The sequence below is a fragment of the Phacochoerus africanus genome, chromosome 7 (assembly GCF_016906955.1).
Source record: "Phacochoerus africanus isolate WHEZ1 chromosome 7, ROS_Pafr_v1, whole genome shotgun sequence".
Classification (NCBI taxonomy): domain Eukaryota; kingdom Metazoa; phylum Chordata; class Mammalia; order Artiodactyla; family Suidae; genus Phacochoerus; species Phacochoerus africanus.
Window position 1 is genome coordinate 16,451,234 of NC_062550.1, and position 288,358 is coordinate 16,739,591.

General features: G+C 45.7%; 1 long non-coding RNA gene across 1 annotated transcript; it reads right to left on the reverse strand.

Annotated features, from left to right (window-relative positions):
• Nucleotides 1–15,130: 15,130 nt before the first annotated feature.
• On the reverse strand, nt 15,131–128,947 carry LOC125131653 (uncharacterized). The gene is made up of 3 exons (XR_007136005.1): nt 128,824–128,947; nt 128,124–128,233; nt 15,131–15,311 (listed from the first exon to the last, which is right to left on the reverse strand). It is a non-coding gene; the product is annotated as an uncharacterized LOC125131653 (long non-coding RNA).
• Nucleotides 128,948–288,358: the final 159,411 nt, after the last annotated feature.

A 288,358-nucleotide genomic window follows, 5' to 3' on the forward strand; every position in this document is an offset into this window, starting at 1 on the left:
GTGCTTCAGCCCTGCCTTACAGGCAACTTCTTGGCCAGTCTCACCCAAGCCCTGCAAACCACCCTGCCTCCTGAGCCCTGGCCCAGGGCTGGTGCTCAGGTCCCCACATGATCAGGAGAATCACTGTGCTTAACGGCACAGTCCCGACTCCGAGCGAGGCTACTAATGGAATTCAGAGCAAATTGTTTCATAAGCATTACTCCCCATTACCCCACAGCAATGCTATCAAATGAGCAGCGCTCCTTTTTCTCATTTTCAGATAAAGAAAAAAGGGTAAAGTGACCTGCCTAAGGCTATGTGGCACTGAAGTGGCTGAGCCAGGGTTCAAGTTCATGTCTGTGTCAGAAGCTGGCAGGACCCAATGGGAATGCTTTGGGAATTAGCTGCTCTAAGGGAAGGCAAACTCCTTCCCCCTCATAAAGACTGGTGTTTCTCTTTCTGCTGATTTTTGCAGCACGAAGGTAAGGGAGAAGGAGGGTCTGCCTTGCTTCTGGCCGGCAGAACGTTTGTAATAGATCCTGGGTATGCGCTCTCTATCCTCCGCTTCCTAGACCAAAGGAAATGAAGGAATCTCCCCCAGCCGGTGCCTCCGGGTCCGAGACGATCCATTCTGGCGCAGGAACAAAGGTAGAGGCCAAAGTTAGAACAACATGTCCTCAGATGACACCCGCTCTCTCCCATTACACACACACACACACACACACACCCCTCTTGACGTACTTGCTGATCACAGCTGCACCTGGGACGTGAATATTTGTCACCCGAGGAACATGGGAACATCCACTGGACTTCCTTCCTAGGCGGCCTGTTGGGGAGGCGGGGGCGCATCGGGCCTCCCTGCCTCTGCCGTCCACTCAGCCACAGGCCAGCCTGGGCAGAAGTGAGCGAGGACTATTCTCACACCAGATGGCACTCACATATGAACTGGCTTCCTGCTTCCTGGTGCCACTGGCAACCATCCCACAAGCCCTTCCCATGACCCACCCACCTCTCCACAGGATACTGCAGGGAAACGAAGCCAGCTGCTCCTGGCGAATCTCTGTGGGTCCCTTGGATCTTCCCAGTCATTTCTGAAAATTCCGGGGCAGCCCCAAAGTAGAAGCGGTCCTAACCATGAAAACAGGCCTGCAGCGTATGTCTTTCAGCTCAGAAGATGTACCGGGGGGGGGGGGGGTATTTTTATAGCCTTCAGTTTTGCTTCGGGGACCAAGTCTTGAAATTAGCTTATGGACATGGACGAAATGAATTTGCAAGTCTCAGCTGAAATCGTGAAGCAGGTGATCTGACATCTGGAGCACCTAACCGCTACGACAAACTGCTTTCTCATCCTCTTGAAAACCATGTGGTCATTCTGAAAGAGGAAGCGGAAACCAATGGAGTTTTGATGATGCTTACAAATCAATTTCCTGCCTTCCTTCTCAAACAGTTCTGCTGACCTCTTAGGCTGCTATTTTCAGAAGCGGCACTATAACCATGAACAGTAATAGTAGCACTGCCTTGTATTTACATGAGAGCCCCTCCTCGACAGCGATCGCCATGTGCTTTCTGAAGTGCCTGGTTTGTCCTCTTCATACTTGTGTCTGTCCAGAGGTCTGCCACATTGAGGGTTTGCTTTGCAGTGGCTTGAATTCCTTCACCACATCTCGCAGGAGGCCACCTGCTCTGCTCTTTAGCTCCTCCTTTCCTCGCTCTCTCTCACTCCTCCACTCCCCCTCCCTCCCTCCTGCTTCCGCCTTCCCAAGTCCAAAGTCATGGACAGACAGGTGTAGCACAGGAGTTGTGGAGGCAGTTTCGGGAGGAGGACAAGGTGATCTGGGCAGTGGAGGAGAGAGGGTGCCGTTCTCCCCCCACCTAAGTCCTGATAAAAGTAGTCTTCACAATAATCAGATCCCAGTTCTCTGTCTTTAAAACAAGGGACTTGAACTTGAGGGTCTCTGAGGGTCCCACCAGCTCTGATGAGCTCATTCCATCAACATCCTATGACTCGCCTTTGGACCATCAAGATGGAAACCTATTGGTTGTCCTTTGTCCCAAACGCTTCCCCCACCAGACCTGCTGGAAAAGAAATGCTTCTCTTCCCCAAATACCATGATTTTTTTCCTATCATGAAAAGTGGACCAAAAAATTCTACCCAGCTTTAGTCTGGAAGTCCCTGGAGATGCTTCTGTTTTCACAAGGATTGGGGGAGCCTACTGGCATTAAGGAGGTGAGAGGTCAGGGACCCCAAATCCTGCAAGGTTCAGGTAGTGCCTATGCCTGGCATACTCACAGGTGCTCAACATGTCTGCTTACTGAATGAGGAGTATGCCAGTAATTTCCCTTTCGAGGCCTCCTTTCCGAGGGTGTAACTTGTTCATCCAAGGAGCTTCAAGCGAGTCATGTACACACATATATAGGGTAATTTCCTCACAAAGGAATGACAATCTAGGCACAATGGCTCAGTCTCTAAACTGTAACCTCCTCAGGGGCAGGGACCATGGTCCGTACAGGGTCATTAGGGCTGATCGCAAATATTTCCAGAACTCTTTTTTCTGGACATAGGACAGGATTACTCCTTCTCACCCCTCTGATGTTAGCCACGATCAAATGTCTTGCTTCGGCCAATGGGATGGATTAGAGGTGATGTGTCACTTCCAGGGGATGCTTAAGAGCCGGTGCGCAAACCACCACATTTGTTTCCTCGCCCTAAGGTGACCATGGATCCTTGCAATGAGATGGGGCCTTGGGTGTGTAGGCTCCCTGCTGAGCTGTCCTGGGCTGGAGACTCCAAGTGCCCCTGAGGCGGCCTGATAACAAGATGTGTGCAGGAAACAATCGATGGTTTTGTTAAGCCACTGTGCTTTGGAGTTTATCTGTTACCACAGTACCAACCGGCTCATCCTGACTGCTACTGCCTCATCTGGATTTTTTGAGGACGATGAATAAAAAGTATTCCTACGTCTTTCCCCAACATCTGAACAAATTGAGAAATAAGATGAAAAGAAAGGCAGATGGAAACCAAACTGGTAGCTTTGTTTTGTTTTGTTTTCTGGGGGCGGGGGGGGGGGGGGTGCACTCGCAGCATATGGAAATTCCCAGGCTAGGGGTCGAACTGGAGCTGCAGCTCCCAGCCTATGCCGCAGCCACAGCAACACCAGATCCTTAACCCACTGAGCAAGGTCAGGGATCGAACCTGCATCCTCAGGGATACTAGTTGGGTTTGTTGCCACCGAGCCACAATGGGAACTTCAGCTTTGTTACTAATTTACTCTGGAGAGCACGGGAAGGAAGCTGCTTCCCCATGATGGGTGTGATGGTGGAGGCAGGGATGCTTCCTCAGCCAGGGAGCACAGCTTTCTCGGGACGTGTGTTCTGGCCCAGCGAGGGTAGGCGCACCAGTTTGCTAGGCCTTTCATAACAAACATCACAGTCTGTGTAGCTTATTTAAAAAAAAAAAAGAAACATTCTCTTCTCACAAATCTGAAGGCTGGAAGTCCAACATCAAAGGTGTCAGGAGAGTTAGTTTCCTCCAAAGCGTCTCTCGTCGGCTTGCAGATGGCTATCCTCTCCTACCTGTATGTAAGCTGGTCTTTCCTCTACGTGCGTCTGTGTCCTGATCTCCTCATATAACACCAGTCATGTGGAATTAAGGCTCACCCCCAGTGACCTCATTTAACCTTAATTACCTCTCTGAAAGCCCCAGCTCCAAAAACAATCACATTCTGAGATACCAGGAGTTAAGTGTTTCAACATATGGATTTGGCGGGGGATGCGATCGCCGGTTACAGCCGGCTTCTCAGTTGGCAGCGCAACTCCAAAGAGCCAGGGAGGTGGAGCTGAGCCAACATGCCCCATGCTGGTCTCTGCAAGTGTACTAGCACATGGCACTCTTCCCCAAATGACCCATCGTCCACCCCTGCAACCTTTCCAAGGGTTGAATGGACTGAGTTCATGGAGACAGTCAGTGAGACAAATGGTCTCTCTTGTGACGCTTCTTACATTGTTTTGGTCTTATTTTTAAATTTATTTGGTTTGGTTTTCATTGTTGTGTCACTCTTTAGTCCACATGTCTATTTTCCGCCTGGTCCACCCCAACTGCCAGCTCAGCTAGGAGAGAGGCTTTTGCAGCATCCTGATTACATCTTGCATTGTAATCACAGCAGCTGCCTGATGGGGCGATGGCAAATTGGGCTCTGAGTTTATTTTTAACTTCGGAGATTCTCGCATTGCAAGGGGGCCTGAGAAATAAGAACATGGTAGAGCAGAACATGGAGAGGCAAATCATAGGAGAACCCTTTGGGCACAGGGCCGATTTATCTCCCCAGGTAAAACCGAGCCACTGTGCAAACAGCCATTGGTCCCTGTGGTCCTGATGGGTACCGGGTGGGTCTGCCAAGTCCTGCTGCCTTTGGGAAGGAAAACTAACGTGAGGGACCCAGGCCAAATTGCTCAGATCTGCCACAAGAAGCCAAAGTGGCCTTTTGAAAGATTAATGGGGCATTTGGCTCTCAGGGGAGATGGGAAAAAGCTTTCTAAAAAATAGCAGCAGCTTCTGGCAGGGATTCCAGAGGAGGGGGGTGAAGGCTGCGGGCTGGCTCCTCTATCCTTTTTTCCTTTTAATCCTGGCTTTCTTTTTTCCCACAGTCTCTCACCATCCTGCTTCTCTTGCCTCCTCTTCTCGTTTCTTCTTTGGTGCTTTGGCCTCCCAAGCGACTTCTGTCTTTCCTTTCATTTGCCCTGTCATCTGACCTTCTTCCTTTTCTCATTCATCAGGAGCAGGAGGCACTTTGTACGGGGGGAAAGATACAGGTTTTGGAATGCAGCCTGGGCTTTCAGCCCAACTCCGCACTTTCTAAAACGTGTGAGAAGGACATGGATTGTGTCTGGCTCCTTCCTTTGGGGATGACACCCATAAATGTCCCTCTCTGCTGAAAGTGATTCTGGTGGGGATGTCAGTCAAGGGGCACCCACCTGCCCCTCCGCGGTGCAGGCACGTGATGAGAGCCCGCAATCCGACTGACTCAGTGGTTGGTCCAAGACAACCAAGAAGGGTCAATCAGAACGCTTCTAGGGGTCAACATGCGCTGTAAGCCAGAAGGACCATGGAAACCTATGACTTCTGGAAATCATCTTCTTCCCTTAGAGGAGAAACTTTCTAATGATGAAGTAACACAGAACAAAGCAGAGTCAAAGACAGGGCACAGATGGGGCACCTGAATCCAAGAAGAAAAGTCAGATCAAGCCCTGCACCATTCCTCTAGTTTTTCCATCACCTGGGCCACTACAGTTTATTTGTTTTTCTTCCATGAACTCTTTGAACTTGGTTTCTGTTGCTTATAACCAATGGAGCCCTAACGATCACACTGTAACTTTAGGTAACTTATTTACCTTCTCCGAATCTCAGTTTTTTCTCACCTACAAATGGACTCCCTGACCCTTGTGCCCCGAGTGTAAGTGGGGTGCATCCAAAACAAAGTATTCAAAACATCTCGTATAAAAACTCAGCATACCTTTCTGTAATCATTTCTATAGTAGACTTTTCTCCCACCAAACTGAGAGCTCAGGGGTTGTGTCTTATGCATCCCAGTATTTTCAGCACTTACCCTGGGACATCAAAAGAACTCAGTACATGTTGATTTATTCCCAATTCCCTCTTTAATTTTTTTTAATTTACTTTTTTAAATGACCACACCCATGGCATATGGAAGTTCCCAGGCCAGGGACTGAATCCAAGGTGCAACTGCAGCAATGCCAGATCCTTTAATCCACTGTACCAGGCCAGGGATCAAACCTGCTCCTCTATAGCAACCGGAGCCCCTGCAGTTGGATTCTAAACCCACTGTGATACTGCAAGAACTCTTTTCTTCTATATAGCCTCCTACTTGTAGCTCTTACTTCTTTTCTTGTATTTTCTTTCTTTCCTGGACCAAGTTTCTAGCTAATTTCCCCTAGTCCTCCTACAGGTAAGTTTTCATATACCTGGATACTTGGTGTACAGTCAATAGTGACGGTGTGCCCAAGTGGTGCTATAAAGAAGGTCTGTTTCATCTGTCTTTGCCAGGGAAGGGGCAGCTGGCCAACTGTGCCCACAAGTGGCTAGCTGCTACAAGTATCACAAAGCTTTAATAGCTAGAAGGAATTGCTAGTGCAAGAATTAGGTCCAGTCGAAAGTAATTTTAGCTTGGTGTTAAAGTGAAGACTCATGAAATTAGTCACACGCAGACGCCCTTCCTTCCCCGACCCGTCCAAGTCTGGCCCTCTTCTTAACAGCACTGCATTCCTGGAACATTCATTCCCACACAAACACACCGTTCTCCCAAGGTGAGCATGGCATCAAACTCCGCTCTCTTCCTTTGCTTTCTGGCTTGGGTAAATGGCACCAATGTTTTCCTAGGCACCAGGATCCCTGCCTGGTGATGATGTTACACGTCTCTTACTCTGTTCCCAAGTCATGAATGTCCCATCTCAAATTCATCTCCTCCTTGCCTGCCATCACCCTAACTCAGGACCACTTACCTCTCACCTGTGCTATTTTGGGAGCCCTCTATTTGCTCACTTCCTCTCTAGCACACCCCTCAATCAGTCCAGCCCTTTACCCCCTCACTCTAACGCATTTAGGAGCTGCCCACTGCCAAGTCAGTCAAGCAAAACAATTTCATGGCAGGATTCGGGATGCTCTGCAAATGACATCAAGCCAAGTCTCTGATCCCATTTCCACTTTGTTCCAGCCAAACCATTTTACATCCTATTCCCTGCCTGATCTGTTCCTGCTTTTGTTCCGCTGCTACTTCATACCTATCTTCTTGTTAGAAGCCCAACTCTCCCCGGGACTAATTCAGATGCTGTAGAGACTGTCTTCCTTCCAGCCACCTCGACACCATGGAACCAATGAGAACAGTCTCGTTGGGCTAAGTTGCTTTGAGTTTGGTGAGTTTGATCCTTACCAGCTTTGACTCCAGATGGCATCTTGTTGTCTCCAAACATTAAAGTCTTCCTCCAAAGATAAGAATTTCTATCCCTGAGAGTCTTTGGGAATAACAGCTAGCATTTAGTGAGCACTTCCTCTGTGCCAGGCTAAGAGCTTTCCATGTGCTACCTAATTAACTCCTCGCCATCCCATTATAGGATAGCCAGTTGTTACCTTCGCCTGACAGCTGAGAAATGAGGCTTAGAGAGGTTAGCATACCTCCTCTGGGGACCGTCGCTAACAAAAGGTAGTTCCTCAGGTTCTCAACCCCACACTTCCTACACAAAACATGCTACAATTATCACACAGAGGAAAAAAAAAAAAAGTTGTTTGTATTGTTATTTAAATGTGAGACTTGGAGTTCCCATTGTGGCTCAGTGGAAATGAATCTGACTAGTATCCATGAGAATGTAGATTCAATCCCTGGTCTCGCCCAGCGGGTTAAGGATCTGGCGTTGCCATGAGCTGTGGTGTATGTAGGTCTCAGACATGGCTCAGATCCCAAGTTGTTGTGCCTGTGGTGTAGGCCAGTAGCCATAGCTCCAATTAGACCTGGGAACCTCTGTAAGTAAGTAAGTAAGTAAGTAAGTAAGTAAGTAAATAAATAAATAAATAAATAAATAAATAAATAAATAAATAAATAAGAGACTTCCGATCATGCTTAAGCATTCTCAGTTTTCCTATACCATCACTGGAAAAGAAAGTACGCCAAAACATTTTCCCTTTTACAATTTCCCTGGAAACAAGTATTCAGGGTAGTTAAGAGAGACCATTATCTGTTTATCATTTCAGTGTTTAACCACTTTTTCCTAAATTATTTTAGAAAGACCTAGAAATTATTGAAGCCTCTGACTCACAGATGCTCTCAAGTCCTTCAGCCTTCCGGTCATGCTTCTAATGTAAAATAAAACAGCTTGAGGCCTCAACCTCTGAAAATAGTAGAAGCTGGCCAGCTGTCAGAAGCTTCCAGGAAAACAAAAATCAGCTTGAGGAGAAATTTTGAAAGCCTTTATATATGTTAATTATAGACACTAAGGGTCAAAAACGGGGAAGGGGAACCAAGCCAGAATGAGAGGAACGCTGTACATTAGTCAGAGCGATGCTAGGTTACACTGTAGTAACAAACCCCCAAATCCCAGTGACTTTCACATGAGAAGTTTGCTCACAAAGAGTCCGCTGCAAGATCCCTGGTCCTCCAGGGAAACTCCCTTCCAAGATGCAGGGAGCCAATATGCTTTTATCTTGTGATTCCAATATTTCAGCACATGCCTTCTGGGGTCATTGAGTTGGAGAAAGAACCAAAGCGTCAGGAAGGAGCTTGTTGATGCTGCAGCCTGGAAATGATACATGTGACTTTTGTTTGCAGTCCATTTGCCAGAAATAGTCATGCAGCTTAGCCCAACTTGCGAGGCAGCTTCTAGGTGTGCAAGGACTCGTGTACATTAAGTAAGCAATCAGTGCTCTGCCATGAAGGCAGGGCTCAGGCCATTTAACTCCTCATTCATTTACTAAGCAATCTCCTAAAACGTAAGACGTGTTCATCATTAGACTCCCGTACTTTCTAGAATAGAATCTGAAGCAGGAGAGAGAGAAATGGCAAAAGGAGAATAGCAACCTACTCTCTGATTTGGATTTAATCTCCTTAGCGGGCAATTTGAAATTTACATGTCTATCTCATTTCAGAGACTTTAATGCTTTTAAAAGAGCACCACAAAACAGTCTGGCAACCAATATTCACTAACCAGTCTGTGACCTTGGACATCAGACTTGACTTCTCTGATTCTCAGAGTGCTCATCAGTACATGGGGAAGGATGATTCATACACTTCACTCAGTTACTACAAAGTCCAGATCAGATGTCTGAAACATTTAGCAAAGTGCTCAGCTCATAGCAGGTGCTGGAGCGCTTGTTGATTGAGTATCTGTGAGCAAATTACTGCTTATCGTTTATTCTAGAGGAAACTGCTATCATGAAATGAAACATAAATGGTGCAAAGTGCATGCGATCATTTTAGTCACTCAGAATGTCATGGTTGGTAAATTATGCCAGTGGGGGCAATGTTTTCAAATAAAGGTAATTCATTCCACTTCACTGAGCTATTTACGAAACTCGGGTATCTGTGAAAAGGCTGTGCAAACTGTCAAGTGCCATGTAAATGTACAACACTGGTATGAATAACATTGTGACCTATGCTGTAGTCATACACATCCCCACACTTAAGGGTCTCACACTTGTTTTCACAACCTGTAGTCAACACCTTAAAATTCTTGATAATTTTTGAAATTTTCACTTTTCCCTGGGCCCCACAAACTATGTAGTTGATCCTGGTTGTGACTCAAAATGTTGCTTCTTTTTTGTCAAAGGAAGGGAGTTTGAGATGCTTTTCCTGGTCTCATGCAGCCCTAAAATTATATGATTCTGAAAAATATTCCAAATGTTGTGCCATTTTCATATTTTTGGTTTCTTTAAAACACTACAGATTGGTAACAAGGACCTACTGTATAGCACAGAGTAATCTACTCAATGCTGTGTAATAACTTGTATGGGAAAAGAATCTGAAAAGGAATGAAATATATATATATACGTCTTATTGATTCACTTTGTTGTACACCTGAAACTAAATCAACTATACACCAATAAAATTTATTTAAAAAAAAAATCTTCTAAATAAAAACCAAAACCAAAAACCTTACACTAGCCTTCTATTTCTAAGCAAATGCTTTTTTAAAGCATGTGTTATTTCTTACCAGTTCTCATTCTTTTGGTCTGCACTCCTGTGAAGTCCCGGCAAAATAATTCATTTCCCCACTAGATTCAGTCTACTTAGTGAAAATCCTCAGGGACAATTCCAACTTTGTGTTTTCATGAGGCCTCTTTCAAAGTATGCCCTGTACATGCCTCGTGGCCTGGATTCTACACTGGAGATGTGTATTGGTATTGAGTAACGCATTTTACACTTTTGCAAAAGAACATATTTTTTAAACATCCACACTGGAAAGAGAACTTTGGAGCTATGGCATTTTGCTTCTGAACCAGGGAAGCTATAACGGAGTAGAAATTGCAGAAGACTTGGCATTCACAGATTTCTGTTCTTGTTTGTCCATCACTGTGTATATGAGTCTAACCAAGTTACCTGAGTCTCAGTGCGCCTTAGTTTCCTTATTTGTAAAGTGGGCTGGCGGAGGCTGGGGGCGGGTCATATCTATTTCATAAAATTTTGAGGCTAAGATATGACAACAACGTTCTTGACACTCCTTTTAAATTATGACTAACATGTTACAGAGTTGTTTTCTTTATAAGGAATTTCATCCCATAAAGGAATTAATCAGCCATGATAACCTAAAGAATTAAAATGACCCCCTGCACTTTTTCTCTTTAACATCACAGTGTTAGGCAGGAAACAGGTTGTTTTGTGGATGGATATTCATTTAACAAATCTTCTGAGCATCCACTGTAAGCTCAGCATTTTGCTGAGCACACCCACCAAAATTCTGACTATTAGCTTACAATCTAATATACCCTAAAACCCAAACTACACAGCATTATGCATTCGATCATAAATATTCCATTGGCAAATACTTAATACATATCAGCCTATGCCAGGTCTATAATATATAGATTTTTAAAGGAGCGGTAGGAAGTGCTATGGGGATTATAACAAAGAGATCAACTGAGTATCTCCTTTTTTTTTCTTTTTTCTTTTTTTAATGTGGAAAGGAGGGGAAAGAAAGTTAATGTAAAAACTGGAAGCAGAAATCCTCAGGGAATTAATAACAAAAATGTACCATGATGGGCCATCCCAGTTAAGAAGGGTAACCCTTAGGCCAGGAATGGAATGTGTAGGAGAGAGAAGTCAAAAAATTAAATATTCAAATAAAGTATTTATGTGCTGCTAGTGTGCAATAAAGATTTATAAATTCTCCAAGAATTCTCAAAAAGAAGAGAGTAAAGGAACCTAGAATAGAAGAAACCCAAGGGAGATTTAAAGGAGGAAATGGGGTTGAGGGGAAGTGGGGGGCGGGGGTGAGAGAGAGAAAGAATCTGAGGCAGGAAGATACAAAAGGACTGGGCCCAAGAAGAGGCCAGCGAGAGGCTCCCAGCGGAGGAACGGCGGCTGCTTCCAGTTGCGACGAGTGTGAGTTGCACAACTCTAGAAAGACATATCCACCTCTGGTTCAGATCGTCACAAAACAGTTTCTCAGCAGATGGTAATAAAACTCTCAGTGAAAACAAGCTTGTTTTGCTAATTCACACGTCACATGGACCAGCAGGACTACCCTGGCTGGAGGCGGATTTTGAAAAGAGCTGTTCAATTTTATACGGCTTCCGGCAAAGTAATTCTTCCTCTCCGGCACCATCTCCAAAGAGTCACTTAAAGCATACGATGTAGCGTTTCCCCTCATGGACGAGATTTTGAAAAACACAAGGGCAAAGGTCAGTTGGTAGGGGCTGGAAAGGAAGAGCTAGGCAGGAGACCCCGGTAAGAGGTCAAGAACTCAGGAGAAACCCAAAGTCACCAGGCCCCTTTTGCCTGATGCACAGCAAGCCAGAGCACCGAGACACCAAGGTCTGCAGCAAAGAGCGGGCTCATCTGAAAGGCAGCCAAGTGAAGAGAACATATCTTAAGCCTGCCTCCCCAAAGCCAAGGAGCTCGGGGTATTTATGGGATTACGAGTAAATGAGCAGGGTGGCCTGAGCTGGGGAGCATGGGGACCGGTGACTGGAAAGAGGTGAAAGAATTGTTATTCTGAGCAGGTGTAACTAAGCTACAGACCACGACACCCTCTGAGGGTGGAGCTTTGGGTCCCCCTATTTCCAAAGGGCATCCAGCAGACACTCACGCATGCCCAGTTGAAGGGCCAGTCGATTGGAAAGGCCTATCCAATCTCAACTACCCAGTCTTAACCAGCTCAGCTCGAACTAGACACAGCTCTCCATGTTCTGAGAAAACAACCTGGGCAAACATCTTATTGTTGAGGCTACGTGCCCCCTGGAGGCCCTGCAAATCTTAAAATGACCTGGATTAGCGAAAGCAGGAGAAATGGATTTAACCCACGGTTTCACTGACCATGTTAGATGTATCTTGCAAATGAAATCCCCTCCAGCCCAACAGATACTCAAGCTTTTCCACCGGTCTTTCGTTCTTTCGCACTAGTTTATTTTTTTCTTTTAGAGCCGCACAGGCAGCAGGCGCATGGAGGTTCCTAGGCTAGGGGTCTAATCAGAGCTATAGCTGCCGGCATACACCACAGCCACAGCAACACCACATCCTTAACCCACTGAGTGAGGCCGGGGATCGAACCTGCATCCTCATGGATGCTAGTCGGGTTCATTAACCACTGAGCCATGACGGGAACTCCTGGTCTTTCATTTTTAAAAGCACATGTAAGATGCGGCTACTGGTTTTTCGACTCTACCTGTGGGGTATGGCCTGATGGGAAAATTTCTGGACAACTGTTGCCAAGAAACTTGGAACCATCTCTCTTCCACCTGAATTTATGTGACTTGAGGAAAAATCTCTTAATCTCCTTGAACTTCAGGTAAAAAAACACGTCTTACATATACACAATGGAATACTACTCAGCCATAAAAAAGAACAAAACAATGCCATTTGCAGTGACATAGATGCAACTAGAGAGTCTCATACAAAGTGAAGTACGTCAGAAAGAGAAGGACAAATACCATATGATAGCACTTACATGTGGAGTCTAAAATGTGGCACAAAGGAACCTATCTGGAACAGAAACAGATTCATAGACATAGAGAACAGACTTGTGTTTGCCAAGGGGGAGGGAGAGGGAGAGGGATGGATGGGGAGTTTGGGGTTAGTAGATGCAAACTATTATATTTAGAATGGATAAGCAATGGGGTACTGCTGGTAGCACAGGGAACTATATCTATTCTCTTGGGATAGAACATGATGGGGGATGATATGAGAAACATAAGATGTGTGTATACATATATACATATATAAGTGTGTGTGTGTGTGTGTGACTGAGTCGCTCTCTGTACAGCATAAATTGGCAGGACACTGTAAATCATCTATACTTTATTAAAAAAATTTTAATAAAAAAAGAACAAAAAAAACCACTGTCTTGCCTCTCCCATCAGTATTAAAACAAAACAAAGCGGAGTTCCCATCGTGGTGCAGTGGTTAATGAATCCAACTAGGAACCATGAGGTTGAGGGTTCCATTCCTGGCCCTGCTCAGTGGGTTAACGATCCGGCATTGCCTTGAGCTGTGGTGTAGGTTGCAGACGCGGCTCGGATCCCGCGTTGCTGTGGCTCTGGCGCAGGCTGGTGGCTACAGCTCCGATTAGACCCCTAGCCTGGGAACCTCCATATGCCGAGGGAGCGGCCCTAGAAATGGCAAAAAGACAAAAAAAAAAAAAAAAGCAATGCAACAACAGCAACAAAAATCTCCTTGGATAAAACCAAGGACCATAGAAATGGAGGAAGCCCTTCATACAAAGGTCCATTTTCTTGTCCCTGAGCTCTGGGGGACCATATTCAGAACTGGAAGGGTCCCTGGGAGAGGCCATCGTTTTCTGTGGAGGGAAGACACAGGCCGATCTAAATGGTTTCAGCTGCTGGGAAGTGGCGCTCGCTGGGCCCAAGAGATGTCCTAGCATTCCACAGCAAAGGTTCTCATTCTACTTGAAAGTAGAGATTTCTCCACCCCTCACCACCCCCAGAATTTGTAATCTGGATTCAAAACCACATGTCGTCATTCCGATCGTTTTTTCCTGAGATTGTCAAACTTTTGCAGCTAATTATCAGTTGGAGTCAGTGTAATAGGACCTGTGTTTCTATGCTGGATTTTATTAAAATACCTCTGATATCAGCAGGGGCTGTGGTAAACTTTCAGCTGTACATGCAGCGGGGTTTTTCCTTTCTCTGCAAGGAAAGCCCCAGCAGGTTTTAAAAATGAGGACTCTTAACTGGAATGGCAGAGACTTACTGTTAGGAAGCGCTATCGCTTCCGCTTTGAAGAAACAATGAACTATTTCCTGGCTTTCCAACCAGGAAGACTTTGGGGGGCTATGAGGGAAAAATGTAATACATAATAAATATACTAAGGAACAAGCATGCTTAATGGCAGTGTAAAAGGTTCCTTTAAGCCGATGCCTTAGAGCCCAGGAATCTTCATTTACTGGCATTCTCTAAAAACCTAGCTTCCACGAACGCTGTAATAAATACTCAGAATCCCAGGAAGCCCACAGAAAACTCACTTTGAACTCTGCATTTGGCTCAAGATTGAAATCTTCCTTGAACCATGGAATCTCAGCTAAAAGACTGAATGCCCGCAGGTTCAACTTCCCCCTGCAGGTTTTGGGGGTTTTGCTAGGTTTGGGGGTTGAGGGGGAGGAGCAGAGCTTTGTCCTAGTATCTTCCTAGGACTTCTAAGCCCATCAATATAGAAAGTTCTAGAAGAGGTCTTCAGACCTGAACATATCCCACCAATCATTCTCATTTTTACCCATCTCACTGTCCTTCCATCTCTGGCCACAGAGAACTAGGCTTCCCTTCTATTTGACGCTCTGCTTTCCTTGGCTTTTCCAACAAGGTACTTGACCATCTTCGCAGCTGTAACTGCATCTTAATCACTCAGGCTTCTTTTCTCTACAGACAAGCTCAAGTCCCTTCCCCCCTAAGAATGATTCTTTCTCTTTTCTTTTCACTGCAGCGGAATTCCAAAAACATGCTGCCCGCCCGCTCTAAACCCGTCACTCACTGCAGTCTGGTTTCTTCCACCACCACTCTCCTGGAAACTTCTAAGAATCACCTCCTACCTTCCTAAAAACCTCTCTTCAGAAACTGTCTCTAAAAATTTTAATGGCTTGTAATATATCAAAGAAAAGGGAATATTTGTCTTTTTCACAGTTATCTGTCTCTTTTTAAAGTACAGATTAAATTCTATGTTTCCCACACTTTGAATTTACAGGCAAAAGAGAAAAATTATGGAGCTATTTTATAAATACTATGTACATATACATGAAGAAGCTCTCACTTTTCATATTTTTTCATTCCAAATAATTTTTCGTGGGACAAAATTTATAGTTCCTTAACAATACGTTATCATTTAGTCTGGTGTTCTATTATTTTCTTTTAAAAATATGACTTTTTTCTTATATTGAAAGATAAAATATTTTTTCATGAAAAATAATTATTGTAATTTACCTTTCCGCTGCCTGTAATTATTTTCACCCTGACCGTTTCGTACATGACGATGGTCTCTCCTCCCCCTTCCAATTGCTCTTTTTCCAATTCCACTGGCAGGTCTTCTTCCTTAATAAATAGTCCTTTAAGGGCAGGATCATCACAGAATTCCATCCTCACTCTTCTGTAACACGAGTTTCTTCATCTGCAAAAAGAGGGCGATGTTGCTGGTGAGAGCATGCAATGATGCAGTCACCTTGGAGGTGCCACTGGATCCAACATGCCCACTCCTAGGTATTTATTCATACACCAAGAGAAATAAAAGCATATGAGAACACAGAATCTTGTATACAATTGTTTGCAGCAACATGGTTCATAATAGCCAAAAGGTGGAAATGACACAAATGCCCATCAACTGATGAATGAATAAACAAAGGGTCCTATATCCATACAATGGAATATTAGCCATAAAAAGAAACAGAGTAATGGTACATGCTATAGCTGAATGAACGTTGAAAAGATGCTACAGTATGAATGAAGCAGTCACAAAAAACTACATATGATATAATTCCAATTGTACGAAACTGTCCAGCATTGAAAATCTTCGTGTTTTAAAATAACAACAGTTTAAAACTTCTCACAATTCTATAGATCAGCCATGTGGTTATTCTGCCTCATGTAGCAATGGCTGGGCTACTGGGAGGGCTGGAAGGTTTCAATGTCTCATTCACATGGCTAGCAGTTGATGGCGGTCACTGGCTGGGTGCTCAGCTGAGCCCGTCATCCAGGGGCTTCATTTCTTCCCTACATGGGCCTCTCCACATGGCTGCTGGAGCTTCCTCACAATATGGTACCTGGTTTCCAAGAAAGAGCATTCCAAGTCGGCAAACCCAATGTGCAAGCACTTACCAAACAACCGCTTTGTGTCACGCTTGCCAATTTTCTATAGGCCAAAGCTAGTCAGCAGGCCAAGCCCAGAATCAATGCTGGAAAGGCCGACGCAAAGACTTGAATGTTAGCAGTCATGTTTATTGAGGATCACCACAGTAACGGGCTATACGAGGACAAAAATGGCAAGTACTAGATAGGTTTTTAGAGTACCAATGGCAATTTTTCTTTCTCTCTGACCAGTTGGCACTAATCTCTGTAGAACACTTACGAGTCAAAGAAGGAAAATTTATTCATCAGATGTAAGACTAAATGCCTGGCGTTTTGCTAGGTGCTAGAAATACTCTACAGAGATATGGCTAAACCTGGATTTAAGAAGCATATGGTCATGCCGGGGAAACAGGCATGCAAATATGCAACTATAAACGGTTGAAGATAGAATAAACATGTATATCTTCAAGACGAAATGGGAGCCCAGAGGAGGGGAGGTCCTAAGTGTGCTTGAGGGAGGAGAAGGAGGCATTTTCCAGCTAAACAAGGGCCAGAGAAGAACAGTGTAGGCAGGGTGAAATAGTATATGCCATCATGACAACCTTTGCTAGAATTACCTGTGTGTGTGTGTGTGTGTGTGTGTGCGTGAGTGCACATGCACGCGGGTGTACAGTTGCTTAGAAGGCAGAATTGGACAGGTACATGGAGATCAGATCAGGATGGATCTTGATATCTGTGCTAAAGTGCTCCAAGCCCCATGACCACCCAATGGGGGAAGGGGGATGGGAGCCATGGAAGACGTCATCAGAGGACCAGGGAGGTTAGACTTGTGCTTTATGCAGATTGGCTAACTCTGCCTGCCTTGGTTTTTTCATTTGTTTATTTGCTGCATGCCACTCTTGTAGCATAACTCAGTGCTTCTACACATCCTCCCAAAAGAATACCCGCCATAAAATATTACAGAGAAATGTGAATTTTTTTCTACATTCGTACAATGTAGAGATTTCTACATGTCTCAAAAACTAAAGGTTTTACGTGTGAGGCTGCAGAGGGAGTCACAATTGAGGACACACAAAATCTCACTCTCTGAAATCCCCATTTCTTCTCCCTTCTTTGGCTGCCAGCAAGGTCCCCATCTCCCTCCGGACCCTTTTCCTGCAAAGCCTTCCATTTCCTCTAATCGCCAGGCTGAGAATCATGCCATCTGGCCCCCCTCCTCCTCTCACTCTCTCTTCCTCTTTCTCATGCAGACAGTTGAGAATGATCCAGACACTGTCCTTCCCATAACCTCACTCGGCACAAAAGACTTGCCAATAATAGATATCTTTATCCACTTTGAAAGGCATCAGGGAATATTAATTACAGAAGTCAACTATCAGTGCTTATTTCTATTGTATCTTTAAAAATCTCACTTTGGAAGCAGTATGAAGAATGGGTTGAGTTAGGCACAGCATGAGACCAAATCCAGAGGGACCAATAAGGCAGGGATCCACATAAGCCTAGAAACAACAGTGGAGAGCCTGAGACAGGGTCTGTTGAGATGGGAGGTCCAAGGGGCAGACAGGATAGCAATGAGGAGGTAGAATCAAGAGGACCTTGCCATGAATCCAGTCCATAATATTCACTAAGAAGAGCAGTGTTGCTCCTGCAAAAAGAATAGGATTCATTAGGATTTGGGACCATTTGTTGAGCCAGACCTAGGAAGGGAAATAGCAAGTGTGATGAGAAATTAACTGAGATGTGGTGACAGTGATCCTCTCAACCCCCTACGCCAGCCAGACTGCAAGGATCAGGGAGGACAATAAGCATGAGAGTGAGGTTGGAAAATACCAGATCTCACACATCCAAAGAGGTGTTGGCCTCTAAGCCACCATGAGCACCTTGTCACTTATTCCAACAATGCTGCTGTTGTTGGAATCCTTTTTGGGCTCCCTTTTTACATCTGCCAGGATATGAGACACCCAATAGTCTGGCCTCAGTACTTGACGGTGAATTTTTATTTTTCCTCTGGATGGTTTTAGCCACCGTGAACATTCAAATTGCTTTCCAGACACCAAGACCAAGCCGTTAACATGGGAAAATAAACTGGGAACTGGGGACAGAAGAGCTTCAGCTGAGGCCCAGGGCTGGGGAAAACGGTCGCAGCCCACAGACGCGTGACGGAGAGATGTCTGGAGGGGCTGGTCGTGCCTGTCCCTTCACCCCCAACTTCCTGAGCCCCACGTGTCACCACGAGGTGATCCAAGCAACTTCCCCCCCATGTGACACTTCATTCCTAAGATGTGAGAAGCAGAAGGGATTCAGACAGGCTAGAAATGGGCTCTCCTCCAAAAGGGCCATTGCCGGTTTTCAGCAGAATGAGGCTGAAAATGTGTTTTCCTTTAGTGGACTCACTGGCCATCACCAGGATCTGCTTCTATCAGGGAAAGTGGGCATTTCAGAGCCGACCAAGTTCAAAAGGAAGTCCGAGGATGCTCAGTATGGGCTGAACAAGCATGCTTTAAAAAAAAAAATTTTATTGAAGCCTCGTTGATTTCCAAGGTTGTGATAACATCTGCTGTACAACAAAGTGATGATACAAGTACATACATCCATTCTTTCTCAGATTCTTTTCCCACATAGATGATCACAGAACATTGGGTAGAGTTCCCTGTGCTCTACAGCAGGTCCCCATTGGCCAATCACTCCCTGTACCTCGGTGTGCATATGCCAATTCCAACCCCTCCAGCCCATCCCGCCGCTATCTGTTCCCTTCGGTAACCATAAGTTTTTCAAAGTCTGTGACTCTGTTTCTGTTCTCCAAATAAGTTGGTTTGTATCCTTTTTTTAGATTTCGCATATAAGTGGCATCATATGATGTTTGTTTTTCACTGTCTGACTAACTTCACTTAGTATGAACAGGCATTTTTCACTGTCAAAAAAGGATGAGAAAAGAAAATATCAGAACCCGTAAGCTATTAGTAAGTAAATGCATTTAATACATGAGAAGTGACTACCACAATGCCAAATAATAAAGTTTGCTCAGTGTTAAATAAATGATGAGGAAAATCATGGAGACTTTTTTTTTTTTTTTTTTTGCTGTTGTTTGATATTTTTTTTAAATGGAAAAACAGAGGGTACATAAACTGCCATAGGCAGATCCTGCTGCTCCCACACGGCCACTGACTTTGGCTGATTGCCTTTTACTGATAAACATAGGTGGATACAGAAGTTACCATATTCCAGACACGGTTGTAAGCATTTTGCCAATATTCATTCTTTTAATTCTGATACTAATCTTATGAGCAAGGTACACTTATTTTTACCTCTGTTTTACAGATGAAAAAAACTGATGCCCAGCAAGTTTAAATAACTTGCCCAAGGTCACTCAGCTAATAAATAGGGAGCACTGTGCTCTTAAGTGCCACCGTTTTCCACCTTCTGAAGTTCAACTCCAGCAACCTTTTCATCCCTCATCTGCATCCTGCAATCTTTTTCCACCAGGAGTTTTCTGTGGTACCAAGGATAAGCCAGGCCTCTGGGTCCCCTAGACAGAAGTGGTAAACCAGAACTAAACCAAACTAAAAACACGGTTTTGAGATGAAGATACCTCAGTGATCATTAACCCAGGCATTAGCATTTTTTTCTTTTGGCCACGCCCACAGCATGCAGAAGTTCCTGGACCAGGGATCAAACCTGCACCACAGCAGTGACCCGAGCCATAGCAGTGACAACACCAGATCCTTAACCTGATGAGCCACTAGGGAACTCCAAACATTTTTTTCTTTTCATAAATCTTATTTTTAGAACAGTTTTAGGTGTACAGAAAAACTGTAAAGATGGTACAGAAAGTGCTACAGTTCCCCCATTTTAACATTATATATTCGTATGGTACATGTGATACAATTAATGAAACAATGTTCATAAATTATTAACCAAAGTTTACTCTTTATTCAAATTCACTTAGTTTTTACCTGTGGTCCTTTTTCTGTTTTAGGAGCCCATCCAGATGCCACATCACAGAAAACTCTTCTCTACACACCTTAATTTCCCCAAAACTAAAAACAAGAAATATATACAAGACAGAGAAGGAGAGGGAGAGAGAGAGAACGAGGGATGAAGTATAATTGCGTGTATAATGTATTTACTTAGCTCAACGCTTGGCACATGTGAAGCCCTCAATAAATGCTCCCCTTTAATTATTATCTCATTGGCTTCTGTCTGATTTTGAAACCATGCCCTTTCGCTTCTGGACCTGAAATGCTGAGTTCTCAGAAATGCTTCCCTTCTCAACAGGGTCTAGAGAAGAGCGAGAGGGCTCCTGTCACTGAACTTGGGGTTGGTGCCCACCTCTGAACATGGGATTGATTTAGTGATTTCTAACTATTTCGCTGGCAGAGTTCTCATAAAGCCGGGCACCCTTTGAAATGCATGAATCACACCAGCTCTGCTGAACAGACACAAGAGAAACTCAGGAGCCCAGATGTGAATCACAGACCAAGACGGGTCTGCCATTAGTGCTTCTGGTGGTGACAACTTGCCCCTACTTCCATGTACACCTGAAACACTTTGTTAATATCTCACCTTTGACCACAACACTGATTCCAGAGAAATAACAGTGTAATTCTCACCTCTGGATTCAGAAGAGATGCGAGGGCCTTGGATCTTCCAGCCTGAGAACAAGAGGAAAGCTGTGTTCCTGACCTGTGCTTGTCCACGGGGTTGGCCCACGTTTGCCCTTCACAGAATCCTATGCTGTTCTCATCTGAGGCCTGCCAGCTTCAGAGGTTAAGTTTCCAAGACCAAAGGAAAGCGGGGGCTGGAGGAATTTTGGAGAGAGTCCAGGGCTGCCTGGGCAAGCCAACCCAAATAATTCCGGCAAGCAAAAATTTGCTTGGACCTGAGCTGGCTGTCTAGACGGTCATGACTGCACACAGGTATGACCTTGTACTTCATTTGGCCTGTGTTGAACTTGCTTAAAGGAGCCTGTCAATGAGTGTCTCAGTCTGGGTTCCCCCAGAAATGGATTCAGAATGAAGGATTTCAGTGCAATTAATTTACTTAGCAAGTGATCCTAGGGTGGGCTGGCAGGGAAACAGAGGAGTGAGGTAGAGGGGGAAAGAGATGAATCAAGGGTGTGTTTTCAGGAGTTCCTGTTGTGGGTCAGTGGGTTAAGAATCTGACATGGTGTCTGTGAGGATGTGGGTTCAATCCCTGGCCTCACTCAGTGGGTTAAGGATCCAGTGTTGCTATGGCTGTGGTGTAGGCCTCAGCTACAGCTCTGATTTGACCCCTAAGCCTGGGAACTTCCATGTGCCGCAGGTGAGGCCATAAAAGGAGGGGGCGGGGGGCAGTGTTGTCCAGGTAGCCACCACTGTGGGCAGCTGGGAACTCAATCCTGGGAGCCTAGTGAGTTTACTGTAGAAATGCATAGAATCACAGCCCAATAAGAGGGCAAGGAAGCTGGATGTTCATCCATCAGCGCTCCTCTGCCATGGGTGAAGGGCATGTTCAGCCTGCCGGGAATGCAGAACCACCTCCATCCGCTTGGGCAGAGAGTCACAGGTGTGCTGGGCTTCAGCACATGGAGAAGGGCCCGGGCAGGTGGGCAGTGCATGTGGGCAGGGCCTCACCAGTGTTTTCAGCCAATGAGTCAAAACACAAAGCTCCCTAAGCCTAAAGCACTGACCATTCAGACCTCATCCCACTCCTCCTGGAGAGACTGTTGAATCACGGTCGTCAAGATACAGAAGTTAGGAAACTTGGCAGATCATTTCCCCCTCTGCCAGAAATCCCTTCTAAAGAACTACATCTATTAAGTGCTTACGATGTGCCAGGCACTTAAATCATCTCATTTCATTTTTATAACAACACTAGGAGGTGAGAACTATTAATATTTTCACTCACACTGTATGGATGAAGTCACTGGAGCTCTCAGAGTCCAGGAACCTGCCCAAGATCACATACGCAGTACAGAGGGAAGCTGAAGTTTGGTCGCGGGCCATCTGACTCCAGCCGTCACACCTCACCCTTGGCGCCTCCTGCTGCTGTCCCCTGTGTCAGGGCTCCCGCAGGCCCGGGGGAGCTCCTTCTGCTCTCAGAGCTGTTTGCTAACCAGCCTGTTGGTCCTTATGTTGAAGAGGGGTTTGCCTATTTGCATCTTGCTTCTTTCAAGCTGGAGCTAAGATGGAAGGAAGCTGCTTTCTGTCCACCTGGTGCTTCCCCTGCCAGCTCTCCAGCATGTGAGAGGTTGGGTTAGGATCCCCCCATACAACGGGTGAAGAACCCCAGGGAGGTTCAGAGAAACGAAGTGACCTGTCCACACCCAGCACCAGGGGGGAAATGGAGTGAGGCGGGTGGAACCCGTAAGTGAGGTCAGCCACCCGCCCAAATTCAGGTCAGGCCTCCCTCCTCCTGCTCAGGCAGGAAGGAGCCAGTCCCTGGCTTCAGAACCACCCCCCCACCCACCCCCCACCCCGCTGCAACCACCACACACACATTCTACTAAAGCACTTAGGATACTTTATTTCCCACCACTGGTTCCAAATATGTGTTCTCCCACTGGGAGTCCTCTGACGACCTTTGAAATGCCAATTCAAATCATTATGTGTTGCAATAGCCAAGACCTGGGGGGCAACCAGGATGAATGGAGATTAAGAGGAGGTTCTACATACATACAATGGAATACTATTCAGCCATTTAAAAGAGTGAAATGATGCCATTTGCAGCAACGTGGATGCAACTAGAGATTCTCACACTAAGGGAAATAATTCAGAAAGAGGAAGACTAGTACCAGATGATATCACTTATATGTAGAATCTAAAACATGGCACAAATGAACCTGTCTATAGAACAGAAACAGACGCACAGACATGAACAGCAGACTTGCGGTTGCCCAGGGGGAGGGAGGAGGGAGTGGGATGGACTAGGAGTTTGGGGTTAGTAAATGCAAACGATTACATTTAGAAATGATAAATAATGACGTCCTACTGTATAGCACAGGGAACTATAACCAGTTCTTGGGATAGAACATGATGGGGCATGCTATGAGAAAAAGAATGTGTGTGTGTGTGTGTGACAGAGAGAGAGGGAGAAAGACCGGGTCACTTTGCTGTACAGCAGAAATTGCCACAACATTGTAAATCAACTGTAAAAAATGTAAAAAAGACCCAGTATCGGAGTTCCCGTTGTGGCACAGTGGTTGACGAATCCGACTAGGAACCATGAGGTTGCAGGTTCAATCCCTGGCCTTGCTCAGTGGGTTAAGGATCCAGCGTTGCCATGAGCTGTGGTGTAGGTTGCAGATGCGGCTCGGATCCTGTGTTGCTGTGGCTCTGGTGTAGGCCAGAGGCTACAGCTCCGATTCGACCCCTAGCCTGGGAACCTCCATATGCCGAGGGAGCGGCCCTAGAAATGGCAAAAAGACAAAACAAAAAAACAAAAAACCTCAGTATGTGTTGAATGAATGTATCAAAACAACAAATGAGTAAAACAATTAGCAGGGCCTAGGTTCAAATCGTGAGGCTGCCATTTCTCTCTGGAGGGCTTTGGACTCAGCAAAGCCTGGATTCTCCTGCCTGGGAATGTGCCTCACCCCCAGGCAGTGCAGAGCCAGAGGCCCCACCAGACTGTCCCACCCCCGCCCCTCCTGCTGGCCCGGCAATCCGCTCTCCCTCTGCCAACCCCACCACCTTTAAAGCTTTGTCTTGTGCCTCTTTCCCTCAAGATCTACAAAAGTGACTAAAGCTTCGTGGACAAATCTATTTCTTCTCAAGTGCTGACAGCCGCTGAGAGCCGAGCGCACTACCTTTGCAGGGGAACTTACTGTTCAACAAAGAACTGCTACACCCCCAATGCCGGAGCTCAGAAGAATAACAACTATAATAGCTAATAGTTACTGCACTGCTACTCTCAGCCAGTCACTATTTTAAGTGTTGCTCAACTGTAAACCTCACACTAATTTTATGAAGTTGTCAGAATGGATTCCCGACCTTCTGTCAACTGTCTTCCTACCAGCCCGTCACTGGTGTCCGAAATCTTGTAATCTGGTGGTTCTCCAGTTAACGAAGCCCTGCCTGGCACAGAGGAGGTGTGTGGGTTCCCCAGAAGTGGACTCTGTGAGAGGGATTCTAGGGGAGGTGGGGACAGGGGTGGGAGGTGCGAGAGACACCCGTAGGGGGTTGAAGGGAAGGCCGCCTACAAAAGGATGTGTCATCAGACAAGCGGAAGCTGTGGGCCGCTGCAGCGCAGACTCACGGACGAACAGTGGAAGAGCTGCAGAAACGTGCCCAAGTGTTACTCACCCCGGCGAGGGACAGTCCCGAGGGATTTACAAGTCACTCGGTCCCAGGGAGCATGCAGGCTTTATCGCTTCAGCCGACAGTGAGTGCAGGTGGACTGGCTATGGAGAAATCCTGTAGGTAGAGGAGGCAGAAGTGCTGGCAGAGGAAGTGGGCTGGAGTGCACCCAAGTGGCAAGGCCCAAAGGATGTGGACAGATACCAGCAGCATCTACTGCAGGGCTTAGCAGATAGATGCTGAATGAATAGATGAATGAGTGAATGAATGAATGGGATGATGGAGGTGGTGGGAGGCAACGATGCCCTGATTTTCACCGGTTTGGGATGAGTCTTGGGTCTTCCTCCACCTTCGTGATGTTCCATCATTCAGGGCACCTTACCGCAGAATATCTAGGGTGTCGGCAGCACGAGAAAGATGCTTCACAAGAGTCCTGGGAACAGGGACTGAGTTTTGGTTGGTTTCAAACTGTTCACCCCCACGTGACATTGCCCATCGTACATCTGAAGCTTTCATCACAGAATGCCAAGGCCCCTGCAGTAGCTACCAGGAAAGCAAAAAGACCTCGGAGGGCAGATGTCGTCCATTTTTCACTTTCTCACTAGTGAACCCAACCATAATTCTAACCTTGGTAACACAAGGCCAGTGGAAACTATGTGCAGCACATGTTTGGATTAAATTCTCTGTTGATTTCTCTTGATTTATAGGTTAAAACTCCGCCAATGCAAGTCTTTCCCCTGCCTTACCAATTTCTGTCTTGCACTAAGTGTTCAATATTTTGTCAAACTATGCTTTTTGTTATTTTTAGCCTTGTAAAAATGATTAAAATTTAAAAAGCCCTGCATAGGGTTGGAAAGTAGTTTTTTCTGTTTTTGTTTCCAGAATTATTTCACATTTCTGAATTAACACAGGTCCAGGTCCCAAGAATCACATAATCTCACTGCTCTTAAACACAGATTTTTCATATTAATTTGTTCATGACATGTCAAACCAGAAAACAGAGCTTTGGATCCACACACAACACATATGGTGATGGCTCCAGGGTCAAGGATAAGAAACCACTGCGACATAATCTTCTCTGGAAAAATCTACGTTCCCTGAGAAAGATAACATCTTTTTTCCTCTTCCTCCTCCTTCTCCTCTTCCTCCTCCTTTTCTTCCTTCGTTTCTTTCTTTACTTTCCAAGAGAAACTTTGGTGGGGGCAAGACCGAATATTTCTTGAATTCAAGCTCAAGGAGAGCCCCAGAAGACATCTGTAGCGCTGCTAAAACATGAGCAGGTTTTAGGTGCTCCGTACAGGGGACTGTCTCCCGGGGGCCACTTATCATTCTATTAACCATAAACTAAGCCTGCTACAAGCCCACTTTGAAAACATCACGCTAGGGAACCAACAAACAAAGAAGGGGGTTACCCTACCGGCCAGGAGTCGCTACCACACTTGGAGTGCAGAGAAGAGCGTGCCTGGAAGGCAGGCAATCTTTGTGCGATGGTTTAGTAATTCATGCCCCACGATAAAAAAATGAAGGGGGAAAAATAATGGAAAACTACAACTCAGTGAAGGCAAGGCTACTATCAGAATTAGAGTTGGGATCATTCGATCAGACAAAGAACTGTCTCAGCTGTGGGGCTTTCTGAGGGCAAAGCAAATACAGAAAGGATAATTCTATATTTGGAGGAATTAATAGAAGGAAGAAAGACAGAAGAAAGGATAAATATCATCTGGGTTAATATGACCAGTGGCAGAAATGATGGCTATAATGGTTATGAGCATTTCTTTTCTTTGATATATTTGTAGCATATTTGTATATAAGTATCTATCTACATGTATATCTGTATATACATACATATGTTTACACATTCCTTTTCATATATGTATATAAATGACTATCTGCGTGTGTGTGTGTACATATATAGGCACACCTTTTACACGTTCCTTTTCTTTCTTTTTCCCCTTATTCTTGTATTACCATGTAATAGGAGATGTGCTGGAAGTGGCAAGCTTTCTATCTTGACCTTTAAGTCACAGGATATAAAAGGGGGGGTATATTCAGCTAGAAGTGAAAGGGAATATAATCCAAAGATGAGTGAAAGTGCAAGTGGAGAAAGCCTGTTTCCCTTCGTATGAAGGAGAGCTGTACTGCTAACAGAAAGCATGATTTCTCATTGCCTTTATTTGACAGCTAAATATAGGAAAAAAGAGAGATGTACTAAGTTGATACGGGTTGCACTGTTTTGAATCCTTCTGTCGTCAACTTGGTTACGCTAGAAACGTTCCCTGAATTCCCCTCTCTTCCTCGCCCTAAGATGCAAGCTTCCAAGTTAGAGGTGGCCAGAAGAAGAACTTGTTCAGTATTTGGAAGGTGTGAGTCAATCGGTGGCCATGACCCCCAGCAGAAGCACAGCACGTCCTCAGACACGGTGCTGGGAGATGCAGGCCGCCTCAGTGGGGCTGAGCTTGTCTTCACTCTTCTCTGCTCTGCATCCAGCTCATACTTTTGATTGCTGACCTGCGGACCAACTCTCAGCGCTGCGCTCAGAGGCTCAGAAGCACAAGGGAATCGACTTCCTGTAGAAGAAGCTCTCCCTTTGCTGGCCGCTGCAAAGGTTGGATGTACTTGGCTTCTTGCAGTTCCCGGCACCTGCCAGCCTGTCCCCCTGCACCTGGGCTTCAGAAGGACTGGTCAGTGGCTCCTTCTCTCATCTTTTTATTCCTCTTTTCATACCTGCCGTTTCCCAGTTTCTCTTACACTTGTAAAAGGTCTGCTTCCGTAATAAACGCCTTATTCCCATAATACTGTTCCTGTGCGGCCCTGATGGAACCCTGACTGATACAACCTGCAATCTGGATGGAGTTACACACATTATTTCCATGAAAACAGTCACCTCCCAATACAAGTAGAGGAGCGAGGCTCCCAGGCCGGCAGGGCATGGCAGGTGTTAGCCAAAGGAGGGCTGGGAAGAGCAGTGTTTCCAGCTTAACCAGGTTGACAATGGAAGGATTCGAAACTGTGCAACCTGTATGAACTTAATACATCTCTCTTTTTGCCTATATTTAACTTTCAAATAAAGGCAATATGAAATCATGCTTTCTGTTAACTGTCCTTCATACAAATGGAAACAGGCTAGCTTTCTCCAAGACAGTATATATTGGGGCTGACAAGCGTAGCTGGAAATAGACGGATTTCTCAATCTTAACATTTAAAAGTTTTCTATTCCTCTCTCACTGGCATTTTGCTTTCTCGCTGGCATTTCTTGTTATATTAAACATGCCAGTCATGGCCAGCATATGCCCAGCAAAGGCATGACTCAGTGGTGAAGCTGTGGACTTCAGAACCAAGGATCCTGGAAGTGGACCCGAAGGGAACACAGAAATGGAAGGTGGACGCAGGGCCATGAATGGAGGTGAATCTGCACTTCCTCTGTCTTTCCCACGGCAGCCCTGCCAGCACTTGACAATGGCACTCGGATTCCACCTTGCCCTAGATCACTCTGGAATTACAGGAGATTTTCATGCAGTTCCAGAACTGTAAAATCCTCCTTCATCTCTGGCCCCCTTTTAATTCTGCAGTAAAGCGTTACTAACCTTTTTGGGGCATGTTCAACCAATCACGGTCAGAAAAGTTGGGTTCCCCAGGATAGAAATGAAAAGCTGAGATTTTTAGCAAAGACTTTATAGCTATTTAAGTCTATATACCATTAAATGTAGGTATTTCCAGGCATTCCCTTACTGTATTGATCATTTCTTATAAATTTTCAGGATGTAAATGTTGTAATAGTGACATTGGGAATACATTTTACTGCTCTGGCTTTTAACGTAAGGAAATAGAAGTTCTACATAGAACTGGAAACACTCTTGAGCACGTGGCATATAAATTTACCGCCTGGACTTAACCTGGTAATTAGCGTCATACTTGCAGAATGACATGGAGGTCCAGGGACAATTATTAGTAATTTTTCTGAAACAGAAGCTTGCATCCTGCTGTATCCAACAGATCATTTCCACCCCCGGTGTCACACAGTCGACTTTTGAGAGCCCTGGCTCACGTGTAGGGTGCCCATCCCTTAAGGGGTCTTCTGAGGCAGGTGGACCGGAGGACAGACAGAAGCACACAGCTCCTGAGTATCTAAAGGGAAGTATATGATTTCACTGGGGCAAGTTCATCCCTGAGGCTCCTTGATGGAAGGCAACTGAAACAAACATTGTCCAAAGGAAGAGAGGAATTTGGAGGAAGACTAAGAAGCAGTGCAGGGAACGGAGGGTAAAGCTGGGGAAGTGGCAGCAGGAGGGTCTGGGACATGAATGGGACATCTCTACAGAGAACCACTGTCTCCGTGACTGAACTGCAGCCGACTCCAGTCTGGTGAGTCACTGTGCCCAAGACTCAGATCCAGGGACAAGGGACTGGCCCTGCTGAAAGTTTCAGGCTCTCTGTCCGGAGTCCAATGTCTGTCAAACCCTTAGGACTATACCTGGGGAGAGGGGTGGTTTCCCCAAAAGAAATCAGGATGTCCTCGCCAGAGAGTGAGGTCACTGGATCATGAAAAGATAGGTCTTGTGGCATCTCCCCTACAGATAATATGAGCATGTCCGGGCTGAGAGATGGGGGCGCCCACGGATGAACCCCTCATGTCAGCGTTAGGCTTCCATCTCCTCCTTCCCCACTCAGCACCCCTGAGCTTTGGGGGACTACCCAGACCCAGATGGTATTTGTATTTCTAGAAGCCCCAGCCACTCGAAGTCTGACCTATACCAACTAAGACAGCTATGAAAGGGAAGCCAAATGACAACTGCGACACATTTTTCCAGACGTCTCTCTCTCTCCTCTCTCTCTAGATCCCAGTTCCAAGGAGTCTGCAAAGTCCCATCATCTAGGCTGAGCAGTCACCCTGGGGAAGTTTTCTAAGGCTGTTTAATTTCTTTGCTGCCCAAGAACTGCTCAAATCTCAATCCCAAATCCCTTCCCTCCAGTCAAATATATCTCTTGGCCCTAATTCCCAGCCCCCACTTCCATAGCTCCTAATATCTGGAATAGCCTGACAGTCAAACCGATGAGTCAGTTTTCTGAGTCTCTTCAGATCCCCAGAGATGTACTTCTAGAAGCTTCCAACGACGCCCTTAGGAGGTATGAATATGTCTGAACATCTAGTTACATGTACGCTTGTGGGAGGGTTTGTACGCAGATTCATTTATCGGCCTTTGTCCTGTTTCCCGTTTTAGATTAGGAGAGTCACAAGGAGAAGGGTCCCATCTGGCTCGTCCTTCTGCCTCCGCCCACGGCGTCTAGCAGCGGGCACACAGTCAGCATCCGGAACTAACTCACCTAAATAAAGTGGTGAAAAGGGAACTTGTCAGGAGACAGAACCATGCTCTGGTCCCAGCTCCCTGACTCACTAGCTGAGTGACGGGCAAGCCATTCCAATCCCGTTCGTCTGTCCTCTCATCTTCGCAAAGGTGGCCCTGATTCATCCTGTAATTACGCCATAAGGTCGTTGTCATGGCAAACAAGAGGGCCGATATCAAAGTGGCAGATGGTCTCGGCTCCAGCCACGCCACCCGGTTACCAGGTCACGCTGGTGCGCCAGAGACAATCCACAAGGAGACTGGGAAAGTGCGGCCAGCCCTGGCGGTGCCGGCGCCCCCTTTCTCCCAGCCCCGGGACCCACATTTGTGCCTTGTAGGGAACGTCTAAGCTACGAGGCCTAAGGGCAGAGGCCCTGCCATTTTATTTCGAGCACAGCAGTAAGCACAATAAAAAAAACAAGGCAGCTGAACTCCAGCAGCAACGAAATGCTGGATCAGGGACGCTAAGGAGCCAGGCTCTTCCTCGCTCAGCAGTTCCTCGGATGCCTCCTTTCCCATCTGTCCCAGCACGAAGACACTTGTTCACAACTCAGCCTGCTTCCTGCCTGGATCCCTGCCACCTTCTACTGCTTGACTTCCTATCTCTCGCCTCCTGACCCCACTTCAGGGCCAGATTGTTCGGGATGCCCCTTCTCAATTTAACTCAGAATGGCCTCTCAGTTTCGGCACCACCTGCCTTCTCTGCTCAGCAGACTGGAGACCTTCTTTCGCTGCCTGGCATGGCACTCTATTCTTTCCTGTCTTCTTTTCTTCCCTAACTTTGGATTTTGCTTGCTTTTCTTCCTAAAATTGCCTGCTAAAGGCACAGGCACCAAGTGACTTCTTTAGCTCCTGGGTTTTTGTTTTGTTTTGTTTTGTTTTTCTTTTTCTTTTTTGCTGTTTCACATAAATCCATTTCTCTGTCCCTAGAAAATAAAAGCAACATAGAACCAACCCCCCAGCACGGCAGGAGGATTTTGAAGTGCTGGCAGCAAGTCCTAGGAGATTAACATGAAAAGGAGCTCCTGTCTTGCAAACATTTGCTGGTGAACCCTGTCATTCAGCAATGCACCCCCAGTGCTGAGGATTCTGATCTCTTGGTCAAAAACTATGCAGGAGTTTTGCTCCCGATGTTTCTCCTGCTCAACCTAGGCCCAAATTCCTTTCTTTCTGACCATCTGGTCTCCTCATTTAACTTGGCCAAGCACAGCGTGACAACTCTCCCCCACTGCGATGGCACAAAAGGAAGCAAGGGAGACCTGGAATCAGCCTGATACAGTCTCAGACCTCAATTCCATGCTACTTAAGGTGAAATAAACCATCAAAGTGATGTATTAGGGAACTCTGTGCAGCAAAGCCACGTTCATTCAAAACTAAAGGCGGGGAAGAAATGGATTTAGAATAAATAGTTCTGGTGCTTTGGGAAGAAATGACTGGAAATTCTATCCCACTGCGCCTTACTTCAAAATAATAATTGCCAACGGCATTTGCGTTAATCTTCGCAGACAACGGAGTGCTTTTACAAATGGGAGGACATCAAAGAGCAGTATAACACTGATTTTTACTTGCCTCTCCCTATTTTCAAAGCCCTTTTACATCGGATACCTCGATTCATCCTCTCCTAAATTCTGGAAGATGGATGAAGCAGGATTTATTCAATCAATTATTCATCTATTCAACTCATGTTTCCTGGATGCCTACAGCAGATGCCTGGCACTATTCTAGGTCTGGAAGACACAAAGCATCAGCTAAAACAGATGAAGTTCTGCTGTAACAGGAGAAAAAGACAAAAAGCAAATATGAAAAAAAAAACATAGACTATATCAGATGAGATAGGAGGGGAGAAAAGCAGAAAAGAAAAACAAGGCAAGGTAAGGAGAACAGAGGAGCACCGGGGAGGTCTACCCTTTTCTCCAGGGTCATCTCGGAAGAGGGGCTATGAGCATGACCTAAGGAACTGAGGGTTGAGATGAGCACATGCCCGGGGGAAGAGGCTTCCATGGACTGTGAGGAAATATTTCAGCAGGAATGTGCTTGACTTGTTAGAAAACCAGCAAGGAGGCCAGTGTGGCTGTAGAAGAGTGAGCAACGAGATAAGAGCGACAAGACATGTATAGCCCTGTTGGGTACTGCAAAGGCTTGGGCTTCTAGCCCGAGCAAGTGGGAAGTTTTTCCCACAATTTTAAACAGAGTAATAGGATCTGATTTACATTTCGAAAGGGTTACTCTGTCTGAGGCTGCACACTACCCCCAGTATCCATTCCCTCTTTCTTGCATAATAGTGGAAAACACAAATTTCTAGCAGGCCACGTGTCATTCCAGAATGAAGACTAAATTTCTCAGCTCCCACTGCAGGTGGGTATAGCCACGTGACTGAGTATGTGGGTGACATGTGGAAGGATGATATGGTGCTACAAAAATTTATGCCTAAAGACAGACAATTTGTACCTTCTGATCCTTTTCTTTTTTTCTCTGTTCTTCATCCTCTGCGTGGAATGCAGATGTGATGGTTGGAGCTCTAGGTGCAACACTAGACTATGAGGATGAGGGCCATCACTCCAGATAGGATAGTGGTGAGTTGGAAGAAGCTTATGTCCCCAAGGACTTTAAGGAACAGATTCATACCTGCCCATACAGGCTGCCTCCAAACTTTTATTTTGTGTCTCTTTTTCTGGCAGTTGAGCCTTGTCCTAAATGGTTTAATTTTTCCAGCCACTTTGTGGAGAATAAACTATTTTGACAAGGGCAAAAACAAGAATAATCTCTTTTCCCAAGTGAGAACTCTGAGGTTTGAAGAGGTTAAGTAAAGAACACTGGATTAGGGTTAAAAGTATTGGCTTTTAAAGTCAACAGACCTGCCTGTATTTAAATCCTGCCTCCAATACTCTCTAACCTTGTAACCCTGGGCACATTCCTTGGCTTCGCTAAGCCTCGATTTCCCCATCTGTAGTATGGGGATGATAATGATGTCTACCTCAGACTATTATTGTGAGGCTCACTCACATAAATAAATGATGCGGAAAGACTCAACACGGCTGGGCACAGAGCTGGACTCTTCACCTACGGGCTCCCTGTCCCTCCCCCTCTCTACCTTCCTGCACCTCCCCGCGCATGCCCGGGGAATCATGCGCCATCCTTCCAAGATTAGGGTACATCGCGCACAATTAAGAGGAAATGCTTTGTTATACGGGAGGAAGAGGGGGAGAGAGGGAGGAGAAAAAGAAGCCTTGGTGCACGGATGTGGTGGACTTTGGGGCTCTCACATGCTCCTGGTTCCCAGGAGGAAGTGTCACCAGTGGCTCTGGAGGTGGCGAAGAGCTAAGGAAAGGAAGGCTGCAGTTCAGCCTCCAGCCCAGGCTCTGGTGACATTTTCAGGGCTCCAAGGGGGTCCCTTGCTGAGCTCCTTCTTCTCCGTCCCCTTCGCGCTCTCCTCGCCTCCCTCCTCCTCCAAAATACAAAGAGGAGTAGTGGACCTGGTAAATCATCTGGCTCCCCGGCTGTTTTTCCTCAGTGACTGAATTTTTCATGGGCCCAGCCCGGCAGAGGCAGGATGTTTGGAAAGTGCGTGGAGAGCCATCTCCGTGTGTTTTTTCATCTGAGTACTGGACTCTGGAATGCAGCGCGGCAATTACATGTTTCCTTTTTGGTAGCAGATTCTCTTCCTAATTATGTTTTGCTCAGGCGAATATTAAAATGAATTGGCTTCCTCTGACAACAGTACGTGTAATAATAACAGGAAATGGCCCCCAATCACACAATAATAAAAATAGAGCTGGAGGGGAAGCAACAAGACTTTTGAGAACATTTTGCTGCTATAGCTTTCCATCCCATCCCATCCCATCTCCTCTTCTCTGTCTACCCATCTCTTCATGGATTCAGAAAGCTATTAATTGATTCAGAAAACTGTTTATAACTAGTGAAAATGAATGGGGCGCCTGAAAAATTCAACGTTTCTTCGTATGTTAGAAGTTTCTGAAACATCAAATACCCCCACATTAGAAAGAAGATAGGCATGTCAGTTTCTGTAGAAAGACTTATCTATATTGTGCCTGACAAGGCTCTCTGTAAGAAAGGGCAAATGGAAATAACCCACTTCCATTCATTATAGTCTACACTGAAGGCTCTGATAAGTCCGGTAGACCAAGCAACCTGGCTAGATTTGTCTCAACTAGTGAGGCCCAAATTTACTCGACCATGAAAATCTTTTTCTCTTTTTATGACTACTTCTGACTTCTGGAATTAGGATTACAGAATACAAATTTTTCAGGGTTGGGGTTCTCAAAGGAATGTTCTACTTGTGTTCTGAAGGCTACCTCCTGGGTATTTAGCCTTCATTTAATGCTCCTTAAGTCTGTTAACTTATTGTTTGGGCCTCCGTAAAGAGGTTACTCTCTTAACAATAATGTCTTCTGCTCCTCAGTACATTTAATTCAACCAGAAATTTGGCAGGTAAACGGTCTTTGCCTTTGCGGGATGATAACCATCAAGATGACCTTACCCCAACGGGTACGCATTCGGAAGGCGGGGAAGGGGACGCCTAGGCTCCAAAGCACTTTCTCCCCTTCCCTCCCTGCACAGGGAGCCCTTGGTCTCAGTTTTACCACAGGCAGAACCTCAGGCCAGTTCACTTCACACCACACACAGCCCCCTCTTTGTCAAAGAGAGAGCGAACCAGTGACAACCCCTCCGTACCTCTGGCGAATGGAGGACCCGCTGTGAATCCACCAAGGACTCAGAATGAATGGATGGGTAACAAATCGAACCTGTTTGTGTATTAAATGAGATGACAGAAGGCAAGTCTATGTCAGAGTTCAGGGCAAACCAGTCTGAGCATGCTCAGGAGGCCCAAGATTATCCAAGAGACTTGGGACTCACCAAGCAACAATCCCTGAGCATGTCTGATTCGGGACGATTGCCAAAAGGGATCGTGCTCCGTACCAAAGCCCAGCTAAGCCCAGGGGGATGAGCCTGCGGACACAAAGGCCTTTGATGTGTGTGTGGCGTCTGTTCTGATCAATGTTGCCAATGAGGTTGTCATTAGACTTGGTCGACACTACTGATTGCGGAGATGCCATTGAGAGGAGACAGGAACACCTCCACCGCGAAACCAGGAGCCACTCTGGTTGCCTGAGAGCATCTGCAAAAACATCTCTGTCTGGATGTCCTGCTCAGGCTTCTCTCTATCCCTCTCCTCCTGGAGTAACGCACATCTGGAGTGGCTGTCTGAAGACCCAGGTACCACGGGATCCGTGAGAGCTTCCAGGGCCAAAGTAATGAGCTCCAAGGAAAGTGAGATACCAAAATGTTTATGTTTCTTTCTCCTTTTTTTTTGGTACCACGGTTTTTCTTAATTTTACTGAAATATTGCTAACTTACAAAGTTGTGTTAATTTCACACATACAGCAAAGTAAAAGTTTATACATATACATATATCAATTCCTTTTCAGATTCTCTTCCCATATAGGTTATTAAACATTATTGAGTAAACTTCCCTGTGATATACATTAGGTCCTTGTTACTCATCACTTTTACACATAGTAATGTGTATATATCAATCTCAAACCCCTAAATTATCCCCCCACACGCACATTTCTTTCTTTTTTTTTTTTTCGCTTTTTTAGGGTAGCACTCGTAGCACATGGAGGTTCCGAGGCTAGGGGTCTAATCAGAGCTACAGCTGCCGGCCTACACCACAGCCACAGTAACGTCGGATCCTTAACCCACTGAGCGAGGTCAGGGATCGAACGCTCAACCTCACGGTTCCTGGTCAGATTCGTTTCCACTGCACCACTACAGGAAGTCCACATTTCCTCTTTGGTAAACATAAGTTTTATTTCAAAATCTTTGAGTCTATTTCTGTTTTATAAGATCTCTTGTATCACTTTTATTAGATTCCACATATTAGTGATCTCATATGATCTTTCTCTCTCTGATTTATTTCACTTAGAATGGCAATTTGCAGGTCCATGATGTTGCTGCAACTGGCATTATTTCATAAAGTTGCAGGATACAATATTAACACACAGAAATCTCTTGTATTTCTATACACTAACAATGAAAGATCAGAAAGAGAAACTAAGGAAACAATCCCATTTACCACCACATCAAAAAGAATAAAATACCTAGGAATTAAACCTACCTAAAAGGAGGTAAAAGACCTGTACTCTAAAGACTATAAGACACAAATGAAAGAAACTGAACAGGACACAAACAGAGGGAAAGATACACCATGCTTTTGGATTGGAAGACTCAATATTGCCAAAATGACTATAGTACCCAAGGCAATCTACAGATTCAATGCAATACCTATCAAATTACCAATGGCATGTTTCACAGAACTAGAACAAAGTATTTTCAAATTTGTAACGGAAACACAAAAGACTTCAAATAGCCGACGCAATCTTAGGTATTCTCCAAATACCTAAGGAACAGAGCTGGAAGAATCAAGCTCTCTGACTTCAGATCATACTACAAAGCTGCAGTAATCAAAACAGTATGGTACTGGCACAAGAAACAGAAATATAGATCAGTGGGACTAAATAGAAAGCCCAGAAATAAACCTACACACATATGGTCAATTAATCTACAATAAAGTAGGCAACAATATACAATGGAGAAAAGACAGTCTCTTCAAAAAGTGGTGCTGGGAAAACTGGACAGCTACATGTAAAAGAATGAAATTAGAACTCTCTCTAACACCATACACAAAAATAAACTCAAAATGGATTAAAGACCTAAATGTAAGATCAGATACTATAAAACTCCTAAAGGAAAACATAGGCAGGACACCCTTTGACATAAATTGCAGCAATATTTTTTTGATCCACCTCCTAGAGTAATGAAAATATGTTTCTTTCTTTCTAAAATAATATATGCATTGAGTTGCAAATTTGGAAAACTATGGATAATCAAATGAAAGGGAGTAAAGATCACCCAGAAGGTCATCATCCTAATACATCTCTTTCTAATCTTTCTTCTCTGCATCTGCTTTTCATTTCTACAGAATTGAAATTTTGCTGTTCCTGGAAAAAAAGGGGGTGTAAAAGTCTTTTATTCCATTCCAGTCACACTGGCTGCCTGAGATTCTCCAAATACCTAAGGCATGTTTGTACCCCATGGCCTTTGTACTTGCTGTTCTCTCTTTATAGAATGTTCTTCCTCTGGATACTCTGATGACTACCTCCCTCACCCTCTTCAGTTCACTGCTCAAATGTCACCTCCTCCAGGAAGACTTCCTGACCACACAGGCTGAAATAATTGCTTGTCTTTGTCATTCTTCTATTCCCTTGCTCTGCTTTCTTCTCCTTCAATGCACTGCACTACCTAATGTCTGTATTATAAAGTTGTTTACCATGGGTGCTCCCTACTGCTGTTTAAACTCTCAGAAGACAGCTGGTGTGGTCAGAAAGTCTTCGTGGAGGAGGTGACATCTGAGCAGTGAACTGAAGAAGGTGAGGAAGCTACTCATCAGAGAATCTGGAGGAAGAACATTGTTTTATTCACACTGAATTCCCACAACCTAGAACAATGCCTGCCCATAAATAGGTGCTCAGTACATATTTGTTAAATGAGTGAATGGATATTTTTTGGTAACTTGCATTTCTCCCCTTTAACAATATTGTACAGAGCCTTCAGGGTCACTAAATATTCTTCTGCAAACCGTTTTTAAAGACTACATCATATTCCACACTATGGCTCTATTATAGTGGGTTTATCCAACCCTCTGTGGTTGACCATTTACTTAAGTGTTTCTCCTACCTTCACCCCACCCCCATTTTTAAACATATGTAGGACATTTTAAGTTTTAAATGATGTATACATGCTGGGAAAAACTTGACCTTGAAAACTTAGTTGGAGCCTTGAGCTGAGGGAACAAGTCATTAGCATGCCCTTGACCAAACCGGGCATTTAAATTCCTCTCCTGGAAAAGGTGGAGAGGTTGAGGACACCTGCCTTACCAGCCGGATGGGCCACTTCAGCCTTGGAGGTCAGTGACTGACAATCAGGTCACTGTGGTTTTACACAAGTCCTTAGGGCTTACGGAAGACAAGAAAGCACCTCGAGGATGGGGGTGTCATGGGCTGAACGGCATCCCCCTGAAATTCATATGTTGAAGTCCTAACCCTCAGCACTTCAGAACATAACCATATTTGGAGACATGGTCTTTAAAGAGGTGATTAAGACGGAAAGAAGTCACGAGGGTGGGCCCGAATCCAGGTGGACCGGTGTCCTTATAGGAAGAGGAGATCTGGGCACAGAAAGGAACACCAGAGATGTACACAGAGGGAGCAGGCAGGGAGCAGGCAGGGAGAGAGGCCGCTGAAGAACCCAAACCTGCCAAGAGCAAGCTGGGCCTGGAACTTCTAGCCTCTCAAACAGAAAGAAAATAAAGTTCTGCTGGTTAAGCCACCCAGTTGGTAGTATTTTGTTACGGCAGCTCCGGAAATAAAAACAACAGGTAAGTGCACTGATGTTACAGTGCCCCTGGAAAGGTATTTGGGGCTTCCCAATATACTTTGCAGGGCACATCAAAGGCCAAAAGTTTGCACGTAAATGTGTCTGAAATTAAAATAGAAGGCATTTAGGTGCATATGATTCAATAGTCAGATATCAACTTTGCAATTTTTTTCTTGAGTATTTCATCTTTAAAAAAAATTAAACCACAAAAATTACAGCGTTCCCATTGTGGCTCAGCGAAAATGAACCTGACTAGTATCCATGAGGATGCAGGTTCAATCCCTGGCCTCGCTCAGTGGGTTAAGGATCCAGGGTGTGGTGAGCTGTGGTATAGGCCACAACGTGGCTCAGATCTGGCATTTCAATGGCTGTGGTGTAGGCCACCAGCTGTAACTCTGATTTGACCCCTAGCCTGGGAACTTCCATGTGCTGCTTGCGGCCCTAAAAAGAAAAAAAAAAAAAAATTAATTATAGGTCTCAGAGCAATTGATGTGAATTTCAAAGAACTGGTCACTTCTCCCTCCTTAAGGATATATTTCCTCTATTCTGTATCTACCTATTTAAAGTTTAATTCATCTGACTAATATTAGCAAGCACGCAGCATGGGCCAGTTCCTAGGGATCTAACAGAGTGAGACAGCTGCCTCCCTCCTATCATGACACATAATCCATTGAAGGAAAGAGTTAAAAACAACAAGCAATTACAACAGGACACCTCCTACTGACAGAGGAAGGCTTCATCTCTAAGTCAGAGGCAAGCCAACCTTTTCTGTGACAGGCCACAAAGTAGACAGTTCAGTTTCATGGGTTGCATGGTCTCTATCTTACCTGCTCAACTTGAAAGCAGCCCTTGACACTCGGTAAACAGTGAGCAGAGCTGTGTTTCAATAAAACCGCATTTGTAAAAAGAGGCTGCAGGCCAGATTTGACCCAGAGGCCATGGTCTTCCCAGGCCTACCCTACCTTCTACACTGGACGATGGATTGACTGCTTTTTTCAGGCCAGCACCGACCAGCTACGCGGCAACATCCTGTCCAGTGAGGTGTGCCTTCTGAAGTTGTGGGGAGATCCTCGGGCTTTGCATAAAGAGAACAAGCGATCCTGTGTGATCTGTCTGAGACCCCTAACTGCACAGAACATGAAATCACATATTCGGGAGATGGCTCTGCCGAAAAGACCAAGTCTTGTCACCCAAGGGGATGGTGCAGTCCCCTCCCGTCCCCCGTCTCTGCAGAACATGGGGCCCCATCCTTTCGTACAGTTGCTGCCAGCAATGCCTGGCAGTCATACCTAATGCTTGGGGCTGGGCTGGGCTGGCAGCCTCTGAGTGTCACTGCCCTCCACTAGAGCTTATGCCTGCCTCCTATCCAAGTTTCCAGAGCCTTCACTCTCAGAACAGTCCTTCTCAGAGACCGTGGTCTGTGGCCTAAACTGCATGTAGCCACACCCTGAGGTACAACGTCCAGGCCACATGAAAACATGGGTGTGCCCCGTTTCCAGAAATTCCTCGGGAGGGCTGACCCACCTGTGTACAGATGTGGCACAGGCCTTCAATCTTATAATTACAGGCTCTCTGAAACCCTCACATGCTGGTATAAAAAAGAACAAAGTTCAGAATCACAGGGAGCTGGGTTAGGACCAGGAGTGACCTCAGGAACATCCTTCCACATAAAAAGCTTCCAAACTAGAAGCAAGGACAAGGTGAAGAACACAGAGGACAGATGGCTCTTTATATCGTCAGCCAGTATTTACCCACTGCTTGCGAGGAGGCGGGCCCTGTGCTAGGTGTCAGATGAGCAAGAGAAAAAAAATCACTGCTCTCATGGAGATTACAGTCTGCATCCAGAAAAGCTTCCCAGTAGAGGAGACCCTCGAGCTGGGAGCGGGGAGGGGCTCCATTGTGCACAAACTCACACAACCACCAATCCCACCTCGGCCTATGTCGGCGGCGCCCCTGGCGGTGTGAGGCGGACACGTGCATGGGACACGGAGACCATGACTTGGTTCTCAAAGGACCAGATGGAGAAGGTTCCGATGAGGAAGGAGGGCGGTCCAGGCAGAGGGAAAGCGTGTGTTTGAAGGTATCGAGAATCATTTATTTACTGCTCACGCCATACCTGACTCTAAGCTCTTGCGGCTACTAAGAGGGGAATTCTTGTGACCTGCATGACACAACCACACCGCTCCTCAATCCGAGAATTTGAAAAAATGGTTACTGAGCACTTACTACAATCCAGGCTCTGCCTCTGCATCCATGGGAAGGTGGCTGTGAGTAAATCAGAAAGGGTGCCCAACCTCATGAAATTCATGGTCCAAAGACAGGTGGAATAATTACAAGAAGGATGAGCATTTCACAAGTAAGGTGCTGGGTCTTAGGCGTGCTTGTAACTGGGAGAGCAGACCTAGTTCCAGTAGTTAAGAGACTTCTGTGATGGGTCAGACATAACTGTCCTCCCACTCATCCTGGCATCAGGTCTCCGTGGCAATGGGGTGGTGGTGGGGGTGCATTCTGTGGACAAGGACCTATTTCTCTAAGTGACAGTATGGGCACCAGTATAAAAATTGCTGTACGCTAAGGAAACAGATTTAAAAAGAGCAGTGGTCCACGACTTCACCCCCAAACACACAAACATAAACCATTCCAGAGTTTGGCTTCTTCTCTTGGAAACATCCCACAAACAGCCTCAGTAAGGAGGGGAGAAGTGGTCCATTGATAAACTCAGGAGCTGGAGAGAGGCTGTGACGTGCTAATGCAAAAATTATGGACTGGGGCTGATTTTTGAGGTTAGACTTCTCCGAAGATGTCTGACATATGATCCCAAACCCAGCTGAACGCACCACATTTTATTTATCTGGGCAAATTAACCTCCAAGTGCAGCATCCCCCCCAGAGGCCTGGGGAAGACGTTCTCCAGTCAACACAAACCAGCAACAGTGGCTTGAGTTCCGAGCAAAAGCCCAAGCACCGCAGAGCTGTGCTCAAACCCCCGCACACACCAGAAAGGCCAGGAGGGTCCACACGGGTTGCGGGACCCCAGCCCTAGAGCTCCTGAATCACAAAGTCAGGAGCGGAGGCCGAGAGCCTGCACTTCCGATCCGTTGCAAGTTGGTGCCGACACCGCTGGACCGCATTTTCACAACCACGCTTCCTGCACATATTGTGAGACTTTTCAGGATCTGGCTCCGAGTCTCCTCATCCACACTTCTTTCCCACTGTTGAATTTCCCATCATGCGCCAGACCAGCCCAGAAAACAGGTATTTTTCTACCGGCTCAGAACATAAATGAGGTCGCCTCTAAATACGTGTTTATTCTGTTCCCTCCAGGCTTAGTTCCTCATCTCTGCCTCATGAAACCCGTCACAGACCAGCATAAACACTGCTTTCTCTGTCAGGCTCACTCTGGTCTCTAAGCTCCAGAATTACATTTTTAATTGGATGTGGCGTTCGGCGCACTGCTCTCGGCTCTCTGTGGTTGATGATGAGCTCCCTAAGTGGTCCCTCCCTAAGTGGTTATTCAGATGTTCTGAATAAACTTGTGTGAGGTACCAACTGGGTGCACAGGCCCGGGCCTGGGGTGGGGGCAGCGGGAGCTCAGGTTGTAATGGGGAAAGGGGTCACCTCTGCACCTTCCAGGAGCTTATTTTACAGGGAGAAAGACAAGTGAATGGTCAATTCAGAGTGACCCGTTAAAAAACTAGCAAAGAGAGCACTTGGGGAAAACACTCAATGCGGTGTTGCCTGGTTCAGAAAAGATCTTCCAGGAGAGATGATTCCTCTCCGACATGCGACTCGTGAGTGGGATTCAACGACACGCATGAAAGTGCAGAAGGAGAAAAGTCAGGAAATGGAAAGGCTGGCCGAGGCCAGCGATGAGCGAGGGCGTAGGACGGAAGAGGCCAATCCGAGGAGAGAAGGGAAGAGAGAGGAAGCTGGGGGAAGGCTGGGGCTGATTTGCGCAGATCCTCCAATACCATGGGTAGCAGTTTTGGTCCAATCAAGAGGTAGACACCACATGGCACCACGTTGCACAGGGCCAACGAGAGGTCCACGGATTAGCCACTGAACTACCACATCAGAAAGTTTTAAATGAACCATCACTGTCCCTTCTCAATACACGGCCAAGAAGGAAACACAGCTCTTTTCGCAAATAATTACTTTTTTTAAGTTTCTATAGAATCTGCTATACATAACAACGAAAACACCACCACCACACCTAGCACAGAATTTAGGGCATAGTTTCCACCTAAAACCATATTCCCGACTCAGGATTGGGCAAAGAGCGGCTAGATGGTCCTCAGGCCAAGCCTCAAGGAAATCCGTCCAACATTCCCAATTGCAATGAAACCCCAAATCTAAAAAAGGCAATTTGTGCAGTGCCCATTATGGTTTTATTATGGAAGTTTCTGTACAGCTGTGGTCAGGTCCTCCCAGTGCTCATGGAGTGATGAGTCACAGAAGATGAGGGAGTGGCCATTCTTCCAGAAGACCGGCCATATGATGCTTTTATATGTGATACTTCAGACCCTTCATAGCAAACATGTATTCCATTGCGACATACATGTATACACATGTACACGGAAGGTTTTGTGGAACAGTAAATAACCTCTCACTGTGTATGTTCTGAAGGCTTAAAAGAAAACAGAAATTTGATCCCTTCACGATCCTGGTTTTGGTTGTAATAGGAATCTAGTTATTTTTTTAAAAAATGAGATCAGAGACTTCCGCATATAGTTTGGTTCCCTTATCTAGACGCCAAGGAGAAGGGAAAATAAAGGAGAAGGAAACTAGAATGTGGACAGTGGAGAGAATTATTAAAATGCTTACGGGTAGAACCATTCACATTTCTCCAGGACCTCTTGTTCTGTTTGAAAGAGGACGCTGATGACACGTCTTCTTGCACCTTGGGTGCTCCTCCAGCCTCCAGCTGGCTCTTCTTATCTCCCTATCGTGCACTCTTGCCCTAGATGTGGCACAGCCTAAAGTCCCAGTGCCATCCTGTCATTCCCTTCTGTACACTGTCAAACACGTGAAGGCTTCAACTACCGAATATGAATTCCCGGCTTTCCAACACCAGTTCCATATTTTCAGCTGCCCGTTTGCGGTTACGGTGTTATTCTTCTCCATCTTTTACTTCCTCTCAGTTAAAGCATAAGAGAGCCACCTCCTTTGCCAGGTGACTCTGCAGGATGTTCCCCTCGAGTGAACAGAGGGCATTTCTCTGCCACTTTGAAGTTAGGCTCTGCCATGTGACTTGATTTGGCCACTGCAGCATCAGGGGTTATCAACGAGAAGTTTTCACTGAGCTTGCGTGATGTGGCTTGGCGTCCTGTGCTTTGGCATCGCTAGAAGAGGAGGGCACCTTACGTGGCCACTGGTCTCAGAATGAGCAGACTTGAACCTCAGCTGCAGCCTGAGCCCAGGTGGGGCTGGAGGGAGAGATCACACAGGTGCACAAGAGAGCTTCCGGCAGGGAGAGAGATGTTCTTTATCTTGATTGTGGTGTTGGTTTCACACATATATCCATAAGTCCAAACTCACACTTGACAGTTGATGTATTTGTTTAGGAGTTCCCGTCGTGGCGCAGTGGTTAACAAATCCGACTAGGAACCATGAGTTTGCGGGTTCAATCCCTGGCCTCACTCAGTGGGTTAAGGATCTGGCGTTGCCATGGGCTGTGGTGTAGGTCAAAGACACGGCTCGGATCCCACATTGCTGTGGCTGTGGTGTAGGCTGGCAGCTACAGCTCCGATTCGACCCCTAACCTGGGAACCTCCATATGCGGCCCTAGAAAAGGCAAAAAAGACAAAAAGAAAAAAGAAAGAAAGAAATATTTGCAGTTTGTTGTATGTCAATTACACTGCAATAAATGCTTAAAAATATGTCTCCGTTTTTAAATGATCAGCTCTTATATAAAATTGCAAAATTAAGCTTTTGTCCTATTAACAGGGGATTCATTGGCACTGTTTCTTCATCTGTGCTAAGTTTCACACTCAGTTGGTTTCTTTTTATTATTTTACTTACAAAATTAGAACATTCTAAATAAATGTTTGTACTCATTGACTTGGAGATTATTAACCCATGGTATATTTTTTGAATAATGAAAAGCAAGTTGCAAAGTAAAATACATAGTAAAATGGCATCCCTTTGTTAATAAAAAGCATGAGCAGGAAAAGAACAGATGTGTGTTTATTCACATATTAGTTTACACTTTGGTTTGAGCACAGCAGAAGTGGTTGGGGCTGGCAGCAAGCACTGAGTCATCTTTGGAGATCTAATTAATAAGGTCATCATATCCAAAAGTTGAAAACTGTCTTTCAACTTGGGAGACCTTTATTGGTCGGTGAATTCCTCACACGCCCATTTTGTTGCTTTCTCCTCTCCCAAGTATTTCTTCATGGTATGTTGGAACATTTGGATGTGGTCTTAAAACATGATCAGTAATATATCATCAGTGATTATCGTCCGTAAGTGAAGAAAATTATCAAGCACCGAGAATGAATTAAACCCCCAGCAATGCAAGTGTCTGCACTGGCTTGGTTTCCTCAAGAAATCCTGATATTTTATCTAATCCTTGACATTAAAATTCATGGCATTTGGGAACCAACATGGAATTTCTGTTGTTGAGAGAGTCCACTTGAGCCAGCCACTTGAAATGATATTTTTAAAAGGGTATTTTAGTGTCATGGAAAAATGTGGGTTTTTTTCCTCATCCTTTATTTGAAAAAAAAAAGTGGGAAAGCGCATTTCCCCGTCCAGAGCCAGCATATTCTAGTGCCAAAAAGCAGAATGTGAACTGCTCTGCTAATTAACAAAAAAACCAGAAAAGACATATACTCATTAGCTGTGGTTTGCTAGGACTTGGAGTTGTCTCCATTTCCTTCAGCTCTGACTCAGGAACTGGTGGTATGGCACCAGGGCTACGGTGCCACACAACCTTGGCAGGTAAGCCTGCCGCTCCCTTCCCGGAGCCCTGTCCGTCCTGCTCCTGGGACTGCTTTGCGCCAGTTCCCTTTGATTCAAGCAGCGTATGAACCAGCCCTGGGGGCGAGCTCTTGTCTCTGCAGAGCAGAGCCATCATTCCTGATTCCAGCCACCGGTGGCAGCCGGCATGTGAATCACAAAATCACCCTTAGCTGCATGGAAGACGTCTTCCCCCGCGGTGGGGACTTACGCGATTAAATAGAACACTGCACTTTCCCCCCATGTGTGTCCTGCAAAAGGCTCAGAGCTGACTCATACTCGGGGTATCAAGAGTCCTTCAACAAAAAAGCAACAGCAACTTCCCTCCGTGGGGCAGGACCACGAGTGAGAAATCCAAAGTGTCGCTGGATGAGGGATTCTTGCCAAAGCCTCATTCTGATTTCTGCCCGGGCATATTTTTTAACTTAAGGCCAGTCTTCTAATGGTCTTGGCCACAGTGTCATTAAGATGTTTTGCTTCAAGGAGTATGAATTTGGATGATACTTCAAGAGCTTTGGTCTCTTCACTGCTTTAACTAATTCACCAGTTTTGTCTTGGAAAGCATTATTTTGCTCTTGTTCTGGAGAAACTCAAGTGCTTAAGAGTTATACCACTAGGATTTGTTTAAAAATGGAATGAGAATGTGGTTGGATTTATGTTCCGACTCTACAAATTTTCCAAATAGATAATGCACCGCATGTTAGAGAGGAATCCAGTCTAACCCTCACAGAGTCAATCATGCCTTCATGCATTCATCTTGAAAGTCAGGCGTCTGCAGATGCAATTCGCTTCGAGTAAAATGTACTCTCGCATATTCATTTTGATTCTTCCTCTGCACACAGATAGGACAGAGGCTGTCAAAAACACATCGCATTAGCTCATGTTCACACTTCGTCCCAACGCACACATATTCACATACGCATTGAGTCCTAGTCCTTGCTGATAACGTTATTTTGAGTGGCAGTAACTACATACCTATTTTCTTTCTTTCTTTCTTTCTTTTCTTTTTGTCTTTTTAGGGCCACACCAGGGGCATATGGAGGTTCCCAGGCTAGGGGTTGAACTGGAGCTACAGCTGCTGGCCTACACCACAGCCACAGCAACACAGAATCCGAGCCTCGTCTGCAACCCACACCACAGCTCACGGCAACGCCGGATCCTTAACCCACGTGAGCGAGGACAGGGGTCAAACCCGCATCTTCATGGGTACCAGCTGGGTTCATTAGCCACTGAGCCACGATGGGAACTCCAGCATACCTATTTTCATCACTAACTTGATGCTCAGCAAATCACTTTTGAACCTCGGATCTCTTTATGAGAACTGCTGATATAAAGCCCGTAATAAGGATGGAAAAGAAGAATTTCAGTAAATGTAAACAGTCATACCCAAAGGAAGTTAAAAAAAAAAACTCTAGTCAAGTGAACATTAGCAAAAATAATCTTTAAAAATATAACGGAATTTCTGTGAATAACCGCAATTATTTTTACATGTCAAATGTGTGAAAAAAACATAGATTTAGGTGCTATTTTTTTTTCCTCAGAAACTATCAAGTCACTTCTAACTGCCCGCCAGAGAGCACCTCAAGAAACACGGCCCTGAAAGGTCTACCGTCAGGCTGAATAAGTGAAGGAAGGAACAGACCTGAATGATGTGGAGAAACAAGTTGCCAGGTAAATTCACGTCATAGTCCCAGTGAAGAAACTCAATCTTTCTCCCGACCAAAGGCAAGAATTTTCCATCCAAAAAGGGAGGAGGCCCTTGCAAACTGATAAAAGAGCCACCATGTACCAGCAGAGAATTAACAGCATGGATACAAATGTGAGACATGAGAAATTCCTTATCCTGGGCTTCCTAGTTAGAGGGGTTTTCAGAGACTCTGCTGAATCATTCGCAAAGGCCGAGTCAAACAGCAAAGAGAATGGCTGATGCGGGCAGGAATACATACACGTCCTTCTCGCTTTAAGTGACTGATGACGAGCCCTATGAATTCTCTCTATCAGGCCCGAAAATCTAGGTGGACTCTGCGGCAACGATGCAGGGTCCTTTCCAATGCATGAATTCTATTTTTGGACTCTCAGGTTTCTTCCATATCTCTGGGGTTTCCCTTTTAATCTGATTACAGTTTGCAAAACGCCAACTTACACTTTTTATTAGCAGCACTCGATGACTGGGACTGTTTGGGAGAGACGTCTGGCAAATATAGGCATTTCTACCTCATTTCACACTCTAGTGCCTTCTATCGGACTCAGGATTTTACTATCACCACTCTATAAGATTTGACCTCAACTTCTGTCCACTTCTGTCTCATCGCCAAAAGTTAAGTTTCCTCAGGTTGCCCCTCAAGCAGCTTCCTAGGTCTTACCTTCAGAAGATTTGGAGTGGCATTGTTCTGGAATGATGTCACCTGCAAATAGCAGAAAACTGGATTCACTGCAGCTAAGAAAAATAGAGGCCAGTTTTCCTGACATGACACAGGTAGGTGGTGGCTGAGGTTGGACCAGTGGGTCCACAATGCTGGGGTCAACAGCCCTGTGAGTCTCTTGGCTCAAGACTACACCATGTGTGCTGTCCTTCCAATCAAACACCACATTTAATAATGAATAAAAGCAGACAGGAAACGGGGGAATGCCAGCTGCATGTGTCCCTTTTTAACAGAAATCAAGACCTTTCCCAAGCCTCTCTTTGCTGATCCCCTTCTAACTCTTTGCCCCAAACTGGGTCACGGGCCCAGCCTGGATGCAAAGGATGCTGGGAAATGAAATGATTTGCTTTCCAGTCTCAGGAGAGGAACGTCGGGGAGAAGGTGCCTGTGAATGGAGGTTTGAAGAGCCAAACTGCAATGTCTACCATGACGTCAACATACCGTCAAGATGCTGTTCTAAGAACAGAAGAAAGGAAAGGCAAGGACAAAAGAGGAGAGGAAAGGAAAGAAGGGCAAAGAAGGGGGAGAGGGGAGGAAATGAAAGGAAAAGAGAAAAGAAAAGGAAAGAAAAAAGAAATGGAGTTCCCATTGTGGCGCAGCGGAAACGAATCCAACTAGGAACCATGAGGTTGCAGGTTCGATCTCTGGCCTTGCTCAGTGGGTTAAGGATCCAGCGTTGCCATGAGCTGTGGTATAAGTCGCAGACGCGGCTCGGATCCCGCGTTGCTGTGGCTCTGACGTAGGCCAGTGGCTACAGCTCCGATTCGACCCCTAGCCTGGGAACCTCCATATGCTGCAGGTGCGGCCCTAAAAAAGACAAAAAAAAACAAAAAAGAAAAGAAAAGAAGGGTTGCAGATGGGCTGAAGTTTAGTCTCAGCTCTGTCACTTCCTAGCTATGGGAAGGCTAGGTCTTCAGAAAGTTACTTAATGTATCTTTGCCTAAGTTTTCTCATCTGGGAAGCAAAGATTGTAATAATACCTATCCCATAGAGAAGCTGTGAAAATAAAGGAGGATTTATGCAAAGGGCTAAGCCCAACACCTGGCATACAGTAGTCATGCAAGGCCACTACCCCCCCCACCCCCCCCCCACTGCTATTGCTACTACTAATAGTAAAACAACAATAACAACAATACTAGTCATTACTCTTACTATATGTGAAAATATTTCCTCTTTGATAAGGCACTCCATAAACAATCCAATTTATAGAATTTTCTCAATTCCCTCCCATCTCTTGCCTTTTAATCATTTGGTGACAGGATATAATTGCAAACATTTAAAGAATTGTCTATAGCCCTGGGTTTCATTCATTCACTTGATCAACAAAGATTTACTGAACACCTGCCCTGTGTCAGGCATTCTGTAGGATGCTAAGGATGTGGTGGTGACTATAACATGTGCAATCTAATTGCTGAGACAGACATCAAATAAAAATTCATAAACATGAAAGCATAATGAATCCGTAGTCAATTATAAACTCTTAAAAGGGGTTTCCTTCTTTTAAGAACATTAAAGCTTTTAAAAAGTCCAGTCATTTTCAGACATCTGTAAAAGTCGCTCCAAAACTCTGAAACAACTTGAAACTCTTTGCCTGCTTTTGCATTAAGGGCATTTGGAAAATTAATTCCTGTACCTTGTTAGGAATGTATTTCTTTGTATGAGGACTATATTTCCTGCAACTGAAAATTAATGTAAGATGTTGGCTGCCCTGGAATGGAACAACCAACTGTATGAAATCATTTTGTGGTTTGATACTTCATTATTAGCTGGAGGAGTCCCCACCCCCTCTCCTGCACCCCCCCCCCAACCTTATGCCACTGCAAATAGCAATTAGTTCAAGTAAAAAAAGATTACAGCCAGGTGCACTGTTTGAAGTTCGGGGGCTTTTTTTCTCCTTTAGTGGTGGTGGGGGTGGGAGTGCAGGGGGTGGCAGGGAGGAGAAACCTCTTTTGTTAAGCAGTTGCAGTCTGTGGGCATCAGGGTAATTCAACAGGCATCTGTGGAATCTTGGGGCATTGGGACCTTTTGTGTTTAACCATCAAGCTCTAACCTCAAGGGCGTTTGCTGTGGGTTGAAATGGGAGTTGTGAGGCTTATTCACTGATGTGCAAAATGACATGATCCTCTTAAGAGTGAGATGAGTTTCATTACATGAAAGGCAAGGACACTGTTGAGCTTAGTGTCTCATAAAGGAATCCAAGAGATACTGATTCAAAATTGAATTAGCTTTTTATAAATACTTAAGAAGTCCAGATAAAGTCGATTTGCATGACGGCTCTCTTACATCCCTGAAAAACAGATAAACAAGTACCTGTAACCTTCTTACTGAGTTTGGTTTGGTTTTGAGAGTTCTTTAGAATTCTTGGTATAAAAATGTATATGTTTGAAAATTGGAACTGAATTAAAAGAAATATATTGAGAGAGCGATATGACGGAGGTTTTCTCTGTTGATCTAAAATCTCTCCAGGGTATTATTTATTACATTGGTTCCCCAACCTCCCCCAGCAGGAAAGAGTGGCCCCCAGTCTTGAATCCTGAACACAAATGAAAAGTCCTCAGCGGCCTCCTACTGGCTGTGCTCAGAGCTAACCCTAGGAGCCTCGGTCTTCTCCCGAAATAATGGAAACGTCAGCAGTCCTGCCTTGGTCTCACAGCATCTCAAGGACAAGACAGGACAGAGGAAATGCTGGCATTTCTCTAAAGCACAACACCTGTTACACAGATGCCAGAGAGCAGTAGCACGTCCACTCTGGTTGGGAGGATACCGGTTAGGCCTCCTTTGGGCTAAAATCTTCAGGGACAAGGTTTTCCTGGTTTCTGGTCCAACCATAAATCCTGATCACATTAAAAATGCTTACAAGAAGATAGAAAGAATGACATAGGGAGTTCCCATTGTGGCTCAGTGGGTTAAGGACCCGATGTGGTTTCCATGATGACGCCGGTTTGACCCCTGGCCTCACTCAGTGGGTTAAGGATCTGGCATTGGCTGCAAGCTGTGGCAACAGGCCGCATATGCAGCTCGGATCTGGTGTTGCTGTGGCTGTGAGAGACTGCAGCTGCAGCTCCATTTTCAGCCCCTGGCTCAGGAACTTCCATATGCTGTATGTAGGTGTGTGAAAAGGTAAAAAGGCAGAAGAAGAAAAAAAAAAGAATGACCTAAAGAAATCTTTACAAAGGATAAAGTCCATAACTCCCAAGTGGATGGAAAAGCATGAATTCATTCAAAACAGAGGATCACCCTCATTTTATATAACAGGAGCCAGACAGTCCATGGGTTCGACCCCAACGTTGCCACCTCCATTCATGATAATAATTGATAATAATACCTTGGAGTTCCCATCGTGGCGCAGTGGTTAACGAATCCGACTAGGAACCATGAGGTTGCGGGTTCGGTCCCTGCCCTTGCTCAGTGGGTTAACGATCCGGCGTTGCCGTGAGCTGTGGTGTAGGTTGCAGACGCGGCTCGGATCCCGCGTTGCTGTGGCTCTGGCGTAGGCCGGTGGCTACAGCTCCGATTCGACCCCTAGCCTGGGAACCTCCATATGCTGCGGGAGCGGCCCAAGAAATAGCAACAACAACAAGACAAAAAAAAAATAATAATACCTAACTCACAGGGATATTGCGAAGGTTAACTGAAATAATCTCTGTAAAACACCTAAACTCCTTCATAATAGGTTTAGCAGCCGATGAGAGAAAATCCAAAATGAGAGCATCTTAAGTGCCCAAGAATTCATTCCACAGGTAAACTATGTCAGGAGCCAGCAGACCCCAGCTGAGGTGTTGGTCTCGTGAAGTCATAGGGAGCTAGGAGCCTATCTTCTGGCTCTACTGTTACTACAGAGAGAGAGATGCATCTGAGAGAGAGATGGCATCTTGCAGGCAATCTCACGGTCCAGGCGTCACAAATGCGGAGAAGGCTTTCCTCAAATGTCTGTCCATCTTCTAAGAAGCCCTTCCGGCAGTCAGTGCCAACATCTCCGTTCCAGACTATGGGCTAGAACTGGGTCACACAGCCACCCCCAAACCACGAGAGGCTGGGAAATAGAGACTTACATCTCATGACCTCAAGAACAGAAGGGTCCCGTTAGGAAGAAAGGACAATTGGGCTGTTAGCAGCCACCTGGCAGTCTCTGCCGTAGGACCTGGTAGAAGCAAGCGGCCAGTTAAGGTTCGTTGTTACTGTTCTTGGTGGTGGTAGCGCTATGTCAACAAAAACAGGTCTTTAAAACGTATTCCTGTTCTTCTGGAGGACCAATAGGATAACACAGGTGATTTCAGGCAGCCACACATCAGTACTCACAGGTATTTGTAATGGGTGCTGCCCTGACAAAGTTATTCCCAGTAGAGAACACAGACCAGCTGTTTTAACGCGGCTTAAAAAAAAATAATAAAAAGTTGTTTCAATCCTTAGAGCTATTCTATAACTAGTAAACAAATATGTGTTTACCCCTAAGCCCCATGCTAAGTGAGGAGGATATAAAAACACAGGTGCAATTCTCTCTCTTTTTTTTTGGTCTTTCTGCATTTTTCTAGAGCATATGGAGGTTCCCAGGCTAGGGGTCTAATCGGAGCTACAGCTGCTGGCCTACACCACAGTCACAGCAACGCGGGATCCGAGCTACGTCTGCGACCTACACCACAGCTCACGGCAATGCTGGATCCTTAACCCACTGAGCGAGGCCAGGGATCGAACCCGCAACCTCATGGTTCCTAGTCGGATTCATTAACCACTGAGCCACGACGGGAACTCCACAGGTCCCAGTTCTCTAAGGGCTCACAGACAAGTGCTAGAAGCAGCCAGTAGAGCATCACGGTGCATGGAGGACAGAGGTAAACACCAGCGGTCCAGGAGACACAGGAGGGATGGCGGGGATGACCCATCCTTGGAGGCAAAGGATGCATTCCAGAGGAAGCAGCAGGTTGTGCAAATCCCAGTGGGAGGGAGGAAGGGCCCCAAAGGGGAAGATGCCACTCTCCCCAGGGACAGAGACACCAGAGGGAACCATGCGGTCTCAGGGGAAATGTCAGTACAGTATTTTCCATGTGGCTTTAAAAACCGGCAGCACATCCTCAGTGGAGAACAACATCCATCCTTCTGAGAGTTCCTGTCGTGGCTCAGCGGCAACAAACCCAACTAGGATCCATGAGGATTCAGGGGTTTGATCCCTGGCCTCGCTCAGGGGGTTAAGGATCTGGCATTGTCGTGAGCCATGGTGTAGGTAGCAGACACAGCTCAGATCTGATGTAGCTGCAGCTGTGGCGCAGGCCAGCAGCTGTAGCTCCAACTCAACCCTTAGCCTGAGAACCTGCATACGCCACAGGTGCTGCCCTAAAAAGAAAAAAAAAAAATGTCTATCCTTTGAGCACTGATTTGACTTTCCAAAACAGCCAAAAGTCATTGGAAGCTAAGTCATGCAAACAAGTTGAGCAACTGAGATGGGAGTTTCTATCTCAAGGCAAACATGAGGTAGGGGGTGGGGAGCAAACTAACGGGACTGACATTCTTGTGCAATTCACCACCTGACTTAAAAAACAACTTCCTCCTAAAGGAACAGAAAGATTTGTCCCAACAGTGGGCAGCACCTGACAGTAAGTCAATAAACAACCCCCCAAGGTGACCCCTTGGGAGGGGATAACATGTTGGGATGACTTGTCTATTAAATGTCACATTACATGATGGCTGTGCTTAATTTGTGGTATATAGAGTCAATAAAAAGATCACTCCAGTCCAAATTCCTGGTAAGTATTTTAATGCAGGACTCAGTGTAAAAATAAATTATCTCCATTCTCTCTATTACAACTCTGTTTATTGTTCTACAGGAAATTTTTTAATGGTTCATTAATTTACATATACTGGTCCTTTGAGGAAATATGGATTTGCTGAGATTTTTGTATCTCCCCGATTTCAAAATATTCAGAAAAGGGTAACTCTTCTAATATTCTCCTCTTACATTTATTAAGTTGCTATTTCCAACCCCCTGCCCCTAAATATTTCTCAAGGTACCCTCTCCTCTTTATCTTCTTTGCCAGTGTCTTGATCCAAGCCCTCAGAAGCCCTCACCTACTCCAGGGAGTCACTTGCAACTGCTTTCCCTGTTCTTCTCGCCCCTTTTCCGTGACGTGTCCACAGGCTGCCTCCAGAGAGGTCTTTCCAAAAGGAAAGTGGAGTCTCCTCTGTTGCTTAAAGCTTCCCACGGTATCCCCTAGGAGACCCCTTAGAACCTCAAGTTCCACCGAACATCCCAAATCCTTCCCTGGGAAGAAAAATGCAAGTCCTGCCTACTTTTCCAGCCTCATCTCTCCTCACTCCCAACCTGACGTTCCCAATTCCACTAACAGGTGCCACCCTTGCTCCCAAGACCAGCCTCTAATCCATCAGCCAAGCTTGTCCCTTGACCTTCCGACTATTTCCTTGCTCCATCCACTTTTCACCAATCAGCTGCTGCTGCCTTCGTCTAAACCACCACCGTCTCTAGCCTAGAAGACAGTGGTGGCCTCTCACTGGTCTTTCAGTGTCCCTTTCATCCCCTATAATCCTGGCTCCACCCACCTATCAATAAGATCACATCATTTCTCTGGTTGCCCAACTTGTTTTGAAGCCAATGTCATTACCTGGGGGCTAAAGGACCCCGCATGCTCTGTGCCCTGGTTCTCTCTCCAGGCTCCCCTAACCCACCTCTCTGTGGCGAGACTGGTTTCCCTGCGGTTCCTTTAACACGGCTGAGAAAATGACTCTTCACAACCTTCACATGTGCTATTCCCTTTGCTAAGAATCCTCTTCCTGCCTTTCTCTCTAGAATGCAAGCATCAAAAAAAGAGCACGGTTTGGGTTCACCTCTGTACCCCTCATACACAGAACACTGTCCAGGATGCAACAGGAACTCAATACAGACTTGAAGGATGAGTTGTATGTTTTGCTGTTTTGGTTTGATGCCTTTATCCTGTGGGAAAAGCTGGACCTGGTGAATCTGAATCCCCAGCCGTCTTTAATGAGGTGACCCTGGGTAGAGTCCTGTTTCTCTATCTATAAAATATCCAGAATTTTTGTGAGATTAAATAATATGATGTTGGTTTCCTCCTCTAGGAAATCCGAGCTGATGTGAAGACAGTCAGGGGATCCTTGTGGTAACATTCCTCAGTGTCCTACACACAGAAATGGGACTTCTCGCCTGGGCCAGATAGAAACCTCTGGTTGTTAAACCTACAGAGCTGGCTTCAAAAGGATACAGCTGAGGTTTCTCATTCTTTCAGATGCACTCTTTTCGAGGAACTGTAAAAGTCCACTTTTAAATGAATTTTTTTCTTCAGTTTACACCTACTTTGAAACAAAAGTGCATGATGAACAACACCCTGGTAGGAAAATTGCCTGTTTTTAATACTCATCCTTGTGTCTTTACCTGACCTTTGCCCCCACGCCTTATGCCCCTCAATGCAAAGGAAGACGGGGCACATTTACTCCCTTCTGAGTGACACACGCTCAGAAGTTTCTCCAAAGGCTTGGACTATGGTTGCAGCTTACACCTGTCGTCCAACTGCAGTTATTTATAGTGTGCATTTCACTCTCAAACATGTCCTGGTTTGCACAATAAACTACGTTGTTACCCTCCTCACAGGCGTGTCCAAAAGCTCATTTTGACAAGAATAAACGTGAGGCCCACGACATTTTTATTTTCTTTTTCTCTTGTTATCTTATTAGATCGAACTATAGTCTTTTTTTTTTTTTAATGGCCACACCTACCACATATGGAAGTTCCTGAGCCAGGGATTGAATCTGAAAGATCTAACTACAGTCTTGAAATACTCTTCATAACAGCTACTTTGCTTATGTTGCAAACTTAGGAGTCTTTTTCTTCTTACAATATGTTATGCCCCCCACCCTATATTCTCCTAAACCCTTTCCCCAGTATAATTTTTCTGATTACCTTATTTTTTTTACTTGTAGCAACATCAAATAGAAATAAGCCTCATTCAGGAGTTCCCATCGTGGTGCAGCAGAAACGAATTCAACTAGGAACCATGAGGTTGCGGGTTCGATCCCTGGCCTAGCTCAGTGGGTTAAGGATCCAGCATTGCCCTGAGCTGTGGTGTAGGCTGCAGATGTGGCTCAGATCCCACATTGCTGTGGCTGTGCTGTAGGCCAGCAGCTACAGCTCCAATTAGACCCCTAGCCTGGGAACCTCCATATGTCGCAGGTGCAGCCCTAGAAAAGACAAAAAGACAAAAAAAAAAAGGAAAAAAAAAGAAAGAAGCCTCATTCAGACAAATGTGACTGAATTTTTTCCCACTCTAGGTAACCAAATTTGTATATCAGTGTCTCCCATCTCACTATCTTAAAATCAAAAGGAAAAAATGGTTACTTAAATACAAATAATTATGCTTCACTGGGAGAGAGATTACAGAATAGGAGTAAACAGTGCTCTACTTGAGCACAACACCATTCCACCGGCTGCTTGGGTGATGTGCTGAAAGGAGCTGTGAGGCTGACCCAGGGCTCAGTCAGAAAGTGGGCTATGATTGATTAGTGATGTCTGCCTTGGGCATGGGAAAGGAGAGTGGCTGCATCGAGGCCCATGAATTAGCTAACTCTGCTCTAGGGCAAGGGGTTCAGCAGAGAGATTAATGAATATCAATTGGTACTAGATCCATAGAGAGACAACTCATTTTATCAGTGACACAGACGTGGCCCCCAAAAGAAGAAGTAACCTTCTTAAAGTTATCCCACTCAATCACTCAACAGAGCCACCATTAGTAGTCACGGATCTGGTCCAATGGATGCTGATCCATTAAAAGAGCAAACGAAGGTACAAAGAGTGGCGAAGGCACACTTTCTCACCTCCCCAATTTTGCTCTTATATTTATATATAAGGAAGCAAAAACAAAACAAGGCAAAGCAACAGACAAACAAAAGATGAATGAGGCTGATTTTTAATATGCCATATAGATTTCTAAGTTCAGAAGCCTTGGGCTACAGATAGTCCCTTAATGAGGGAAGAGAAACTAAAACAGCTTGGTGACAGCTCTGTCATTGAATGCAATCAGGTTTTTTCTCCAGGGGTGAACATCAGAACCACACAAGTCAAGGCGGTATCCAAAGAATATGGCCTCTGTTTGGAATTTTCTGGGAGGGGCTGGAATGCACTGTAACAGCTGTGAATGGCTTTCAGAGAAGTCCCTGCGTTCATGCTGCTGAGCTCAGTTGTGTGACCTGAGTCGCTGAATTTATGTTAGCAACAGCTTGGCGCTAGCTTTGCCATTGAATGTAATTAGCTTCATTCATGAACTTATTTTTGCCTTGTCTCCTGCTTCCTGGAAAAACCAGCTTGGGTTATATGTGAATGATGGGGTGAGGGGAGGGCAGGCATGAACGCCTTCACTGTCACTTCTGCCTGTCCTTAGGTCTCACGCTGCCAATGCCAACCCTAAGCCCAAGGTGACTTAGGGAGAGACGGACTTCTGTGACAAAGCATCACGTACACTGCCTGATTCACAGGGGAAAGCCCAGCCCACCCAGAGCCCAGCTGAGACCCAGTCTCAACTGGAATTCAAGACTCATCCTCTACCAGGTTCTAACACCGAAGTGGAGTTCCCGTCATGGCTTAGCAGAAACAAATCTGACTAGCATCCATGAGGTTTCAGGTTCCATCCCTGGCCTCGCTCAGTGGGTTAAGGATCCAGCGTTGCCGTGAGCTGTGGTGTAGGTCACAGACGTGGCTCCGATCCTTCACTGCAGTAGCTGTGGTGTAGGCCAGCGGCTACAGCTCCGGTTTGACCCCTAGCCTGAGAACCTCCATATGTGGTGGGTGCAGCCCTAAAAAGACAAAAAACAAACAAACAAACAAAAACAAAAAACAAAAAACCACCAATGCAATTTTTTTAATCTGGGTCAGAAATCCCCAGGGGTATAACCTAGAGCCATCAAAGTGCTTCTCATATCTGAGGCGGGCCTTACTAGCCTCAGCTTCTCCAAATATCCCCAACCTCGTGGTACTTCATCCAAAGAAATTCTTCTTCAATGGTGGAAATCAGGGAGATTTTCTTAGCTTTTTTACAATCACACTAGGTAACAAAGGCTTAATTCTTCCCTCAAACAGAACAAAGTATTCTTATTTATAGAGATAAGAAAATTTACCTTCCCTCTCATCATTAAGCCATGATCTGAAGTAGTTTCTTAAGTCGAGATGTACTGGCATGCACAGACTCCAAAACAATACAGGGGCCGGAGGCTAACAAAAATGTGTGAAGAGGATGAGTGTTGAGTCTTTGGGGGGTCGCGGAGCCTGAGGAACTGGGGAGTACCTCCTCCTCTAAAGGCATTTAAATTTGTTTTAATTGGAAATTAATTTTATTTATTTATTTTTGCTTTTTTTTTTTTTTTTTTTTTAGGGCTGCACCCATGGCAATGGAGGTCTCCAGGCTGGGGGTCTAATCGGAGCTACAGCTGCCGGCCTACGCCACAGCCACAGCAACGCAGGGATCAGCGAGGCCAGGGATCAAACCTGCAACCTCATGGTTCCTAGTCAGATTCGTTTCCACTGCGCCACGGTGGGAATTCCCATTTTTTAACTTTTTTATTCGTTCATTTACAATGTTCTGTCGATTTCTGCTGTACAGCAAAGTGACCCCATAACAGAATATATATATATATATATTCTTTGTCTCATATTATCCTCCATCATGTTCTATCACAAGTGACTGGGTATGGTTCCCTGTGCGATAGCACAGGACCTCATTGCTTATCCACTCCAAATACAATAGTTTGCATCTACTAACCCCAAACTCCCAGTCCATCCCTTCCCCTCCCCCTTGGAACCATGAGTCTGTTGATTTTTTTTAAGGTGCTGATTATCAAGGAAAATACCCCAGTTTGCAATTCTTGAACTTCAAGATCCAATAACAAAGTTAACATTTATTGGGTATTATCTAAAAGCCAGGCCTACCCCTGAGAGGGTCACACATATCGACTCATTTAATCGTCACAAAAATCCCTAAACAGTTACATTATCTTTGTTTTATAGAAAGTGAAACAGACACAGAAAATACAATGAATCATGCAGACAGTAAATGGCAGAGCCAAGATTTGAACTCAAAGATCTCTGGCCCTGGGGCCCTTGTGTTTAACTGAGAATAAGAACCGAAGTTGGTATTGTCACCACTCACCAAGAAATTCTGAACACAGTTGCCTCAACCATGACGGGAATGAAGAAATTAATGAATGGTTTAGAATACAAGAGTCCAGGAGAGACAGCTATCCTCCCCCAAGCCAGGCCAGGGACACTGAGTAGCCTCCATAGAGGAAGAGAACATGACACATGGTAATATTAAATCTTAAAGGAGTTCCATTCTACTCACTTGCCTAGCCAGCATCCATCTGTTGATAGGTAATTCCAAACTAGAGCTCCATTTAAATATTAGAAGTGCCTTTTCAATTATTCAGACAGCATATGATGACCTTCCCTCAATGAAGCTATTGTGTGGGTGGTACACGGATCTAGTGATGACATACCTGGCTCCAGGCATCACCAAAGATGTCGCCCATTGTCTCTTTAAAGATACACAGGACTGATGCTGGGGAAACAGGTAGTTAAAGGCACCCACCTGTATTCAGCCCTGTGATTATCGAACCTTCTTCGGAACATGCGATACTCCACAGGCACCTAAAACTCAGCTGGGTTCAAACTGAGTACTCATCTCTTCCCTTAGACCCAAACATGTTCTTCCTGGAACTTTTTTACGCTTAAGATTAATGATTCCACCCTCTTACTAAGTCTGCTGGATTTGCACTATCTCACACTTCTCCCTCTCTCTCTCAAATCCCCCATCCTAGCGACCATCGAGTCCTGCCGATTCTTCCTCTGAGACAGCTGTCTAACTGAACGGCCCCCTTCTCCACCATCACTGCTGTGTGTCCATCCTGTTTTTCTCTCATCTGAAGCACTACAGTTGCTTCTTCACTGTTTGCCCTAACTCCCCTCTCTGTCCCTCCCATGATCTCTCACTCTGGTCTGAGTGACCTTCCCCAAATGCAAACATCCTTAGGTGTATTTTACCCAAAATGCCACTGGCTCTGTGTCCTATAGTCCAATGCTCTTAGCCAGACCTTTCGCCTCGGCCTGCCACCCATTCCTCCTCACGCCCTGTCCTCCCCACCCAGCGCCACTCCAGAACTCTACGGACCTGCTACTACGCCTCCAGGCACTGGCACGTACTTTCCTCCTGCATGGAGAGCAGCTACACTTGGAAAACTCCTCTTTTTCAAGCCACAGCTCAGATATTTCAGCCTCTGTGAAGTCTGTATAAATTCCTCTGGGCAGATTTCTTTGCCCTCTCCTCTGGACCCCAAGATCTATGGTCATCTCTGTGTCACGCTCTTGAAATTAAGAGCTCCCAAGTTTGTCTTCTCCACTTGATGATGAGATCTTAAACATAAAGAACGAGGTCTAATGTACATGCATGTGCCCAGTGAATGACACATTTGGTGTTGTTGAATAAATCCATCCAGCGTTTATCTGTCGACAAATGTTGACCGAGTGCCTGCCCCTGGACAAACACGAGACGAAAGACGTGAAACAGGATGGTGAGCAAAACCAGACAGGACCCCTGTCCTCAGGAAGTTTGCAGTTGGCTGCAGAAACCGATATTCATCAAGCAAACACAAAGACTGCTGTGAACCTAAAACGCACTAAGCTCTCGGAAGGAAGATGCAGGATGTTATGGGAATGGGGTTTGTCCTGGCCATGGACACCAGGGAGGCGGCTGTGCTGAGCTATGCACTGTGAAGAGCAGTTACTTGAATGGAGAAGCGAGGGAAGGTCAAGCAGATGGAGCAGCACGTGCAAAGACCTTGTGGTAGAGGGGAGTCTGGAAAACACAGGCCACTCAAAGAAGACTATGGTGGCTGGAGCAGAGAGAACCAGGTGGGCTCACTGGAGGATAAGGCTGGAGAAGCAGGCAGGGTCCAGACCACACAGGGCCCTAGCGTTCTGGTTGAGAAGCTCTATCTACCTTAGAGTAAGAGGAAACTAGAGAGCTTTTCAACTCAGGAGAGATAAGATCATTTCGCATTTTGAGATGACTCTGCCACAGGATGGAGAACAGATGGGATGTGGGAACATCAAGCAGGAAATTAGGACAAAGGCCTAAGAGAGAGAAGACAGTGATTTGGACTAGCTAGATAAGCGGTGGTGGAGACAGAGACAGGGGGATGGTTCTGTAAGACTTTCAGGAGTTGAAAGGAGGATTTGTGATGGATGAGATGTGAGACGAAAGATAAGTAAGGCTCTAAGGGAGGATATGTCTGAGTAGATTTTCAGTGCCAGGCTGTGGGCTTGGCCATCGTTTACATTTCCTACTGCAGATCTCAGGGATGGGGTCAGATGGGGAGGGCATTCAGATTCTGGCTCTAAGCAGTAGCTCAAGGTGAGGGGTGGGGGAGTGGGGAGAACCAGCAAAGGCAAAAAGGATTTCACCTGGCCCCAGCGTGGGGGTTGGTTTGGAAGAGCTGCTAGACACCGAGGTGCCAGGGAAGATGGAAAGCAAAGGCGAGCATAATGAGGGTGGGCTTCTACTGAAGCCTGAACTGAGCCTTGGAAGATGAGGAGGCCTCAGATATGAACAAAGGTGGAGAAAGGATTCCGGCAGGAGAACGTGGCACCTGGATGATGACAAGGGAAGAAAAAGTCTGTTGAGGTGCTTCCTCTAAGCCTTCCTTTCCTTTAAGCCAAGAAGCAAGACAAGCTGGGCGTGTTACAGATACTACTTCCATGACACTTTAAAAGTCTATGGCTGAGGATGTGAATCTGTGCAAAGATGCAAGAACTGGCCTCTCTGGAGACCAGGTAAGGCATTTGGGCTTTCAGAGTTCAAGGCTGTGTGCTGAAGGTCCGGGATGGCAGCTATTTTAAATGACAGCTGAACTTTGACTTCCATGAGCTGCAGGAACACATTTGGAGAGCCTCCTTATGGCAGAATTTAGTGCACCAAATTCTGGAAGTAGAAAGATGTTAAGATGTCAAGGGTGTGGCCTCTACGTAGTGTGTCTTAGTAGCTACAAAACGTTATAAGTTCAACTGTAATATTAATAGTGCACCTAAGCCTTTGAAGGTATAAAGTGGTCAAAACAGGAGTTCCGACTGTGGTGCCTCGAGTTAAAGATCCAGTATTGCTGCAGCTATGGTGTAGGTCACAGCTGTGGCTCGGATTAAATTCCTGGCCCAGGAACTTCCATATGCCATGGGTCTTGCAAAAAAATAAAAATAAAATAATAATAATAATAATAATAATTAAGTAGTCAAAATAATAATGGAAACACTCGCCTTGGACAAAAATGAAGATATGAGATCAGTATGTCATAAAGTGCAGTCTCCTTAGCCCAAAAGTATACAGATCACAGGGGAGAGGCTTCTAAAGTACAGATTTTTGTTCCCACTCAGCTTACAGAATCAAACACTCTCAGGGTAGAGTCTGAGAATCAACATTTTAAACAAGTTCCTAGTGCTTTTTAATGCCCAGTAAAAGCACCATTTTGTTAAGCCAGGAATGAATCTGGATATTAGAAAAGTTAAACCTTTCTTTTATTCTTTGGTCCTTTTTTGGGAAAAATACATAAATAATTAATGCAACCCAAACAAAAAACCTTGTGTATCCAGCTTCAAGATTAGGATCCTAAGTAGTCAAGAGAGAGCAAATTTCAAGATTAAAACTTCTTTCCCCCTTCCCTTGCCTACACATCTATAGGCCAGTGCTAATCGTGGGCCTTCCATGTGGTTGGTTATGCTGCCGAGTAATCACGTAAAATACAAGGCACGGTTACTCCATGTGTGGCTTCTTATCAGTTTGGAGCACATACATTTCAATGTGATTCAAGGTGAAATCAGCCTCGAGGGTGCTTTTCTGTGGCATCTGTACATATCTAATTTGGAAAGAAACATGTCCCTTTGGGCTAAGAGAAGATACCAATATTTCGATGCCATTTTGCTTTGTTCATGTATGTCCTTTCTGCTTTTCCCCTTCGCCACATTAAATTGCTTAAGAAGGTGAACCCATTTCATAAGGAAGAGTTCGCTCACATTTTAACTGAGCAGAAGCCGAGTTCAGCCTTTGCCGAGAGAGCCTTGCCCTACACGGCCTGGGTCAGGAATGGGAAGGCAGAAAGCCAGTGCTGGGCTTTAAGGTGGACAGGGAGAGAGGGCTGAAGAAAAAGAAAGAGAAGTCAAAAACTTCCAGGCTTATCTGCTCCATCTACTCCCTGCCTATAACACACATGGGGGGTTAATTCCTGGGAGGCAGGAAAAGACTCACCATGCATTAAAATTAAACCGTGTGGAGAACAAGTAAAATTCCAAACAAATCCCAAAGCAATGTGCATGGAAAGAGCAGAGGCCCCCGAAAAATGCTGCACTCAGATGTCTAAGCCTCACAGAGGCCTGGACTGGCAAAACCTTGGAGCTCAAGAGATCCAGAGAGAGGGCCTGCCTAGGACAGAGGATGAGCATGAACCCCAGAGCGGTGCCCCTCTCCCCCCTGCCCCCCCCCACAGCAAGTCAGTGGCAGAACTGGTCCCCACAGGGCACTGCTGACTTTTAGCCCCCCACCTGCATCTGCCCATCGAAGTTTTAGATGATTTCCCCACTATGTGGTCCCAACTGAACCCTTTCTGTCCAATGAGTGACCCAACGAAGGCTGTCTCATCACTGCTCCCCAAGTAAGCTGGTGGCCTAGCCTCATGAGGCAACAACATCATTGCACGCTGTGACTCCTAAATCTAAAAACCAGCCAGCCTCTAAGATGACAACACATCCCCGGTCTATTTTTTTCAGCGGTCTTTCAAAGCTCCAGGCCTGGCTTTGGGGCAGGAGGGTCCGTGTGCATATGTGTGTGCATGCGTGAGTCTGAAGGGGTAGAGGCGAGGGGAAAGCCCGCTGTGTGCACGTGCGCCTGGAACACGCTTTGATCCGCATCGTGCACTGCCCAGTGAAACAGCCTGTAACCAGCAGTGCCTCTGGAGCCTGATCCAGCAGCCATGGGCCCCTTTTTTTAGATGACCAAATACCTTTGCCATGAGACCACTGCACTTGCCGGAGGGGGCGGTCCCCTCATCAGTCACCTGCTGTCATTCTTTTCAGGGGGCCCAGGACACTCCAAGGAGCCTTAATCAGGCTCTGATTGGGCCCTTCAGCTTCTTGATAGGGCTTTCCCAGGTGAACGGGAGACAAATGTGGTTTTTCATTTATGTTTCTTATCACGGGTCTATAGGGAGGGAATAACAAGGGCCCAGGAGCCCATTAAAAGCCTGCGCTGAGGGTGGGGAGAGGAAGGGAGGGGAGGTTAGGGGAGAAAAACCTGGGAAAGTGGGGAATAAAAATAATAGCCAGCACTTGATTCAACTATTTTATAACAAGTTAAAATCAGATGTCTTCCAGGTCTAAATGGATCCTGCAGTCCCATAATTAAATGGGGAAAACGAAGCTGTTTCATGCCTTATGCTCTCTTTGATCGTTGTTATTTTTGTGACTAATGTGTAACCGGAGCTTCTCGTTCTGGGGCTGGAGCCTCGGAGCCTCGCAGGGGCAGCTGCCGAGAGAGCGAGCCGGGTGTCCCGTTGTCAGCCTGCGAGGGCTGCCTCAGGGCGGGAGCCTGACCCGGCCCCAGTCAAACCGCAGCAGAAGCAGAGCCCAAGAGAAGCACCTGCCTCTGTCTGCCTTTTCTTCTTGTTTCCCACGTGCTCCCTCCTCCTCAAGGACTCTCCCGGGAACTGGTGTTTTTTTCCCTTGAAGGGAAGGGATGGGGGCATTTAAATGACGGTGCAGAAAACGGTCTCTCAAGCCACAAAGAAGGTGACCTCTGAAAGCTCGTGATTGAGTTTTCTCTCCCTTTGGTCCCTCATCAGTTTCTATTCCTCTCTGCTCTCCTCCGTCCATGTATGCGGCACACACACACACACTCTGAGCATGAGCGTGCATGTACACACAGGTGGAAGCTCTATGGATCTTTCTAGGCTAAGGAAGCACAGTCACACTGAAAGGTAAAATCTGTTCCTTAACACAACTTCCTCCTTCTCATTTCCTAAGGAATCTGAGCCTGGTGATTCACTAGAGCGCCCTCAGGTGGCACTACATTGTAACACCACTCAAGCCTCTGGAAAGGAGGATGATGTGAGAAAAAGAATGCATATATATGTATAACTGGGTCACGCAGCTGTACAATAGAAACTGAAAGGACACTGTAAGTCAACTATAATAAAAAATTTTTTTAAAATAATATGACCTGGTATGATGTTACCATCATAATTCCATTTATCATTTTAAAATGATGTGTGGCACAGAAACAACCAACTTTCCTTGTCAGTTCCATTATAATAAACTTTCCTCAGATCTTTCAAAAAAAAAATAAAGAATACCTTTAAGCAGTGTCACCACTTTTCTTTCCTTTTTTTTTTTTTGGCTTTTGTCTTTTTTAGGGCCGCACCCGTGACATACGGAGGTTCCCAGGCTAGGAGTCCAATTGGAGCTGTAGCCACCGGCCTACGCCACAGCCACAGCAATGCCGGATCCGAGCTGCATCTGTGACCTACACCACAGCTCATGGCAACACCAGATCCTTAATCCACTGAGCGAGGCCAAGGATTGAACCCGCAACCTCATGGTTACTAGTTGGGTTCGTTAACCACTGAGCCACGACGGGAACGCCATTCTTTTTTGGGTGGGCTTATGAAGCTGAGAACTACTTCATGAGATCTTGAGATGGCACAGGCCATCCCCCAAATGTGTGTTTAGACAAAGCCTGGTCAACCTCCAGGCTTTGAGCTATGTTCAAGCTCTGGGTTAGAGCCTTGAATGCTCCCTCTCAGCCATGAGCTGAGAACACAGCTCTGAACTGCAGAGACCAAGGTGGGGGTCGGGGGAAGCAGCTGTGCACCTCTCCTCTGCCTCATTAGAGATGCAGCCAGCATCAACTGAGCCCACCTCCCGGCCAAGAGTCTGATGAACCCATTAAAGCCAAAGAGTTCACATTCAAAGTGCTTCTCGAAGGGAGGTTCAGGGAACTCCATCACAGAATCGCCGAAAGCGTTTGTTAAAACTCCAGATTTCCAGGCCCTGCTCTGTACCTGCTGAGTCAGAACCTTTGTACCTGGGACCCAAGGATCTGCATTTTCAATAAGTTTTTAAGTTGATTTTAGGCACAGTAAAGTTTGAGCTACCTCTCTCATTCTTCTCACACCCTCTCGGGTTAGAGATTTACATTTTAACAAAAGCCTTTAATTCCACAAACCAATGGGATGACTTCAGATACAGTGGCAGGGCAGCAAGGAAATACTCTTAGATGAGTGGGACAAGAAAGGTTTCCAGGCTTCTCGGTTTTTTCCCAGAGAGGCAGCTGCATATGCAGCTATGACAAAGGTCAGTCTTCTCTATTCTACCCCTATGAGTGTACCACAGAGGTAGGGCACATGGAGATGGTGGGGGGTGGCTTCCGGCATAAAGAACTTTAAAAATTTGGGTATCCAGTTGGAGGGGAGAAAGGCCTGCAGAGAGTCACCTCACCTCTAGAGGGCGCCAAGCCAGATGAGAGGAGTGTGAGCTTCGGGTCTCTCCTGACTCATCCATCCCTTTCTAGCTTGGACATCTTGTTCAAGTTGCCCCTCTGTGCCTCAATTTTCTCTGTGGAGGATGGGGACTAATATTTGTGCCTACCTAGATATTACATATATTAATTATTCATTTCTAAGGGTTCTGAGATTGATGGGAAGAGCCTGTCCTCAGAGATGCGTGTTGGGAATAGTGGATATAAAGTTGCACAAAAGTGCTCCACAAGATGGGCCTGCATGAGGGAAAAAGACTACCTGGTGTTATTAAATATATGAAAGTAAATTAGGGAGTTCCCGTCGTGGCTCAGTGGTTAACGAGGTTTCGGATTCGATCCCTGACCTCGCTCAGTGGGTTAAGGATCTGGTGTTGCCGTGAGCTGTGATGTAGGTCGAACCTCGGATCCCGCGTTGCTGTGGCTCTGGCGTAGGCCAGTGGCTACAGCTCCGATTGGACCCTTAGCCTGGGAACCTCCATAGGCCACGGGAGCGGCCCAAGAAATGGCAAAAAGACCAAAAAAAAAAAAAAAAAAGAAAAAAGAAAGAAAGAAAAAAGAAAGAAAGTACATTAAATACGTCAAATGAGCTCGGAGTTCCCTTCTTCTCCATCTTCGCCCCCAGTGTCCCTGTCCTGTCTTCTATCACATGAGGCTTCCTTCTGGACGTTCTCAGCCTCCTTCCCTCACCACCCCAGGCAAGAGCACTGCACAGCCACTCTCCTTCCTGTCCTTGACAAGCAGCAGGACGAAGCTGGGGAGGAGGGAAGGATGCTTCCCTTCCAGCAGATGCCCGAGAAGCCCCAAGGCAGGCCGCGAACGGAGCAGAGAAACACCGACTCCACTCGGGTCAGGCCCCCCCCCCCGCGCTTACACCCCATCCCGCCACTTACTAATTTTAAGACCCGAGTTAACAGTCTTAAACTCTAAGCCTCTGTTTCTTCATCTGCAAAATGGCTCTAAGAAGAATCCCTACCTCACAATCGTTTTAAAGATGCGCAGAGCGAGGCCGTAAAGCGATCACACTGTGTCGGGTGCGCGGAAGTGCCCTACGCGTGGGAACTATTGCGAGATGACGCGCAGAGGCCCGGCTCCTCAGTCCAGGGCTTGAAGCCCCAGACGAGGCCTCGCTCTTGTTTTATCCATATTTTACCATTTATTCTACGCTCTTACTCCCACTCGCCTCCTTTCTTCTCCTGCCTGGGATTGCATATATGTCTTTATGCGTACCTTTGAAAAACATGTAGCTTTGATTAATGTGCATGTTAAATTTTAATATCCTTAAATGGTATTGTGCTATAAATCGCTTTCCACCTTTTGCACTCAACACTGAGCTTAGAGCTATCCATGTTACTGTGTGCCAGCGGCTCTCTACTTCACTACAGAACAGGATCACTTGGGGAGCTCTTGAAAAATACCAATATCTAGACCTTAATTCCAGCGATTCTGATTTAATTTGTCTAGGGTGGGGGCCAAGCCTCAGGTCATTCTGAAGTGCAGCCAGGATTGAGAACCACTGCTGTATATAAAGACGGCTCCCTGGACAAGACTTCTCAGGCAGTGAGAGGTACCGAGTCCCTCCTTTTTCTGGCCTAAGCGAGTCCCCGCAGCAAAATCAAGTTATAATGAACCTAAGGGCAGTGGTGGCAAAAGGAAAAAGAAAGAGGGCAACTTGCAGACCTGAGAGTATACCTAAGCAAAGGCCGAAGTAGTCCTACCCTTCCACCCATTTCGTGAGCACCCCAGAACCACCTGTGGTTTGACTATTTAGTCAGTCAGCATTTTTCGAGCACCTCAGCGTGCCAGGAGTTCTGCCAGGTGCAGGGGACGCAGTAGGGAACAGGGTAGATGTGGTCTCAGCATTCCATAGCTCTCAAACCTGTTAAATGCAGCTTCCCAAGCCCCCCATTCTCAGAGTTTCCAACTCAGTGGGTACAGGGCTTGGCTCAGGAATCTGCATCTTAAACAACTGCAATAGTTGACCCCAACGCCCTAGGGCCTGGTCATCCTTTGAGGAAAATTCCTTCAACCAATTTATGAGAACCAGGTCATTTTAAGAACATTTTTAACCTATTTCCCGCCCCTGAATTTCTGAGAAAGCAGACCCTCCATTTCCTATATGTCTTCAGCAAGAGTTACAGCCTTGGCTGAGAGATCGGAACTCTCTTCCTCCTGCCAGACACCCCTGCACGTAACACCACCACCAATTAAATCATTTGTTGTGCATCTGCCTTAGATAGTTGCTATAGAGACATTGTCACATTGAACCCCTAAGGAAACTCTGTAAGTTGTCTCACTTTTCATGTGAAAAAACTGGGCTCGTGTTGGTTAAGGGTCCTTCCCAAGGTCATGCGCCTCCGGAATCTAACTCCACATTCTTCTGGTTGGAATAACCACCCACTCATGCTGTTGGGCCTTCCAAAAGAAAAGAGGCTGAGAGAAACGTGTCCTGTCCACATGCAGCATGATGGTGAGGCGCCTTGCTGCAGCAGCACTGTGCTGCTCGCAGCCCCGAGAACACCAGGACAGTCTTCAGTTTCCCTGCTTTCTTTTGGAAGCCCCAGCGGCACCAACAGATGGTCATTCTGATCCTACTCACTGAACCAGCTCTTTGCTGGGTGCTACATTCTTTCCACACATGAGGTATATACGTAGGATGTCCTCTTATCTGGCATTAATTGGCACGAGCCGTCCATTGGCTCATCAGAAAAACATGGCTAGAGCTGTGAATCATTAAAAGGGGATGCATGCACATGGGAAGCATTTTATCTTAACCTAAAACACATCACTGTACATTCACGAACCAGACTCTTGATGTAGAAGCAAGGTTCTCTGATTAGAGTTTTAGCATTATCTCTAACATAAACTGCACCCAGAAAATATATTTTAGGATTGTAGTTTCTATTTCCTTAAAGTAGAGCAGAACTTAATTGCCCTTCTAGGTGTAAAATTCCATTTAAAAAATATATTCCAGGAATTTCTTGTTGAACTTTAAATATACAGTTAAGGTGAAAGAGCAGTATAATCAACACCAGAATATCTGCTGCCGAAATTAAATAACTTGTACCTATTGCACATTTGCCTTTTTCTCATGATATACAGATACAGATCTGTTATCTACATCCATTCATTTATCATCTATCTACACTTACGTTTGCTAAATATTTGAAAAGAAGTTGCAGACACTGTAATATATCCCCTTAAATATACAGCATATACCTCCTGAGGATGAGAATACGCTTCTACATTTTTCACACAATTACAAATAATGATAACTACATAATATCTGATATCTAGTCTTCAAATTTCTCCAACTGTCACAAGATTGTCATGTCTAAATTGATTTTTATTAACCAACATTCAGTCCTGGTTCATGCATTGAATTAGGTGGGTTTTTTTTTTTCCTTTTTAACTTTTTTGTATTGTGTTAAAATATACATAACATAAAATTAATAAGAGTACAGTTCAGTGGCATTAAGTTCATGAATTAAGTGTTGTGCAACCACCACCACTGTTTACTTTCAGAACTTCTGCATCACCCCAAACAGAAACTGTGTACCCATTACCCGGGACTAGAGAAAGATTTCTCTTGCTCAAATCCAGATGCAACGAAGCAGAAATTGATAGAACATTGTAAATCAACCATAATAAAAAAAAAATTTAATCCAGATGCAATGAAATACTTTTGATTACTTAACAATGCAAAAATTTGCATGACACAATCAAAAAGCAAATACCTGAGGATAAAATAAATACTGGTAATGGTTAACATAATCAGAGTTAGAGTGGGGGTGTGTGTGTGTGTGTGTGTGTATTTAAATCAGACACATTAGGTGTTTTATTTTTTGGATCACCTTTGTTTTTTTCTGTTTTGTTTTCCCTCCTTGATAGTTACTTTTAAAAGAGCTTAGGGCACTCTGTACAGTATCTAATGTTCTGGATTTATCTGAGTATTTAATTGTAGTTATCATCATTCCTCTTTACCCTGAATTCACTAGGAACCGGACATTAGGTTTAAAAGCTTAAATAGATCTGGGTTAAATACTCTAGGCAAAATTCTTCACTGCCAATGCTTTGTACTTCATATGGCATCACATCTTCTGCAGGCATTTCTGTGAGCAGATGTAAGCATTTATCTTGGGTGCATACCTGGAAGTGGAATGGCTGGGTCATGGGCTACACAACGTTCAGTTTTTCCAAGTGGCTGTATCCATTTACACTCCTACCCGCAGTATATGAATTCCATCGGGGGCACCACAGCTTCGGCAGCGTTTGAAATTGTCATTCAGGTTTTCAGTGATATCAGATTGCGAGTTTTCTCCTGATGATCCTAAGCACCTTTTAAGTACTTGTTGATCACTGACAAGTGAAATGCTTCATTTGGAGCACCCATTTTTAAGGTGGCTTTACCTATCTTTTTCAAAAAAAAATGATTTGTAACGGTGGATATGAGCCCTTTGTTGGTTATATATATTTAAAACATCTCCCGCTGTGCAATTTGCATTTTCACTCACTGAATGATGCCCTTTGAGGAACATAAGTTCTTAATTTTAATATATTCCAGTTTATCAACCCATTCTATTCTGTTTAGGGATTTTAGATCCCATTTCAAAAATCTTGGGCTCCCCCAAGATCATGAAGCTATTCTCTGTATTATCTTCTAGAAACTCTATTGCTTTTTCTTTTACATTGAGATGCAGAGTCCATCTGGAATTAATGTTTTTATGGGGGAAGACAGAGGTCAATATCATTCTTCCACTTGACCAGAACACATTATTGAAAAGACCCTCCTCTCTCCAGTGCCTTACGGTGCGGTGCTCCCTTGGTCTTAAGGTAAGTGTTCATATATGTTCGTTTCTCTACCTGGACTTGCTTTTGCTCCATTTGTTTGTTTATTCTTGTGCCAATAATACCATGCTGTTTTACTTACTTATAGCTATATCATCCTTAATAGTAGTAGAAGAGATCCACATTTGTTCTCCCTCCTCAAGGTGGTCTTTGTTCTTGGGAGGCTTTTGCATTTCTGTATAAATTGTAAAATCAACATGATAATTTCCAATAAAACTACTTGATTTTGATTAAGACTGCATTAAACCTATAGATTAATTTGGGGCAAAACCATAGGATATTTCTCTTTTTCTTTACATCTTGTTTAATTTCCATTGACAATATTTTGCAGGTTTACTTAAGTCAGTAACTCTAATGCATCACTTGAAGATTATTTTGGATTTTCTTAGTACACAATCATATTATATGTGAATAATGGTAACTGCTACCCATCAAATCTTACGCTTTTTATTATTTTTTCTTGCCTTATTGCAAATGTTAGGCCCTCTACTACAATGGTGAACAGTGGTAATAAAATGATGATATACAATGATGAGCTCCCTAAGCCCCAATCTCAGGAAAGAAGTTTTTAATAGTTCATCATTAAATACAAAGCTTGCTGTAGCACTTTTTAATACTTATCAAATTAAGGAAGTTTTCTCTATTTCTAGTTTGCTGTGATTATTTTAAATACAGATGTTGAATTTTTTTTTTTTTTGTCTTTTTTGTCTGTCTTTTCAGGGCCGCGCTCTCGGCATATGGAGGTTCCCAGGCTAGGGGCCTCATCAGAGCTGTAGCTGCTGGCCACGCCACAGCCACAGCAACTCGGGATCTAAGCTGCGTCTGCAACCTACACCACAGCTCACGGCAACACCGGACCTTAACCCACTGAGCAAGGCCAGGGATCGAATCCGAAACCTCATGGTTCCTAGTCAGATTCATTAACCACTGAGCCACGATAGGAACTCCTCAGATGTTGAATTTTATCAAATATCTTTCTACATCTATTAATATGATTACCTGATTTCTCTTCTCTTTTCTATTAATGCAATGAAAAACAGTGGTTATTTCCTAATGTTAAATCAACCTTGTTTTGTTAGGTAAAAAATCTAACTTGATCCTGATACATACCTTTCTGGTACATCTTATTTACATATATTTTGTTTAAAATATCATCATGTATATTCATGAGAAAGACTGAACTCTTTCTTCCTTTCTTTCCTTCCTTCTTTCTCTCTCTCTTTTCTTCCTTTCTATGGCCACACAGGTGGCATATGGAAGTTCCCAGGCTAGGGGTCAAATCAGAGCTGCAGCTGCAGACCTACACTACAGCCACAGCAACACCAGATCTGAGCCATATCTGCAACCTACACCACAGCTTATGGCAATGCCAGATCCTTAACCCACTGAGCAAGGCCAGGGATCAAACCTAGATCCTCATGGAGAATATATGGGGTCCTTAACCCACGGAGCTACAATGGGAACTCCTTGGATTCTTTCTTGTAATCTTCTCATTAGGTATCAAAGTTTGCTGACCTAATAAAAGCTGAGAAGTATCCCTTCTGTTACTATTCTCTGAGAAAGTTTATCTAAGATTAGTGTTATTTCTTCTTAAATGTTTGGAAGAATCCATCAGTGAAACCATCTAGGCCTGGATTTTTCTTCATAGGAAGGTTTAAATTATGAATTTACTGTTTTTAATAGATATAGAATTATTTAAATGTTTATATCTTCTTGTGTTTTTCTAGGAATTTATCCATTTTATCTCGGTGGACAAGTTTATTCACAAAAAGTGTTTATAATAACTCATAATTATCTCTTTAATGTCTGTCCTTTTGTTTAGACTTGTTATTCATGCTTTCTCTTCCTTTTTCTTTCAATTATTTTTTTCCTGGGGTTATCAATTTTGTTAGTCTTCTCAAGGAAACAAGTTTTGGTTTTGCTGATTATTTTCTTTCCAGTGTTTATTTTTTATTTCACTAATTTCTGCTCTTATCTTTATTATTTCCTTCTTCTACTTTCCTTGGATTTAATTTGCTGTTCTTTTGCCAACCTTTTTGATAGATACTTAACCACTGATTTTTGACCTTTCTTCTTTTATGACATAGGCACTCAAGGCTCTAACTTTTCTTTCTTCTCTGCTTTAGCAACATCCCACATTTTTTTCCTTAGAGAGAAGGATGAGGAGGAGTCTTTTTTTGTGGTGGAAATGTTCTCAGAGCTACTGCAGAGCTCCACCAGGCCTCTCTGTTCCTTCTCCCACATTCAGAGGAGATGGGGCTTCAGGCAAGTCTGTTTTCTGGATCTGGTGGTACAGTTCTTTCCTGGGCTTAAGATTCTGCAAGTCAGTGGGGGAAACATCCAGTCATCAAATCAGGGACAGGGTGACATCCCGTATATTATCATTCAATTTCAAACCTTTCTAATTTACGGCTTGATTAAAAAAAAAAAAAAAAACTGACTCATGGATTATTTTAAAGTATACATATGGTTGATTTTTTCGGTACCTTTAAGTTTCCAACTTAATTCTACTGTGGTCAGAAAATGCTCTTTGGATAATCTGAATTCTATCAAATTTGTTAAGCCACACTTATAGCTTAGTAATTGGTAAATATTCCATGTGCATTTAAAAAGACAGCATGTTCTTAGTTTTGAAGTATAGTATTTTACATGTGATATTTGTGAATCATGTTCAAATTTTCCACTTCTTTTTTTTTTGTCTTTTTTTTTGCCATTTCTTGGGCCACTCCCACGGCACATGGAAGTTCCCAGGCTAAGGGTCTCATTGGAGCTGTAGCTGTCAGCCTACGCCACAGCCACAGCAAAGCAGGATCCGAGCCTTCTGCGACCTACACCACAGCTCATGGCAACACCGGATCCTTAACCCACTGAGCAAGGGCAGGGATCGAACCCGCAACCTCATGGTTCCTAGTTGGATTTGTTAACCACTGCGCCATGACGGAAACTCCCAAATTTTCCACTTCTTACTGATTTTTTTGTTTGTTTGTTTTGGTCTTTCGATTACAATGAGAGATGTTAAAATCTCTCACTTGTAATTGTGAACTAATCTATTTCTCCTTCTAGTTCTGAGAGTTTTTGTTTTATTCTTTGATACTGTTATTAAATACACTCAAAGTTACAATTATTATGTATTTCAGATGAAATGAACCTTTCATTATTACAAAATATCCGGTTTTACATATAGTAATGCTTTTTGCCTTGAAGCACCTTTTTTTTTTTTTTTTTGTCTTTTGTCTTTTTAGCGCCTCATCCACAGCATATGGAGGTTCCCAGGCTAGGGGTTGGATTGGAGCTTTAGCCACCAGCCTACCGCAGCCTCAGGAACACAGGATCCGAGTAGCGTCTGCAACCTACACCACAGCTCACAATACCAGATCCTTAATCCACTGAGTGAGGCAAGGGATCAAACCCACATCCTCATGGATACTAGTCAGGTTCGTTAACCACTGAGCCATGATGGGAACTCCTTAAGGTCTATTTTAGATGGTTTAGATGGTATATATTTTTCTGTCCTCTTACCATCAAACTTCATATATTCTGGCAGCTGTCTGACAATTTTGTGTTTTAATTGGAGCCTGCTTTTATGTGATTACTTAATTTTAATTTAATTTTGATTATTTAATTTTATGTGATTACTGATGTCATTTGACTTATTTCCCACAATGATATTCCTTTTCATCCTTTGTTGACTTCTTGTGCATTAATCAATTATGTATTAATTTTGCATTTTTCCTCTAACTTCCTCTTTTTAAGATTTTTCTATCTGAATTTACTGATTCCCTAATTACAATCTCAGCAAGAAAGAAACTATTAAGGATCAGCAGGGGTGGTTGAGTAGCAATTACTTAACCTACCGATCAGCAGGCGCCCGTTTGTGTGTGTGTATGTGTGTGGGGGGGTGTGTGTGTGTGTGTGCTCTAAGATCTACTCTACTAGTACGTTTCTGATATACATTATTATTCACGATAGTCACCATGCTGTGCAATAGGTCTCCAGAACTTAATCATCGTATCACGAGATGTTTGTACCTTTTGTTCACTACCTCCCTTTCCCCCACAACTCTCGGCCCCCAACAACCAGCATTCAACTCTGTTATTAACTCAACTTTTGGGGTTTTTTTAAGAGTCCACATGTAGGCAACATCAAGCAGTATTTGTCTTTCTGTCTCTGGCTTATTTTACTCTAGGTTCACCCACGTTGTTGCAAATGGCAGGGTCTCCTTTTTTAAGACTGAATAATATTCCTTTGGATTGAAGAATATACCACATTTTCTTTACCCACTCATCTGTCAACACTTAGGTGGTTTCCGTGTCTTGGCTACTATGAACAATGCTGCATTGAACATGGGAGTGTACATAGCTCTTCAAGACAGTGATTTTATTTCCTTGGACTATATACTCAGAAGTAGTACTGCTGGATCACACAGTGATTCTGTTTTTAATTTTTACTTCCATGTTCACACTATTTTCCATAGCTAGTGTACCAACTGTATCCAAGGGTTCTCTTTTCTCTTTGTATCTTTGACATTACTTGTTGTCTTTAAAAAAAATTTTTTTTTTATAAAAGCCATCTTAACAAGTGTGAGGTGATATTTCATTGTCATTTTAATTTGCATTTCCCTCACGATGAGTGATGTTTAACATCTTTTCATTTACCTGTTGGCCATTTGTATATCTTTTCTGGAAAAATACCTATTCAGATGCTTTGCTCATTTTTAAATCGGGTTATTCATTTTTGTTGTTGTTGTTGCTGAGTCGTACCAGTCTCTTATCAGATCTATAATTTGCAAATACAGTCAGCCCTCTGTATCCACTGGTTCTGCATGCACAGATCCAACGGACCATCAAAATTTGATAAGAGTGGTTGAATCCACAGGTGGAGAACTCACACATCTAGAGGGCCAACTGTACTACATCATTTTTACATGAGAGACTTAAGTACCCTTGGATTTTGGTATTTGCAGCAGATCGTCCAACAAAGGATGAGGTACAACTGTATTTTCTCCCATTTCATTGTGTTCACTGTTCCTTTGCTGTGCAGAAATGTTTTAGTTTGATGCAGACCCACTTGTTTATTTTTGCTTTTGTTGCTTGCACTCTTGATGACAAATTCGAAAAATCTTTGCCAATAACAATGTCCGGGAGCTCTTCCCCTATGTTTTCTCTCGGGAGTTTTAGAGGTTTAAGTATTACACTTAAGTCTTTAATCCATTTGGGGTTGATTGTTGTGTATGATATAAGAAAGAGTCCAATTTCATTCCTGCATGTGGTTATCCAGATTTCCCAATTCAATTTTGTTGAAGAGATAGTCCTCTCCCCATTGTTTATTCCTGGCACCTTTGTCAAAAAGCTGACTGTATATGCATAGGCTTATTTCTTTCTTTTCTTTTTTTTTTTTTTTCTTGACAGGCAAGAAAAAGATTTATTAGGATAGGATGCTTGTGAGAGATGCAAGTGGGCAGGCAAAGAAGCTCTCCAGAGGTTTATTTCTGAGCTCCCTATTCTGTTCCATTAATCTATTTCTCTCTGTTTTTAGGCCAGTACTATACTCTTTTGATTATTATAGTTTTGTTATATAACTTGAAACAGAAAGCATGATGCCTCCAGTTTTGTTCTTCTTGCTCAAGATTGCTTTAACTATCTACGGTCTTTTATGATTCTATGTAAATTTTAAGACTGTTTTCTGTGTGTCTGTGAAAAACATCATTGGAATGCTAAAGATGAGTTCGATGGCAAGGAACTGGGGCATGTGGTGGTGGTGGTGGTGGTGGTCAGAGCTGGCAGCGTGCATGCCAACAGCTTGCAGGAGCTGGAGCTGGCTGCTGGTATACATGTGGTGGCTATGTTGCCAAGACCAAGGCTCCTGCAGTGGCTCTGACTGAGGTGGTTCTGAAACCTACTGGGGGGGGCAGGGGGGGGTCTGTTGGTTTCTTAAGCAGTGAAAGCTCCTCAGGTCCTGTGCAGAGTAGGCTGCTGGTGTCTGCAACGGTGCACACTGCAGGGTCCTCAGAGGGGAAAGCGGCAGCAGGTGTGGGTATACATGGGCTACCATGAGGGCTGCTAAGGTCTTCTGCAAATCAGACCATGAGGCTGCCACTGATAGGTGCTGCCCTTTCTCTTTGTTCCTAGCCACCTCCACACATCACAGCTCTGCTGGTCTCCCCAGCCATTGGGGGGGGGGGGGAGGGCAGGGGCGGGGAAGGTTGTGGAACTGAAGTAGATCCTTTGGCCAGTGACCCAAAAGACTCTGAAATCTGGGCATTCGCCCCTGCTCTCCTCTTTCTTCTGCCAGGGAAAGTCCCAGGTTGGAGGGTTCCCTCGTGGTGCTGAGATGATTAAAAGCCTTCTTCCTACGCTTTTTGTGCACTTATTCTCAGGTATTTTGCTCCACTATGTTTCGGAAGTGTCTTAAGTGGGCTCCTGAGCTCTCCCAGAGCCATTTTTGTTCACAGATAGCTGTCTGCTTATTTTTTGTGGGGGAAAAGGGGAGTGGAGGATGAGGTCTCCTACTCTGCTATCCTGCTGACATCCCTCTACTAAATTCTTATCTATTATTTCACTATTCTTTTAATGACTACCCTAGTGATTATAATATGCATCTTTAACCTATTCAAGTCAAATATAAATGTGTTTTTACTACTTCACAGATTTTGCAAGGCCTAAGAATCCTCTAATTTCTATACCACCTTATTTCGTGTTACTATTGTTACATATTTTATTTATAATTACTTTGTTTTTCTTTTTTTTTTTATGGCCGCACTTGTAGCATATGCAACCCCTAGTTCCCAGGCTAGGGGCTGAATCAGAACTGCAGCTGCTGGCCTAGGCCATGGCCACAGCAACAGCAATGCCAAATCTGAGCCACATCTACAACCTACACCACAGTATATGGCAACGCCGGATCCTTAACCCACTGAGTGAACCCAGGGATCGTACCCGCAGCCTCATGGACACTATGTCAGGGTCTTAACCCCCTGAGCCACAACGGGAACTCCTCTAATTAATTTTAAATTCCACAAGACGATATTGTGTTTTATAAAAAACACTGTTTTTTATAAAACACAATATTTTTTATTTTTTATAAAAATAATAAATATTTCAATTTTTCCTGGTTACCATTTCCATTGTTCTTCATTCAGATCTGCATTTACATCATCTTCTTTCCTCCCAAAACATTCCCTAAAGTATTTTTTTTCTTTAATATATAGTTTATTTCAGACTACTGAGTAGATATCCCTGTACCATACAGGGATCCTTGATAGTTATTATTTTATATATAGTAGTGCATATAGGTTAATCCCAAACTCCTAATTCCTCCCCCAGCATTTCCTCATAACCTTAAAACCGAAAGTATTTCTTTTAGTGCAGGGCTAGTGGTAACAAATTTACTCCATTTATTTTTCTCCGAAAAAGTTTTTGTCTTTATTTCACTTGCATGTTTGAAACATTTATTTCATTGGGTATCAAATTTGAGGTTAGCTTTTTTTTTTTTTTTTTTTGCCTGTTTGTTAAAGATGCATTCAAGGCATTTGATTTCTGAAATTTCTATTAAGAAGTCAGCTGTCTAGCCTATTGTTGCTCCTTTGATGATTATGTGTCTTCTTTATCTCACTTATTTTAAGATTTCTACTTCCATCCTATTGGCTATGCTTAGTTAGAAGAGCCATTGGCTACTTTATTGTTTATTCTGGGTAGCTCAGCTCAAATTTGAGACATATTTCTTAGAAAAGCAGAGTGAATAGATACTGGATGACAACTAGCAGTGTCAACTAATAATTTTCTTCTTGCAATAAAAATGCCTGTTGGATTCCACAGTAACAACTAATCCTGCCTTCCTCTGGTATTTCGGCATTTACACTCTTACGTCCCTAGATCTCTACAGCAACTCTCAAGCATAGAAAGTATCGTGATACCCACAGAGGAACACGGAGACACAACTTCAGCACATTCAAGGAGCTAGCTGACTAACCTAGGGTGCAAGAGGTGTCTTCTAGCACTTGCTCCACCACCCGACAGCCCCCTGTAGGCAGTAGGTGTCCTGGATGTGCAAAGAAGAAACTGAAGCTCAAAGTCCTATGCATGGTCTAGTTGCAATCTTCCTAAGGCTGTGTAATTGCCAATGATGACCATCTCTATCATAGGCAATTAATTTGAAACCTGCGCTTTTTATTGAGAGGGTGCATTTTTATTGCTTAGGTTTGGTTCAATTACAAGAAAGAGACCCAGTCTTCTTTCACTCACTCTGAGATTCCTACAGTGTGGTTCCTATTTTAGATGCCTGCTGGCGCACCAGCCATTACGTCCAGATTCCATTCAACGGGGGAGAAGAAGGTGATGCCCTTTTCTTTTGAGGAATACTCATGGCAAGTTGCTTGTCTGTAGAAACTCACTCTCCCTTTTCTCTGTAAATATGAGTTGCCATATTCTACATTTGTAATTAGGTTACACTTGAAACTCACACGTTAAAGGAACCATTTAAATAGGCCGCCTCTTCACACAAAGCAAGTGTCCAACAGAAGGTATAAATAAAAGAATCTGAGGAAGGGATGGGGGGGTGGGCAGCAGAGAAAGGATGAGATCGATGATACAGAACAAGGAATATAAGGTTGTGGTAGGGCCTACGGTAACTCTAATTTGGGATGCATCCCTCCCTCTCTCTCCTTCCTTTCTTCATGTCACTCTTCCTTCTTCCTTTCCTTTCTCAACCTAAAAAATCAGTTATTCAAAATATAAAGATGCTATTGTATAAGAGGTTTCTTATCAAAAGAAAGTGAGGGCTTTTCCATTCATTATTAATCTATTCAAAAAAAAAAAAAAAACCCTGACCGCTATAGTCAAAAATCATCATCATCACTTACTCAATACATGTTACCTGCCAGGGAAAGTCCTGGGCCCTTCCTTTTCAGCATCCTATAGTGCACATGAGATAAAAATCTCCCTCAGATTTTACAGACGAGGAAATGGCAATTCAGGAAAGCAAAGCAGCCTACCCCAAATCTGAAACCTAGATGAGCCCGAATGCAAAGCCCATACGAACGGGTGGTGCCTTCAGCATCTCTCCATCCCCACAGCACCCAGCACAGGAGTGCTCTGCCTCACAAAACTCTACTTGACGGAAAGCCTCACCATTGGGTGAGTTAGTAAGCTTGCTGAGTGATGGCCACTTCTTGAGGTTTTGGCCTGGATGGAAAAAAAAAAAAAAAGAAGTGCAATGGACATCAGAGGGCAAAGGGGAGTCAGAGCGAGAACAGGTGCCGGAGGTCACCTCTTCCTAATCTCTAGAAATCGTAATAGCTCTGGAAGCCTGGTGGCTGCTGAGGCTGCCCCTGCATCAAGCCGTCCTGCATGCAGGTGCTGTAATCTCCACTTTACAAACAAGGGACCCAACACCCAGAGATCTTTGCTAACTTGCTGAGGCCACGCCGCCTCATTCCAGAGACCAGACTTAAACCCAGGGCGTTTGGGCCAGATTTAATCTCTTAACCCTGTTTTAACATTAACTTCATATGGAACTATATGCATCAAGTACGGGGTGCAGCCTTTCACAGGTGTGATCTCATTTCATCCTGACAACAATCCTAAAAATTGTCAGTACTGTTTCACTCATTCTGCAGTAGAAAACGAACGCTCACAAAGGTGATGCAATAAGCTGGAGGTCCCATGGCAAAAAGTGGCAGAAGGAGAATGGAAGCCAAGTCTGCCACCTGAGCCTGCCATTCAAACCACTTGAATATCTTACTTCCCCACATGTGGAGATTATTCTGGGGCTGGATGTCACCCAAGGGCCTGAGACCTCATAAATCTGCAAGGAACCAGAGACCATGGCATCTTCCTTGACATGTTTGTTGGTTAGTTGCTTGGTTGGTTGGCCGGCTGGTTAGTGTCTGGCTATGCCCTGGCAGTCAGGGAAGAGGGCCACTTGTTCAGCTCAGCAGGGCATATGGTACACAACTGTCCCCTTTTCACTGCGTTTAGAACATATACCTTGAGCCTTTGGTTAACCTGGAAGCAGTCTGGGTTGGTGGAAAGTACACAGGATTTAGAGTCGGTCACTCAAAATTGAGAAGAAAGCCATTTTTCTTTTCCTCTCTGCAGCAGAATACAGTACAGACTCTAGAACCAGACTGCCGGGTTCAAATCCCAACTTGGCCTCTCTGCAGCTCAGTTTCTTCATCTGTTTATCTTCTGGTTGTGAAAACGTAAGGAGATCACGTGTGCAAAGCTCTGGGACAGCCCTGACCCAAGGGGAGTGTCTGCACTGATTTCCCCTCCAGCCTTTGCCAGGCGCCTGGAAACTGGCCAGCAGTTATTTCTAAAAGCAGGCATTTGCCAGAGCTGGTTTCCTCGTCTACAAAAGGGCGGCTGTGTCTAACTACCTCTTGCCACTAGATTTTGAGAAGTGCTTCGATTCACAGACAGAAAAGCACCTGGTACATAGTGGGTGCCCAGCAAGCATTATTATTACCCACTCGAGCCTCAGCTTACTTTTTAGCAAACAGGTAGCCTCAGGAAGCCCCGTTAGTAATAACGATGTGGGTCACGGTGCTGTGTGGGCAGTGAAACGTGGTGCAATGGTGAGTGACCACCCGGCCCATCCCTGCCGCCTTCAGCAGCACCACTCCCCTCCCTGTGGGCTTCCTCAGCCTCCAGCCACTCCCTCCCCTTCCTGTTGGAAGCTGCCTCCTCTTCCCCCCCTGCTAGTTCCCATCCCCTGCTAGCTCCCAGCTGCCCCGAACTCTGCTCCTTCCCTGGGCAGATGCTCTCCCCGCACACATCTCACGTCTGCCCGGCCCCCTCGGCCCAACAGGCCTTCCTGCCCCCCCCACACCCCGCCCACCGGGCTGCTGGCAGGAAGCCCTTCCCTCCTCTCTCCACCCTGTTTTCCCTTTGGTAACACCCTGTACACATGGGGGTTATTTCTCTTGGCAACAGGTGTCCGGCTGTCAAAGAGACAGATCAGACTTAGCCAAGAAGGAGGCGAGGTGGGAAGGGAGATGAAGAAAGCGAACCTAAATGGCAAAGGCCCTGCCAGGAGCTCTAAGAAGTGGGGAGTGTGTGCACAGAAGCTGGTGAGCCAGGAAGGGCGCAGGAGAGCAAGGCACAGACCCTCGTGCGAGGATCCGGATTCCCCTAAACCGCCACGTCTCACCCAGACAAGCACCGTCAGGCCCCTCTCCAGCACAAGGAGGAAGCAAGAAGAACCCGAGGGAAGGGGCAAGGGACGATGTCAGAGTGACAGGTCACCTGGTCTGAAGAATCGGTTTCATGCCTGCATTCACCACCTGCAAAATCTAGCACAGGACTGTGGCGAAGATTAAATCAGTTAATCCCTGTAAGTACCAGCACAGTGCCTGGAAGAGAGTGAGCCCTAAGGATGTATTAGCTAATGGCACTGTCCTGACATCAGCAATGATAAGAATGCATCAAAAGTTCCAGGAATGGAGATCATGCATGTTGGAGTCCGAGACCTGGTCTCAAATTCCACCTGGGTTACTTCCAGACTGTGAGACAACTTCTTGGAGCCTCAGCTCCTTCATGTGTGAAAAGAGAGCAACACGGCCTCTCTCGCTGCTATGGACTCAACTGTATCTCCCCCAAACCCATATGTTGAAGCCTTAACCCCCAAGATGACTCTACTTGGAGATGTGGCTCTTAGGAAGCGACTGAGGTTACAGGAGGTCCTCGGGGTAGGGCCCTGATCTGATAGGACCGGTGGCTTCCTAAGAAGATGAGGAGAGAGAGATCACACCAAGAAAAGTCCGTGCGAGGACACAGCCAGATGGTGACAGACTGCAAGCCCGGGAGAAGACCTCCACCAGAAGCTGACCTTGCAGGCCCTCTGCTCTCGGACTTCCAGCCTTTGGGACTGGAGAAAATAAAGTCGCTATAAACCACCCAATCTCTGACATCTTGTGGTGGCAGCCTGGGCAGACTAGTACACTTGTCTTGCCTTGAATGGCAACTGAGAGGTACACTCTAAGTTGAGAGACAAGAGCAGGTGACGTAACCTTCTACAGTGACATTGGTCACCATAATTCAGAGCTTTACAAGAGGCCCTGGTAGCTTCTGGGGCATCAGCCGTCTTTTGCTAGCAGAGGGGCTGAGCACAGAAAAAGGACAGGCGGTCAGAGAGACAGGTACAATAGAGGTAGTGGTCACAGAGTGCTGCCTTGGTTTCTGGAAAGACCACCAGCTCTGGAATCAGAATACCTGGTTTAAATCCAGCTCTGTCATTTACCAGTTGACTGCCACTGGGCAAATTATTTTATCCCCTTGAGACTCTGCATTCGGGGGAATCAAATGAGGAAGAATACATAAGCCTGGAGAAGGAGCCAAGAGTCTTCTGCGTCAAAGGGACAGAAACTAACTCCAAGCAGAGCACACCAAAGAAGGGGCCGTAGTGGAGCAAGCAACAGTCTGAGTTCCCAAAGCGCAGGCTCCCCTCCCTTTCTGGCTCCCTCTCCTCGCTCACTCCTGCACCCACCCCACCAACCTCGCCTCTCCCCGAGGCTCCAGCTCCTTTCTCCCTCCCTACCACACTGAGCTCCCTCTCCTTCCACCCTTTTTCCACTTCAGGCCTCAGTTGTTGCCTTTATGGAGGTTGCTGGATTTCCTTTCACCGAAGCTCCGTTTACTTTTGAAAATGCATGTTTTCATTCCATTCCCCTCCCCCTCCGCATATACTTGTTTCCACGGAAAAGACAAACCACAGAAAGAAAAACCTCACAAACCCCTTGGCCAGCACGTTGACAGGCGTGCACAGAGGTTTTGAACTCTAACCTCCAGACATTTCCAAAGTTTATTCTGCTAGAAGGTCAAGCTACATATAGCGGACGCCTATTTTGAGTCCAAATTCCTAAGGGCTCCAGTGACTAACCTTTAAACATCATCTTCTTGAGAAGTTTCGGCAAGGAGCATTAGATCCAGGCTAAAAGCTATGACATTCCACTTCTGACCCCAGATTACACTCTGGACCCTCCACCGCAGTCTCCTCGTTCATTTTTACGTCCTATTCCATGCCTGACTCCACTGCCAACCCCAAAATCACAGTCATGCAAATAAGGTTTTGTTTACAGCTACACAGAGCGATTCTGGGTTCCCAGCCCCAAACACCCCATGCACTCTCCTCCCCTTCCCCAGCAGAAAACTCAGATTCATCCTTCAAGTCCTAGGTCAAGCACTGGGTCTCCAGGAAAGCTGTCCCTTTTCTCTCGGGTCATGGCACCTGTGCCTTAACATACACACTGTGGCCATTTGTTTAATTTCTGCTTTTCTTTCTGGCTGTGATTGCTTCAAGGTCCGAAACTGTCTTAATCATCTAGTTCCCCCAGCACCTGTTACAGTGTACCTGGCACAGAGTAGGTGTTCCATAAACGTGTGAAAGACGAAACAGTGGGAGGTTACTGCATGTGAATGAGCCTCATACCTCATTTAAGACTTGCTGGTGGAGCCCTCTTATTCAGTTAGTCTACTGCCACATGACATGGCAAAAATCTTTAGTACACAGTTGCCTAAAACAACAGTAATCACTGTAACACCTCCCACAGTATCTGTGAGTGAGAAATTCAGGAAATACCTGGCTGGCTAGTTGTGGCTCAGGGTCTCTTACTTGGTTGCAGTCTGAGAGCAGGTAAAAGCTGGAACAGGGTGGGGCTGAAGCAGCTGGGAATTAAGGAGCTAGAGCGCGGCTGGGGATCTTTCTCCAAGGATCCTCAAGGCCTCGCCGTGTGGTCTCTCCCAGGCGGCCAGTTTGGGCTTCCTCCCAACATGGCGGCTCAGGGCAGGTGGACTGTTTGTGTGGAGACTGGAGGTTTCAAGACGAATCATTACGTACAGCTAGACGTGGAAAGTTATGACCTATCACTCTCACTGTACTCTGTTGGCCAAAACAGTCATCCAAGCTTGTCTAGTTTCAAGACAAAGGGGCATAGACCCCACTTTCCACGGGAAGAGTGTCAAAAATTTGAGAACGCATTTTAAAACCACACATTGTAATGCAATGTGGCTAGAAAAAGGGCATCTGTGTGCGGGAGACCTGGTGAAACTGAGCAATGTCCAGAATTTAGTTAGTGCTAATGTGCCAGTGCTGACTTCCTAGTTTTGATACGTGCAGCATGGCGATGGAAGATGTGAGGAGAAGCTGGGTGATGGGTACGCAGAGGGTCTCTGTACTATCTTTACAACTTTTCCGCAACACCTCAGATTAGTGAAAAACAAAAATCTGAAATAAACAGGAATGCTACACACCTCCTTCTGCCCGCTCTGAAAGCTGATACAGAGTAACTAGACTTAAAGACGGCTCAGGGGCATGCAGTTACCAAGTACTGATTTTGGTGGTACTCTCTATTCTGGTCAAGCAGGAGCTGCCACGCCCTCTCCAATGCCACTAGTCACGATGTTCTGCAATCGTCCACTCAAATGCTCATATCCCTTAGGGGATGCCATGTCCCCAAAGGACCTTTTCTTATTGTTCTTTTTATCCTCACTGCCCAGCACGGTATTACAATAATAGAGTGGTTAGGACCATATGAAAATGCCAGTTTCGTCGCTCAAAAACAGCTGAATGGGGCAATGAATCCACCAACAAAACCTGAATGAAATGGACTCTCCTTATTTTATTCCATGCTTTTGCTCACAAGGAATAACGAAGTCCAACATTCCTGAAGGAGGAACTCTTTCAGAAAAATGAGCACTGACCCACATTTCTCACTGAGAGCTCTTCTAAGACCTTGGAATTCCTTACCCATCAGCTTCTTGGGTCCAAAGTTCTGGTCTCCAGAGCCAGCACCTTCCCTGGGCTGAGAAAGTCTGCCTCACTCTAGTAGGCCAGCAGCCAGAGGCCAAGGGGCCTCCAGATGCAGACATGAACATGCAGGGTGGGGTCCACGATAGCAGAGTCTGCAGGCCCAGCTGGAAGGCAGCCATGGGCGCTGCTGGAGCAGAAGGCTGCAGGAAGTGGAGGAAGGAGGAAGTTATCTTGTTGGCAAGCCCCACCCCTCTTCCATTTCCCAAGAGGTCAAGCAGATGTCATCAGATGAATTTTTCCAGACTTGAATGGCAGCTCTAACAGGAGTCGAACAGGAGACAGTGAGGGTCACATTTTGCTACTTTCTTTAGTCCTTTTCTATCTTTTTTCACCTCAATGTGGGAGCACCAGCAGTTGCCCTGGCATGGTGTTAGGTGGTGCATCCCTCTGCCAGGCCCACAGCGGCAAGAAATGGTCACCAAAAGGACTAAGGCAAGGTGGCGAGCAGCTTTGCGTGTGTGCTTGACCTGGTCCAGGACAGGACTGAGATATGGCTTCAGACCATCTGCGGGGAGAGGGTGGGGGTGCTGCCTGGGGGCCAAAAGAGTCCTGCCCGCCCGCACGCCGGCTTCCAAGGAGTTGCTGGGCCAGATCCAAAAATGTGCTGCCTCTTTCTGTGTTTATGAATTACCCTTCCCCGAACACAACAGCTGGGGCATTTTGTTCTCTGTTCTTTGACTATGGCTGGGCTTTCCAATTTCTTGTTCTCTGTAGTTTAACACACACGGCAATAAAATCGAGAGCCATTTTCTGTGGTATTTAGCTAACAATGCAGTATCTGGCAGCCTCTCCTCTTTCACTAAAGCTGTCCTTGGGAAAAGTTCTCATTCAGACACTCTAGGAGCGGTTTTTAACCAGCCAAGTCCAAGGGCTTAGACATTTTGGGGGCAATCTGGTTCTTATTTTAGCTGAAACCCGCTTATTCTCCTCAGAACAAAAGAATGCCAATAATTCAGCCGTCCTTTACACGGCTACATCAGCCAGGGTCTTCCTGAGCTGAGAAACAGCACGGGCAGGCTTCGGGAGATCAGAAATACAGCGAGATCCTGACAGTTATGCGAGCCATCTGTCCTTAACTGGTCTCATCCTTTATTCTATGGGGCCGTGTGGCCAGGAAGTACCCCAAGACCCAGGGTACCTCATGACTCAGAGAGCCTTTGGGGCCAGACGTGACCACAAAGGTGTGAGCCACACTCCAAGGAGAACCGGGCCCACAGGGGAGAAGGCTTCGTTGTTACAGACCAGGAAGGCAACACGGAATCAAGGCCTCCATGTAATGACTCTTCTTGCACAGCAGCCCTAGAGTCTGCTCTTCTCAAGAGACCAGTGGCATCCAAGAGGATGGGTAAAACCATACTCGGTGAGCAACTGGAGGACACCTTAAAAAGAGCAGGATACCCCAAGACTCCTGGATCCTAGCATATCCCCAATGTGCTTGCCCTTTATAATTACAGCTCAGTCTTTTGGAGGGTCTGGAAAGTCCTTAATTTTCTAGATGAAGCATTTTTATTATTCTAAGATGACTCTTGAGAAGATGATCCACATAAGTCATTCTAGTTAGCTTCATGGTCAATGCTTTCCAGTTTTTTTCCTCCCCTCCCTTTCCCACCCTTCTTTGTTTCTTTCCCTCATTCGGTAGGTCAACATATACTTATTGCGTATTCGGTCATGTGCCTGCTTATCCTGGGGCACTGGAGGTTATGGCAATGTATCCATCAGGATGGGCTATGTTACACCGCAGTAACAAACAACCCCAAGAACATAATGTCTTAACACAAGAAAGGCTTATTATTCTTCTCGTGCTGCAAACCCATTGTGGATTGCAAAATGATATGTAAAAGTAGGGAAATGAAGAGGATGGATGCATGGATTATAGCCTGTATCCGGATAAACTATCAGCTCCTCTGCACACACTCTCTCTTTTCATTTTCACAACAGCCGCAGAAGATGGGAAACTGAGCTCGGAGAAAAAATAGTAACTAGCTCCAGTTGAGACCTGCCACATAGTAGATGCTCTATGAACATCAGCTGCCATGATTATCATTCTTAGTATTATTATTACTGAAAAGGAGGGAGAGGGGTCGGAGGCACTATATTCCACACAGAATTCCAGGTGGAAAAGTATGTTCAAAGCAGGGAGGAGACCCCAAGTTAGGAGTGCTCCAAAAATAGGAAAGAGATGCCCTCAGGCAGAGAAACTTCAACTGGGACCCCTTTGAAACTAATGACTATCACGACCCACTCTTCAGAAACATGTACATACACACAAAGTTTGCAGATACTCAGATTTACAGACACACAAAAGCCCATCCATGGACTCCAGCATAATAAGTAACAATGGTGACCATATAATGCTAACTGTGTGCCAGGCTCTAGTCCAAACACTTCACACAAATTATCTCATTTAATCCTTAGTGCAACCCTGGGAGGTAACTACTATTATTATTTCCTCCTTTATAAACAAGGACACTAAGAGTATGGAGTCAAACAACTTGCCAGAGATCACACTAAAGTGCCAGCTCTAGAGAAAGTACACTCACCAATCGCACGCATCCTGCTGCCTCTCTCAAGACTCCGCCCCCTGGGGGGGTACTGACCTCCCCACCTGCATAAAGGAGAAACTTGTTCTTTCAAGAGCAAAGCCCTCGACTAATCAATCAAGAGCATGGGCCACTTGTTCCACTAACTGACACCTGTAGACAAGTCCTTTCCCAGCGTGACCCGGAAAGGAAAAACCACGTGATTTGACGGCCATCCTCGTTGAGAAATAACCAGTTCCACAGGTGTTCCTGAGACCCACGCAACCCTTGGAAATAATGAGCTGCCCTTACTCAGGCAGAAACGCCCCTCTCCACCAGTCTCCTCACTGCCCTTTCCTGGGGAGTATGCAAAAACCCCTTTTCCACCTCAGGGCATCAGAGGGATTGATGGATTGAGCTCTTACCCACGCCACCCCTTCAAGGATGCGCCAACCCTACTCCATGAAGCCCAGCAGGGTAACAGTGTAACAGAGAGGAGAGGCAGGCCAAGAGCTGTGGGAAGGTCTCAACTACCAGAAACAGGTAGCACACCCACAAGTAATTACACACACTGGAGAGCTGGTAAGCAAATCAATGTCATCGATGATTTATTCCCTAATTTGCTTTGAGTATGCACCTCATAAATCAATAATAGAAAATGGCATTAAAGTACTGGTGTTAACTGTCAGCAAAAGGCAGTGTACCGATCCTTTTAATTAAAAGAACGTGTGTGGTGAATATGTCCATGTGTTATATTAGATATGGTACATTTTTAAATTGCCTTTTCACATCAAAAGAAACCCTAGGAGTTTGGAAGAGGACGAGGAACTGTAAATTCACAGCGAGCAGCGTCCTGGCGTCCTGGTGATCCGGGGTGATGTATGGTGATCGGACGTGAGGCCTCATCCGCAAGCAGTCTGGGACTGCGGATAATGTTCCCTGGTTCCAGGCCAGGCTAAAGGAAGCCAGGAAAAGAGCCACAGATGACACTCCATCAGAAGGACAGAGAACACAGGGAGAGGTGGCATCGTTTTTTGGGTACCAGGTAAAATTGATTCTATCTTTCCTAAGGAGGTCGTTACGGACTATGGAGATTACAGATTTATCCAAAATTAAGACAGTCAAGGAGAGTGACACTTTCCCCCTCCTCCAAAGTTCTGAGGACCAGATAATGTCTTTAGTCAAAAAATCAACAAGATTAATAGGAAACATCATGTGATTTGCCTGGGTGAGGAAGAGAAGAAGCTGTTGCACGACAGCATGAATTTCCATTTCAGTCTGGACTGAAAACACTGGTCATTACAATGAATGGTACAGGGAGGAAACACACTTCTACTCTTGGTCTTACCCAAAAGGCCAAGAAATAATAATAATAACCTGCTCCTCGTGTGTAAGGACACCCATGTCTCAAGGAAAACAGAGACTGTTGGCCATTCAATGCTTTAGCCTAAAAGCAACGAGGCTTTCCTGAAAAAGAAGCTGTGGGCGAGAGCCGTGGAGGCTGACAAGACATGAGAACAGGCTCTGAGTCAGGGAGACATGGGTTAAAATCCTGGCTCCACAAACTGCCTGCCGTGTGCGCTGGAGAGGAGCACCTCAACCTCCCCATGTCTCCATGTGTGCATCTGCCAAAGGGGCAGAAGACCTCCTCTCACTCACAGCAGGGCTACAGGATTGCCAAAGACAGGGCACGGAAACAGTGGGCGGAGTGCCTTGGCCCATGGTACTGCTCCAGACATGGCCAAGAGCAAATACAATACAGCAAAGCAAATGTACAAAAACCAGATGTGGGAAACGGAGTAGCGAGAAGAGACGCGGATCACAAAGCCCCGCGGTGAGGTACTGAGCAGTGCACATGCCTGAGGGTAGAGAAATTTCCTGATGGGGGGGAAAGAGGCTGCGGGAGGGACCAAAACCCCTGAGTCAAGGGCTGCATGATTTGGGGGCAGTCCCTTCCCTCCTGAGCTTCAATTCATAGGCAATAAAATGGGGGAGTTCCTGTCGTGGCGCAATGGTTAACGAATCCGACTAGGAACCATGAGGTTGCGGGTTCGATCCCTGGCCTCGCTCAGTGGGTTGAGGATCCGGCGTTGCCGTGAGCTATGGCGTAGGTCGAAGACGTGGCTCGGATCCCGCGTTGCTGTGGCTCTGGTGTAGGCCGGCGGCTACAGCTCCGATTCGACCACTAGCCTGGGAACCTCCATATGCCGCGGGAGCGGCCCAAGAAATGGCAAACAGACAAAAATAAATAAATAAATAAAACAAAATGGGAGCTGTGGGTTGGATGATCTCAGGGTCCCGTGTCAGAAGAGATGTTGTGTTTGGTTTCTTTGCTCCTCGGTGGTTGTAAAACAGGGGCCCTAAGGAGTAGCTAACGACAAGCTTCCATTCTGTGTGTGCCCACACGCCCGTGAGGGCACCGTGTGCTATTGAGCATGCCAGGAAGAGACAGGCCAGGCAAGGTCCTCTTAAGCACCCACTCTGCCTCTGCTAACTCCTTATTCCACACTCTTTTCTCCACCTGCAGTGTCCTTTTCACCCTGATCTCCTTCTCCCTGCAGAAACTCTTTCATCCTTCCTGGAAGTCGTTTATGCTTCTCTCAGATGGATGCTGTCTCTCCCTAACGCCCCTGCAGCATGCTGGGCTTCTCTGCTGCCATCCACTGTGTTTTAGTGTTACAGCCTCTGCCCGGATGTCTCCTTGAGAGTCAAGGCTTATTCATCCGACTGCCTGCTCCACGACTGACCCGGAGCTCAGGACACCCCCCGGCAGGTTAAGGGCTCTGGCGAAGACGACCTGGCTCTGCCATGCCTACCTGGGTGAGCTTGGGCAAGTTAACTTCTCATGTGGTCCCTCCTCCATAAAACGGACATGACAGCACTCCCATTGGATGCCCTGCCTTATGCTCTCACGCTGTCCTGTGGCCCACATCACAAATGTGGTTAAGCCACTGAGTAGGTCACACATGCTCTAAGGTAGGGCTTCTCTGTTAGAACACAAGCTCCCTAGAGGCGGAGACCACATCCGCATTATTCACTGCTTCCTTTCTACCTTGGCGGAATGAGTGAAGGGAGGAATGAGTGAATGAACATGTTTGAAGGAATTCTTTATCTGTCACACTCTCCTACTAGGCAGCCTGTCCCTTGAAGAAAGACTGCATTTTCCCAACTTGATCTCCCTCGCGGCGCCAAAGATGAAATAGGTGTTGAAGCTGCAGCGAACTGAATTAAAGGGCCACCTCTGTGAAGGGCAGGTAAGCTCTGGGGAGCAGTGAGAACTCTCCCCATCAACTCCCTGTGGCCTGCTGAAGTAGACCAGTTGTTTCCCTGCTGCTTTTGTCTCGGCTTCTCCACCTGTGAACGCAGAGTGATTGGCCCATGACAATGCAAACACTACATCACCAGACCTCAGGCGGTCTGCTCAGAACCCAGAGCAAACCTCGTCCAGTTCCCATGACCTCATCAAATGAAATCCTGAGGCAGGGTGGACCCCACCCTCACTTTAGCTCATGGGCATGAGCCAGAGCAGACCTCAGAGGAGGGCTGCGCTTGCTTTTTCAGTAGAACTGCACATCTCAGCCACGCTCGGGCGGGGGGGGGGGTTATAAGCAGTGTTTGTGTTGACTGATACTTTAGGCCACTGCTTCAAGTAAACCCACTTCAGACACACTGAATCCAAGAATCTGAACCTCGAGTACACGGATAAATTTTTTTTTTTTTTAATTTTGGACCTGCCATATCCAAACATGTGGAAGTAAGCTGGTATTTATTATTCTCTCATGCAACTGTATAAAGCAATGAACCTAAGACCTGCAAAAAGTCTGAAATATCATCTACATATACAAAGCTATACACATCTCCTTGTAGGTACATTTTCACTGAAACACACATCTGTGATCCACTCTGTATCAAACACGGTGCTATGTGCACCAAGGAGCACAAATACCAACATAAACAGGAAACAGACCCAGCTCCCAGTGACCTTACTGATGATCTGAGGACAGACGTGGTATCAAATAATAACTCAGAGCAATTAGAGTGTCTTTGGATGCAAGTAACAGAAAATGCTGATTCACACTGACTTCAATAATTTGGAAATGCAGGACAAGTTCAAGGATGGGGTCGGTTTTAGAACCGGGTGAGTCCGTGGCTCACGATAACCTCAGGAACCCGGATCCTTTCCATCTCCCTGCTCTGCATTTTCAGTGCTGCCTCCTTCCTCAGCTTAGGAGGTTACTCAGTTCCTCCGTAGAACTTTGGCGTAACCACCGTATTTACCAGAGAAGTACGTGTTCTGGAATTTCCAAGGATATAGGTAGTCATTCCTATGGGGTAAGTTAGGAGACTTCGTGTATAATTATCTATACGGCGTTCTAATTACGCACATTCATACAGGTAATAGCAAAGAACTTTCTAGCTGGGATCAAGTCCAAACTTCTAGCTTTTCAAGCAATGGTTACAAGCAAACAATCTGCATGTGATCATTCAAAATACCACACTTACAAAAATTGTTCTAAGAGCTTTGTGCTATTTTTAGCTGTGGCGTTTAATAGCAACCCTCAGGGGCTTTATCTGCTTCTACCTTGATATGGCAACATTTATTCTAAGTTAAAAAGTGAGACTGGAGAATGAAGCAGTGGACAGAGAGAGAGGCCCTGGTGGTGGGAGAAAAAGAGGATGTTTTGGGGTTTTTTTATGATCTTTTTTTTTTCCTTTTTTCCCGCTGTACAGCATGGGGATCAAGTTATTCTTACATGTACACATTTTCTCTTTGTTCCGTTGAAATATGAGTATCTAGACATAGTTCTCAATGCTTTTTTATATATATACACAATAGCGACAGCCTCTCAGCGAAGGTGAGATATTTGAGCAGACTTGGGTGAAACAAGGGAGTGAACCCAGCAGTCATCAGGGTGATGAACATTCCAGAATAAGAGAACAGGAAGCACAAAGGCCCTGAGACAGGAGAAGCCTTCATGTGTCTAAGGAGCCACGAGAAGGTCAAGAGAACAGAATGGAAGTGAGGGGCTAGAAGGAGGGTGGGAGGCGAGGTCAGGGGTCCGGAGCACGTCAACCAGGGTCTGTAGGTGGCAGAGCATTTACGATGCCCCTCGAGCCAGCCTCACTGAGTTCCATTTAGGGAGAGGACGCATCAGCAAAGGCCAGCACACAACGTGCACCCGCACGGGTGCGCGGCATGAACACACGGCAGACATCAGAGCGACACACCAGACATTGTCTGAGCAACGCTGCGTGATGTAGCAGTTACAGGACTAGACCTCAGAGTCAGAAAGGCCTGTGACAGGACCCAGGCTCTGTCAAGGAGTCTGCTGTCACACTTTGTTCCTGGGCACATGAGGTGAGCACAAAGAATCTCAACTGTTCCATCCTGAAGTGTGCTTGTCAGGCCTGTACACAGCGATGCGAGGCCTAAGAGCACTAACACACGCAGTGCAGCTCAAACAGTGGCTGGCATGTGGCAGGTGTTTCATTCAGCAGCAGACGCCCTCACTAGGTGAGGCTCTTCCCAAGTCAGGCTAACTATACAAAACTGAAGAGTCTTCCTAAAACATAAACCATTGCACCTGCAGAAACAGTACTGCCGTCCCTAGAGGAAGCCTGGCAGCTGCACAAGGCGGCTGAGAAGCTGGCATCCTCCAAGTGAATGAGCATAGGGCAGCCCACTGAGGTTGGGGAGCAGGCAGAAGAATAGGGCACCTTTGCTGACAGCCCTACCGCACTCGCTGGGATTCCACACCTGATAAGCTCACAGGGCGCCCTCTCAGCCGCCCAAGTGCATTTTCCCTGCGTGTTCTCCGCAGAGCCAAATCTGACTCATCCACACCACGTACCTGGGCCTGTGCTTTGGGCCATGGCAGAGGTCAGAGGAGCAGGGAGCTCCTGTCAGGCTGGGGATAGATGTGGGAGACGCTAGTATAGGAGACCAAGGCTGTCTGCCCGCCAAGCCTTGCCTCCTGCCACCGTCTCTGATATGGGGGCCCATTTGTCTTTCTTAAACTGGGTCCAAAGAGATTCACCTTGGGTGAGGGAAGATGGCTGTGGACCGGAGCCACTGGGGTAACAGGTAGGAGGGAGGGGAGGAGGGGGCAGGCATATAAGATACAGAGAAGGTGCCACAGGTAGCTGTTTCACGCTGGGGCAACACAGAAGCAGAGAAAGGCATCTCATTCCGCCTCCTGGTCCCAGGCCCTTCCCCCTGACCAAAGCAGAAGAAAGCAATATATTGTACTGCTGTTGCACCACACAGTTTAAAAGCACATCCCTTGGGCAGTTTTTTAATTAAAACTTTATTGGGAACCTCCCCAGCCAGGACTCCTACTCCAGCTATAAAAAGGCTTAGCCCTCACCTGGTCCTAAGCAAACCTTGAGTGCTGGTGGTCTCCTTTTAATGCACTGAAAAGAAATACCCGAGCCCCGCTATGACAGGCTGGCACAGGGCTGGGCAGCAGAGGGCAAAGGGGCAGAAGACTGAGCCTCCATTTGCACATCTCACAATCTAGCCCCACCCCCCATGGACAGGTACCTTCCCAGGCCAAAGGGCTTCTTATTAAGCTCTGGGTTCCAGCCCAGCACACTTGCCAGCTGTGTGACCTCAGGCAGGAAAGGCGTTCTCTTAGCAACTGCTTTCTCAGTTACAAAATGGGAATAATCACTCCGGCCCTGGCCACCTCAGCATGGTAGCTGTGAATCCTTGAGACAACGGTCACAGAAGACTTGGAAGAAATGAAACATCATATAAAACACAGATACAAAAAGGGCTTGAAGGAGTTCCTGTCGTGGCGCAGTGGTTAACGAATCTGACTAGGAACCATGAGGCTTCAGGTTCAATCCCTGGCCTTGCTCAGTGAGTTAAGGATCCGGCGTTGCCGTGAGCTGTGGTGTAGGTTGCAAACTTGGCTCAGATCCTGCGTTGCTGTGGCTGTGGTGTAGGCCCCTAGCCTGGGAATCTCCATGTGCCGTGGGAGCAGCCCTAGAAAAGGCAAAAAAAGGGGGGAGGGGCTTGAAATTCCCCGACTGGCATAAATAGCAAAACTGGGGGGAGCTTCAGGCATGCTAGGATGCGCCCCCCCCCCCCCCCGAAGGCATCAAGGGTGGGGTTCTATCAGCACACAGGGTCCTTATCAGATTTATTCCAATGCTGATTAAATTCCTTGGCCACACATAAGGAACTAGAAGACCATCCAGAACCAAAGCGAGCAACCCCAAACACCCACACGACTTCCTTCCTGTCTCTCCTCAAGTGACTTGTTTTTACTGGAACCTGATTTCCTCTTTCTGTCCGGGAAACTCTGTTTACAAAAATCTGGCTCTGTAAGGAAAGCCAAAAAGAATGCTCTTTCCACCAACCAACCTTGGAATTTCACCAGGTTACTCTTCTAACCTGAACCAAAATAGGCCATGACTCACCATTTGTGCATGGCGGGGGAGGGGCATTCCCCACCTCTTTTCCCAGGAGATCACATCCTGCGTGATTATCAGGAAAAAGCAAGCTGTAGGGAATGCCTCTCTGGCAAATTTTAAAAAAGGGAAAAAAATAATTTATTTTGGGAAACTCCATCCTCACCACACTTAGAATATCCACGGTCCCCTGCAGGCAATTCTGTACCATCTTCTCCTTGTCTAGCCCGGGAGCTCTCTCCCCGCTGCGTCTGCTCATCCAAGTCCCACTGTCCCTCAATGCCTAGTCCTGCCCTCAAGCCGACAAATTCCTGGCTGTGTGACCCTAGACACAGCTCTTCAAGGTTTGGTTTCTTGACTTGCAATAACAGAAGTAAGACTATAGTGACAGCACTTTGTGTAACTGCCACGTGTTTCTTTTTCATCCACATCTGTGGCAATGCCAGATCCTTAACCCACTGTGCCACAGTAGGAACTCCTGTATTCACCACATATTAATTCACCTCATCCCACAAAGAGGCCTCTAAGGGGGAAGCTACTACTCTTTTCAGTTTGCAGATGACGACACTGAGTCACCTGAAGGTAAGTGATGCACCCAAGGTCATACACAAGGGCCAGAGCCAGGATGGAGAGCCAGGCGGTCTAGCCCATGGTTTAACCAATACACTATAGCCAGCTACCCAATTCATCAGCGTGTTTCGAGGGTTAAAAGAGAACTGGAAAATGGGAAGCATTGAATAAAACACTGTTGTATCCCTGGATGACAACAAAGTAACTGTTACGTGTTCTCATGCTTGATTCACAGCAATCCTTCTAATTGCGTTAGTTCCCTCCCCTCCTCCAACTTTCCGAAGCAACCCTCCCGGGCACGATCCACCCCGCAGGGAGCCCAGAACGTGCTGTATGAAGGGTCCTCCTGAGAGGGTTATAGTGCTCGTAAATTTTTCCTGGAAATAAAGTCTTCTGAATAATGTGAAGCCTTGAGGTGGGATCTGGCATTTTCTAGATGGTACTTTAGTTCAAAGGCATTCAGCCATGGACACCAATGTCATCAGTGCAACACAGTTTCTGTAACAGTGGCCAAGAAACCATGATTCCTAGTGGGAAAGCAGGGTTGTTATTTTCCATGAGGGGACTCCAACAGGGCAATATCTCTGCCCTTTCCCCACGGCATATGGAGCTCCCAGGTCAGGGATCAGATCCAAGCTGCAGTCGTGCCCTAAGCCGCAGCTGCAGCAACGCCGGGCTAGGGATAGAACCCCAATCCCAGTGCTCCCAAGACACTGCAGAGCTCACTGTGCCACGAGGGAGCTCCGGGATAAGGACTTAAAAGTCAGCGCAGACTCTGGTTTCTGGTCTGACACATAAGGAACTTAGAAGCCTTCAGTCTATCCTAAAAACAAACATCTGCACACACTAAAGAAATCGACAACTCTTCTTAGATTTGCCAGAGAGGTAAAGTCATGGGGCGAGCTGCTGCTTCCAAAATTAGAGAGAGAGACACAGGTGGATACAGAGAATCATAATTTGCAGGAGCAGAAACTCCCATGGGAAACAGCACCAGGTGGGCAAACCTAAACTGTGACGGAGGAATTGCTGATAGTCAGCAGAACCAGCCCCGAGAGAAGAAAACGCCAGGGGAACTCAGTCATGGCAGCGATTCACTCTTCCGTGAGTTTGAGCTCCAGGAACTCCTCGGGGTTCTTCCCAGGGAACACTGGAGAACATTCCATGCTTCCAGCAAGGGGAGGGGAAAAGGAACTACTCTGAATATGCCAGAGCACTTGGTCGTCTTAGCAAGGTCTGCTAAATAGTTTTAGCAGAGCCTAACCTGCTCTGGTTAGAGCAGAGCCTAGCCTACCAGGGACATAGGAAGACTCAAGCCCAGCCCCCTCTAGCCACCCAGGCCCGCCGAAGGGGAAAACTCACCTAAGGGGTCCAGGTGAGGTTCAGAGTCCAGGGCACCAACTCACCAGCAGACTGGGTCTGAAGGCTGTAGAATGACTCCCCTCCCCCTCTCTCCCTGCCTGGCCCCACCTCACGAGAGGCCTATTTACCATAATTCCTTTCACCTAGAATATCATGTCTGCATTTCAACAGAAAATTACAAGACATTCTGAAAGGCAAAACATATAGCTTGAATAGAGTGAACAAGCATCAGAACCAGAGCCAGGGGAGTTCCCGTCGTGGCTCAGTGGTTAACGAATCCGACTAGGAACCATGAGGTTATGGGTTCCATCCCTGACCTCGCTCAGTGGGTTAAGGATCCGGCATTGCCGTGAGCTGTGGTGTAGGTCACAGACATGGCTCGGATCCTGCGTTGCTGTGGCTGTGGTGTAGGCCAGTAGCTGTAGCTTGGATTTAACCCCTAGCCTGGGAACCTCCATATGCCACAGGTGCGCCCCTAGAAAAGACCAAAAAAAAAAAAAAAACAGAGCCAGGTGTGTCATGGATATTGGAATTATCAGGCCAAGAAGTTAAATATGCTACGGGCTCCAACAGATAAAGTACCTGTCAGTCCATCTTGACCAGAGGTGGGGGGGTCTATCATTGCGGTTTCAAAGCCCCAATTTCACTTTTTCTGTCACATAATCAACAGTTGGGCTGGCCTCACTGCGAACAGGCTCCTTTCTGTGTGAGAGCCACAGCTCTGAACTACACAGGGACTCAAATGGTTCACCTGCCTGGCTTCCCATGTATCATCAATAATAAATATTTCCCATGTGCTTGGTTGGACACATGTACTGTGGTGGAAGCTGCAGGCCAAGTGCACTGATAGTAGGAAAACCTATACCAGCCAGCATATTTTCAGGTTCTGACAGCCTGCTCACAGCACATATATTTAGCCTTTGCTTCAATTACATCAGTGACTGTGTGTGTGTGTGTGTGTGTGTGTGTGTACACGTGCAGGTCAGGCCTTTGAGATGAGTGGCAGGAAATCAGTGCAAATAACTTTCTGACATGTGCCAAATAACTTCAAATACATTGTGACGTCTAATCTCCACGATTACCATGAAAAATAAATGCAATTCGCATGCTGCTTCTACAGAAACTGAGTTCAAAGGCAAGGGCCTCCGGGTCACGCACTAGATGTGTGATGAAGCCAGGTTTTGAGCCCATATCTGTCCCTCTTCAAAGCTGCATGTACTCACCCACCATGCTCTTCTGGCTTCTCAGAGTTCACTTCCTGTAGAAAGATGGTCAACACAGGGCTGGGTCTCAATAAATACTCTTGCATTCACTGCACCTTAAGATAGATTACTGTCCAAATGATGTGCGTCCTCAGCCCTCAACTCACCCGTGGTGCCAGCACACAGTGAATGTTTCACAAGGGATTTTTTGCTTACTAACAAAATCATTATTACATCTCAATAGGACATAGTGCTTTAGAGCGTGAGGACTCCCATTCAACAGTGAGTAACATTTTATATCTCTATTTGCAAGCCTGATTTGTCTACTTTAATACAGTGTGACGTTTTTATAAGGAAAGGTAAAGCACAGCTGCGTGGAAAAGAATTCTTCCTTTGACCAAGTCTTTCTTCTTAACCACAGAAGCCTAATTACTCAGCCCAAGAGAGACGAACTTCAGTAGTACCTGTTACCTCCTTGAATTGGCAGGATGTACAAACACTCTGAGCAAACAAACAGCCTGCGGAGTGCTGATAAACCGCGGGCACGGAGAAGGGAGAGGAAAGGGAGGCCTGCTTTTGCTCCTCCAGCGTCCATCCGCTTCATCCTGTCGAAACACTCAGACTGTTTGCTGCGAACTCATCCCGCCTGGTCTCAGCCTCCCTGTTCCTGGGCTCCGGGAGTGGACAAACGACCTCCACCTGGCCTTCTGATCTACAACCCAGCTTGACGGCCCAGGCATTCGTTGTGCCCCTAATTTGTTCCGTTTTCTGTGTTATCAGAGCTAGGTCAGTGTTGCCGGATTCCAGGACCTTTAGTGGAAACACTGGGGGGCGGGGGCGGAGGGGGGGAGTTTCTTTTCTCTGGACTAGAACCTTGTGGGCTAGAAGCCTGGAGATGCTGACAGCCGTCTCATCACACCAAGGGGGAGCCCGGCTGAGGATGTCACTGATACAGGAGAGAGCTGTCATGTCTATTAATCACATTTAGGCCTGGAGAACCAGCCTCTCGTGAACCAAACCTGCTCAAAATCATACAGGTAGCCTAACAAACTCCCTTTGACGCTCAAGCCAGTTTGAGTCTGCAACTCAAGCGTCCTAAGAGGAAGAAGATCAAACAGCCCCTGTGTCCCACTTGCCTGGTGTCACTTCACTTAATTGTAGGACACACGTACTAGTCTCACCCAGGTGATAAATACGCAAACTAAGGGCCAGAGAAGAAACTAGACACACACGACAAGGCAGGAGCTGGACTTGGATCCACTCCTAACTCGCCCCCAGCTCTAAAAACCGAGGTCCTGGAGTTCCTGTGGTGGCGCAGTGGTTAACGAATCCAACTAGGAACCATGAGGTTGCCCTTGCTCAGTGGGTTAACGATCCCGCGTTGCCGTGAGCTGTGGTGTAGGTCACAGACGCGGCTCGGATCCTGAGATGCTGTGGCTCTGGCGCAGCTCCGATTAGACCCCTGGCCTGGGAACCTCCATATGCCACGGGAGCGGCCCAAGAAATGGCAAAAAGACAAAAAAATAAAAATAAAAAATAAAGACCGAGGTCCTTTCCACTCATGAATACAGCAAGAGCAAATTTCTATGAAAAACTACCTTCTTAGTGGAAGGTCCAAAAAGCACACTAAACCAGAGAGAGAGAATCCTGGCTTTTTTTTTTTCTTTTTCTTTTTTTTTGCCTCACTCACCATACATTTCATCTGAATTTGAGCATTTTTCCTTTCTAAATTTCAGGGAATTTTTTGTTTTTCCTTTTTTGGCCTATAAAACCAAAGGGCTGGACCAGAGGCTCATGATCCAAGTTCCTTCTAGCCCTAAAAATGTAAAATGTCAGTTCTTGACTGTTTCTTGAAATTCCCAAGGTAGGTGCTAGAGGAACCAGAGAGTGAAGCAAGCCAATAGGCAAAGGTTTCCTCTATGAACCTTCTCTCCTAATTTAGGCAAATGGATGAGGTATGTGTAATTAAAACTGCAAAAATAACAAGCTTCCGGCCAAGTTCTGCCCTCCCTTAACCATACTCCTGGGGGTTGCTCAGGGGAGGGGGGCAGCGGATGTTGAACCCAGGGTGGAATTTGGCTTGATATGTGGATTCTTATAATTTCCAAATGATGTCAGTGCCCTTATTTGAGAAACTGAGAAAGTGCTGAGTTTAGTCTATTTACCTCCATAAAGAAAAACTAGAAACCGCTGGGCTAGGGCCAGTGCCGACCAATGTTATAAAGCTAAGGACGCTTTTGGCAGAGCAAAGTCATGCGGGGACGGTCATACCCAATTCAGGTCGATTTATGGTTGTGGCCTTTCTTTCTGATTATAGTTTGCTCTAAGATAGGGAATACCAGCCCTGTTCGGACAACTGGCTCAGAGAAAATGGATCTGCTAACATGTTTCATCATCTGTTGATCTCAGAACCGCTGAGGTTATACACATTTCAACAGCCACTAAGAGGGGCCAGAGTTAAGGGCTCATTCAGAGGAGAGTCAGCGAGCTATTGAAAAAAGTCTGTGTAGTTAATGGGATTCAGGATGGCATTTTGGTTCTCATTAGCCAGATAATGTCTTTGCATTCCTGTGTCCGTCTGCTTTTTGAGTTGGCCTCTATTAGGAGTTCTGGGCAGTTTTGATGACATTAAGAGGGTAAACATGCAGGGGACCCAAGAATTCCAACATTCTATCTTGATCACCAGTCCCCTCCCCCAGGCAGTTCCTAAGACGATGAAGTAGGCTAAGAGCAGAATGGGATGGATAAGGCGGGTGACCTAGGTTTAAATCCTGCACGTTCACCAGTGGGAAAATCTCAGACAATGTTTTCATCTGGAAGAAAACACATAATGCTAATACCTTCTCACGGGGCTGTTATGAAAATAAAATGTGTTATTTTATTCAAAACACTCACTGTTTGGCACCTAGCAGGCAGTCAGTAAACGCTAGCCAGTAGTCCTGAAGATGCTGTACACATAGGAAACAAAACCCAAGGCAGACAAGGTGAATTTTCATTTTTAGTGGAACCAATACCGGGTATTCTAACACGCGACACTCTGGTAAGAAGACTAGTCTAATTGTCTACAGAGGCCCTGACCTCCCAACTGCAACTCTTGGGGACTAACCACCTTCTGGCTGGACCAGATAATCCAGGGACCAGGGTTTTCATGACAACATTTGGGGAGGCATGCAAAGAAAGCAAGACAGGATGAAGCAGTCAGACGCGCAGGGGTCTTGGCTCAGCTTAGCAATGTCACATCAAAACAGCAACAAGCAGCAGACGAGAGGAGAAAATACAACAACTTGACATTTAAAAATATAATGATCGTGTCCATCAGTAAAGAGAGCCTGGGCTGTGCTCCAGAATGTGTCCCATCAGATAAGCAGCTCCTCGTCCAGAGCAGAGTGGGAGAGGCAGGGAAGGAAACCGAAGGGGACTGAGACATCCTTCCCCACCCACACCAGCCCTTAAATCTCAAAATTTGGTGGGTGAACCATCGCATGAGACCCAACCTGGAATGTTCGCTAAAATGCAGATGCCTGGACTCTAGGCAAACATACTGTGATGGTTCCTTTTGTACATGAACTTGTCTGGGCCACGGGCTGCCCAGATATCTGGTTAAACATTATTTCTGGGTGTGCCCACGAGGGTGCATCTAGAAGGGATTAGCATTTGAATCAGTGGACTGAACAAAGCAGGTGGCCCAGTGTGGGCGAGCACCATCCACTCGACTGAGGCCCCAAAAGGAACAAAAGGTGGAGGAAGGGAGAACTCTCTTTCTCGGCCTGGCTGCAACATCTCTCTGAGCTGGAACATCCATTTTCTCCCACTTTTCAGGCTGGGACTACACCCCTGGTACCTCAGGTTCTCAGGCTTTTGGAGTCAGACTGGGATTATACCATCAGCTTCCTGGGGCTCCAGCTGGGAGAGGGTAAAGTGTGGGACTTCTCAGCCTCCACAGTCTTGTGAGCCAGTTGCTCATGATATATCTCTTTACACAGAGACATATAAACACATAAATAAATCTCTCAGATAGATAGAAGATGATGATAGACAGTAGACAGATGATACACAGATGACAGATGATAGAAGATACAGAAGATAGACAGACAGACAGTAGAGATAGAAGATACAGAAGACAGACAGACAGACAGACACATCTGTATCTACATCTCTATCTATATCCCATCAGTTCTGTTTCTCTGGAGAACCCTAACACACACACCCCAAAACTGAATCTTTGGGGGTGAGGATCAAAAATGTGTATCTTACAAGTTTCCCAAGTGAACCGAAGTTTAAGAAGCATTTATCTAATTCCCTATGAGGTCATCAAAGAGTGGAGGAGGTACCGGAGGAGTCTTCTAAGTGGTCCTAGCTTTGCAGGAGGGGTACTTCATTATGATGGATGAGCTCTAAGGCCTGGCTGCCACTCCCTGTACTCAGGATGGGAACAGCACCGGGCCAGCTGGTTTGGGTTCTGGTCCCCATCATGGGCTCGGCCATTTGAGAATCTGGACACATCGCAGGGCTTGCCTGCACCTCTCTTTCCTCATTTGTAGATGTGAGCAAGAAGCTCTCCCTCGCTTTCTTCACAAGGGGACAGCTGAAGAAGCCCATGTGTGAAAAGCTGTTCAAGCTTATGTAACCCCGGGAATTAGGGAGTCCTGTGAACTCAGAAATAACCACGCTTCCCACTTCCCCTGCAGTTAAGGGGCATCAGAGGTTTGTGTTTTCCTCCACAAAGATCATGTTCACCAGATAATTACAGACTTTATTTTATTCAACTTGTGGATCCAGTCATAGGATGGATGCCCATAACTAATGGGAAAGTACCCCACTATTTCAGGCAAAAACTTTACAGAAAATCAATCTTCTCTCATTAATATCATCACATAGTTACCGCATTTGAACTCGACCGACCCCTCTCTGGAGCCCCAGGCCTGGCTGGCCAGCTGTGCCCTGGTCTCTCTCTGGATATGCTTCTGCCAAACCCAGAACCTCTCTGTGTGTCCCAAGCTGAACTTCTCATTTTCCATCCTGAATGGACTCCTCCTCTTGACGCCCTCATTCCTATTCATGGCTTCGCCATCCCCCCAGCACCTCCACCCGAAGAACCCAGCGTCGAACCAGACCCCCCTCCCCAAGGAGTCCCTCTCCATCTACGGAATGTCTTATTCACAGATTTCTTTCTGTTCGAAACCCACCACCACTGTCCTCACTCTGGTCCCCATCTTTCACCACTTTGGCCCAGGCCCACAGCTGGGCAAAAGTACAAATGGAAAACAAAGTCCAGAGAGCTCGGCGGGAGTCATTCTTAATAAGTGAGCACAACAGTAAGACAAAAGACCTCACTTATGGGGACACGCATGTTCACTAGTTGACAAGACCCAGGAGAGGATTTTGGAGGTTTTCACCCACGGAACCTCCAAACATACTTGGAACATACTCAGAGAAGCTTCTGGCTGAAACAGAGAGCAGCCTCTCTCTCCTGGGAACCCTGAGATACACAGAGTGATTCTGCTTGCTTATCTCACCATCGCTGGATCCTTTCCTGAAAATAAACTACATTCCACGGAGATGTGGGGGTTATATTTTTGTCCCACGACAACAACCCCCTAAGGAGGCAGGGCAGGAAGCTGGAAGGACTAGTTCTCAATGGAATCCCCGAGCCATTGTGATGGCCCTGGCCTGCTGCCTTCCAGACTTCTGGTTGTGTAAGAAGAATTCTCTTCAAACCATCACTGGTCAACTTTTTTGTTACTTGTGATCAAATGCAATCTTGACTGCGGGTGAAAAGACAGAGCTGGAACTCAAGCCCAAATCTGTGTGCATCCAACAACACCTGTTCTCTTGACTGCTCCTCTAGACCGTGGTTTATCTGAGGCAAGAGCTGTATGCCTGGAGAAGAAATGAGATGTCCAAACACAGCCAGGCAAGGCTTATGTGCTAGCAGCTGGGATTCGGTATGAGATTCCAACCTTTCAGACGCCCCGTCTGAAAGGTACCACTCAGAGCCAGCCAGCCCCAACATTAGAGCAACATGAAGCATGCCAGGAGCTAAGCTGGTCATGTCTTAGGGATGGGGTTGGACTGACACACCAGTTTGGTTTTCGAAACTCGCCAGGGCATGTTCCTTTCCCTTGACTGTTCCCTGGGCCTTCAAACCTGTACTGAAGCCTCAGCACGTTGTATAAAACCAGGACCTCGGTAACTGAAGGCATGGCCTCCATCAACATTTGAATCAGATGGTCCTTCCCCTCTGGGGGACAGAAAGGAATTCTCTTTGCCTCACACCCCGGGAAACAAGAGGCCCTCATCTAATGTGATCTATATCTGAATCCTGGAGCCTGGCACCAAGAAACATGGGTGAAAACTGAAAATTGGGTGTGCAGCTTCATACGCATCAGAGCCTGGCTTCCAGGGCATGCCTAAGCAATCCGCAGGAAAGGAAATATCATGGCAGAAGAAACAAGGCTGGGGAAGCGGGGAAGGGAGGAGCCAGCTGACTGACAGCAAAGGACTGCAGCACCAGCACCACCGGTCCTCTGCCGCAGGTCCCATTCTCCAGTGGTGACATTTGCCACATCTCTCTTCCTTCCAAGCAAAGGATGCCCAACAGTCTGACAGGATCCTCTATAAGGCGCCAGGGTTCCTCGGCCATCCACGCACACGCATGTTTGGAGGAGGAAAGGGCAAGCAGAGGGCGGCAGGGACTTTCTGGAGACAGTGGGGCTGGAAGACCCCTGAAACCTGCCTAGCGCCAAAAATCACACATTGGGAGCCATCCTCCCCATTGGGAAAAACTTAATTCACGACTCTCACCCACGTCTGAGGCCAGTGTGCACCAGAGCCCAGGACTTCAAGAATGAGGTGTACAACAGATCTGCAGGAAATTTTATTGATTCTGAGTTTCTGCCCAAGCTAAAAAAAAACTTCTTCATATTTGCAAAACTCTCATTTCGGTTTCACTTGTCCTGGCCTCACCTATTGCATGAAAAATCAGTTCACGTTTTCTCCCCCTCAAGTGTTTAGAGCAATTAGGGATTCGCCTCCACTTTTACAACAGAACTAAGAGGGGATATGTACGTGCAACGGGAGCATGTTGCAAGGGCCTCCACTGAAACTTGCATTCTTTTGGTGTTTTGGCTGCAACCACAGCAGAGGAAGTTTCCAAGATCAAACCTGAGCCACAGCAGTGACAACCCTGGATCCTTAACCCACTGAGCCACCAGGGAACTCTTGAACTTGCATTCTTTGATTAGAGTTTTGGCCACAATAACTGGGCCTGATCTAATTTATTTCAGCTTTGCAAAGAACCTTAAAGAGCTTACCAGCTATTTGTTTTAATCACATCCACCCTCAGAATACCAAACCCCCTCAGTTCAGCCAATCAGCATATCTATCGGAGCTATTGTTCTGAGCAGACAGAAGACACAACTAAAACAGGACCCAGATCTTTAAGGTATGACAGGAGAGACAGAGAGAAAAACACGAATACAACTTGCTGTGCAAGTGAATGTGCAAGACTCTAACTCACACCAGATTCCCAAAGGGTCAGGGATGCAGTAAGACATCACGAGAAGGTATTCGAGGTGCTGAAGATAACTGGGGTGCCTGGGTCAGGGACCGAATCGCAGTGAACCTTGGCTTCTTCATTTGTAAAATGCAGATGACATCATGGACATGGTGTAAAGATTGACTGAAGTAATGTATAAAAGCATCTACATGGTGCCTGACACCCAGGAGGAGGGCCTCAGTACGTGTTAGCCCTCAGGAGGAAGGGGGCGGAGAAGAAAGAGGAGGAAGAGGAGGGGGAGAAGAGGAAGAAAAAGAAGAAGCTGAAGGGAGTTCCCTTCGTGGCTCAGCAGTTAACGAAACCTGACTAGGATCCATGAGGACATGGGTTCCATTCCTGGCTTCGCTCAGTGGGTTAAGGATCTGGCGTTGCCATGAGTTGTGGTGTAGGTCGTAGATCCCAAGTGGCTTGGATCCGGCGTTGCTGTGGCTGCAGTGTAGGCCAGTGGCTTTGGCTCTGATTTGACCCCTAATCTGAGAACTTCTATATGCCACAGGTGCAGCCCTAAAAAGCAAAAAAAAAAAAAAAAAAAAAAAAATTGAAGGAGGAGCAAGAGAAGGTAAAAAGAAAGAACCGGTGTAGGGAAGGGCCTGAGAAAGTTCCATGCTCTGTGAGCTCCAGTGCTCCATGGCTGCAGAAATCAGGGAAGGCTGCTTTGAAGAAGGAAGATAGTATTTGGCCCTTGAAGAACAAAAAATATTGAAACAGAACCGCTGAGTGCTGGGGTTAAAGCTAGGCTGGGGAGAGATTAGGAAAAGGAGAGAAATCAGATTAAGGGTAAACTAGGTTTAGTCTTAATGTTAACTATACACAGCTAGGCTGAGGAGACAGTAATATTGCAGCACAGAGAAGTAGCCGAGTCCAGCCCAGGAGATGGTGGCAAGGAGAACCGACTTGGCCGGATGGCCCGTGTGGCCTAAACGTGGGTGATAAGTTAGGCAGAGAGGGTCTTGGATCACAGCAAGCAGTTTCTCCAGAGTGTCGTTGCAGTGGGTTCCACCAGCCCACCAGCCTTTCGACGCAACCAATCTGGGTCAACACCACGAGCTCACCAAGGGCCAAGCTTCCTTCAGCTCAGTCTCCCCAGCTCTCAGCCTTGCGAGAAACATAGCAGTTGCTAATAAATACTTGCCCAAAGTCTAAGCTAAAGAGAAGTCTCTTAGAAACACAGGAGGGGAAAAAGCGGTGCTCTACTGCAACAGCCCTGCCAGTGCCCCCCCCCCCCCGCCCCCGTGTCATCCTGCATCCTCTTCCGAAACACCAGACTCTCCACTGCTCTTGACTCTGCTTCATGATCTTTTCACCCAGAGAAGAGAGGACAAGGGTGTGCCTTCTCTTCTAAATCTTCTACTTCCACTTCTGAAAATAAATTTTGAGACACAGGTTGATGTAGTCAAAGGAAGAAATGACGCATTTCAAAGAGAAGCACTGCTATCTCTACATGTATGACTATGGCTAAGACTTTAAAAACGCTCTCTGCCAGGTTTTCCTTATGTGTAAATTTAGTGTTGATGACAACTTTATCAGGCTGCAATGCATTTCAGACCATTATCACTTCTGGTTCTTTTTCCCCACTCCTAGAGATCTGCACATCCTTTTCCTTCACACTGAAGAATTTCATTTTGCATTTCTGGTTGTGCGGATCTGGTGGCAATGAATTTGCTTGGTTTCTTTATCCGAAAATGTCTTTATTCTGCCTATATTATTGAAGGATATATTTGCTGGGTATAAACTCTAGATTGACAGTTCTTTTTTCTTTTAGCACTTTAAAAATGCTTTTTGCACAAGACAGGGCAAGACTCTGGCTTCCATGGTTTCTGAGAAGTCAACAGTCAGATGAAATATCTTCTCACCTATGTAACATGTCAGGTTTTTTTTTTCTCTGACTGATGTTAAGATTTCTCCTTTATTTTTGCTTTTCTGTTGTTTGACTAGAATGTAACTAGATGCAATTTTCATTGTTTTTATCCTGTTTCAGTTTGCTGAGCTTCTTCCCCAGAATATAAGGTCCATCAGGACAGGGATCTTACTTTCAATGCTGCATCCCTAGTGCCTAGAAAAGGGCCTGGTTCTGCTTCATGAGGCTCAAAGAGGTGTACCTTTCCCAAGTCATGCAGCTACTGGGTTGCAGGAGTCAGAATCTGGAGCCATTTCCCTTTGACTTCCTGCTTGTGTTTTTGCTCTACACGAAGACAGGTGAATTTCACATTGTGTTTCTTATATTAGTTTTTTTGGGGGGGGGGTTGGTCTTTTTTTGTCTTTTCTAGGGCTGCACCCATGGCATATGGAGATTCCCAAGCTAGGGGGTCTAATTGGAGCTGTAGCTGCCAGCCTACGCCAGAGCCACAGCAACACAGGATCCAAGCTGCGTCTGCAACCTACACTACAGCTCACGACAACACCAGATCCTTAACCCACTGAGCAAGGCCAGGGATCGAACCTGCAACCTCATGGTTCCTAGTCAGATTCGTCAACCACTGAGCTATGACGGGAACTCCTCTCATATTAGTTGACGTGCCTTCTGTATAGCTGACATTTTCCAGTCAGGGAGTTTACACCACTCTCTCCCTTAGCCTACTTCCCTAGCAAGCAAGACATGATTTCAAAGTATTTACTGTGCACTGAATTAACAGTAGCCTTAGAAGTTCCCATTGCGGCAGAGTGGAAATGAATCCAACCAGTAACCAGGAGGTTTTAGGTTCGATCCCTGGCCTCACTCAGGGGGTTAAGGATCCGGCATTGCCATGAGCTATGGTGTAGGTTGCAGACATGGCTTGGATCCCTCATTGCTGTGGCTGTGGCGTAGGCTGGCAGCTGTAGCTCTGAGTTGACCCCTATCCTGGGAACTTCCATACGCCACAAGTGTGGCTCTAAAAAAGCAAAAAAAAAAAAAAAGTACCAAAAATGAAATAGGTAATTCAGAACTCACGGAATAAATCCATTTCTGAAACTGCGCAAGTTTTCCAAATGCACTCACATGCACTGTTTCATTTGATCTTCTGATGTTTTTGTAAGGAATACGGGATATCTATTATTATAATTAAATCTAATTTTTACATGTAAAGCATGGGGAAGTTATTACTAATACATAAAAGAGCTAAGATTTAGATTCAGATCAAATCCATTTTCTCAGGATTTACCAAGCTGCTTAAAGCAGTTGTACACAGATAAGGTAAAAGATTTGCTCCGGCTAAGACTAGAATGAGTAATTTGAGTGTCATATGGGAGCCGTACTATTGAACAAGCTGTAAGTGCTACTGAATAAGTGTCATAGGAGAGTAGTGCTATTTACATAAGGTGAGACTGAATTGACTGGAAATGCACGTGTGTACAGTGATTAGACATGACATACACACATGTACACATACTCACATATATATTTTTTTATATACACATACCCTCACATGTATACACACACACACACATGTATGTTTACAGTTAGGAAAATCTGAAAATATCATAAGCTGACTGAATGGAGAATAGATGAGTGGAAAAACTTTGGGAGAAGAATCAGAGAACAAAAAGGAAAGATTAGCAGTAAGCAGGGAGAAATGATACGTGCTTCCAGTCTGACCATTCAACGGAAGCCTAAAGGGTCCAGCTCTCGAGGCACCATTATCTCCACACCCACAGCCGACCTCACTCCCTGATCACGGCACTCTTTCCTCTGAGCTTAGATACAACCACAGTCCTGCCTGAAACTGCTCCAGGCAGCCACTGTCATTAGATTGGAGATAGTACCAACATCGACTAGGAGATATTCTGACTTCACTCTCAGCAGTACTTTTAATTCAACACAGTAAACCATAAGGACCTCCCACTTAGAGTCATGCATCCCGTTAATTACTGAGCAGTCAATATGCCACTCTGTCCTAGTTCCTCCTTCTTGGGATCTTAACTTGGATGCCCGTCCTCAGAGGAACATCCTCATGGGCCCTCTTTATAATATAATGGCCTTCCCATTTCTTTATCTCAGCACCCTGTTTGCTTCCTTTGTAGCGCTGATTTCTTTGGTCACCATGCTTTCCGTCTCCTTCACTAGACCAACCGAGCACGAGGGCTGTCTGACGCCTTCTGCTTTGCGTCTCCAGCGCAGTGTACACGTCTGAGAAATCTGAGAGTTCTCAGATGCGTATCCCAAAATGATTGCGTTCATTTGCACATCACCAAATGAAGGGCTACTTGGTCCTTGTCCTCAACCGGCTCACCGTCCCCTGTAGGAGCTCTCCTGCAAAGACATTATCACGCTGCCAACAAGGTCAAAAGGAGCACTGAGCAAAGTGCTAGGAGAGCACAAAGGAAGGGTACCTGGGACATTTCCCAAAGAGGTGATCTTCGAGGTATAGGCAGGGATTACCAAAACAGAGAAGCAAGAAAGGATATTCAAGTTCAAAGGCAAATTTTAAATGATAGCCTTGAGGATGAACCTGAGCTTCACTGAGGCTGAAATCAAGGGAGGTGTCACTGGGGTGGGATGGAAAAGTGGCCATGTCCACAAGGGCCCCCACTGCTGGCTGCTTCTGTCTTCTCCTGCTCAGCTCCCCCCACCACTGCCCAGCCAGGAATCCTGTTCATTTTTACAATGAACGTACTTCTCCTCGGTAGACAGTCTAAGCCCAGAAATGGAATAAGATTATCTTCGTGTTTGTTTTAGTCTCACTTTAAGGATCTTATCTCGAGCAAATGCACCGTCATGGTTCACCACAGCAGGACCGGATAGGAAGAGCCACTCTCCCCTCCCCTCCCCTCCCCCCAAAAAGAGGCAATTATTTTCTCCAACCCCATTAAACTGTCAAGAAGTTATTCCTTATTTACAAATGCAGATACGCAGCTTACACTCCACAGGCCCCAGGCAAGGGGGGCAGAGATGAAGTCCTGAGGGCCATGATAGTCCTGGTGTCTGGACTTGGGGGGAAATTTTTCAGGATTTTATGAAGAATTAGCTTTCATACTAAACTTTATTAAATTCTACCCCTGAATTCTTTCCCCTTTGGAAAGGACCTTTCAGTCATTAAGCCTGGAGAACAGCCCACATCAGATGAATTCCAAATGAAATGTAGCAGAGGGTCTGGAAGCCTCGGAGCACAGACAACAGAAGTCCCATTAAATGTGTGGAGACGCTCACAACAAAGCCCCCCTGGCTTACATCCCAAGAACAGAGCGACTGACCGGGGTGAGGCCTGGTCAGGGGTCTCACAGGCCAGCACAAAGAAGGCTGCAAAACGAAAGCATCACCATTCTGCCTCGCAAAATCTCCTTGGGCCAGTTGTGAAGGGAAAACCACTTGGAAATGTCAATTAGCCTCACTTCTTTTGTCCATTTTAATGCCTTTTCCCTCATCTAATCAAGATCTATGACGGCTTAATCCCAACTCAAACAGTGGGTCAAATATTTAGAGGCGAAAAATGGTTAAAAAAAAAAAAAAAAAGACTAAATGAAACCCTAGCCTGGAACCCAAGTATTTAATTTACCTTGATGTAATAACTGCATTGGTAATGCTTTGGAAAAAAAAGAAAAAAAGAAAAAAAGAAAATGACATTCTTGGATTTAAAAAAAAAAAAAGGCAGATCTTTCACCCCTGCACTCGGCCTGAGAAGCAGAAATAATTAATCCTCAGCTGGGCCAGCAATATACAACAAATACGTGGGGGGAATTTTTTTTTTTTGGTTCTATTTTCAACAACAGTTTTTTTCCTTAAAGTATAGCAAATTTTACACAGTGACCATTTAGTCTCTTTGCAGGCACAACAGGCTTGAACCAAACATATTCCATGAATTTTAATTTTAGCACAAAAGAGCAATCTAGAAAGTCCCACATAGAGGAGCAGGACTACAAGGTTGAGAGCTCCCTGGAGGCAGAAGGAAACATGAAAATACTCTTAGGCTAAATCTGTATGTGTCCTTTGTTGACACTTAGTAAACAGTACCTATTAGACACTTAGTAAACAGTACCTATTAGGATGTGTCTTCAACTCTCAGACCTGTGACTTTTTCACATTTCAATGTTTCTGGAATTACAATGTGTCTGACAATTAAAACACGAATTTATTTAGTGTAGTATTGTTTCTTTTCCTCCTGAAAAGCTATTATTAAGTTGAAAGTGAATCTTATAACAAGTGACTCTGGAAGACTGAAGAAATTATTATTTTATTATTGTCGTTATTAACTAAAGAACAGAACTGACACAGAAAGACACTCTGACTGATGGATTAGTCAATGCACGACTAAGTGTCCAGCACATGAAGACCCTTGACAGCAATGCTTAGGAATCTTGCAAGCTTATAGCCTGTAATACTTCATGCTTTTGAGCAAGGAAGTGGCATAGCTGGAGATATTAATAACAGCGAAGTCGGGGGAGAACAGGTGGAATGAGAGGCTAGGGGGAAGAGTGACTGGAATAAAAGCAGCTGGAAATGTGCCCATGAGAGCTAGGAGAAGCGGAGGTAGAGTGAGACCAGTGTCCAGATGGAGAAGAATGGCAAGATTTGAGGGATATTTGCAATGCAGAATCGTCACCATTTGGTCACCCACTGATTAGGGACAACCTGCCTTGATTTCCATCTCATACAGACGTGGATACTGAGTGTCCTCACTCAGCACAAAGACTGAAATGGAAACATCCAACGAGGCCTCCAGGCCATGAATCTAAGACATCTGATGGAAGAAGCCTTGTGCCCTGCGGCACCCACGAAACCTTTCGACTGTTCAGTCTGGGCCCCTTAGAGCACAAGAGGAGACACATGAGGGAGGCATCCTGAAAGGTGGAAAAAATGGTTGCCCACGTAGGAGAGACAAATCTTAAAGGCGGCGTTGCTCGTGTCGCAGGGAGAAGATACAGAGAATATTTCAAACTTCACCACTGGCACGATCACATCTGAAGTTCAAGAGGATTTTAGCTTTCGAGGAATCGATTATATAGGTCCAAACCACAGTAGGAAAACCAGCACCCCATAGATTATTATGCATTTCAAATAAAATTCAGAATTCCTTGCCTCCACATCCAACCACCTTTCTATCTTCCGCTGTTTTTTGCACCTGTACTAATAACTGTTAATAACTATCACTTACTGGGCAGATATGCCAGGTACTCTTCAAAGTATTTCACATTATTTAATCTTCAACCTGACTATATGAATTATTACTATCATCACAACATCATCATCTCCATTTTACAGCTGGGGATGCTGTAAGTCCCAGAGATTAATCAACTTGTTTAAAGATGTCAGTAAGTAGCAGATCTAAGAATCAAAGTCAGGTCTAGCCTCCAATATAGTAACCAAGTAGCTTCTATAGGACCAATACTCTCACAGAACAGAACTAAAATAACTCTGGGAAAACTTTAAAAACAAATACTTGAAGGCAACACAGACTAAATAAAAGCAAAAAAAGTACTGGAGGGGAAGGGAGTCAACACAGAGGACAGACTAAAGGCCAACAGAAAGCCCAGTCTTACTAGCTTAAAGAACCGAAGAATAGAGTTTGGGGGTGATCCCAGCCACTGGAAAGTGTGGAGCACAATCCCAGGAAAGAAAGCCAGAAAGAGGGCCCTAAATTCTATATATAAACCGTGCCCAGGAGTTCCCACTGTGGTGCAGTGGGTTAAGAATCTGATTGCAGCGGCTCAGGTCATTGCAAAGGTACAGGTTTGATCCCCAGACTGTTGCAGTGGGTTAAAGGCTCTTGCATTGCCACGGCTGCAGCACAGGTCACAGCCATGGCTCAAATTCAAGCTCTGGCCCAGGAACTTCCATATGCCATGGGTGCAGCCAATTAAAAAACAAAAAACATAAAATAAAACCATGCCCAAATCTCTAGCTAAGCTCTGAATCATGAATATCAGAAGCAGACTCCAAGCAGACTAGGGAAGAATAAAAGATTCAACTGGGATGGGATCTGCCATCCACTATCAGGAAGCAATGTGTGCCTCAAAGTCCAGCCAAACTAAAGTGCCCACTAGAAAAACAACAACAAATATCATTTACAGGGAATAGGACACAATCCAAAATTTATCAACATACAAAGAAACAGGAAAATGGGATGTATTTTCGAGAGAAAAGGAATTAATGAAGACCACCTTGAGATGACCCAGATACTGGAATTAACAGTAAGGTGTTTAGAGTGGCTATTTGCCTATACTTAAGAATATGAAGAAAAACTATGCCATAGGCAAAGACAGTAAACCTCACTAGAGGATTATATTTTCAATATAGTAAAATGGAAATTCTAAAACTAAAAAATAAATACCTAAAATTAAAAACTGCACCAATATGATTAGCAGTGGACAGTGAATATAAAAACAGATCAATGGAAATAACCTTAATATGAAGGACAAAGAGAAAAAGAATTTTGCAAAGAGAACAAGGGGCTCCATGATACAACATCGACAGGGCTAACATGAATATGTGAAGTCAAAAAAGAAGAGGAGACAGAGAATGGGTAGAAGAAAAATTTTAAGCCATGGTAACTTTAAAAAAAAATCCAGATTTGTGCAGGACATGAAAAACAGATTCAGGAAGCTCAATGAACACCAAAGGGGATAAATACAAAGAAACTCATGCCTAGGCACATCTGAGAAAGGCTGATGACACCAAATATAAAGAGAAAATCTTGAAAGTAGCCAGAGAAAAAAATGGCACACTACCTAAAAGGTACCGTAATTCAACTAAACACTAACTTTTCATCAAAGCCAGAAGACAGTGAGGAAAAAAAATCCATTAAGTATTAGTCAATACAGATTTCTATATCTAATAAAAAGATACTTCAATAATGACAGGTAAATAAAGACATTCCCAGATCATTAGAAACTAAGAGAATTCATTGCCAGGAGACTTGCACTACCAAAAAAAGGGTTGGGTGGGACAGCAAGTGGGATCTTTGATCTTCAATGAGGAATGAATTGCATCAGAAATGGTAAATATCTGGGTAAATACAAAGGACTACTTTTTTCCTCTTAATTTCTTTAGAAATACAATCATTTAAAGTAAGAACTATAATACTACATGGTGGGTACATTACAACCATAGCATAAAGGATGAAATATAACATTATTCATCCTCACTATCTGTTAAAAGTTAGGGATGTGTAACCATCATCTCCACAGAAGTCACTAAAACTAATGCAAAGAGATACAGCTAAAAAGGCAATAAAGTGTAATTCTAAACAATATTCAGCCAATTCAAAAGAAAGCAGGGAATGAGAAATAGAGAAACAAAAATTAAAAGGCACAAACAGAAAACAACTAGTGATGTTGTGGTACCGAATTCAGCCATTTCAAAATTTAAATTAAATGTTCGTGGACTAAGACTCCAACTAAAGGGATGAAGTTACCCGAAGAGGTTTAAAATGCAGGACCCAACCCTACACTGCCTCTGAAAGACAAACTTAAATATAAAGACACATACATACTGAAAGTAAATGAACAGAAAATTATTAGCAATGCAAACAGCAAGCATAAGAAGGTTGGAATGGCAATATTTTTAAAAATTACTCGATGAATTTTACTACATTTATAGTTGTACAACGATCATCACAACCCAGTTTTATAGCATTTCCATCCAAACCCCCAGCACATCCCTCCACCCGCCCCCCAACCTGTCTCATTTGGAAACCGTGAGTTTTTCAAAGTCTGGAATGGCCATATTAATAACAGACAAAGCTGACTTCAAGACAGACAACATTGTATAGAGTTGAAGAAGAACATTTCATAATGTAGAAATGGTTCATTTGGGGGGTCCATTTTTTTAGGAAACCATCAATGTATATGCTCCTCATAACAAAGTTTCAAAGTAAATAAAGCAAAAATTGACAGATTGAAGGATGCACAGTTTCACAACTGGAGTTAAACATTTAAACATTCTTTTCGGAAAACTGACAGAACTGGACAAAAAATAAGTAATGCATAGTAGATATGAGCAACACTATCAATCAGTCTAACCTAACTGGTATTTACAGAACATAACATCAATATTAACACATAAGCTTTTCAAGTGCAGATGGCACGCTCGCCAAGACAGATTACACACGAGGCTCTGGAACAGGTCTCAGTAAACATAAATTGATTGAAGCAATGCAGGGTATGGTTTCTGACCACGGCAAAATAAAATGCAAAGTAAAATCCAGTAAGGTAGAAAGAAGAACTCCAAATATTTAGAAATTAGTTAACAACATACTTCCAGATAAAGCAATGGGCAATAATAATAATAATAATAATGTACGGGAAATGAGAAAATATTTTGAAATGAATAAAAATAATACATCACAACTGGAGAAACATGGCTCAGAGAGAGATCTATAGATTTAAATGCTTACATTATAAGAGAAGATGAGTATATTAATTTGTCGAGGCTGCCATAACAAAATGTCACAGACCGAGTGGTTTAAACAACAGCAATGTATTTTCTCATGATTTTGCAGACTAGAAGTTCAAGATGAAGGTACTGGCGGGAACAGGTTTCTTCTAGGGGTCTCTCTCCTAAATTTATAGATAGCCATTTTATCTCTATGTTTTCACATGGTTTTTCCTCCGTATCCTTTTGTGTCCTAACTTTCTCTTCTAATAAGGACATTAGTCATGTTGGATCAGGGCCCACCTTAACTACCTCATTCAATCTTAGTCACTTTTTTAAAAACCCTTGCTCCCAATAGTCACAGTCTGAGGTTAGGACTTCAGCATGTGACTAGGACTTCAACCTAAGAATTTGGGGGAGGAGTTCCCATCATGGCTCAGCAGAAGCAATTCTGACTAGCATCCTTAACTCAGTGGGTTAAGGATCCGGCGTTGCCGTGCGCTGTGGTGTAGGGTGCAGACACAGCTCAGATCTGGTGTTGCTGTGGCTGTGGCATAGGCCAGCGGCTACAGCTCGGATACAACCCCAGCTAGAATTTGGGGGGAGACACAATGAAGCCCATAACAGAAGGCCTGAAGTCAATGACCCAATGTCCCAACTTTAAAAAATTAAAAAATAATAATAAGAAGAAGACTACAGGAAACTTAGAAGGAAAGAAATAGTAAAGATAGGAAAAGAAACCCATGGAGATAAAAACAAGTGAGAAAATTAACAAAGCCAAAAGTTGAGTTTTTGACCAAAAAAACAAAATTGATAAGCTCCTTAAAAGACTGGGTGGGATAAAAAGAAAGAGAACACCAAGTAGGAATATTAGAAACACAAGCGGGATTACCATCATAGATCTGACAGACTCAAGAACCGTAATGATGGGATTTTACGAGTAACATGATCCCAACGAATTTGGCAACTTAACGGGACAAATTTCTTTAAAAGTACAACTTAAAACTGACACAAGAAGAAACAGAAAATAGGCAGTCACAGACCTACTGAAGAAATTAAATGCATTTTCAAAGAACTGCTAACAAACAAAACTCCAGTTTCCTGGTGTCAGTAATGCAATATATCAAACACCTAAGGGAAAAAAATCACTAATCTCATACAAGCTTTTTCATAAAATATGGACAGAAAAGGCACACTTCTCAATTCATTTCATGACGCCGGCATAACTCTAAGGCAAACTCTGACAAAGACAGCACATAGAAGAATACTATAGACCAATATTCCTTTCACCACAGATGCAAAATTCTTAACAAAATATTACCAAGTTGAATACAGCAATGCAGAGAAAAAGAATACATCATGTTCAAGTGAATTTATCTCCGAACTGCAAGATGTTTTAACATTTAAAAAGTAATCCATGCAATTCAACACATTAAGACAATAAGAGAAAAAAAGTATAAATTTTAAAGATTCAAACAAAGCACTTGACAAAATTCAATTCCTTCATGATTAAAAATTCTCAGCAAACTAGGAGTAGAGGGAATTTTTCTCAGTCTCATAAAGGACTTTTTTATTGTTGTCGTCTTTTTAGGGACCGCACCCTCGACTTACGGAGGTTCCCAGGCTAGGGGTCGAATCAGAGCTATAGCCGCCCAGCCTACACCACAGCCACAGCAATGCAGGATTTGAGCTGTATCTTCCACCTACACCACAGCTCATGGCAACGCCAGATCCTTAACCCACTGAATGAGGCCAGGGATCAAACTCGCATCCTCGTAGATACTCATCAGGTTTGTTAACAGCCATGACGGGAACTCCCACAAAAGACATTTATAAAAAGATGATAGCTTACTTTATACTTATATCCCTGAATAGTGAAAGAGCAAAAAACTTGTGCTCTAAGATTCAGAACGGGTTCATTTACACTGAACCACTGTACTAGAAGTCCTACCCATTGTAAAAAGGCAAGAAAAAAATAATACACAAGTTCAGAACACAAGAAGTAAACTGGAGTTCTCTGGTGGTTCATTGGGTTAAGGATCCAGTGTTGTCACTGCTGTAGTAAGGGTTTGATCCTTGGCCTGGGAACCTCTGCATGCCAGGGGTGCAGACCAAAAAAAAAAAAAAGAGTCCCCATCATGGCTCAGCAGAAACAAATCTGACTAGCATCCGTGAGGATGGAGGTTCAATCCCTGGCCTCTCTCAGTTGGTTAAGGATCTGACATTGCCATAGGCTGTGGCATAGGTCACAGATGCACCTCAGATCCCAAACTGCTGTGCTGTGATATAGGCCAGCAGCTGCAACTCCAATTAGACCCCTAGCCTGGGAACCTCCATATGCCATGGGTGCTGCCCTGAAAAGACAAAAAAAAAAAAAAAGAAAGAAAAAAAAAGAAGTAAACTGTATATATCTACAGATGGCATTACTGTATATATAGATAATTATAAGGAATCTACAAAAAGCTCTTAAAGCAATAATCACAGGATATAAGATTATTATATAAAAAGCAAATGTATTTATATATACTAGCAGCAAACAATTACAAAAAGAAATTAGAATTTGAAAAGTTAAATTTGTAAAAGTGTAAAAAACATAAACTACATTGGCATAAATAACTTCAACAAAGGACATCTAAGAGCTCTATACTGAAAACTACAAAATGCTGCTGGGAGAAATGAAAGATGACCTAAATCAATGGAGAGCTGTATCACATTTAGGGGTGGAAACTCCCAGCAGTGTTAAGATATCGACTGTCCCCAAGTTGATTCGCAGGATCAAGGCAATCACAACAGTAATCGCTCCTTGTGTACTGTTTCACAGAAACTGACAGGCTCATTCGAAATTCACATCCAACTCAAGCTGGAAAAGAATTCACTTAGAGGAAATGGTACACAACTTTGGTAGAAAGGTCTGCCAGCTTCTTAAACACTAAGCATACATCTGCAAAACCTCTGAAGTGTCTGAGCTTCTACTGTCCTTCAACCTAAAAAGTCCACCTGCCACCGCTCCTTGGATGCTGGCAGAGGTCATGCGACTTGGGTTAGAGACAAAGAACAATGTATTAGTCACAGCTCTGGAAGTAGGCCGAGTATCAGCCAGTGCTGGCCTCCCAAGTCCCCACCACAGGGGGACGTGAAGAGGACCAGGTGACACTGCACACATAGTGCGTGGCATTCCAGGAGAGGGACCCTTTAGGAAAGCCCTTAGGGAACCCAACTCTTTTCTAAACTGCAGTAAACCTGCCTGACCTTTGCCCAGGAAGGAGACGTTATCTTTATTCCACTAGACAATCCACAAAACTGCCCCTTGCTCTGGAGGGAGACATACCATCTTCTAAGACTGTTCACAATACAAACATCTGTGACAAAACAGTCCGGGGAGAATGCAGTCGGTGAACCTGCTTGTCAGATGCACATAAACGTGAGAAATCATGTTGTCTCCCAACACCACCTCCCTTACAGAGCCAGCAATTTTACTCGCAGGTATTTACCCAAGAGAAACAAGACTCTATTTGCCAAAATGCTTGTACGAGAATGTTCAAAGCAACTTTATTTGTAATTGTCGAGATCTGGAAACAGCCGAGGAGTCCATCAATAGGACGATGGATGTGCAAAGTGCGGAATGAAGTACCATGAATGCAGTAACACGGGGCAGCCTCAAAAGCATTGTCCTGAGCGTACGCTTACACAAAAGAGCCCAAACTATACTAATCCATTTATAAAAATTTTAGAACAGGCAAAACTAATTTACAGTGGAAAAAGATCAGAACAACGGTTGCCTGTGGGAGCAGGGAAGGCCTGAGAAGAGTCATGAGGGAGTTTTCTAGGGTGATGGTAACGTTTTATATCTTGATAGAGCACTGGGTTACACATTCCTCAAACTCACTTAATGGTCCGCTTAAGATTTGTGCATTTCGTTGTATGTAAAATTTTATCTCAAAAGGAAAATTTTTAAAAGAACCACAAACATTAAACTCTAGTTAATGGCGTGTATCCAAAGGATTTAGGCAAGACTGGACTGATGTCTGCAACTTACTGCGAAACGCATTAAAAAAATAGGCTGATGGATGGATAGACAGATAAACGGTGAAACAACTATAGCAAACTATGAATTGTAACATCTAGTGATATGTTCACTGCTCAGTTTAACCTTTTCTGTATGTTTGAAACTTTTCATAATAATTACTGGGGGGGGGGATTAAAAGATCAGTATGCAAGTAACCAAGAGAGAGGGGGGAAAAAAGGGACCTCAATTCTATTCGACTCCACAACGTAAACCCACAACTGTTACGTGCTGCTTCTTCCTTATGAATGAAACTAAGCCAAGCTGCTCCTGTTCCCCCATCAACCCCACATTTCCTCACCCTTGCCTGTGTTTATGTTGTTTCCCCATCTGTAAAACTCATTCCCACTGAGTTTTCATGAACCATCCCCACCAAATTTATTAGCAGAAAATCCAATTCTCTTCCCCTCAGTGGCTCCTCCTTTACATTGTCCAAGAACCCCAGGGACTTCTACTGTCCAGAAGGCTGTCATTCTGGTTTCCCACCCAAGCAGACAGAGAGCTAGGGACTGATCAGTCTTCTACCACCATGGTGCCACAGAAGACTGGTCCTACAGGTCCAATCCTTGCTGCTACGGCAACTCACTGTGCTCACGGAGGTTCTTAGCTACTCAGGGTTAAGCTCTGAAATGCCGAGGTTTATAAGATGGGAACGCGGAGCCTGAGCTTTTTAGGCTTATTTGATGTCTAAACCCTCTCAGCAGTACTGAGTCAGGATGGCTTATGACATCTGCCAGCTCTTGGTCCCAGGACAGTGGTCTCTCTTCCCTTGAGGGTGAAGCAGCTTTCCTATATACCTTCAAAACACAAAGAACCTGATGACACCCTTTCCCCAAACTGTGGGGCTATATATCACGCTTCTAAGTGAGTAATACCCATCATAGTACTACTACTAATAATAATAGTAGTAATAATGGTTAATAATAAGAGTTCTCGGTGACTCAAAAGTGATTTCACCTTCCAGAGAAACTTTTCAAGTGATTGTGAGATGCCCACACTCACCCCAGCGGGAAGAATTGGAGGGAGGGGGGGAAAGGGAGGGACCCCTGATTCCAAAAGCAATTCTTATTCACCTCTCACACTGAAAAATAAATTTTAAAACACACACCATCTTAGCCTCTGCTGGAGTATTCCAATACTTACATATGTATATGTTCACGTGGATGTTGATGTCACGGTGATTAATAAAACACAAATGAATGCAAAGGCACTGCTAATTCACAGGGACCTTTGTCGTTTCCTGTTTCTCAAGAAATGGGTATCAAAAGTCCAGCAGCTGTCAAGCACGGGTGTGGAGGTGAGAAGGAGTGAGAGTGATGCACATTTTAGGATATGAGCAGAGTGGTTATCCTCATAACGTTTGTGCCATTCGGCTCACAGGATTCCCCTTATTTCATCTCATATTACTACTTCCTCATGATGTTTGGAGCCTCGACCACGTACCAGGCAGTGTACTGAGGTACCTACAGTGGTGGAAAAGCTAGACACATGGCCTGACTGCAAGAAGCCCAAAGGCCAGCTGAGGCAGCCCCAAATTAGCCATCAGAATACGCGAGGCCAGCGCCTCTTTAGGGAAAGATACGGTGCTGAGGGAGCCTTGCCAAACAGAGGAGGATCCAGCAAGGCGTCACAAAGAGCCGTATTTAAGTTCAGGCCCGAAGGATATGCAGGCGTTAGCCAAGCAAAGCCTAGAGGAAAGATAACCTGTGGCGGACAGGGGGCAGGGCTTGGGTTAAGGCCGGAGAGGCGAGCGGAGGAAGGGAAAGGCGGAAGCCCCGAAAGGAGCCCCGTCAGGCCAGGGAGCTGTGGTGTCCTATTGAGGGAGAGGGGAAGCGATGGAGTTGGAGAGGGAGACAGTGGCCTGACCACGAGGCGCCTTCAGAGCCATGCTGAATGGGAGAAAACTAAGCTCCAGAGGTTACCAGGAAACTGGCTCAAGGGCATAGAGCAAATGAGACACAGAGTCAGCCTGGACTCCTGCCTCTCCGGTTTTAAACCTAAATCTGCCCGATGACTTTCCTAAGATAGATCTAAGGGTGCATTTCCCCCCACAGGAGGCTGACATGCAGGGGACCTGAGCCCAAGCCCCTACCATCGACCAAGCACACACAGGAGGCGAGAGCACGCTGGTCCTTATCACCCACCTGGGACCGTCCAGGCTAATTAATCATGGTGACAGCTCCCTGGATGCAGTCAGAAGGATTATTTTTTTCCTGAATGCTGCTAGTTTAACCTGAGGCAAGATTTCACTATGCGACACCACGACGAAGCCTTGCTGAACATGATGAATGTCTTTTGGAAAAGAATAACATTTTGATAAAGGCCCTTCCAATCAGCCTCCAGGTTGGAATAGAGTGGTTTTCCTTGCCTGTTTTCACAGTCATCTTACAAGAAAGCCAGCTTTATCTCTGGACTCTGAAATCGACTAACCTAGGGAGGCCTTTTATGATTAAAAATCAAATAAATAACTTGCCCTCGTCTCTGACTTTTCATGAGTAATTGTGGCTGGAGCTGCCATTTAGATTCCCATGTTCTTCCAAAGCCCTGTGTGTCTCTCTCTCATTTTGGTTTTTGAGTCCCCAACAGCCCCTGAAGAGCATGATTGGGGTTGAAGCTATAAACAGAGCTTCTCCATCGCCCAAAAAACAGATGTTGTACAAGCTTTGGAGGCTTTTTGCTGCACATTGTTATTGTATCCCAGTTTTTTGGCATTACATGTGACCTTTTTCTAATTCATATGACTCCATTTTCTTGCTTGAAAAAATGCTTCCTGAAGCAAAGAGGGAGGAGAAAAAGAAAGAGACGGCCACGAGGAGGAGGAGGCAGAACAGGGACTTCGGGGAGGCCTTTGGAAACCTACTCATGGGGAGAGGAAGATCCCCCCTTTGGTTGCAACCATGGAGGTGCTGCCCACCCCAGCAGTGTCACCTTCCATAACGTGAATTCCCCTTAGTAGCGACAGCAGGAGACAGGGATGCAGGAAGCAGCTCAGCTGGGCAGGTCCAGTGAAAGCCGACACTGGCAGCAGACAATCCTCCTCTCTAGCCCAAACTCGGGGCTTCCACCTGGCTGGCCAGCTGTACTGGTCATCGCTGCAAATGCAGATTCCAAGGTGGGAGAGCAAAAATAGATGTCAGGAGTCGAGGTACAGGGTAGGGTTCTGCAAATCAGCAAAGTCAGGACAAAGTGATGGGTCAAGACTGAACGGGGCTACTAACTTGTCTGCCTACATGAGGGGATTAGCAGGACTTAGACCATATATGCTCACAGGTATATGTGCATGAGCGTGCGTGCACGCACACACACACACACACACACACACACACACACACACAGGGATATATAAAAGTGCCTAAAATATAATAACCAGCTAAAACATTCTGTGATTTACTAAGGATTGGACTGAGCCTCTCTTTAATTGTATCTGCCCCCCACCCCCACCCCCCTGCCACTTCTGTTTACTATTTCCTTACATCATAGACTACTGCTACGTGTCATTACTAGCAGGTGCTTTAAAAAAAAAAAAAAAAAAAAACTTTGAAAGCTAAAAGGGAAACAAGACCTTAAACAGGTACATATTCTTTATCCCAATAATTCCACTCTTAGAGTAAGAATTTACACTAAGGATATAACTGAATGTACCCAAAGATTCATCTACAAGAGGACTGCTATAGACCCAATGTTTGTATTCTCTCAAAATTCATCTGTTGAAAGCTAATCCCCCGTGTATGGTATTTGGAAGTTGGGGCCTTTGGGAGTGATTAGGTCATGAGAGCGGAGCCCTCCTGATGGCATCAATCCTATAAAAAAAGCCTGAGAGAACGCCTTGCCCCTTCCACCATGTGGGGTCACAAGAAAAAGTCAGAAATCTGCAAACCGGAAGAGAGTTCTCATCAGAATCCAACCAGCTGAGTGCCTGATCTTGAAGTTCCAGCCTCCAGAATGAGAAGAAATGGATTTCTATTGTTTATATGCCACCCAGTCTATGGTATTCTGCTATAGCTCCCCAAATGGACTAAGGCAAATATTAATGGCAAAGGAATTTATAATAGAAATATCCAACAATACCAGATTAGCTAAATGATGGTACATCATAGAAATCAAATCTCAAGTTATTAAAAATTACATTGTTGGAAAACACTAATTCATTTAAGCAGGTAAGAAATATTTACTTGGCACCAACAATATATGAAACATGACAAAGTAAAAAAAAAAGCACATTATAAAATTATAGTCATAATATGCTTCATTTTCTTAAAAATTTATAAACACATGTATAAAAATGTCTGAAAGATGGACAGCGAACATTAGTCAATGTTAGATTGGCGGGGCTACAGACCACTTCAGCATCTTTAATTTAGAATGAACACATAGTCATAAAAAAGTAATACGGTATTTTTTCAAGCCCAGTCAACTGGTGAGTTTACCCATGCACAACAGATCTGATGTGAATGAATGCCTATCAAGATTTTGATATTTAATGCTCAAGTGTCCTCCAGACACACCATCCTAAAGAGTCCAAATCCCCATAATCTTAAACCTTAGGTATTATTATTTTTAAATCTGCACCAATATGATGCGAAGCAAATGGACAGTCACCCCAGTCTTTAAATCTGCCCTTCCTTGATGTTCTCCACGAGGTTGAACATGTTTTCACATGACCTTCGGCCACATGTGGTTCTTCTGCTAGTGGCAGGCCTGCTCTTGAAGATTACCCTGAATTCCCCCAAATTCAGGAGTGCTTAGATTCTGGACAGCTGAGCCTGAGCAGCCGCCCCCCCCCCAACCCCCATGCAACCTCTCTGCTTCACCCAGGCATTTGTTAGATCATTGGTTCTCAGCCTTGCCTGCACATGCAATGACCTGGGGAGCTTTAAAAATATTGAAGACTGAGTCTTACCTCCAGAGTTGCCGATTTAAGTGGTCTGGGTGCAACCTAGCCATCAGGATTTTTTAAAGCTCCTCAGGTCGTCTTTTTTTAAAATTGAAGCATAGGTGATTTCCAGTGTTGTTTTCAACATTTCAGTGTACAGCAAAGTGATTCCGTTTTATATATATATATATAATACACATATTCTTTTGCAGATTATTTCCCATTATAGATTACAAGATATTGAATACAGTTCCCCAGGTCATTCTAACGTGCACAAAACTGAGAACTACAGCCTCAGAGAGGCTCTGCTAATGGTGTGTGCTAATGAGCATCCTGAGAGGCCGGAAAATGCCTTGCATCAGCAGCCACACCTGCTGTGAAGAGCAGGCCCGACAAAGCCATATACTGAAGACAGAGCTGAGAAGGGAAACAAACATTCACCTCCAGTGTCATCTCATGCATTTCACATATGGACTTGATCAATGTTTGAGCATCTACTAAGACAATAGTAACAGTGCACATTTACGGAACATTTACTATATAGGTCAGGCTCTCTTCTAACCCTTTACACATATGCCTTCCAATAATCCCAGGAGGCAAGTGCTCGTCCCCGTCTTATAGGGGAGGAAACTGGGGCACAGAGGGGTTAAGCCACTTGCTTACAATTGCACAACTATTAAGTAGTAGAGGTGGGATCTGAACACAATCAAGCTAGCTCTGGAGTTGAGGACATAACACCACACACCAGCTGTTGTAAAGGCAGGTGATCCGTCACAGTAAACAGTTAACAGTTCCTGCTTTCACACAGCTTCAAGTTTATTGGAGGATTAAGGGAGCAAATACATAGACACAAGATCTGCAAGAAAAGCACAAGATGCTGTAAGAGAATATCACCATATTCTCATTTCACAGCAGCATTACTCACAATAATAAATGAAACGCAAAAGACAGAAGCAACCCAAGTGTCCATCCATAGATGAATGGATAAAGAAAACGTGGCATATACATGCAAAGGAACACTATTCAGCCTCAAAAAGGAAAGAAATTCTGACACAAGCTACAATGTGGATGAATCTTCAAGACATTATGCTAAGTGAAATAAGCCAGTCATAAAAGGGCAAAAGCTGTATGATTCAACTCATATGGGGTACAGAGTAGTCAAATTCTTAAAGACATCAAGTGTAACAGCGGTTATCAGGGGCTTGGGAGAAGGGAGTGGGGAGCTTTCGTTTAAGTACAGATTCTATGTTGGAAGATGAAAAAAAGTTCTAGAGATGAAGAATGATGATAGCTGCTCGAAAATGAGTGTATTTAATACCACTATTTGAAACATTGGTAAGATGATAAATCTTAAAAAAAAAAAAATGATAAATCTTGTCACCTATACTTTACCACAATGTTTTAAAATAAAAATAAATTTTAAAAGACACAAAGAATATATCAGAAGCCTGAGACTGGGGAGGAAGTCAGGGAGGGTCTGTTTCAGGAGACGACATGTAAAGTGAGACTTGGGGATCAAAGGATCAGCGAAGTGAAGAGTAGAGAAAGGCCATTCGGAACAGAAGGAACCACATGTGCAAGGGTCCTGGGGCAGTAAGAATGCTGCAGGGCAGCCTAGTGAGAAGGGCAGCAGGGTGCAGAGTGAGGCCATGCAGGGCTTCACAGATCACAACAAAGAGCTTGGAATTTATTCTAAATGCCTTGGGAAGCCAGAGATGGATAGTGAACAGGGCCATGACAAGATTTGCTTTTTTTTTTTTTTAGTTTAAATAACTTGAATTACGATTTAACAAGACTTGCTCTTTTTTTAGTTTAAATAAATTGAATTAAAAAGAATCTGATTACTTTGTTTTAAAAAGAGGCAAAATTAGAAAAAGAAATTCAAGGCTTGCTTTATGTTCTTTAAGGCTGTGTCCATCTGCTCTAGGAGAGGGGATTGGAGGAGGACATGTTAGAAAGTAATCACCACTGTCTGAGTGTAGATGATGTCACATTTGGGCTGAGAAAAGTGAGGTTCAGGGAAGTTGAGTACCTTCCCAAGGTCACACAGCACACAGCTCTCAGAACTCTGAACCAAGGACTCTGACTCCATCACTTGCATTGCTTACACTTTGCAGATGTAAAAAAGAAAAAAAGAAAAAAAAAATGAAGGGACACAGGAAAGAAGATACCTCAAAGTCCAGACCCTCTTGACAGAGAAGCACTATTCCATGTCACTGCTCCTCCATGGGTGTTTTGTATTTATAGATATGAAACCAAACAATCTGACTACGAAATGGGGTGGACAAGGAGAAAGACACAGAGATGGAAAAGCAGAACATGAGAAAGGGAAAATTCAGGAAAGGAGCACACCTAGGAATCCTGAAACACCTACTCCTCTGCAGAGAGAGGTCCTCTCTGAGCCAGACATCTGCATCTTTTCTCACCTCGCCTGGATGGATCTCTTACTGCCCAAACCATCCAGGGCTCTTTCTAACACACCTTCTATGCCAGTTCACGCCACCTCTGCATTCGACCCATTGTCAGCCAATTAAGACACGAGAGCCAGAGGCCAAAGGGGGCCCAAGGAGCAGTTTGAGGCTACGCACGTGCTAGGGCAACTTACCCCAAAGAACTTCTGAGGCCCACTGGCAACTTCTCCACAGAGAACAGAAGGAATTGGGCAAACTTCTACAGCTCACGGGGGCCCTCGGGGTGTTGGAGCCTCCTTACTTGCTTGAAAGACATGAATAGGAATAACAAAAAGGACTAATGAACACATCTCTAAAGATTAATGACAAAAAACAAACAAAACCCTAACAGTGCTGAGCCCTCTCTCCCAGGCTGAAGTCATGTTCCAACAAACAGAGCAAAACATCAATTTATTGCAACCCGATGGTCGGACTCCCTGGACCATCCATGTGAAGGAAATAAGGCAAATTCTTTCAAATATAAGAATTTCTGCTGGAGATTTAGCGAAAACAACTTACAGGGGCTCAAAGACGCTATTTGGCTAAAGGTACGGCATAGAATCAGAGAGGATACAGCTGAGAACGATTCTGACAGTTGTCCCTGTACAACCCCTTATCTCAGAGGTAAGAAACTGTAGCATCAGGAAAGGAAGTGACCTGTCCAAGGTCACGTGATTTCTTACTGCCCAAACCAGCCAGGGCTCCTTCTAATATGCTCTCAATACCAGTTTACGCCACCTCATGGTCCCATAAAATGGCAAAAACACTGACCTACACCTGAAACCAAAGTAATCAGCAGCTAAAGCGATTAGACCTGTAACCCCGCCCCCCCACGCCAACTCTAATTGTTTTTACCAAAAACCTGCACATCCTCCAATCATCACGCAGCCTCAACAAGATGTTTGCCCGGGTTGCTTTCAGAGACTTGGAGGCAGCTGCACTCAGTTCCAGCTCCAGTTAGTTAAGACTGATTGAGACCACCAACCCACCGACTGGGCATGCGCCAGTGTCCGCTAGGTGACCTTTTGACGTCAGCGGGCCCCAAACTCCGCCCTAAGAGCTTGAATTATGTCCCAAGCCGAAGCCTGTAGCTTAGCTGCACCTGCGCAGAACAGTGACTCCGCACCTTTTTCTTATTTCCAATCACCTTTCCCCACTTCACCCACGCCTCTGCTTTCTCCCATAAATACCCTCAGAAAAGCCCTTTTGCCTCCCTGGAGGTGAATGTGGAGAACTGTTCTTCCGTCTCCTCCTCGCTTGGCTGTCTGAACGAACTCTCCCCGTTGGGAAACTCAGTCTCCCTGCGAGAACTTTTTTCTTGGTGCAAAACTCAGCATTTCTGTGCTAGAGCTCTTTCCCTTTTGCAAAGATTGGCGTCTCTATGTTAGGCTTGCTGTACGGGGCCAAAGAAACTTCTATCTTTTCATTATTCCTCACTCTAAATTTCTTGAAATGGGAACCTGTTTTTCTGCTTTCACAAATGAAGAAACTGAGGCTTAGGGACGGTGGGTGACTTAGGGAGGGTCATGATCTTACAAGTACCGAGTGAAGATTTAAGTCCACAAAGCTGGGCTGGTCAACGTACTTTCCTAGTACTAGACAATTTTCTGTCTCTCTCGCTCAGTGTCTTTCTAGGGAATGAAAAGTCTATTCGTTAAGTGGGAACCGGAATGTGCTAGTCAGTTGCCTAAGACCTCCCAGCAAGTAAGACATAAAAGTGAGGCCCCCAGCCAGTAGCTGCAGGTCCAGGGTCCCTCCTTCTATACCTGGGAAGTCACAAAGCCTAACCTCTCGGGGAAAAAACCAGCGAGTTACGTCCCGTGAGATAGAATAGGAACAGGGATGAATCAACTCATAGAGGGTGGTGGGTGCCGTGCAAAAAGTTCGGATTTTGAAGGGAGAAAGGCGCCTGACCAGAGTCCTGGATGCCCTGTAGAGGCTAGTTGGTTCGTGGTTTTTAACATTTCTGTGGCTCAATTATTTCAACAACATGGGGTGGTATCTCTCGAAAAAAACTTTTGTCCGACAGAGATTTAGTCCCGCGAATGCTCTGCACACGCGCACGCACGCACACACCCGGCACTCAGCTTCCGTGCTGCGTGCTGTTTATCCGTGTAAACACACCACAACCTCTTTCCAGCTGGACCCCACTTCGCATCTTCCTAACTTCAGTCTCCTTAGAAGTAGAGATAACAAGCAAACCTGCCTCCTGCTGTGAAAATCCAAATTTTTAGAAACCTTCAGAGCAGCGACGAACCCTACGTTCTGTTAACTGGCAGTTACTTTCTATTCGTGTGGATGGAGGCTTTAGTGGATGTCTATGAAGACTCAGTTTTAGACACACCTCAGAAGGGGGAAGTTTGCTTGGAAGCGAGAGGGGGGAACAAGGCACGTGGGAAAGCTGGCAGAGTTTCTTCATTCCAGGTTTTAGTCTGGTGGGGCGATGAGAGGAGGGAGAATGATGGGGGCTTAGGAAGGTGCCAGGCACAGGCGCAACTACTCTGAAGGTCAAGTCTGCAAAGCGAGGTGTGGTGTTGAAGAGAAGCGGCTTCTCCCTGACCCTGCAAAAAAAAAACCAGCTGGGTACTAGTAGCAGCCAGAGGGAAGACCTGACACAAAAGTGGTGGCAACAACTGTAGAAGAAGAGAATTTTCCTAAACTGAGCAGGCACCAGCCAAGAGAAAGGGGCGGTGGAGCCAAAGAAAGTTTACAAAGTGGCCTTCTGAGCTTTGGGCTCCACCCTGCTGTGAGGGGGGGACATGGCTATGGAAGACGATTCGGGCTGTAGTTGTGGATGCTGCGGTAATGCACTCATTACAGGTCTGCCTGCCACAGTTATAGGTGCCCTATATAGATAAAGGGAAGGCTGGGAAAACGTTCCACAAGGATGGGCAAAAGTGTTTCTGATTAACCTAGAATCAAAATCCTTGATAGGAATTATGTCCTTCACGTTAGCCGAGCTGATGATCATTCATTTGGAGGGTGGGGGGAACCAAGGAAGAGAGTTCTCTACTCCCAGCTGCCCCAGTGAACACTTTCAAGCATGAGAGGCTGGAATTACAGCAACGGCATTTCGACAGCACTGAGATTTATGTCTGCCTGGGAGAAGATAATATCCCCGCATTTTTAAACAGTTTTGGTCAGAGGAGAAAAATGTAAAATCTGGTCCCTAGCTAATGAGGCTTGATCATCATTTTATGGCATTCTAGTATGCAATTAAGGTTAGTTTCTTGTGAACTGCCAGCACGCTCAGACTCTTAACAGCCTTATGTATGTCAGGAAGGAAAATAAATAGCCTGATGTTTGTGCTTCATGTGGGGAAATGATTGAGATAAACAGCTTGGGCCTGACAGGTGTGACTTCTTGCGGCTTAACGTGATGGATTTGCCAGTGGCAGCTGGCGCTGATATCACCAAACTGTTGATGGAAGAAAAACATGGAAGATTCTGGCAACTAATATATGTGCCAGAGCCGCCAGGCGGGGTCTGGTGTTTGACTGGGGGCACTCGGACTTCCCAGTGTCTGGGAGTGTGGAAGGAACCAGAACGTACAGATAGGGATTCATTCTGCAGAGAGGGTGGAATCGTAACGGCTCTAGAGGAACTTGGCAATGGGAGCATTGAGGCCTAGAAAGCTCTCCTGGCTACCCAGCTGTTCAGAATTGGACCTTGGGTCTCCTGGCCCCTAACCAAATCTGGGCCCTCTCACCTGTTAGCAATAGGGCCAACTTACTGATACGACGCTGTAGTGAAGGAAAGGGTAGCATTTATTGCAGGACTCCATGCAAGGAGTTCAGGCAGCTAGTGCTTTGAAAGCTCCCAACTCTTGGAAGGCTTTTCAGAGAGAGGTTTTTTAGACTGAAGGAGAGGTGTTGTGGGCAAGTGATTAACCCAAGAACATTCTTTTGATTGGTTTGTGGTGAGGTAATCGGGAATCGACATCATCAGCCTTTGATTCCAGTGGGTCTGGGGTCTAAGTGCTTATGAGCAGGTCAGTTAACATCTTCCACCTGGTATATTTCAGTATCTGCAAAACAACTCAAAGAACGAGCTCGGAATATTATCTATAGTTCTTGAGGAAGTAAAAGTTGACTTGTAAGGGCTAAACTCTTTTTGTCTTGATTGACTCTTCCTTTGTGCGTTTTCTCTCTTAAGTCTTTAGAGCTCAGGGAAGGCCTAAAGTTTCTCTACAAACCAGAGGCAAATAAAGGATCTGGGGGGGGGGGAGGTCTATCCCAGGAAGTCTCCGTAGACCAGCCCTGCTTAGTTACACTACCACGTTATTCTAAACTAGGAACCCTCCAGAATCGGGAACTGATGGGGTCAGGCTCGAAACCTTGGGTTTGGTCCTGCTTTGGCACTTGCTTTACTTCTGGTCACCCTGTCACCCCATTGTAATCCACATTCTTCACCACCACCCCGGAACCTCCTCAAATGCAGACCTGAGCCTCTCTTGCTCCTTGTCCCTCATTTAAAACCCTGTAGTAACTCTCAGCCATCAGGATAAACATGTAAGTGGCTCACAAGGACTTTCACAAACTCTGGCCTGTGCCCTCATCCTCAGCTTTAGAATCCCCACTTCCATCCACCCAAACTCTAGACCCCGGTCATACTGAATAATCTTTCTGCAAAGTGTAGGATTGGCAGATAAGACGAGCAGTGCAGGTTAAATGTATACTCAGAGGAGCAAGGAGTAACTTTCAGCATAAGTGTGTACGTTATCTGACATTCAAAAGATGTTTATCTGATATTCAAGCTGGACTGGAAGCTCTTTAGTTTTATTTGCTGAATCTGGCAGCTTTGCTCCAATTGGACCCTGGCCATCTCACCTCTGGTCATTTTTAAAAAATACCATCCTTTCGCTAGAATGCCAAGCCTTTTCTTCTCTGTCATGGCTTGGCTCACTTAGGGACACCAAGGTTTGATGTTCCCCTTCAATTCTGTAAAGTTATCGCTAGGCTATGGCATCAAGGCAGAAACTGCATTTCTAAGTCCCTGGCATCCAGGCGGGGGCCATGTGACTGAATCTCACTAGGGGGATGTGCGTTTAAGCATGCGGGCTACTTCTGGGCCAAAGTGGTTAAGAAGGAAGGAAGTGTATCTTCTCCCTGCGGCCTCATCTGACAATCACAAGGTCCTAGGGAAGAGTGGAACTGCAAGATGAAAGGAGTCTGGATCCCTGAATCGCTGGAAGGGAGGCCACCCACAGACGAATCACATCGTCGCTTACATGCCACTCCCTGTCCCCATCACAGCCAACTGACCCAGGACAAGTAATACTTCCCAGAGTTGGCGGTTTTGTTCTCTTATGCTACATCGTCGGGCAGAGTAGTTGAGCTATTCTGTTGTGCTTCTGTCTCAAACGTCAAGATAGGCTAAGATTTTTAACTTTGACCAATATGCTCTGATAAGTTTTTCACAGAAGACCAGCCTTACTCCAAAGAAGAATTCTGCTTCTACCCTTAGAAGGAAAATAGCTGGCAGTTTTAGAATCGGTGTGTTGCTACTTCCAGCCTAAAGATTTCAAAACCTTTGCAAGTCAGACTCGAGGTACTACCTTTGCATAGAAAAGCCTGGTTCGTGTCGCCTTCTGGGAAGCCCGAATGGCATCTGGAGACACGCACGTTTTCTCAGGTTTCCTCCCTTAAACTCAGTGCCCCCTTTGGTGCTTCCAGCTTCTCTTGGTCCTGTGACACCACACATCACCTGATTTTTTTTTTCTTCCTTTCCAAGCTCTATCAGTAACTCAGAGCCAAGGAGAGTACTCCAGAGGACAAAGGCTACTCTCTCTCAGGCTCCTTCCAGGCATCTGGCAATCCTCATGCCGCCGAGGTGGACAGGCCACATGGTGACAAGCAAATAGGAAACAGGCCTCTTTCGGGTGGTCTGCTTGGTGTCCATAGCAGCCAAAGAGCAGTAACAGCTGTCCCCCAGCAAGGAGGCCAACATGTGCCCAGCACAGTCAGCGATGAGGCAACCCTTCCCAGGCACCATGCCTTCTGCCCTCAGCATCGTCCAACCAGCTGCCCACAAAGAGGCGGGACTGTCTGTCTTCACCGAGTAGGTCACACCAAGTTGGCCAACAAAGAACCACCCCAAGGCCATGACCACACTTAGGCGCTGTGGCAGAGGGCCAGTCTATCAATCTGCAAAGGGGAAGTCTCACTCAGGCGTCCCAGGGTTTGGGAAAGGAGAAGCAACGAGTGGCTGGTTGGCTGCCAGAGCATGCCCCAGAGCCACAGCGCCGAAGGTGGGGGCGGGGCTGACACTTCTGTGCCACCACATGTTTGGAAGTCGTTTCGTATTTGAAGCAACCTTCTTGACTGTTGATGGAGCTGGTTCTGAGCTTGGAATCACAGAACTCTAGAGAATGACTGGTGAGCTAAGTAACCCCCTCATGCTACCGACGAGTAAACGGAGGCTGATTTCATGTATTCGGCATACATTTCTGGAGCCCTATGTGTCAAGGGCAGTCTTGGGGATAAAACAGCAAAAGTGTATACAACCCCATCCCTCACGGCCCTTGCATTACAGAGAGGGAGAGACATGGAATAATCACATGTATGAATATCTAACGCAAGCTGGTGAGCTCTGGGAAGAGGGACTCCGTGGGCTAAGAACATATTTCAGGTGGACCTGACCTAGTCGTGGCAACCCCTGAGGGAAGTCCTTTCAGATCTAAGAACTGAACAAATGATAGGCCTTCCTTGGAGGAAAAGGGCAGAGAAGAAGCATATGTAAAGGCCCTGAGGCAGGAGAGACCAAGGAACTTTCAGGACAGTGAAAGCAGCCAGGGGGAGGGGGGTGGTGGCTAGAACAGAAAGAGATTGAAGCAACATATGAGATCCGAGGGAGGCGGAGGCTGGTCCTGGCAGGATTCCAACGCCCAGTAGTAATCCCTCCCTTTTGAGTCTTAAGGCAGGACCTGTGAATATGATGGAATATTAACTCCTGCAATTATGTTGCATAAAATAGAAAAAGGGTTTTGCAAATGTAACTAGGATTACTAATCAGTTGCCTTTGAGTAAAATCAAAGCACAATTAATCCTGGAAAAGCCTGATGTAATCAAGTAAGCCTCAAAGGAGCAGGACCACTCCTGCTGGCCTCGAAGAAAGGAACTTGACAGTGTGTTGTGAGCTGCCCGTGGAGGGGGCCTTGTGGCTAGGTCCTGAGGGGCAGGAGCAGGGAGCAACCCGCGGGCAACAGCCAGCAAGAAAATGGGATCCTCTGTCCTGCAGACACAGCAAATGAATTCTGCCGACAACCTGAATGAGGTTGGAGAATTTTAAAGAGGGGCTGGCTGGGAAGAAGGAACATTATCACATTGACTTTGAGGATTCCTTAAGTTCCTATATGAAGAATGAATTGGAAAGCCAGAGTCCAGTAAGGAGGCAAGAGATGGTGGTGGTTCTAAAGGTGGAGCTGGTCATCAAGAGGCAGGCAGAAAAGCTAGGTTCAAAGGAAAACAGTCTCATCTTTTAGAAATAGATGCTCAAATATTCACATAAAACAATTCAGAAGGTCAGTGGGAGAATAGATGGAACTTATTAGATGCCATGTTTTAGTGCTTCAAGCTAAGTAATAGACACAGCAGGTTTTTATCCTGGTACCTCTACTTTGTTTGCATATAAGTATTTTTAATTTAAAATGTAGACTGAAACATCTCGAGAGAGCAAGCAGTTTGATAAACTATTGAAAGCATATCCTTATATGACCCACACTCCCTATCACCCTGGAATCTCCCTCCACCCCCTACCCAGCTCATCTCAGCCCCATCTGTCCAGCTGCAGCCACTGGTTGATTTATATCTTCATAGATTAGTGTTTAAGAACTTATAAATAGAATTGCATGACCTGTTTTTGTTTCATTTGACAGAACATCATATTTTGAGATTCACCTATGCTGTTGTCTATTTCTGGTTCATTCCTTAATCCTCTTATGACTGTTTAAATATTGAGGGACAGACATGGATTATTTCCCTATTCTAGCAATTAGGAGTAAAGCAGATATGGGGTCTATTTGTGCAAATCTTTCTGCATATGTGTTAACTTCTCCTGGGTAGATTTTTCTGGGTATTGATAAACTTATAAGAAGCTGTCCTAAGCTTCCCAAAGTGGAAGAAACCTTACACTCACTAGCAGTGTGTAAGAGTTCCGGTTGCCTCTTCTGGAGCAATGGGGAAGAAATCAGACCGGAAGAGGGCTTTCCCTTGTGATTGGCCTCTTTCCCAATCAAATAGACCCTAGTGTCCTCTGAGGGTGAAGGGGAAATGGGCATGTTGAGGGGGTTGGAAGCATGAGAGGGTGATGGTTTATAAGCCACCACTTTTTAGAAAGCAGAAAGATGAGCTGCTGTATTATAAGATGACTGAGACAGAGCGGAGACCCAGGCTCAGCTGCTCAGTTGTAGCTGGTAACAAGGAATTCAGTGAGGCCACTTGTTCAGCACTTTGTTCCAGCAGTACAGTCACTTGAACTTGGATGCATTCAAGGTCTGGGTGAGATACACGGGTGTGACAAACTGAGGGGCAAAAGGGTTGTAGAAATAAGGAGCTAAGGCATCTCTGCTGGCTTGGGTTATGCATTAGTAGGAATTACCTTTGATTGTAGGTAGAGGATGCTGGCAATAACAGGGATAAGAGGTTTTTAAAAGTTGGAAGTAGACACTGCAGAACTTGTATCTTGGTGTCATTGCTATGAAAAGACATGCCTTTCTGGAGGGCAGAATTTAAAAAACCATATGAAAAGTTCACAGCATCGTGTTCAATGAAAAAGTGTTTTCTCGAGGATGAAAAATAAGATACACCCATTCTTGTCAATACTTTTCAATATATTTCTAGAAGTCCTAGCCAGAGCAACTAAAGTCATCCAAATCAGAAGCAGTTCTTTTTGTAGATATGATCTTACATGTAGAAAACCCAAAAGACTCCATCAAAAGTGTTAAAACTAAAATTTAGTAAAGCTGCTGAGTACAGACTCAAGATAGTTTTCTGTATACCAGCAACAAACTTCAAAAGATGAAACAGAACAATTTCACTTACAATAGCATCAAAAAAAAAAAAATACTTGGGAATAAACTTGACTAAAGAGGTAAAAACCCTTCATACGCTGAAAACTGCAAAACTTTGAAAGACACACAAATGGAAAGACCTCCTGTGTTCATGGATTAGAAGAGCTAATATTTGTATCTAAAGTGCTCGGCAGAATCAATGTAATCCCCATTAGACAACAATTTTTTTTTGGCCGTTTCTAGGACTGCACCTGTGGCATATGGAGATTCCCAGGCTAGGTGTCTAATCAGAGCTGTAGCTGCTGGCCTACACCACTGCCACAGAAACGTCAGATCTGAGCCGCATCTGTGACCTACACCACAGCTCACGGCAACCCTAGATCCTTAACCCACTGAGCGAGGCCAGGGATCAAACCCACAACCTCATGGTTCCTAGTCGGATTTGTTAACCACTAAGCCGCGACTAGAACTCCGAAACTTTGAATCTGCTTTTTTTAAACATATCCTATAAAGATACCCACAAAGCACAAAAGGGGAAATCGTCACAGGACGTTTTAAAGTGGGGAGACATCAAAAACTGTCCATCACGATGGTGCTGTGGAATCATGTGCTCATGAAATCCTACAGTAACGTCTTAATGTTCACAGCACGTGATCGACCGATGCAACAATGACAGAGCATGATGTACGTTCCTACTTAACGTAAACTCGAATCTCTCTATAGGAGTGAATCTATAGGAATATTTGTATATCCATCCAATTCCGGAAAGTCTAGGTGAGGGAATTCTTTATAACTTTCCATGATCTCTATGCTTTGATAATGAGCAAGAATATCTTACTGGATGAAAAGATTGATTTTATTTTGGGGTGAGCAAGAGAAATGACACAGATGAGAAGCATAACTGGATTATGATTCCCAGAAAAGGCAGTCCTGCAAAGTAAGGGGGCGTGAGCCTTGTCATACGTGCTAAAGAGAGGACTAGAAAGACAGGCCAGATCGCGAATCTGCCCTTCTTCGGCTTCACCCACCTCTGCTCTAGTTCAGCCTCAGATTCCTCATTTATGAGGACATTTTAGTAGCTGGCCTGTCATCACGGACATAATGGGGGAAACACCTGACCTTGAACCCAGGTATCTGACCCAGAGTCTGTAGCTTTCTCCTGAATCAGCCTCACTTTGGCGCTCTCCTTCCACCTCTTAGATTTCTCTCAGCCCCCTGAAGGCTTTGCTCCAGCCCTTTATCATTCACTTAGAAATTGTGCTGTCATGTGTGGGTATTTACATTGAAACGAGTCAAAATGAAATAACATTGTAAAACTTCATTTCTTCGGTTGCACTTGTCACTTTTCAAGCGCTCAGTAACCACACAAAGCTAGCAGCTACTATGTTGGAGTATACACACATAGGATGTTTCCTTCACAGAAAGTTCTGAACTGTTTGCAGCCAGGGCTTGTGCCCAGCTCACCACTGGGCTCTCAGCAACTAACATCTAATACCCAGAAGGCCCTCACTGAGTGAGGAATGAATGATTCAATCCATCAAACCCCAGCAAGCTGATGCTAGATGGGAAAGGTACTTAGCAGGAGCTAACTTTTCAGCCAAGTCCCAAAGGTAATTATACAAATGGGTGGGTCAAGAGGAGGGTAGAACATTCCGGATGGGAAAAGACAAGTGATTTAGTGAGAACTGTGAAGGGAATTGGCACCAGCAGGCTATTGTTCTCCAGCTCTGTTTCACTGCCAATTACAAATCATCTTAGGCGGTGTTTTCTTATCAGACTTCCTCCCTGATCTGGTATTATTGTAAGGTCTGCTCTGACTAATTGGGTTCTTGGCAGGTGAACAGTCAGGCAATTTAAGTCTTTAATTTTCTTTTTCATTATTAACTTTTGATTGGAGGTGAAAGCATACACCCCAGAGAACTACAAGAAGTTTTCCAAGAGACTTTCCGCCCAAGTGCCCGCTAGTTCCAATGTTCATGTAACCATTAACCAAAATGAAGGTGTCCTAAATGACTCTGGAGAGTACCAGGGAGACAGATCAATTCTGTGGAGCTTTTGAGCCAGTTATTGCTGGAGGCATAAAAACAGAATTGGGGGATTCATAGTGTACCGGGAGCAGTGAACAAGCTAATGTATGTAGTGTTTGATATACAATGCCAGGTATCTAAGTCAGCCTACATAAGAGCTTATTAACTACATAATAACATGCATGCTTTGCCATATCTCCAAACATGTTTATGCAATAGACTAGTGTTTAAAAAAGTCCTAACCTTAACCATATCACTAAGCTCCTACTAAACACTAATCTCTACAACAACCTGGAAACCTATCTCCCTCCCCAACTCTACCATCCTGATCCAAACAACTACCACTCCATGCTTACATTAGCCACTTATCTGGTGGCTATTTGACTGCCCATAAGACATCAGGAGTATCTTAAGTGGTAAATCAGATTTCATCACCTCCCTCTTTAACCCACCAGTGGCTACCCATCAAACAGGGTAGCAAAGTGGGAATTCAAATTTTGTCAACAAGAAAGTTGATTATTCAGTACATTTGAAACACCATGTGTCTTAAAGCGTTGACCCTTGTACAAGAGGGATTTGAACTGCACTGGTCCACTTAATAGGTGGAATTTTTTTCCCGCTACATGTGTATGACAGTACTCCACTACAACCCACGGTTGATCTGTGGATGGTGTATGAAGGGCCTACTGTAAAGGAATATGGATTTTCAACTGCGCCCCAACCCCTCTTGTTCAAGGAAGGGACAACTGTCCTTCCAGCAAGGTGAGGAAACTGAAGTTCAGAGAGAGAACAGGTAACTGACCAAAGGCTGCCTAGCAAGTAAGTGGCAGAGGCAGGGTTTGAACTGTATATCTGAATCTACAACTCTTGCTCTTAATCTCAGTGATAGATGGGTGAACTGTAATTGCTAAACTATAAGAGCACAAGGACTCATAACACAGGTGCCCTCTGCCCATTCCCAGACAGCTGGGAGCCTGGGAAAAGTCAGTGTTAATCTCTTGATTGTCTTATCCCTTAAATACCTTTCACAGGGAGGAGAAAAAGGGTATGGGGTGTTCTCTCTTCCATCAGTCTCCTGTTCTTGAGACTCAGTCCCTGTAAAGCTCTTCTCAACCTGTCATTCCCACTGCCCTGCCTTTGTGCCCCTCCCCAAGAATGTTCTTAAGCTTGACACAAAGGAAATGACCACACCCAAGCTAACATCTGCCTGAGATAACGAACAGTCTGTGTCCAGTAACTTAGCAGGGGGACCTCTTGAGACAAGACCCAACACTGATCTGTGTTTATATTGTCCTTGCAGACTAGCCTGCAGTTAGACTACACCAACTTTTTTGTCTGTCTGGTTTCTGCCATTTTAGTGTCCACTGGACATTGATCAGTGATTCTGAGGCTGGTAATTATTACATCTTCATTCCTAAATATGAACAACTTCAGTCCACTGTGTGTGTGGTTGCACATAAATATTTTCTACTAAAATATTTGTAGAATCATAGTTTTATATACTGTTACATGTTCACATCTATGCCTGTAACTTCAGTTACTAGCTAAATGCTGACAACTTCCAAATTTATATCTCCATTCCAGACATTGCTTCTGAGTCCCAGACCCATATATCCAGCAGCCCACTCAACATCCCCACTTTCATGTCTCACAGACGCACAAGCTCAGCAAGCCCCAAACTCCTGATCTCCCTTCCAGAGCCTGTTCATCCTTCTGTGTTATCTCGGGATATGGCAGGAAACATCCAACCAGGTGCTCAAGCCAAAAACCTGGAAGCCATCCTTGACACCACCTCTGCCCACCTACCAGATCCACTCATCCCACATCCTGACAGCTTAGCTCTTAGTCATTCATGCACCAATCCACTCATCTATGTTAAAACTGCTCATTCTGTGATGCTGTATGAAAAATGGGTGACACAATGAACAAGATGGATACGGTCCTTCTTAGAACTCATAGCCATAAACCACAACATCACATGAACGAATAAGTAACATGCATACATGAACTTTATATAGGACAGAAGAGTTATATAATTGCATATTTTCTATTGGGTCTTGTCAAGTATCTATAGAGGTAGAGTGTAGGGGCTGAGGACATGGGCAGAATCATTTGGTCAATCAGTTGATACTTGCTACACACCTATGCACCCATTGCCTTAGTCTGCTCAGGCTGCTGTAACAATACCATAGATGGTGTGGTCTAAACGACATTTATTTTTCAGTTCTGGAAGCTGGAAAGTACAAGATCAAGGTGTCAAATGATGGCTCTTGGTGAGAGCTGACCCCTTGGTCTGTAGACGACGACAGCCGCCTTGCCGTAGCATCACAGGGTTGAGGAAGAGAGCGCCCCGGTGGCCCTTTTATAGGAGCACTGACCCCACCGTAGGTGCCCCATCCTCATGACTTCATCTAAGCCTATCTACCTCCCAAAAGACCCCTTCAAAATGCCATCACATTTGGGGGTTAGGGCTTCAATATATGAATTTGGAGGAGGATGAAAATATTAAGGTAACTATGGGCTAAGCAGTCTCCTAGGCATTGGGAATTCAACTGAGAACAAGCAAAGTCTCTCTGCACCTCCCTGGAAAACTTGGAAAACTTCCCTGTTGGGGGAAATACCTCATCTTGATGGGAGGAAGAAAGTTTTTAGAATCCATGTATGCATTTTTTTCCCCAACACCCTTGCAGCTAAATTGCAGGTGTGTAACCTTGGCTGAGACCATCAGAAGCCTTGCAAGTTACTTGATGCAAGGATGGTGACCCCAGGAAGAATCTTGTTTAAACAATAGTGGTGGCTACATCCAGCTCTGGAGGCAGCAGTGGAAGAAGTTCTAACATGAACAACCTAGTGGTGACATCATCATGGAAGCTGCTGAATTGGGAATATTGTTCCATGCCTGTTTCCTCAGGGCCAAGCAATATTTTTCATGAAATCAATTCCTTGTTTAAACCAATACTAGGTCCTATTTCCAACTAAGTACTCAAGGTGATATTCCTAGAGATGAGTCTCAAACCCTGAATATACTGAGTATTTCTGGACAAACTTCTAGCTTAAGTTCCCTCATCTAAAAAACCAACCATTCATTGCAACAGGTCATGGGCCAGCTGGGGAGACTAGTTGTGATTTTCATGAGGGCCGCCCTGCTTTGATAGCTTCATGGGTTCTTATGACATCATCACCCTAAGAACTCAAGGTCTGGGCTGCCATTTCTCCTCCGATGGTTCCTTCTACTTCTTTCCTGGGCAGCAATCTCCTTTGTGAGCTTTGTAGTCCATTCCATCACGTTTTGGGAATGAGAACCAGGTCTCCTATAAAGAAGGTAGGGTTTAGTCAGACTCCTGAGTATAAATCCTGACTCTGCCACTTACCAGAAGTAGAGCCTCAGGGGATGCATTCAGCATTTCATGATCCTAAGATTTGGACACCTTAATTGCAGGATGAGATTCTTCATGCCCCTGCACACATCACACTCCAGGCAACGAGTAGCTCATGTTGTAGATGTTTGCCAGTGGCTTATCAGATAGCAAGGAAAACTTCAGACCATCTGATACAGCATTTAACAGTTTGCTATGTCTATTAATAATCACAAAAAACTTGAGTGGTATACAGGATAGTTATTTTAATTCCCATTTCACAGAAGAAACTGAGGTTCGGAGAAGCTGAATCTTAAGTCAGTACATCTCAGCTATACTCAAGTTTTAGGGGTGGGCAGGGCATTTCAATTAAGCCCTTTGTCTATTGAACAAGAAGTTGTAACAATTAAAACTGCCTAGTTTTCTAGCATACCAGACAATCTTTAAACCTCCTTCCTACTTTTGGAGAAACTCCCTACTTTGTGATCGGATGAGAAAAGCCAAGTAGGACTTGCCTTGCTCTCTAAAATCAGGCACGTGACCCAGGATCAATCACCAGTTGTTCCAACTCAGACTTGTGAATAGTGAGCATGCAGACCAATGACCAACAATCGGGTTTTTGTCCAGTGACATCAAGGTTCAGTGCTAGAAACCTCAGGGTCCAGCAATGGCAGCAGTGGTGACAGTGACAGGATGCTAACAAGGGACTTCAGTTGTGGCCTAAACTCCCTTGGAATACACACATTTCCTAAACTTGGTACTCTAGCCTCCCATCAACTTTGGAAGCTACTCAACATCTTCTCAATGCATGCATTTTCTGCTCAAATCTTGTTGCTTGCATCCATTAACCCTTAGTGATACCCTTAGAGAAACATCCATAGGACATAATGAGATGGTCTCACTATATACACTGGGCTTCAGAGAAGGATTTATGGGTACATCAGTCCAGCTTGGGCTCCATCCAATTCCAAACTGGAAAGACAAGGGGGCTTTGAGTCATTCGCAGGGTAGGTCCATCGTAAAGCCACAATACATGGGTCAGCCAGGTTCCTGAGTCCTCTGCCCTTCTGCTCACTCTAAAGCCCATGACCATGTATAGGCAACCTCAACAGAATAGAGATTCATGACAAACCAGGGCCAGCCTAGTAAAAGAATGGCTGAAAAGATACTGTGAAGAGGTTTACTAAGTGGCTTTAATGAGACGCTAGCACCAAGATGAAATAGGCACAGACTTTAGAGCAAAAAATTCGTTAGAAATGCTAATGAAGACTATTTAAGAAGAACTTTTTGCAGAGCAAATGCTGATTTGTGACTTCAGAGTCTTCAAATAAGGCCCACTGTTTAGCAAGAGGAAGAGACCCAGAAAACTCTGCCACTAGCCTGCAATGGAATCTTCCCAAAATACTAAAACCTAAAAATTTTTATCTTCCATGTGTCTTACAGGCATGCTTGATACATTGAAATGCTCACCTTTCAAAACAGTTCTGTAAGATCACCATTATCTTTGTGCTGTTTACTTTCCCGATGAGGAAACCGAAAGCCAATGAGGTTAAGTGATTTGCCCAAGGTTACCCAGGTATTAAGTGGCAGAGCTGGAGGAGAGCCCAGGTCTGTCTGGCTCCAAAGGCCACATTCTTTCCACTAACCCTCCACACTGTTTTCCTTCCCAAGGCAATTGTCCAGATCCTTTGCCAAAAAGTGCTAACAACTAATGTCTGACAGTGGAATGAACGGGAAGTCTCGGTGGCCCTGGTGACACGTGGGAGTGGCTGCCCATAAGATGGATTTGTGGGGATGGGCTGGGCTGTCGGAGGTGGAGTGATTTCTGAATCGGTTGTTTTACTCAGGATGTCCTGGTGGGGTTATTAACTCAGGAAGGGCGAGGAAGAGAGAGGTTGAGACGTAGGGAAGGGGAAAGAGAGGCTTTGCTCCCATGCATAACAACATGCCTGTCTTGACAGGAGCCCACGTGCCCCAAACCCAAGACCACAGCTCCTCTGGAAGCAGCTGGTGCCCCTGTTGCCCCTTCAACCAGCCCCTCACAGCACTAGCTGTTTCCCATCTCGTAGGCTCTACCTCGGGGCTCTGTCCTGACCGATCCCCTTTATCAGTCCTGCTTCTCCATTGGAGAACTACCTCCTTGGCTATATGAGGCACCATGGTGTGACATAACTTGAGAAATAGAAAAAGGAATAACTTTTTCACCTTGAATGGAGTGTCCAGGGAGGTGATTTAATTAACATGGTTTATCTTGGAGCCTTCTAAAAGTCGAGTTTTTACCCTGCTCCCACCCCAACAGCCAAAGAACACCAGAGGAGCAGAGATTGGGAGGGCAGCCCCTTGAAGTGGGGGCACAGAGCTGTCCTGCAAAACTCCTCTCCCCCGAGGTGACAGCCACATCCCACACTGACTATGGGTTGAGAGAGACAAGTTTTCCCCATTATAAGTGTTCCCCGTGATGAGGGGGGCTTCTGCCTGACCACACCTGGTCTCGTCCCACCCTCATTACTCTCTGGGGAGACAGTTACCTGGGGGGGGTAACCAAGAGCCCATGGTCTGTTTCTTGAATACAATCAAAGACACCCCCGCCCCAGGGAGGGGGGAGTTGGTCTCTACCTAGGGAAGTGTGCTGCTGGCAGACTCCAATTTGCTCTCAGGTTGCTTCCCCTGAAGTCCAGTCTGGCATCTTGGGCTTTCACTCAAAAGTTCTCCCATCGTAAAGATGACAATTCAGCCCCATCCACCACATGCCTTTGTCTTGGCTCAGAATCCAAAGGGGAAAAAAGCCCCCTTGAGACCCCAACTCTACCTGTTCAAATGACCGCTGTGATTACTATCATTTTGTTTCCGAGGCAAATTTATCAATGCCAAAAACTTCAGGATTTCCACTGGCTTATTCAGAAATGTCCCGATACCACTGAAAGTGGCCTCAAGATGAGCACCCATCCCCTCCCTCAACTCCTCTGCGCTCCTTGCCCGCAAAGGCCCATTCACCACTCGGCACCCACATAGCTTCCTGTCGTCTTGGCACATCAACTCTTCCCTTAGAAACAGGGCACTTACAGGGTCACAATAAAAAGGAGCTGCCATCAATAATGCTGCGGTCCTCATTGTCCCACTCTCTCAGGCCAGGACACTAGTCAGCTTTGCAAAAGTCTGCCAAGCATTTGGGAGGAAGGGTCTTACCCACAAGGGTTGTTAGTCCCTGGAGTGTTGGCGGACATTCCTACCCAATGATATAAGGGAATTAGACAACAATATGGTGTCACAGGGTAAATGGGAATACACATGTGCATGCACACAAGTGTACATGTGTCTGCACGAGCCCCGACGTGTCTGTGTCCAGGGCTCTGACAAGCCCAGTGTCCAGTTTCCAAGTAAGAATCAACTGTTGACAACTTGTGAGCAAAGCCAAGGAGGAAGGGTTTGCTTTGGAATGTTTAGTCATGCTTGGGAGACAACCTGGGGATGGGAGGAGGAGGGACGTGGGATGTGTTTACATGAACCTTAAGAGGTGATTGTACAAAGAACATGGGGTGCTGGTGGGAACTGGGGGGAAACCTAAAGCTTCCCAGGGCCACATCAGCCTTTTGGCATTGTCCTTGCCAGGGGGAGACACTGTCTAAGGCAGTTACGTCTTGTCACTCAAAGGTGGCCTGTGTAAATAAGAATTACCATTCTGGCCCATTTCCTTTGTGTGTCTGTGCTCTTGCTCTTCTCTCCACTTTGAACCATTTCTCTAGAGCTTAAGGGCAGAGATGGGTCCAAGTCTCTGAACCCCAGCACCCAGCAGAGCCTGGCACAAGGTAGGTGCTTGGGGAGGAAGTATTGTAGAAAAAAGCCTCTTGCTATCTAGGGTGTGCTGATTCTCTCCTAATCAACACCACAAAATTTCAGACTCTCCCAAGTTGCTCCACAGTGACATCTGAGATATATAGCTCCCATCGAAAGCCTGGCTGAACTGTTGATGCCCCAGAGAGAGATGTACAAAGATTTCTCCAAAGTTTCCACCACAAAAAGAGGAGGTGAAATTGCATTTCCTTTGGGAGTTTTCAGATATAACCTAAAGAACAGTCCCTACCCCGCTACCCCCTAGTATTGCTACTCGAAGACTCTAGGAGAGCTGACATGTCATCTCACCCTTGGCTTTGTTGAGAGCCAGTAAAACAACCAATAATGCATGGAATGTCTCCGTATTAAAAGAAACTATTGCTATTGTGGAGATCATCCATTAGGGTGTCCAGTGTCCCTCTTGTTTTGCTTTAGGCAAGCTCATAAAGAGATGAAGTGAATCCACATGGCCTGGAATAGAAGGGAGACCCATGTGTGTAGCCGAGCAGAAGTCAAGAGGTGCCTGCTGATGGCAGAGGTTGCTATTAACAGGCAGGGAGGATTTCAAGTAAACAGGCAGTGACAAACTAGAAAGGGACAGGTCGCCACAGAGACATGTGAGGACCACCAGCTCAAAGAGAGGAAGGCTTCCTGGTAAAAATGACGGCTGAGCAGAGAACATGAAGATTACACAGGTAGTTGAAGAGGGTAAAGGTGGGGTAACAGTTTGACAGGGAACAGCGTGAGAAAAGGCAGTTCATCATGTCTGGAATAGATGAGGCAAAAGGGTAAGACATCAGAATTATAAACGGGTTCTCAGAATGATTAGAAAACATTTAAAGTCTTTTCCAAGGACAAAAGGATGCCATTGAAGAGTTTTAATAGAAAAGTTAGATTTCCCCTGTTGCAATGTGGACCATGGATGATGATGGGTGGAAGTGGAGGGATGTGGGGAGATGTAGAAAAGTGCGGTTGCTGTACTGGGAGGAGATAGTGGCCTGGACCAGGAAGGTGGCAGATGGGGCTTCTCAGAAGCAGATGGATCTAAAAGATGTTTCAGAAGTAGAACTGACTTGACTTGGTAGCTAGTAGGGTATGGGAACTAGAAATGAGTCAAGATTAGTGCTCAGTTTGTGATACTGGGGATGAGACATTCCTTGGGGCCATCATTTCCTGTGAGCAGGGTCACTGTGCCTGCTCAAAGACGGGACTGATGCCAGAGAGAATCTCCTGTGCTTCCTACACTCTAGGCTGAGCCTAATCCCTCTCCTCCACTCCGGTCCAATGTCCCCATATCTGCCTCTGGATGGATTCACAAGGGGGGCTTCTTTTATAATTCTGCCTTGGCTTTGGGTGGTGGCAATAGGAAACATGTTTAGGCTTCCAGGTCTCAGTCTTGTCCCTTAGCACAGCCCCAGGAAGCCCTTCAACAGAGATGGGGGCAGTGTGCGGAGGAAGGAATAAGGGTAATTTCCAGGGAGTTCCAATCTCTCTGAGGGGAAGCCAAAGGCAGAGATGAGTGAATGGTGATGTTCAGACACTTCAACTTTGTGACCCTAACATGGGCACCAGAAGGAGCAATCAATGAAGGGGGAGGTGCGAAGAAAGGGGAAAGGTAAACACATCCTCAAACCACTTCCCCACACATTCCTAAGAGGTCCCATGTAGGCCCTTTGGAGCAGCCCTCCTTCCAGCTGTCCTGCCCTGAACGTCTGCCTCTGTGGCTCCCCTGCCTCTGTCTCCACAGCAGGATTCCTGCTGAAATCCCCCCAGAGTACATTCCTTGGATCCAATTCCAGTTCTGAAGGAAATTGGCACTTAGTCCAACCACTTAAAAAACCGGGAAGACAAAGTCAACGACATGCTGTGCATCCTAAGAGCACTGGTGACGTCTTACCCATCCATGTGAGCAGGGCCCTCTGGGGTCATGTGCAGCCAGCCAGCTTGAGAGCCAAGAAAACCCAGTCCCATTCCTGCATCACCACCATCATCCCATCCCATCCTCACCCCACACACCACAAGGCCTCAAGCCTCGCCTCTGAGAGTCCAGGTATCGGGTCCTACCCCCAACTCCATATACCACTAATGCCTCATACTCCAGAGACAAGTGTTTCTCAAGGCTTAAATTCTCAACCCTTTGTAACGAGAGGAAAAGTCCAAAAAGGGGAAAAAAAAGGTCAAGACTGAAGTCTAGGCTTGACAAAAGGGGTTTGGGAAAGCCAGCCCTATGGCTGAAAAGGAAGGAGGCTTCTTGAGCCACCGAAGCTCTCTGCTCCCTCCCCACGCAGTCCTGAACTCTGCCAGACCCAGGGCTTGGATGGCTCATGTGCACACACACACACACACACCCCACAGCTTAATGAATGTGTCCTCCACTGAGCCTGCCAGCCCCCTTCTCTCACGACCACCAGCGCTCCTTAAGGGCTGCGTGATGACGTGATTATAGGAGAAACAAAGGAAGCATATTTGTAATAAATCCTGACCCCAAAAAGTCCTTAAAAAGCTGGGTTTCTCCCCAGTACCCTTGGCAGAAGGGAGCAAAGAGAGCTTTGCTTATTTTCAGTATCTTTAGTTTGCTCCCCACTTTTCCTCCCTGCTATGGACCCTTTGTGTCCTCAAAACCCATGTTGGACTAACCCCCCAGTGTGATGGTATTTGGAAGTGATGCCTTTGGGGGGGGGGTCATTAGGTTATGAGGGTGGAGCTTCATGAATGGGATTAGTGCCCACAGGAGAAGAGACACAGGCAAGCTAATTTCTCCTGCCATGTTCTCACCATTTACCAAATCTGCCAGCACATTGACTTTGGACTTGGCAGCCTCTGGAACTGTAAGAAGTGAATGCTGGCTGTTTAAGTCACCCAGGCTATGGAACTTTGTATAGCAGCTTGCTGGTCCATGGGCCTGAAGATTGCCCCCTTCCCCCAGACTCCCAGGAGTTCTATCTGAAGGCAATAGAATCTTAATGCAAGATGCAGGGGGTAGTGAGTGAGGAAGACAATCAAAAGAAAAGGCTGGTGTGAAGGTGCTGCCTAGCTTCTAGGTATCAATTAAGGGGGCTGGGTACCACCAGCTGTTTCTTCCCCAACATGAAGTTCACCCTGAGAGGACAACCCATTCACGCGCTCTCATTCCCTGTAAGACTCCATTGTCTAGAACAGTGTCTGGTACGTAGTAGCTCAATAACTACGTTAAGTGAAGGAATGAGTGAATCTGTCTCTATGGCAACCTTATGGGGAATTATCATACAGATTTGACAGATGAGAAAACTGAGACTCTTGGGAGGTTAAATACCCAATCTCGTGTGTAAAGTCGCACACTTTGAACACAGATATGACTCTGAAGCCACACAGAACATGCAGGTAGTTGTTGGTATGAATCCAAGGTCGTGATCCATCAAGAAGCTCTTTCTCTTCAAAATGCTCAGAAGAGCACTTGAGCTTGCTTTGTCTTTTCACACTTCGAATATCTACTCCATTACCTTTATAGGAATGTGACTCAGCCCTCTTTGTCCTGTCATTACACATGAGACATAGCACAATTATAGCCTTTATACACTATTGCAATTGTTTTCTAACAGTTCATTAAACTGAGCTCCTTGAAAGCATCTTCTTTACTAGGTGCTGGGGATGCTGAGAGTCTTCGCAAAGATTCCTGGCATAAATGAATGATTGGATTGAATGAATTTGTACAAAGCTTTCATTTCAGAAAATACTGCTGACATGATCATGTAATCCTCATGTGACTTGGTGAGTTATTCCCACCATCAAGTACAAAAATGCCACTTGGAGGAGTACCAGTCTTGAGAAATGCTTTGAGGTGTGGTGGAGGTAGGTGAGAATCCTAAGGGCAGAGATGTTGACCCAGACAACAGGAAAGACTCTTGACCTTGGGCAAGAGGCAAGGTGGTGAATATGTGGTGATCACTTATGATAGGAAGGAAGGATTGACATTAGGTGTGAGGCAAGGAGCTAGGTGAGCCCCCTCCTGGGGGGAAGGGTGGCTGAGGACATTTTATGGATAGTGGAACACCTACCACCCTTTTGAAGTTGATCAATGTTCTGCCACATAAACCCCTCTTCTCTCTTTCCCCTGCCAAAAAGAGAATGAAAACCAAAACACTCCAGTCGATGTCACTCATCTTCCTCTGGCTTCTCTAGGCGGCTGTTTGGGAGCTCTGGGAAGGACCAGGCTTCATGGAGTGCCACGCGGGAGGTAGCTGGAGCCCAGAATTCAGACATTCGGGAGACTTATGAGCTGCAGTAGAAGGGAGAGGTTTAAAGCCTCCTCTCCCACTCTCACTGACAGAATGGTCCTAATTTCTCTGTCCTATTCTGTGATGAAACCATGGTCCAGAGAGGTTAAGGACATCACCCCAAATCATACATGTAGCCATTGGTAGAAAGAGAATCACATTGAATTCGGATATGTATTTGATCTTAAATCTCTTGCTTCCCTTCCTCTGATGCGTGAAAGTTACCGTCACCATCGACAGTACAGAAGAGGGACCCGGTGCCTGTCCTTTGGCTGGCGTGGTCCCCGACTTCCCCCCCACCGCAGGAGACCCTGGTGCAGTTTGCCCTATTAATACAGACCTTGGAGGACAGCAGTAAATCGCTCTCCCCGTTCCCCTGGTTGCAGAGACCTCCAGCGCTAGCTCTGATGAGAAAAAGGGATGCAGGGGGTCTTGGCCTGGGGCTCTGCAGAGAGCTCCCCCAGCTGGCCAGAGCACAGCCAGCAGAACGAACTTGGCAAGCAGAGGCCCTCATTATATCTGTCACAGGCCCCCGCACACACGCAGGCTTGACTGAGAGCAGGCCGGACACCATGGTGGAATGTTGGCCTGTCTGCCCGTCCTCTTGACACCCTGGCCTCACCTGGCAAGGCACCGGCCGTGTCTCTGGAGCCAGTGGCCAAGCCACCGCAAGCGCCCACCTGCCATCATCTAGCCGTCATTGCCGTGAAAACAGCCAGGGCAGCTAGACCTCAGGAGGCCCAGACTGAAACAGCCCAGATTCCTGATCAATCCTCCTCTGGCTCCAGCACTAAGAGACGCAGGACTCAGCCATTTCTTTGAGATGGTTCAATGACTGACTGTGTCCATCTAGCTCCAACCAGGAGTGATTTGAAGAATTCTCCTTCCCTCCCGTGCAACCTTTCTCCAACAGGCTGAAATGCTGTGGATCCTTGTTACAATGTAAATATTTCCTAACTGGGAAACACTTGAAAAACTTTTCTTGAAATGACATTTAATCTTGATTAGACACCTATGTTCCAACCACTTTAGATACATCGTCTCTAATCCTTACCCGGGCCTTATAAAGTGAGTATTATAAGTGCAGCTGCCACGGCTCACAGGATTAGTCCTACAACTAATAAAGTCAGAGGGAAGCATTTGAAGCTATGGCCTTTCTGGCCCCCAAGCCCTACCATATGGTATAGCCACTTGGGGCGGGTTTTAATGTAGGCTAAGAGCCAAGGGAATCTGAGTTCGCGATGGGCTTGCAGGGGGCCTGGGTGGCAGCTGACCAGCAAGAAAGGAAAAAGATGAAGAGCTGAGACTCCAGAATAAGGTCATGGACTTCCAAAGGACCTGTGGACAGAGTTCGAGGGGGCCATGAACTTGCAGGAAACGTATTTCTGCTAATTCTAACTGAAATGTCTTCACTTATGTGTGGCCCACAAACCACAGGAGTAAAGGCAGTTCCTGTGACTTTGCATGAATAGAAATCAGATTTTTTATCACTTCTTAGTTGCCTGGCTTTTCAAAACATGGCTTAGATTCATCACTAACCTGAATTACAGCAGTTATCAGATCCATCGCTAATTCTTGTGTGTAGTATGTTAATAAGAAACCACTTAGAGTACTAAACTTAAGTTTGGGCTTTTTTAATATTGTGCATTTCAATGTAATTGGCTTCCTCTATAATCCTATGTATTTTGCTCACTCAGGAACTCTATTCTGAGGAGGGTCTACAAGCTTTAACAAATTGCCAAAGGATCCATGGCGCACAAAATGACCAACTCTTGGTTGGCAAAGTCCAAGATGTGCTTTGCCTGCTTGAAAATTTTACCTGCCCCACCCCCTCTAACCTACGATGTCACTTAATGCACCCTTTGGTCTTGGATTAAAGACCCAGGAGGTTTGTGAAAATGTAGATTTCCAAGATATACGTCCAATCCACAAATGTAGGATCCGAGGATCAGAACCTGGGAATCTTGGCTTCCGCCCCCTCCCCAGGGGAGGTGGCCCCTTGGATAGCGTGCCCCACGCCCTTGATCAGGTGAAATCAGCCTACAGAGCTGCCCCTGGGGACCCTGATCCTTCAGGTGACTTTCAACACTCAAATTTCTCAGCTAAGAAGGGAGAAATCACTGCTTTTGTTTTTGGATTTGGGTTGGGTGGATTTTGCTTGTGTTTCTTTGTGCATTTTAGGGGATGTATTTTTTTCTCCAGACTGCCATAAACGGTCACAAACTAAGGTGGTTTAAAATGACAGACGTTAATAACCACAGTTCCGGAGGCTGCAAGTTTGAAAGTGAGGTGTCTGCAGAATTGGTTCCAGAATTGGTTTTGAAGGAGAATCTGTTCCGTGCTTCTCCTAGTTTCTCATGCTGGCAACCTTACCCTCAGCTGGTGGACAGACGACTCCAACTTCTGTCCTCATCATCGTGGGACATTCTCCTCTGTGTGTCCCTGCCTTTGTGTCTAAATTTCCCTCTTAAGAGTTCCATTGTGGCTCTGTGGTTAACGAACCCGACTAATATCCATGAGGGACAAGGGTTCGATCCCTGGCCTCGCTCAGTGGTTAAGCATCCAGTGTTGCTGTGAGCTGTGGCGTATATCACAGATGTGGCTTGGATCCCTCATTGCTGTGGCTGTGGCGTAGGCCTGCAGCTACAGTTCCAATTTGACCCCCAGCCTGGGAACTTCCATATGCCGTGGGTATGGCCCTAAAGACAGAAAACAAAAACAAAGCACAAATTTCTGCCTTACAAGGACACCAGCCACAAGGCACTTAGAGCCTTCTTCATCCAGTATGACCTCATCTTAATGCGACTACATCTGCAAATCCTGTTTCAGATAACTTCAGGTTCACAGGTTACAGGTGGAAATGAACTTGGAAGGGGGCATTATTCCACATAGCACAAGGGGATTTTTTTTTTTTTTAAATACCTATGGCTAACCTTCCCCCCCCCCCCCCGCCACCCCAATCCCCAGGAGAGAGCTATCAAACGAAAACAGTGGTTCTCAGAGCATGGCGTCCAGGATTGACCTCACCTGGGACCTTGTGAGAAAGGCTAATTATCCGGCCTCCAGAATCAAACTCTGGGGTGGGAGCCACTGATCTGTGTTTTAACAAGTCTTCCAGATAAATGCTGCCATTTCAGGTGTGAGAACCTTGACTCTCCAAGCAGGACAGAGTATGGAATGTGGGTGACCTTCCGTTCAGATTGAATCATCCATCCATCCTATAGACACGTAAGAGAGGTAGTGACTGGGGACCCCATCAGGTTCAAATCAGTCTCTGTGCACTGGGAGCTCACACCCTACTGGTAAGATCGGCCCAGGAGAGCAGAGAACTGTACTGGGCTGAGTCACATGTAAAGGTCAGAAACCAGCTGTGACCGTAAAACGGGCATTTTCCGGGGCTGCCAGAGAAGTCTCTCAAGCGACATGCTTGCACATCCTAATGACGAGCAAAGGGGATGGGGGGGTGGCTAGAGGGGAAACAGCAGATGCAGGACTGAAGCGCCCATCGGCTTCCAGGCTGACCCTACCCTACCCGCTGCCTTCAGCTCAGGCCCCCTCCACGGACATTTGGGTCTCGTGAAGCTGCGTCTACAGGTCCCAGGCAAGGTGGCAGCTGGCCCTTTGTCTCCTCCTCGTCTGTGAGAACTCAGCCAACTTCCCCATTAGGAAGCTGGGCCCAGTGCCTGGAGCCTAGCATACCTTCAGGGACCCACAAAAATACTTTAATTTCTTTCAAATTCAGACCAAAACAGAGGAGCTTTTAAGGTTGAATGAAATGTTCTCATTTGTTTCCCACATCAGGAAAAAATCTTCAGGGCCCCTGAATGTTACTTTCACGTGTCTTTTAGGAAGGAAAGGGCCCCAAAGGGCAAAAGGGCCTCAGGCTCACAGAAGTCAAAATGCAGCCCTAAAAGAGGGAGGCTTCTAGCAGCCATGGAGGCAAGAGTGGGTGTCGCTTGACTCAGCTGCTGAGATTTCATGAATGCCAAGCAAAGGTGTCTGGAGGCCTCCAGAGGTTCCAAGGGTCTCCACCATTGCCGCTCCCCTGGATTCTTTTCCCACTGGGAAGGGAGGGAGCAACCAGCAAAGAATGGAGAGAAGAGATTCGGATGCGGGGCCAGCCTAACCCATCAGTTTACTGTGCAGATTAAAGGAGAGAGTGGCAACACCCGGATCTCAAGTTTTGATAGAGGGAGGCCTGTTTTAGCTACAGCCACAAATCTGGAAAGGAGATGGGAGACAAAGGCAGGCGGCTTCCCCATGTGAGGGTCACCTGGTTTGTAAGAGTGTCTAGATCTCGGGGACATTGCAGGGAAGGGGGAGGAGCCGGGGACACCTAAATGACAAGGACTAAAAGCTTGGTCAAGAAGGAGGAGGCCTCAGGGTCTCCAGGCCGTGCCCCGGTAGACAGTGCCTGCAGACCATAGGCCACCGTGTACCATGTAAGGGAGCAGTCAAAAAGTGGCCAGGACAGGAGCCACCTTAGCTAGGTCCATGTGGTACCTTCCCATTGTCCACTGATCATCCAGAAGAATGCCACCCACGATTTATCTGAGACTCATCACAGACTTCCCCAATGGTAGCAAACCCTCATGTTTGCAATAACCTGGGACATATGTAAATCCTGCTGAAGCCAAAGAGTGGGTAAGAGGAAAGTCCCAGAAGTGAGCCTTAGGAAAAGATGGGTGATGGGGAAACACTCTTGTTAAAATGTTTATATATGCCATATACATACCGTATACGACCAAAACAAGTTAAAATGTTTATATATGCCATATACATACCGTATACGACCTAACAAGTCTCCTGACCTATTACAGTCAAGATGTTGGTAACTGGAGTCAGAGGCCCACACTTGCCATTCCCTTATGCGGTTCTGTCTCACCATTACTGTCCTGTGTTGCACATGGTCAAGATTCATGTGTATGTGTACGGCAGACATGTAACAGGAGGGCCAGTTAATTGGGGTTGGTAAAGGAAGCTCAGCGCTCTCAGTCCCTCCTAAATCCTGGCTGTTCACAACCATTCAGTTAACCAAACACCTGTGCATGCCTGCCGGGTGCCAAGTACTGGCACAATTGCTGAGGATGCTGAGATGGGCAAACCATTAGCCCCTGTCCTCCAGAACAGGGGCGCTACTGGTAGCTCACTGTCTTCCACCAACACCTGTGATTTTGAGAGCCCCATCCACAGCAGGCTCTGCGCTAAATGCCTGATATAGGTCCTGCCACTTAATCCTCATAATCGCCCTGCCACAAGGGGCTAGTGATCCCACCTTTAAAGGAGAAACTGAGCCTCAGAGTTTGGGTGACTTGCCCAAGAGCACAGAGCTGGTGCAATGACACATTCATGGAGAAGTGGCTCTCAATCTTGTTCTTGCTAGAAGACTCGAAATTGAAAGGTCATTTTTCTACTTTTCTGAACAAATAGCCAAGAGGGGGAAAAATCTAACATCTATTTGTTTTAATTTGGTTTTCTGTATTTCTGGCTGGCTGGTTGTCATTGCTTTAAAGAAAGGCTTAGAGATGAGCAAACTCTGTTGAAAGGGGAATGGTTCTAAAGGTAGGAAGATGGAAGAGGGGTGATTCCGCCTGAGGGGCCACACACCTTCCCTAAAACTGGGGGGGGGGGGGCGGGCAGTGGGCTAATCCGTGAGAGTCGAGACCTACAACACGGGGTGGGGAGTGACTGAGGGGTGCACCCAGGGAAAACATGATGCCTCGGGAGCTTCTGCCAAAACCCTGGACCAAGCTTGGGATGGAGAGAGATTTGGGGGGGGGCTCCCTTCAAAATGGTGCTTGCAGACCATGAGCCAAAATTTCTCAACAGTGGATCCAACACTGAAAACTTGCTCCCAATCTTCCTGAATTACCTAATTCTCAGAATTTCCTTATGATCCCGAGGAGGAGTGGGAGAAACCCCTCGCCACCACTCCCCCCTAGAAAGACAGAACTAAGAATGGGTTTCCTGCCAGTCCTGGCAGGTGGAGAACCAAGCCAGATTTATTTGCTTTAGAAAAATAGAACTGATGTTGCTCATAGCCAGGGGTCTCAGAGCAAATCCACACGGGTTCCAGCTGGTGAGGAGCAGTGCCCAGCATCAGACGGGCCCCACATCCCTCAAAAGAACCCAGAGCCCCCAGGGCCTCCACCCCAGCAGGGAACCAATTCTTTCCGCACTCAAACCATCACTTCTGGCTCGGTGTTTCGAAGGCACAATGCAGCTGGGGAAAGTGCGATAATTAACTTGAGTGCGCCTGAAAAATGATAACATTTTATATCTCTCCGCCACCCTCCATCCCCCCACGAGCTTTCCAGATTTTACAGCTATGACTCAAACCTCTGCTACTGCAGTGGGGGAGCTCCAAGGGAGCGCGTGTGCTCACAGCCTGCTGAATTTAGGCAGAACATGAAAAAAACACACACCCGGCTAATTACAAGAGGAACGCTCCCTGTCATGCACGGTCCAGCTGACTTCATGCCTGGGCGGCAGCAATGCGATAAAACTCCCAAGTTGGTCCTTATAATTTCAAGAGTCAGATTGCTCAGCCATGATCTCACAGCCGTGCACCGCCGCCAGTGGCCCTGAGCCAGTCTTTGAAATATGACCTAAGAAGGGGCTGGTGACGGAGTGGCTGTTTCTGGCACCGTGCATCCTAAGTCTATTTGCCTATGAGGTCACATCCTTCTCAGGCTGCTCAGTAAGGTCGCGCCACTGGCAGCCACTGGCTTGACCCAGTGGCAAGGCCATCTGACAGCCCTGTGGCAGCACCAGTAGTTTCTCAGACAGGGTCCACTCCCTCTTCCTACAGTGCTGCTCTCTCTCCTGGGTACCTAGCACTCAGTCACCTGTGCTCCCATAATGCCATTCAACCCCATTCAATCAGCAAATGCCTGAGAACCCAGCGTGGGGATGAATATGATGCATGGGTTTGTATTCCGCATCTTTCCATCCCAAGTTGTGTGAACTTGGGCAAGTAACTGAAGCTGAGCCTCATTTCCCCACTTGTCCCTGGAGGAAATCTGGCGTATCCCACATGGGTTGTAGCACAGGCATCGATGCCTGACGGTCAGGAAGATCACACCCCCCCACCAACACAACTTCCCCTGTAGCTCCCAAGTTCCTAAAGCGGCTGTGGGATCTGAGTGTCCTAGGAAAGGGGTGTGAACATGCAGGGGTGAGAGTGAGTTCCCGACCAGTCATGGCATCAGGGGCTACGTCGGAACCAGTCTTTGAAAGATGGGGCAAATGTGCTCCTTCGACAGCAGGAGCCTCAGCAGCAAGGAAACACTGCATGTGTGTGCAGGCAGCAGCCAGTGGGCCAGGTGAGCTACCTGGGTATTGAGGGGAGAGCTCCAAACACCAGCACGAGGGGCAGGAACTCTTTATTTTAGGAAATGGGATCTCGACATGTGACGAATGGCCCGTCGTGAGCAGAAACAGGGTGGGGAGATGCCCACGAGGAAGTTACACCAGACGCCAGAAATGCAAGAAGAGGATCGGGGGCTGGAAGGCGGGGCAGGGGCAAAGGAAATGAAGTGGTGGGAATTTGGAGAAAATGAACCACGGAGTCGGGGGGAGGCTCGTGTTATGAGTGGAGGAGGATGAAAGACAAAAACCAAGACAAAGCCAGGATTTCAAGCCCGGGTGAGGAGCCATTCAGGGGCAGCAGGAGGGTATCGGTTTGAGGGGACTCAAGATGAACTCTGGGCCCAGGGCAGTGGGAAGCCAGCCTGGGGGAAAGACCCCTTCGCCTGCCGTTTGCCCCTCCAGTCCCTACAAGCCTACATTCGGGACCTCAGCCAAGCACAAACCAATGGCAGAGATCGCCTCGAGGCTTCCAGGCAGTGACAGCCTGGCTCCTGAGTTCCTTCTGGCTCCTCCTCAAGCTGGTCCCCACCGGTGGTGCTGAATGAAGACTTGACCCAGCATCCTCCCCTGAGAGCGCGCTGCCGGCAGACAGCCACCTCCTGCCCCCCACAACCCTGCGAAGTGGGCCTGCTCACCTCCCCCGTTTCACACAGAAGGAAATGACGCCAAGGGGCATCGTAAGTGCCACACCAGCAGGCAGATGAGACTCCCATGCCAACCCTTGGAGGCCCCATCAGGCCCTTGCACATAAATACTGCAGGCAGGGTTGGGGGGAGACTCAAGGGCAAAAGGATTGAAAACCTGGGTCTGGCCCAAAGTTGAAGAGCCCTGAGTGCAGTCACTGTCCAGAGATGAAGACATTTGTGGTGACTCCTTTAGGAGGAGTGAGACACCCCGCATCTTGGAGAAAGCAAAGTGTCAACTGCACCCTCCTCCCTCAAAGCACCTGCAGCTGCACAGGGCCGACAAGACTCCCAGCCACTCACACAGCAGCAGGAGTTCGTGATACTCTCATTTTCCTCCTGGCCCTTACCTCTAGCTGAATCTATCCTCCTCGGCGGACTGCATGCTAACCGGGTATCTTGTAAACCCTGGCAATGGCCCAGGACAGCTATTTGGGGTGACTCTCCAGCATCTAGAAAAGTGCCTGACACCTGGTAGGCACTTTATAAATATTTTGTTGAGTGAATGCCAAGAAATCAGCCAGGCAGGCAAATCGGAGAAGTAAAGCTGAGAAGAAGCCAAAGATGGGCTAGGACACGGTGAGGGCTAGAAAGAAGTCAGACAACGGAGGGAGGTGAGGGTGTTTAGCAGGAGAGCATCGTTCCTCCTCTTTCTCTGCTCAGCCCAACACTCTTCGATCCCTTCTCACCCACCCCAGTTCCACCTCCTCCCACCTTATCCTCCAAAGAGATGAAACAGCTTTCACTAGGCTTCTCTGAAAGGTCTGGGCCAAACACAGGGTCTCTTCTGCGTCTCCCTTGCCCTGTAGCTGCAGGGACCTATGACCCGCTGTGCTCCATCTCTCAGCAGTTGGGTCTTCCTAGGACCCTGGATCCCAACCACCTTCACAGGAGCCCATCTCTTTCCATTGATAACCCTGCATCCCGTTCTGGTACCTTCTCCCTTGATGCTGCCAGTGGGGGCTGATACAGGTGGCAACGTCCTCCACCATCACAGCTCCAGCAAGCCTGGGTCGGCCACCTAGACCAGTTCTGCTCTGACACCAGGACAAGCATCTACACTATGGTCTCCCCAACTTCTCTCAATGCGTGTGACCGTCCCCCTCTCAGGGTCAGACCCCAGCTTGGGGTGTGGACATTTTTGCCAGCGTGGCACGGTGGTCAGTTTTATACCTGGTTCCCTGGGTGTGGAGCTGGAGACAAGGATGTGGGTGCCCACAACTTGCTGAGGCAGTGAGGGACGCAGTAGAGAGAGGCAAGGATCTAAGCCGAGATCCTGTCTCAGCTGGGACCAAGCTGCAGCCTGACCCCGCAGGGAGCTGGAGTATGAAACGTACCCCAGAGTCCATGCCACTTTGAAACGGGGGTTGGCCTCTTCTATGCCCTGATGGCTACTCATTGGATGCAGGGAGCAAAGGAGGGGGAGCTTGCTTTCTCCCAAGTTAGGAGGCTCAGGGGTGGGGAAGGTAAACCTCTAGAAAAGGGGCAGCTGTGAGCCCTTCACAGGCAGTGCCCGGAGCAGCCTGAATAAAGGCACAGCAGCCTGGTAACAGGGATCGGAGGGGGAATGTGACCAGCACTCTAAACCCCTTGGTGTCACTTAAGGAGATCACTCGGTAGATCCATCCTGGATCTACTGAGGTTTGTAACAAAGTTGGGAGTCGGGGTCTTGATGAAGAATTCGGGGTTGCTTTGCCTCATTCTGCAAACATTTATTTCCATACAAACCTACCCCAGAGGGAGTCAGACACCACCCTGAGTCTCAGGGTCACCTGTGGCACCACCAGAAGTACCTCCTGGTGACATCCCCCCTCAGAGAATCCTAAAGAGGATGAAAGAACAAGACCAAACCTTCTTGGTTGCTCAGCGAAGTCACTGTACAGAAGGCTTGAAGAGCAGCGGAGCTCACTTCACAGGGCGCCCTCTCCAAAACAGTCTCTCTGCGCGGGGGCAGGGGGTATGTGGAGACCTGACTACAAGATGAAAAAGCACCAACATTTTTTTTCACTTAGGGTGGTTGATTTTCCCTAAGTGGAAAATTCTTTTTCCCACTGTACAGCAAGGGGATCAAGTTATTCTTACATGTATACATTTTTCCCCCCACCCTTTGTTCTGTTGCAATATGAGTATCTAGACAAAGTTCTCAATGCTATTCAGCAGGATCTCCTTGTAAATCTCTAAGTTGTGTCTGATAAGCCCAAGCTCCAGATCCCTCCCACTCCCTCCCTCATCGGCAGCCACAAGTCTATTTTCCAAGGCCATGATTTTCTTTTCTGTGGAGATGTTCATTTGTGCTGGATATTAGATTCCAGTTATAAGTGATATCATATGGTATTTGTCTTTGTCTTTCTGACTCATTTCACTCAGTATGAGATTCTCTAGTTCCATCCATGTTGCTGCAAATGGCATTATGTCATTCTTTTTTATGGCTGGGTAGTATTCCATTGTGTATATATACCACATCTTCCAAATCCAATCGTCTGTTGATGGACATTTGGGTTGTTTCCATGTCCTGGCTATTGTGAACAGTGCTGCAATGAACATGCGGGTGCATGTGTCTCTTAAGTAGAGTTTTGTCTGGATAGATGCCCAAGAGTGGGATTGCGGGGTCATATGGAAGTTCTATGTATAGTTTTCTATATCTCCAAACTGTTCTCCATAGTGGCTGTACCAGTTTACATTCCCACCTAAGTGGAAAGTTTTTAATCTTTCAGCTAAAGGACATACATTGATAGCAAATGCCCCCCTCAAAAAAGAAGAAAATTTGGAGAACAAAGTACATACCCCTCTGCCCGATGTGCTGCTTCAGCCACCCTGTCAGGTCACGCTGGACCACATGAGGGGGAAGAGAGACACCGCCCGTCTGTGAGGCAAAGGCTTGAGAAGCTCACAGGGGCCTGAGAGACACGGCTGAGGTGGCAGGTGACAACAGAGGAGGATTGGAAGTTTCCAGAGAAAGAGATGAAGATCACAGAAGTTTATGCCAGGGCCGGGGTGACAGAATGAGAGAGGCTGAGGTGGCACCATTGATGAACAGGAGACACACATGGGGAGGGAAGGGGGGACCCCCACACCCACCACCGAGGGAGGATGCGCGGATAGAGGGAACTCTCGCTACTCCAAGGAGTACAACTAAATGGCAAGGGGTGACGGTCAAATGAGGGAGAATGAGGGATCGGGGCTGGGAGGGAGGTCTGGAAATGTGGCCAGACGCACGGGGAGAGGGACAGTGAAAGTTGAGCTGGCATAATAGAGGGGAGCTTGGATGATCAAGTTGTCCTCTAATCTGTGAGTCCGATTTTCTAGCTCGGGCAGACCTGGGTTTATCCCACTCCCCTGGCAGGGCAGGCTTTCTCCAAGGGCTCCCCGGCCATCCGGAAGGCCAATCTGCAGACCCTCTGGCAATCTCGAAGTCAGAAAGGTGAGGGCCAAGTGGACACCTGCAGCTCTTCCCCCAGCTCACCAGACACTGGGACGCTGGGCTCTCAGCCTAGCCTGGCCTGGCAGAACATCCAGGTGAAACATCCCCAGAGCCGGCCGAAAAACTTGCTGGATCCGTAAAGTTGCACCGACTCTCCTGTCCTGACCATACTTCTCACAGCCTGTTAATCCTCCAACATCCACTCGCTTTGCTCATTCAACGAATAGAGCAGAGCCTATTTCTGGCTCCAGAGGGAGGTCAACCTGGGTTTGCACTGAAACCCTCCTACCTCCTCGCCATGTGTCCAGGGCTAGTTACACGGCCCTTCCAGCCTCTTTCTCATGGTCCCTTCTTTCTCACTCAAGACTTCCTTCCATGTAGGAGAGGTCCCGCTCCACTCCTGGTTTCTCTCTGTCCCCTCATTCCGTGACCCTGCCCCCCCCCCTCCGGGGGGGATTGGGAGAAGAAAGTGATGTTTTTATTCTTAGTCTGGAAAGAGCAATCAGGGGTGTGCAGTCCATCTCTTTATCTTGGGAGTGAGGTTCTACTCTGCCCCTTTGCAGAGTGTGTTTCACAACGGCCCGTCCAGAGCTGCCCAGCCTGAGGGAGGTAAGCCCTTTTAGGCTCGGGACTCAATAGCAAAGAAATCTACCCATCTGTAGGATGCACAGATCTAAACCACATTTCCAACTTCATCAGTAACCGAGATGGTGCTGTATTTCAGCCTCCAGCTGCCGAGTCTTTTCATTTGACTTCTCCACCCGTTCATAACCCCGGTGGAAAAGAGAAGGGCAGTTTATGGGGTGACCCCACAATGATGAGAGCCCCAGCGATGGGAACTAATTATCTGCACATACGTAACCAAGATCTGACTGCACGGATCCAATGAAATAGTTCAAAGGGAGCCTTGAATCCAGATTCACGGACTTTTCCCTGGAAGCTCACCGGTATCCCCATCAACATTGCAGATATTTGATGCCCCTGTGATTTCTAACAAATTTAGTTTCATGATAGGGCTCCTCGTCCTTTTATTCTTTGTAGCCCAGTTCCCTCCTGGAGCAAGGCTACCCGTTAGATCATCCTCCCCTGCTGAATTCCAGATCCTTCCCCAGGCCTGGGTTGAAGGAGAGGACTTCTCTCATGTGGTTTCTCTTTATGGGCGTCTGAGACAGAGCCACCTTCGGGAACTAAGAGCACCTTTGGCTCCCCCAGTGACCACGAGGGTTTCATTTGAGGAGGCTGCCTCTTGTTTGGAAATGGTGATCACACAAAGCAGCGAGATGCTGAGATGCGGGGAGGGGCAGAGCATTCCAGCTCAATAAATCAATCCCTTTTTAATTGTATCCCTGTCAGTCAACATTCTTCCAGAGACTGGAGGGCAAGGAGCTTGTTCACTGAGCAATGCCTCACCACCCCACTCCCCCAGCCCTGTGTCCTGACCCGACTGTCAAGCACATTCAGCCCAAGTGAGCAGAGGCCATGCAGGGGCCACAGAGGCTGTTCCTGTCGTAAGAAGAAAGAAGCGGAATAGACCATTCATAAGCTTGGCTCTGATTCAGAGCTTCTGAGACACTTCAACCTGGGTTCTCACTTCTGTAAATGACCAAGTACTAACCCCACCTGGCAAAGCTGACCAGCTCACTTTACCAATTTCCAATGCCTTTACCTTAAAGATCATTAAATCTTTGGCTGCATTTTCCAAGTAGCTTCCAAAGGTTGTTAGACATTATTGGGCATCAAAATGTCTCTCCTCGCAGGTGTTTCTGCCTGTGTCCTATCAGCAACAAGCCCACAGTTGGTTTACACCCACTCACAGGATGAATAGAAAGGTTACTCACTTTTATTATATTACAAAAGCTAAACATTTTAGGATAATAAACAGCATTTGGACATTTGTTTTGCTTCTCGAATTGCCACATGCATGAGAATTACTTGCAAGGCTTTTGAAAATATAGGTTCTGATTCAGTAGGTTGGGGTAGGTGTGGGAGCCAACATCCTGCATTTTTAACAAGCTCCTAGTTCACATGGAGGCACGGGCCAGACTTTGAGCAGTAAAGATCTAGAGGGATACTCTCATCTGGGTCACATTCCAAGATCCTTGACCTTCTCCTTAGTCTGAGCTCTGCAGTCTGGCAGACCTGGACATGTTTATAAAACCCAGGAAGCCCAGCTCCCTCACTGGTATCTCAGGAGATAGTACATGAAGGTACTTTGAACCGCCTAGCGCAGAGGATGCATTTAATAAATGGTACTCTTTATCAGCATCAGTGTCATTATCGGAGTAGGGCAAGCTACAGCCCGCAACTAAATCTATCCTGCCACCTGTATTCAGAAAGAGTTTGATTAGAACACAGTCAGGCTCATTTATTTCCATGTCCATGGCTGCTTTTGTGCTACAAGAAGAGTTGAGAAGTTGCAACTTCTCAACCATATAGAAGAGATACAATAATAAAAACATCACCAAAAGCTAACACCTAGAGCTCATTACAGGCATCATGCCAAGTGCGAGATCAGTCAAGCACCAGCTATGATGTAAGCCACTTCTGTTTTCTGCACACACAGAAATGGGGAAAGAGGCTTCAAAGGCTTTATCACAGCTAGTAAGTGATAGAGCCAGGATTTGAACCCACTTCTGATTCCAGGACCCACCAAATAACCCTAACACTCCTGCAAACATCGGGCAAATAGTGGGCACTCAATAAACAATTGAAGTAACCTTGCAAATGGCGTGTAGCATTCCAATACCAAGCAACAAACATCATGTCTCATGAATCAGCAAGGACCTTCTGGAGCCTTTGCTTTATCAGCAACAAATATGTCAATCACACAATTGTATGGATATCTGCTCCCAGAAGTATAAACCAGAAACCAAAGGCAGGGGATGGCCAGAGCAATTCAATAGGCCATGTGGCCTGAGGTGAGAAGCAGGAGAGAATTTGGGTTCCAATCCTGGTTGAGCATACCTTTACCTAAGCCTTGGTTCTGGACCTGACCTTGTGAACATGCAATTAATGGTAACCACGCAGGTTGCATGTAAGTTTTGTGATGTTGAGCTTTGAAATCAAAGGGATTAGGATCGAAACCTTGGCGCCAGTCATTTCGAGGCTGGGGTTCCTCCAGCAAGTGCTTGTCTTGAGACCTTGGTTCCTCTTCCATTCTGTGGGGTCTGTGACATTGCCAGCTCTCTAGGGTTATTGTGAGGATGTCTCATGTATAGTAGCGATGGTACCACCCAGTAAGTCCACAATAAATGCCATTCATTATTTTCATGACCCCATTATAGCCCTGGCCCCTGCAAGGTTTCCAGCAAATGTTACCCCCCTCCCTTCTAATCCCCTGATGGACACCTGCTTGGAGATGTGTTGCCATAAGGCCTTCCAATCTTTTTAATTTTTCCTTTAAGTCCAATTCTATGGCAAGAGAACATAGGTTTTTTTCTTCCAAGAGCCAATGGACACAAACTCTGTTGTTGCATGTGATACAATTACTTGACTTGCTTCTTCTCCACTGACTTACATTTTCATTTAAACACTCTACTTCAGTTGCTGGTTCATCTTCAGCAAATCTGTATGGAGTGCCTAGTACGTGCCTGTTCTTGGTGCTGAGGATACAGAATCAAAGGAAGCAGAGTAGGCTATACCCATGGAGTTGACATTATCATGGGGAAAGACAAACATACACATAAAGAAAGAAATCACATACCTTCTCATTGTGGTTCATGCTCTGAGGAAAATGAAGCAGGATTGTGTGAGCAACTGGGGGCCAAGAGAGAGGAGTTGGCTTTAAGATCATGTGGTCATGGGGATGCTGGATAATGGGGAGATGTAAGACATTCAAGATGAGAGTTTCAGGACAGTGGGATGGCCAGTGCAAAGACTGGGGGATGAACTTGGTCTGATCCAGCAACACACAGACATGATGGGAGAGCAGAATTTTTTTTTGTCTTGTTTTTTAACCAGAGAGGGCAAGAAGTGAGAGGCAGGAGCCTGGTCTCAGAAACACTGGGGCTCCAGGAAGGAGTGTGGACTTTGTCCTAGTGTAATGAGCCATTTGAGGGCTCAAAGTTGGAGAGGGCTCCAATCTGATTTTACTTTTAATGCAATCTCTTTGGTTATGTGCAGAGAATGTGCTTGAAGGGGCCAAACACAAGCAGGAGGACCAGTTAGGAGGCTACTGCAGCTGCAGGGGAGGGGAGTCGCTGTGAACAAGAATGGGGCCATTGGGAACACAGGCAGACAGAGTTGGGATATGTTTTACAAATCATTAGGGTTCTGACATAACCCCCTCTTCTCTGTGCTGTGGTGAGGAGCCCAAATGTAGCCACAGACTTGAATTCACACCCAAGAACTCTATTAGTTTGTAAAAATTCCACCCCAACACAGAGCCCATCTACCACCCCTCTGGAAACTCCTCTTTGTTCATGGAAGACCTTGGCATGTGGTGCTGGGTCCTTCCTCCCCCAAGCCCTTCCACCATCCTGGTGACTGTCAGTGGATGATCCATTCCATCCCTTGACCTCCGTCTCCACCTACCTCCTCTGCATTCCTGCTCCGAGCATGCATTCCTGTGGAACCTGAGGATCAGCTTCACCCCAACATCTAAAAATCAGACAACTCACTTTCTACCCAAAGCCTCACACTTCAGAAGTTATCCAAGGATGATGCATAGACCCCTTGAATGAGAACTTCCTGGGGCAGTCATTAAAAATGTAGATCCCAGACTCCCCTCCCCCACACCTCCTGGTTTAGAATCACTTAAGTATTCCGAAATCTGCATTGTTAACAAGGTTCCTAGATGACGCTTAGGCACAGTTGAGTTTAAGAACTGCTGTCAGCCCAAACCTGGCATTACTCACCACACCTGTCCTTCAGATCCACAGAGCCCTCTTGTCCTTGATTGCTCTGCATTCACTCTACCAGCCCTTCCCATTTTCGCTTCCTTCCTGTCCAACACACACCTCATGGTCCACCACCTCAACCCTCTTGGCTAGCTTTGTCCAGCAAAATCCTGGCCTAGGACAATTCAACCACTCACCTTTTCCACAGGTGCTCATTGATTCATTTATCCATTTACTAAAACTGTGCTCCAGGCCCAAAGTATTCCAGTCATTATATAAATAATTGCTTAGTTTTTTTTTTTTAATCAAATGCTCTTGAGGGCCTCAGAGCTAAGTTGGGGAGAGCCATTAAATGCTGAGTTCAGTGACGGAAGTAAGCATGGGCACTGTGGATGCATAACGGAGAGGATCCCAACCCAGTCTGGGGTGGAACAAGATTAAGAAAACCTTCTCAGAGGAGCTGTTAAAGAATAGCGAAAAGGAGGTAGCCAGATGAAGAGGGGAGCCTTCCAGACAGAGGGCTTTGCATGAGCAAAGGCAGGGAAGTGAGAACAGCATAGCAGGTGTGGGGTGTGGGAAGCCAGTCAGCACTGCTGAAGTGTGAAGTTCATGGCATGGAGGGGTGATAATATTTTCCAAACAAAAACTCAGGATATACGGCCCCGCTGTGGCAGAATGTTCCAAATCAGGAATGTCTCTGAAAATACTAGAGATGATGTCACTAAACATACTGGGTCGTTAGGGCTCAATCTACCACCTCTTCTACATACTCCTACCCCTACACACAACTCCGTAACTCAAGACCACCAGAAAATAAACCTCCCCAGGCAAGGTTCTTGGAGATCCTTTTCACATCATCACTGATAGATTATTTTTTATTTTTCACTATTATACATACTAATAGGCCATCAGTAGGAGACAGGTTAAATAAATCATGGTACCTTCAAATACACTATGCCACCGTATTTATTTGGTAATAACGTGAGAAAATATGACACAAAATCATTTCACATAAAGCACGCATATAGTCAAAGTGACTATTTTAAGTCTACTCATGATAATGTAATGCCCTCATAGAACAAATAAATAGAAATGGTTAGTTTCCAGTTTTTTCCAGTCCTACTCCAATCCATTCTCCATACGTAGTCAGACTGATATTTCTAAAATGCAAATCCCATCCTGCTTAAAACCCTATGAAATTCAAAATCCTTTATCATGGAGCCCAAAGGCCAATGTCCTCTGGACACTTCAATACCCGCCCCTGCTTGTCATTGCTCACCTTTAGGCATTCGCACATGCTGTTCCTTCTTCCGAAAGGCCCTTCTCCATTTCTTTCGCCTGCTTGACTAATGCCACTCATCCTTTGAGATGCAATGTAGAGGTTACTAGCTGCAGGTAGCCCCCTCCCTCTGTGACCATCACCCTCAAGCCATATCCGGTATCTCTCCTCATATACTCCCATCATACCCTGTGCTTTTCCCATAGCTCTTTTTACACTATAATATACTTGTCAGCTCACTCATTTCTATACTCATTAGAATTTAACCTCCATGATGGCAGAAACCATGTCTGTCTTGTACACAAAACCTCAGTTTGATTACCCCCCAAACTTGGTGGCTTTAAACAACCAACACTTATTGTCTCATGCAGTTTCTAAAAATCAAGAAACCAGGAAGGAGTATGTTAACTATGATTCTAGCTCAGGGGGTCTCATGAGGTTATAGTCCAGATGTTGGTATGGGCTGCAGCCATCTGAAGGCCTGACCAGGGCTGGGGGATCCACCTCCAAGTTGGTCCACTCACATGGCTGTTGGCAGGAGGCCTCAGTTTTTCCACCACATGCATATCTTCGTGAGGATACTTCAATGTCTGCATGACATAACAGCTTCTCCCAGGGAGAGCAAACCAAGAGAAAAAGCAGGGATTAACAAAGATGCATCTGTTTTATCCCCATTTTACATACAAGGAAACAGAGATACCAGATAAATGTGTCCAGGGTCTTACAGCTACTTAAGTGTCAGAAGTAAGATTTGAACTAGGCAGCCTGGCTCCAGGGCTCTTCTAATCATTATGCCATCCTGCCTCTCTAGGAAAATCAGTATAATTTGCTGGATGAAAATAACTACTACTTGCTAGGAGCCATACATACCACATGCTTCTCCAAATTTGCTCAATTTTGGTCCATTCATACTCTACGCCAAGCACTGTGCTAGACACTTAAGGAGACATTTCCACCATGCACACATTGTCCCCAAGAAAAACCCCGAGATTCTGGGGCATCCATGGCTGGGAAGAAAGGAGTCAAAGTCCTCTGGCCTCAGGAAGCTGGTTTCATTATCCCATCCCATGGGAAGAGCCAGGTTTCTCTGAGAGGTCACGTGCGCTGAGGCACCTCATCCTCTTGGGCCAATAGACCCCACATCACTGCTGCTGACTAAGGCACCCTGCTTGTCCTTCAGTACCTCCACCCCAGGAGACAAGGCCAGGACCTGGGTGTGCAGGGTAAGGCTGACAGCTGCTGTTGCAGCCTGATGATTTCACTGGAGAACCATTCCACAGCTGCCTTCCCCTGGCTGCAAGAAATCCTATCGGGAGACAGCCCAGCAGTGAAATCACCAGCGAGGCGCCAGGTACAATGGCACCCTTGTAGAATACATCTTGTGATCTCATGGGTCCAGAAACACAGAGCCATAAACCCTGCCTCAGCCCAGCCCCACCCAGGTGGAGCCCAGGGCAGCCTGCACCGTCCATGCGCAGGTGTTAATCTTCTCCTCCAAACCAAAGCTTAGAAGACACCAACAACGTTCCTCGCAGGATTTTTCAACTCTCTAAGGTTTACTATCATTAAGAGAACTTGAATATCCTTTTACTGAATTATTATTCACCCTAATTGGAATATTGGGGTTATCTATATTTCAATGCACCATACATACTGAAGTACAATTCTTTATTCTTACATAAAGCATCTTTCCCACCTTATATGGAGATGATTTAGGATTTTAAAAAGAGAATCAAGACTGGAACATTAAGTAGAACCAGGAAGAAGGCAAATACAAAAAAATGCCTACCATGGAGTAGGCATACATACCTTGGTATGGGTGGTTGTACTTTGGCTCTGAGATTCCTAGCATTCAAAGTCAAGAAAGAAACCTGATCCAACACAGAAATCACAGCATTCAGCACATATTTGCCATTACTTTTTTTTAAATAAATCATAGTGTTTATGAGATTAAAACCAGCCAGTTACTCAGGAAAAACTACCTGCAAGAAATTCACTCTTAAGATTTAGTGTAAAAAGGGAGTTCCCGTCGTGGCGCAGTGGTTAACGAATCCGACTAGGAACCATGAGGTTGCGGGTTCGGTCCCTGCCCTTGCTCAGTGGGTTAACGATCCGGCGTTGCCGTGAGCTGTGGTGTAGGTTGCAGACGCGGCTCGGATCCCGCTTTGCTGTGGCTCTGGCCTGGGCCAGTGGCTACAGCTCCGATTCGACCCCTAGCCTGGGAACCTCCATATGCCGAGAGAGCGGCCCAAGAAATAACAACAACAACAAAAGACAAAAAAAAAAATTAGTGTAAAAAGGATGCTAAATGAAGTAGTGAATAATATTATTAGGAAAATCTCTTGGTGAAAGCCACCAATGTTGCTCTAAAAATCAAGGATCAGCAGACTACAATCCATGAGCCAAACCTGGCCCTCAGCTTGTTTTTAATAAAGTTTTATTGGAACATAGGTATGCTCATTTGTTTATATATTGTCTATGGCTTCTTCTACACTACAAAGGCAGTTGAACAGTTGCAACATACTACAAAGTTGAGACACCCCTAAAGTGACCCTCCCCCCGCAAAGGGGCCGTACCCATGTATAGTCCCCTCCCCTTGAATGTAGATAGAATCTGAGACTGGCTTCTGACCAATAGATTACAGCAAAGGTGATGGAATGCCACTCCCCGATTGGATTACATTATGTGGCCAAGGTGATGGGAGATATAGCTCCTTTGATTATGTTACTTTGTATAAGACTGTCTAAACTGACTGGAGAGAGAAACTCTTACTGGCCTTGAAGAAGCAACCAGTAATGATGTGAATTGCCTATGGAGAGGGAGGGGTACTACGTGTCAGGAAACAACATGTGGTCTTGGGAGCTGAAATCTTTAGTACTACAGCCATAAGGAACTTAATTCTGCCAACAACCATGTGAACTTGGGTGTAGCTGCTTCTCAAGTCGAGCTCCCAGATGAGAATGCAGCCCAGCCACTCACCTGACTCTATGTAGCCTTCTAAGACCCTCAGCAGAGGAGCCAGCTAAGCTGTGCTCAGAGCCTGGTCAACTGAAACTGAGATAACAAATGCATGTTGTTTAAAGCTGCTATGTTTGGGATGACTTGTTACTCAGCGTAGAAAACTAAAACACCACCTAGCACACACAATCTCAAATATGTACTATCTGGCCCTTTGCAGGAAAATCTTGCTCATCCTTGCTCTAAAGCACAATTCAGAAAAAGAATTCTATGAAGAGTGTATGGGGTTCTCTAAACATGTAGAGAGAAAGTAGTAACAGGAATGTTTGGAGGGCCTACTGTGGGTCGGCATTATCAGAGCCATTGACGTTGACACCAGGAAGTATGTGAGGAAGGCCCAGGAGGGTGAATGAACCAATTAGAGGTTTTGGTGGCAAGCAAAAGAAGTTGACTGTGGCTGGTTTACACAAGATAGGAATTTCTTTGAAGTTTATCAGATAAATTCACAGAATCAAAGGAAAACCTGGCAATTTATTCTCAATCACAGAGACCAGGAGACTTCTAGGGGTCTTAAACAGCAGCAATGGCTCACACCCTCGGCAGGACTCTTGCCACTGCATGAATGCTCCCCAGCCACTGGGTTATATTGTTGGCATCACTGAGTTGAAAATTCAAAGACCAAGAGAGGGAGGAAATGAAATGGCTAAGGAGGGGCAGGCACTTTAAGTCACCATGACTGCACAATGATGGAGAGATTATTCTCCTAAAGGGAAGCGGGATGCTAGGCTAGAAAGAGGAGGAAAGGGTGCTGAGCAGCATAGCTGGCCACAACTGCTTCACCTCCATTTCTGCATCTCCATCCTTCCCTCCCCAGTGCCCCCTGGCACCGGCTCCATCCACCCATAGGTCTCGGAGTATTCTCACCACGTTTATCCCTACATAGCAATGCCCACCTGATAAGTATAAGCTGTATGGGCCAGAAGTGATGGTCACCTTGTTTCCATGGTAACAAGAATGATTAGCATGTGCCTAGCACACAGGGAGTGCTCAAGAAAGATGCGTCAAGTAGATGAATGAGGAAATGAGTGAATGAACCTTCAGACACACGAATCTCTGAGCCACTCCATCAAATCTCTATGTGGACAGACCAATATCCTTCCCACTTTTCCCCCACTCCCTTCCCTCCCCTCTGCAAGACGGGAGAAGTGCCTTGCTTCTCTGTCTTCAAGTCTTTCTCAGCAGCCCCACCCTTTTCTCCAGCTGCAGAGGAGCCCAGCAGACCAGCTCTTCCCACAGCTAGCCCCTTGTAAGTGGTATTAGAAAAAATAAATACCCATGGGAGAGATGTTGCTGTGTTGTTTTCTCTATAAAATGGTTTGTGAAGTGCTATAAACATCATTGCACTAGTTCTTGCTGCCTCAAACAGATGATGGTTTAGGCTGGGGGGTGGAAGAAGGGAAGGGAGGAAGAACTGCTAAAAGGGGGGCCCTTTCAGAGACTAGGTTGCTTCCTGAGCCTCCAGAAAGTCAGGAGCCTTGCTGTAGCCAACACTGAACACACGAAAAGCTGTGCCAAATTCAGCCCCATGTGCATTCATTCTTGCTTGCATTCATTCATTGCATATCTATTTAACACTTGGTGCTTGCTGTGCACCATACTGAGGTGCTAGTGAAGCAGCTAGTTATGGTCTCTGCTCACAGAGCTCCAGGTTAATGGTAAAAACAGACAAGCAGCCAGATCGTTATAGTCCAACGTGGTTAAGTGCTAGTGGGAGAGGACACTTAAGTGGCTTTAGGAGCACAGAAGCTGGAGAGTTGAATTCGGGTAACCAAGGAAGACTTCCTGGAAGACGTGACCCTAAAGCTTAGACTTGGGAGAAGAGAAAGCACAGACATTCCATTTCTGACAAACTAATGTGGATGGGGTATGGATGGCAAATACACGTGCCATGATATTGCCACTCCCCTTCCCGCCCTCACGCAAACATAGCAAATCTATCAGAGCAAATCAATCACAGTGCTCTTTGCCACTGAGCCAAGACATGGCCTCAGAATCCTTTTTAACCCAGGCAGCCACTGCCAATCACTCAAACACCATGCAAGTGCCCTGGTGCGGGGGACAGAGAGCTGGACCTAGAGTCACAGGACCAAGGCTGTACGTGAGCCTGGGGCTCTGGGGCTCAAGAGAGCTACACCCAGGGGGCTCCCCTGTGGGGCCAGGAGGGAGAAGGCAGGAAGGAAGGGAAATGCTACTGCCAGGCAAGAGGGGGTCAATATCTGTGGCTCAGGGTGAGGAGAGACAGAGATGAAACAGGAACAAGACCAGATGACTTGTCAGGATGCCAGCCTGTGGATGAGGACTTGGGCGCAAGGCTGTGATCAGGGGTTCTGCCATTATGCTGGGCGGGGATGATAAGAGCTTTGGGGGAAGGTGTGGAGACAGCCCCACAGCAGGAAGAAACCATGCCAGACAAGACAACCAGCTCTACCTCAAGTCAGCTGTGTGACCTCAAGCACGTTACTTCCTCTCTCTGAGCCTCAAGTGCCTCACCCATACGTACAATGACAGAAAATACTTACCTCCTCAGGCTGCTGTGAGCACTGATCAAGACAAGAGTTTAACTGCGATATGCTGTAGAAAGCGCATCACAGTTGACTAGCTGTGGAACCCTGAGAAAGTTCCTTAACCTCTTGGCACCTCGGGTAATTCATCTCAAAGGGATAATACCCATTAACACTTCTATTGTATTCTCTATACATCAGACAGTCAGGCATCATTCTAAAGACTTCAGTGAGTTAATTCACTTATTCCTCATGACAACCCTCTGAGGGAGAAGCTCCTATTATCTGTAGGGTACTGAGGCACAGAGAGGGTAGGTAACTTGCTAAAAATCACATAGCTGGTGCGAGGGCAGAACTCACATGCAGGATAACTGACTCCAGAGCCTGCATGTACAACCACCCTGGGACATGGGAGCTCAATCATGCCAACTAGTACTAGTATTTCTAATGGCAAAGTGAAAAAAAAAATGCTTTATTTGGGGGGACAAGTTGTCATCATGCGGATTTGGGCAGAATTTCTGGAGGTGAGGTATTCTAGGAAGCTTGACCCATTGGAGGAAGATGAAGGAAGGTGAGACTGGTCTTCCAAGAGATGTGCCACCTTGCTGGGCAGAGAGAAGGAAAACTGGCAACAGCTCCTCATTCCTAAATTAAGAAAAAGTGTCAAGACTTAACGGGTTGATTCCTGACCCCCACAGCACACAAAAGTCCCCTGGGATGGATTTTTTTTTTTTTTAAGTGCCAAAGCTCAGATCCTATGCTTGACTTACTGAATCAAAATCTCTGGAGTTGGGCCCAAGCATGGATATTTTTAAAATTTCCCCAAGGGATTATAATGTGCAGGTTGAGAACAATTATTTCTAAGTACTTGAGGTCTGGGGCCCAGGCCTCATCTCTGTCTACACAAGGGCAATTCTCAGTAAGGCCAAAATCAAGGTCCTCAGCCAAAAGCCAACACCACCTTGACCATTAGCAGATAGGCGGCTAGTTAGCATGTCTTTTCAACTCTCTCCTCCGTCATGTGCTAAAATGAATGGCAGGGGACAAAGACGCACCGGACATACTAGGATGCATTCAAAGATGCGCTCAAATGGATTTGTCCGGTGGTCCGGCAGCTTCCTCTACCATCCTTCTCCAGATCGCCCCCTCCTTGCTCCAAGCCAAAAGCCAGTCTCAAAGCCAACAGCACACATGTGATGGTGCTGCCCGTGCCCTGATTTCTAGCCGCCACCACAGCAGGGGTTGCAAAGCCTGAACAAGCCTAGCCAACCACAATGATGGACTTTCGTTCCAAGCATGGCCCCCAATCCTCCATCAGTCACGCCAGGAGGAGGAGCTAGCCTCATCTTCTCTCCAGATAAGGAAACAGGCTCTGAGTGCTAGAGACAGTGGCCTGCCCCCCTCACCCTGGAGCTTCAGTCTCCATACAGTTTTTCATTCCCAATAAGACAAACTTCCCACCTCAAGGTGAAAATAGCAGCTCCCCCAGCCTTCATGATCCACGACCAGTTGTCTCCGGGTTCAAATCCAGCCCACCCATCTCAGCACCCACTTATGGAGCACATTCGCCCTTCTTCCAGAGGCTTTTTTGGGTCTCTCTCAGAAGCCAAGCATTTCAAGTACAGAGCAAATTAAGGCTGGGACCTGGTTATAATGATGTTGGAAGGGCCAGAAGAGCAGAGGGAAAGGGAAAATTGTCACTTAGGGATCAGGAAGCTGCTGCTAAGCAGTGGGCCAGGGTCACAATCCCACCGATGCTGGTGATGCCAAGAGAGTCACACAGGTGCCTGCAGTCAGCGGCCTCAGTCGCCCACTGCTGCTGCTGGAGGCACTGCCAGGAGCAGACAAAAGCCATTCTCTCAACTCCCAGTTTCCCACCAACAGATCTCACTGCCAGAACCTAGAAGGAAGCCAGGTGTGGCAAGGGATTCTGGAAAAAGGAATTCTCTGGGTTCCCAGGCCTCACAGGGAAAAGAGTATAGCAGGCTTCACTAGGAGCTGAGAGCCAAGAAGTACTGCCTACATAAGTACTATTAAATACACCCATTTTACGGATAAGGAAACTGAGACCCAGAGTTCTCAAGATTGATAAGTGGCAAAACTGGGATGCAAACTCAGCTCTACCAGGCTCCAAAGACCATGGCTTTAACCCCTAGGCTGCCCTGCCTCTAACAAAGTCACTTCATGTTACCTCTCCCGGACAATGCCTAGGTAAGGAACAAAGAGGTTTCTGGTCAGTCACTAGATGGTGAGTTCCACAGAGACAGGATGTAAGCCCTGTGCACTGTGTTAGTAGCACTTGGCTACATAGCAAATGACTCCAAAACTCAGAGGCTCGAAAAATATTCATATTTGCTCCTGTCTCTCCAGGTGAGCTGAGTGGCCCTGTGGCTCTTAGCTGAGCAGTCATGGGTCTGTGGTCACCTGTGGTTAAGAGGAGCCAGCGCCACTGATCTGGGCTGGATTCTCAGGTGTGTGAGAATCAGCCGGCTATCGACTGGTCTAGAACGGCTTCGAGTTGGCCACACGAGCTCTTCATATAGACGCTCATCCCCTAGCGGATTAGGTCAAGCTTGTTCACACCACAGAGTCAGGGCTCTAAGAGAAGATTTGTGCCCAAGACAGGGATGGGCTCCTTCACTTCCTCACCTTCTACCAGCCAAAGTCACAAGGGCAGCCCAGATCCAAGCAAATAGACTCCACCTCTGATGGAAGGAGCCACAAAGTCGATGCTAGGATCTTAGCAAAAAAAAAAAAAAATCACACGTTGAAACCTAGCCCCCATCCCCCCAAAAAATCACATGTTGAAACCTAGCCCCCAAGGCAATGGTTTTAGCAGATGGGGCCTAGGTCATGAGGGTAGAGCTCTTGTGAATGGGTTGGCACTCATACAGAAAGAGCCACCACAGAGGAATGGATAAAGCTGTGGTACATATACACAATGAAATATTACTCAGCCATAAAAAAGAATGCCCTTTGCAGCAACGTGGATGGACCTAGAGATTATCATACTCTATCATATGTGAAGATAGACAGTGAAAGACAAATATAATATCACTTATATGTGGGATCTAAAAAGATACAAATGAACTGAAACAGTCTCAGACTCCGAGACTTTGAAAAATGTAGTGACCAAGGGAACAGGTGGGGGAAGGGGAGAATGGGCTGGGGGTCTGGGATTGGCATATGCGCACTGAGGTATATGGAATGATTGGCACGGGGAACGCTACTGGATATTCTGGGATAATCTACGTGGGAAAAGAATCTGAAAGAGAATGGCTGTGTGTACATGTATAGCTGAATCCCTTTGTTGTACAGCAGAAATTAACACAACCTTGTAAATCAACTAGACGTCAACAAACCTTTTCAAAATGGGGGGTGTGTGTATCTCCACAGAGCCCCTTCTGCCCATGAACCAGGAAGAATGACCTCGCTAGACACCCAACCTGTGGCTCCATGCTCTTGGTCCTCCCAGCCTCCAGAAGCGTGAGAGAAGTGTGTGGTGTTTACAAGCTGCTCAAGTCAGGACATTTTTGTTACGGCAGCCCACACAGGCTCAGATGGCCATTTCGTAAAGGTTAGGGGCACCGAGAAATATTCACGTGGACCTGCCTGCCCCAGCCTAGCACAAGGCAGCGCATCCCTGCGAGCCTGCGAGCGCCCCGGGGCAGAGACCGCAGGGGTTGTACTCACTGCTCTCCTCCCAACACCTGGCGCTCGCAGGGGCTGGCTGTTTGGACATGTTCATCTACGAACACCAACAGCTCGGGGCAGAAAGGGTGTTCTCACCGCCTCCAGCGCGCAGTTCTCGGAAAACGCAACCTGCCGTGTCTCCCTCCTCGGGCTGAGTCTGTCCAAGGACCACGTGCGGAAGGGTGGTTCGCAGATGCTTCCGCGGGACGGTGGTTTGAAAAATTCGTCAAACTTGACATCATCACCGTGGACTCCGGGATCTGAAAGGCCCTCCCCGCCCTCCAAGAAGGGAAAGAAAGTCTCTCACGGCCATGCTCCCCCCCCACTCTGTGGCTGGCGTTGCTCATGTTTGGGGAGAGCAGCGCAAGGCAGGCAGACGGAGCGCTTCACCTTTCTTTCCATGACATAGAGCGTCTAAGAATGTGCGGTTGCCCCAGCCGGGGTGACGCGTGAGCTGAGCTCGCGGCTGGGATGTCAGCCCCCAGCACACGCTGGTCCGGCTGCAGCAAGGGCAGCTGGGGAGGCTGCGGGGAGCGGGGGCAGGGTGTCCCCATTCACGAGGAAGGACTCAGAACGGGGGTCAGCTAAGATGTCTCGAGGTGGGCGGTCCCCTTTCCAGGGTCTCCACCCAGACACACATATGCACACATACTGCGGGCAACCAGCAGGTCTTCAGTGCCATGCAGACCCTCCCCCTTTGTGCCCTCTTGGCATCCCAGCCCATGCTCCTGTGGGTGACACTGCTGACCCTTTGACTCCAGAGGGCCCAGCCCAAAGAACCCACTGGACTCTGTTGGATGCATCTTGTTCGCTGGTTTGGCGCCCATGGGGACGCGCCCCCGTCCACACCCAGCTCTGGTTCCGACCCCAGATCTCCGTGTCCTGACATCCCGATCAGAACTTCATCCCTGGGGCTTGGTTGCGTGTTGGACACCAGCTGCTGCATCCTCAACTGCACTCCCCCAGTGCCTCCCACCTAGAAGAAAGAGCTGTCTCCCCACAGTCAGACATGCAGGACCCAGGAGTGAGAATATCTTCCAAAGCATTTGCACTGTTGGAGGCAGACCCTTCCTTTACAGGCAGACTGCCTGTGTTAGGAACCCAGGGCACTTTATACAGAAGAATGGAAAAACTACTGTACTTCAATGATGGTGGCGGTTACACAACTGTGTAGGTTTGTCATAGCTCATCGCCTGATCCCCAAAAAGGGTAAATTTTACTGTGTATAAAGGATACTTTAATAAAGCAGACTTTATTTTTTTAATTATTACAAGAAATCGCCATTGTTCTGACTCTCCTACCCACTGCAACCAATCCTCAAGCTTGGTGGGAGGAGTATTTTAGCATAATAAAGCTTTAGGGTAAAAATCTGCTTGAACAAGAACTCCACGAGTCTTCATCTTGTGTCTTCTGGGATGGAGTGAGAACCTGGGGAAAAGGTTATTGATACCAATTGATATGGTTAATGTTATGTCTCAGCTTGACTGAGTCAGGGATGCCCAGAGAGCTTATAAAACTCTTCCTCCGGATGTGTCTAGGAGGGTGTTTCTGGAGCACATTAAGCATTTGAATCTGTAGACTAAAGAGATCTGCCCTCTGCAAGGAGGCGTCATCCAATCCACCAGAGGCCAGTAGGCAACAAAGGTGAAGGAAGGGCAAATTCCTCCTCTCTCTTCTTGAACTAGAAAGTCCATCTTTGCCTGTCTTGAGCCATCAGAGCTCCTGGTCCTCAGGCTTTTGGAAGGTGAGAATTCTACCATAGAACCACCAATGCTCCTTGGGCTTTTGGCCTCAGACAAGGAGTTACCCCATCAGCTCCCCTGTTACTCAGGCCTTCAGACTTGGACTAAATCCCATCACCAACTGTCCCCTTTCTTCATCTTGCAGATGGTAGATTGTGAGGCTCCATAACTACAGGAGCCAATTCCTGTAGTTACCTCCTCTTGCACATTATCTCTCCTCTTGGTTCTGTTCCTCTAGAGGACCCTAACTAGTACCACCAACATGAGCAGGTGGGGAGGCAGGCAGGGGGATGTTGAAAATGTTACTTTCAGCTGGAGATGCTCAGGAGAAAGGCTGGATGCCAGGAGAAAAAGGGTAGAACTGAGAGGAAAGAGGAAAAGTAAAGTGAGGGGACAGCAGGCACCCAGGAAAGGGAGTGGCTGCCTAAAAAAGCCATCTGAGAAGGGGAGAAACATTTGCTGCCGCCTCTGGTCCCTGAGTGTGTCACCAAGAAGTTAGGGTCCATGTGCTTTGGTGATGCCTTTGCAGCCAGAGTGGGGTGTGATAGCAGGACTTCTGCTTGATCTAAGGGGAGAGAAGTCACACAGAAGGGGACATAGACTTGGGCACATAGGTTTTTCTGCCACTACTCAAATCCTGATTCTAAATCAGCCCAGTCCTCGCTGCTAGCCCCGCCATCATACTGAACAGTCAGCCTCTTGCAGATGGGTCCGTCACCTTCTAACCATCTGATGTGAGTGGAACAGAGTCTGGGGAGAATCTTCAGTCTTGGGAGACAAATGATGGAGATGTTTACACACTCATCCCTGGAACCCATCCCCTCCAGAAAGTGAGACTGGACACAGAGGCAGGAAGCCAAGAAGCAGAAGGGGGAGGGGGGGAGGAGTGTGGATGGGCGGAGGAGGCTGAACAGGTACCAGCCCAGAAGACTTCAGGGCTGAGATCAGCACTTTTCAACGGGGCACCAGAAAAGAGACTTTGCACCTCTGATCACCCCTCTCCCCACAAGTTCCTTCTATGTTTTATGGCAGCCAATTCATATCCATCGATCTTTGTGAATCTTTGCAGTCTGTGAACATGTCTCAAAAAAAGAGACAGAGGTCAAGTCTGGAATTCTGGTAGAATCATCATCAGAAAATTGAGGCAGGATGCCTCCCACACTACGTTAATTCTTTTTTTAATTTGGCAACTACATATTTGATAGAACATATGACAGACATATGAGAAAACATATGTTTTGTCACGTACATTGTTGCCAAATTGCTGCAGTGGCCACAACTGCACTCCTGGTTACATGCCCATGAGAAATCAGTGCATATGTCTGGCAGGGGACAGGCAAAAGAATGTTCTTAGCAGCATTGTTATACCCCCCAAGCTGGAAACGACCCAGCTGTCTATCAATACCACAACAGATAAATAAATCTTGGTATATTCAGACAATAGACTGTAAGATAGCAGTGAAAAAGGGCTACCGGGACATGCACGACATGGATCCTCACACTTTTGAGCAAAAGAAGCCAGATTTAAAATGTACATGCCTACAATTTCATTTCTATGAAGCTCAAGAACAGGCAAAGTTAATCTGCAAATGATCAGGGTGCAAACGGCGGTTGCCTTTGGAGAGTGACCAGAGGGGCAGAAGAGCGACTACTGGTGTTCACAATATTCTATGTCTTGATTTGGATGCTGATAACAAGAGAGCGCCTATTTGTAAACATTCATCGAGCTGTATTTTAAATTTGTGAACTTTAATAAGAAATAGATGACATCGCCATCCATATCCACATCCATACATAGATGTATAGAAAGAATCAGACCACTAGGGATTTAACACTTTAAAGATTGCTCTATCCTTGGCCCTCGGGGAAATTATTATGAGCAAGTCGAGGGAGAGATATTAAGCAAATAACCACCCAAAGGAAAAAAGAATCACAAACCATGATAAGCACAATTAAAAAGAAAAGTGGGGGAGATTTAACATGAGTTCGGATTGAAACCTGGCGTGAGAAGACTTCTCTAAAGAAGTGACAGGTCAGCCAGTTCTGCAGAAGGTAGCCTCCTTGAGGCCGGGGGAGGAGGACAGCAACTGTTCTGAGCATCACGGACTTGGCCCTTGGGAGGGACTGACAGAGGCCAGAAGAGAGCATGCGAGCAGCGCAGGTGCACAGACCAGAAAAGTGGCCTATCAGAGAGATTCCGTGAGCCAGGTGAAGGATTTGAGGTTTTCTTCTGACTGCAGCGGGGAGCCACTGGATGCTTTTCCTCAGCAGCATAATCCAATTTGTATTTGTCCGCAATGTCTGTTGTTGGTGCATAACAGATTCCTAAAAGGCAAGAGAACACACGGGGAGACCAACTAAGAGGTGACTGCAAGAGCACCAGCATGGACTAGGGGCTGGCGATAGAGAACAGTTTACAGATTTCAGTTATGGACGTTGTCACTGAACATCAACTCTGATGGGGGAAAAAAGATACTACGTTAATAATGAGCAAAAAAAAAAAAAAGCAAATTAAACATTTAGTGGCTGACAACAGCACACTTTTATCCATATACTTCAAGACCCCTTGCGTTATCAATATCACGTTCAAAGTTGGCCCCTCCAGCCTTTTAAATTCAGAACCTCCATATTTTTCTGAATTGTTTTTGACCATGGATAGTCAGCCAAAGCATTGGGCGTAATATCGGGAGTGATGTGCTGCATATCCTGATAGCTAACATTGATGGTGCACCTGCCATTTGCCAAACATCCTTCCTGGTGCTCGTGTTGGTGAACTCATTTACTCCTTCTGGCAGCTCTGTTAGGTCAGGGCTGTTATCATTCCCATCTACAGCTCTATGAGAACAGAGAGCAGAGAGATGCGTCCCCGATTCACTAGCTATTAAAAGGCAAAGCAAAGATTTAAACCCAGGCAGAGTGGGGCTAGATCCACATTTTAACACATAGGCTGTCAGTTCTCACAATCAAATCTTTGAACTTGACCTTTTGAGGAACTTTTCAACTAACAGTAATTTCCAGGCATATCAAAGAACACTGGAGTTTGTTTGCATTTCCGAGTCAGTTAAATTAATTGCTCTGTTTTTTCCTTAATTGTAGTTTACCTTCCTGGAAGTTCAATAGCTTCTCTTGAAAGCCAGCCAGAAGCTTTTGACAGCTAGATGTTCAGTACTGGGGGCCCTTCGGGACACATGAATTGGTCACACCAAATGCTGTTGGCTTTGACAAGTCTATTCTGCATTCCAAAATATTTGGCAATTTCATCTGCAGGGATGGCATTTTCTGACACTATGATGGAAAACCTGTGAATTCAGCAAGTTCCTGTTTCAATGCGTACTCCTAAAGGAACTATTTTGAAGATGCTTCATGAAGTAGGCAACATAAAAAAAACAGTCCACCTCTAAGGTGCAGTCAAATCAAATAGCTGAAGTGACAATCAGATGAATAGAGGAAGATTACACATGGGCTGGAGATGACAGCTCTGCTAGAGCTGATTCCAGAGCCGAGGAGTTGACAAGTTTCCTTTGACATCTGTTGTGAGATGCCTCCCCTTTTCACAAGAACATAAAACATAAGAAATACCAAATTTCACGTTGAGGGGAAAAAAGTTACCTTGAAACTGGAATTTCCTTTTTCTTTGCAACAAGTCAGTCCCCCACAGGGCAGGAGCCTGCCCCTTCACCCCCCTGGTCTAGCCTTCCTGCATCCCATTCCAGACCTTTAAACCCTTTCCCCTGCCCCAAATACCCTCAGGTCCCCCTAACCCAAATACATCAACTATAAGGTGACTGTCTTCTGAAGACTGTGTAAGAGTGTGTCCCGCGGTATCACGTAGCATTGTCTCCTGTTTTGTTATGACCATTTATTAGCCTTGTGAGTATGAACAGGTTACTCTGAGTTTAGTTTTCTGCTCCAAAAATTGAGGATAATAGCACCTACTTCCAGGATTCTTAGGGGAATAAAATGAGAGCATGTAGAAATGCGACTCGGTACAAGACTCTGTTACGTGAAATTATCAGTGAATGTTAAGCTGCTATTGTCACTATTAACGTCATCATCATAGTAATATACCTCTTATCTCTTAGGAACCAAAACCCTTCGTTAAAGCAAAAAGTCAAGTCCAGTGAGAGATTAACAGTAATAAAAACGATACCTTCAAATGTCTACGTATTGAGTAGCTTGTAAGAGACCATCATTTACAACAAGAAAAAATAGCAAAGCCCTTGAAAATGAAAAAATCTAGGAGGGAGTGGGATGGATTCGGAATTTGGGGTTAGTAGATGTAAACTATTGCCGTTGGAGTGGATAAGCAATGAGCGCCTGCTGTATAGCACAGGGAACTGTATCTAGTCACTTGTGATGGAACCCGATAGATAGTGGGGTGTGTGTGACTGCGTCACTTTGCTGTACAGCAGAAGTTGACAGAACAATGTAAATCAACCATAATGGAAAATATAGGAGTTCCTGTCATGGCGCAGCAGAAACGAATCTGACTAGGAACCATGAAGTTGTGGCTTCGATCCCTGGCCTCGCTCAGTGGGTTAAGGATCCGGTGTTGCCGTGAGCTGTGGTGTAGGTTGCAGATGCAGCTCGGATCCTGTGTTGCTGTGGCTCTGGCATAGGCCGGTGGCTACAGCTCTGATTCAACCCCTAGCCTGGGAACCTCCATATGCCGCCGGGTGCAGCCCCAGAAAAGACAAAATATATATATACACACACACACAAAAAAAATCTTACCCCAAAAAATCTGTTTGAAGGCAACAGAGTTACTAAGGCTGCCAGTCCATGAGATGTCAAGATCCTGGGGAGAAAGGAGCCCCAGGGAGAGTGAGCCAACATTCTCCTCTTTTTCCCCTGCTGGCCTCTGCCAGGTATCCAGGCAGAGGACAAGGGCAGAGATGCCAGGGAAGCTCTTAAGAATCTCACAGAGCTGGGGAGTCAACGGAATACATCAGGGCTTCTAAGGCAGCCAAGAGCTGAAGGACCCCGGTCTCAGAAAAGGGAGGCCTGCAGAAGTAAGCATAGCACCCTCTGCCCTCAAATCACTTGCCCAGGATGAAAGGTTAAGAAGCCAAGCAGAAATGTGCCAAAGATTTAACCCTGGAATGCTCTTTCTCTTGACTGTTTGGGGTTATGATACTAAAGCTTAATAAATAAGGATTTTTGTTTTATTTGCACAGAATTTTTTTTTTTTTTTGCCTCCCATGCAGCATGTAGAAGTTCCTGGGTCAGGGATTGAACCCACACCACAGCTGTGCTCTATGCCACAGCTGAGGCAGTGTTGGCTCCTTAACCCACTGTGTCACATGGGAACTTCCTACAGGTTATTTTTAAAGAAGACTAGAAGAATGCCAGAGCTCACATCCTTGACCAGTAAGCTGTGTGGACTGGATGACATGCACTCATCTTGATCTCTTTAGCACATTTTGGTTTAATTGTATATTTTCAGGAATGTCAAAGAATCCTGGAGTTTGCCTGAAATACACTCTAATTTAAAAATTGGGCCTGCAATTTAAAATCTTCCCAAAGAAGTCTCCAGGACCAGGTGACTTTACTGGTGGATTCTTCTAAATATTTAAAGAGGGAATAACACTAATCTTCATCTCTTCCAAATGAAGGCATAAGAGAAACCACTTCTCAATCTATAACACTAGCATAATCTTAAAAATGAAACCTGATAAGGATGTCATAAGGATTGAAAATTACAGGTCACTTTTCTCATACACATAGATAGAAAAATGGCAGCCAAATATTATCTAACCATATATTAAAAATATATATATGACAACCAAGTTGGGTTTACTCCAGTAACGCAAGGTTAGTTTTACATTCATGATTAATCAAAGTAATTCATCACATTAGTATAAGAGAGAAAGCCCAGGACTAGCTCAGTAAATGAATAAAAGGCATTTACAAAGTAAACATCCATTTTTGATTTTTTTAAATCTTAGCAGACTCTAGGCCTGGGATGGAAATCTTAAAACCTGATAAGTATATATATATTTTAAAAGCTACAAAAAATATGCTTAACAATGGAATGTTTAAAGTTTCTAGCTGAGATTAAAAATGATACAAGAATGTCAACAATCAGCATTTCAGTCAATATTGTACCAGACGTCATATCCAGGGTAAAAAGGAAAGAAAAAAAGTATAAGGACTGAAAAGGAAAAAACACTGCCCTTACTGATGAGGGTAACATATACAATAACTGGAATGAAAAATATACAAACATCTCATACAACTCAATATCAAAAAAAAAATCAAAAAATGGGCAGAAGAGCTAAATAGACATTTCTCCAAAGAAGACATACAGATGGCCAAAAGGCTATGAAAAGATGTTCAACATTGCTAATTTTTAGAGAAATGTGAATCAAAACTACAATGAAGTATCGCATCACATCAGTCAGAATGGCCATCATCAAGAAATCTACAAATGACAGATAAATGCTAGAAAGGGTACAGAGAAGATGGATCCTCCTGCACTGTAGATGGGAATATAAACTGGTGCAGCCACGATGGAAAAAAGTATGGCGGTTCCTCAAGAAACTAAAAATAGAACTACCATATGATGCAGCAATTCCACTCCTGGGTATACCCCTGGACAAATGAAAACACTAATTCAAAAAGATACATGCAACCCAATGTTCACAGCAGCGTTCTGTCCAATAGCCAAGACATGACAGCAACCCAAGTGCCCATCAACAAATGGCCGTCCGATAGAAGAATGGGGCTATCTGCCAATTCCAAAGCACCATTTGAACTCAGGTGATCCACAGCTGTCCAGGTGTTTTCTTTTGCTAGAGGTCACTTGCATCTCTTTTGGCTGCCGTTTTCAAGTGTTTACTGTGTAATACTACATAGCTCCTAGACCACCCACACAACAATGAGATCGACCAAAGTCTTGCTCCCCCAGACAACATGGATGGATTTTACCAACCTAAGGCCAAACAAAAGAAATCAAGCCAAAAACATAAAACAAAGACATTCTGCTTATTTCTCTAACAGGCAAATGTAATCGATGCTTATAGAAGTCAGAGCAGGGGTCACATTTGAGGTGGGACTGTGTCAAGATTGGGATAAGGCATGAAGAAAGATTTGGGGGTACTGGCAAATCCTCTTTTCTGATCTGGCTGCTGGGGTATTCTGGATGCTCACTTTGTAAAACTACATCTCACTTATGCTCAGATCTGCACTTTTCTCTATGTATATTACCCTTCAATAAAAAATGTTTCTTAAAGCTAAAAAATGATACATAATACTTCAAACCTGTTTAATTTTAACTTAAAGCATATAAATGCACATTCATTCACCACGCTTTTGATCTGGAGCCAAGGTTTTTCTTTGCGAACGGGTCGGCTCGCTGGAGCTTCCTGTCATCTTTCTTACATAAACCACACCCATAATGCATCATCTACCATTTGCAGCGTCCGTTTCTTTGAAGTAGAGGGAGACCTTTAAAGACCCTTGTAAAGCAGTTGGAGTGCAGAACCTTGCTAGAATTTTATGATTTTCCCAATCCTTTCATTGTCTCAACCACACCCAATTCCATAGCATTTTCTTTTAAAAGCAATTCTCCTGGGTAAGTCTTTTCAAAGCTTTCAACTCGGGATTCATAGAAACATGTCTTACACACTTATTTTTTTGGCTAGTGTTTTATTAAGTAATTAACAACAAAGTCTAGCATAAATAGATTTAAAGCCAAACACAATGATCTTTGATAGACATAGAATTCAATGGATGGGAACAGACATGAGTGTGTGTCCTGGAGTGTAGCCCACACTGGCCAGCACTTCCCATGATGCAGACAAACATTTATCAACGTGTTTTGCAGAGGAAATGAAGAGCTTCAGTTAATCCCCTGTGTTTGTCAAGGGGAGAGGGCTTTCATGTTGTTATGACACCCCTAAACTCCCAGCTGCTGCCACTGGTCATTTGGGGGCCACCACGGAGGCCCCTTAATAATTTTCCGTACAGGAACCTGTTCTTTTTCTGAAACACAGAGCATGCACCTGTTTCCTGCTTAAAGCTTTCTAAACGCAGAGTGCCTGGGATAAAGTGGGTGCTCAATAAATACATGTTGAAGGAGCAAATAACAAATGGATGCACAAGTTTTGAGCTCTTCCAGGAGCAAGTTCCAGCTCTTTGGCCTGTCCAAAGAGGCCCTTTCTGGGCAGATCCTTCTTACCTTCCCAGCCATCTCAACTTACATATCCTCTCTGTGAACCCCACACTGCAGCCCCACCAGCCGTGCAGCATCACTTGCGCTGATCCTCCACTGAGAGCACCCTTTCTCACTTGTCATCCACAGAGGTGCCATGTAAACGCACCCGTTCCTTCCTCAACACCACCCCTAACACGTCCACACTGAGGAGCTCTGCTCCCCTGCTTTACAAATCTATTATTTCTTGTCATATGCCCGTCTCTCCCATAGACGGTGCAACCGAGAGACGTAAGGACTGGGACCCAGCCCCTTTATTTGGTTTCACAGTCCCAGCTTCCAGCTCAGCCTTGGCGCAGAGTTGGCTCTCAACACAAGCCTGAAGTCAGGAGTCAGCTTGGCCTGAGTTCAAATCCTGGTTCTGCCACTGATAGCTGTGGAGCCTTGAGCAGATCTCTCCTCCAACATTCAGTTTCCTGTCGAATGGCAACAATACCCACCTCTCAGTGTTCCTGTAGAGACTGAATGGTATCTTCTATGTGAGGAGCCTGGCACACAGAAAGCACTCAAAGAACAATCTCAAAACTCAGGGGAGAGCCTGCTCTCAGTGTCTAGACAACTATGCATCCAGATCAAATGAATGTCCAGATATGATGGGAACCCCAGTATCTGCACATGATAGACCCTCAAGGAATATTTTTTGAACAAGGAAATGATGCTCATCTGTCCCTTGCACTCTGCCTTTGTCCTGCTCTCCTCTCTGCCTTTAGCATCATTCTCCACATCCGCATTCAGGCCCCACCAGCTCTGTGGGCAATTTGAAATTAAAATCCCAAAGTTATTTTTCATGAGCAAGAACAATCACTCTTGGGTCTGCTGGCACAACATCCTGACAGGGGGCTGGCAACAGCCAGTTCACGGTGAGCCCTGCCAGGGGGCTGCACATATGCTTCTAAGAATAACTCAGTGTCCAAGAATTCCGCCTGTTCTATCGCAGGCTGGGGCCGGCCGGCAGCTGGTTTGCATTAGCGTCAAGAGTGATGGTATTCCGCTTTACCATAGTGAGCCTGATGCCCCCCCCTCTCCTTCCTCTGCTCGTGCTCTGGGCTGCCACTGGGCAGGCAGCGTCTTCATTTAACAGCCTCGAAGCACCAGGAAGGGATCTGGTCAGAGGTAAACTACAGAGTAGATGGTAGTCTGCCTTCTGGTTCCTTTCATCTCACACCTGGATCACACATCCCACTTCCACCTGGGAATCACTCTGAGTGATCTCGGTATGGCAAAGCCATGAACACATCCCATTCAAACCTGCCCTCACAAGAGCAGCTGATGGTTGGGATCTTTCCTGGCCTCTTCTCTTTTATTCATTCATTCATTCATTTCAATGTGGAATTATTGAATATTGAAACCAAAGCGGGAGCTAGGAGATCACTTAGGCAGCTTGGTCTACAGTGGCTCTTAGAACAGCACACTCTCTTTAGGATTCTTGGAAATATCTGAGAGCACTGATCTCTGGGTGTCACAAAGAGAAAGGGCACTCCTAGCATTTAGTGGGCAAGAACTAAAGAGGCAAAATATCCTGTGATGCACAGACTGTTCTCACATAATGGAAAATTATCCAGCCCAAAAACATTCATGGTGTCCTTCCTGGGAAACTCTGCTGGAGCAGAGTGTGTCATCCTACACCACCCTCTGCGCTCCCAATCCAGGCAGTTGGCTGTGAGTAGAGGCTTCTTCATTCCTAGCCTTGGCATATGTCTCCCAACATGGGAAATATGCTATGGTGAAGGGGAACAAAAGATCATGGGCCAAAAAGACCAGGACAAAGTTCTGTTTCTGCTACTCCACCTGTAGAAACTTGAGCCGAGTTAGATTCTTAGAACCCCAGACTCCTCATCTGTGTCATGAGGGCTCACACCATATGATGAGTATGAGCACGGCCGCCACATTGCACAACTCCTGGGGCAGAGTAACAAGATCCGGCAGCGAGAATTAGAGAACAGGTAGAGTACTGGATGCATGGCCGGCATTGAGAATACCGTAAATGCCACATGTGAAGTGCCTTGTGCTAAAGCTGGCATGTAATACAGGCTCTACAAGTGTCAACCTCATTCCTTCCCTCCTCCCACAGATGTCGTGTGACTCCCCAAAGGTCATCTAGGATTCCTTGAATAAGGGCTCATAAAAAAGACATGGTCTCAACTCCCATAGAATTAAAAGAATTAGGGGTTATGGGAGTTCCTGCTGTGGCACAGTGGGTTAAGAATCTGACTGCAGTGGCTCAGGTTGTTGTGGAGGCAGGGGTTCGATCCATAGCCCGGGAGCTTCCCTATGCCTCAGGTACAGCCACAGGGAAAAAAAGAAGAAAAATTAGGGTTTCTGATAAGACCTGTAAATATGCACGTGTTTATACACATGGGAGTGAGAGGGTATAAAATATATCAAACTCTAAAGAGTTACAGTCTACCTCTCCTGCACCCTACTTCCCACTGTGCCCCCAAAGAATGCCCTTTTGATCATTTAGCCCATTACCAGGGCTTTACCGTTCTCTGACAGAAGAAACAGAAGGATGGTAGTACTCAAATGGCTCTAAATTAGACAAGATGAGACCAAAGAGGGAAGGGAGGAGGAAGCAGACAATCACAGAAAGTGAGAAGGAATGAGAGAGAGAAAAATAAGAGGGTTCTAAAAGTGTGTAGGGTCTTGGGACAAGAGATTCCCATACAGGTGGACTTGGGGAATATCAAGTTGCTGGATCTTCACTTCGCAGAGGCTATAATTAGGGGAGTCTCCTTGTGAGCCCTTGCGATACATTTAGGATTGGCTACAACTCCCAAAAGAGTCTTTCTAGAAATTTCTACAGAATTGTGTCGTCCAGGTTCTGGGCTCAGCAGAACCTGCATGCAGGTTCTTGCTTCCTCCTCCCCAGACTTTCAACTTCATGCCACGTCAACCTAGATACACAACCCAGCTCTTTCTTCCATTTCCTCCAAAACCTGCTCAAAGAGAGCGGCAGACTTCCCTAAGGGTGTGGAGGAAGCAGAGAAAAGGGATGATAATAACACAGCACAAAGTTAGGAGCACAAAACATGCCCCTTTTTAAAAAGCCCTGGTTACCCACCCTCAAGAAGCTGTTTCTCAGGGCTCAGAGGCACCACCTTGACGGCGCTCACAGGTTCCTCCCTCTTTTCCCCATCCCTTCCCATCCCCTCTCTTCTCTAACCCCACCCCCTCTCGGAAGCAGAAAACAAATTCTTCTCTTTTCTCAGGCCAGGCACCTGAGCCATCTTTCTATCTGCCTAAGAGCCCGCACAAACCCAGACCTTTGGGGCCCGCCTATCCCCTTCATGGACAAATCAAGGTGTTTTTAGCCAAAGCTATTCCCTCTTGAAAAGGATGGAGCTACATCATAGAGGTCTCACCTCATTTTTCCTGTCTGCAATTTAGATAACAAATCCAAATTGTTGAGAGAAACAGAGCATTATGGAAATCCAGTGGGCTGGCCTGGGAGGATTTCCTTGACTTTAAGTAGACCCTTGAAGGAGAGATGGGATTTGGAAAGAACCAGAGAAGGAATCCAGTGGTATCACAACATAAATAAAAGTGTGGAGGCTGAATTGGCACAGAATATACAAGGGAGAGTGGAGAACTCATGCAAACTGAAGCCAACAACGCATTGGCTAGAAGTGAAGGATAAAAAATGTGAGCATTAAGGTGGACTCATGAGTGGAGGACTCTGAATGTGTCAGGTTATGACAAATCTGACCAAAATCTGATCTATCCTTTGGGATTAGCTAAGCCACTCTTAAGAGAGAGTTTGTGTGTGTGTGTGTGTGTTTTAAGAAAACTGTATCAATAATGCTTTTAGATATGCAAAAGTAAAACAAGACCATCTTGGAGAAAGATAGGAATCCAATAAATATATCTGATTTAGGCACGTGAACTGAATAGCCTTTTTTGTTATGCCCAGAGCCTCCAAGAATGTCTCTGTGAGCACCATTGCTTTGGGGGTTCAACTAGTTCCTTTGATGGATTGTCTGTCATGTTTTTGTTCTTTCAGAGTTGGGAGTTTTTTCCCTCAAACAGCTGGTTGAAGTAGGCTCAGAATTCAAATGGACAAGTACTTGGATGGAACTGGCAAATGTACCCCTCTGTCCCCGGGGGCACAGAGGACGTTGGACAGGGGAAAGGACTTGGATCGCATTTGATGCAGCTCAACACAGATCTCTCATGAGGTCCGTCAAAACAACCTCTTTGTTCTCACAGCCCGACTTCACAGTGCTTACTGTAATGACGCTGACCTTAAACAACAAAGAAAATACTGCTGAATTCATTTTTTAATTAAAGTATCCTCATTAAAATTGCTTTATTAAGCCTTTGGTAAAAAGATTCCTAGGAGTTCCCATCATGGTTTGGTGGGTTAAGAACCCAACATAGTCTCCATGAGGATGTGGATTTGATCCCTGGCCTTGCTCAGTGGGTTAAGGATCCAGTGTTGCAGCAAGCTACAGTATAGGCTGCAGATGTGGCTCAGATCTAGCATGGCTATGGCTGTGGCATAGGCCAGCAGCTGTAGCTCCGATGCATCACCTGGCCCAGGAACTTCCATATGCTGAAGGTTTGGCCATTAAAAGAAAAAAAAATCCTGTAGTCTACAACTATTGTGTTTCTCTACCCAGCATTTATTCCCTCTGATTCTGGAAACAGCACTTCAGGTTTTCCTGGGAAGCTAGCATACACACAGGTTCCCCCCACCCCACCTCTCTCTCCCTCTCTCAGACTCTTGGTTGGATGGGAAGGCTGTCCCACCTCCATGATACAGGGGGCAACACAGAAATTACCAACCAGGTACCACTTGGAGAGGGTGATGGATAGCCTGTCCTCACCACCCAATCTGAAGTAGAAACCCAACCACTTTTAATCTCCCTCTTTTAATTTTCTGCACAGCTCTTACATGATATCTTTTCTTACTGTTTACTCATTTTTTTTCTGGGGTGGGGGGTGTCTTCCACTTCTGGGATGAATGCAGCAATCTTGTGTGTCATCTTAATGCCACATCCCCAGTACCCTAAGATGCTGCTGCAACATGGAAAGCACTCAATATATTTTGGTTGAATAGTCTAACAAACAACCAGTGAAATGGCTCAAGAGTGGAAATGTAACATAAGTGTATCCAATGAGAGGTAATCCTGGAAATGTTGCTGGTGTGATCAAGGGAGAGTCATTCAATTGTGAATCCATAAATCTAGAGCAGCCAGAAGTCACCTCAAGAATAAAGCTCCTTCACCCTAAGAATGAAGTCAATACAAAGGCAGGAACAGACATAGTTGCAGAGAAGTCACTTCCTGATTAAAAATCACGTGAGCACCTGGTTCCAGCTAGACCTGATCTCAGTACCTCTGGACTTTTTAGTATTGGATGTGTGTCGTTAGGACTCTGGGCTTTCAGACCACAGGCATGCTTGCTGACTTCTGCATCATAGCTAGAATCAGCTCTACAGAGCATTACAGGCCTGAGACCAGAGAGATCCCCTCCCTCTACGAAGGATAGTATTGTATACTGTGCCCAGACACTCTTCCTGAAGAGGGAAAATGTATGCTGGAAACACTAGGGGGGGACTGAGACAACAGCTCAAACCTCATGAAACAAGTACAGACACAACAGATGCCATGGCCCTGGGCCCCCAATCTATTCCACTTCCCTCCACAGGAAAACTGCCTGGAGAAGGAAACAAGACATCACCTTTTATAAAGAATATGCAGCCCTTATTCCCTTGTGACCCAGCATTGATCGGAAGAAAGAGCACCAAGCACATCACCAAAGGATATGGGTCCTAGTTCCCTCTCTGTCTTGCTCTCTGGACTAAGACCACAGAACCTCTGGCTTGTTCAATCAGCATTTACCGGGCATAGTCCTGGGAGGCCTGTGTTCCTATGATTCTTCTCATTGAAGACAAGTGACCAAGATTCAGGTGAACTAGTTAAAGCCAAAGGGGGAACAAGGGTGTTTATGAACTCTGGGAATCTTGGAAAAAGTTTTCAGGGGAGTCCAGCTTGAATTAAGTCCAAGATTTGGAGGGGGGGTTTGAATGCCTGAGACAGTCGCTAAAAATCTGGAGTGCATCACAATGAGAGTTCTCTATCCTATGGCTGCAGGCATCAGGAGATGAATAGCTCTTACTAAGACAGCGTATTTTATTGCCACACACTCTCTTATGTACTTCTTTCTTCTGTGTCCTGGGCTCCACTCTCTGTGTTGGCTGGATGGGGAAGGAGGCATACAGGGCTTGTTTTTAACATAATGTGGTCCAACCTACTGTAAGAAATAAGTTTGGAATGCAATGTTGGAGTCAGGTTGTTTAGGAAATTTGCATTCATTCTATCAAAAAGTGGATATTTAATACAGATAACACTCATTTATTCTAAAACATTTATTGAGCATTTGTACACACAAGGCCCTCTACTAAAGAAAGAACAGCAAGCACGGCATAGGCCACAATCTCAAGAGAAATGCCATCGAATAAGGCAGTTGAAAGATGAACCTAGAAACACCTAGAATAGCCCTGTCCAATAGAAATGTGAACTACAAATATAACTTTAAATGTTCTAGTAGCCACATTACAAAAATAAAGGCGAATTTTCATTTTACTGACATTTAGCTATATTCAAAATTATCTCAACATGTAAACACTATAAGGAAATTACTAAGATTTTTTTGAGTCTTCAAAATGCAATGTATATTTTATATCTCAGTTTGAACTAACTCCATCTAACATTCGATAGCCATACGTGATGCATGGACATATTGTACTGGACAAAATGAACCTCAACATCATTTGTGGGTAAATCATCACAGTTCTTACATTTCCATTGATGGGAAGTAAAGTGAACATCTGTCTCTTTTTAACTATTTTCCTTGATTGGCACCTCTGTAGACACCTGTTCCTCACTTAGCTCATATACATTTAGGACGGAGTTGATGCCATGCCAGAAACAGAGATGGCTACTCAGGTCACTATATGATTCTGGGCATAGTGACTGGTTCAGAGGAGAACTTATGACCCAATCAGAGTCACTGAAATACAGTAATCCTTTTGGTGGGACTTCCCAAAAAGAAACACATCTTCTTTTCTGTGGGACTTCAGTCTGGGAGTGTGTGAGCCTAGAGTGCCAAAGGCCTCAATGAAGAGCCAAAGGTTGAAGCCACCATGTTGAAAGTAGAGGGAGGAGGGGAAATTCAGTCCCCATGGCATCAACCAAGCTCTTGGAGAATACTTGAGCTTTCTGGTGGTTGATACAGTTTTTCCTCAAGCCAGTTTGGTTTGGAGACTTTCTATAACATTTTGAAATAAGAGGGAACTTCTGCTCCACTCCCCATGAGGAGTGTAAGAGTGATTTCATCCAGTTTCTCTCTCCAGTCTTATATCATTCAACGGAGAAAAGAAGTAACTTAACTGGGTGATACCAGTGAATCCTGACACCCATTGGGCTATGTGTATCAGGAGACAGTGTCACTGCACTGAAAAAGCAATAGGGCTTGTCTCTCATTCCCATCTGTCTCTTGGACACAGACCCAGCCAGGGATCTGCTCTCTGTTCCAGTTCCTCCTCTTGCAACTGAGTGGTCGAATCAAGCCAGTTCAGGGGTGGGGAATTCTTTCAACGCTTCCCTTCACAGTGATGCCTGATTCATACCAGCCACACATTTACGACTATGGTATATTGCCTTGGTTTACCCAATATGATTACACATTAGTGGTAAACACTGCATTTTTTTTTAAAGGAGACGAAATAAATGCTGTTAACAGAAAAAAATTTGTCATTCTCTGAGTCATGCCCTTGTGGAATATTCTCACTCAACAAATTTAATTATTCAGTCCTTAAACTTCACTACTTAATTTATCAAACATTAGAACGACAAGTACATACAAGGCATGGTAATAGCCACTGGGGTACAAAGATGAATATGTCACTGAACTCAAGGAGACAATGTCTATTTTATAAAAGTGTTTTTTAAATGTAATAAAAGAGACAGGAACATGGAGGGAATACGGCAAAATGACATTTTTAAAAGGTCAGGGGTAGTAGTTACGTTAAATTTAAATGGTCAACAGAACCCAATAAAAAGTCAGAGCCTGTCAGAATGGATGGGGGGGAATTATCTACGTGCTGTGCAAAAGAGACACACTTTAGTTAGTTTGACCATCCCTGCAGCATGCAGAAGTTCCCAGGCCAGGGACCAAACTCACACCCTTCAATGATCTAAGCCACTTCAGCGACAATGCCAGACCCCTAACCACTAGTCCACCATGGAACTGTGACACTGAAACACACTTCAGAGTCAACAATGCAAATATGTTAATATAAAATGATGGAAAAAGAAATACCATGCAAACATTATCCAAAAGAGCGCTGGAGTATTTATGTTACCAGACGAAATATATTTGAAGTCAAAAATCGTTCCCAGGGACAAAGGGAAACATTTTTATGATGACTAAAAGGGAGTTCCCATCGTGGCGCAGTGGTTAACGAATCCGACTAGGAACCATGAGGTTGCAGGTTCGATCCCTGCCCTTTGCTCAGTGGGTTAAGGATCCGGCGTTGCCGTGAGCTGTGGTGTAGGTTGCAGACGCGGCTCGGATCCCGCATTGCTGTGGCTCTGGCGTAGGCTGGCAGCTACAGCTCCAATTAGACCCCTAGCCTGGGAACCTCCATATGCCACGGGAGCAGCCCAAGAAATGGCAAAGAGACCAAAAAATAAAATAAAAAATTTTTAAAAATATAATGACCAAAAAGGACAATCCATCAGGAAGATATAACAATTACAAACATGTGCATCTAACAAGAGCATCCCAAAATACAAGAAGCAAGACAGAATTGAAGGGAGAAATAGACAATTCAACAATAACTGGAGAGTTCAATATCCCCTTTTTTCTATGATGGATAAGGTATCCATTTTTGATGGATTAATTTCAATAAGGAACATACTAACCAAGAAATGGAAGACTTGAACAACACTAAAAACTAACTAGACTTAACAGACATCCTTTGAACACTCTAGCCAAAAGCAAAATACATATTTTCAGTGCACATGGACTATTCTCCAGGATAAACTCTAGGTTAGGTAATAAAACAAGCCTCAATAAATTTAAAAGATGGAAATTATATGAAGTATTCTGTCTAACCACAATAGATAGACATTAGAAATCAACAACAGAAGTAAATATGGGAAATTGACAAACACGTGAATGTGAAACAACACATCCCTAGCCAAAAATTGGCTCAAAGAGAAAAATCAAAGGGAAATTAGAAGATACTCTGAGATTAATGAAAACAAACAAAAAACCCCACAATATACCAAAATATATGGAATGCAGCCAAAACAAGGTTAAGAGGGAAATTCGGAGCTGTAAATGCCTTGGCTAAAAAGAAGAGGAAAGATCTTAAACCAATAACATAACTGTCCACCTTAATAAACTAGAAAAGTAAGAGCAAACTAAACACAAAGCAAGCAAAATAATAATAATAATAATAAAGATTAGATGGAGTTCTGTTATGGCTCAGCAGTAATGAACCTGACTAGTATCCATGAGGATGTGGGTTCAATCCCTGGCCTCACTCAGTGAGTTAAGGATCTGGCATTTCCATGAGCTGTGGTGTAGGTCACAGATGTGGCTTGGATCTGCTGTGGCTGTGGTGTAGGCCAGTGGCTACAGCTCTGATTTGACCTCTATCCTAGGAACATCCACATGCTGCAGATGCGGCCTTACAAAGACAAAAATAAATAAAAATTAAAAAGATTAGAAAGAAATGAAACAGACAATAGAGAAAACCAGTGAAACCAAAAGTTGTTTCTTTGAAAAGATCACCAAAAAAGACAGGCCTTTAACTAGTATGACCGAGGCAGAGGGGATACTACTCAAATTACTAAAACTGGGAATGAGAGAGGACATCATTTCCTACCTTATAGAAATAAAGGAAAGTCTAAGGTAATAACACAATTGTTTGCCAGCAAATTAAATAAACGGGAAAAAAATGCCTAGAAAGACACAACTGCAGAAACTGACTCAAGAAGAAGTAGAAAACCTGAATTTACTTATAACTGGAGACAACATTCATAATCAAAAAGTTCCACAGTGAAAAGTCCAGGCCCAAATGGCATCACAGGAGAATCTACCAAACATGTGAGGCATCAATACAATTCCTTCACAAATTCTTTCAAAAAATAGAAGAGAATATATGTTTTAAGTTACACTTCAACAATAAAAGTCTACTCAATTTTAAAATAGGCAAAAGAATTTGAAGAGGCATTTCTCCAAAGAAGATATATAAATGACAAGCATACAAAAAGGCACTCAAAATTATTAGTCATCAGAGAAATACAAATCAAAACCACAATGAGATACTACTTAACACCCACAAGGATGGATATATATATTTTTTTAAAGACAATAACAAATGTCAGCAAAGATGTAAAAAAAATTGGAACTCTTGTATGTTGCTGGTAGGAGCATAAAATACTGAAGCCACTTTGGAAAACAGTTTGGCAGCTCCTAAAAAAGTTAAATATTGAGTGGTCATATGACCTAGCAATTTCTCTCCTGTCCAAAAGAACTGAAAACAGGTCCACATAAAAACCTGTACATGGAAGTTCCCATCAAGGCGTGCAGCAGAAATGAATCCAACTAGGAACCATGAGGTTGCAGGTTCAATTCCTGGCCTTGCTCAGTGGGTTAAGGATCCAGCTTTGCTGTGAGCTGTAGCATAGGTTACAGACATGGGTCAGATCTGGCTTTGCTATGGCTGTGGTGTAGGCCGGCAGCTGTAACTCCAATCAGACCCCTAGCCTGGGAACTTCCATATGCCGCAGGTGCAGCCCTAAAAAGCAAAAAACAAAACAAAACCCTGTATGCGAATGTGCATGGTACATAAGAACCAAAAAGCAGAAACAACCCAAAGGTTGAACAACCAGTGAATGGATAATCAAAATGTGGCATATCTATACAATGGAATATTACTCATCCATGAAAAGGAATGGGGTGCTGCTACCTGGATAAACCTTGAAAACATGGTAAAGGAAAGAAGCCAGTCACAAAAGGCCGAATAGTGTATGATTACATTTATATGAAATGTCCACAGCAGGCAAAATTGTGGACAGAAAAACCGTGACTGTCTAGACCTACAAGGGGGGAGGAAGAAGGCATAGAGTAGTGCTAATGGGAATAGGCTTTCTATTTGGGTTGATGAAATATTCTGAAATTAGATAGTCGTGATGGATAGGCAACTCTGAATATACTAAAAACAACCGAAATATACACTTTGAAAGGGTGAACTTTTGGGATGCAAATTATATCTTAAACTGTTAATTTAGGGGAAAAAAAAAGATTTAAGGGCTCGAGGAGGACTTCCAAAAAAAGAATACCTAAAGTTAATCTTTAAAAAGAAAAATAGTTGACTATAATCAACCAAGTCTCATTTAGCAAAGAATTTTAAATGTAAGTTTACAAAGCACTAAAAGTTAAAATTATAGAAATCCCCCAAATTAACATACACATACTCTAGATGTTTATTATAATCTAGTTGAAGATACTCTGGCAGGAAATAAGAAAATCCATTACTTAGCCTTTGCTAAGTTCTACTATATTGGGCTTTTTCCCACCTATGTATTATATTTGCATTTCTATCTCACAACCCCCAATCTTTGAAAACTGAAAATATGAAACTCAGGTTGTTTGGATACACTGGGCCCCACCCCTGTACAAATGACTTGTTTTTTCTTAAATATAATTTTTTGCTCTTGTATAGCTACAACTTTTGTTTTTCCAGTCAAGATGTCATGCCTTTGGATCCTGATCCCATTTCAATTGTGAGTCAAGGGATCCTGGTTGGTGTTCGGTACACCAAACAGTAACCAAAATAAATATCCTGGAAGCCAGAATCCTAAGGCTGTCTCCCACTCAGGAGGTTGTGAGGTTTCCATTGTCAGTGTACGTTTCCCTTTCAAGACAAGGCAAGCTATGTATGTACTAAGTAGGAATGTTACATGACCCACCGTCCCACTGGTGCTAAAAGGAAAATACCGGTTGAATAGAAGGGAGAAAAATGGCGCCAGAAAGAAAGAAGAGCCAAACTAAATTTGGCATTTCACCTTTCATTTCCCCCAAAATGCTGCCTACCCACAACCCCAACTCAGTGTCAGATGTTTCAAATGTTTTCATTGTTCCTTCCCCCAGCCCAGCTCCAAATCCCAGGAAGTAGGGGGGAAAAAAAAATCAATGCCATACAGATGTGTTTATCCCCTCTTGCCTGGATAAAAGACTTCTTTCAAGTGCTGCGCGTATCTTCCAGGCTGAATCTCTGCACGCTTAGGAATGCCACATGGCAGTCAGGTCAGGGCTGCTCTTTCGCTGTCCTTTTCATGTCAAACCCAGGCTTTTGTTCTCTGATGTTAAGGTTGACAGATGTGTTCTCAGGCGGACGGCACACTGAAAACACATGGCAGGCTGAAGCCAAGTCTCCTTGGCCAGAGCACAGCCAGTGACATTAGCGAAACAATTCCACGGATTCCCAGGGGGCTCCAGGATCCCAGTGGGGTGGAGGCTGGGTGAGATGAGACTGACGTAGGGTGAGGACCACGCTCAGGAGAGTGAAGATGGAGGAGAAGCCATACCGAGTCCTCCCTCCTTCCTGGGACCCAGGGGGTGTTACCATTTAGAGCTGGTATATTTGTGGGGACCTGGGTTTTTCTCTTCAGTTCTAGGGGAGGCTTAGGGCATCCTGTCTTCCTCAGCTCTGCTCTCTGATGTGCACACACAGGTAAACACATCTCTCTCCCTTCTTTCCCTCTTTTCCTTCTGCCATTTTTTCCTGCTTTCCCTCTTTCCCTTGGTTTTTTTCTGCTTTCTCTCTTTCCCTCCCTCCTTTCTTCTCTCCCTTTTTCCTTCCCTCCTCCTTTCTTTTTTAATGATTTTTGTTTTTTCCATTATAGTTAGTTTCCAGCGTTCTGTCCATTTTTCCACAGTACAGCAAAGTGACCCAGTCACACATACATGTATACATTCTTTTTCTCACATTATCCTCCATCGTGCTCCATCATAAGTGACCAGATATAGTTCCCCGTGCTATACAGCAGGATCTCATTGCTTATCCATTCCAAAGGCAATAGTTTGCATCTAATAACCCCAGATTCCCAATCCATCCCACTCCCTCCCCCTCGGCAACCACAAGTCTGTTCTCCAAGTCTGCGTGTTTCTTTTCTGTGGAAAGATTCATTTGTGCCATATATTAGATTCCAGATATAAGTGATATCGGATGGTATTTGTCTTTCTCTGACTTGTCTTCACTTAGTATGAGAGTGTCTAGTTCCATCCATGATGGAACGTCCTTCTTTCTATCCATCTCTCTCTTTTGCAGCCTCTCTCAAACACCCCTTTTCTTTCATCCTGCATACTTTTCTCTCTCATGTTCACTTTCCCATCTTTATTTCTTTCCCTCCCCATGTCTATTTCTTTATTCTCCACACACATACACTCATATTTCCCCCTCTTTCATATGCATACCTCCCTCCCCTCCCCCCACACATCGCTTCTCTTACAGGCATGTCCTTACCAAGCCTCAGAGACCCAAACCCACCGAAGCCTCCACATTTCTACCCTTTATTAACTCTGGCTCCAGATCCCCTTCCTCTGGCTTTTCCCAGACTTTCAGGCTGCTGCTTGAGGTGACCAGGACTACTCCAGCTTCCTGCTGAATTTGGAGCCACTTACCTATCTTAGCAGCAAATCATTTTATATTTACAGAATAGATGGAATTCTTACAAATGTTTGACCCTCCCAAAAGCTCTTGTCCCTTTCTCTCAGCACTGTCCAGTTTCATTTCTCCCTGATGCCTTGGCAGTGGGCAAGTATGGTGCCTCGGCCATGCTCCAACGGTAGATAAGGGTGTCCTCACTGTGAGGGACCTGGTCAGACAGAAGGCATTTGTATGAGAAACACTTCCCTGGTTCTCTCCCCATTTATTCTGGCACACACTCTCTCTGTACTCTTGCCAACTTGTCTGAGTCCGGAACGTGCCAAGTGCTACCGCTTGTGACCAGAACATTTCAAGAAATTGTATTAAGCTAAGAGAAATGTAATCTAAACTTGTGATGTGATGGAGAGAGCACAGGTAGGGGGCAACATATCCAGATTTGGACCTGACAGGAAAGTAGGTGTGCTACCCCAGTGTGACAGAACCTTCTGGCTGTCCTCAAAAATGCATTCTCCCATTTTTCTTCTATAATAGTACCCCCCAAATAGTACACTTTATATTACCAGAATAAATATTACCCTTCCCCAAGTGTAATATCTGGGCAGGATACGGACATACAACAAAGTTTAATCAGTGGGATATAAGTGAGTGTGACTCTCATGATCTTTACATATATAAATTCTTATGTGTGTAAATTGTTATGTATGTATGATATGACTTGCATAACTTCCATGATGTATATTTAAGTGGAATGTCTGTGCTATTCTTTTTCCTTTTCCCTGGGGTTTGGATAAAAGTTGAGATAGCTGGAGCTAGAGCAGCCCTCTTGGACCACAAGGTAGGAGTCTTGTATTGAGAATGAGAGAGAAAGGAGCTTGAAGGAACCTAGTTTCACTGACAGTCATGAGCTATATGTCAGCCCTGGGTTCCTGAGGTTTATGTGAAATCAAGCAAATAAACATCTATCTTGTTAAAACCACTGCTTTTCAGCAGAGGGGGAGGGATATTCTGTCACTCATTTCTCCCAAGTCCAAAAAGAGGAGGTGAGAATATATGATCACTTAGCCTCGTCCAGGTCTGAAATACCAGATGTTCTAGTTAAACGTCATGGATGCATTTACAGAGCTCAAATTTCCAAGTTAAACTTCAGATCCAGCTCTAGGTCAGAATGACTGGCACAGCTTAAAAGAAATCCACAGCTTTGATTCTTTTTCTCCCCATCGCTCTGTCTAGGTACCAGAAGTCCCCAGTGACAGGCAGAGTGGAGCCAAATCAAAAGTAAACACAGCTATCACAAGCCCTTGCCTTTTACTGGACTCATTTAATCGTCACAGCAGCCCCAGGTGGCAAGTCCTATCATTACCCCCTCTTATGGTTGAGGAAACTGAGGCTCAAAAAAGTCAGTCACAGGCAGGATCCAACCAGGGTGTGTCTGACTCCAGAGGTGCTTGCCTTCCAAGATGAAACCTCAAATTGGGGAATCCAGAGAGGAAACCACCCCCCAACCAAAATAAGCCAGTGTCCTGCACATGTGGAAGGGGGACTAGGTAGGCAAAGTGGCCACTTGATGTGAGGCCAAAGAAGAAAAACCAGCCATCCCCAAACCCTGCTCCCATGATCGAATGCACTTGAGCATTGACCCATGGTGGAGAAGGAGATGACACCGACCTTCAGAGGACAGACCGAGAGGCTGATCTCCTCGGGTCAGGGCAAAACCCTGGCCAATGGGAGATGTGGGGACTGGGAGACATCCCCGACCCACCTCCAACAAAGGAGAAGCACACCCTGGTTGTTCAGAGAAAGCCAGACTTGGTTCTGTCCTTTTGAAATCAATTCACCCCCAAGCCCAGGCCTGGCAGAAATAAATAAGGCCTGGTTCCATCCTCAAGGATGACAATGCTATGTGCTCACCACTGGTGGTTGAGGTGTGCGTGGATCCCATCAGGAAAGTAGCATGCTACAGACCAGGGAGCTGATATGCAAAGAGATTAAGTGACTTGCAGAAAATTCATGGCAGGCAGAGCCAGGATTTGAATCCCGGTCCAAAGCCTTCAAAGCCCATAAAACTCTATGCTGAACACTGAACCTCCTAAATGAGACTAGGGTTCTAACCTCAAAACACATGCCTCCTTCTAAGGAGTCAGGCCTGTAAAGAAAATACAGCAATTTCTTCCAGCTCTTGAGTGGCGACATCATTCTAGAATCACCAGCTCTCGTGGCTGGAAGGTACTTTAGAGAATAGCTAAACCGATGGCGTCCCCTTAAAGTAGAGGAACCTGAGTCCTGGGGAAGTGGCATCTCTAACAAAGGTCTCTCAGCTCTCTCTGGCAGAGCCATCTTCCCTGGTCCTCTCCTGCACCAAGTGGCTATCATTTATAAAGGAAGAAAGTTACAAAAACTAGTGCTTCAGCCAGAAAGTTCTAGAAGTGGACAGTCTTGGGTTCAAATCTCAGCCATGCTACATCTAAGCCGTTCTATATCTTACACTCTATATGTACTTGGAGAAGATAATGGTACCTGTGATGATGAGCAAAGGTGATGCAGGTACAGCCACGAGCATGGCCCCGACACCCAGGAACTGCCTGGCAAACATCACTGTCTCGTTACCATCCAAGCACAAGCCACGAAGCTCTCAAGGGACATGGGAGACAAGGGAGACGGAGGCCTCAGGGAAGAGGGGCAGAGAGAACACAAGCATTTACCCCCATCTGGAGCTGACAGTAATGGATAGGACCTGGCGATCAGATCATATATCTTGGAGAAAGAATTCTAAACAAGGAGACAAGGAGAACAGAATTTCCCACCTCGGGGCTCACACTCTTATCTGCTAAGGCATCATTTAGCATCTGTCTTCACACACCTCCCAGAAGGGTAATAATATGGCCCCAGTCTTCTCTCCTAAGTGAGAAATTCCTCATTCCACAAGTGTTAGGATTTCCAGGGATTAGCGTGAAAGCCTCTTAAGCATCTAAATCCCTTGGAATGAAGAGTGGGGAAAGTCCCACTCATTCCACCCTCCAAGCCCCCTTTCCCCTCTCCCTCGCTTGGCCTCACCCTCCACATCCTCCCCCTGCCCCAGCCCTTCTAGCAGCTGGTCACTGGGAAGGGGGCACTGTCAGAGGGGAGAGACTGTGACAGCAGGCACAAACCCCACAGCCGTGAGGATGGGAGACAGCATATGTCATACACGGGCTGGAAGACAAATCCTAAGCACCCCAACCTTTGACAGATTCCAGATCACTTGTAATTGGTGTGTGAGCTGACTTTGGTTTTAAAAAAAGAGAGAGAGAGAATCGGCCCCATGTGGCCTCTGTTGGTAACATCCGCTGCAGCCTTTCCAGAAGGAAGGACCAAGAACACGAGGCAGTGGGACAAGGACAGGGGTTGCAGGTAGAGAGGCTGTGGGTTCCAACCTGCCCCTGGTCACTGGGAGGGTGGCCTTCAGGTCACCCACAGGATTTCTGATCCACCAGGCAGCAGCTGGCTTTTCTCTGAAGGAAGTTGCATTGAGTCAATAACCACGTTTCTCTTCCCAAGTGGTTGCTAGACAATTAAGTTCCCAAATTGTGGCCCCAGAAAGACAAGGAGGTCATCATGCCCACCTTTTCAGCCTTTATGCGCTGGCTCCATTTTAGTCCACATTCTTGTTCGTTTGGTTTTTGTTTTATACCTAATTTTTAAATCGATGCCATTTTATGTAGTATAAATATACTCTATAAACATGTAGATCCTTTCTGAGTCAAGGTGAAAATCAGCATCACCAAACAATGCCAGCAGGGTTGTTTTTAGAAGTATCAATACTGTATGAGAACGTTCCAGGGTCCTCACTGAGTCGTCGTTATCATTCCTGTGACCTTTTGCACACGTCATCAGGTTTATTCCTGTAACCATGCAGAGGGGGGGCCCAGGCTAGATTGAACATGAAGAAACAGATGTTCAACAAGGAAGCTGATCCCCAGCACATTCTCCCAAAGTGACAGCTTTCCAGTAATTTTTCAGGTAATTTATGAACATGATTGACTGTAATTAAAAGCATAATTATAGCAACAGATGATGGTTGAGCGTATGGCTTTTTTAAGTGAGAGCGGTTTGAAATCAAGTTCATGAGCTCCGAAGCAAAAGTCGATAAAGGTTGAAGTGTGTTACCCCCGCTAATCAATGAGGCAGATGGAGCCCCATCACCAGCCACCCTCATTCCTTATGATCATCATCTTCCCCATCGTCTCCACTCTGGTCTGCCCCACACCCTCACTTCCACCCCTGAGGAAAGCGCAGCTAAGCCTTTAAATAACCCCCCAAAATGAACAGAGGACTTTCGGTAAAGCAGAAGATGACCCGGGAACTCTTAGCCTTGTATCAGCGTACATGATACAAATGCCTTCAGGTGCTCTCTCTCTAAGTCTAAAAGCGGAGAAAGAGGAGAGTGCGCCAAAGGAAAAGCCAGTTTCCTCTTCTACTCTCCATGAGAGGGGAAGCCACCGGGATAGGTGAGATAAAGGGCTCTATGCCCATGGGAAGCGGGAGGTGGAGTCAAAAGAGAATCCTCCAATGCCACGTGCACTCAGTGAGTTCTGGCAGGTGAGACTTGACCCTAAAGGCCTCTTTTGTATTCTCCTCGACTCTGAGTGTGGCTGGCTAACCCACAGTAGGAGAACTTAACAAACTCTGCCAGACCTAGCCTCCAGCAGCAGGGATGTAGAACTGGGCTTCTCCTGGGGGTTCTGCCAAGGGGAAAGAGCGCTTTCAATCTTGTAAGTAGAGAAGTTTCCCAGAAAAGCAGACTTTCATTCACACTGTCAAGAGGATCATCTTCTAACTACATCGCCTGGGATTTGCCATTTAAGAACTTCAGCTTTGAATCCACTTACCAAAGAGTTCCTTTTCCTACCCTAGTTTCTAAAAGAGCAATTAGGAGGGAGAAAAATCCCCAGTCCCCTCACACTAATGATAGACCCTCAAACAGCTACAGCTCATAAGTACCAGAAATGCTCAGAAGAACACAAGACATTTTCATTCTTGGGCAAGCTCTGTCAAAGATGAGCAACTTGATCTCTCAGATTCCTGGTCATCTTTTTTTTTTTTTTTGGTCTTTTTGCTATTTCTTTGGGCCGCTCCCATGGCATATGGAGGTTCCCAGGCTAGGGGTCTAATCACAGCTGTAGCCACCGGCCTACGCCAGAGCCACAGCAACGCGGGATCCGAGCCGCGTCTGCAACCTACACCACAGCTCACGGCAACGCCAGATCGTTAACCCACTGAGCAAGGGCAGGGACCGAACCCGCAACCTCATGGTTCCTAGTCAGATTCGTTAACCACTACGCCACGATGGGAACTCCTCCTGGTCATCTCTTAAAAGAGGGAATCAGCCCAAATCATTGGGAAAAACCTCTCCAGTTTTTTTCTTGTTGCAGTCTTCCTACCTGTAATTTCTGTCTACCTGCCCCCCTGTCATCTTACTTGGGCAAGTCATCTTTACTGTTCTTGGTTTAGTTTTCTCATTTCAAATCAGCAGCATGTGCTGACTTCCTTATTATATGTCAAGCACTGATGATACAAAGGTTAATGAGGGAGAGTGCATTTTTTGTCCCAATTTTGTCCTCTCTCCATGTAGTCATGTCCTTTGTTTTGTGTTTTGCACTTCCTCTCACTCAAGGGGCAGAGTAGATTTTTCTGCTCCTTAAGTTTGACCCTGTGACTTGCTTTGGCCAGTAGACTATGACAGAAGTGACAGAGTGCTAGTGCCAGGCCTGGGACTTACAGGCCTTTCGCTTTTCTGTTTATGCTCTAGCACCTCTGATACTGCTGTGAGAAGAATATCCCCAAGGTAGTCTGCTGGTCCAAGGAGGAGGAAAGACAGGTCAAGCACAGCAGGGTCATTCCTCCAAGCCCAGGCTCCATCAGCCACCCCCAGATCACACTCAGCTGTATGCACTAAATGAGTGCTCATTGCTGTATACCATTGAATCTTTATCATTTGTTATGCAGCATGATTGTAGCAGTAACTAACTGATACAATGAATAAGGATTTAGTCCCTTGAGTTCAATGAGCTCTCACTCAAGAAAGTGAGACAGACATGTCAACGTGTAGAGGCAATTCAGTGTGATATGTGTGAGGCAAGTGCTGCTAGAGATTTCCTGAGGGCCCTGGGAGCAGCATAGACGGGCCCATAATTCATCTCAGCGTGTATCAAAAGAGACTTCCTCAAAAACAAGAGAGGGAGGAAATTGTATCCATTCTGCATATTTAGTGCAAAGTGAGGGTTTAGGCTGAACGCTTGTGTTGGTTATTTGACATTTACCTCCATAGCCCAGATCTATTCTTTAGCTTCTTTGTCCCAGAAGACCAACTCTTGTGGACTGTCTCCCTCTGGCTTCCTGTCTGGCTGGGTTGTGGTGATCAGAGTGGGAAGAGAGAGATCCCGGGCTGTCCCTTCTCGACTTCCACCCTGCTTTGGCACATCAAGTCTCCCAAAAGTTACATTATTCGAGCCATCTGAGTATACTTATCACTCTGTTCCCTGCCTCCACCCTAACTGGTACAGTGCCTGGATAGATTTTCCTGGACTGAATTATCAACTAATATTTAACGAGCATCTACTAGTCATTCCGGACATTTTTCTAGGCACTGCTAAAGACAACTATGGGCTTTGCAGATGAAATCCGCCCTGTGGAAGTTTAAATTCAATTGGGAATGACCAAAGATAATGCAGATATGTATGAGTAATGTGAAGAAGACAAAGGAGTGATGAGGGAGTAGAGAACTGCAATGGGTTCCACTTCAGATGGGAAGCCAGGGAAGGCTGCTCTGAGGTGGTGGCATTTGAGCAGGGTCCTGAATGGACCAAAGAGTGAGTCATGAGAAGAGCTGGAAAAGGATGCTCCTGGAAGAGGGGAACACATGAGCTAAAGTAGAAAGGTGAGCGTCCAAAGGGCAGCAGGGGCCAGTGGGGCTGAAACCGGTGGCTGGTGGAACATGGATGAGACAATGCCTGAGATCGAAGCTTTGGAGGGGCTTAGGGATTGTGGTAAGGATGTTGGATCTTATTGTAGGATCGACTTCATATGCTAAAAGGATTCTGCTAAAGAAAAGTTGTTTTGACACTTGTTAAAATAGTAGACTTTATTCAAGACTACTGCAGAAAGGGAGAGAGATTAAAAACTCTAAACACAATAGGGACAAGTAGGGATTTTTAGTCAATGAGCAGAAGGAGGGGGTAGGCGGATAGAAAATGACTGAGGCAATAAATCAAGGGAAGGAGGATTCTTGCTAAGCTGGCCTAACAGGATTCCTGCTAAAAGCAGACCAAGGACTTAAGTATCAATGATGGGGATAAGAAATCTGATCAAATATCAAGGGTTGGAAAATTCTTGCTAAACTGACTTAGCAAGATTCTTAGCTAAAACTGGGCTCAGCAGGTCAAGGGTCAGTGGCAGGCTAAGGGAGAGACTGAGTTGAAAAGAGGGCTAAGAGGAGGCTGACTAAAGTTTGGCCAAAGAGTCTTTGTTAATCCCTTGGACAGCCATGCGGAGAGTCACCTGTAGGAGGCAGAGAGGAAGTGAGGTGCCAGTTAGGAAGCTGTCAGAGGCAGTTAGGCACCCCCACAGGAGACGGAGGTGGGGCAGTGGAGGTGGTGCCAGAATGAATCAACTGGCATTTGAACTGAACCTCCGGAGACAAGTAGGGATGAGCCAGAGTGGGCAAAGAGGCATTCCAGGTGGACAGAACAGAAAGAGTAATGGCTTGGAGATGCAAGAGGAGGCCCAGAGGAATCACTAGGTGGCCCCATGGTGAGACCAGAGGGGAAGACATAGGACTTGAGTAACCTAGATATTTGAGAGGATCACAGTGGCCCCTTCCAGAGATACAACTCTTTGGCTGATTCTGCTGGCTTTGCTCAGCATTTCAGAACGTGGCATGGAGCTTCTTGCACTATCCAAAGCCTTTGACTCTATTTAGCTTATCGGAGGGAGAGGCCTTGCTAATGGTGCAGGTCTTATGGCTCCCTTCTCTCCTATAGTTCCTCTAGTCTGTCCAGGCGGCCCCCTCAGCTGGGTGGGGAGGCAGGTGTGGCAGATGAGTGATGCAGAGTATCACACGAGACTGCCTCTCATCCAGGGAAGCTACTCGCAACCTAGCAAGCATTTCTTTCATCAGGGAAGGACAGACCCTCCAGCCAGGCAGCCTAAGGCCATTTATTGCTGTGTGACCTTGGCAGGTGATTTCCCAGACCAGCCATGTACTAGCGTGTGACCTTGGGCACGTGGTTTACTACGAGCCTTGGTTCTACATCTACAAATAGAGGCAAAAATGGTCCCTGCTTCACAGGGTTGTTGTGAAGATTGAATGACTTCATACAAGGTAAATGCTGACTCCTGCCTGACACTCTTCTCTGAGCTGTGGTGGTTCTCTTCTTTATTTCAATGGCTTGAAAAACATTTATAGAGGTACTGTGTTGGGAGCTGTGGCATAGAGAGGAGCAAACTCAGTCCCTGCCTGCAGGAGGTCACACAAAGGAATAAAGAAGCAGCTGCCATCCAGGCAGATGAGAGCAGAGAAGCAGAGTAGGATGCTTCTAGGGGCTCACAAAAGAGGCCACTGACGCAACACCAAGCCGACCATGCAACTCTGCGGCTCTGTATTCTGCAGTGGCTCTCGATCACCTTCAGATTTACCCAAACTCCCTAAACTGGTTTATACACCCTCTGTGATGGGCCTGCCCTCTCCCCAGCCTCATTTGCTGCACAACCCCCTCTGCTCAGGCCCTGCTCTTCCTTTACTGCACTTTTGCTCCCTTCCCAGAAGGCTCACTGGGTCTTCTGTTCAGGATTTTGCACGTGCATGCCTTAGTCTCTCTCTTGAGATCTCATCTGCAATATCACTACCTCCAGGAGAGCCCCACCCCAGCCCCTTTCAGGTCTCAGCAGGTGACCTTAGCACTTACGCTTCACTCATTGTGGCTTTTTTTTTTTTTTTGGTCTTTTTTTTGCCATTTGCTTGGGCCGCTCTCACGGCATATGGAGGTTCCCAGGCTAGGGGTCGAATCGGAGCTGTAGCCACCAGCCTACGCCAGAGCCACAGCAACGCGGGATCCGAGCCGCGTCTGCAACCTACACCACAGCTCACGGCAACGCCGGATCGTTAACCCACTGAGCAAGGGCAGGGATTGAACCCGCAACCTAATCGGATTCATTAACCACTGCGCCACGACGGGAACTCCCATTGTGGCATTTATCACCCTGTTTGCTCATTGCCAGTTTGTTTATTTGTTTTCCTCCAGTAACCTTCTGCCCCTTAGCCGTGGGGACCACATCCCTCTCATTCATTCTTGTAGGCCTAACAGGAGCCCAATACATATTTGGTGAAATGAATCAGATGATTCTGAAACTCCCAGAGAGCAGCTTCTAGTATAGACCCAGGTTCTCAACATCATCTAGCCCGCTCCTAAAACAAACGAATTCTGTGTTTTCCATCTTAAATATTTTAAAAATAACTCCACATGAAGCTCGGCGGTGGTGGCTTCCTGCGCGGAAGGAAACAATATCTTTTTGGAGAAATCCACAGATTTTCAGGAGCCTAAGCCAAGGGCTCCTGTAATCTGACCGAGAAGCCTCGGAGATGCCACTGACCATTTTTGCAACAAAGAGACAGGGTCCCCAAAGAGGCGAATAACTGCCCAGACGCCACAGCTAGTAAATAGCAATGCTGGGATGCAAATCCAGGTCCCAAGATAAGCTGCTCATGTTCATGTCTCTGTCTGGGCGGAAAAGGCCGGGCCGACCAGATACCCTTGCCTGGGGAAGAGCAGCCTCAGGGAGGTAACAGCCTCTTCATCTGGCCCTTTCAAACAATTTCGAGATGATTGCACTCCATAGTTGCTTCAGGGAAGGGGAGAAAAGCACGGAGCAAACTGAAGAGTGGCGGCAGCGGGGGCTCTGAAAGTCAAATTTCTGCCATTCCTGCTTTGGGGTTTGTGCGATCCCTGGAGACCTGCCGCAGATCCCATGCATTCCAGGGAGTGTGTAATGAAAACAGCCTGCTCTCTAGATGTCGGTCAACAAGAGTGAGGGGCTCTCTGGAAAGTCAAGTTATGTTATTTCCCAGCCCCTCACCGACAGGCCAATCAGGCCGCCCCTGGAAAAAGTGAGGGGCCACCATGGAGGGTGCTTTTCTTTGGGGCCAGATTCCCATCCCATGGAACTCCATGTGAGAAACCCTTGGGAATCCTCCACTGTTTGGAATTTAAACATCTCATACTTTTCCTAGACACAGAGGAAGTATTTTTGAGGTATGCCAAGAATTAACCAGCAAGGGCATCCGTTTAATTGTATTTGTAACAGAAGCTAATGTTGTTAGCACACTGACTGCATTTAGCAAGAGCATGAGGGGGAGAAGGGCGGGGGGGGGGGGGATTATAATAAAAATATGTTGAGCATAGAACCAGCTTTGACTAGATCTGGGGGGAAAGGCTAAGAGTGTGAAAATGGCCATTGTTACGCTGAATTCGTCTTTTCATTAGTAAGGAAAGAAACCTAACGTGCTGTCTACATTCATTGTGTTGCTGGGACCTCTTTGATCTTTCAGATCAGTGAGAATCCCAAAGGGAAGCTCGCAGTGTTTTTGATTATTATCTTTAAAGTCTAAAATTCCTTAGGTGAAATTCAGTATGAAACGCATCCATGCAATGGGGAAGGTGAGTGACTCTGTCAACATCTGGGCCTTATTAAGGCCCAGCTATTTTCACTAGGCAGTGAACTGGAGAAACCGAATTCCTTGATAAAGCTTGAAATTTCCAGGAACTGCTTGTAAAAGGCATTTCTTCTGTCTGGTTATTTTGCATAATACACGGCACTGTGAGTTCCTGCCCAGCCAGGCCATGGGGATAAAAGGCATTATCTGTTTGTCAAATTGTCTCTAAAGCTTTAATGCTCTGGTTCACTGTTTGGTTTTGACCTTTGTAGAACACTGTGCAATTTGCAGTGCCTTCCACAGACCTCCCGCCTTTTGATCTGCACAGCAGCCCTGAGAGGGAGCAGACACAGACACCATTCTCATTTTACAGCTCGAGAAACTGAGGCTGAAAAAGATCCCATGGCATCTTTGGGGGCCAAGCTGATAAGACAGGGCCTTGGTGTCAAGCCATGAGCAGGTGGACATGGGGAAAAATGAAGATTCGGACCCAGGAGGTTCTAGGGTGGAGCCCACATCCTCCATTTCTCTCAGCATCCAGATGCTGCTGCTGCTGCTAGTCTGTGGACCACATTTGAGTAGCCAGGAGATCAGAGGTAGACTTGGGATTCAAAATGGAGTCCTAAGATTTCGAGATCCGGATTACTACACTAAATCACATCGCTTATGTAGAAGTTAAAGGTATTAAGTCCCAAAGCCTGACTTTTTTTTTAGGGGGGGGGGGTGTCAAATCCTACCTCTGACACCTGCCAGCCTTGCACAATCTTCTTACTCTCTCCAAGCATCAATTTTGTCATCCGCAAAAGGGGGATTAAGTGGTACCAACATTCACAGGGTTGTTTTCAGAACTAAAGGAAATGATGCATTGAAAAAGTTAGAATAGTACCTGCAACCTGGTAGGAATTAGGAAACGTGAAGTACTTTTTTAACTTATTGAACAGGTTGGAGTCAAGCCCTAATAGCAGAATCCCCCTCAGAGCTGCATGTTGCTAGTCTATAAAGTGGGAACAACAAGTGTTAATTGCAAGGATGGTTGTGAAGAACAAAAATTATGAATATAAATGAGTTAAACCACAAAAAGAAAGAAAGAATTGTTTTTCTTGAGACTGCTCAGGCCCTGGCAGCCCAGGGACCCTCAGATGCTACTCCCTGGCCAGGTTTGTGGGGTTCACTGAAATTGCTAGTAACTGTACATGGCAGGTTGCCCCCCCAAAGACCTGCAGTTCCTTGAAGAGTCTTCTGTCTCTTGGCAACATCACGCTGAGCACAAAGCATGGTGTGGAGCAGGGGCTCAATCAAAGTGTTTTGTTTGATTGATTTAAAATAGTTGCCCATTTCCCCAAATCTACCATTGGACCTGAGGGAGAAGCTTTCATTTAGTCAATCCCCCTGGCAACAAAAACGGCTTTAAGACATGCTTTTTTTAAGGCCAAACAAAGTCCTTTGGATTCTTGCATAACAAATTCCCAACCTCATCTCAGATCCTCTGGACACAAATGGGCAGGGAGATTTCCTATTGCCCTTCTGGAGGCACTTTCCCCCTTTCCCTCCAGCAGCGCTTGGACATTGCCTCGAGGAAAGGAAGCAAGTTGCTGACCTTGTGTTTTCTCCAAGTAGAAATCTCAGAGTGAAAAGAGGGTAGGAAGAATGATTTTCAACCAAGTGGAAACAGAGCTGCCATCAAAATACTAAACCCAGCAGGATCCCTCAGCAGATTAGCCCTTTGTAAAATGAGAAGGACCCCCAAGCTGAGATATGGATATTTAAGATCTAGTTTGCAAATCTGACACACATTTAGTACTGGGCATAAAGCAAGAGATCCTGGTATATATAACTCAGTATTAATCATCTGCCATCTCCAAAGATTCGAGGGCAGTTTGTTCATGCATCCATTCATTTGACAATTATTAAGTGAACACTGGGCTTCATGAGCAAGACTTACAGAGAGTGTGGGAAATATCATCACAAATTAGGCCATTATGGTATACTGTGTGAGTACCCAGTGGGGTAGGGCAGACTTCTACTAAGTTGATTAACCAGTGTAATAAAATACGACTAAGCTTGTATGTATTTAATAAAATAACTTCAAATTACATAGATCAAAAGTTAATGGAACTACAGGGAGAAATGGAAAAATCCACCCTTACAATGATTCATTGATCAAGCAAATAAAGTTTAAAAAGCAGATTTGAATAATTCATTGATAAGCTTGATTTAAGCACATATTTAGAAACCTGCTTCTAATAAAAGTGTGTATGTCGAAGTTCCCGTCGTGGTGCAGTGGTTGACAAATCCGACTAGGAACCATGAGGTTGCGGGTTCCGTTCCTGCCCTTGCTCAGGGGGTTAAGGGTCCGGCGTTGCCGTGAGCTGTGGTGTAGTTGCAGACACGGCTCGGATCCCGAGTTGCTGTGGCTCTGGCGTAGGCCACTGGCTGCGGCTCCAATTCAACCCCTAGCCTGGGAACCTCCATATGCCGCAGGAGCGGCCCAAAGAAATAGCAAAAAGACCAAAAAAAAAAAAAAAGTGTGTATGTCAAATACACATGGGACATTTACTTTTTAATTACCATGCAGTGTGTTGAATAAGTCTCGACAAATTTCAAATGAGTGTCCTATAGAAGATACTCCCAAATTATAGTGCAATTAAGTTCGCCATCAATAATTGATCATTTTTAAAACACTGAGAATTTTTAAACGAATGTATAAATTAGTCATGGGGAAAAGAGAAATAAAAAGGGAAATTTAAAAATACATAGCATTAAATCATCATAATATTGCATATCAATACTTATAAAGTGAAAGCAATGCTTGAAGGGAAATTTATAGTACCCTTAAGCACTTGTTTTAGAAAAGATGAAAGGCTTAAAATTAATGAGCTGAGTAACCAATTGAAAAAGTTGTAGGAGTTCCCGTCGTGGCGCAGTGGTTAACGACTCCGACTAGGAACCATGAGGTTGCGGGTTCGGTCCCTGCCCTTGCTCAGGGGGTTAACGATCCGGCGTTGCCGTGAGCTGTGGTATAGGTTGCAGACTCAGCTCGGATCCCGCGTTGCTGTGGCTCTGGCGTAGGCCGGTGGCTACAGCTCCAATTGGACCCCTAGCCTGGGAACCTCCATATGCCGCGGGAGCGGCCCAAGAAATAGCAACAACAACAACAAAAGACAAAAAAAAAAAGTTACAAAGAGAACAGAAGTATAACGACAACACAGTATGAAACAAGAAAGGATCAACAAACCCGAAAGTGTGTTCCTTGAAAAGACTAAAGACACAGATAAACTAGAAGTGAGACTAAAAAATAAATAAAAATAAAATGAAAATAAAAATAAGCTATATTAGGAATTAAATGGGATATAACACCACCACAGAGATTTAAAATAAGCGAAAATTTAATGTTACTAAAATTTAACTTTAAATTGAAATTTAATGTAAATAAATTTGAAAGTACAGATTAAAATATATAAATTCCCAGGAAAAGACAAATGGCTGGAAATCTGACTCAAAAAGAAATGAGTTCCCGTCGTGGCGCAGGGGTTAACGAATCTGACTAGGACCCATGAGGTTGCGGGTTCGGTCCCTGCCCTTGCTCAGTGGGTTAAGGATCCGGCGTTGCTGTGAGCTGTGCTGTAGGTTGCAGACGCGGCTCGGATCCCGAGTTGCTGTGGCTCTGGCGTAGGCCACTGGCTGCGGCTCCAATTCAACCCCTAGCCTGGGAACCTCCATATGCCGCTGGAGCGGCCCAAGAAATGGCAAAAAGACCAAAAAAAAAAAAGAAAGAAATAGAAACCTTGTAGAATCTTACAACCATTAAGGAAATTTCTTCAGCAATGTAAATCCTTTTGAAAAGAAACGCCAGGCCCAGACGAGTTTGTAAGTACATTTTACCAACTTTCAAAGAACAAGCCAATTGTACCTTCAAACATCCTTTCTCTGGGACAGAAAAAGAGGACACTGTACAACTCATTTTATGATGTTACTGTAACACTGACGCCAAAACCAGACAAGGAGGCAAAGATATACCACCAATCTTATTCATGGACAGATGCGAAATTTCCAGGTGAAATGGTAGCACCCTGACTCCGACGGTATTTTAAAAAAGAAAAAGCAACACTTTGTGACCAGGCTAGCCTATCCAAAGAAATGCAAGGGTGACTTAACATCAGAAACTTGAGAAATGTAATTCAACACCTTAATAGACTAACAGATCATATCCTGAACCTGAGTTCCCTTGAACCTAAAGTGTGGGTACGGTCCTGAGGTGTGGGGTCAGGAGTGAGGGGCAAAAGACAGGAGAGCCAGAAGGGGATGGAAAACCAACACAGGTTGAGTTTTCAAGGTGACCACGGCATGGAGGGCTTAATCCCACGGGGGCATGTGTCATGTGAATTGCCACGTGAAATGCATCTCAGTACTGTCCAGACAGGAGAAGGACGAATCCTTTTTCTCAATGAATACATCTTGGTAAGGGCAGAGTGGTCCCCATACTGGTTCACATTGTGGCATCAACAGAGAAGGGACAAGGCGTGTAGTGGCGCATGGAGGGGAGGTGCTGGCAGGATACACCTGTGGGAGGCTGCAGCAGTGGCTGCAGTAGCACAAGGCTAAGGCTGAGAGCCTCTGAGTGGTGTATAAGGAGTATCCAGAGCACTGTGCAAACTTTTCAGTAGGAACAGAAAAAGCCTTTGGTGGAATTCAACGCGTCATAATGGTTTTGTTTTTTAAACTCTTAGCAAATGAGGATAAAAAGAGAACAAACTTTCATGGCTTACCTAAACCCATAATAAGCTGAAATACTAGAATCATCCCCATTAAAATCAGGGAAAAAAAAAATCAAATCACCCCCATGAGATATCACTGCAAAGAAATTTTCCACAGTGAACAGGAGGACACGATGTAGTAAGACAGGAAAAGTAAGGCACACATACGAGAAAGAAACAAAACTGTATGAGCAGATGATGTGGTTGTCTAAGTAGAAGACCCAGTTGAATCTATTGACACATCAGTATAAATAATAAGAGGGAGGGAGTGTCCGTCATGACACAGCAGCAACGAATCTGACTCGTGTTCATGAGGATGTGGGTTCAATCCCTGGCTTCGCTCAGTGGGTCGGGGATCCAGCATTGCTGTGAGCTGTGGTGTAGGTCACAGACTCAGCTCGGATCCACTGCTGCTGTGGCCGTGGTGTAGGTCGACAGCTATCACTCCAATTGGACCCCAAGCCTGGGAACTTCCACATGCAGTGGGTGTGGCCCTAAAAAGCAAAAAATAAATAAAAAGAGAACTGCAAGGTTACTAGCTTTTATGTCAACTTTCAAAAACCATTTACATTTCTACACACTAGCAACAAATAGTTTAAAAATGTAAATTGAAATGACGTGTACAGATGAAATAATTTGGGGGGGGGGGTTCTTTAAAATAAACCTGACATAGGAATAGGTGAGGTTATAGATTAAACAGATAGGTCATGTATTCATTACTACTGAAGCTGAGTGATAAGTGCACTGGGTTTGTTTTACTATTTTATCTACTTTCCCTTCGTTCTTGCTTATATAATAGCAAGAAAAATCTTAAGTATCTAAGATAGGTCTAAAAATATACAAAATTTACTATGGAAAAAATGTCTAACTTTATAAGGCTTAAATATAGGGAGGAATAAATGTATTTATGGAGAAAAAGACTCCAGTTTTTTAAATGTCGATTTGCTTCAAGTGATCAATGGGTTATATTTAAATCCAATTGAAATTCTACAAGGCAATTTTTTTAACTTGATATATTTAATTCACAAATTTACATGGAAGAGTGATAGGCCAAGAATAGACTAGAAGAGGAAGTAAGAAAGTTAATCTAATTTCAGCACTCAGTTAGCCGTCTGATATTAAGACTCACAGCTACAGTAATTAACATATTGGCACAGGGATAGACAAACAATGGGAGAGTCTAGGAAGCTCAGAAACAGATCCACACCTACATGGAACAGAAGTGGCATTGTTAACTAGTGGGAGAAGGAGGAACTGGTCAATTGTGCTGAGATGATCAGTTATCCACACGCAAAAAATTCTATCCCTACCTCGCATCATGGAGAAAAGTCACTTCAACATGGATTAAAGACGTAAATGTGAGAGGGAACAAGTTGAAATTTTACAAGAAAATATTGGTGACTATCTTTTTTAATTTTTTCTCTTTTTTTTTTTCTTCTTTTTTTTTTAATAGCCATGCCTACAGCATGTGGAACTTCCTGGGCAGGAATCGAACCTGCGCCACAGCATCAACTCAAGCCGCTGCAGTGACAATGCCCAATCCTTAACCCACTGAGCCACAAGAGAACTCCTTAAACTATTTTTTAACTGAAGTATCGTTAATTTACAACGTTTCAGGTATACAGCAAACTGATTCAGTTACATACACCTTTTTCAGATTCTTTTTCCTGATAGGTTATTACAAGATATCGAGAATAGTTCCCTGTGCCATAGAGTAGGTCCTTGGTGTTTATCTATTTTATGTATAGTCGTGTGTTATAGGTGACGATCTTCATAAGCAAAAGCAGGAAAGACTTTCTAAGCAAGATACAAGCCAGAAAGATGGGTTCAACTTTATTAAGAATATCAGAACATCAGGAGTTCCCGTCAGTGGCTCAGTGGTTAGCAAATCTGACTAGGAACCATGAGGTTCCGGGTTCGATCCCTGGCCTTGCTCAGTGGGTTAAGGATCGCAGACACGGCTTGGATCCCACATTGCTGTGGCTCTGGCATAACCTGGGGGCTACAGCTCTGATTCTACCTAGCCTGGGAACCTCCATATGCCGCAGGAGTGGCCCAAGAAATGGCAAAAAGACAAAAAAAAAAAAAAGAATATTAGAACATCAAAAGATACCCTGAAGAAAATAAAATGACAATCTACAATTTAGCAGAAAAATAATGTCTGAAATAAATGTTAAACCAATTTTTACAAAGGCAAAAAAAAAAAAAGTCTCGGTAGAAAATATGGGCAAAAGCTCTGAACAGGCATTTCACTAAAGAGGATAATCACAAGGGAAAAGGTTTAAACACATGAGTAATCAAACATGTAAACTCAGCAATGAGTTACTCTTTCACACCCATGAGACCCATAAGTGTTGAAAAACACTTAGGGAATAATCTTACAAACAAGCAACTGAAGCATGAACAAGAAAGCGCTCACCAGTACTGCTCACAATACAGAAAAAAAAAATTAGGAAACAATCCAAGTGTAGCTGTATTGATCAGGGTTCTTCACAGAAACAGAATCAATGGGATGTGCAATTGACCCTTGGACAATGTAGGGGTTAAGGGCACCACGCCCTGTGCAGTCAAACTCCACTTAAAACTTTACAGTCAGTTCCACATCTGCAGATACAACCAACCACAGATCATATAGTATTGTAGCATTTATTGAAAAAAAATCCCTTCATAAGTGGACCCATAGACTTCAAATCTGTGCTGTTGAAGGGCCAAATATATATATACAGAGAGAGATTTATTTTTAAGAAACTGGCTCACATGATTATGACGGCGGCCAAGTCCAAAATCTCCAGGCTGGACCGGCAGCTGGGAGGTACCAGAAGAGTTGATGCTACAGTCAAGGTCCAAAGGCCATCTGCTGCACAATTCCTTCTTGCTCAGATGCATCAGTCTTTCCTCCATTCGGGCCTTCAACTGATTAGATAGGGCCCACCCAAGTTATAGCAGGCAATCTTCTTTACTCAAAAGCCACCAATTTAAATGTTCATCTCATCCAAAACACCCTCACAGAAACATCCAGAATAATGTTTGACCACATATATGGGCACTGTCACCCAGTCACATTGACACATTAAAATGAACCATCAGAACAACCTTTCTCATCTTAATAACACCTTCGTTCTCCCAGGTCCTACAAATATCCATCAGTAGGAAAACAGATCGAGGAATTGTAGAACAGTAGAGCAGACTTGAAGGAATATTACACAACAGTGCAAAGGAACTGTCATACAAACTACAGCTACATACATCACCTGTATGATTCTTAGGAACACTGAGTAAAAAAAGATCAAACAGAAGAAGACTACCTGTAGTCTGATGCCATTTGAAGTAAAACTAAACAGTACAGCAGTTAGGATAAACATATAAAGATAGGCAAGGCTATCAAAAAAAAATAATTTCTGGAATCTGCTTAACCTGCAGTAAGAAAGCAGGGGGCTAGGATCAAGGAGAAGCCTACATATAGCTTCAATAGAATCCTTTTTGACACCGAGTAGTGAGTTCATGTGTGTTCCTTTGATCTTTTGAGTTCATAACTTATAGCAGCAGAGAAAACACCGGGATTCGTCAAACTGTTTTGTTTCCCCCCCCCATGACCTACAGCTAAACTACATTTCCCAGCCATCTGGCTGTGTTCTGGCCACTGGGATATAGGCTCACTATAATCTCACACACGCATCCTACATTTTTTCCTCCCCTCTGCAGCACTCCCTCAGGACACACACTGAAGACAGCTGCATCCTAAAATGGGAGTAGATTGGGGCCCTGAATGGCGGTGTGGAGGAGAGCACCCCCACCAGCCCTGCTCCTGGCCAGTCATACTGGTTTCTAGGACAGACAGCAGCAATGTACCTAGCCTGTTAAGCAATGGAAATTGTGGGGCTTGTTTGTTACTGCAGCATAGCTTAGCTTTATTTCATACTATACGTACATATAAGTTATTGATGCATACATTCCTTTGCATGTATATAACATAATACACACGCAAACCTTTTCAAGAATAAGTGAGAGATAAGGGAGTGAGAGATAAGGTGACAAGTATGGACCCCTTTAAAGAAATCATTCTATAACCAGGACCGGGGAAAAGGTGTGGAAGCCAGAGAGGGTCATGGGTAAAGGGAATGTCTTTCCAAAGGCAGGAGACACCAAAGCATGTCAGATCCTAATGAGAATGAGGAGAGAGATACGGAGCATGCGGGAGCAAAACTGCAGGAGGAAAGTTCTTGTCGGGGTGGGGCACCGCAGAGCATAAGCCGTCTTCAGCAGGAGCTGGGACACTGCTCAGCACACCTACTAAACGCCAGGCCCTGTCCCAGGAAACGTCCATGTGCTTGTTCCTCCGACCTCAGAGCAACCTTGCTGGGGATGATGGAGCTGCCGTAGGGAAAGAGCCGCGGGAGCCTCCAGCTGGGGCTCCAGTGCATCTGCACCCAGTGGGGCAGCCCCCGCCTCCGGACCCTGTCCCGCTTTTGACTTTGAGGCTCAAGTTCAGTACAAAGACTTCTTTGCCCCCAGGACACCTTCAAGGCTGAACAGGCACAGGCCCAGCCTGAGGCAGCCCATGAAGGAGGGCACTTTCTCTCCCGTGTCTCCCCAGTTACACCGCCAGGAAATGTGCCTGCTTCCTGGCTGTGTTCAGAGCCCTGTCCCTTTTATGCTCTTGGCATCTGCTGATAGCCGAGGTGTGAGCTGATAACTGAGGTGTTAGCTGATTGATAACCACAAGATTCTCAGATAAGAATGTAAGGTATTCCACACTAGGAAAGAGGGGAAGCGAGAACCTGGGACAGACAAGGAAAGGCAGGGGAGGCCACGGCAGATGGAGGCAACTTGGGTTGGAGTTCTGATTCTGGCCCCTTCTAACAGGGATGTGAACAAGCCCTGCACCTCTCTGGGGGTCCAAGGGATGAAACCCCTATTTCAGAGCACAAGTCCTAAAAGGTACCAAATATCCCGCCCTCTTTCTAGACCTTCCCCAAGGAGGGATACGTCCAAAAGTCTCAAGGAGAAGCCTCGTAAACAATAAAGAAGCTGTGCCACCAGCCTGCAGACCACGAGTAGGTCATTTGGGAACTGTCTCTTCATGTCACGGGGCCACCTGGAAAATCCACCGAAGCCTACCCCTGCCTTTCCAAGCAAGATCAGCGGGGAGAACACCCAGGTGGGGCCCCCTCACTGCTCCTTCCGCCTCTGCCCAAGGATGTTAGGCCCAGAGATGCCCACATCTTAGCTCCTCTGCAGTGAATTGTAATTAGGAAGCTATCACTTATCAAGCACCAACCCAGAGGGCAGACACTGCCCTGTACTTGAATGTGTTATTTCGTGCCATTCTCACAACAGCCTCTATGACGTGTTACTTTTAGCTCCATTTAAAACTTAGGAGAGCGAGCTCCCTGGTGGCCTAGAGGTTAAGGATCCGGCATTGTCACTGCTCTGGCTCAGGCTTGATCCCTGGCCTGGGGACTTCCACATGCCATAGGTGTGGCCAAAATAAAATAAATAAATAAAAATTAGGAGGCCAGGGCTTAAACAGCTTAAATAAGTTGAGACGTGGGAGAATCCAGCAGAGCCCACTGTGATGCCCCAGCCAGAGCCCCGCCCACCAGGACTGGCCATCCCTGGAGCCAAGGATCTCTGGGATTCAGATTGAGAAGACAGGTGGCCTGTTTAACAAGGACACAGGTGTCTTCGCTGTGGTCAGGGTGTAGATTTGGGGCTTCTTCTGGTTGACTAAGAAAGGAGGAAGAAGATAGAAAATCTAGGGCTCTCATTTTCCTTGTCCATTCTGCCCATGACCCTCGAAACAAAATTCTGGGTGATACAATGAGGGCTCTACTACAAGTCGGTGCATTCTTCCCAAACATGGATCCCAGGCCAAAGCTGCTGTCATCTAGAAAATAATAACGCTTCCCCAGAGTGCCCGGGACCAATTTCCATGAAGTCCTCCTGTATGCAAAACATCCAAATAGCTCTGCCTTTAGGAATCCTGGACATAACCCAGATCGTTCAAACTCGACCACCCATGTCGTCAGATTCCAGGGCCATCGGGACTAATTACAATCTTGTATTTTGCCCTCACTTTTCCTCTCCTGTGAAATGGGATCGTAGAGGGAAAGCGTTCCCTTCAGGGAATGCAAAATCCTCAGGATGTTTTCAGCCCAGCGTCACCTTGGACAAGGCCAGGCGACTTAGCCGCTCTGAGTTGGCCTGTGTCTCTGAACGGGACCCCCTAGGACACATCCCTGGTTCTCAGGGGACATTTTAAAGTCCAGGTTAAAGGGTGAGCGTTTGTGCTCATTTCTAATGAGCTTCCTATCTTAGAAGGCGCAAACAAAGGCTATCTAATAAACACAGCTGACTGGCAACGCCTGCGATATCCCGGATTTCTAAGAGTAAAGCCAATTGTGTCGAGAGCGTGTAAACTCACACGGGGCAGTATAATTGAAGGAAGCCCTCAGGGAGCCAGCGGATTTCAGAGGAATGCATCATCTGCTTCACAAAGCCAAGCGCCCAGCCCACCTACCCCAGCATTCACCCTGACACTGGCTTTGGTTTAGCTGCTGGAACCCCGCGGCTCAAAAACGGTCAATCATGACACCTACCAAACATCATCTCCTCACCCCAGGCGCTGCTGAAGAGGGTCTGTGGGTGGCACGTGTCCATAAGAAACATGTGACGTGTTAAGAAATCTCTACTCCTTCAAGCCAAGAGACGGTACCCAGGGGTCATTGTGGGGACAATGACCAGGCCCGCCTGCCCGGCTTTGCTTCCTGAGTGGCATCCCTGGAAGGTCGTGTTCAGTGCTCTCCCCACTCAAAGATTCTCGTGTTGCTCGGGAGGCTACAAAAGCACATCTTTTGTATTTGGTGTCATTCACTGAGCATGTATTTCATGTCAGGCCTGTGCCCCCATCATCGCAACTGATACTCAGGACAACCCAATCAGCCGGGTAGCACTTGCTTTCTGATTTTACAGGCGAGTAACTGGGGCTGGAGGATGAAAGACGCCACCAGAGGCCTTAGGTCATCCGTGGGGAAACCCAGACTTCAACCCAGTCCTTAGGCTCCAGAGACTGTGGTCTTAACCCCAGGCTACACTGCGTCCCCAAAGACTAATCAGAGGGCCCTTCAAGGGAGAGCTCCAGGCGCACATGAAATGGGAGTTCTCGAGGCTTCTGCTTGCTCTGATTTGAGCAGAAACGCACACATGCATGAAACAGGGGTGCAGACTTTACAAGTAGCTCCTATGCATTTCATGAAAGGTGGCTCTGTGTGTGCGACATTTATCCTCCAGGGGCCAGGAGCTCTGTAAGGGCAGAACCTGTGTGCAACATTGCGTGTGCATCTCCCACACCTCGCCAAGTGCCTGGCATCCAGCAGGTGGTGTGGAAATGCATTTCAAAGAGGATACTGAGGATATCAAGATAAGGATGCTGCGCTCTGGGCACAGCTGAGCTTTCCAGGCTGGCGTCGCACAGCCTCTGCTCCAGCCAGGCTGACTTCTCTCCCAGTCCCCAAGTCACACCAGCATGTTCACACCTCTGTGCCTTTGGCCATAGTGTGGGCTCCACCCGGACTGCTGTCCACTGTTCTCCCATGCTCTCTTCAAGGCCCATCTCAAATGCCACCTCCCTCGGGGGAGGGCCTCTTAGGTTCTTCTCTGTTAGAAATAACCTCCCCTCTCTCTCTGAACTCCCTTTATATCTGCTGCTTCCTTCCCTTCCCCCTTCATCTCAGAGGCTTAACGTGGTACTGAAGTGAGACAATGTTCTAGAAAGCTCTTTGTAAGCCAGGAGGTGCTCTCCAACCATGAGGGCTTATGAAGGCTCAGAGCTCCTCGACTAGGGAATGAGACGGGCAAGGGCATCAAGTTCAGCTTTGGGCTGAGGGCAAGGGCATCAAGTTCAGCTCAGCCTCCTCCTCCCCCTCCCCCTCCCCCCTCCCCCTCCTCCCACCACACACACACAAAAGGCATAAGGAGCACTGGCTGAAAACCTGTCTGCAGACGTCTTTCCCTCTTCCTTGGAGCCGTGGTCTTGCCCATCCAGTCAGGCTGAGGGGACTTTCACCAGATCAGTCTTGTCAGGAATGGTCTGGAAAACCACGGGAAAGAAAAAAAAAATGAGAGCATCCACTGAACACCTCCTCTTGAGGGCTCTGACATACCACGATGCTTTTCAACACTATCATGTCCCATGTGTCCCCTTTTAGTCACAAATACCTTGTAACTTTCCCTTTCCTATCAGACAAGGAAGCCCATCAGTAATGGACCCGGCAGTGATGAGCTACCTACTCACCAGTCAGGCCCTTCCTCTTCCTTGGGTGCCTTAAACTGGATTTCCCAGCCTCCCTGGCGACGAAGTGTTGTTCTAGCCAGTGGATTTGGGGGTACCACTTCCAGGCCTGGGCACATGAAACCTCCCTCTAGCAAAATCTAGGTCTTTCCACATAACCTTAGAAGTCATGATTTAAAGATGACAGAATCCAGCTGGGTGGATTCCAGCTGCTAAAAGGACTGAACGTAAAGGAGAGATCAGCTTTGGTTTAAGCGACTAAGTTTGGGCGGCTCATTTCCCAGGACCACTGACATTGCCCCAACGCATACACCCCAACACATTCCCATCCCTCTACAGCTCCCACTCCTGAATAGATGCTGTATTTTCATGGCCAAAAAGAAGATTTGAGGAGAAGCCTGGGCCCGAGATCAAGAGACTTGAGTTCTAGTCCGGGCTCTGCCACTAAACAGCTGAGCCATAGGGGTCAAGTTCATGCACCCTCTCTGGGCCTCGGTTGAAGATATTACCTTTAAGGTTCCATCCAGCTCTAGTATCTCAAGACCCCACAGGCAGCTGCATGGGACTAGGGGCTACACCTGTCTTGGCCCCACCCTCTGCTCAGTATTGAATACAGTGCCTGGGACACACCAGTACTCAAAAAACACTTCTTGAATGAGAGAAGAACTCTATTCATGAGAGAATAACTCAAGACCTTCTAGCTTAGCCGCTTATAATTGCCAAATAGCAACAAGAGGTGTGAACCGTCAAATCCCTGTATAACAAGAAGCATTGATGATTTCTTCCCAGAATGTCATACCCTCCCCTCCGCCTCTCCCCCTCCCTCCAGCACACACTGGCACACCCGCCCCTCCCACTGAATAGACCCCAGACCTAGGACCTTCTGCAAACGTCTATTTTCTGCCCTTGCGCCTTCTTCCTCCAGTCCCTGCGAGCCGCCAATCTCTATGAGTCCCCCATCTCTGTTCCATTATGCTTCTCTCCAAGTACTAAAATGCTAAGTATTTTTATTTTAAGATGGAAGAAAATTAGAGCCTACAATTAGCACGTTTTTCCAACACATTGCCTCAATCACTGCTGTGTAGTGGAGCCAAGAACAAGCGCTAGTAAAGTTAACACGGCTTATTAAATAGGAGAAGCCTTCCAGAGCTGAGTTATATAGAGCAGCCACATGTAAGGTCCACCTCCTTCCCAGGACAGCTCCGTCAATCAGGCTTTAATGAGGAATGGCATTCACCTCCCAAAGCCAAACCATGCATCACAAACAGGGGAGGACAGAGAGCTAGATTTCAGCTCTAAATCTATGTGCTGTGTGACAGTGAGTTAGTCGACAACCTCTCTGAGTCTCAGTTTCCCAATTGTAAAATAATGAAAACCTGTCTGATATATACCTCACAGGACTGTTAGAATCACACACACACACACACACACACACACATGCGCCCGAGTGATCTAACATGCTAATACGTGTGAAAGTATTTTCTAAATCAGAAAAGCTCTATCCTTTTAGGTTATTGTTTGACATTTTTCTCCCCCTGTATTTGTCCCTTTTTTCTTTTTCTCTTCTTCCTTTGCTTTTCTTGTTTTAGTTCACAGAAGGCAAAGCCCTATCCTAATCCCTGTGGGCAATAGTAAGAATAGGACTTGGTACCTCCTTCACAAGCTCAGAGTCCAGCCAGGGATGCAGGCATTCAACAGAGTATCACTACAATGCTCTGCAGAGGGTCCTCCTCCGTGGTACATTCAGAGACCCGATGTATCAGCAGAGCAAGAGTGACTTTTGAGGGCTGACTCACATTAACTGTGCCTAGAAGACTGATGTATAAACCAGTATCGCCTTTTCTCAAACTAGACAAATGCTCCCCTTCTACTCAGCCACAGCAGTCCTACACCCCAGGCTTGGCAAGAGGTGAATGAGGGTCACTGGGACACCTTCCTTGCCACTGAGCACCTTGTGGAGGTCTCTCTGCAGAGCACAATACAGTGACACTCTGTTTAATGCCAGCCTACACCACAGCCACAGCAACACAGAATCCAAGCCGTGTCTGTGACCTACACCACAGCTCATGGCAACGCCAGATCCTTAACCCATTGATCGAGGCCAGGTATCGAACCGGCATTCTCATGGATACGAGTCGCATTCGTGAACCTCTGAGACATGAAGGGAACTCCCACAGCCAACCTTTCTCCCAGGACATTCCCCTCGGCCCTTTTCCCTCCCAGCGATATCTGCCTTCCTAATCTCACTAGGAAATCCAGGGCATCTGCTGATTTCAAGCTCCTTTATCTTCTGTGATAATGAGTATCCCAGCAAGCCATGGGGCCCCACTGCCAACTCCTAGGCTGCAAAGCCAAGGGGAATAATGAATTGTTGCCTTATGAGGCTGTCCCAACACCGTCAAAAAGGAAGCGCCAACACAATGGCTTACCCACAATATTCACGTGCTTTCACTTGAGAGTTTTCATTCCCAGGCCGGGCTCCCAGATACTCACAATTACCACTCCTTTCAAGGGAGGTGACGTTAGGTGAACGGTCTTTCAGGCCAAATCCTTAATTGTTTCTTTATCAATATTTTACTTTTATAACTGACTAATCTGATGTCAGCTCCTTGTGAAGGAGGGGACTGACTAACAAGAGAATGAAAAGCATGAATTTAGAATCAGAAGGCAATGGATTTCAATCTCTTTTTCCATTTCAAAGTTGAGGGGCTTTGGCCCAGGTGCTTTAATGTTTCTGAGCTTCAGTTTAATTATTGTAAAACGGGTCCACTAACATGTACCATCAGCCTATTGTGGGAATTCAAATGAATAATTCATGAACGGCACTTAGTAAATGTTTTTTCCATTCTATAATGTTCTGTGACTTGACAAGGATCAGCATTACCAGAGCCTGGATAGCGTTGTAAAACCTAGAAGGTCAATAATAAAGCTAAATTAAGACTGTGAAATGATAGCCCAGAGAATGGGAGAAAATATGTGCAAATCATGATAAGAGACCAGTGTTAGAAATATATTAAATATTCTTACAACTCAACAAGAAAAAGACACTTAAAAACTGGGAAAAGGCTATGAGTAGACATTTCTCCAAAGATATACCAATGGCCAATAATCATATGCAAAGATGCTCAGCATCATTATGCATCATGGCAAGGCAATTCAAAACCAAAAACACCATTTTACAACTACTAGGATGGCTGTAATCAAAAGACAGATGATAACAAATGTTGATGGGGATATAGAGAAATTGAAACCCTCACATGTTGCTGATGGGAGTATAAAATGGTACAGCTGCTGGGCAAAAAACAGTTTGGCACTTCCTCAAAAATAACCTAACAGAATTTCCTTGTGGCTCAGTGGATTTAGGATCCAGGGCTGTCACTGCAGCAGCAAGTCGCTGCTGTGGTATGAGTTTGATTCCTTACCCAGGAACTTTCACACGCCTCAGACATGCCAAAAAAAAAAAAAAAAAAGACCTAGAAATTTCACTTGTAGGTATATATCCAAGAGAAATGGAAACATATGTTATACATGCAAAACCTTGTCCACAAATGATCAAAACAACATTACTCATAATAGCCAAAAAAAAAAACCCCAAATGTGCCTCAATTGATGAATGAGTAAAATGTGGCATATCCATACAATGGAAAATTATTCGGCAATAAAAAAGGAATGAAGTATTGATTCACACCACAGCATGGATAAACCTTGGAAACATCATGCTAAGTGAAAGAAGTCAGTCACAGAAGATCACATATTGTGTGATTTATATAAATTGTCCATAATAGGCAAAGTTATAGAAACAGAAAATAGATTAGCAGTTGCCAAGGGCTGCAGGAGAAAGGGGGGAGAATGGAAAATGACTTCTAGTGGGGACAGCACCTTTTGGAAGGGACAAAATATTCTAAAAATAGTGACAATGGATACACAATTCTGTGACTATACTAAAAATCACTGAAAAGTCCATTTTCAATAGATTGGCTTTATGATTAATAAATTATATTTCGATAAAGCTTTTTTTTTAAAAAAAATAGAATGCATCCAATGGGACACGCCCTCATTCTCCCCAGCAGGAAGACCAGAACCACTGGCCAGAAAAAGATTTGCTATTCTTTTTTTTTTTTTTTGTCTTTTGTTGCTGTTATTGTTGTTGTTATTGTTGCTATTTCTTGGGCCGCTCCCGCGGCATATGGAGGTTCCCAGGCTAGGGGTCGAATCGGAGCCACAGCCACCGGCCTACGCCAGAGCCACAGCAACGCGGGATCCGAGCCGCGTCTGCAACCTACACCACAGCTCACGGCAACGCCGGATCGTTAACCCACTGAGCAAGGCCAGGGACCGAACCCGCAACCTCATGGTTCCTAGTCGGATTCGTTAACCACTGCACCACGACGGGAACTCCAGATTTGCTATTCTTGAGACTCAGCAAAGTAACCTTATTTCTCTGTCTTCCATCCGAAGGGAGCAGCTAGGTCCTGGACACAAATCCACATTTATTAAAAAAAAGAAAAGAAAAGAATCTACCAACCAATAGAAGGTGAGGGAGGGGAATGCATCGTGCAGTGGGGGCTCAGATGGGTCAGGACGAAGGCACGTGATCCCAAGAGGGAGGCAGAAAGCTCTGACTTGTGGAATTTTCTATCACTCAATGTCTATACAGAAACATGATTATACCATAACAATAATTTTTTTATTTTGTCATTATAAAAGTATATTGCCAAGGCAGGAGGAATGGAGCCATTTAAAAGTTTTTACCCATTATTAAACCTTTTAAATATTTTAGGGACCTCTATTTTGTCCCCTTGCTCCTGTTCTTGAAAATATCAGGGCAGGTCCATCTCCTCTACACATTCCTGGCTGAGCTGGAGCTACCGTTGAGAATGTGAACCCTATTTGCCGCTGCCACACACAAGCCACACCCTAGGTCAGGTCACCAGGCTCTTCTCCTACCTAGATTCTAGCAACAACCGGTCCTCACTGGTCTTTCTCCTTCCTCCTTCCCACTCCTCCCCTTGGCCCCACCCCCAGTCTGTTTTCCCCCGGAACATAAAAGGGGCCCCCAGTCTGTTCTCCACCAGCACCTAAAAGGAATCCCTTTTAGGTCATGTCATGTCGGCGGTGACTCCTTTGCCCAAAGTGCCAAAATGGCTAAAGCCGGGGTCCTCACAGCGGTGTCAGAAGGAGGTGCCCGGCCTCCCGCCAGCCCTCCTATGACCTCCTCTCCTCCACACCCCTGCTCGCTCACCCACTCATTCCACAACAGCCTCCCTGATGGTCCTCCAACACTCTGGGCAGACACCCCTCAGAGCCTTTGATCTTGCTCTTCCCTCCGCCTTTAATGCTTTCCCTCCAAAGAGCTACCTGGCTCACTCCATCACGGATTCCAAGTCCTTGCCTCAATATCCTCTTAATGAGAACTTCCCTGACCACCTATTTAGAACCAAACTCTAGCACCTCTCCCCCTTTCCTGCTTTATTTTTCTTCATATTGCTTATCATCATCCAGCACAGGCTATAATCTATAGATGTTTTTCATCTCCCCCCAACCCTTAGAATGGAAGCTTCATGAGAGAAGCTAGTTCTGTGAGGTCTTGTCTTTCATCACCATATCCACAGCACCTAGAACAATGGCCAGCACAGAGCAGGCGTTCAATGGCTGAATGAAGGAAAATTCGGGAATTTGCCTTGTTTCAAAGGTAGCAGCTAGAATATTTTAAGGGCCATGCAGAGATGAAAGAGCCAGCCAAACTGAGAAGAGTGGTTTCAGGGGTGAGCAAAAGAGGAGAGGGTGATATTCTGGAAGGCAAGCAGGCAGAAAGCATCTCAGCAGTTTCAAATGCCACAGAGAAGGGAAATAAGAGGGAAACTGAAAAGTGAGGCTGCATAAGTGAACACAAGGGTCTGGCTTAAAGATGTCTCTATGAAAACAGCCTATATACTATTTTAAATTTTACTTAATAAGTGACATTTTTGTTGTCATTAACTATTTATCATGCTATTAATTTTTCCCCTGAGATAATGAACAATCCTTTGGTAATAAGAACAGTAAATGTCCATCAACAGATGAATAGATGTGGTACATATACGCAATGGAATACTACTCAGCCATGAAAAAGAATGATATAATGCCATTTGCAGCAACATGGATGCAACTAGAAATTCTCATATTAAGTGAAGCGAGTCAGAAAGAGAAATACAGGAGTTCCTGTCGTGGCGCAGTGGTTAACGAATCCGACTAGGAACCATGAGGTTGCGGGTTCGGTCCCTGCCCTTGCTCAGTGGGTTAACGATCCGGCGTTGCCGTGAGCTGTGGTGTAGGTTGCAGACGTGGCTCAGATCCCGTGTTGCTGTGGCTCTGGCGTAGGCCGGTGGCTACAGCTCCGATTCAACCCCTAGCCTGGGAACCTCCATATGCCGCGGGAGCGGCCCAAGAAATAGCAACAACAACAACAACAACAACAAAAGACAAAAAAAAAAGAGAGAGAGAAATACAGATACATAGGATATCACTTATATGTGGAATCTAAAATGTGGCACCAAAAAAAAATTTTTTTTAAATGTGGCACAAATAAACCTATCTAGAGAACAGAAATAGACTCAAAGACATAGAGAATAAACTCATGGTTGCCAAGGGGGAGGAGGCAGGGAGTGGGGTGAATGGGAGTTTGGGGTTAGTAGATGCAAATTATTACATTTAGAATGAATAAGCAATGAGGTCCTACGGCATAGTACAGGGAACTCTATCCAGCCTCTTGCCATAAAACATGATGGAAGATAATATGAGAAAAAGAATATACATATATGTATGCCTGTATCACTTTGCTGTATAGCAGAAATTCACACAACATTGCAAATCAACTAAATTTAATATTTTTTAAAAAAATAGCAATGAGAAGTGTATCCTCACATAACCTCGGGGGCTTTTTTTGGCTGCACCTACCACATGCAGAAATTCCTGAGCCAGGCATCGAAGCTGCCCCACAGTAGTGACCCAAGACAGCAGTGACAATGCTTGATCCTTAACCATTTGGCCACCAGGGAACTCCTTTACATAACTTTTTTCATCTTTCTATAAACAGTTGCACAATGTCCAACTTGATGGGGATGCCAGGAAGCAGACTCATGTTATAGGATGCACATCTTATTCCAGAACTGTGCAAACATTTTTCTATTATGATCACTGCTAAGTGGGGCTGGGAACATTGGGAAACACTGTTAGTTATTTTGGCCCTTTTGAGTTTCCATAGTAGTATAATAACACGATTTAGGAAAGGGTTAGCCTGGAGTCATAAAGCACATTGGTTGAAAAATCACCCGATAATGATTGGGATGCTCCTGTGTGTCAGGAAATGATCCAGCTGCTTTCTGCTTTCACACAATAGATAATGTAATCTTAAGAACAAGCGAGTGAAGAAGTAACATTCCCATGTATGGCAAGAGCTCAGGCCCTGAAGTCACACAACCTGGGTTTTCCACTCCAGTCCTGTTACTTACCAGCCACCTGACCTTGGACATGCCTTTTAACCTCTCTGAGCATCTACCTCACAGGAGTAGAGTGAGAATGAAAATAAAATAATAGGTGTACAGTTCTCAACAGAATAAGTAGCCTGCAATAAGCTCTCGGAACATATTTTATTGTGATAATCAGTCAAAAATGAACTGGTCAGAGCCCGGGGAAGTAATAGACCCAGTAGATTCTGTCTAGAAAGTAGAAGAGCCGAGGTTGGAACCTAGGTCTTCCATGCCCGGGTAAAATTCTTTCCCTGTGTCATCATAGTCAGCTCACCACGTTTTCTAGTGACAAGGGTGCATCCTTGTTGAATGTAAAACTTACACAGAGAGTTGGGAGGATCTTCTGCTCATGCTGATGCTGGATGGAACCATAGTCCTTTCTTGGCTTGGCACATCCAAAAAGGCTCACCTACCCATCTGGTGCCCTCACAAGGGCAACGGGATGCTCGGCTTACTAGGGATGCTGGGACAGCCACAAAATACAACGCTAAGGCACCCATGGCCAACTCTTCAGGAAAAGTCCCATATACAGAACACACACACGTTTCTACCACTACTCGTGTTTGCTTAATAGCAAGCACCTAAGAGACCAGCTCCTTGACATCGTGAACTAAGCTGGCTTGGGAGTTCCTGTTGTGGCTCAGCAGGTTAAGAACCTGACTAGTATCCATGAGGATTCAGGTTTAGTCCCTGGCCTTGCTAAGTGGGTTAAGGATCTGGCATTGCCATGAGCTGTGGTGTAGGTCTCCAATGAGGCTCGGATCCCACGTTGCCGTGGCTGTAGTTGCAGCTCCAATTTGACCCCTAGCCTGGGAGCTTCCATATGCCACAGGTGCAGCCCTAGAAAGCAATAAATAAATAAACAACAATTACAAAAAGACTCATCTGCCTTATTATTGCTGGACCCCCAAAACTGTGCCTAGGACATGGCGCACACTCGATAAATACATGTAGATAAAGGCTTAAGGAAGGGAGGCGAGGGTAGAAGGGAAGAATGAATGAACTGAGGAAAGTCCTCCCCGGAGTGTAGGAGGGGTTGCTTTGGGCTATGAAACCCTGCCTCCTGTGGGTCCATTTTCCAAGAAAACACAACCCAGAGACCCCCTCCTTCCTCACCTACCCCCAGAGAAAAGACAGTCGTTCCCATCTGACTTACAGAAGCTACACTCCATCCCACACCAACACCATCTTCACAAGATATCCATCAAATTAGATGAGCCCTGGAGTCCAGCCTATCATACAACTTGATCTTGTCCATCCCTATGGGATCCCCCCGCCTCCCCAGAGTTGGACCCAATGGCTTCAGAACTTCTGGGAACAGAGCGTGGCATCAGTACGTCTTCAAGGTCAGCAGGTGACCCCAAGGAACAGCCAAGAAGCCAAGATGGAAAATGAGAGTCCTTTGTCTGGAGGGCAGAGAATTCTTGATAAACACACACACATGCAACTGCCCAAAAATCTAGTTCTTGGAGCCTGAGAGATTGTAGTTCCATATAATCTGAACTCCTAGTATCGCTTAGCTGTCCTCCACATTTTAATTTTAATTAGGTTTGTACCTATCCTCTCTTCTGTCTGATTGTAAAGTCCTGGAGGAAAGGCTTTGCTCTTCCTCCACCTCTCTAGCCCCCAAGAGCCCCTGGCACCTATCAGCGCCCCATCAGCTGCTGACGGTGCAAGCAAGCTCACTTTTTGAGGCCATGGGTCTCCAAAAAGGCGTGTTGAGTGGAGGAGCTGGCCTTGCAGGGAATCCCACCAGGATGTTTCCCACATGCCCTCTGCTTCTCTCTTCTGACTCCTTATCCTCCACTCTGGCTCTGGACATTCCTCCCCCTTTCCTGGCTCTCCAGCAAAGTGGGGAGATCCTGGCCGAGAACCCAGTTTCTCAGCGCTGGGCTGTGTCAACCCTGCTGAGCGGCTGCTGCTTTAAATAACTGCATCTGGGCATTTCAGCCTTGCCGGGTGGACCCACCTCAATCCTTGCGACGGCTTCAGATCATTTGAACCGGCTCAAGAGGGAATGCGAAGGCCCAGCCTCCCACAGAGAGGCAGCTAATAAGCTGAAGGAAAAGAGATGGTCTTGCTAAACATGGGGGGTGGGAGGGGCGACACAGATCCTGGCCAAAATTCCCCCCATCAAAGACACAAAAATCAATTTTGAATGGATTTGGACAGACAGTTCTGCCAGGACATTCCAGCGGCGTCTAAATACCAGCGGCAGACAAGGGGAATACGTGTTGTTCTGCGGGGTCACCGTGGGCTGTGAGGGCCGCCAGAGAACTGGATGGCTCCCACTCGGCCCGCCCGTCCCCACCTCTCTGACCCCCTTCCTCTGCCACCCGGACCCTCTGGCTGCCATAATCCCTGCCCCGCATCACTTATTTTCCTCCCCAAGGAGCATGTCTCCTGGTCCCCTAAGGGCTGTTACTTCTTGCTCTTTTTCTTTCCTCTTCAGCAGAGAAAGCAAAGGGAGATGCCACATTCAGGCCCAGAGAAGGTGAACCAGATACAGCTTTTGACCGACCTTAAAGCTAAATCCACACAAAACCTAAGAAAACATCTTGACCCCCTCCCTGCCCCCGTTCCATGTCTTGTTAGCTATGGGCTGCTCAAGAACTGCTCCTATTCCCATCCTCCTACATGAATGGCAGAAGTATCGCTATGCCAGGGATGGCAAATATTTGCTCTCCAGCGCAAACTCTGATAGATTGGTAATGTCTGCTGGGACACAGCCCTCTGAGGCTCCATGGAAAATCATAATTGATTAGTGATGTCTGCCATACGCCTGGAAAGGAGATGGATGGTGTTCCCTTGGTTCTTATCAACCTCTAGGGGAAGATCCGGGCTCCCTTGGGGTTGCTGAGGTCGGTGGTATGACTTAGGTGGGAGGTTGAAACAGAGACGATTCTCTTCCATGGGATGGGCTCTTCCTCTCTTTCCTTCGGGACTGAGGAAATGAGATAACCCCTTGGTGGAGGGCATCCTGCATCACGGAGGACAAAGATGGGAGGAGGAAGACGGCAAGGCATGGGTGGCTCTGGGAAAATGAGCAAAGGGAATTCTCCAGACACACAGCCCAGCTGCCGGGTCAGAAACAACCCAGAGAAGAACAAGGGCCAGAGGTCTGGCAAGAAAGAGGCAGCCTGGCCACACTTTATCCTGCACAGACATCCCTAGATTCCTCCGCAGGATGGAGCGGGGACAGTGGGATGAGGGTTGCAGGGATCCCTGTCCTCTTCCCTCTGGGAGGGTCTTCTTGGAAAAAAGAGATGGAAAGAAATGAGCATCCTCTCTGTGTGTTGGGGGAGGGGACAACATTTTTCTCATTTGTGCCAATCATCTAGAAAAAAGTGGGGTACAACCTATGAGCTGGAAAAAGCCTTATTATGTAAGAGTCCCACGGGGGAAAAACATGTCAGAGCCACAAGGAACCGTAAACTTGACCTGAATTTGCAAAACAGTTTCTGTTTTGTTTGTTGGTTGGCTTGTCCTTGGCTTTTTTTTCTTTCTTTTTTTTTTTTAAGCAAAAACAATAACAAGAAAGCTGGACGGCAATAACTTTGATGCTATCTGAAAACGTTGGCCCCGCTCCTACCAGCTCCCCACTTGTCCGTGTCTGAGTGAAAATGAAATTGCCAGTGTGTTATCTGGGGTAGGGAGGAAGGCAGGCATTTCCATTATCACAGTAGCAGATTAGCTAGACTCCAAGAGCAGGCCCCGAGGAAACGGACGGGATGTCCACATTGCTACAGGGAGAGAAGGGGGTCGGGAAGATCCTGAGTGAGAGGAGAGCATCTCGGACCTCGGTGTCAGGGCTGCTCACAACAAGGGCCGGCAGGAGGACGGTGGGTGGTAGGCTGGGGGAGGAAGCAGCGAAACTGGCCAAGAGGTCAGAAAGGGGACATCTGGATGTGCCAGTCAGGTGGCACCTTTGTCTCCATCTTATTCAGAAGCAGCCCCAAAAGCCCAGTTCCTTGGCCTGTCGCTGTCACATCCCCACGTTGTCCATTTCCATTGAAATAACCACGCTTAGGGTGGCCTGGTAAAAGGTGTTAACTTGCTGCCTTTTTAGCAGAGATACAATAGCTTTCCTTATTACACACACACACACACACACACACACACACACACACCAGGGGAACCTGAGCCAGTGGCACCCCACAGAAAGACCTCTCTAGAAGTTCCCATCGTGGCTCAGCAAAAACAAATCCGGCTAGTATCCATGAGGACGTGGGTTAGATCCCTAGCCCTGCTCAGAGGGCTGAGTATCCAGCATTGCTGTGAGCTGTGGTGTAGGTCACAGACATGGCTCGGATCCCATGCTGCTGTGACCGTGGTGTAGGCCAGCAGCTGCAGCTCCTATTCGACCCCGAGCCTGGGAACTTACATATGCCGCAGGTGCTGCCCTAAAACAAAAATATAAAAAATAAAATAAAAGCCCTCTTTAGGTAGGTAGAGTTTCAACCTGGTGCCTCTGGGCCTTGACTCCTGGGAGGTCTGAGGGTAGATTTGCAGAGAATTTTTTAAGGTTTTGTCAAGATTCTGTTTTCCTTCTATCCAGTATTTCCTACCTTATGAAAAGAAAAATTCTTAACTTCTGTGTTTAGAAACTTCATACTAAACAAACAACAACAACAACAAAACTAAGAAGTTCTTTTGCACTTGAAAGACAGAAGAACCCAGAAAACCATCTGCGGGAAGCACCTCAGCCCCCTGGAAATAGACACAAGTAACAGTCAGAAATGAAAGACGGGTAGTTCCTGTCCTGGCTCAGCAGTTAACAAACCCAATTAGGATCCATAAGGATGCGGGTTCGACCCCTGGCCTCGCTCAGTGGGTTAAGGATCCGGCAGTGCCATGAGCTGTGGTGTAGGTTGCAGATGCAGCTCCGATCCCAAGTTGATGTGGCTGTGGTGTAGGCCAGCAGCTACAGCTCTGATTAGACCCCCCACCTGGGAACCTCCATATGCTGCAAGTGTGGCCCTAAAAAGACAAAAAAAAGAAAAAAGAAAAAAGACCCTGTCAGCATTATAAGAGGGGTTTAAACAAAGTGCTCAAGACTATGAGCTACAGGGAAATGAGCTTCCAGTGGAGGTGACCAGAAAAGACCCCATAGGAGTTCCTGCTGTGGCTCAATGTTAAGAACCCAACATAGTGCCCATGAGGATAGGGGTTCAATACCTGTCCTTGCTCTGTGGCTTAAGGATCCAGCTTTGCCACAAGCTGCAGTTTAGGTCACAGGTGAGTCTCCGATCTGGCATTGCCTTGGCTGTGGCATAGGCCACAACTGCAACTCCAATTTGGCCCCTGGCCTAGGAACTTCCATATGCAGCAGGTGTCTCCATAAAAAGAAAAAAGTCTCAAGTTTAGATTCTTGACATTACCTTCAACTGAGTTTATACAGAGAAATATAGAGAACCCCTGCCATTCAATGTAAACTTAGGTAAACATTTAATTCCACCAATGTTTGAGGATTTCTTCCTTTTTAATATTCCAGGTGGCTCAAAATGTGGAAATGGCTCAGGGTCCGCTTGACCTCTGAAGTCCCAAAAGGCAGGTTTAGGCAGCCTGAGTTCTCCAGTCAAGTCCAACCAATGATGGGGAGGCTTGTCTGCTTTTAAACATCAGGCATGCAGTGTCTGACTTAACACAACCAGGCTCTTAAGCCATGTTATGGTATCTGGACTTGTAAAAATGAGAACAGGTTACCTGCACCTGCACCAGCATGAGCAGGTGCACAGAAGCAGGAAGGCTGCATGCAGAGGACAGCAAATCTCCAAGACTGGGAGAAGGCGGAGTCCAAGAATAGAGGGAAAGGACCTGGGGCTGGAAACAAAAGCCAGAACCAAAGTGTGGAAGAAATAACCCTGCAAAAGTCCTGCCAGCTTTTAAGGGTGCTCCACAATTTACACAACTAACAGTAGAGCCACACAGCGTCACTTCTCAGTGTCTGATCCAGGGCAGGTCTCTGGAAAAGAATAGCGCAGGGGGCCATGAGCAACCAACACCCAGAGCAGCTGGGTGCAGATGGGTGCACCAGGCTGACAAAGGAGATCAATTTTGTCTACTTAGGGTGGAAGGGAAATCCAGGCAGGAGGAACAGCGCGAGCGAAGGTCACCTAAGCCACACATACCCAAGCTGTCTGGTGCATGGTTTGGGAGGTGGTATAAGTGTGTTCCTTACTAGATTATGAGGCAGGGGAGGTGGGGAGATAAGGCAAGAGGAACAGGCCGAGCCAGATCGCAGATGATTTTCTCTGCCATGCTGCGAAGTTCAGAGTCCAATCTCTATTCATAATAGTGACGAGGTGAACAATCGCAGCCTATGGTTTGTGTCATGGAGTGACAGGCCAAGGTCATAAACCTTTTTAATCCTTATGACATCACTATGAGACAAGTAGGATGATTAAGCCCCCCTTTACAGACGAGGAAACTGAGGGTGAATACATGAAGTAACTTGTCTGAGAGCATCCGACTAATAAAGCTGGGATTAGAACCCACGGTCCAAACATGTGTTTACGCTCCCATAATAACACGTGCTTTTAAGCCAAAGACTGATGCAGCCGGATTTGCATTTAAATATTGCCCTGGGGCTGCCCTCGTCCTCTCCTTGATGACTGCTCTCTGACACACACCTCTGGGTGCTTCTGCCCCTCATTTTTCAGCTAAAAAAAAAAGCCTTGTGTTTCTGTTCAGCAGTAACGAACCTGACTAGATCCATGAGGATGCAGGTTCACTCCCTGGCCTCGCTCACTGGGTTAAAGGATCTGGCATTGCCATGAGCTGTGGCGTAGGTTGCAGACTCAGCTCGGATCTGGCATTACCGTGGCTATAGTATAGACAGGTGGCTGCAGCTCCGAGTCGACCCCTGGCTTGGGAACCTCCATATGCCGCAGGTGTGGCCCTAAAAAGACAAAGCAGACAAACAAGAATCTTGAATCTCGGCCATCTAGATGCCATTCCCAGCTGCTGAAACCTCTCCCACCAACACCCCAACTCTCCCTTTCCTCCCCCTCCTCCAGGCTCCCCGACAAATCCTTTCCCCCAGGAGAACCAAGCTGGAATCCCACCCTCCCTCTCAACCACCCCAGGCAGACCTGACCCTGAGCGGCTCCCAGCACTGCCTATCCAGCTGGGCTCAGCCTACACCTTGGCCTCCTCTACCCCAGGACAGAGCAGAGCAAGGGGTTCTGGGGGCCCAAGTGGAGAGGAAAGACCTCTGAAAGGATGCCAGACAATACCTATTGCTCAGGGCTCTGATTGGCTGATGTCAGAAATTCGGCAAATGGAAGAGTCCACGAGCCTATAATCTAGGGCTGGCATCTTGCCTTCCAGTGATGGAGGCCAGGGGACAGGATGTGGAAGGACCACAGAGGCGGCCGTGAGCTGCAGCCAGTGTTCGGTTCTCATTCTTACGATCTGATTTAAAATCAATCCATATCTTGGAGTTCCCGTCCTGACTCAGCGGTTATGGAACCCAACTAGCATCCATGAGGATGAGGGTTGGATCCCTGGCCTCACTCAGTGGATTAAGGATCCGGCATTTCTATGCGCTGTGGTGTAAGTTGCAGACTTGGCTCGGATCCTGCGTTGCTGTGGCCGTGGCATAGGACCCCTAGCCTGGGAACCTCCACATGCCACCGGTGCAGCCCTAAAAAGACAAAAAGACCCAAACAAAATAAAAATAAAAAAATAAATCAATATCTTAATATAAAGAAGGCCTGGCCTTGCACACACATGGGCCAGCGATGACAGTGTGTCACGGACCGAGGACAGGGATGGATCCACTTTGTGCCACGAGGTCACACAGGCAGTTCCCTCCACAAGGCAGCAATTACTGCTTGATGAATGAGTTCCCACAAGGAAAATTGCTGTAAGTTATGGCTGGAAGGGGTCAAAAGCAGCAGGGGACGTTCCCTGCAGAGCTCATAGTGTTTGTTTTTTTCCCTCATCTGGGTGCTGGTTACTTGGATGGATTCACTTTATGAAAATTCAATGAACTATATATACACTCCTGATATATATGTACAGATCATTTTTAAGACTGGAAAAGAACCATTTTTAAAAATTTTAATTGCTCTACATGTATAGTAGACCCAATATGCACATGCAAGTGCAATAATCACTCTAGAAGAAGACTAGGCATTGACACTAAATACTGCCTATTGGTGAACTCCTCCAGCATAGGGGCTACTAGCCTGTGCCAAGCTGAGCCATATTGGAGCCAAAAGGAATAGTCAATAACACTGATGCTGTTTTGGTTCAAATTTTTGATATTTTGGTCACCGTGAATTTTTTTGCATTCATTTTTATTTCTTTTTAATGTCACACTAAAATATTTTTTATCTTGATGATGGAGCTTCTTTCAATTTGCACCTCCCAAGTCTCAGCCCTAGTGGTTGCCAGAAAGACCTCATCATTGACTTGTCTCATTGAAATTTAAATTCCACCTTCCCTATGGAAATGGCTATGCTGGCAAGAGCCCAAAGGACCCCTCTGATAATGAGACTTTCAAGCTCCTTAGTAATAACACTGACCTGCCCACTGATGTAGCATTTATAAGGTATTGCCACATAATCTCATTTGCCCCCAGGTAAGTTTGGTGAAGCCCTGAGTAGCATCTTATTTTGCAGGTAAAATGCAAAGCTTTGCCTCAGTAGGAAATTAACCTTTCCAAGATGGCTCTGAGCAAGAACAGTGTGTAACGAATCTCTGTAACTCAAAGTCTAGCACAACTTTTTGCAGTTCGCCAATCAGACTGCACCCCTGCAAATCCTCAATCCACCATTTTCTGGGTGGCACGTGACCTTCGGCAAATGATTGAATTTCTCTAAGCTTCCATTTTCTCATCCGCAAACTAGAGAGATGAGAGTCACTGATTTGTTGGGAGGATTAAATAAGGTTATCACGTGGAGCATTTTGCAGTGTGTTTGTCACAAAGCAGGTGCTTAACAAAAATGAACTCTTATATTGCACGTAATACAAGCTTGAAAAATCTTCACAGGGAAAAAAATGGGAGGCCACAGCAGGCTGTCAGGATTATCTTTGGGACAGAGCCTCTTTCAACTACCACCAAATTATCCTGAGAAAGGGAGCTTTCATCAGAATCCATTATCAGAAAAATTACCTGATTCCTGGAAATAGAATAGGTTACTGAGCACTCTTTCAGCACAGTACTGGTTTTGAATTTCTGTGTCCTGGGTCATTTCACAACTCTGGAAGGGCAGAGGTTGACTTGTAGAGTTTTGTCTAGTGACAATGCATATAATTTAAGCCTAGGGAAGCAGATACCCCAGAGATTATGATGTATGGTCCTGTTGGACTTAAACCCAGCAATCTATTAAATTGCATATATATACCATTATATGTAGTATAATATATTAACTATATTAAATTACACATATGTATATAATTATACATATTATATATAATTAGTATTAGTATAATATATATAATTTATGTATATATCCCTAGCTTTGCAAATGCTCTTTGGACAGGTTTTAACATATTACCAGTTTTCTACTCTAATTAATGAGTGGAATAAAGTCTTTGATGTGTTTTCCTTTCATATTTGCAGGAATCTTTTTTTATTTTTAGAATCATGCTTCTGAAAATTAGGCTCTTATCCTCTGCACAGAGATAAGGCTTTCTCTGGGGGCCCAAAGAAGGCCACCTGCCTCCTGGCTGAACAAAACTATTCTGGCCACATCTTTTAAACTTGAGTTGGCCACTGAACAGCCCTGAACCTGGCCTCTGCCTCAGGCTCAGGCAGCACGGGAGCTCAGGAATTTACTACCAAGCAAAAGTTGGACCAGCCCCCTGGGGCTGACCAATTATGTGGTAAAGTTCAGAGATAACAGCCTGAGCACATTTCCTCATATTGTCCTGCCTGGTTCTAAATGCTCCCACGCGGGATCATCTAGAGATAAGTGATGGGAAAAGGATGGAGCCCCCCCTGCACACATCCCAGTCATTCTGCTCTTACTTCCCAGCCCCTCAAGATGGATGTGACCTTGTCTCACTTTCTCATTCTGCTCCTTTCTGGCAAAAACTAGAATTAGAAAACCCTCTACCTCCTTCAGAATCCCAATGGCAACCCTTCCTCCTGGGGTAGGATAAAACCTTGGGATTGCCCAGTGGAGCTTATGGTGATGAGCAGCTGTCTTTGAGTTCTGCCCTTGTGGTACCCAGTGATGTGTATTAAAAAGGGAGCCACATTCTGGTGCCCTCTTCCCTCAGTGCAGCCTGCAAGCTGCTGATGGAAACAAATGGGCTAGATTCAAGCCATATATTGGGGGTAGGATTATCAGGATTCGTTGATGAATTGGAGGGTTATGGAAAGGAAGGAATCAAGATTGTATCAGTCAAGTTTCTCCAGAGAAACAGAACCAAGAGAATAGATATAGACAGAGATATCTACATACAAACAGATACATAGAAAGAGATACATATTAAGATAATGGCTCATGTGATTATGGAGCCTGAGAAATCCCACCATCTGCAAGCTGGAGACCCGGGAATATCGGTGATGTGTTTGGAAGGCCAGAGAGCCAGTGGTGTAGATTTGAGTCCAAGTCTGAAGGGCTGAGAACCAGCAATGCCAAGGGCAGGAGAAGGTTGATGGCCCCACTAAAGCAATCAGGCCGAGAGCAAATGTGACCTTCCTTCACGTGTGTTTCGTTCTTTTCATGATTGATGCCATCCATATCAGAGTCCACCAATTCAAATGCTAATCTCTTCCAGAAAACACCCTTAAAGAAACACCCAGAAAGAATGCCTCCCCAGTTATCTGGGCATCCCATGGCCCAATCAAGTAGATACATAAAATTTACTATCACAAAGATGACACCTAGGTTTTTAGCTAAGTAACTAGATGCAAGGTGCTGTCATTTACTGGGATGGAGAAGACAGGGAGGAATAGACGTGGAGGTAAGAGAATCCAAAAAGAGCATAGCTAATGTCACAGGTCCTATTACATCTGGGAGCCTTTGGGACGACGTGGGTGGAATTATACAGAGGGGAAGTGTGAGTCATCTGATCAACCCCCTTTTATATAGCAGCCCTCTATCATCTAATAAAATCTTTGCCTTTTGGAAGATCCATTTGCCTTTAGCTCACCTCACAGACCGCGAAATGCCTGAGTCAGGAGTCACCATGGACTCTTTTTCTGCAATTGTGCCATTAGTTCCTCCTTCACCCAATGTTTCTCTCAGAATCCTGGTGGTTCGCTCGCTTATAAAGGATACAATCCTGTGACTTATGGTCGGTGATAGCAACCTCTTCAGAGAGTGTAGTGTCATCACTCTTTGCTTGAATTGACTACTTTTGTCACTACTGCTCTGTTTGCGTCTGTTCATTTGCACTAAAGATTGAACTGTTTAAAAACTTAGCATCGGGAGTTCCCGTCGTGGCGCAGTGGTTAACGAATCCGACTAGGAACCATGAGGTTTTGGGTTCGATCCCTGGCCTTGCTCAGTGAGTTAAGGATCTGACGTTGCTGTGAGCTGTGGTGTAGGTCGCAGATGCGGCTCAGATCCTGCGGTGCTGTGGCTCTGGTGTAGGCTGAGGGCTACAGCTCCGATTGGACCCCTAGCCTGGGAACCTCCATATGCCATGGGTGCAGCCCTAGAAAAAGACCAAAACAAAACAAAGCAAAACCTTAGCATCGTAATTGTACTTCAAGAGCAAAATCTTAAAGTCTTAATCATGCTCTGGGTAATGGATTAAGGAAAGCAAGTCAGTAGCCACATGTGTGCAGTAATTGATGAATGGCAATGCTTTGTTAGGCTAAGTTAATAAATGAAGTCGTTTCGTCCACTTTAATGAGATTTGGTGGGTTTTTGCCTTCGTTTTGGTTTTGTTTTGGTTTTTTTTGACAGAATGGAGGTCCATTTGAGGACTGAAAGTAAAAGTGTTTTTCAATTTCAACTATGATGAAGGAGTTTAAGGAAAGAATTGCTCTTTAGAAAGTGCAGAACCGTTTCGGCTGTCAGAGAGTGTCAGTAAGGGCAGCCCCCAGGTCAGGTCCCAGAGGTCTGTCCCACACCTCCTGGCAGGGCTTGGACCAGCTGCTGTCCCCACTTCCTATTGAAGAGGTCAGGCAAAATCCCAAAATATTGAGCCTCCTGACAGCTGTGCCTTGTTAGCCTTCGTTCCAACTTTATCCCTAGACTGTATGTTCCCAGGAGCTTAGTGACAAGAAGTAGGGCTCATTACAAGGGGTCCTTTGAAGCATTAGCACAGTGTCAGTAAACGCTGGCTGCTCGGGTTCAAATGAAAGAGAGGAAAGGTTATATATTTAGATGCAAATGTAGATATAGATGACACAACATTTACAAATGGGAAAAAAAAACTCAAGGAAAAACAAAGCCTTGTCAAAGTTTACCTCTGCATAATAGGATGGCTCTTAATTTTTTATATTTATTTTTTCCTGTTCACTATTTTCTACTATGAATATTTATTCATTCAACAACTATATTTTGCATGCTTACCCCATTGGCTAGACCCTGGAGGATGTAAAAGTCAAATAGACCAAGTCCCCGTCCCAGCACTAACATCCAAGTTGAAAGCCAGAGCAGGACTAAGGCGAGGTGCGGGCTACAACTTCAAGGCCAGCCCCACCATCGTCTGCATCACAGACCTGGATATTTAGTTGAGTTTCCTGCAGGTGAATGTATAGGGTCTTGGGAAAAGGATGCCTTACAAAAATTCCCATAAAACCATCAAATGGCGTCTCAGTGGCCAATAGCAATTACAGTGCAATATGATAAGTTCATGTTTGAAAAAAACAACAGGTGTCATGAAAGTACATCTGAAGGTAGTCTTTGGGGGGAAAGGATTAATTTTTCCATAGGACATGACATGCCAACCAAACCTTTCTTTACGTTTATAACTAGAATAACACAAAGGGTTTAAAAAATTAGTGTTGGCGGGAGTTCCCATCGTGGCGCAGTGGTTAACGAATCCGACTAGGAACCATGAGGTTGCGGGTTCGGTCCCTGCCCTTGCTCAGTGGGTTAACGATCCGGCGTTGCCGTGAGCTGTGGTGTAGTTTGCAGACGCGGCTCGGATCCCGCGTTGCTGTGACTCTGGCGTAGGCCGGTGGCTACAGCTCCGATTCGACCCCTAGCCTGGGAACCTCCATATGCCGCAGGAGCGGCCCAAGAAATAGCAACAACAACAAAAAAAAGACAAAAGACAAAAAAAAAATTAGTGTATAATCAACTATTGAACACCGAATGCAAAGGAAAGGATATATGAAAAAATAGAAGATTTTTACAAAGAAGAAAGACCAGATGACTGGTCCACTCTATCACCAATTCAAGGAAGAATCACATGTAAAAAACAACTGTCCGACTCTCAGCCCAGACTCGCTCCTTTAAGCTCTGCCTACTCAAAAACGGGGCCCGTAGACCAGCAACCTCAGCATCAGGCAGAATTTGTTAGAAATTCAGAATCTCAGGCCCCACCCCCACCCACCGAATCAGAATCAGCATTCTAACCAGCAGTTAGAATTTTGGTGTGTTTGTGGAAAGTTGAGAAATGATGGTAATTCACAAACTCAGCTGCATGTTAGAATCACCCAGGAGCTTAAATAAATCTAATTGCCCAGTGTAGCTGGGTGGTGAAGCTCAAGTCCTGAATCTCATTTCCAACTGCTCTACATAATGAACGTGACCTCAGGCCAGGACCATGACCTTTTTGTATCTCCATCTGTGTGGCAGTTAATGGGACATGCCCAATGGCTCCCATCTCCTGGTACCCATGGGCTGCGCCATCCCCCCCCCCTTGGGTGTGGCTGGATCTAATGACCAGAACACAGCAAGAGTGATAGGAAGTCATCCAGAAGATGAGGTAGCCAGCCCTGTCCTGCCCACAGCCTCTCCCTGACTTTTCTCACTTGCTCTCTTTGATGAAGCGAGTTGCTGTGTTGGGAGCTGCCCTGTGGAAAGACCCACGTGGCAGGGAACTCTGGTCAGTCAACAACCAGCAAGGACCTGAGGCCAAGTCCAGCAGCTGCAGGAAACTAAATCTGGCCAACAACTGCACAACTTAGCTCAGAAGTGGGTCCTCCCCCAGTCCAACCTTGAGACCATTGCCACCTCATCTGACCCCTTGATTGCAAACTTACTAGAGACCCTGAGCCCAAGGACCAGCTCACCTACACCTGGATGCTTGATCCACAAAAAGTGTGAGAAAACAAATGCTGGTCACCTGAAACCACTACATTTTGGCGGCACAGTAACAGAAAATGAATGCAATCTATAAACGAGCGATGATGGTAGCATTGCAAAGGTGACTGCAAGATTAAATAATTCCCAGAGAGTGTTCAGAACAGGTCCTGACATATAATAACCATTATATACATTTTGCTGTGGGAGATCATTAGAAAGCACTGATACCCTTGGTACCTCCTGAAGGATGTAAGTCTTTTCTCCAACACCGAATGGTCCCAGGCTCCTCTGCAAACTGAACGTTTCCCTCTCTACCTTCCTTGTCACTTAACTGCTACTCCTAGTTGGTAAGGAGTGTGTTGGTATCAGTCTGTCTGCTCCTGATAAAATAATTTTTTAAAGCTGTTTCTAATCAGCTATAGACTGGAGACGTTGATAAACTTGTTATGCTGTGACTAAACTAAAAATAAAAGGGCTCTGACTTAGGGTCTAAGGGAGTCTCCAATGAGCACAATGAGAGGCTGTTTTGTTTAACACCATCCTTTTTGGTGCTCAAAGGCCCCTTGCTGCTTCCAGTTTCTCAGTGATGCTGCAGTCTGTTGAGGCCACTAGACTTAGGAAAGAGCTCTCACCTCTCTACCATGAGATGAGCCCGCTCTCCATCAGCTACCTCACTGATCATCGCAGCTCAGATTTTATTCATTCTCCAGCTCTGTTCCTCTTAGCCCTCTTCCGAGTTTATTTATTTCACCCAAAACATATCCTTTGTTTTTAATGCCTCGGTTCAATCAAATTTAATTTCGGTCATTGGCGATCAAGAGTCCTGATTTAAACAGGGATTAAAGGAGACTTGGTTGAGGAAGAGAAGCTTAAACGGCAATCCAGAGGATAAGCCAGATGTAAACATGTGCAGAAGAGAGGGTTTGAGGCAGAAGGAACAACTTGTGGGAACTCCTCGAGGTGGGAGGGAGCAGGGCAAGTTTGAAGAACAGAAGCAAACCCAGTCTGGCTAGAAAAAAAAACACGTGAGGGACAAGGCACTAGAAGTGGCAGGGCCAAAGCCTGCTGGCCTGACACACTGGGTAGGAGTCTGGGTTTCAAGCTGTGGGCACAGGGTTCTAAGTTAGGGATTAGCAAACTCCTGAGCTGTATCTGGCTCTCTGCCTGTTTTGGTAAATACATTGTTATGGGAACATAGACACAGCCATTCATGTATAGATTTTCAATGGCTCCTTTCACACTACAGGGGCAGAGTTGAATGGATGTTACAGAGATCACATAGCCTGCCAAGCCTGTGTATACTTACTGTTGTAAATATGTATATTTAAGCCTATGGATATTTACTGTTTGACCCTTTACAGAAAAAGTTGCCAACTGTTGTTTTAAGCTCATGGGTTCTATGATCAGACCTACGTTCTGCACAGATTCTGGCAGCTGGTGGAGAATACTGACACAGAGGCGGCTCCTCCCCGACTTTCCCGTCCCTTCCCCCCTCCACCCCAGCTGGGGCTAGAGTGCAGTCAACTATCTTTGCTTTAGAAAGAGTAGGGAGGAGTTCCCGTTGTGGCGCAGTGATTAACAAGCCCGACTGGGAACCATGAGGTTGCAGGTTTGATCCCTGGCCTTGCTCAGTGGGTTAAGGATCCGGCGTTGCCGTGAGCTGTGGTGTAGATTGCAGATGCGGCTCAGATCCCAAGTTGCTGTGGCTCTGGCGTAGGCTGGCGGCTACAGCTCCGATTGGACCCCTAGCCTGGGAAATTCCATATGCCGCAGGAGCGGCCCAAGAAGTGGCAAAAAGACCAAAAAAAAAAAAAAAAGAGTAGGGAGAAGACAGAGGAGAGGCTGATGGTTTGGATGCTCCACGGGCAAGTAAGTTGGATCTTCCCTTTTTAATAAATGAAGAATATTTGGGATAATGAGAGAGACAAAATAGAGATACAGGGTTTTTTTCCTCTCACTGATACATCAGAAAATAGGGTGGCCAGTGAAGTACAAAATATCTAAACTGGGTTAGAAGTTGAAAGACACAAACTAAACATCCATTCTTCCAAGCCTGACGTCTGTGTGTTGTAGTAACCCTCCCACCCCCGCACAATCTCTAGAGTGGTACAAATCTAAAGGTGCTCTTCTTTTTATTGTTTTATTTTGTTTTGTCTTGTGTATGGCCACGCCCACAGCACGCAGCAGTTCCAGGTCCAGGGATCGAACCCCTGCCACAGCGCTGACAATCCTTAACCAGATCCTTACCCACTAAGCCACCAGGGAACTCCAAGAGTGCCATTCTTATGTGATTAAAGGGAGGAAAGTCACAACGCTGTGAAAAGACTATACTGGCCTAGGTCCTTGCTGGGTTTCCTTAGGAGCAGTTATTTGCTAAGAAAACAATTACTGTTCTCTAACTTTGGTCGGGAGTGGTGGGGGTGAGAGAGAACACACGAAGCCAAGGGGAGTTGTTCCTTCAGGACAGCTGGCAGAGACCCAAGGTACAAAGTTGTCTACAAACTCTCGAATCAGTGTGAGACTTGAAAGAGAACTATGTGCTGGCAACGTGGGCTGGCCCGCCTTGCCAGAGCGGAATTGAAACCATAGCTCTACCTCATGTAGACATCATCCACTGGAAGGATATTCGTATAAATCCCAGCCTTGGAGGCCATCTCCCCTACAACCCCCTCCCCATTCCCCTTCTCTTTCACTCCCCAAACCAGAGGAACTTAATGAAAACAGAAGGAGCACATCTCTCCAGAGTGTCCCAGAGCTGAAAGAAGGAGGGAAACAAAAATACACAGAGGATGCATACAACCCATCTGGTCACTACTGATTGGGCTCCAAGGGTCCAGTGGACTCCACCCTTGTGGCCCATTTGATCCGGATCGCACTGTATCGTGCCAAATCCAGGGATGCTGGTGGCGGTGGCATTCCACAGCGTTGGCAACAGCAGGAAATCCCAGCCTACCTACTACCCTTATCTGAGTGATTCTTCCCAGTTGCTAGCCAAGGAATTCCAGGTGGATGTAGGAACACCTGACCTCAATCCAGAGAAACTCCCAAATCAGCCCAGAGAGAACAAAAACAACCATGTCCTGGATGGCTGTACTGGCATTGAAAACCAAGGATAAATCACAGCTACAGAAGTGGAGAAAGGAGCTTTTGTTCTGGGACAGATCCCACTGTTTCCACTGGGACGCCCCTACCTTGGCGTTCAAGGTCCTCCATAATGTGACCTGACTCTCCCAGCTTGGTCCTTCTGAGTCTCTACACGAACGCTGTCAGACTTTGTCCCGCATTCGTGCTGTCTATAACCCAGCTCCCATCATTGCACCAACCGGACTGCACCTCACCTTTATCTGGTCCCTCCACATCCAGGAAAACACCTCAGCGAAAAGCAGAAAGTACTGATACACCTTAAAGAGAAAGAGACTCTCCCCAAGCTAGGAACTGTTTTCAATCCACCAAGTGACCAAAATTTTCATTTAATAAATAGTAAGTATAATACGGTAATTTTTTTTGCTAAAGCATTTTGCCACACATGCTATCTTAAAAGAAACATACAAGTCTTTTTCCAAGTCCGCTGATACTAGTAGAAATCGGTGGCCTTTTTTTTTACACATTTTTAAAAGTATCTTCTTCATGGTAACATCATTCTGCCACGAAGGCATCAAAAGGAAGGAGGTTGTTTCTAAAACGCAGCTGCAAGTCAAGAGTCAGAACAATATTGTACTTCACTCCAAAAACGAAGGGTAAATTGACTTACTTCATAAAAATTCAATCTTAGTCGAGAAGATTCAGGTGATGAGCCACTGGGATCGTCAACAAAAGGAGTAAAGAGCCCAGGGAATTTCTAGGTCAACGTATATGTAGAGGAACCTAAACTCAGCATGTCCCTGATTTAATCCAACATTGTGTCCACCTGTATTAGTCAGGGTTCTCCAGAGAAACAGAATGAAGAGGCGCGAGAGAGATATGAGGACATTTATCCTAGGAATCGGCTCACACAGTTTTGGAAGCCAAGAAGTCTCACCGTTTGCTACCTATGAGCTAGAGAATGAGGAAAGCTGGTATAATGTAGTCCAAATCCAGAGACCTTAGACCTGGGGGGTCGGGGGGCCTCTAGGGTACGTGCTGGAGTCTGAAGGCCTAAGAACCAGGAGCTCTGATGTCCAAGGAGTGGAGAAGGTGGACGTCACAGCCCAAGAAAAGAGAGAGAAAAGCTGCCCTTCCTTCACCTTCTTGTTCCATTTAGGCTCCTAACAGACTAGACAATGTCACCCACATTGGTGAGGACAGATCTCTTTCCTCAGTTTAATGAATCAACTGCTAACCTCTTCCAGAAGCGCTCTTACAGACCCACCCAGAAATAATGTTCCACCAGCTCTCTGAGCATCCCTCAGCCCAGTCAAGTTGACACGGAAAATTAATCATCACAAACCCACCCCTTGTCGACTTGGCACCTAGCTACATCTCCTTGAACTATACTTAACTTCCATATAAAGACATTAACAAGGTTATAATTCCATCTACATGATGCGTGTAACTAAAAATGCACCAACCACTTCCCTAGAAGAGATGATAATCCCTCAGATGGTGTGTACATGTCTCCTTGATCTCCTATGATATAAAGATATGATATATGGACTATAATATAAAGATAATAACACTCAGGATTTCCCATCGTGGCTCAGTGGTTAATGAATCCGACTAGGAACCATGAGGTTGAGGGTTCAATCCCTGACCTTGCTCAGTGGGTTAAGGATCCAGCGTTGCCATGAGCTGTGGTGTAGGTCACAGACATGGCCCGAATCTGGCGTTGCTGTAGCTCTGGTGTAGTCTGGCAGCTGTAGCTCCGATTAGACCCCTAGCCTGGGAACTTCCATATGCCATGAGAGCGGCCCTAGAAAAGGAAAAAAGAAAAAGAAAAAAAGCTCATAACACTCAAATACCATGGTATAAAGTTAATACATCTTAGGCTAATAAGGGAATAGGAAAGGAAAGAAAAAAGAAAACAAAAATATTTGCTTAATATATATGTAGACACAAATGTATTCATAAAAAAATAAGGAGGAAATACTCATGACAAGCACAGTTCCGGCTTCTGTAACTGGTCACGTGGTCATTGCTGGCATTTATAATGACCTACTTCTACTACTCATCCTGTCTTCCCTTTGCCTCCAGCAAACACCTCAGACGGTCATGTGTTCTTTACCTGGTGGGGTGGCTCAAACCTTTATTCCTGAAGAGTCCGGGTCATTTGAAGTCTTGCCTGGATTGGATTGTTGTAGTTTTCCATTGACCTTAGTCACAGGCACAGTAATACTAAGACGCACCTTCAGAGAAGCCCCCACACATTCCAGATAATACCCCACCTCCCCTCCATTGCGGAGTAGCAGCCCAAGCCCCCTTGGTCATCTGGATCCATCACCCCAGCCAGCACAGTCACTCCCTTCCTTGCCTGTTGATTAAGAGGCATAAGGAGCCCAAAGGAGCTTGGCTGCTGCCTCCCAGTCCAGTGAATCACTGTTATGTCTCCTAGTGGGAAAATTCCTCCCTCTGGGACTGTGACCTCTAGGCCAGTAGGGCATAAAGTCACAAGGACAGGAAGCCAAATTTTGTTAGCGGGTCACTAGGGGTAGTAGTGAGTGGTGCCACTCCCATTTCCACCCCCTGATTCCTCAATCACTGAATGCTGGTCATCAACAGAAACAGCACCAAATGTTGGATGCTGGAGTTCCTGTGGTGGCTCAGCGGTTAACGAATCTGACTAGCATCCCTGAGGATGCAGGTTCGATCCCTGGCCTTGTTGAGTGGGTTAAGGATCCAGCATCGCTCTTAGGCTGTGATGTAGGTTGCAGACACACCTCGGATCCCACATTGCTGTGGCTGGGGTGTACGCCTACAGCTGTAGCTCCAATTTGACCCCTAGCCTGGAAACCTCCATACGCTGCAGGTATGGCCCTAAAAAAAGCAAAAAAAAAAAAAAAGGATGCTGATTCAGAGCATATACACACTTCTGGAGAACCTTACCCCCGCCCTGCAAGATACTGCCATCTAGCTAGTGCTGTAACTGAGTCTTCAAAAGACCATCCAACTGGTCTATCGGGCCAGCCAGCCGCTTCAGGATGGTGGAAAACAGGGTAAGACCTGTGAATTCCATGAGCCTGGACCCACTGTTCCCCTTCTTTTGCCATAAAATTAATTTCTTGATCCAAGCAAAGCTGTGTGGAATACGAAGACAGTGAATAAGGCATTTTGCAAATCCACAGATGGTAGTTGGGGCAGAAGCAGTATGTGCAGAGAAGGGAAATGTGTATACAGAGTAGAGTGTCTATTCCAGAACAGACAAGGGCAGCCCTTTCTGTGATGGAAGATGTCGAATGTAACCAACGTGCCACCAGGTAGCCAGCTGACCCCCGAGGGGAATGATGCCACACTGGGGCTCAGGATTGGTCTCTACTCTCCAGCAGATTGTCTAACAGCCAAGGACCTTGACAACAAAATGGTAAAAGTGACATGTTCTCCCTGATGGCAGTGGCTGTGGTTTTTATTTCCATATCCGCAATATCTCGTTTAGAGCCAGTCTCTGCTCCATAAGTATTTATTGATAAAATGATTGGATATTTTTAGTTACCAGTTAGCAACACAGCTATTCTGCAGAGAGCCCTCAAAAAGTACTGTCATTCAACAAGGATTTTAAACTAAGAGCTTCATTCAATACCTTATACTACTCCCGTGTGGGGTTTAGGACTTCCAGTAGCTAAATTCCCTGATTTTCCTCTAGAGAATGTCCCCCACCCCCACCCCCACCCCCACCCCAACTCTTACTCTTTGTACTTTGGGTGGGGCATGGAGTCGTGGATGTCCACTCTGGCTGTAACACTGGACATGTGGCACAAACCTGACCAATCAAAATAGCACACCTAGTGATTGACGTGGACCTAGACCTAGTGATTGGACATGATGAAATGGACCTAGTGGTTGACATGGTGATCAGAGACAGGCCTGCGATCTCATCCGTGGCCATCAGACCAATCAGGGCTAAGACTTGTGTCTGAACCACCAGAAAAGAGTGGATGAGAGCTGAACTCCTTTCCGCTGGTCTCAGGGAAGGGAGGTTGCCAACCAGGAGTGGCCTGATGCCATCAGAGGGGAAGGCCTCTGACAATGAAGTGAATCCAGAGGAAAAAGAAACAAGAGAAAAAGGAGACCCGGGTCTTGATGAAAGTTTTGAAGCCGCTAGATCTAGCTATACCTGAAATCACCTTGCCTCAGGGCTTTTCAGGGCTTTTGCCATGCAACCCAACAAAGTCTTTTTTTTTTTTTTTTTGGCCTAAACAAGCTCAAGTTGGGTTTTCTTTACTTGCAGCAAAGAGGGCTGGGAGTAAAATTCCATCTTTTGAATACATGGGAATTTTTTGATGCTTTGAGCCTGAGAATTCCAACTACAATACGGAGTAATTAATGATGCAAGCCTCTGGACACAGAAGCAGAGGTTTCAAGTAGGCAAAGACCCCGAGTGTGCCACGTGAGGATCTAGATGAGTCAGAGAGCTAGTGTTTATCTGTGAACCTCCCAAGGACTCCAATGGTTGAAGTTAATTGCATCTCAAACTCAAACAATTTTGGAGAGAAGTCACATTTATCTGGAATTAGAATACATACAGTCACCCCTACTTCCATTAAAACACCAAAGGAGTCCCCATTAAGTGGCCTTTATTTATTCTCAACCGTTAGTTGCTGTGAGATATTTGTACTGGCGTCTTAGTCAGGAAAACATTAGCTGGGCCTAATTACTCAGACTGTATTTAACAGAGGGCCTGCGCTATCCGATAGCCTTGGAAAGAAAACAATAGAAGGCCTAATGTGCAACTCTAGGAATGTCAGGTATGTGGTCATAAAATCTAATAATTTCAGAGCAGGGAGAGCCTTAGATGAGCCGCTAATCTTCTCGCTGGCCTGAAACATGAAGGGCCCCCCACCCCAAGCCAACTAATGAAAGGCTAAACTCATTTCCAACTGTTAAAAGATGTTCTCTTGAAAAGACGGAAGTCACGACTCTCATGCAAATATAAACACATGTCAAAGATTCTTTTATTCATTGAGGAATGGGGGAACCCTAATGGGTTAAACTGGTTCAAAGAGGAGACACAGATGTAGGCCATCAGAAGTGCCAATGGCCTTTGAGAAAAGCAGAAGAGCATCTGTTAAGCGATGGCAGACTGGCTTCCTCCATCGAATGTCCGTTTGCATCAAATGCGGACGAGACTCGCTTACATTGCTATGAGTTTCTTTCAACTTACAGAGTCAGGAAACCGCTCTGAGACAACAGAAGGTGCAGATGCCTATAAAAGTCAAGAACTCAAATGAAAGAACTGGGGGGTGCCCAGCATTTTTATGATACCCAGCAATCCCTTTCTCATTCAAAGCTTCGTGCAATTTTTTCCCCTCACTACATGACGTTTCTCCTAACTGAATATATATCACCGTGTTATTTGAGCATTTTTGTGGTTTCTGAAAAGCCTCACTCAGCCTCGGTTTCCTTCCTTGCAAAAAGGAAATTGTATGCAGTATTCATTCTGTAGGGTGTTCTGAAGGAGATGTCTGGGAAATGCCCTAGAACCATCCTAGACACCCAGCACCTAGCAGTTTAGGAAGAATTTGTGCTTCAGTAGAAAACTATGCATTGTCTAGAGCACATCCTTCCGAGTCATCTGACTCTGATTCTATGGGGGATCTGCCACTTTCATTGCCTTAGAGCTTTTTTATGGCTCTGTAAATTGTAGATAACTGATAGCAATGCAAGTCATTTTTGTCTATAGCCATGCAAATAAATTCTGTCCGGTGGAAGGATAACCTGCCCCCTCCCTTTAGAAAAGGCAGTTGTGCAGTCATTTGCAAATACATTTATTTCTAATCTGTAAAAGTCTGTGGGTTGACATCTCCTTTAAAGCAATGGTAACATCCATCAGAAGCTGCCTCAGCAAATATCACCAACACAACCTCTTGATACAACAAAGCTGAGTTTACTGCAGTGAGAGAGAGTGCTACGTTGCAAAACTGTGGCAGTGTCTCAGAGGAAGGAAGGGCAAGTCACAATGTATTAAGAATTGGAATTTGGAGTTCCCATCATGGTGCAGCAGAAATGAATCTGGTTTCAGGTTCAATCCCTGGCCTTGCTCAGTGGGTTAAGGATCCGGTATTGCCGTGAACTGTGGTGTAGGTCACAGATGTGGCTCGGATCTGGCGTTGCTGTGGCTCTGTCGTAGGCCAGCAGCTGTAGCTCCAATTCGACCCCTAGCCTGGGAACCTCCATATGCCGCCAGTGCGGCCCTAAAAAACCAAAAAAAAAAAAAAGAATTAGAATTTGATGTCAGGTGGGTTCTCAAAGCAGAGGCTTGATTAGGAGTGAATAAAGATCATGGTTCGACACTCTGGGGTTAGAGGACCTCAAGGCAAGGGATGCAAGGAATCTTCAGGATGAGCAATCCAACCATTTGCCTGGGCAGCAGACTCCTGGAGGACTGAGGTAATGTCAATGAAGACAGAGGAACAACACGAAGTCCTGTCAACAGGTTGGTTCTTGGTGTCCTTATTAAGTGTGAAGAGAAGCAGTTTGGTTCTCAGCCTCTCCTGATGTCATCCTCCAGCCCACACTGAAAGACAGACCATGAATATCTGGGGTGTAAGCAATCCAGATCTTTGCTGCTGCTGCTGTTTGAAGTGTCATATTTGCATGTCAAAATTCCATTAATAGTTCCATCCAAGTTTCCTGTGGTGGTTGTTTCAGCTTCCATGAGTGTCAGATTTTCCAGTTTTTTTTTCTGCTGCCCTTTGCTGGATTATTTGCTGGGATAACAGCTGAGCCACAGTATTTACAACTTTGGGGATGGTGCATGCGCGCACAGTCACACAGAAATATGCTAAGTAAAGAATTAAGATTAGAGTTTATTCTTCACTTCTTGGCCAGCAGCCAAGGACACCCAGATGAAACTAAGAGAACAGATTCTATCCCTCAAGCTGAAGTGTCTACAGAACCAGATATGGGATCTTTAGTCAAATTACCTAATCTTCTGATTTCTTTGTTCACGTCCCAGATTTTCTTTTAGTAACATTAAAGATCTAAGAGAAGTCTTCAGGGAACTAAGTATGATATTCTTCCCCTAAAACAGATCACATTACTTCTAAAGAGACGGATATTATATTTAAAGCTGCTTTTTTCTGAACCACTACCTGCTCAATTTCATAATCCTCTTGGATGAGGAGGTGTATGATGCAGAAGAAAAAAAATATTTATCTTCCTCCCTCTTAGATTTAGTATCTAAGAGGCCTGCTAATTAAGCTGGAAAAAAAAAGAGAGACATTAAAAAGAGGAAAAGCATACACATTATATTTGATGGTAACATATGAATTTTTACATGCATGAAGGCCATCACAGAAGCAGTTAGACTTGGGAGCTCATATACCATTTTAACAAAGAGTGATCAATTGTGGAGAAGTGGCGAGATGAAGGAAACTGGGGTTGGGGAGCTCTGAGCAGTGAGAAAGTACGGAGAGATTCCTAGGAAATATACGGGCAATAGGAGTTGTTATGTATTTGTTATATAGAGAGCAGTCACTTTCTCCTTCCTGGTATAGGAAAGGAGAACACATTTACAAATGAAAATTATGTCGCCTTTAAAGAGGGAAAGATGTGCCCTGTTTTTAAACAGAAAGGAGGAGGTAGAGTTTCTTCCTGTGTCTGCAGTTTCTCAATTGCCTTTGGCTCAAAATAAGTCAAAATAAAAGCGGCATATTTGGGGTGCCATATTCTGACCCCTTCAGTGGCCTTAGTGACACTGTCTACATTGCCTCAATTATAGCATGTAGGAGTCCCCCTAGGGATGAAAATTGTCACTCTCACAAGGATGAAGTCACTAGCCACTGCAGTCACTGACTTTTAACTCCCCCTGAAAGGAGTTCAGCGTGGAGATCAGGAGTGAGGCACTCTGTGCTCTGGGAAAAAACTGGCAGAAGAGGCCTTCGGATAGTTAGGAATCTTTAGGAGGAGATTTTGTGAGCCAAATTTCTTGCATCCTCTCATATCTAAAAAAGCGCTAAAATCATTAATGGAGATATCTACTCTTCATGACTAGTTGCAACCTTCTGGTGATGAGCAGTAACCCTCTGCCAAAATGTGTGCTTGACTGCATGTATCTCTCTCCACCAAAATCACATACATAGTGACAGCCCGCCCCCTTCGAAAAGTTCCTCAGCACTCTCTCTGAGAGGCTGTCTCCCAGGCTCTCATCCTCATTTTGCCCCAAATAAATTTCAACTCACAACTCTCACATTGTGTACTCATAATCACTTGACAGCCACAACTTCCAAGCTTCTTGCAAAGCATGAAATAAAAAGGCCTAAGGAAAATTAAAATCGGGAATCCCCCTGAAGTGGTGAGAGATCTACTGATTGCATTATCCTACAGGATAAATCAATCACTAAATAAATAAGTAAATAAATAAGAATTTATATTGTAGGTAAAGGCAATAAACTGTAAGACAAGGGAGTTCCCATCATGGCTCAGTGGTTAACGATTCTGACTAGGAACCATGAGGTTGCAGGTTTGATCCCTGGCTTCACTCAGTGGGTTAAGGATCCGGTGTTGCCATGAGCTGTGGTGTGGGTCACAGACGTGGCTCGGATCTGGCGTTGCTGTGGCTCTGGCGTAGGCCGGCGGCTCCAGCTCCGATTAGACCCCTGGCCTGGGAACCTCCATAGGCCAAGGCTGTGGCCCTGGAAAAAAGACAGAATGACAAAAAAAAAAAGAGAAAAAGAAAAAGGAAAAAAAAAACAGTAAGACAAGAAAAGAAGCTCATCAATTAAGCAAAGTTTTTAAGATTTTTACACATCTGTGGCTTTTCAGACTCATTATTCGCGTGTACTATAAATCTTCTTTTTCCTCTAACAAAACTACATCTCATTACCTTGCATACAAACTGGTGACACCTCTTGCTGAGACTGCCCATAGTAGAGACTCACTTGGGTACATTTAATTATAACTTTTAACCAAAGTAACTTCTATTTCACAGAGAAAAGTGGAGGGAGCAGGAAAAGGAGGAAGAGTGTGGATAATTATTAACTGCCAAGCATCAGCATTCCTACAGATAAGCAGGGCTTGTGAATACACATAACACAGCTTTCCACAGTCATACGCATTCCTTACACAACTTCTCAAAGTGGCAAAAATGAGCACATTCATGAAAAGGCTCAAAGACAGTAGATAAAAACAAGCAGCAAAAGTATATAAACTTGAAATTGTGCTTAGTAATCAATGTTTCAGTATCCTGTCCTACTTAGAAGGTATCTAGCCAGCTACTGAAAACTATTAATTAACTCGATTTAATATTAGCCATAAAGAATTTGGAAATTAATCTTCCAGCTGACATACTACAAAATATAATCACCACTGAAATTTAATTTTCAGAGAAAATCAACATAAATTCTCATTTCTCATAACTATAAGCGTTAAGCAGAAGTAATGCTAGTTTATTTGACCATTCAGCCTATGTAACCTTAAGAACATACCCAAGTAGAATAAAATCATAAGCATCTATTACACTTTACCATGATGAAGAGATGACATAACTTTTTTATGAAACCAAAAATAATAAATCTCATAACGTAAAATTTTACCTAAAGCATCTGAACTTGGACCCTTTTTTTTTTTTTTTTTGTCTTTTTAGGGCCACACCCATGGCACAAAGAGGTTCCCAGGCTAGGGGTCCAATCAGAGCTGTAGCCGCCAGCCTACACCATAGCTCACGGCAACACCGGATCCTTAACCCACTGAGCAAGGCCAGGGATCAAACCCGAATCCTCATGGATACCAGTCGGGTTGACCACTGAGCCACAACAGAAACTCCATGGACCCCTTTTTTTAATATCCCATTGTAAGAGTATAATATAACTTCCATATTCACTCTTTTTTTTTCTTTTTCTTTTTTTTTTTTTTTGTCTTTCTAGGGCCACCCATGGCATATGGAGGTTCCCAGGCTAGGGGTGGAATCGGAGCTATAGCCGCTGGCCTACACCACAGCCACAGCAATGCCAGATCCTTAATCCACTGAGCAAGGCCATGGATCAAACCCACAACTTCGTGGTTCTTAGTCGGATTCGTCTCTGCTGCACCACAATGGGAACTCCCATATTCACTCTTTACCATCACAAATAACACAGCTCTGAATATTCTCGAATGGGTCCAATGGTACAGAGGCACAAGAGTTTCTCTTGGGTATTGAACTTGGAGTCTTAAACTATTTGGTTTAGGTTTCTATAAGAATATTTTCTAATGTATTGCAAGTATTGGTTCAATTTCCTTCATTTCTGGGATTTTTTTTTTTTAATATTCTGTTGATATAAGCACTTACTTGAGATAAATCAGAAGAGCTCCTTTAATCTCCAGGGAAATTTCTACTCAACAGATCCCTCTGAGCACATCACGGCTCAATCATTTCATTTTTTACATATTTTCTCTGTTCTCTTAGCCAAGACAGAGCAAATTTTTTTCAGTGTCTTTTCTGTTTACAATATCTACAGCTATCTTTACCAAGAGACTCCCTCCTTTGGCGGTGAATAACTAGGATGGATGACTAGCCTCTAGACGTTTTATCTGTACAGCCACAGATTTATTCAAGTTTCTACTTTGTTTCTATCCCAAGCTATATTCAAAACACTCAGCAGGTGTTGGAATGCTGGCAATGGGGTTATATCCTATTCTTGTCTCTGCTAATGTATTAAATATGCAATTTCCAGCTTACCACCATTTATAAGAAGTGAGGGAAGAGGTGGGGCCACATATGCTTCTAGATCTCCTATGCTATCTAATGGTTTAAAGAACCTGTCCCTGAAGCCTCCAAAGTCTGCCAATTGGATCTCAGTGGAACCTCCAAAGCTGTCAAAAGCTGGCTCCCCAGATATCACCAACACAACCTCTTGATATGTCAAAGCTGTTTATTGCTAACTGCAATAAAGCAGCACCTCCTCTCAAAGCTTTGGCAGCATCTCAGAGAGGGAAAAGTGAGGTCAGAATTTATTACGATTTGAACATTTGATCCAAGGCAGGTCTTTCAAATGCTCAGTTAAGATTGGGAAAAGGAGTTCCTGTTGTGGCGCAGCAGGTTACGAACCTGACTAGTATCCATGAGGGTGCAGGTTCGATCCCTGGCCTCGCTCAGTGGGTTAAGGGTCTGGTATTGCCGTAAACTGAGGTGCAGGTCACAGGCAGGGCTAGGATCCTGCATTGCTGTGCCTGTGCAGCCACAGCTCCAATTCAACCCCTGGCCCAGGAATTTCCATATGCCAAAGGTATAGCCCTAAAAAGAAAAAAAATCGTTTGGGAAAAGATCACGATAAAATAGTCCAGGACTGGCAGAAGGAGCAAGGTGACAATTTAGGCAAGGGCTTCAAAGAATCATAGGACAGCTTTTTAAGGAACTTCTTATAATGAACAATTGAACCATTTGCTTGGGCAACAGACGCCTGGAAGAATCAGGTCATGCTAATGAAGACAGAAGAATAGCGTAGAGTCCTTTTAATGTAGACAATGACCTATGGCTCTCGTTTTCAGTGTCCAATCTACCGCATGCTCCTGTCTTTTCTTTTTCTTGGGGGGGGGGGTGCCTGTTTTGTTTTGTTTCTCCCATCTTTTTTATTATCCTCATTTAATTTAGGAGTTAAATAAAATCTTTGTCATGCATTTATTTTATATCTGCGTGAGAGTCATGATTTTACCTTTTTTAAAAAAATTACCTTTCAGGGTAGATACTCACAGACAGTAGCTGGGATCCTCATCACTCTTTATATAAAAGTCATAGAGGGGAGTTCCCGTCGTGGCGCAGTGGTTAACGAATCCAACTAGGAGCCATGAGGCTGCGGGTTCGATCCCTGGCCTCGCTCAGTGGGTTAAGGATCCAGCGCTGCCATGAGCTGTGGTGTAGGTCGCAGATGCGGCTCGGATTCCGTGTTGCTGTGGCTCTGGTGTAGGCCGGTGGCTACAGCTCTGATTCGACCCCTAGCCTGGGAACCTCCATATGCTGTGGGAGCGGCGCAAGAAATGGCAAAAAGACAAAAAAAAAAGTCATAGAAATAAGTGGACACGAATCATGTGCCCTGATGTATCTGCAGGCCCAATTGTTACTCATGTCCGTGATGTTCTTACTCTTTATAAACCTCCGCATTGGGTGGGTATTAAAAATTTCATATCGTTCCTCCTTCCCATCCTTCTTGGCTTCCCAGCAAAATATTACATCCTTGGCTTAAGTCATGCCTCTAGAGCAGGGGTTCTTAACCTTTTTTGTACCATGGATCCCTTTGACAGCCTGGTGAGGTCTCTGGGTCCATTCTTACAATCCTATTTTTAAATGCTTGGGGAGGGGGGAAAAAAAAGCAGATAATAAAAGAAACCAATTACATTAAAATAGTATCAAAATTTCTAAAAACAAATTTGCAACATAATAAGTTCATCTTTGTTAACACTTTAGCATGTTCCAATAGCAGATCTGATAATTATTGTAATGTGAAGCATATAGGATATGTTGAGATATTTGCAAAACTGTAATGTGACATGAAAATATCTGAGATTCTTGCAAATACAACAGGGTTTGATGTCTATACTTCTAATTAAATGATGCATTGCACTTCAGTAAGAAATGAGTGATAATCACTCATGTAATTTTTTTTCCCAACCAAGTTCACAGATCTCATGAATTCTACCCACAGACCTCATGGGTATCCACAAAACTCAGTTTGGAATTGCTCTATAATCCCTGGCACAAATGAGAAATTTTAAAAGGATTTTTAAAAATCAATTGAATATGAGTCAATTGGAAAGCATGTTGCAGAATAATGTACACAGTGTACCCACTGCTATAAAAACAAAAACACAAGGTGCCATGTGTTTGTATGAGGAAAGGAAAGATGCAAGATGCTGAGGGATATACAGCAGCTGGTCACCTGGCTGGACAGGCATAAGTGGGAGAGGACAGCTTACATTTTCTTCTTATAGTTCAATATTAATAACAATAAGTGTATTCTTTTGAGTTATTATGGACTGAATTGCGCCACCCCTCCCCAAAAGTCATATGTTGAGGCCTTAACCCCCCAATTCATATGTTGGGTGGCTTACCCCCCCCCCCAGCAACCCAATGTGGCTGTATTTGGAGAAAGGATCTCTGGGGACATAATTATAAGGTTAAACGAGGTCATAAGGGTGGGGCCCTCATCCAGTAGGATTGGTGTCCTTGGAAGGAGAGAAAGAAATTCCATTTGCAGAGAGAAGGGGCCATCAGACAATACAAAAAGACCACCATCTACAAGTTAGGAAGAAAGGTCTCATCAGATACCATTCCTGCTGGAACCTTGATCTTGGACTTCTAGCCTCCAGAACTGTGAGAAGAAATATCTATTGCTTAAGCCACCCCGTCTGTGCTATTTTGTTAAGGAGCCTAAGCAGACTACAATAATTTGGGGTGCAGGGTGGGGGAGACATAATTTTTTAAGTAGTTGATTTGAAATCTAAACCCAGAGTATTTGATTTGCGATGAAAAGTTACATCCTGTGGTCAGGCTAACTTTGACAGCATAAGAGAAAACTCCCAGAAGCCTAGCCTAACAGATTCACTGCCCCCTACACTCTCCAACCCTATTCCCCATGTCAAAGCCAGGATTTAACAAAGCTGTCTGGCATCCCAGCAGAATTCTGATCGGTACTATTTGTCCCGCTTACACACAGTTTTGCTTTCCGTGGTCCACTGTGTTCTAAACCTATTAAATAGAAAATTCCAGAAATAAATAATTCATAAGTTTTAAATTGGGTGCCATTCTGATGAAATCTCGTGCCATCTCGCTCTGTCCCACCCAGGCCATGAATCACCCTCCTGTCCAGCGTATCCACACGGTAGGACCACCCACTCATTAATCATTCAGTAGTCTCTAGGATAATAGCCTGATGTTATCTCACAATGCCTACATCATTCATCTCACCTCATCTCATCACATAGACATTGTATCATCTTATATCATCACCAGATGAAGGAGGAGTACAGGGTAGCAAGACCTTTTGAGAGAGAGAAACCTCATATACATAATGTTTATTACAGTATATTGTTATAATCTATCTTATTACCAGTTATTGTTGTTCCTCTCACATTTTATCATGGGTATACATGTTAGGAAAAAAGAGAGTGCATGCTGGGTTCAGCACCATCCGCAGCTTCAGGCATCCACTGGGGGTCTTAGAATGTATCTCCCATGGATAAGGGGGGACAACTGGATTTTCCAGCCCCATCTTCCCATCAGCAATTCATGAGACTTAAGGGCTGCATCATAGTATTTCCCAAAAAACAGCCTATTTTTCCCAGCAAAGAGAATAGTGTAAAAACTATTCCCAGCAAAGAAAATAGTGGGGGCGGGAGGTGGGGGGGGAGATTTGCCAAAGAATTTCAAAAAGCCAAGAATCTATTGTGTGGTATCATTTAATCTTTGGGTGGTCTCCCCCTCCCCACCCAATGCCTGGCTTTCTGGCCCTAAGTACTCCTGACTTAAGATATCTTGAAGATCACCAGAAACAGAGTCCTGTAGATGATGCATGAAGCCTTATCTTTTCCTGGTTATGCTTTTATTTCAGAGGTCACCCATCCATGGTCCTCCAGGAGGCACATGGCATCAATGAACCCCTTGCTGAATTTACAGTAGCCGCTCTCAGCCCACACATGAGTGCCACTTAGACAGAGATCAAATTTCCTTTTTTAAGCGAAAACTTCAATAGCTCACCGATCAGCCAGCTGAACTCTCTCTCTCTCTCTTGATTTCCGTTTTGAATCAGGGGGGAGGCAGGGGTGTCTCACAGAGCAGAAAGGAAAAACCAAAGCCTGACACAATACTTTTTCGAAATTTTAAGACTTGCCTCAGCTCGTTGGCAAAATAATTTTTGCTTGCTTTAAGAAGAAATGGGAGGTGTTCACTTTAGGTTAAACAGACTTTTCGGACAGTCACAAAAGGGTTTGATGAGTTATTTACAACTAATCATTTATTAGCTGAGAGACCCAAAGAATCCATTTCTCTGAACATCAGCTTCTTCATCTATAAAAAAGGAATTAAACACATGATCTGGCCACTGCCCAGGATCGTTGTAGAGACCAAATGGGATGCTTAACATATGTCAAAGCACTGCTGGTGCCAGTGGTTATGTTTGAGACTCAGAGGAACTATTTTGTTGGGTAAACTTGTCATGTAAGAGTTTTAATAAATTTGGGGGATTATGTCAAGTTAACAATAGTTGAACATGAACCCCAAACACCTATGTTTCTAATAAGACCAGGATTCCTTAAAATCAGATCTACATGCATCTGATGTTTAAAAATATGAATGGACACAATTATGTCACTGGAGAAATGAACTCCTCAACTTCTGTTTCCAGAAAGAGAGAGGCAGGCAGCAAATGGCCCCTAAGAATATAACTGAGCCCTTGATTTTTTTAATCTTTTTTTAAATTTATAATGATTTTTATTTTTTCCGTTATAGCTGGTTTACTTTTTATTATTGTTGATTTACAATGTTCTGTCAATTTCTGCTATACAGGAAAGTGACCCACGTATATATATATATATCCATTCTTTTTCTCATATTATCTTCTATCATGTTCTATCACAAATGATTGGATATAGTTCCCTGTGCTATTCAGCAGGACCTCATTGCTTATCCATTCTAAATGTAAGAGTTTGCATCTACTAACCCCAGATTCCCAGTCCATTCCATTCCCTCCTCCCCCTTGGCAACCACAAGTCTGTTCTCCATGTCAGTGAGTCTGTTTCTGTTTTGTAGATAGGTTCACTTGTGCCACATTTTAGATTCCATATATAAGTGATATCATATGGCATTGGTCTTTCTCTTTCTGACCTACTTCACTTAGTATGAGAATATCTAGTTGCATCCATGTTGCTGCAAATGGCATTACTTTGTTCTTTTTTATAGCTGAGTAGTATTCCATTGTGTATATGTACCACATCTTCTTAATCCAATCGTCTGTCGATGGACATTTGGGTTGTTTCCATGTCTTGGCTATTGTGCATAGTGCTACAGCGAACATAGGGGTACATGTATCATTATGAATGAAAGCTTTGGCCAGATATATGCCAACTGGGCCGTTGTTAATGGTAATTCCAAGGCATCCTGGGTCTTTGTGAAGCTCAAGGACAAGAATACTTTGTATCCCCATTAGGCTGGAGGGAGCATGATTTGAAAGCAAGTTAGAAAAGCAGACAGCAATGCCCTCACGAGAGAGATGCCTTGCAATCATGTGAGTTTTGACTCTACTCTTACTGAGAATTCACCCTGGGCCTTGGGGGTGAGGGGTTTGGATGTGTATGCACTGTTTGGAGGCAGGAGAGGACCTGACAATTACTAGCTGGACAATGAGAAGAAGGAAAGAGTGAAGGTTACAACTCACACAGGTGTGGAGACGTCCAAAAACACTTCTCTGGTGCCCAGGACCATCTTGGACTTCACCGTGAGGTTCCAGACTCAGCCAGCCCAACCAGACCCTCATCCTCCCGGACTGTACCAAAAAACACAGAAGCAAAGGGCAACCGTGGGCTGACCACCACTGCAACTCGGGGCAATTTATCTCCATAACCCAGACTTAGGAAATGACCCTCTTGGAGAGAAGGGATCCACCCTGTGGGTGGAAGGAGGATTTCTGGAAGTGGGACATAGATCACACGGCAGAGGCAGGATGTACTCAGAGAGAGGCCTCCACCTGGGACAAAGGACTGATGTGAGGGGGTGGGGACACCCATGAGGGACCAACAGCATGTGAGGCGTTTGAACACCCTGCAGGCCCTTCCCTAAGATATCAATAATCAGCACATGATTTTAAAAGCTCTCCTTCCTAGCTCTCCTCAATCCTGCACTTAAGTCTGATCTCATAGAAACTTGAATGATCAGGCTTTGCAAAATAAAGAAGGCAAGGATCGGGCTGCCCACTTCACATTTCTGCTGCCATTGCAAGAACACAACAGCACCCTAGCAACGCCGCTGTCCTGTTGCTCAGGCAGAAACCAGCATGACTGGGATCTCCCGAAGAATACAGGGGGACTGTCAGCCACTCCAGAGCAGAGACAACCTCTCCTTAGTGCCACCTCATCTTCTTTCCCCAAAACCCTCAAAAAAGATAATCCCTTAAGACAGAGAGAAAACTAGAACTTTCGGCGGGCCAGAAGTAAATGATCTGATAATTTACAGGCATTATCGCCTTGGTATACACCCAATTAGGCTGCTTTCTTTGCATCCAGGTGGACTCTTGTTTCAGCCCTTACATTCTCTAGCCCTTGCAACTGGATTCAATTCTGTCCATTATCTACTGAGGACCTTCTCACGTTAAGCAGAGCACTCAGATCTGAGGCTACAAAGTTAATGATGAGAATACTGAATGTCAGCTTCTCATATTCATTTTACAGACGAGGGAACGGAAACTCAAGGAGGTCACCCCAACTGCTACAAGGCGTAAATGGCAGAAGAGGAATTTGGAGAAGGGCTGTGTGTCACCACAGACTCCATGTTCAGGTCATCAATGCCTAAGAGTCCTCCCCTCCCGAGTTCCATTCCCAGAGCTACAGAATGCATCACTACAGCATCTGTCTACACCCCGAGACATCAGCATCACCCCCAAAGTTCTGTCTGTCCCATTGTCCCAGGCCCACGATGCCCCACCTCCTCTTCTCTGCCATACCCTCCTCTTTGAGAGCTGGCGAGCTGACCCCAACCCCAATCTGAGCTACCCTGCGTGATTCCAGCCAGTTTCCTGCCAAGAGTTCAGACCGTGGCTCTGCCAGAACTCAGGTCCCTCTGCTCGAGGTTGAGGCAGCACGGAGCAGTAGAGAAGTGCTCCCACCATAGCTCCCTTCTCTGAGGCTCCATTTCTTTATCTGTGAAACGGAGGTGGTCTTGTCTCCCACTAAGGTTGAATGATAAACCTATGTAAAAATGCTCAGAGTTCCTGTCGTGGCTCATTGGAAACTAATCTGACTAGTATCCATGAAGGCGCAGGTTCGATCCCTGGCCTCGCTTAGTGGGTTAAGGATCCAGCGTTGCCTTGAGCTGTGGTGTAGGTCACAGACGCAGTTCGGATCTGGCGTTGCTGGGGCTGTGGTGTAGGTGGGCAGCTACAGCTCCAGTTCGATCCCTAGCCTGGGAACCTCCATAAGCGGTGGGTGCAGCCCTTTAAAAAGACAAGAATGCTCAATGCCGGCTTGATTCCTGGGGCTCCCATCTGCCTGAGCCTCTGAAGATCGTGCTTGGCCAAGAAGCTTAGACCACGCTCCCCGCATAGCATTAAGGGCACTTCACTTGAACTTGTACATTCCTAGGATGCCACACACTGCCAGGTCCAGGGTCTATCTCTGAAGCCCAGCCGGCTTCCCCAGCTCACAGAGCATCCATCGGCCAAGGCAGCAGGGCTTTGCTTCTCCCCGCCCACCCCCCCAGCCTTAACTGAGGTCCCAGCAGGCCATGTCCTGTTGCCACACTTCAGAGCAGCGCTTTTCAACAGAATTCTCTGGAGTGAGGGAACGGTCCTCTATCTGGGCTGTCCAAAATGATAAGCCAGCAGTCGCAAAAGGCTCTTGAGAACTTGACCTGTTGTTAAAATGGCTAATGAACAAAATTTTTAATTCTTTTTAATTCATGTTAATATAAACATGAAAGCCCCACGTGGCTGAGGCTAGCAACTAGCTATTGGATGGCGCAGGTGTAACTCAGGCGCCCCCAGGTGTATTCCCATCTCCCCGCTCCCCGCAGTGACTTCACCCCACGTGGGGTGGCATAGCCACTCACGGCGAGGTCCAGCCCCACCAGTAACTCACCACACACTCATTGGCTCCTGGAGATGAGCCTGTGATTACATCTAGTGCCTTCACCTCTGCCTGGAGAAATCCACCTCCCAGGTAACAAGGCTTTTAAGGGTCACTGGAAGGTGAGGAGGAAACAGACAGGCAATCCGGCAGGGGGACTGCAGCAGCCGGAGCTGAGAAGGGGTGTATATAATTACACAGCCCAGAGCCGAGAGGATTAGAAGTGCTACAGAAGTGAATGTCAGGCAACATGATATTCCACAGGTGTGAAAGGAGCACTTCTATAGGGTTGGCAACACTCTCTAAATCAAAAATATCTGCTGGCGGGGGTGCGGGGAGTGAAGTGAATCATAAACTAGAGGAAAACGGGCTAAGAGAGACCAGGTAGGGTAGGCCAACCAGCAGACCATAACCTGCAAACCCCAGTGCCCACACACTGCTCCAAAGAATAGATCCTTTATCAAAGGGAAATGTGATTTGGACTTTCCTCGTGGCTCAGCAGAAAGGAATCTGACTAGCATCCATGAGGATGCAGGTTCCATCCCTGGCCTCGTTCAGTGGGTTAAGGATCCAGCGTTGTGGTGAGCTGTAGTGTAGGTTGCAGATGTGGCTCAGATCCCATGTTGCTGTGATTGGACCCCTAGCCTGGGAACTTTCACATGCCACAGATGCGGCCTTAAAAAACAACAACAGCAAAAAGGACATGATTAAATTTTTTTGAAAAAAGCAAACTAGATTTTACAGATCAGGAAACAGGCTTAGCAATGTTATTTACTCAAGTTCCTGCAGCTTAGAAAATGTGTAACAAAGCTATGACACCCCAGCTGTGGGACTCCAGAGCCTCATCTGCAGTGACTAGGGGATTCAGAAAAGGGGGAACCCGCACACAGCAGAAGAGGTCCTTTTAATAATCCCGGCAGGAAGTTAGATTGGGAATGAATACAAAAACAAAGCAATTGTGCTACCTGGTGGGTATACCAGACCCAAAGGCAGAAAAGAGGGATGCAGGAATGGGAATTTTCAGGATCAAGAAGATGAGCTGGGTTTTTGATGTGTTGCGACAACTAAGTGAAAATGATGATAGGTTTGTTGGAGACAGGAGATTAAAACTATAGAGAGAGGGTGGAGCGGGTGATATAAATTGGAGAATAGTGACAAAGTGAACAAAACCTCAAAAGAACGGAGTATAAAGAGAAAGCAGCAATGATGTTCAAAGTATTGTCAGACAGGAGACCTTGGCAGAAAACTGACATTAATTTCCCAGCATGTGTCACATGACCGAATGGTTGTACCGTTCATTATTTCACCTTTATTGTGTACACCACAAACACGTTGGGAAGTGATATGACAGCAAACATCTGTAATCTGGCCCCCCAACACTATTCTCTTTTTTACGAGTAACATCCAACAGTTTGGGCTCCGTGGGAACCCCTACTCCCACTCTTAAGCTAAGACATCCAGGTGCGCTCGGCTCCTGGGGCAGGGATGAGCCATGTGACCTAGCCTAAGCCAACCAGCACCTCCCATTCCCCCCCCCAACCATTGCGATTGGTTCAGGGCTAGGGCAAGACCCAATCAGCTGCAAGGAAACCCTCTGAGGCTTTTGCTGAGAATTCTGGGACAGAGGCAGCTAGGCTTCCTTATTTGAAAGATGTAGGGGACGGAGCGCCCACAACCATCTTGCTACCACTTTTAGTTGGAGAATGGAGCTAAACTGAATGAATTAAAGGGGAGGGGAAGGAATTGAGTTCTAGGATGGCCTTTGGGTCCTGAATCGAAATATGCCTAAAAGGGGAACACCCCCAGCCTTTCAACTTATAGGAGCCAATGAATTCTGTTTGTTATGAGTTTCGTAGCATTTGCAGCAGAAGGACTTCTGCCTGATACAGACAAGATTTCCATTTTCTAGCTGAGGTAAAGGAGGCTCTGAGGGATTAGCATACATGCCCCAGTTCATGAGTTTATTACATAAGTCAAGCCAAGATCTGCAGTCACTTCTTCACTTCACCTTGTTAAAACGAGCTGCTGGAGGGGAGATAAAGTAGATTTTTAACTGATTGCAGTGTAACAAATAGGTGGAAAAAATATACAGCACAAAGACAGGAGTGAAGGAAAGACAAGGAGTGAAGGACATTCTAAATGCGGTATAATAAAGTGGAATGATTTTTTAAGATTCCGGAAATCTGAATTTTTCCTGGTTGTTCCATCTCTTACTGGCTCCGCAAAATAGAAGACCATGGATGACTGTGAATACCTGGCTGACTATTTTAAGTGCCAGCTAGTTATGGGGCACTAATTAGAAATCATTTCATAGAAAACAAACATATGGTTACCAAACCGGAAGTGGGGAGGGAATAAATTGGGAGTAGAGGGTTAGGAGATACATACTACCCTGTATAAAATAAACAGCAAGCATCTACCATTTAACACAGGCAACTATATTCAGTATCTTGTAATAACCTATAATGGAAAAGAATATTTTTAAAGAATATAGATATATGCATGTACATAACATGTAAAACCGAATCACTTTGCCATACACCCACCTGAAACTAACACTGTGTTGTAAATTAACTACAATTTTCAAAAACGAAATCATTTCTAGTATCTCTTCACTGATTTGAAAAAAATGATATTGGCTAGCTATTAAAAAAAAAAAAACAATTTTCATTTCATCATTGCTAGGAATAGTCATGAGTTCCAGGAAACAGTGGAAAGGTAAACCAACCCAACCCACAAAAGCCCTCCATTTCAGAAGGCGAATGAGCCACCATGGATTATTGTAAATGACTTCTTCCCATCAGAATCCTCCAAAGTGATTGGACTTGGGTGTGGAAGGGCTTCATCCGCATCAACTTTTCACAGCTTTTCAATGGTTAAAGTTCCATATTTTCAAGTTCATATCAGTTTTATGTTCTTCTCCATGCTACATCTGTTTATTTGCAAATAAAAAAATGGTTTTAGGTATTTATCAATTAAATTCTCCAACTTTTTTCAACAAAGTTTACTAGTAACTCTACTCTCTGGCTTGATGCACCCCATGCCTCTTGCAACATCTCACAAATTTAACTCTCCACCAAAACACCCAGGGTCTTACACATCAGAGAAGCGGGTGCAATGATGCCCTTAAAACAGTAGATCTGGCTGGCTACTCATCAGGCACCTGTTCTGGGTACTTTAAGTCAGTTAATGATCACAACCACCTGGGAATTAGGTACGAGACAGAGTCTCATTTTACCCCTGAGAAAACCACATCACAGAGGTTAAGTGACTTGCCCGAGTTCACATGGATTGTGCAGAGCAGAAGTAGGATTTGAATGTAACTTCCAGCTCTTGACCACAAGGCGAGCTTGCCTCTCAAGTCTATCAGTTCATGACATGGAACCTACTTGGTATCTGCAGACTGTCATAAAGAGCATGTCAGAAAGAGACAAGAATATATATAGACGCAGCCTTTGGAGGCAACTGTCAAAATTTTAAACACTCACCCCCTGTAACCTGGCAATTCCCTCTTTAGGCATCTTGTGTCCTAAAGACTTTCGGATATGGACGAAACACACAGGACGATCTTGCATGACTGCTTTCGAAAGGGGGAAACTGAAAAGAGTCTAAATGTCCATCCGGCGGAGATTTCTGTAATTAACTCTGGCACATCCATACACTGGATTACCATCGGGTCCTTATAAAAACAAGGTCAGTTTTTATGTGCTGCGTAGGAAATTCTCGAAGGTGTGGGGTTAAGCGAAAAGGGCAAAGCGTGGGATGCTTTGCACAGGATGAGGAGGGATTTAAGCATTTAGGTTGAAAACAACATAAAACAAAACGTTTTTGTACATGGAGCAAGGCTCCATTCTGTGTTTAACAATAGTTAGTAATGGTTTCAGAGACGTCTAAGAGGCCAGATAGTAATGGTTACCATCAGTCAGGCACACTGGGAGGGGTAGGAAGATGTCCCCCGTTAACCAAGATGCTAGAGAAACTAGAAGAATGCCCTGTAGGATAACACGGGGCACATCAAGATGGACTTTGCCCAGGATGTGACAGGGAACGTGGACTGATGACAATCCCCAGCCCAGCCCTTTGCTCCTGACTGTTCAGAAGATGTGATGATAGATAGAGGGTGTGCATGCCACAGAAAGATGTCCCAGTGGTGCTTCAAGTCACCCAGCTACTTAGGAACTGAGCTGGCATCAGATAGCAGATGTCCTGTTCATCCAAAGCTGCTAGGCTTTCAACGCAGTCACCTCTGGATCGTTGATTCTTAAGTTGCATTCCCAGTGTTTTCAAAGAGTGTCTTGATCTCTGGCACAAGTGATACACACAAACTAGAACCCGGGTCACCAGACTCCAGGGGCCCCGAGGTACATTCAAGGACAGCAGAAATGTCGTTTTCAATAGGATGCTTTTGTTTTGCCTGCTCACCTGAAATTGCGCATGAGCTTTTAATGTTCAGGTCCTGGTGTTATTCCATTCTGTTTCACTGCAGCCTTTCACCAGTAAAGAATATGTTTTAAGTTCTGCCCTCTCTCCTGGGCCCCTGCATCTTTTCTGCTCCATTCTGTCATTGGGTCACTCCGCTGCTCTTTGTGGACCTTGATTTTTCCTGTCCTCAACGGGAAAGGCAGAATTACATCAGCCCAGAGCGGAGACATTGGTGCGGGAATGCTGCCCTCTGCAGGCCATTGCCACGAATAGCCCTTTACGAGTGATGCCTGACTCCACAGTTCAGGCAAATAATAACCGCTATTATGATCTGCTTCCTTTACACTGAAAAATTCATAACCCCAACAACCTGCTTTTCAGAGGCGATAACTGAATCCCAGAGGAGTTAGGTAACTTGTCCAAGATCACACAGCTAACAAGTAGCAGAAACAGTATTTGAATCCAGGGGTAGCCGCCCTGTTAACTGTTATTTTATACTGCCTCCCTGAAGGAAAGATAACAGTTTTTGAGTAACTGAAACATGACCAGCCTCTTACATACATTACCTCATTTCATCCATCTTTCAGCCAAAGGTAAATAAACAAACCTAAAAAAACTCATTTGCTTCCCTATGGCCACATAACCAGAAAGGTGTATCTTTCCAGGTCCAAAGCATTGGCCTCATGTCTGTGTCACTCGTACAGGTGCCCCTGGCAGGGAGCACAGCAGACTGACAGCTTCCAGATGTCATGACTGCGGCGTGTGCACTGAAGCCATGCCCTTTCGAGTTCACCCCACCAGTGACTGAGCACAAGGGGTGCCCAGGAGCCCGGCCATGCCTGCCCACTGCAGGACTCCTCCAAGGCCAACTCTGCTGGTCACGCCCCATCAGCCTGCACTGCCATCTGAGGCTCTTCCTCCCCAACCCCCCTTCCCTCCTGCCCTTGTGTCGCAGGTGTCAGACCCACACTGTGGTCTGCAGGCCCCACACACGCTTGCTCCCTCATCTTTTGTCCCTCGTAGCTATTACTCCCTGTTAAGTCCTTGTACATCTCATGTTTGTTTCTCAGAGGATCTGAACTGACCCCACTTGCAGCTCCCATCATCCAAGGGCCCTTTTCTCCTTCAGTGGAACCATCAGTACGTATTATTCTTAATTCCTGGATACACGGAACGAACACAGTACCACGAAAATAAAACAGCCAAGTTCCAAGCAAAGGCTGGATCTCTCAGTGTGTACCCCAGGAGCTAGGGAGGGGCCCAGGGAGCCCCCCCCCCCCGCACCACTCTTGAGGGTGAAGGTCCCAGGCTCTAGGATTCTTGCCCATCGCCCACCATCTCCCATGAGATGTCCTGGCAAAGCCATGAAGAGAACAAGGTTTGCTTTCCCAATCTGTCTGCACCAAGAAGAGCCCAGTTCCTTACGCAGGTCTGTCCTGAGCATTTCCAAGCATGGAATCCCAAGTAGGTTGGTCCACCTGGCACAGGAATTTATCCTCCAGGATATTCTCACCTCCATTCCCATCCCTTCCCACCAGTGGATCTTACATCTTCCACTCAACTGCCCACGTAACATGGATCAGGTGCCCCGATGTCAGCGACTGGTTTTGGCAACGTGGGAATCCACCCAGGTGAATCCAACACTGATCTCACCCCCACGTTGCTTGCATCAAGAGGAGGAGGTTAGTCGTGAGCATCAGTGACTATCCAGCAGGATAACGAGCCGGGAGTAGCAGCAGTGTACAGGGAGAAGTCTGGGACTTGGAATCAGAGGACCTGGACCGGAGTCCTATATCTGTCTTCTTGAGCAATTTCCCCCTCCTCACCCAGCCTCATTGCCAAGTCTATAAACAGAGATACAGAGAGCAGTGTGCCCTCACCACGGGCCATATGCTGTGGTGGATAAGGAAGATTTGAGGTCAGGAGTTCCCCTCGTGGCTCAGTGGTTAACAAATCCAACTAGGAGCCATGAGGTTGCGGGTTCGATCCCTGGCCTTGCTCAGTGGGTTGAGGATCCAGCATTGCCGTGAGCTGTGGTGTAGGTTGCAGAGGCGGCTCGGATCCCGCGTTGCTGTGGCTCTGGCGTAGGCTGGTGACTATAGCTCCGATTTGACCCCTGGCCTGGGAACTTCCATGTGCCCTGGGAAGCAGCCCTAGAAAAAGGCAAAAAGACGGGAAAAAAAAAAAAAGGAAGCTTTGAGGTCAGGCAGATCCAGGTTTGACTCCTGGCTGGATAAACCTGAACAAGGGGTCTGGCATCTTTGAGCCTCAGTTCCTCCATCTGAATAATGGGCAGACTAACACACATCTTGTGGCGTTACTATTAAGTGGGGTATGTATGTAACATATCCATTCATATGAATATGTGATACGTGGCAGCTAATCCCCAAAAGCTCTTGGTTAGAAGAAAAAACTCCTTTATGGGGAAGTGGTTTATAGGGTATACGCCAGACAGAGGTTGGTTGTTGCTGTTGTTATAAATGCCATAGAGGGGCTGGAGCGAAGGGTCTGGAATTCCAAGAAGAGGGGCTTAGCTCAACCAGGGAGAGAAGCGCTGGGCTTTGGACAGCAGAGGCAGAGGGGAGGGCAGGCCAGGTGCGGGGACCTGCAAAGGCAAGAAAACACCTGGCTTGCTTGGGAATCTGCCTGGAGCCCATTCCCTTGGGGCCTTTATGACTGAGGACAAAAGAGTCAAAGAAAAGAAGCCAGGAAAAAGCGTTAATGAGTGGAAAGTGTGGAGGAGGCCAGGCAGGTGCCTCAGATAGCTCGGGCCTCTGGCAGCTTCCAAGGAGCTGATCAGGGGAAAGGTCCTCGCAGTGAAATAGCATCCAAGATACTACGGGGGAGTTCCCACTGTGGCTCCGCAGAAACGAAGTGGACTAGTATCCATGAGGATGTGGGTTCCATCCCTGGCCTCCCTCAGTGAATCAAGGATCCGCCGTTGCCGTGAGCTGTGGTGTAGGTCACACACATGACTCGGATCCCGCGTTGCTGTGGTTGTGGTGTAGGCTGGCAGGTGTAGCTCCGATGAGACCCCTAGCCTGGGAACCTCCATATGTTGTGGATGCGATCTTTAAAAAATAAACAAACAAACAAACAAAAAACACCACTATGGGAAGGAGGAGAGAGTGGTCGTGGGGCTACTAGGGCTCCAAAATCACTGGCCCAGAGACAGGGGAATCAAGAGAAGACTGCATCAGACGAGAGAGAAGGCAGTGACCCAGGCGGAGACAGTCAAAGCCCGCGAGGCGCAGAGTCCCAGCCAGGCAGCTCTTTGCATTTACATCGCCCCTGCCAGACCCTCCAACCCGCCAGCAGAGGTGGGCCTCAAAGACTGCGGTCCCCCCAGCCTGGGTGGGGCTCACGCTGACTGTGCGGCTGGGAGAGATTTAAAGGTGACCTGTCCCCTGACCCTAGGGTCCCACCAGGGGGGCCACAGGGAAGGACAGGTTCGTGCGGAGCCCACAGTCAGATTTTTCACCCCTCCCTACATAACTCCATACTCCTGACTGCACCACGTACAAAGAAACGCCACTTACAAATAAATGCATGTCCCCACCTCACTCCCTCTTCCGCTGGCTCTTTCTGGAGCAAGTTTTGTACTGGAAGGTTTTCACATGCGGGATAAATGAATAAAGAAGCCCATGAAGAAATCAACGAAAGCAGTTCCCTTCGTGGCGCAGTGGTTAACGAATCCAACTAGGAGCCATGAGGTTGCGGGTTCGATCCCTGGCCTTGCTCAGTGGGTTAAGGATGTGGCGTGGCCGTGAGCTGTGGTGTAGGTCGTAGACGCGGCTCAGATCCCGCGTTGCTGTTCCCGCGTTAGGCTGGTGCCTATGGCTCCGATGAGACCCCTAGCCTGGGAACCTCCATATGCCATGGGTGCGGCCCTAGAAAAGACAAAAAGGAAAAAAGAAGAAAGAAATCAATGAAAAATATCTCTGCTTTCAGCTGGTCAGGAAGTGCACTTCAACCACCTTATCATGACCAGGTCTTGGGGAAATTCTACTGAAATTGGTGGGAGGGACTGTTATGAAAGCCAGAGAGGGGGGCTATGTTTAGCCTCCTTGGGGCAACAAGAGGTAGAAGCAGAGACCAAATTTGGATGCAAGCCCCAAGAGTTTATGTCTTCAAAACTGGGGAAAATCTTGACAACAGCTGCCTATTTTCCCAGATAGTGGAGGTGGCTGGGGCAAGAATGGGAAGTTGGGGGCGGGGCTGGGGGCGGCCAATTAAACTGCAAGCTCACAGAGGTCAGGGGGCCCAGGCTCTCTGGGACCCATCTTTCAGGAAAGCCACACTCTCCACCGGCCCCTTAGTTTCTCTGCATCTGACGTAGAAAGGCCAAAACAAGTCGTCCCAAGGAGCAGGCGCCCAAGGCCCTAGGAGGAGAAGGAACCACCTGGCAGCTGACAGATGGCCTTTTCCATGGGCTCAGCTGCTGGCAGAGGGCCCCACCCTCTGGGGAAATGGCAGGCACCTTTCAGTCTAGAGAGGCAAGACCCCAGCAATGATGTCAGGGAAATGCAGAGAGCCTGGCAATGAGGAAGGGCACCTCTGGGCAGCCCCTCTACCTCTACCCACTTAACGGGATCCTACACACTAGAGACAGCACTGGGACCCCACTTAGCTCAGGAGATGCTGAGCCCTACTTGTTCTGGCAGGGGAACTTTCACGTGGAAAGTTCTTTCTTGAGCTTTGGAAGGACTGAGCGCTGATAGTTTTCCAAAGAAGGATATGAGGCCCAAAGCAAGCCAGGGGTATGTTCTTGGTTAGGGGACAAGTGGAGTGGAGCCCAAGGGTTCAATTCCGGGTTGAGGATTTTACCCCTCTCCTGTCTGGGGTCCGTGTGTCCAAAACATGAGGGTTAAATTATGTGTGTCAAGTCGGCCAGGCTCCGGCCCCCAGTCGTTTAGTCCAACACTTGTCCAGATGTTGCTGCAAAGGTATTTTGTAGCTGTGATTAACATCTACCATCAATGGACTTTAAGAAAAGTGCCTTTAAGAACGAAGGTGGGCCTCATCTAATCAGGTGAAGGCTTACGAACCAAAAATGAGGTTTTCCAAAAAAGAAATCCTGCCTCAAGACTGTAATGCAGAAATCCTGCCAGAGCTTTCAGCCTGCCAAGCTGCCCTACAGGTTTCAGACTCAAAACTGCAACACTAATTCCAGCCTGAGTTTCTAGCCTGCCCTACAGATTTTGGGTTTGCCAGCCTCAACAATCACGTGACCAAATTCTCTAAAATAACTCTCTCAGTGTCCTCAGACATATATTCTATTGGTTCACCTTCTCCGGGGAACTCTGTCTGATACACAGGGTAATTATTAACACTTCAGGTGTGAGGTGAGCAGAGCAGCAGGTGATGGATAAAGGAGTGAAGCCACAAATACGATGCTCTCACACAAGAGCCCTGGAAGGCAGGGTGGAGCTAGAATTAGTCCCATTTAACAAATGGAGAAACTGACACTTGTCAGCGATGTGTCCCAAATCTCACATCTTATGGATGGTGGAACAGAAACCTAAGTCTCAGTCTTCCTTCTCCAAAATGCCTTGTGCTCTTTTTTTTATTATTATTATTAAAGTGTAGTTGATTTACAATGTTGTGCCAATTTCTGCTGTACAGCAAAGTGACTCAGTCATACATATATATACTCTTTTTATGTATATATATTATTTCCTATCAAGGTCTATCCCAGGCGATTGGCTGTAGTTGCCACATTGCTTATCCATTCTAAGTGTAACAGTTTGCATCTACTAACCCCAAACTCCCCGCCTATCCCACTCCCTCCACCCTCTCCCTTGGCAACCACAAGCCTGTTCTCTACGTCTGGGAGTCTGTTTTGTAGATAGGTTCATTTGTGCCATATTTTAGATTCCACATATAAGTGATATCATATGGTATTTGTCCTCTTTCTGACTTCACTTAGGAGGAGACTCTCTAGTTGCATCCATGCCTTGTGCTCTTTCTCTACATCTCAGAACCACTCATAGCCAGCTGTCTCAGTGCCATCCTCTCCATCCAGATCATGCCCTCAGGCCCCCTTTCACAGCGGAGAGTCACAGGCAGCCCTCCATCAGCCGAACGCTGGGGCCACCTCCAAGCATGACATGCTCCCACCCTGTCCATGTTAGTGGCGTGTCAGTTCTCCACGACCCAGGCAAGGGCAAAGATACCCTGCCACCTCCTACGTCCTCTCTGCCTCACTCCTCACATCTAATCCTTTCAGTCTTAGAAAGTCAGCCTCGACCACGTCTCCCAAGTCTGCCCTCCTTCAGCCCCGTCCTACCCAAACTATGTGTGCTCCTGCCTGGGCCCCTGCTCGTCCGCAGACTGGACATGGAAACCAGATTTTGAGAACAACAGAGCTCTTGTAGGATGGAAGGAACCGTGGAAGAAATTCTAGGTGCTGAGTTCTGTGACCAAAAGCTTGACTTCTTTGGATATTTTTAAATGCTCTTTTAAATGCTCTTTTCCTACTGTCAAGGAACCAAAACATCACTTATTTACCACATTTGAGACACTAGGTGGGCTCGATAGAGCTTTTTTTTTTTTTTTTTTTTTGCTTTTTGGCTTTTTGGCTTTTTGCCATTTCTCAGGCTGCTCCCACAGCATATGGAGGTTCCCAAGCTAGGGGTCGAATCAGAGCTGTAGCCACCGGCCTATACCAGAGCCACAGCAATGCGGGATCCGAGCCGCGTCTGCAACCTACACCACAGCTCATGGCAACGCCGGATCCTTAACCCACTGAGCAAGGCCGGGGATCGAACCCGCAACCTCATGGTTCCTAGTCGGATTTGTTCACCACTGAGCAACAACGGGAACTCCGAGAGAACATTTCCAAATGGGGACTCTATCTCACTCCCTAGGATGCATTTGGGGAATCTGTAGGAGCATCTTTTTTTTGGGGGGGGGGGTCACGAAGTGGGGGAGGGGGGAATTTGCTGCTGGAAATTAGCAGGTGAAGCAGAGGACAGTTTTGCCCAATACAAAATCATCCCCATCCCACGCAACTTTCAAATGTCCTGCTAGGAAGGCACGTAGGTAACAAGCAGGTTCATGATCGTCTGACTGCAATTTTGTTTCACATAGAAATACCAAGATGCTTTTTTTGCACATTTCTGATATACCCTCAATGTATACTGTAGCCAAGGAATGCAACAAGTCCACTGGAGATGGCACTGTGTTTGTTTATTGTTTTTGGAATTCAGTGCGCTCAAGGAACCACACAGGCTGCATCACACCTGCACATCAGTCTGCGCTTATGGGTATGGGGTAGACATGCCGTCACTGTGTTGTGTCGCCACACAGCCTAGCCCCAGCGTGGACATTCTGAGACACAACGAAGTGTTCAATTACGAGTTACTTTCCTGTGTTTCTCCTTGGTAAAACAGATCTGCAGGTGGCAATGTAAAATGGTATGCAGGGTCCTCAAATTGGTCAATACGGAATTACCAATGATTCCACAGTCCCACTTCTAGGTACATAGCCCAAAAGAACTGAAAATGAGTCAGGAGTTCCCATTGTGCTGCAGCGGAAACAATCCAACGAGGAACCATAAAGTTTCAGGTTTGATCCCTGGCCTTGCTCAGTGGGTTAAAGGATCTGGCATTGCCGTGAGCTGTGGTGTAGGTTGCAGACGCGGCTCAGATCTGGTGTGGCTGTGGCTCTGGCGTAGGCCGGCGGCTACAGCTCCGATTCGACCCCTAGCTTGGGAACCTCCATATGCCACAGGTGCAGGCCTAAAAAGACTGAAAGACAAAAAAAAAAAAAAAAAAGAAAGAAAAGAAAAGAAAATGAGGAGTCAGGTATTTGTATATCCACGTTCATTGCAGTATTGTTCACAATAGCCAAAAGCAGAAGCAACCCAAGTGTCACGGGGTGGATGAATGGAGAAACACAATGTGACATAAACATCCAATGGAAGATCATTTAGCCTTAAATCGGGAAGGAAATGATGATGCTACAACATGGGAGAAACCTGAAGACTTTCTGCTACAGGAGATAAGCCAGTGACCAAAGAACAAACACGGTACGATTCCACTTACAAGAGGCACCTAGAGTGGTCAGATTCATAGAGACAGAAGGTAGGTGCTTGCTGGGGGGGAGTGGGGGGGATGAAGAGTTGCTGTTTAGTGAGTACAGAGTTTCAGTTGTAGGAGGTGGAGAGAGTTCTGGAGCTGGATGGTGGTGATGGTCAGGCAACATTTAAAAATTGTTTCAAATGGTAAATTCTCTTATGGGTGTTTTACTACAATTTTTAAAAGATATGCATTTTATTAAAAAAATAATATATATGTGTAAAGAAAAGACATGCATTTTATTGGTTTTTAATGCATGTATCAGCAGAAGAGGAAAGAGGGCGTTTCAAAATGTTTGCTTTTAAAAGGACAGACACATTGCATGGAGAACAAGGTGTCTAGAATTTTTATGCCCTTGGCATTTAATGGCATTTTTTATTTTGTCTGGAGACTTTCTGGCACCCCTTGAAATATGTGGGGACACCTCGGCATCCCTAATGAGGGGCTGGGGATGGATGGGGCACAGGAAAACCCCAGGAGACTAAGAAAATATATATTTGAGCTTTTGAGAACCAGGGTTCAGAGGAAAGCGATTCCAAGTCCATTTATGCCGTATCTGAGTGGCACGTCTGGGGCTAGAGACACTTATCTTTATGGAGCTTCACACGCTTCATGATGCAAAAGCATCATAAAGTCCATTAACGGAGGTGGCTGTGGCAGGGCGGAGGTCAGGCCTAACTCGGCCACATTAGTACTGCCTGTGGGACTTAGGAAAAATGGCCTAACTTCTTTGAGTCCCATTTGCCACAATCTGTAAAACAGGGATAGTATTTACCCACCTTCTTAGGAATGCTTCCTATGTATTGGGCCAGGCTCTTGGCAGACATTTCATCATTTCATCATTCATCATTTAATCTTCACAGCCACCCCATGATTTAGGCATCATCCTTATCCTATAGCTTAGGAAACCAAAGCAGATGCAGCGGGTCCCCCAGTCATTTCTTCCTGGCTCATCAGAGGGCACCAGTGTCACCTCCTGGGTCCCTCTGGCTACTTGAGTCTCCTCTGCCCAAATACAGGCAGCTGGGAAGGGCCAGGGCATTAGAATCCCAGGAGCAACCTGGGCCACTGAGCAGTGAGGGTTGCTAGATAAACAGCCCAATACCCTCCTCACCCCTGCCCCACCCCCGGCAGGAGAACCGTCCAGCGATGTGTCCCACACAGTCTCCGGGGCCATCCAGACCCCCTTTCCCAGCCTCACTCCCAAGGGCCCCTCTATGCATCCTGGAATCAGCTCCCTAAGAAAGAACTTCACTCCACCACTCATCTCAGGATCTGCTGGTGGGGAACCCGATGTAACGGAAGCCGAGGCTCAGAGAGTTAGTTGCTTGCTCCACAGAAAGATGGGCTGCGCCACAACGGCCAGCCTGGTCCCGCATTGCAAAGCTCCTCTGTTGTAGGGATTGAGTGAGAGAAAGGCGACCAGTGAAGGAGAGGCCTCACTGTGCAGTAAATGAGCATCCTGTTTTCACTTGATCTTCACGATAGCCCCCAGGTTACAGCAGGTTAGTTTTATGTCCGCCTCATAGGAAACATGGGCTCTTTGCACAAAGTGACTGGCTGGTCAGTGACCAGTGGCAAGAAGAGTCTCTGCTCCTCCAGGCCCGTTCTCCATCTTTCTCTGCCTTTCTCTGCAACTAGGAGGCCAAGATGACTGGACTTAATCACCCAGTCACCTCACCCTCTGGTTTCCAGTTGGGGTCAGCCAATAGATGGTATGGGCAGCAGCAGAGAAAGCAGGGGTCGGAGTTCCCATTGTGGTGCAACAGAAGTAAATCCGACTAGGAACCATGAGGTTGCAGGTTTGATCCCTGGCCTCAATCAGTGGGTGAAGGATCCAGCATTACCATGACCTGTGGTGTAGGTTGCAGATACGGCTTGGATCTGGCGTTGCTGTGACTGTGGTGTAGGCCAGCAGCTGTAGCTCCTATTCAACCCCTGGCCTGGGAACCTCCATGTGCCACAGCTTTGGCCCTAAAAAGCAAAAAAAGAAAAAAAGAGGGGGTCTCAGTGAGGCCCCCGCTCTCTCTCTCTCAGGGACTATAATTTTTTTAACCTTTTATTTTTTTTATTTCTTTTTTTTTAATAGTTATTTCCCCAATATCATTTTTTTTTCTACTGTACAGCGTGGTGACCCAGTTACACATACATGTACACATTCCAAGTGCTACACAGCAGGATCTCATTGCTAATCTATTCCAAAGGCAATAGTTTGTATGTATTAACCCCAAGCTCCCCAACCACCCCACTCCCTCCCCTTCCCCCTTGGCAACCATGAGTCTACTCTGCAAGCCCCTGATTTTCTCTTCTGTGAAAAGGTTCATTTGTGCCTTATATTAGATTCCAGATATAAGTGATAACATATGGTATTTGTCGTTCTCTTTCTGACTTACTTTACTCAGTGTGAGAGTCTCTAGTGCCATCCATGTTGCTGAAAATGGCATTATTTCGTTCTTTTTTATGGCTGAGTAGTATTCCATTGTGTATATATTCCACATCTTCCTAATCCAATCATCTGTCAATGGACATTTGGGTTGTTTCCATGTCTTGGCTATTGTGAATAGTGCTGCAATGAACATGCGGGTGCATGTGTCTTTTCAAGGAAAGTTTTGTTTGGATATATGCCCAAGAGTGGGGTTGCTGGGTCATACGGTAGTTCTATGTATAGATTTCTGTTTTGTTTTGTTTTGTTTTTGTCTTTTTGCCATTTCTAGGGCAGTTCCTGCAGCATATGGAGGTTCCCAGGCTAGAGGTCCAATCGGAGCTGTAGCTGCCAGCCTACGCCAGAGCCACAACACCGTGGGATCCGAGCCACATCTGGGACCTACACCACAGCTCACGGCAATGCCGGATCGTTAACCCACTGAGCAAGGGCAGGGATCGAACCCACAACCTCATGGTTCCTAGTCGGATTCGTTAACCACTGCACCACGACGGGAACTCCTATGTATAGATATCTAAGGTATCTCCATACTGATCTCCATAGTGGTTGTACCAGCCTACATTCCCGCCAACAGTGCAGGAGCCCTTTCTCCACACCCCCTCCAGCATGTTATTTGTGGACTTATTAATGATGGCCATTCTCACTGGTGTGAGGTGGCATCTCGTGGTAGTTTTGATTTGCATTTCTCTAATAGTCAGGGATGTTGAGCATTTTTTCATGTGCTTGTTGGCCATCTGTACATCTTCCTTGGAAAAATGTCTATTCAGTTCTTTTGCCCATTTTTCCATTGGGTTGTTGGCTTTTTTGCTGTTGAGTGGTATAAATTGTTTATATATTCTAGAGATTAAGCCCTTGTCAGTTGCCTCATTTGAAACTATTTTCTCCCATTCTGTAAATTGTCTTTTTGTTTTCTCTTTTATTTCCTTTGCTGTGCAAAAGCTTGTCAATTTGATTGGGTCCCATTGGTTTATTTTTGCTCTTTTTTTTTTTTTTTTTGTCATTTTAGGGCCACACCCACAGCATATGGAGGTTGCCAGGCTAGGGGTCTAATTGGAGCTGTAGCCACCAGCCTACGCCACAGCCTCAGCAACTCGGGATCCAAGCCCCATCTGCAGCCTACACCACAGCTCACGGCAACGCCAGATCCTTAACCCACTGAGTGAGGCCAGGGGTCGAACCCGCAATCTCATGGTTCCTAGTTGGATTTGTTAACCACTGAGCCACGACGGGTACTCTATTTTTGCTCTTATTTCTGTTGCTTTGGAAGACTGACCTGAGCAAATATTCACAAGGTTGATGTCAGAGAATGTTTTGCCTATGTTCTCTTCCAGGAGTTTGATGGTGTCTTGTCTTATATTTAAGTCTTTCAGCCATTTTGAGTTTACTTTCATGCATGGTGTGAGGGTGTGTTCTAGTTTCATTGATTTACATGCAGCTGTCCAGGTTTCCCAGCAATGCTTGCTGAATCAGGGGCTATAATTTTAGCAAAGGCTGCATTCCTCTACCTGAGACACAGCTCCTATCCAAACACTTTAATTAAAAAAAAAAAAAAAAAAGCACTTGGAGGAGGGAGTTCCCATTGTGGCTCAGTGGTAATGAACTCGAAGAGCATCCATAAGGACTCGAGTTCTATCCCTGGCTTCATTCAGTGGGTTAAGGATCCAGTGTTGCCGTGAGCTGTGGTGTAGGTCGAAGACGTGGCTCGGATCTGGCCTTGCTGTGGCTGTGGTGTAGGCAGGTAGCTGTAGCTCTGATTCGACCCCTAGCCTGGGAACCTCCATATGCCTCAGCTGCAACCCTAAACAAAACAAAACAAAACAAACAAACAAGACACTTGAAGGGGGTTCTCTCATGGCACGGTGGGTTAAGGATCTGTTGTCACTGCAGCGTCCGGGGTCGCCGTTGCAGCACAGTTCGATCCCTAGCCAGGGAACTTCCATAAACCACAGGCACTGCCCAAAAAAACCCACTTGGATTTTCCCATGATTTATTAGAAATCTAGGATCCTGAGAAGGGAGAGGACATGAGGGAAGTTTGCTAAGACCCCAGCACGCTTTCCAAGTGCCAGTCTGCCTTGACCCTGTACCCTGGCCACAGCTTTCATGCCCTTGACTTGCCCTTCAGCAAGGGGAATGGCTTCTGGCTCTTGCTGACCCCAGGGCATTGCTCATCCCCCTCCTACACCTCCCTAAATTGATACTCACCCCTTTGCTGCACTCATCAATAAGCCCCTTTGAGGGGACACTCTCTTCCTCACTAGGACTTGGACCTCAAGAGCTTAGCCACCAACAAGAGAGGGAGAAAATAAAATCCTTATGGAGCAAACACCAAGTTCCAGGGCCTGGGCCGAACACTTTGTATTCATGACCCTCACGAGGAGGCTATGAGGTGGGTGTAATCATGATTCCCCTTTCACAGGGGAACACGCAGAGGCTCCGTCCTGGCGCATGGACCAAAATCCAGGTCAGTGAGAACTGACAGTCCACGCTCTCTCCTGCTCTCCACAAAACCCACACTGTTCTCGCAGCCCAGATCATGGTCAATAATTCTTGGGACCACAGCCCTGCAGCCTTGCCCTGAGCACGTCAGGAAGCCTGAGACACCCTGCCCGTGGCGAGGGCGTAGCATCCTTGTGGGCAATGAGCATGCCGTGAATGGAAACAGCCTTTCCCTTCTGCGAGGAAAGGCAGGATTTCATGCGCCTGTGTGATGGCTGGCAGGGAGCCAAGAATAAGAGCAGGAAATGGGAGCCCGCGTGAGATAACTGCCTCGAATGTCGAGGGGAGGGGGCAGCATAAACAGAGGACTTTCAATTTTGCAAAGCATTGGAGAGCTTGTTGGATTAAGGACCGGCCCTTGGGGAGAACTGGGGTGGTAGGGGGGGAATATTAGGAAAAGCATTGGAGGGTGGGCGGGGGGAGACAGCCTTGGCAGGCAGCTGAGACTAAGTGCTGGTGGAGCAATTAAAGGGTGGGGCGAAAGACCGGGAAACCACAGAATAATGCAAAACCCAAAGGCAGGCATCTGAAATGTGCAAAAGAGAAAAAAAAAATTATAAGGCCAAACCTAGTCGACCAGAGTTTGTGCTTGGTAGCTGCAAATATTCAAAACAAGATTTTGGAATGAGAAACATATGGAATAAGAAGCAACTGCCATTCAGTGGAGCAGCTTGAGAATTGTGACTTTCCCCAAGGGGGTTGGAGGGGGGACGAGTCGGAAGGAAAACCTTAAGAGTTCTAACCCCAAATGGCACTGAGGGGTTTCCCCCATACGTGACAATCATGCATAAAATCCGAAACCCCAGATTTCACAAATTCCATTAGAATATACAAATTTTATTCTGCCTATTCTAGAATGTACCCCTTGGAAAATAATGTCCAGCTCTTTAGCACGTACGCTCCAGACACTGTGCATATATTATCCCTCATTCTCCCAACAACCCTACAAGTAGTGTCATTGACCCATTATACAGTTTTGGAAACGGAGGCACTGAGTGTTGGAATCATTTGTTTTATGGTGCTTGAATAATTTGCCCCCATCTTGCACACAGCTGGTGAGAGGCTGAGTAAGGACAGAAAGCCCAGATCAGTTTTTATCCTGTGCATTCCACTACCCCATGAAGAATCCCAAAATCTAGGCTTTCTAGAAGACCCAAGCTTTGTTTTCAGAAAGAATCGAGGACCAGAGAGGGGATAGACACGCCTACGGAAGTTGTGGCCCTAGAATTTGAGTGGAAATTTATGGGGTCGGGGAAGAGAAATTCTGAAGATTACTGAATCCAACTCCTCTATTTTCATGCCAACTTGATCCCTCCAAGATCTCAAAGCCAGGGCAGCAGGAGAGCATACTTCTCAAACACAGTAGCACATCCTCCTGCCATTCATGTATTCATTTATTCATTCAACAAACATCCGCAAGTGCCAAGAAATATGTACTATGAAAACATTTTTCCCGTAAGCAACTGGAAAGTGCTTGATTTGAGTTTTCTTTTGATTTGATCTTTCTTTTTCATTTTAGCACATTTCCACTTAATTCACAGTGTCAGGTCCTGAAAGCCTCCTCTAAAAACTTAGTTCAACCAAGAATCAGCAGACTGCTATCTTTAGAACATTTATGATCAAATAATAGCCCTTGGTTTTTTCCAGTCATAATTGTGTTTTCTGTTCATTCAGACTGGTAGCTCCAAAAGCATGTTATTTTTCTTTAGCAAGCATGAAGGGTAAAGGCCTTTTCATTCCCTTTTTTGAGCTGGGGAAGGTAACTAAAAGAGTGCTTTGTAAAGGCCCTGAAATACACATGGGTTTGGCTAGAGTTTCATTCAAAATCTAGAAACCTGGGAGAGAGAGAGAGAAAACCATGTACATTTTCCAAATCCCAAAACATTTTCCCCATTTGCACAGACCAAGTGTGAGGTTCATGCTGGCCTTCTCCACAGCAAATGTTTGCTGTGTAACAAATGACCCCTAAAACTTAGTGACTGAAAATCAGGAGTTCTTATTATTTACCCTGATCCTGTGGGTCAGCGAGGTGGTTCATCTGGGCCTCTGGCCAGGTCTGGATGGGCTCGGATGCTGCAGTCACAGGTCTGGGACTTACCTGGGCTGAGTGGAGCATCTGTCCTCTCGGGAGGTCAGCCTGGGCCTCTCCACATGCCAGAGGAAGGGCTCTCGGCAGCAAGAGAAGAAGCAAGCCCAGTGGACAAGCCCTATTTGAGACTTGCATCATGGGAGTTCCCATCGTGGCGCAGTGGTTAACAAATCCGACTAGCATCCTTGAGGTTGTGGGTTCGATCCCTGGCCTCCCTCAGTGGGTTAAGGATCCAACGTTGCTATGAGCTGTGGTGTAGTTCGCAGACGAGGCTTGGATCCTGAGTTGCTATGGCTCTGGCATAGGCCAGCAGCTACAGTTCCAATTAGACCCCTAGCCTGGGAAACTCCAGAAGCCATGGGTGTGGCCCTAGAAAAAGACAAAAAAAAAAAAAAAAAACGGCTTGCATCAGGTGTGCTGCTTGTCTCATTGGCCAGCCTGTCATGAGGCCAAGCCAAAGTCAAGGGGCAGGAGAAACAGACACCACTTCTTAATGACTGGATCGATTAAAACATTCCGGCTAGAGTTCCTGTCATGGCTCAGCAGTTAACGAATCCAACTAGGATCCATGAGGACATGGGTTCGATCCCTGGCCTCGCTCAGTGGGTTAAGGGCAGCTGTAGCTCCAAGTTGACTCCTAGCCTGGGACG